Consider the following 258,212-nt stretch of genomic DNA (forward strand, 5'->3'; position numbering starts at 1 on the left):
ATAACTGCTTTATTCTGATCGAGACTCAGGCGCCTCTCGCGGCTCTTCTCACACTGGCTTTCGCTGGACTGGTCCGAATTGTCTGATTCTTCTCTTTTGGTTCCTTGAGGATTTTCCTGTTTAAATAAAAAAAACCCTTTCCTATTATTACCTCGAAAATAGCAGGAGAGAGAGAGATGCAAGACCACGAGTTTGCAGCCGCAGACAGTCCGCAGCAGGAACATGCTGTAATTCTGTGGCTAAAAGCTCGTGGTTTGTCATTGTAAATACTCTTAGCATTACTCTCCGAAAAACACACGGGGAATTTGCTGGAACTGTGGTCTGCTTTGTGAAGAAAGCATATGTTGAGTTGAAAGCATTATTCACTCCTCCTTAAGTGCACCCAATTTCGTTTAAATCTATAATTTAAATCCAACAACTTTAATGAGAATTCGCTGGCTAGCCAGTAGGCCGAAGGGCTTGTATTGTGCTGTAGGTTTTCTATCTTTCCATGTTTCACCACCTAGATTCTTTGAAAAAAACAAATTTAAAGACGTTTTGAAATGTTATAACCTCAGAAAAAGGATTGTGTGGCAAACTTGCTTACAGAGAAAACTGACAAATATTCATTTAATGAGGAGGCGCTTTGATCGGTCTTTCTTCCAAACTAGACAAAACTAGACTAAAATAATACAAGGTCGCTAATAAGGGGGAAACAATTGAATTAAAATATTGTAACGAAGACATTAAACTAGAAATTCAATGATTAATTTCCGAAACGACAGCCCCTGTATCTGCATGAGCTGTTACTCAGAGGGTCCAGATTAAATCGTTAGTGTGGGGGGGGGGCATAATTTCTAACGTAGAATCAGGTTTATCATCACTGACATCTCGTGACATTCGTTGTTTTGCTGTAACAGTACAGTGCGTGACACCAACATCAGTGTAAGTTACAAGAATTAATATATAGCGCAAAAGACGAATAACGAGATAGTGACCTCGGACCTTTCAGAAACTAGATGGCGGAAAAGAAGCTATTCTTAAAACTAATGCATATTTAAGGTTAAGGGACTGCAGAGGCTAAAATCCGGAGCAACACGCAAACTGCTGAAAATACAATTTACCAGGTCTATTACGTACTGTGTGCCAATAGTTTAAAATTCGTTTACTTATACAATCGCCCAGCGATGGAGCAATAATTTTTCATTGAATTGCGTGGATAATACGGCGATTGATCGACAAGTATTAATTGCACAAGCAATATGGAATAGTTGAAAAATTAAAAGATTCCAAAAGGGGAGGGAAATGAATCAACCAAAATCATTGATATCAGAACTACATGAGCAGCTTTTCTTGAACTCCGCGGGTTAACCCGAATTCCAACATTGACTATTTGTCTTTCCAATCAAGGTAAAAGTGATTAAAGAACGTTTCAAGTTGCTTTCGCACACAAAATATAATAGGCTCTGGTATTTAAAATCCCTCATTTGTACATTCATTACCATAACAACAGGGACCTCGGGTCCACAGAGATTAGATGGGAGCAAAATCTCCCTACCTGCTTCAATCGCCGCCATTTAGCTCTGCGATTCTGAAACCAAGTCTTTACCTGCGAGGGGGGGAAAAAAATCACTCTCAGATTCAGTAATAACCTCGCGAAGATTTCTGATGGGAATATTTGCTCAAAATCTAATGCAACCACCGGCCTTGCGGTCCATAAAGTGGAAAGTATTTTATATCATTTTTAAGAACCGTCTTTCTGCCCAGAGTTATTGCAAACGCCAGAACGAAAAAAAAATTAAATGTGATATTTATCAATATTTATCAATTGAAGCGCTGAGAAAATGAGGTATGGACATATAAACAAAAGCTGGAAAAATCCTGAAACATTAAATGATATATTAAAATTATATTATAACTACAGAAACTTCTAAATTAGTTTATTTTGCCTCCGCTTGAAATTTCTAAATCGTAGCTTAAATTGTAAAAATATAAATCTAAAGTCATGAGATATCCATTATCACAACATTTACAGTATATTGTCAGAAAGAATGTGAACTCTGGTTGTAATTGTATCTGTCTATGGGACGGAGGTTATTTAAACATTGTTCCTTCAATTATTCGCCATATAGTTTTCATGTACCTGCCGCTCACTGAGTTGCAACATTTTTGCGAGTCTTTTGCGTTCAGGTGGCGATAGATACTTCTGGGTCTCAAATTTCTTTTCCAGTTCAATGGTCTGGTCGTTCGAGAATCGAACTTGTCCTCCTTTTCTTTTGTGCGGCGGCCTTTGAATAAAATGGCTCCATATCAACGGTTTTCCTGTTAGAAAAATCAGACAATAGGAATGAATAACTTAGATCACATAAAGTTATAATTATATCAATGGATTAAAATTGTATTTGAATTATATTTTGGCAGTTCATAATCATAAAATCAGGGTGTTTATATTTGCAATATTAAATAGAAGATCTACATTTTAAAACCTTTGATTATTTTTAATCAAGTTGAAACAGGATTGTATATCCATTGATCTGTTTTCCAATTAGACAATGTTATAATTGTCCTTAGTTAATTTTGCTGTCATCATAAAAACTACTCAGCAAGTTTGGACAAGGACCCGAAAAATAGAGCGGGGTCTCTCTTTGTCTCACAATGCAACATTGATTTCATACAAGCCCAGAGGCTTGTGTGAAACCTACCAACTCAGGACCATGGCAACATTTCCGTCAATCTGTTTCCTGTTGGTCTATCTTGTTAAAGGGCTGTTATTTCCTTCTGCTTCTAGACATAAATGAGTTAAGGAAGCCGAGATAGGCTACTTACGATTTCAATGTAGCAGTTCATTTTTGTAAACATGAAGTGCTTTAAAAGATTTTGTGTAAAGACGGGTTACCTGTCTAATTGAATATAATATTGACAGCGTTGTAACAGCAAACTTTTCAGCTAACTTCAAATTATTTTTTGCATTCATATAAATAATTCCGAAATTGCACATTAAACGTGGAGTATAGTTCACTTTACTAATAACGCAACTCGAGTGCTAATCTTACGCACGTTCAATAGATTGACTTCGGCAAGATTCAAACTACAACTAAATAAATCTTCCTAAAATTCTACTGAGCTGTTATTTTCCGCGATTTTCGCTTGCGTCAGTCTCCACTTCAATTGCTACCAAACTGCCACAAAAATAGGAAGCAACTGGTTATTTTAGCTGCCATAAAGTCATATCCCGCACAGAGGAAATGAACAATATCAGAAAAACGTATCCCGGCTATCAGAACTCGAGTGTTTCCTGTATATGTCTGTATTGAGGATGTCGATAAAATAATCAGCAATGTGCACGACTCCCGGGGAAGAGTCTGCTTCTGACTGAGAGGAAAACATTTAACAGCTCTGTAACCAGATTTACTCCTATCGAGAACTCAAGATTTCCTGTATGAACGGAAAAAAGGTCAGCCTTTCGCAGTACAGGCTGTTGAACTATTTCAAGGTGCAACTTCAACAGAGAGAGACAGCCATCAGCGAAAGGACTTTTCTTTTAAAAACAGACCCGCTCTGCATTAATGAGCTTATGCACTTAATTATTTGAAATACTATTTAAAGTTAAGACTTGCAATAACTTGAAAAGCAAGTCAAACATTTTGGGTACGGCGAAGATTTCTGACAATCTACTTCTCCCTGGGGAGCTTGCTGGTAGAATGTTTTTGTAATGTAGCAAAATACTAATATAGCTCTTTTCATTTTCGATTAATCACCTTAAAACGGTACTCGATAGTGGTGGTTAATCCAGGCAGGAAGATATTTCACATCAGTGTAAAGCATTGAAATTTGTAATCACATCACGGGACTATTTGCACAATGCACCAGAGATCGGGTTTGAAAATTTGTACTTGAACCAATCATTCTACTACTCGAGAACCCACTGGGATTATCTCTGTACTGAAATTGATAATTGGATTCAATCGCATCTTCTCCTTAAATCGTCGAATAAAAAATGCGTTCGATTGCCACAACTTTGAATAGTCGAAACTCAGAGTAACTAAAGTAGTAAAGTGAATTTACTCGATGGCTGTGGTTTCTCAACACCAAGTATAAACGGAATAGCAAACAACCCGCTTCTGCTGTAGAATTTCCCTACTTGTTGGAACTTAACCAAAGCAACATAGACTTTCAGAGAACTTCATTTTACATGAGAAGTACCGCAACAAGATCAAAACTAAACAGGTTCTTACCCAGGGTGTCCTGTCTGAGGAATGCATGAGTGTAGTCGTTAACTGTCCTGGCAAAGGGGTACAAGGGTGCGGAGAAGGCGCCACTGCCATACGGTGTCAGGGCTGGATGGTGAAAGGCGGGGTGGATTGGAGTCGGTTCGTAGATCGGAGTCCGGTACGGAGAAGCTATGCTGGTGAAGGAGGAATTTGGGGAGGGCAGAGCCGGTCCAGGCGTCACTGGGGTCGTGTGCGGAGTTCCACTGCGACCCAAAATGTCGTCGATGTAGAATGGGGTTGGATGCACCGCTTGCATCGGGGTCGGTGCGTAAAGCGGTAGATTCACACTCATGGCGGAGGAGCTGGGGTGCTGGTATTGCATGGCGGCCGTTGTCCAGTGATCACTGGGACGGAGGGTTCCTTCAGCTCCGCTTGTTGTTGGCTTAGCTGGAGGTCGGAGCTACTGGAGCGGCCGGGATATTCCCACCGTGACTTCCTTAAACTTATCAAAACTCAGGCCAGCCACTGATTTCTAAGGGAGTGGGCGGGGCCAAGGGAAATGTGTCAATTTCCCTTCAACAGTCGCCTGTGATTGGCTGCAGGATCGGCGCTCTGAGGTTAATATGCTAATCCGCCGCCTGTTCCTATTGCGCAGCCGCATTGTGTGGGGTCCCACTTTCAAATGGGAGAGTCGGGTGATGAGCGTATTGTCCCAGGTAAACGCCACCAGAGCGAGCGGTGTCGCTATCTATCGATAAAGCCAAGAGTAGAACCTAGCGTGAGAGACCGACAAAGTACCACGGCTACTTATTCCCTGAAAGTGCTAATTATGTTATTTAATATGCGAACATTAGTAACTTGTACCCGGCAAGTGTTTCCCTCTGAGGCTCACGTTTAGAGAAACAGGATAAAAGGCCTTCCAGCTCACCGAGCCCGGTCGTGTTCCAGTATCGGTTACCCCTGCTGTTGGCGGCAGCAATTGTATGAAAGTAATGATGTAGAACAAAAAAAAATGGTACTACTTGAAGTAGGGTGGGCAGCCGTCCCCAGGATTTGAATTGATACTACTCAGTATTCCTGTTCGATCTAAAAATTTGACGGATCTCGCCAGGATTTCTTTTGAAACTGGGGGGGGGGGGGGCACGAAGTACATCACTGACCAAGAGAAAATGATCCCAAAACATTGGAAATTATTTTTTATCGTTGAATCAATGCCAGTAGTTTGAACATGTTCTTTATTAGAGCTAATCGTTCTATCTTGTAGGGGAAATAACCCGGCTGGCTCAAAGTAATACTGCAAATCAACATTGTTTGCTGTTCACCGAGGAGATTTTTATCACGTTAACAGTCACATTCTGGGCGCTGAACGGCGATGCAGCAAACACCCTCTGACAAATTGGTTTAGGGACGGTGACTTGCACAAGCCAATCAACATTTTAAATCAGCGTTCGCACTTCTGCATTAATAGATGGCAGTATCTCCACGGGAATGTGTATTGCAAGGATCGGTTGTGAAATCGCTTGAAGTGTATAATCAAGTAGTTTTAACACCATAGGTTTCTTTTCCTTTTCGTATTTGTTCAGTTTATGCTAGGTACCTGAAAACACTAACTAAGTTTAATTTGACAAAGAAACGTGTTAAATACCACTTGGTAGGTATGGAGAAGTAATGTTTTAAACAATCAGGCATTATTTACTGATCTTTAAAATGGTTTATTTAGTTTCATAATTTCATATGCAATATGTTAAACGTGGAAGAAAATTTACATCAAACATTATTTCCAGTATTACCACAACTCTGCGCAGATAGAAACCGATTTTCCATTATGCCAACACATTTGAGGCTTGGAGGTTATTCCTGAGCAGGATTGCGCAGGACTATTTCCATCCACTTCGCCTGTTGGCTTCGTCCAAAATATAAAAGTACTTTACAGTCAATGGGCTATAAATGGGGATAGTATAACTCGATTTTGCTTTTCTGAGATATCAATACTTCGGTTTCTAGTATATGACTGAAGGCAGTGCAGAAAAAAATTGACGAGTAAAACGACACAGCAATACTTGGATATTATAATCTTGTCTTTTTCTTAAGATAATTGTTTACACGTTTTAAGAACGAGTTAATTGACCGATATTGCAACCCTTTATTGTCACATAATCGTGGATCCTCTCGTAAATTGTAATCCAATTGTAACCTATAGATTACAAGAAACAAAGCAATTTGAAAGGTACAGAACTAACCTTGTCGAACATTGCATCGTCTGCTTGAACCCTCGTTAAATTGACGATAGTAAGCTTTGAGATTCTTTTAACTCGGCCATTGTTTAGGGTTTGATGTAGTTAATAGTAACTGCCTAATCTGCTGATTATCACAGATGGCTGTTAGTCTCATTGCGTGCTTTCAATAGTGATCATATTATATCAGACAATACATTGATAAATGCAATCAAATCACTTAATTAGTTAAATGACTCAACTAATACAGACGATCACATTGACCTCGTGGCTTATGGCTCGCTTTGTGATGACGGAGATATTTTTCTTATCAAATTGCACAGTTCGGTACAATGGATAACAAGTAGGATTGCTGGGGCTGCTCCTCACCCACACGTGCTGCCCGAGCGAAAAATGGCAAAAGAAATTCAGAAATAAGTGCTTAACACACTTGACAACGGATGTAGAGGTTGGTTTAAAATGCACATATTTGACATAATCACTCTTGGATTCTCAGTTACAGCGATTAATAGTGAAAAGGTTTCTCTTATGAGCGGAATCACCAACTATGTTTTTTTTTCCTTTTTAAATCTTTTTATTAATTTTAAGAAAAACATAAATGAAATATGAATACAAAACGTTTGAGAGTACATAATTAATAGTTTAAATAGACAATCAGATATATAATAATCAATATATAAGGCCTCCCAAACTCATAGTATTAATGTAAAAGAATCGAAAAAGAGAAAAAAAACCCCAAAAAAACTTTTAAAAAAACTTTTAAAAAAAACTAACCAACATGGGCCATTGCATAATGTTAAATACATACAGTAGTGCCGATAACTCCAAACCTCCATCCAAATAATTAAGGATAATAACAGTAAGGTTTAGGATCAGACCATTTAACTCATATGAAAATGTTGAATAAATGGTCTCCAAGTTTCCTCAAATTTAACTGAAGAATCAAAAACCACGCTTCTAATTTTTTCTAAACTCAAACAAGAGATAGTTTGAGAAAACCACTGAAATACAGTTGGAGGGTTAATTTCTTTCCAATTCAGTAAAATAGATCTTCTAGCCATTAATGTAACAAATGCAATCATTTGTTGAGATGAGGCGGATAGACGATTATTATCTATCATTGGTAAACCGAAAATTGCAGTAAAAGGATGCGGTTGGAAATTGATATTTAAAACTCTTGAAATAATATTAAAAATATCTTTCCAATAATTTTGTAAACAAGGACAAGACCAGAACATATGAGTCAATGAAGCAACATCAGAATGACATCTGTCACAGGTTGAATTAACATAAGAATAAAATCGAGCAAGTTTATCTTTAGACGTGAGCTCTATGTACAACCTTAAATTGTATTAGGGCATGTTTAGCACAAATAGAGGACGAATTTACCAATGATAAAAAATTTTCCCATTGCTCAGTAGATATAGGACAATGCAATTCTTCTTGCCATTCCTTCTTAATTTTTTCTGATACATCTGGCTGTACACTCATAATCATATTATAAATGATAGCTACTAAACCCTTTTGACAAGAATTGAGGGCTAAAATTCTTTCTGTAATGTCCAATGGACATTCTTTCAAAAAAGACTTTAATTCATTATACAAAAAATTTCTGACTTGCAAATATCTAAAAAAATGGGTTTTAGGTAAATTATATTTATTAGATAGCTGTTCAAAGGACATAATGTTATCATCCAAAAACAGATCACGAAAACATGTTATACCTTTTGTTTTCCATAAAAGAAAAGCTTGATCTATAGATGAAGGCTGAAAGAAGTAGTTATATATTATAGGACATGACAGCATAAACTTATTCAAGCCAAAAAATTTACGAAATTGAAACCAAATTCGTAATGTATACTTGACTATGGGATTAGTTATCTGTTTATTAATTTTGAATAAGGAAAAAGGAAGTGAAGATCCTAAGGTTGAACTATGTTGTTATATAATGGAACTCCTCCCCCATCACACGCACACAACCCCATTCTTCTCATTTCCCGCTGATACCTGCAACAATATCAATTATCTATTCAATCGATTCCAAATGAATAACTTGAGGAGCAACATTACGTAGAAGAGATTGGTTATGGAAAATGTAAAGACATCTAAAAACTATAGTTAACTTAAAAGCAATTGAGCTGTTGCGAAAAATTGCCTGGTCATGAGACTACCCAATATCCATCGCGTGTACTCTATTCTCAAGTACCCTCCATTGTCGAGTACTGAATTCCCTTTGTTCTTCCCATTTTCTCTAATCTCTTCCAATCATTGGAATCATTTTGAAATGCGATGGTCTCCGATCTTGTCTGCTTGTACATCCTCATTCAGAATACCCCTCCATCAGCATCCGCTCGTTTCATCTAATGCAGATAAATACGATGACTGTAAAGCAATAACTTGTTGGCCCAATTTGCAAGCGGGTTTGAGTACAAAAGTAATAAAGTATTGCTGGAAGTTTGTGGAACTTGTATTTTTTAAAATTTGTAACCTGTATTTGATCAATACGCTTTTGGCCCATTCGTACCAACACACGAGTTATCAGAACAATTTTAATTTTTCTGTGTGTGCGCGTTCTGGAGAAAAGTTGTGAACTGGCCAGGACTTGATGAGCGGTTTTTGCAATAATCACCTCGGATGTTGTCGCTGGACTGGTTCACCTGAACAACGTATCATGTAGTCACCAAACATTTGAAACCTTGTTCACTAATATATTGTTTCGTGCATCAGTTTGGGATATAGGGATCAATTTGAATATAGAACGCTCTGTAACACTCTTACTGTTCCATAATTTCCCCTGTCGGTGCCGTAATTAACAGCTACGTTAGAACAACTCTTGACAGATAAAATAAGTTGTATTGAAGTCTTTCCAAATCAAAGATCTGAGAATATTCGTGATGAAGATTCCAAGTCGGCAGGACGATGGATGGTCAGGATGGCGCCACTGGTAAAACACGCCGGTGTTTAAGTGAGGTTGTATCAACCTCTTAAAGATAACTGTAATCTATTTTCAATGGAAGAGTGCTGGGGGCTATATAACACGTGAAACATTGTAAAATGTAGAGAGGCCATGGTTATACATTGTCAACACTTAATCAGGTTTCAGTACTCCTACAAAAGAGACTTCATGAAGTATTTTACCGAAACAAACATTCACGCAAACCTACCAATATAAACGTCAATCAAAAATGGTTTGTTTAAAACCTAATAGATCCATGTAGATTCCTGATTTATTCTCACTGAGGCTCTATTGTTACAGTGAATCTAGTTCTGTAGTTCTGTGGAAAGTTCACAACGTTCTGAGACATGACGACATCTTGGTGTTCGGATTAATGCTTACCGCCAAGAACAGCGGTGAAGGTAGATCTTTCCAGGTCGCCAATCCACAAAACTCTATCGTAACAAAAACAAGTACAAGTACTATTAGGAGTGACTGATGTGCCGACTTCCAAACCGAAATGCTGCAGCTTACGGTCTTGTGATGCTTTCTGGCTTGAGGCGATAGATTGAACGAAGACCATGGGTGACTTCGTGGCGGTAAGATGGTGCGAATAAAATGGAACCGGGTGTGAGTAGTGAAACCGGGTATTGAACGATCAGCTCGGACCCGATGGGCCGAGCGGCCTGCTCCCGCGACCAGAGTCAAGTTAAAGACTTTTTAAATTGGATTTGTAAAGTGAAATCGAGTTAGAAGTAACTTTTTGGCTTCACACCGACCCCTAGTTCTAATTGAAATGCAATGGTCCATGAGAGAGGGCTGGATGAAAAATTATTTTAAATTAGCATTCTGGACTATAGATTTCGATAGGATACATAAGAGATTGTCGTATATATTCTTGATTTAATACATTGCCGACAAAGTTGGAAGACGGAAACGAAAATGAACATTCATAAGCGTTCGCGAAGAAATAATAACCATTCAAGACGTTAGCACTCTATGAATTAATCACAAAAACGATTTTTTTCTGCAGTTTGCTGGTTTTCTATATAAGATCCCAATGCACTTCAGTGTAATCGTTAGAATTCCTCTTGAATTTTAAAAACTTGGAATGTTACATTTATAGATGAAAGAACGTCCTAATCATGTATAATGTTTTTTTAAGCGTTTACTTAATGACCATCATCAGTGAACAGTAGAGCAGGCATGTTTTAAACGCATTGAAGTATGTCTAGCATCAACTCGTCTGAAGTACCTAGGAGAAAAAATAAGCTTCTGAACAAGAATGCTTAATTGTATTTCACCCAAGTCCGATGCCAGTTGCACCCTACACAGTGCTGTCAGTTTGCACACTTTATCTGTGTAGCAATGGGTAATTATTTTAAGTAGCATCACTTCAATATGTTCCATAAACTAATGCATCACGAATAATCGAAGATCTAAGCTACTGGCGTCCACAGTGAAACCTTACATTCATTCCATTTCGAAAGAAGCTATTAAAATAAATCCCTAATTAATTAAACACTAAATAGAGCCCTGTTAAAAACCTCAAGGGTTTGTTAATACCTACTGAATCATTTTAAATACGAAATGCAGAAGCCTCTATGGCTTTATTACCATTACTTATACTCTTCTTCAGAACAATTTGGAAAGATGGACTGAATTGGCCGATAAAAGTATCCCTCAGAATAGTCGCGCTCTGCTTGCACTGTTGTTTCTAGACTGAGCGGTTTATTTCGCGTTCCTGCTTTGATCTACCTCCACGCTAAGGGTCTCAAAAAACAGTTACAGACGAGCGAATACAGTATCCGTAATTCATCCAGCACCTTCCCCGACAGTGCAATTATTATCTAATAAACAGATTAATAAACATTGTATTTAACAAAACGAAGACAAGGGCTATCGGACAGCACAAAGCTGTCAAGTGGAAAGAGGAGAAAAATAAACGTTTAGTTTGGAGATAAAATACAAATAACCAATATTTGCAAATAACAGATCGATGAGTTAATCAGGGATCCGAGCAAGGAAATCGCGTGGGTGGCGTCTGTCTCGGTGGCGGCAATGTTTAGAGCAAATATATAAATACTCTGTGTGATTTTACCTTCACCCAGTGGAACGGGAGGTTGGGTCAGGTGGATAATTTTAAATCAAAAACAATTTTAAGATTTATTATTTAAAGTTGCTTACATTTTGCACGCCGATTTTCAGAATGATTGTATTCATTGTTCTTTAACACAAAACGTTTATTCCGTTTCTTTTTCCTTAATTGTATGTTCTCATTTGCAGAATATGTTACATTACAACAACTTTCATAAGGACTAAATTCAGCTTACCAGTCTTTTACGTGTGGCATCGGTCAATAGTGTATTAACAATATGTGGAGATTACTATTTACTTTTTTACTTGCCTGGTTTTGTGTTACTGGATCTACAATCGCAGCCACTTTTATAAATTCTTAGCAAAATCTCTGTTACAATTACAAAGTTGAGCATGAATGACATTCCACTAACCAAGTCGGTTGGCTGTCTGGCATAACTTCATTGCTTTTAGGTTTCTCCTCAACTCAAAGCCAATAATAAGCAGAAAATTTGCGTTTCACTTGGTGAAAATTCAGATTTTAGACAGTGACGTTTCATATTTTTCTGACAAAATTTCGGACTTGGTGAAATTGCACATTTCATATTGCTTGTTTTGAAAATTAAGCACAGTGCTTTGCCATCTTTAGCACAGGATGGAATTTTCCTGATGGGGGGAGGAGTTTCTTCACACAGTGGTGGGAGTGTGGAATGAGCTGCCAGATGGAGTGGTAAATGTGGGCTCGCTTTTGACATTTAAGAAAATCTTGGACAGGTACACGGATGAGAGGTGTATGGAGGGATATGGTCCAGGTGCAGGTCAGTGGGACTAGGCAGAAAAATGGCAGAAAAAACAGCCAAGAAGGGTCAGGAGGCCTGTTTCTGTGCTACAGTCTTCTATAGTTCTATGGTCTAAAACTCAAGTTTTTAAAATATATATTTAAATATGCACCCAGTTGCCATGTTATTGGGTACAGCGGCTCGTTGATACAAATATCTGATCAGCAAATGCGGCAGCAACTCATTGAACATACAAAGGCTCACTTCTGAGGACAAGAGGTTCAGTTGTTCTCTAGACCAAACATCAGAATGAGGAAGGAATGTGACTTTGACCATGGAATGATATTTGGTGCCAGACAGGGTGATCTGAGTATCTCCTGGGATTTTCACGCACAACAATGTCAGAGAATGGTGCTAAAAGCAAAAAAAAAAATCCAGGGATCAGCAGCTGTAAGGGTGAATGCACCTCGTTAATGCGAGAGATCAGAGAATGGCCAGACTGATTCAAGCTGACAGGAAGGCGACGGTAAGTTAAATAACCACGCGTTACAAGTGTTCAGAAGAGCATCTCCGAATGCAAAACATGTCGAACCTTGAAGTGGATACTCTATAACAGGCGAAAACTACGCCAAGTTCCACTCCTGTTCCTAATAAAGTGGCCACTGAGAGTAGAAGTACAATGTTACGAATACCCTGAGTTGTGTTGGTATTATACAGACTGTGTCTTGCATTGAGTTTAAAAGCATACCATCCGCACCCTCCAGAAACTGATACTGTGGTACGTAGAAAACGCAAACATTGCAGATACACACCAGCAGGTGGCGCTGAGTTCAGAGGATAAAGTGGTTTGAATATAAGAATCTTGAAAAAGTTAATGAAATTGAAATTTCAGCATTTACCTAAGTGAATGTCCGGGAGCTGCAAATGAACCGAGAAAGAGCTGTAAACTGCGATTTGATTAGTCCTGGAAGATTGTCTACTCAGATTGACCAATGTCAGCAAAAAACAACGCCTTTGCAGGGCTGTCACTATAAACTGGAAATACGGAAAAGCAGGTCAAGATCGGCAACAAACGTGAAAGTCACCGAGGTCTTTATTCAGATGTACCATAAAACGCTGAAACTTCGGGACATACACTTTCGGGAAATTGAACTGGATTTTGGAAATTCGTGAACTAGAATCTCATAAGAGCATGGAATTAGGAAATCATGAAATTAATGGAAAAATATTTAAGAATCTTGCCGGGGGGGGGGGGGGAGAGGTGGATAATTAACGGAAGTGAAAAGAGCATTAAATAGCCCAACCCTACATAGATGCCACATTCATAAAATATAGGAATACGTATCCCGTACAGATACACAGTTTGAGACTAAATCTTTTGCAAATGTTAAGATTTGTTGACAACTAAATGTATCTTTCTGCGTTCAAGCAACATTATTGGCGCTAATACCTGAAGCAATGCCATCTAGAATTAATTCCTAATTCAACTCTCTCATACCCATTGGGTGGCGGGGTGGAAATTGAGTCTGTATGAAAAGAGGTGTAAGGCACTCATTCTCTCCGCTGCCTGCAGGTCAATCTTGAGCAAAGTGTAGCACCTGCTTGACTCCTCCTCCCCTACCCCACCATTATCAGGGTCAGTGAAAATATGGGAGCAGCTGGTTATGCGACCACTGACGACAGGCAGATAATCTCCGAAGAGTATTGATAATGGTTAGGATCACTCGTTTTGTCAAGACACTGGCCAGAAGAAAGCACTAATGGAAAACCAATTCTGAAAAAGAAATACCAAGAACAATTGCGGTAATAGATAATGATCGCCCACGTCATACAACACGGCACATAATGATGATAATGAATACCTATTTCCATTGTGTAAATTAAATTATTGAATGTTATTGGAGACAGATACACCTTTGTCCCAGTTATTTGAAAGAAATCAATAAATCCCATTCTTCTCTTTTCCTAGAATATTAACATTTTTCCAAGTTTTCATCCAATTCCCCTTAAGTTACTAATGTACTTATTTCATTTTAATATAATTACCAATAAATTGCAACTCATTAAAAACATTCAAATCAAAGACACAAGACTCTGTTGTCAATTACTTTAAATCCGCTGTCTTCATGTTACTAATATTTGCTTTCAGCAAGTTTCTCCTAACTTGCTCTTAAACAGCAAACACGAGGAAATCTGCAGATGCTGGAAATTCAAACAACACACACAAAATGCTGGTGGAACACAGCAGGCCAGGCAACATCTATAAGGAGAAGCACTGTCGACGTTTCGGGCTGAGACCCTTCGTTAGTCCTGACAAAGCGTCTCGCTCGAAACGTGACAGTGCTTCTCCTTATAGATGCTGCCTGGCCTGCTGTGTTCCACCAGCATTTTGTGTGTTGTTTGCTCTTAAACAATTCCTTTAATTTTCTCCACTCCAAGGAGGACCTTTCCAGCTTCTCTGGTACCTCCCAAACCCCATTGCTCTTTTTGCACAGTACCACAACATGGACAGAGTCAGGGCATAAATGCAAACAAGCCATTCAGCCCACCATGACCTTTGGGTACCTGTTCATGTTCATCCCACTTCCCAGCATTTGACCCATAGTCTTCAATGCCTCAGTGATTTAGCTGTTCATCAGTACACTTCTTAAATGCTGTCAGCAACTGATTTCAACTCTGTGTGGCAGTGTATTCCAGGTGTTTACCAATATATGAGGGTAAAAGATCCCCTTCAAACAAATTCCCCTCCACTATCACTCTTCATCTGGCAGAGCTGGCCCTCACCCTGAACAATTTATCCATCGACTCCTCCCACTTTCAAAATAAAGGTGTATTCGTGGGCACTCCCATGGATCCCAGCAACACCTGCCTGTTCATTGGCTATGTGGAACAATCCATGTTCCAAGCCTACACTGGCATCACTCCCCAACTCTTCCTACGATACATCGACCACTGCATTGGTGCTGCTTCCTGCACCTATGCTGGGCTCATCGATTTCATCAACCTTGCCTCCAACGTAGTTCAGTCTAGTTTTTGTACTGTGTCATGTAACACCATGGTCCTGAAAAAACATTGTCTCATTTTAACTATGTACTGTACCAGCAGTTATGGTCAAAATGACAGTAAAAAGTGACTTGACTTGAACTTCCAACGTGTTCTCAAACTTACTTGGTCCATTTCCAGCACACCTCTCCCCTTTCTTGATCTCTGGAGACAGTCTATCTACTGATACATTTTATAAACCCACTGACTCTCACAGCTATCTGGACTATACCCCTTTCCACCCTGTCACTTGTAAAAATGCCATCCCCATCTCTCAGTTCTTCTGTCTCCACCACATCTGCTCTCAGGATGACATTTTTCATTCCAGAACAGAGATGTCCTTCAAAGAAAGGGACTTCCCTTCCTCCACCATCAACACTGCCCTCACCCACATCTGCCCTCTTCCCATCTTCCTTTAGCCACACCAGGGATAAGGTTCCTTTTGTCATCACCTATAACCCCCATATCCAGCATATAATTTTTCATGACTTCTGCTATCTTCAGTGGGATCCCACCACCATACATCAACCACTGCATTGGTGCTGCTTCCTGCACCTATGCTGGGCTCATCGATTTCATCAACCTTGCCTCACATCTTTCCCTCCCCCCCAACTTTCTGTAGGGAATTGCTCCCTGCGCTACTCCCTTGTCCACTCATCGCTCTCCACTGATCTCCCTCCTAGTACTTATCCTTGCAAGTGGAACAAGTGCCACACCTGCCACAACACCTCCTCCCTCACTACCATTTTGGGCCCCAAACTGTCCTTACTGGTGAGGCAACACTTCACCTGTGAGTCTGCTGGGGTCATTACTGTATCTGGTCTGGCCTCCTGTATATCAGTGAGACCCAACATAGATTGGGAGACTGCTTCGTTGAGCACCTTTGCTCCACCTGCCAAAAAGAACAGGATCACCCAGAGCCCACTCATTTCAATTCTACTTCCCATTTCCATTCTGACATGTCAGTTCATAGCCTCTTCTCCAGCCATTATGAAGCCACACTCAGGTTGGAGGAGAAACACCACCTTTCATCTGGGTAGCCTCCAGCCTGAAGGCAAGAAAATCAATTTCTCTAACTTCAGTAATTCCCCCCCCCCCACCATTCCCCAATCCCATTTCCCTCTCTCACCTTATCTCCTTACCTGTCCATCACCTCCCTCTTCCCTTTCTTCCATGGCCTTCTGTCCTCTCCTATTAGATTCCCCCTTTTGCAGCCCTGTATCAACTTCCCAGCTCTTTACTTCATCCCACCTGGTTTCATTTATCACCTTGTGGTTCTTCCTTCCTCCTCCCCCCCCCCCCCCCCCCCCCCGCCCCCCCCCCACCCACTTTCTTACTCTGACTCCTCATCTATTTTTCCAGTCCTGATGAAGGGTCTAGGTCCAAAACGTCAACTGTTTACTCTTCTCCACAACTGTGGCCTGGCCTGCTGAGTTCCTGCAGCATTTTGTGTGTTCCCCTCAGAAATCGGTTTAGTTGCTGAATGAGGTGGCCATGCTCTGTCCTTTGCGTGGCCCTTCTCCTTCTGGCAGAGGTGTGGAGTAGAGTAACAGACAATGACGCTCTAGTCCTGTTACTTTATTTGTTTCTGTTTAAAATTTACACCTATAACAGTGAAATTTCACCAAGCATAGTTGATTGCATTTACACAGGAGATTGTTGGAATATTCGAGCATTTATTTCTTCAAGTACATACCCAAAAAAGAACCACTGGTATTCAGATACAAAATTAAACAACCCAGCAGTTGCAGTGGGACAGAGAGCAGGAAGATTGCTTAAACAGAAAAGAACATTGAAAGAAAATTTTATTGATTGAACAACAATGAGGCAAGGACTAAGTGATACAGTATACAGAGAAATTAGTATTTCAAAGCATTGAAAAATAAAACAGCAAAACTTAAAGGAACAAAACAAATCCTGATTTGTAGATGCAATTAAAATGACAGAAATGTAGCAATATTAATTATGCACCCGGAGTGGTAATTTAGATTTTGCTATTGAATTGTCCTCCATGGACTTTGACTGGTCAACATTAGCAGTATGTTTGTTTTCCTTGTCTTTTTTGTGGCTTTTCTTGTGCTACAAAAGGAGAAAATAAAAACAACAATTATTAATCTGCTGTACACAGACAAAAATGCTTTGATTTTAAAATAACATGATGTTCAACTTACTACAAAAATTAAGATAATGTTGCTTCTTTGTAGTTAGTGGTCAGAGTCTCATTAATATACAGCATTAAGGTAAGATGAGTGATAATTAAATACCAGGCATTAAATCAATCTATGTTATGAAGAGCATCTATAGATATGCAAAATGAAAAGATGAGTTTAAACTGTAACCAAGAAAGAGATATTAAACAGGTACTTAATGTCCTTTTAGCTTAAGAGAAAGGACTTTTAAGAAATGATTAGGAACACAGTATCTACAAAGAAAGAGGAATTAATTTCAGTAAACTCAGTCATTTGCAGTGGAGAAATTATCCAAGATACATTTCTACAAAAATTAAAAAGGACCAAGGGAACAGATGCCATGACTAATGACCCATTATTTGGATCTTAAGTAGCAAATTCTTTCCAACTTTCCAGAATTTGCTGGAAAAAGGGAACAATTGGCCAGCAAGTCTCAAATACACAGTTGGGAAAACATTATATGCTAGTATTATTTTTATTAGGGGCAGGATGCTTTGGACTATTAACTTAAATATTTTATTTCAAAAATCCAAAGATTTTGCTATTATATATTTACATGCCTAAGGAGGCAATATCCAAAGATCCCCACTTTCCAGGCAATTACAGTTACCATTAAACCAACTGGCAAATGTTGATTGTGACATGCTAGTAATGCTATGACCATCTTGCACTAAAATTGACTTTTTTTGTGTTCTTGTAAAGTTTGTATCTATCTTATCCTTGTGAATGCTGCTTATATGATGCTATATGTCTGTGGTACTGCTGCAAGTAAGATTTTCATTGCACCAATGCACATGACAATAAATTCAGTTTTGACATTTCTGAAATAGACTGGGGGGGGGGGGGTAAATTGAGACAATATAATGTCTGATTACATCTTAATCTGGATTTCCAAACTGCAGTCAATAAAGTGCCACCTGAGAGGATAATACAATTGTTAATGGATGGGTGGGGCAAGGCAGAAAAATATTAACAAATTTTCCAATATTAAAAATGGTCAGTATCCAGAAGTGAGAAATAGATAATTTAATCTGATAGGGTGTAGATCATCGTTGGCCATAAAATTTCATATCATTAGCTTAGATGAGTGCATCAAATGTAAATTTCCTTACAAACTGCAAGGAAGATGCAAAATGGGAGTTAAATGTTAGTGAGACTACACATTGAGTGATGCATTCGATTCTTCCTTATTGGGGGATATACCTGAATTAGAAGGGACTTCAACAAAGATTAATTGGACTGATTCTTGGGAAGCATTTGTCTGATAATTGCGTAGAGTAAGACAATATCCCTTAAATTTATGAGGACCTCAGCCTGAAACTAAGTTTTTTTTTTTAAATGGGCTTAACAGGATACTTACTAGACAATAATCCCCTTAGGTGGAAAGGCCACATCTCAGAGGGTCAGTCTCACAGTTAGAGATCAGCCACATTTCATTCAAAACACAAGATTAACTTGGAGAATAGAGCACAGTTAAAGAGGAAGTCAGATCAGTTTTAGATATTGAGGGCTCACAAGATAGCACAAGAAAGTGTAGTTCAGCATCTGACACAACTAAGATATTACTGAATGATACAGCAAGCTATAAGAGACAAATGGGCTGGTTCTGTTACTTTTTCGTAAAAAAGAAAATGAAGCCAGTAACAAGTTGAATAGCTTACCTGGAAGAAAGGGGCGCCACCGCCACAGCAGAAATCCTCACTACTCAGCTTCTCACTGGCAGAGCTTTCATAACTTGTGCTCATTTGTTCATTTTCCACAGTGTCCTGAAATTAACCGCAATTTGATATCCAAATTAAAATCCAAACATTAAAATTTGCGGCAATTTAAAAAAAAAGTATACACTAAAGCACTTCCAAACTACGCCTGCTTAAAAAAAAGGCCAATTCTCACATTCAGCTCTACATCAACTTAACATTATCAGGCACAGGAAACACCGACTAAACCAAGGCCCACACAGTATTAGTTAAATCCATTGAGCAAATTTTTAATAAAATTGTAATTTACCTTTCTGCTTGTTCAAGGATGCAACAATTGAAAACAAATAGAAGTATTTTGTTCAAACAAATATGTCTTCAGGTGAGCTGTCATCACCACCACACGGTAGTGTAATGGAATGGAAGTTGGATTTCAGCAACTAACTTCATTGCTAGGACAGCTGAAATCATTTTGTAGTGTTTTGGAGTGGAAAAATGTAAGGATTGAATCTTTCTATAAATGAACAAAGGTACAGAAATTCTTTATTTTCTCTCGGCCTGAAATACTGTCGAGGTGGCAAACAGGGCTAACCTAATCTAATGACTGGACCACATAGAACAGATAAAGGTCACAGAAGTGATTATATGGGGCCAAGTACCTAAAAAAAATTGCAGAGACTGTAACAGTCTGGAGCATTAAATAACCTCCCGCATCCAATTTCTATTCTATTATTTTGGGGAGGAGGGAAGACGTTGTGGAGCTCTAGCTCTGTTTCTACTCCTACCTAGATGAAGACAGTGTCTGGGCTCTATTTTTATATTTGATAAAGACTGGACTACAACAGCCACTTGATCAAAAATCCTGCCAAGTTGGGACAAGTAATGAAAGGTACTAGGCAACCAAAGAACTGTACCCAATAAGGAATTAGCACTTCAAAAATAAACAATAGATAATGTTAGTCAAAGATATTTCTTCTGAATAAACAAAAAGGAGTTTAAAAAGTATATTAGCTTTGATTAGTGGCTTAGCACTAGCCTCCAAGGTACTGCATAAGAAAATCCAGTCAGATTCCCTATTAAGGTCTGAGGGTGGATAAATCTCCTGGACCTGATGGAATACACCCGGAGAGATTGCAGAGGCATTAATGATCATCTATCAGGAATCAATAGATTCTGGCATTGTAACAGATGAATGGAAAACTTCAAATGTGACTTCGCTATTTAAGGGTGGGAGGCAGCAGAAAGGAAACTATAGACCTGTTAGACTGACATCAGTGGTTGGGAAGTTGTTCGAATTGATTGTTAGGGATGAAATTACGGAGTACCTGGAGGCACATGACAAGATAGGCCAAAGCCAGCAGAGTTTCCTGAAAGGAAAATCCTGCCTGACAAACCTACTGCAATTCTTTGAGGGCAGACAAAGGAGATGTGGTATACTTGGATTTTCAGGCCTTTGACAAGGTGCCACACATGAGGCTGCTTTGCAAGAAAAAAGCCCATGGAATTACAGGTGGCCCCCCATCAAACATTCGCTTTACGACACTTTGCTGTTTCGAAAGACCTACATTAGTTACCTGTTTTCGTTAACAGAAGAGTTTTTACTGTTATGAAAAAAGACAGCGGGCGCCCTGAGCTGCCGAGCTCCTCCTCCAGAATTGTATTCTAGCCAGCATTGCTTAAATATGTGCCTGTGAACATCTGTGCTTTATGTCGATTTATTTTGTGTATCTGTTAGCGAGATGAGTTCTAAGGTATCGGAAAAGCCTAAAGGAGCTCATAAGGGTGTTACACTTAGCATAAAACTAGACATAATTAGTTTCGATCATGGTGAATGAAGTAAGGACATTGTATACACATTGAACTTGCCTGCGCCCACCATTCACACTATTTATACGCAGAGAGAAAGAATCTTGAAAGCTGCCGATGTTACTGTTGGTTCTGCTCATAACAAAGTGGTCTCTTTTAGTCAGCATCCAATAGTGGATAAAATGGAAAGTCTATTGTTTGAGTGGATTGATGGAAAACTGACAGATGAAGAGCTGATGCAATTGTAAGAGGAAAGGATTACAATTGAAACCGAACGCAGTAACGAATGGCCTGAAAGTGAAATCGTCCAAGAACTGAACGGGAAGCAATTGCGTGAGATTTTCGCTGCAATGGACAACGCTGCAATGATTGCAGAAAAGTATGAGTTTAATCTTGAAAGAGTATGTAGGTTTAGGGCTGTTTGCAGGATGTTTCGAGTGCTTACAAAGAACTGTATGATAGAAAAATGCGCGAGGCTAAGCAGTCAAGCATACTGTCATTTTTCAAGCCTTCCACATCAGCCACAGCAGACAATGAACCTCAACCTTCGACATCAAGGCAGGCAGACATAGAAGAAGGTGACCTGCCTGCCCTGATGGAAACAAATGACGATGAGATGACACCCCATTCTCCTCTACTTCCACCACCCCAACCTCCGACGACTCAGCCTAACACACCATCATCAATGTGCTCACTGTCTTCCCGATTCCGGTAAGTGAGACTACACTGCACATACATTATTTCTACTTAATATAGGCAGAGTATTTTCATGTGTTATTTGGTTTGATTTGGCAGCTTCATAGCTTAAAGGTTACTGGAGAGAGTGCTTCTGCCGAGAGAGCTTCCGCTATGCTAGTAGCGCTACGTAGTGAGATTGTACGCTACGTAGTGAGATTTTCACTACACTAGACAGTGCTGCAATGATTGCAGAAAAGCATTTCTACTTTATATAGGCTGTGTATTTATCATATCATTCCTGCCTTTATTATATGTTACTGTTATTTTAGGCTTTGTGTGTTATTTAGCATGATTTTGTAGGTTATTTTTTGGGTCTGGGAACACTCACAAATTTTTTCCATATTAAGAAATTGTAATTGCTTATTCACTTTACGACATTCTGGCTTACAAACCGTCTCATAGGAATGCTCTACCTTCGACTAGTGGGGGAAACCTGTACAGGGAAGTTACTAGCATGGCTGGAGCATTGGCTGATCGGCAGAAAACAGAGAGTGGGAATAAAGGGATCCTATTCTGGCTGGCTGCCGGTTACCAGTGGAGTTCCACAGGGGTCAGTATTGGGACCGCTGCTTTTTACGATGTATGTCAGTGATTTGGACTACAGTATTAATGGATTTGTGGCTAAATTTACCAATGATACAAAGATAGGTGGAGGAGTGGGTAGTGTTGAGGAAACAGAGAGCCTGCAGAGACTTGGCTAGTTTAGGGGAATGGGCAAAGAAGTGGCAAATGAAATACAATGTTGGAAAGTGTATGGTCATGCATTTTGGGGGAAAGAAATAAATGGGCAGACTATTATTTAGATGGGGAGAGAATTCAAAATGCAGAGATACAAAGGGACTTGAGAGTCCTTGTGCAAGATACCCTAAAGGTTAACCTCCAGGTTGAGTCGGTTGTGAAGGCGGCGAATGTAATGTTGGCATTCATTTCTAGAGGTATAGACTGTAAGAGCAGAGATGTGATTTTGAGGCTCTATAAGGCACTCGTGAGACCACACTTAGAGTACTGAGAGCAGTTTTAGGCTCCTTATTTTAGAAAGGTTATACTGACATTGGAGAGGGTTCAGAGAAGATTCACAAGAATGATTCCAGGAATGAAAGGGTTACCGTATGAGGAACGTCTGGCAGCTCTTGGGCTGAATTCCCTGAAGTTCAGGAGAATGGGGCGGGGGGGGATCTCATAGAAACATTCCAAATGTTAAAAGGACTTAACAGATTAGATATGGCAAAGTTATTTTCCATGGTAGGGTGTACTAGGACAAGAGAGCACGTCTTCAGGATTGAAGGACGTCCATTTAGAACAGAGATGCAGAGAAATTACTTCAGTCAGAGGGTGGTAAATCTGTGGAATTTGTTGCCATGAGCGGCTGTGGAGGCCAAGTCATGGGTGTATTTAAGGCAGAGATAGATAGGTTCTGGATTAGCCAGGGCATCAAAGGGTATGAGGTGAAGGCAGGGGAGTGGGATGACCAAAAGAATTGGATTAGCCCATGACTGAATGGCAGAGCAGACTCGTTGAGCTGAATGGCCTACTTCTGCTCCTATATCTTAGGGTCTTATAATCAGAGATAATAGAAAGATTGTTCAATGCAGAAAAAGCAAGAAGAGGATCTAATTCAGTGAGATCAAGACCAAATTATGGAGCCACAAATTGGGACCACACCCTCATGCCATTGCTCTTATTACATTAGTTCAAACTAAACAAGAATTTTGTTCTTAAATGATCACTAATCACAATATGCTGGAATTGCAATGAAGTGGCTGAGCTAGTGCTTTCAAGAAGCCATTTTATAATGACACTTTACCTCCTCAGGAATGACTTCCTCTTGGAGGGACGTGGCAGCAGCCAGAGAGCTCTGCAGTTCCTGCTGTTGGATCTTGAGCTGAGCAATTAAGATATTGCGTGGCTCTGTTCTGGAGAGGACGTGTGGATATAGATAATTTCTCCGCTTTGGAGTGGTACCTAAAATTAAAAAGCAATTATCATCAGGGCAGAATCATACTGGTTCTTTCTCAATGAAATGGTACCACCCCACCCACTTTTACTTATTGCCAAACAATTCCCAAGATTTCCCCCATGGTCCATGCCCAGCTAAGAAAGGGGGAGGATTGAGCTCAGGGCCATCAACCCCATCCTGTAAAAACCCAGAGCCAAAGCAACACCAACAGAAGCTCCAAAGACCTCATCCCTCGGAGAGGAGGGATCGATGATTGGTTATGCGCGGGGACATCTTGAAAGACTGCCGAGGATTGAGGGTTCAGGCGAGCTGCTGTTGGCAGCCTATGCCTTAAGAAGAAGAAACAGTTCCCAAGGCAGCAGATAATCCCTGCCAGTTATCTCAGTGCAGTTTGATTCTATGCACTGCAGAGCCTGATGTACTGTATTCTGAAATACGTTGCCGGAAAAAATGGCTACACAACTAGTTTCTTTTTCATTAAGCCCAGGGACTACTGCTCTGTTGCAGGATAGCACTGGTATAATAAAACTCAAGGCAAACAATGACAGCTTTGCAATCTATAATCAAGGATCTATTCCAGTATAGTACTACTTTACCGGGGTAGCTGGCTTTAAATTTTAAAAAGCCAAATATAAAAGATTGTAAAATAATAAGTAAAACCATAAAACAAGGAGTTCTCCTCTGTCAAAGTCACTGTAAACAGTCCAACCAGACATTCGTCTCAAACATTCATGAGCCCATTGTGCTAAATAAAGTTATTGTATTCAAGGTACTTAATACAAAGATGAGGCATCATATATATGCAAGATTTTATCATTTCTAGACTATCAGCTATCTGGTGACCTCCAAATTTTTTAACTCCCATGTACAGCAATATAAATAATATTCAGTTGAGAAAAGTTGTTCCAGCAAGTTACTTTCACAGATAATCAGCACAATTGTAAACAAAATATTTTATTAGTATGATGATGGTTAGAGAGGATAATTTAGCTACAAAGGGTGGTGAATCTGAAATTTCAACTCTTTCCACATTCCACAAACACTGCCTCCCTAATAAATGTTTTCAGCATTTTTCATTTTATTCCCTTTGATAATTGCAAGAACTTAAGTTTTATCAAAAAATGTTGTTCATTGAAGACACTTTCTCCTCCACCACTCCTTTTAATAGTTTTAAATATTTACATTTACTGAGTAAAGGAATTTAATCTCACCTGTGGGAACGTCCTGTCGGAGCTCATCTTTTAAAAAGTTAAAAACATGTTCTAATCCTGCCCGTTCTAGTTCAGTCAACTCTTTTGAGCATTGTGTCATTTCCCCTTTATCATCATTAACTTGTTGAAGTATGGTGGAGAGTATTGACTCCTCTGTGTCACACCGTCCTTTCAACTCTTCTGTGATCTTGGTGACATGGGGGTCACAATTCTCATTCATAGTCTATGCAAAAGAAGACCACAATATATTTTGACTTGTTTGCAATAATCAAGAATAGGTCAATTTTAGAGTAATGTCAACCCATTCCTTACAAGTTTAGTTACAATAAAACATTAAATAGCAGATCAAAAGCTATTGTAAAATTCAGATTCAGAATATGAAAAAGGTACGTTTTCTTATTAATCTCATTCTAATTGTCAATACCTTAAAAGTACATATTTTATTTAAAATTTCATTCCAAAATACAACCGTTACTAAGAGGGAATTGGGATGATTTTTGAGATTGGACACAGTGAAGCAGGCCAGGAAGGAATCACAGCATAAACACCTACCTGTACCAAGTTCCTCAGCTGCCTTTTGTTAATGTCAAAGAAAGCTTCTTGATCCTGACTTAACGTGTCAACAGTGCCCTCTGTTGATTCACACCACTGGCTGCTTTCCTGGTAAAGGACTTGCATGTTGGAGCCAAGCTGCTGGCACTCAACATTCAGTTTATCTGCAGTCGTTATCCCCTCACAGGCCGCACTTTTGATTTCATTTACAAAACCGTCTAAAGAAGTGACGAGATTCCCTTGTTGAGATGTAGCACCATCTATAACATCTGCAGATTGACTAGAAAATAAAACAGATGATTTTATAAAGTGAGTTGTGTTGTAAGGCAAATGAATCAGCATCAGGTTTATTATCACCAGCATATGTTGTGAAATTTGTTAACTTAGCAGCAGCAGTTCAATGCAATATATGATAAGATAGAAAGATAAATAAATAAACAAGTATATATCCGTAGATTGAATAGATTAAAAAGGTGCAAAAATAGAAATATATATTAAAAAGGTGAGGTAGTGTTCACAAGTTCAGTGTCCATTTAGGAACTGTATGGCAGAGGGGAATTCCCTGTTTGTGAATCACTGATTGTGTGCCTTCAGGCTTCTGTATCCCCTTCCTGATGGTAACAATAAGAAGAGGGCGTGCCCTGGCTGATGGGAGTCCTTAATAATGGACGTCACCTTTCTGAGGCACCGCTCCTTAAAGGCATTTTCGGTACTATGGAGGCTCATACTCAAGATGGAGCTGACCAATTCCACAACCTTCTGTAGCTTCTTTCGGTCCTGTGCAGTAGCCCACACCGCGCCCCCCCCCCCCACCCACCGTCCATACCAGATAGTGTTGCAGCCTGTCAGAATGCTTTCCACGGTTTGAGTGTTTTAGTTGACAAACCAAATCTCTTCAACTCCAAATGAAATGCAGCCGCTGTTTTTCCTTCTATATAGCTGCATTGATATGTTGGGACCAGGTTAGATCCTCAGAAATCTTTACACCCAGCGACTTGAAATTACTCACTCTCTCCACTTCTGATCTCTCTACAAGGACTGGTTCATGTTCCCGTCTTTTATGCTTCCCAAAATCCACCATCAGCTCTCTCATCTTACTGACATTGAGTGCAAGATTCTTGCTGTGACATCATTCAACTAGCTAGTATATCTCGCTCCTGTACGCCCACTCATCTCCATCTGAGATTCTACCAACAACGATGTATCATCGTCACACCTTGCTATCAGGTGTGGGCAAGCATGCCCGACGAGGGTCACCAGTTGGGGAAAAAAGATGGTAAACTGCAACAGCATGTTAGTACAAAGGGGTTTGATTTAGTGCCAGGAGGAAAAAAAATGCAAAAGTTGAGAAGAAGAAAAAATTTACAGGTACACAAATGAAAAAACATGTATGTGCACACATGTACAAATATACAGAGGCTTTCTCCAAGACACACTGTCTTTAACTTTCCAAAATAACTATTCGCTGACCATCAGCTCTGACCTCCACAGCTCCAAGTGGTCACCACTCCCGTGACTGTGCAAGAGATGATAGGGGTGCTCCTCTCCGGGTGTTAATATATGCTGGGCCAGCTGTGCCGTGACCAGTCCATTGGAGGGCTTGTGTTCTTGGACCCGGGTATGAACATCCCCCAGCAAGACCTGCAGCAGCTGCTTAAGGATGATGAATTCCCCCATCTCTTCCTTGCTATGGAGGTCCGGCCTTATCAGCTGGCACAGACATCCCCCGGAACTTCAGTCCACAGCTCTCTGGCGGTATGTCGAATTTTGTCAGACGCTCCTCTTTCAGCTCAGGGTGACAGCAGGACCCATCAGTCCAACGCTCTACCAGTCAGGAGAGGGAGGAGTCAACATGCCACACCTCCAGGGGCCTCCCTCCAAGTCTCGGCCAGCCGTTTGAACTGCAGGAGATAATTCTCTACATCTTCTTCCTTCCTGATGGAAGGCTAATATCTTGGGTTCTGACCAGCAGGCAAAGTCTCCACACAGCAGGCCTAGGGGGAAAAGAAAACCTAATGTAGGAGTTCCGAGAACTACAAACAAGCCTGCACAGGGCTCCAGCACCAGAGACAAGTGTTAACCCGGGAGCACCCAGTGCACTGGGAACGCCAAGGTTCATAGCGTCTCCAAACCCCTTGGAGAGCATGCTGGTGCTCTGTTATCTGGGCCTCCAGGTACGCAGGACCAGCCATCACAGACACAGCAGGTGCCTGCACCCTCTCCTTCATCTGAGCCAAGGCATGGAGATTTTGCCTACCAGTCAGAAACCAAGATGCCAGCCTTCCGAGAGGGAGAATATACCGAGAATCATCTCCTGTGGTTCGAACGGCTGGCCAGGAAATGGGGGAGGCCCCTGGAGGCGTGGGCATGTTGACTCCTCCCTCTCCTGACTCTCAGCCACAGATGAGGATAGGTCCAGCTGTTACTCTGGTCTGAAGGAGGTGCACCAGGCAAAATTCGACACGTCGCCAGAGACCTATTGACAGGTTCCGGGGGAGGTCTGTGCCAGCTGATAAGGCCAGAGGTCCATAGCAAGGAAGAGATGGGGGAATTCATCATCCTTAAGCAGTTGCTGCAGGTCTTGCTGGGGGATGTTCATACCCGGGTCCAAGAACACAAGCCCTCCAATGGACTGGTCACGGCACAGCTGGCCCAGCATATATTAACACCCAGAGAGGAGCACCCCTATCATCTCTTGCACAGTCACGGGAGTGGTGACCAGTTGGAGGTGTGAAGGTCGGTGAATAGTTATATTGGAAAGTTAAAGACAAAGTGTGTCCTGGAGGAAGCCTCTGTATAGTTGTACATTTTTGTACATGCATGTTGTTTTTCATTTATGTACTTGTAAATATCTTTTTTTTTTTCCCACAACTTTTCGGCAACTTTTTGCTCCTGGCACTAAATAAGAACCCTTTGTACTAACGTGCTGTTGCGGTTTACCCAAACTGGTGAGCCTCATTGGACATGCTTACCCATGCCTGATAGTGAGGTGTGACAATCAGCAAATTTATAGATGGTATTTGAGCTACACCTAGCCACAGTCATGGGTATAAAGGGAGTAGAGCAATGGGCTAAACACACACCCGAGGTGTGCCAGTGTTAATCGTCAGTGAGGAACTATTCTTTGAATTATCAAAGTGCAAAACTGTAAAGAATTTTGAGAATTTCCAACATTTAAAACAGGCATGAAAGCTGCTGTCAGAATCAAAACAAAGTGTCAAACTTGTGCATTTTTACAAGGCTGATAATAATGAAATACTGAACAGTGAATAGTACAACCCAGGTACTTACAAATGCACATTTTCCTGAAGCGTATTCAGTGAATGTTGTACGTTTCCATTCTGAGTTAGAAGACTATTAAAACTCTTCTGAGTTTGATGAACTAACAGATCAAACTGTGTTTGTAGATTTGAAATGATGTCTTCCTGTGACTTTTGTAGTTGTTTCCTCAGTTCCTCATTCTCATTTTGGATTACACCCAGAGCACTGCCAGTGCTCTCTTGCATCTGTTTAAGTCTTTTGCTGTGTTGACTAAAAAATGCATCGGTTTCCATTTTCATAACTTCCATCTGAAACAAATAGAAACCAAAACTGTCAGTGTACATGAAGTAACAGCACAGTTAAAAGCAGCGTTGATGTAAAGAAGTAAATAAAAGAAATAAACTCAGTGTCATGATCTGGCTTCATTTTGTTTTTGGTTTGCATTAACATTCAACTCTGGTAAATAAAAAAAGTACAAAGCAACATGAAGCCATCACGTTGCATTGAACCTGAATCCACCAGCTCAAAATGTGTCCTGCAAAACACCAGTTTTATAGCAAATAATTCTCAGAGAGAGACAGCCACAGAGACAGGCACTGTGGTATTTCAAATACCAGGTGATCAAGTAGACTTTGGGGTACTGTAGGTCTGTGTCTTTGCTGTACGCTTGAGTGCTTGTTGGTGGGTGCCGATGCATTTTGGTGGGAGAGGGGGATCTTTGCTTTTGGTTTCTAACATTTAACTGTCATTCATTCTTTGGGGCACTTCTCGGTTTTTGTGGATGTTTGCGAAGAAAAAGCATTTCAGGATGTATATGTATACATTTCTCTGACATTAAATGTACCTTTGAAATAATTGATCATTAATATTAAGTACATTACAACTTAAGTTCTAGTATTATTTATTTTTACACATTGGTTCTTGGTCAGCCTTAATGCTTAGTTTTTCATAAATTCTATTGTACTTTTATTTTCCCATAAATTCCTGCAAGAAAGTGAATCTCAAGGTAGTATATGGTAACGTATGTACATTGGTAATAAAATTTACTTTGACAGGTGTGTTAGCAGCAAGAATATTTCTAAAATGGTAAGCTTTCAGTATCTGCAAAAATATCCTTTTTTTAAAAAAAGGGAGAAGTGAAGATAGATGAAAGGAAAGAGAAAATCTCATTTTATTAAACAGATACAGAACAAAATATTAGTCACCTTCTTTGCCATTCCAGAGTATGTCTCAAAGTTCAGTTTGAGACAATTATTCAGTTCTAATATGCTGATAATCATGGGCTTTAAATTCTGCTTGAACTTCTTTTCCATTTCTTGCTTGTGGTCGACCTGAAAACAGAGAGACTTAGAAAAAACTCTTATAAACCATAAAACAGTAATCGCAACTCCGCTGTCTACCGGCCCCAAATGCTAATTAACCATACATAAAAAAGGACCCAAAACATGTTGATTCAGACAAGTAAAACATAGAACGTAGATGTCGACAGCGCATTACAGGCCCTTCGGCCCATAATGTTGTGCCGTGCATGTAATCCGCTCCAGAAACTGCCTAGAATTTCCCTAGCACATAGCCCTCTATTTTCCTAAGCTCCATGTATCTATCTAAGAATCTCTTAAAAGACCATTCAGACAAATCTGCAGGACAAGTGAGTTATAATCAAAACACACCAAAACTACATACTCAGCAAAAGTCTTAGAGAATAAAATCATATTATATCTACGGTGCCAAAGACTTTTGCACAGTACTGTAATAATTTTATGTATTGCATTGTCCTGCTGCCACAAAACCACGTGGGTGATGATCAGCCTCATCTGATATAGAATCTCTATGGTGGGCTGAATGGGAGAGGGGAATCCTAGTTGAAAAAAATGGGAAGAGCGGGGAGGGAGTAGGAAGCATCAGGGAGACATTCTGTAACGATCAATAAACCAGGTTTTTGGAATCTAATGATGCCGCCTGGTACCTCAGGCTGGATGTGTCTGCACCTGCGCCTCCCTCTGCCGCTGGCACTCCTCCGCTGCCACCTATCCCACAACCCTTCTGTCGCACTCCACTCTTGCCATTCCCAACATGGTTTTCTCCCACTCTCCAGTCCACATTGACAATACAGTACTATGCATATGCCCTGAAATAACACAAATTCATTCACTGTAACCAACACAGGAAAAGATAGTATTTGTTTCCATTTGGGAGAAAAATGCATGGACGATTCATATGCAGAATACTTGTCACACAAAACAAAAGGCAGCTGGAAAAAAAAAGATTTTTAAAAAAAAACTTCCATCAATGTATGGCTATGAATGTTCTGCAACTCAATGGAAGAATGGAACAAGAGCAACATGTTTAAATGATAACTCCTTTCCACAAGCCCTGGTAAACTAATCTCACCCTGAAAAGTTCAGGCCAATGTTGGCCAAACTTCCTTATTCAACAAATGTGTATTTTTTTACTTTTTCTAGGTCCAGTGAAGTGGTCGCCAACCCGTCAATCGCGATTGACTGGTCGATCTTTGAGGCTTTCCCAGCAGATCCCGAAAGAAAAAAAAGACAAATAAATACACAAATACTGTTGAGAGATTGTTTCTGGTTTGCGGGGCTTTAGTTCCGTTCTTTCTGCCCAGTGCGCGTGCGTGTAGCTCCCCCCGCCACGCACTGCACTGCAACACTTAAAAAGCTCTTATGAACCAGTTCTCACAGCTCCATTAACTACCCACCCCACATGCAGCAGCCATAGATTTAAAAAATATAATAATTACCAAAAAATGTACTTATTCAGACACATAGCTTGGACTGCTGAGCCAAGTAGAACCATTCAGACAAATCTGCAGGGCAACTGAGTTACAATCACAACACCATCATTCTACTACCTGCATTCTGCAATAACACAAATTCATTCATTGTAGCAAACAAAAGAAAAGATGGAATTTGGTTTCAGGTGGAAGCAGTCTCACAACATTCTGGGAAATATATGTAGGATCATATGCAGGATATTTCTTACACAAAAGAAAGGCAGTTAAAGGAAAATGTTTAAATAGGTCTTAAAAGAACTTACACCAATGTATGGCAACTCGAATTAAAGAAAGCTTGGAACAAGAGCAGCATATTTAGTTGATAACTACTGTCATAGACACCCACAAGCCCTGGCAATCTAATCTCATCCTGGAAACTTCAGGGCAATGTTGCCCAAACTTCCTTATTCAGCAAATGTGTACCTTGACTTTTCCAGGTCTAGTGACTTGAAAAAGACTGCATTTAGTACCTTTGTATAATAGCAAATCTAAATATGTGCAAGGATACGATCCTTGGATAACCCCAATTTAGAGTATTCAAACAGGACAGAATCAATTTTCAGGCACCTGAAACTTTCTAAGCAGTGAGATGAGTGGGGGAAAAGCCTTGTTTGTGTTTTAAAGTACTGGAAACAGGGCTGCAACACCGACACAGTCTGGCTTTTTACACCAAAGCATATGCTTATATTCTCTCAGTGATTTGGTGCTCTCCCATCTATAGGTGGCTCAGACGTTGATCACTATCTCATAACAATCAGTGGAACCTCATTAAGGAGGCTGGTGAAACCAAAACTACACTTTATATGATTGAATGGTCAGCCAATGTACAGGAGGCATTTGAATGAAACAAAGGTTCCCCAGCCATTCTGGGACAAAAAGTCTGTTCTGGAGAAAAGTGGAAAGGAGGCTTAGAAAAGGTATAGAAGGGAGGATTTTGAAACAAACTCTGCCACATTGTAACTAACTACTACTTCCTTCCTCCACTCTTCGTAGGAACTTACCAGTGCCTTCTGTATGCAATTTAGTGACTGCTCAGTCATACTCTCTTGTTTCAACAACTCCTGAAGACCTTGTGATACGTCAGAAGACACCACAGCCTTCATCGCTGAATATGCAGCAGCCGTTGATGACATGACAGAATTTAATGCACGGGCATTTGAACCCACGAGGTCACCTGAAAATATTTTTAAAATACTTAAGCCAAGAAGGACAGAAGATTTATTTTGTAATAAGCAGCCACTTATGAATTAAGCAAAAAAAAATGTTTGAAATCCAAAACTTACCTACTGACTTTGCATAGAAATCTAGCATTTGCCACTGCCTAACACGGGCTTTCTCCGTCTTCGTCTGCATTTCAGTGAACAGGTCATTCATCTGGTTTAGAAAGGCCTCCTGAACCTTATAGTTATGAAATTCGACGTTTGTTTTACGGTCAAGTTTATCATGAAGACCAGACACATCTCTTGTACTCACTTCAACCACCTGCAACAACTGAAAGAAGTGAACAAATTTATAATAATAATAATAATAATAAAACATCTGGGGGAGAAAAAGAAAGTGAAGTGGCTAACAAAAGCGCCCCATGTACTTATAAAGCATTTCACATTACCTTGTCTCAGTGCTTAACCAGACTATAAATCAGACAAAGAAATGATTGACATAAGCCGAAGATGATATGAGGGTAGGTGATCAAAAAGGGCTCAAGACAAGTCCTGAGGTAAAACTTAATGACAGTAATCCAGTGCCTGTGTCAAATTGATAATACATAAAATATCTCTTAAGATTTTAAAATCAAACAGTAACTTCTTCAATGTGGCAAACAGTAGCAGTATGTGTATCACACAAAAATACTGTAGCTGCAAGGAAACTTTAAAATAGTTATTAAAATGGATACCAACTTAATCATTGCATTTAATATGATGATAAAATACTCAAGGCCTTGCTCAGCTGGTGGTGTAGTCAACCTCTGTTTTATCAAATAAATTCTGTTCATTGAACTACCAGCCAGAATAATGTAAAGACTCAGAAATCAGAGGAGAGAATCTGTGCCCCAAGCACAACACTGGTCATTCTGTTGTAATTGAAAAGATCATATAAATATACACGATAAGACTGAGGTCAGATGTCAACGTGTCGTGCTCAGGGAGGGAATGTAGAGGAGAACGGTGAGAGTGTGACACAGTGGACGGTAAAGTGCACGTTTCACTTCTCCCTGTACCGAATTTAAAACAGAATCTCACTGCTGACTCTGTGGGACATTCCAGTTTCAGGCAGGATGTGAGCATCTCCAACCATCAGCACATTATGATAGTAACCTCCTTGTTTGCTGGAGAGATTGTGGAAATCAAAATGCAAACCATAAGCATATTTTCTGGCAACACACACAAAATGCTGATGGAACACAGCAGGCCAGGCAGCATCGATAGGAAGAAGTACAGTCGACGTTTTGGGCTGAGACCCTTTGTCATGTCAGCTCTCGGACCGAAACGCCGACTGCACTTCTTCCTATTGATGCTGCCTGGCCTGCTGCGTTCCACCAGCATTTTGTGTGTGTTGCTTGAATTTCCAGCATCTGCAGATTTCCTCATGTTACCTTATTTTCTGGGATTGCCCCATTATCAAAGACTATTGGAGTGGGATACACAATGCCCGACAAGACATTTTTAAATGTGAAATACCCTTAGAAAGTAAGACCATATGTTTTGGGTATATACCTCAAGAATGGCTGAAAAGAGATAAATATTTAGAAACATAGAAAACCTACAGCACAATACAGGCCATTCAGCCCACAAAGTTGTGCCGAACATGTCCCTACCTTAGAAATGTCTAGACTTCCCATAGCCCTCTATTTTTCTAAGCTCCATGTACCTATCCAAAAGTCTCTTAAAAGACCCTATCGTATCCGCCTCCACCACCGTTGCCGGCAGCCCATTCCACGCACTCACCATTCTCTGAGTAAAAAACTTAACCCTGACATCTCCTCTGTACCTACTCCCCAGCACCTTAAACCTGTGTCCTCTTGTGGCAGCCATTTCAGCCCTGGGAAAAAGCCTCTGACTATCCACACGATCAATGCCTCTCATCATCTTATACACCTCTATCAAGTCACCTCTCATCCTCCGTTGCTCCAAGGAGAAAAGGCTAAGTTCACTCAACCTATTCTCATAAGGCATGCTCCCCAATCCTGGCAACATCCTTGTAAATCTCCTCTGCACCCTTTCTATTGCTTCCACATCCTTCCTGTAGTGAGGCAACTAGAACTGAGCACAGCACTCCAAACGGGGTCTGACCATGGTCCTATATAGCTGCAACATTACCTTTCCGCTCCTAAATTCAATTCCACGATTGATGAAGGCCAATACACCGTACGCCTTCATAACCACAGAGTCAACCTGCGCAGCTGCTTTGAGTGTCCTATGGACTCGGACCCCAAGATCCCTCTGATCCTCCACACAGCATAACAGTCTTACCATTAATAATATATTCTGCCATCATATTTGACCTACCAAAATGAACCACTTCACACTTATCTGGGTTGAACTCCATCTACCACTTCTCAGCCCAGTTTTGCATCCTATCAATGTCCCGCTGTAACCTCTGACAGCCCTCCACACTATCCACAACACCTCCAACCTTTGTGTCAACAGCAAACTTACTAACCCATCCCTCCACTTCCTAATCCAGGTCATTTATAAAATTACGAAGAGTAAGGGTCCCAGAACAGATCCCTGAGGCACACCACTGGTCACCGACCTCCAAGCAGAATATGACCCGTCTACAACGACTCTTTGCCTTCTGTGGGCAAGTCAGTTCTGGATCCACAAAACAATGTCCCCTTGGATCCCATGCCTCCTTACTTTCTCAATAAGCCTTGCATGGGGTACCTTATCAAATGCCTTGCTGAAATCCATATACACTACATCCACTGCTCTACCTTCATCAATGTGTTTAGTCACATCCTCAAAAAATTCAATCAGGCTCGTAAGGCACGACCTGCCCTTGACTATTCCTAATCATATTATACCTCTCCAAATGTTCATAAATCCTGCCTCTCAGGATCTTCTCCATCAACTTACCAACCACTGAAGTAAGACTCACTGGTCTATAATTTCCTGGGCTATCTCTACTCCCTTTCTTGAATAAGGGAACAACATCCGCAACCCTCCAATCCTCCAGAACCTCTGCCATCCCCATTGATGATGCAAAGATCATCACCAGAAGCTCAGTAATCTCCTCCCTCACCTCCCACAGTAACCTGGGGTATATCTTGTCCTAATCCGGTGACTTATCCAACTTGATGCTTTCAAAAAGCTCCAGCACATCTGCTTTTTTAATATCCACATGCTCAAGCTTTTCAGTCCACTGTAAGTCATCCCTACAATCGCCAAGAACCTTTTCCATAGTGAATACTGAAGCAAAGTACTCATTAAGTACCTTTGCTATCTCCTACGGTTCCATACACATTTTTCCACTGTCACACTTGATTGGTTCTATTCTCTCGTATCTTATCCTCTTGCTCTTCACATACTTGTAGAATGCCTTGGGGTTTTCCTTAATCCTGCCCGCCAAGGCCTTCTCATGGCCCCTTCTGGCTCTTCTAATTTCCTTCTTAAGCTCCTTCCTATTAGCCTTATAATCCTCTAGATCTTTAACATTACCTAGCTCTCTGAACCTTTTGTAAGCTTTTCTTTTCTTCTTGACTAGATTTATTACAGCCTTTGTACACCACAGTTCCTATAGCCTACATAACTTCCGTCTCATTGGAACGTACCTATGCAGAACTTCACACAAATATCCCCTGAACATTTGCCACATTTCTTCTGTACTTTTCCCTGAGAACATCTGTTTCCAATTGAAGCTTCCAATTTCCTGCCTGATAGCCTCATAATTCCCCTTACTCCAATTAAACGCTTTTCTAACTTGTCTGTCCCCATCTCTCTCCAATGCTATCGTAAAGGAGATAGAGTTTTGATCACCATCTCCAAAATGCTCTCCCACTGAGAGATCTGACACCTGACCGGGTTCATTTCCCAATACCAAATTTAATGAAAATACTGCTGGTGGCTGGTAAAAAGACTCTTACCAGGAAATAGTTATCACAGGAGAGCCCAACTTTAAACGCATGGATGGAAATTACATTTACAAGATGGAGAAGATAACAGCATTTGTCAATCATAAATTGGAACAATTTGATTCATACTGGGAAAATGGGTTAATTATATAACACCCCATAAGGCCTGATTTTATTCGCACAAATCAATGATTATGTTGTTAAAAGATCACTCCCTACTTGTACATAGTTTTCATTTCGTTTGTTTTTTCTTTTCTATAAGTGTATACCTCAGATAAATACTATGTGGAGATTTGTGGCAAACATGAATATATGATATATACATACAGTATCTGAAATACATCTTATGGAAATGTTTGTATGATGCTGAACTTCAAACAAGATGATTTCAACATGCTCTGCATTGTGCGTTGAGTAGAATAAGGACAATATGTAGAAAGCCCATTGACGACTAGAAGCAAGAAACTTCATTGTCACCCACCAACACCATTTGGAAGGTCATTTAATTCTTCAGTCAGCTGAGTTAGCTGCCACAGTTCAGCAGATCTGGAAGTAATAAGGCAGGAAAGATACACTGTAGACAGCTGGAAATCAAGCAGCTTCCTACCTCATTGGCTGTACTGTAGAGCTTTTGTTCAGTGTGAGCGTGGGCATCACGGACAAATTCTTCTTCAGACAGCTTTCCTCTGGTCAGCTCCAAATCTTGACAAGTCTCCTGGAGTGCCTGCTCTCGCTGTTGCAGTTCAGACACACACTGTTCAAGCTCTTTCTTGCCATCCAGAAATAGCTCTTTAACCTGAAGTTAAGCAGGGAGGAACAAAAAGGGGAATTATCGTCTGGATTCCACTTAGGATCAGATAAAATGGTTAAATAAACATCCAACACTATGATACTAAAGTCATCCCCAGAGGTGGTGACTAATCAGCCAATTGCTATCAGCACTTGGCATTTTGATTTCAGATTTCAATATCTATGGAATTTTAATTCCACAATCCAGAATCAATGTTGGCATTCATAGCAAAAGGATTTGAGTACAGGAGCAGGGAGGTTCTACTGCAGTTGTACCAGGCCTTGGTGAGATGGCACCTAGAATATTGTGTGCAGTTTTGGTCCCCTAATCTGAGGAAAGACATTCTTGCCATAGAGGGAGTACAGAGAAGGTTCACCAGATTGATTCCTGGGATGGCAGGACTTTCATATGAAGAAAGACTGGATTGACTAGGCTTATACTCACTGGAATTTAGAAGATTGAGGGGGGATCAGGGGGTATGGAGAGAAAGCAGGTACAGGGTTCTGAGTTGGATGATCAGCCATGATCATACTGAATGGCGGTGCAGGCTCGAAGGGCTGAATGGCCTACTCCTGTACCTATTGTCTATGTTTCTATGTCTTTACACCTAGTCAGGGCGATGTAGCACAGATACAGGTTCCTGGGCTCAACCAATCCATGCCAGCCCAGCTAGACACAATCTCCAGCATTTGGTCTATATCCCACTAAACCCCACCCATCGAAGTATATATCCAAGTGCTTCTTAAATGATATGACTGCACCCGTCTCAACCACGTCCTCTGACAGCTTGTTCCATAAACTCACCGCCCTTTGCATGAAGTTGTCCCCTCAAGTCCCTTTTAAATCTTGGCCCCTTCACCTAAAATTTATACTACCCTACTCTGGGGAAAAGGTTGCTACCCCCCCACTTTATCCATGACCCTCATAAGTTTAAACATTTCTATAAAGATCGCCCATCATTATCCTATTTTCCAAGGACCTAGTCTGGCCATCCTCTTGCTTGGCATCTCTACATTTCTCAACTGTTTCCTTTAAAATCCCAGGATAGAAGAGCTAGTTTCAGAATATTTGTAACTCACTTTTGCTCTTTATCATCACTAAGTACTTTAGTTTTAGCAAGACCCAACTCAGTCATTAGTTTTCTAGGGATACTAGCTCTTCCTTCAATTTAAATAGTTTTGCAAAGTACTCGGAATCAATTGTATTTCCATTACTTAAAGAAACAAAAGCAGGTTACCCAGTCCCAATTACAACCTGTCTCCTGTATCATAAAGCATGTGTATCATTTCTTTATAATGGGCACAGTTACCTCACCTATTTCTTTTTATTTATCCCTCTTCAGCTACCTGGATGTGTAGTAAATCTAATTTTATAAGTATGCCATTAACTTTACCACACCAATTTATTTTGGCAAATAAAACTATTCATTAAGAGTACACACTAGCTGTGTTACATAAACCCATTTTAGAAGTTATCCCAGCACTCTGCTACATGTGTCCAAATTATAGACTTCTTGGTTTACTGATCACATACAAGTCAACTTTTCTCAGCTTTAGACCACCAATAGCTTTAACTATTGCCACTCAGTGTTCCTCTCTTCAATACACACATTGAATTTATTAAGAATGGTATTAGAAAAACATTCATATGACATTTTGCTAAATCATTCTCATCACCTACTCTGATAATGGCCCACACCTTTTTTGATCATTTGGATACATTTCTGCAAAAACCTATTTTACGCCCAATCCAGAGATTAATTGCTTTGTGAATACAAGGCACTTCGCTTATCTTCATCTATATGAAAAGTTCTTCCAGCTACGTACTGGGTGAACTGGTCAATGGCTGGAAATTAAGTTCATCCTTCCCTTTAGCAACCATCTGAGGTTGAGGCCAGATTCTTCAACAGCCTCTGTATGGAGCTTGATCCAAACTGATACAATCTATGACAAGACCCTTTTCCAATTCCGGAATATCATCCAATTTGCCCCTGCTTCAATTCAGCTACTACTGAACCAATAGCTTTGACTATTCCAGTGCTCACCCAGCATCCCATTTTCCACCTCCGTAAAGTGTGTCCTCCCACAGTACCCTGCTGCCTGTCCCATAGTCAGCCCGGAGCTCCCAGCCCAATAGCATGTCAACCACTTCCTCTATGGCCTCATCCCACCCAACCTCTTTGTCCTCTTCTAGTCTTCGATATTCTACCCATTTTGACATCTTCTACAAATTTATATTAGAGAACTATACTGTACCTCCAGCTTTCTTTGTCCCGGTCTGGAATTCCCACCCTCAAAGTCAAAAGTGACTCCTTAAAATCTGTTAAGCAAATTTTCTTGATAACACCTTCTGTGGCTAAACCTCAAATTTTAATTTACTTGGTAGTTCTGATATGCCAAGGGATATTTTGTGGTGTTAGAACTGCAATACAAATGCACATTGTTATCCTGGGGTAACAATTATTATGGTGGCCTCCTACCTGTTTCAGTTCTTCCTCCATAGCAGTGATCTTTTCTACATAGTCATTAATCGTCTCTTCCTGAATGGTCACTTTACTCTGCATCAGTCTAAAAGAAAAAAAAATTGTTGTATTACCATAGTATAGAGTTCCATATTACACATCTAAATTTTGCACAACGGCTGGATTTTCCTTGTTACAGTATCAAACCACTTATATTTATTATAAACAGTGTAAAAGAGCAGCTCAATCTCATTCTCATCATTTTATTTCTTGGCAAAAACTGGTAGATTTGTCACCTGCACAATAGTTATCACATGCCCAAACTTATCCCCTACAGCCCAGCTCGTAACACTTCTGTACGTGCTGCTAGTATCAGATTAGCTCTTAAATACATTCAACATGAGAACATCTGGAGTCTGGAATCATTGTATCTCACATTTAAGTAGTCCCCTCTGCATTGAAAACAGTGGCAGGAGGGACTAGAAGCTGCAGACCACCATAATCGGGGAGTGTAAACATCCATACCCCTTATCAAGCAAAGCCCTATATCAGGAGCCTCACTGTTCAAAAGTTGCGTTCTACAAACAATAAGAAAGCAAAAAGAAACAGCTCAAAGGTTACACTGAAATCACCATTTTGTTTCAATGGAAATTTAGACTCAACATTTATTTGTTCCTGAAATGTAAACTTACTCATAGTTTTCTACAGACATGAATACTCCATTTTTTTCACGTGCTGCAGCAAGATCCCGCTTTAGTCTCTCAATCTCCTCGGTGTACTCCTGCAATCAAATCAATTACCCAGTTGGACCACTTATGCCAAGTTGGACTTGAACTACAATCATTTGGAAGTACATTAAAAAACTAATTTGTTACATTGCTTTCTCACTCAGAAATGCATCTAGCTGGATTGTAGAACTGTAATACAATAAATTCTAGGAAAATCATGGCTCTATTTCTACATATGCATTCAAAAAATAAAATATCAGAAAGAAAACACATGAATTGTCATTACTGGTGTCAGAAACAACAATCGTTACTGCTACAGTTTATCTCACGTTCTTGGTTCAGCTATGCAGCCACGCAGTTTCTGGTGTGAATACACAAATAGTTGAACCACAGGTTTGAAACAAAGGAGAAAGGAAGTGAGAGATAATCAGTAACTTTAAGTGGTAAAGTTATATCAGCCTCTCTGCCTTTTGCAGATAGAAGCTGATCCAACTTATTCAGGATTTGTTTTTCTAAATCTTTGCAAAACAGAAGAGGCTGTGCCAGACTTTCAAAAGGTTACACCTAAATAATGATGACTCGTGAATTGCTAAGGATTTTGATTTTATGGCTTGTTTCATAAATTTGTAGAGTATATCTTTTTTTTAAAACATTGAATGAAGCATCTTGAATACCTTGATCAAGGCCCTCTTGGTGAGTTTCTGATTCACTTCGGGTTTATTCAAGATGTTCTTTGCACGATAGGCATAATCCAGAGTGCTCATGGTTTCCTGTAGTTGGGGGACATTGAACTGGATTAATTAACTCCAAGCAAATGTGGCAGCTCTACTTCAATGAACAATCAAACAACCGTTTCATAAATCGGCTTCTAAAACTATTTTGAGTGGCAAACAAGAAAGAACAGAACTGCCATTTTGGTCTCTATATTAACAGCTAGTTGCTCGCCTCAAGTTAGATCATACTGACTTCAAGATTCACGGAAGCAGGGGAAATGGTGGCAATAATTGAGGTTTTAGTCCGTCCTCCAAGGGAGTCCTGAAGAATCCTGGTAAGTTTTGATTCTCTACAAATGTGCAGAGAGAAAAAAAAAGCATTATGAGCAGGTTCCCAAATAATATAATGATCCATAAGTAGAAGAATTTTTTTTAAAAAGTGTTGAATAGTTATTGAATTTTACCTGTACGGTATATGAGGGGCTCTCTCAACTAATGCTGTGATTACTCTTCCCAGAGTAAGCAATGACTGATTTATATTGCCAGCTTCACGAGCTCGTTTATCCACAGCTCCAGAACGACCAATATTTTCGCTCCCAGCAAGATCCACCTTTAGGGGTTCAGAAAATAATTGGGTGCAATTAAAACCAAGTCTATTCGCACTAACTATAATTGAACAGAAGATTCTGAGTCACCAATTACCCCTCTTACCTAGGTGGAGCATATCTTATGGTATCTTAATGAACAATGTTTTCAGCTACCTCAAATCTTTTTTTTATATTATTTTTTTAGTTTTTTCTATACATTTTACAAATTAAAAAACCCCAAATCACAATAAGGAACATTGATACAGTGCAAAATTAAGCATACAATGACAATATGCTACAAAGGAAGAGAATTTAACAAAAAAGCACCTAAATTAAAGACAAGTAAACTTAGTATCCTCCCCAAGCCCCACAACACAAAAAAAAACTCCAGACCAACCACAACACAATATAGAGAATATAAATCAGGACAATCAAACTCCCAGACTGTGAATACACTTAGCAACAGAGGATAATAATGCCTACTACCAGAAAAAAAAGGGAGCTGAAAGCAAGGGACCGAAAAGAAAAATAAAACCCTAGTCAAGAGGAAGGTTATGAAAGTACTCGATAAAAGGTCCCCAGACCTTATGGAACTTTAGATCCGAATTAAGAACTGAGTAATGAATTTTTTCGAGGTCCAAGCAGGCCATAATGTCGTTAAGCCATTGAGCATGGGTGGGCGGGGCAACATCTCTCCATCTAAGGAGGATCAAGCGTCTAGCCAGGAGAGAGGCAAAGGATAATATTCGGCATTTGGTCGGACTCAGACGTAAATCTGTCTCGCCCCAGAAACCGAACAAAGCAATTAAGGGGTTTGGTTCTAGGTGCTGATTCAGAATATACGATAATGTAGTGAAGACATCTTTCCAAAATTTCTCCAAGCTAGGACAGAACCAGTACATATGAATGAGAGAGGCCACGCCCCTCTTGCATTTATCACAGAGCGGACTAATGTTAGGGTAGAATCGAGATAGTTTAGATTTAGACATATGGGCTCTATGAACAATCTTAAACTGTAAAAGGGAATGGCGCGCACAAAGAGAGGTTGAGTTAACCGATTTGAGAATCGAGTCCCAGCTCTCATCAGATAAGGAGGTATTTAAATCCTGCTCCCTGGCCATTTTAATTTTATCCACAGGGGCCCATCGTAAGGCTGCTAATTTATCTCGAATAATTGATATTAAATCTTTACCTAGTGGATTAATGGAAAGAAATAAGTCCATAGCATTTTTTGCAGGCATTTCAGGAAAGTTAGGAATTAGAGGAGCAATAAAATGTCTAATTTGGAGATATCTAAAAAAATGAGCATTGGGCAGATTGAACTTTACAGAGAGCTGCTGAAAGGAAGCGAAGCAATTATCAATGAAAAGATCTTCAAAATGTCTAATGCCCTTTACCTCAAATCCTTCTAAACATTTGTTTTAATAAAACAAACCATATATATAACAACACAAATTTGTCAAGATTACTCAAGTAGAGATCTCCTACAATCCAGTTCACAAAGTGTTTTGTTTCAAAACAAAGTTTTGATCATCTTTATAGTTTTAAAAAATTCCTTTAGTAGCTTTCAGCAACTCACCTAATGTTTTAAAAAAATATACAAAACGAAAGCTTCAATGAGTATTGTAGGTTATTTGATCCAAGTAGTTATCATAAAACTATGAGATATAGGAGCAGAATTTGGCCCATTGCGTCTACTCCATTTTTCATCATGGCTGATCCATTTTACCCCAGTCCCAGTCGTCTGCCTTCTCCCCATTTTCTTTCACGCCCTGACTGATCAAGAATCTATCAATCTTTGTCTTAAATATACTCAATGACTTGGCTTCCACAGACACCTGTGGCCACAAATTCCACACATTCACCACCCTCCGGCTACAGAATCAAAAAAACTTGACAGGAAGCAGGGATAAAACTGAAGGAAGAGAGCATGAAAAGGACCTTTAATTTATTAAGCACAAAGAGGATAATAGTTCCCAGTGTAGAACAGTAGACCACAGGATCAGGCCCTTCAGCTCACGAACACAATGCCAAACTAAAGCAAGTGCCTTCTCTTGCACGAGATCTGTATCCCTCTATAATCATGGGTTTATGGAACAGCCGTTGAACACCACTATTACATCTCTTCCACCACTTCTCCAGAGAGCGTACCCCAGGTGTCAGGATCATTCTGGAGTTATGACATGATGGAGAGCATAACAACAGATTAACTAAAAGAATCAGTCTTCAGGAAATAAAACTTGTACACACTACAATGGGACATTTTGATTCTATCCCACTGAAGTTATAGAGGGGAAGACAACAGATGAACAATCCTACTATTTAACACATTGTTAAAGATGTATCTTTGCCACTCAATCCATAGTGCAGGACAGATTTGTGTGTCTCTTAACTTTCTGGATAGCTGCATATTCATGGAGCTGCCCCTCAACACTGTAACAGAAGGGGTATATTTTGTGTGTCTACGTTTTGAATATTCTAAGGGGTTCTGCTAGCTGGGATGAGTTACCACTGTAATTAAGTAATTCTGTAAATTTATCTGACTATATTCAAAATGTTAAAGTGGGTGATTGAAACCATAGTTAATGGTTTATCTTTTAGACGAAGTGCTTTAAAACATTGCATCAGGAGAGTGAGTCTCTTGGGCTCTCTCTCCTGTAGATTCACCGTGTGAATAAATATTTTTATATTTCCCAGTTACAATTTAGATGTAACTCAGTTTTAATTAGTCTCAGCACCAGGCACCTATAACCCTCTAAGTAAAAAAACACTTGCCCACACAATTCCTTTAAACTTAGCCCACTTTTTGTTTTAAATGCATGCCCTCAAGTGCTTGCCATTTAAAAACAAAAAGGTCTTCCTCTGAACAGGTTGCTTTAGGGGGTTTTCTTCCCAAAGGTTTGATCTGCTATGGTTTATACAAAGTCAACACATGGAGATAGAGTTTGCAGCTCCAACACCAGATGGAGGTCTAAATCAGATGTTTCATTTTGTATTTAAGACAAATTTACATAAAATGATACTTACCAAATTCAGTTTTCCAATTTTTACTAGCTCTTCCCCATCAAGGGTAGTCTCCTTCATATGTATTGTAACAGAAAAAACTGAATGCGAACGACTAGGAAAGAAATTTACGAGATATTAAATATCATTTAGAGTCTCTAATACCTTGGCCGGCAGATTATTTTTCAGCAAGTATCCATAATGTTCGTTACGTTGAAATTCAATTGAAAAGGTGATCTATTTATTCTGTTTGTAAATAATACTTAAAATTTGTTTAAGAACATTAAAAAATGGTTTAATGGCACAGGAGTTAAATATTGTAGAAATGGTGCTGAAAGGACTCTAAATGCTTAAATGTCATGATTCAGTAACAGTAACTACAGCTACCTAGAACAAAATTGTTAAAACGCCAGGCTCTATTTTGTTAATGAATATCAAAAGATATATTTACTGCAAAGCCATACCCCTGAATATTTAACTTAATCTCTTGTGCACATAGCTTATTTTAGAAATAGTTTTTGGAAGTTTTCAACAAGACACAGTTATCCATACCTTGAGTATGCGTTCATCAAAGTTGCTGCAGTTGTCCGCTTTGCTGCTCCCCTCTCCAGAATCTGATAAACTTCATCTTTATTATGGACAGAAATTTCTTCAAGTCCTTTAATTATAACTCCTCTCTGCAATGCAACGCAAAAAAAACGGAAAACTGCATTTTAGAGTTCTTCAAGCCAGAAAGAAATCCTGCAGTAGCGTAGTGGCTAGATGATGCTATAACTGCTTGGTGCGGAGTCTGGAGTTCAAATCTGACTTCGTCTGTGAGGCTGTACTTTCCCTCTCTGGAACACGTGGGTTTTCTCCGGATGCTCCGGTTTCCTCCCACAGTCTAAAGTTGTACCGGTTAGTAGGTTAATTGGTCATTGTATATTGTCCTGTGATTAGGCTAAGGTTAAATTGAGAGTTGCTCGAAGCTCAGGCAGTACAGGATTACAGCGTTGTTTACCAGTAATGTTACCTTATTACGAGGGTCGTCAAACATTTGCAGCCTCTCAGCAACATCAGCTGAGGGGCTCAGAAGGTCAAAAAGCTCCTCGTTATAGATTTCCAACAAAGAAACTTTCACAGAGAACTCAGCGCCTTGAGTGGCCAGTCTTTCAAAAATCTGATGCAGAGTACGTGGAATGATGCCTGCCAAAGGATCCTATGAAAGGCAAAAATCAATTCCAGTTTTTAAACAGCTGAGGGTTTAAAAGAATGATTTTACATCACACCTTTCACATCTTCAGGACCAAGAGACTGCTATTATAGATATTTACTGTAAGCATTATTGAAATACCGTAGATTCCGGATTTTAAGCCGCTACTTTTTTCCCACATTTTGAACAGCTTTGAACTTTGCGGCCAATAATCTGAAGCGGCTAATGCATGATTTTTTTCATGCCGCCTCGTAAACATTTTGCCTCATAACAGTAGACCAATAAAATTGATGAGTAGTTCACAGAGGTCCAATGAAATTGTACGATAAATCAAGCGCACTTTCACAATTAAATTATTGTAAATCAGTCATTTGTACTCACCCTCATCAACATGGAAAACACTCGAAGCATTGTGCTGCCTACTTAGTTTAAACTATATTTGTTTTCTGTACTACATCGCGGGATGCTATGACGTCACACCCGGTTTCACGGTGTCTTGTGGGAAAATGCCGGTTTGCGATGAAACGGGACGGAGGGAGGGAGCGCATTACGCGAGCGGCTTTGGATCTGAGCGAAAACGCTGCTTTTAAGTTAAAGGTGATCAATAACTTTTCCTGGTAGGCTGCAATATATATATTTTTTTACCAGTCGTTAGGAGATATTGGAATGTTGTTCAGTAAAGAAGTATACGCAACGTATATTTAAAAGTAGCCGCGTACGGGCACGGTTCGAAAAAAAGCATTTGCAATATGTATTTGTTTTTGTTACCATATGGATTTAATTAAAAGTTAAAAAAATCCTCACGTGTAATATCTTTCTGTGTAAATATCTCATATTACAACGTGGGACACCTGCGGCCGAAAATCCGGTGCGGCCTAAAATCCGATGCGGCCTTTACAATTAAAAAATTGATTTTATTTCTAAAATTAGAGCCAGCGGCTTTTAATCAGGTGCGCTCTGTAGTCCGGAATCTACGGTAGTCAATCTGAGCAGCCAAAATGTTACCATAGTGTGACAAATCAATGATCCCTTTCTCTCAGACTGAAACATCAACTTTTTAATTCCACTTCATAGATGCTGCCTCACCTGCTGAGTTCCTCCAGTGCTTTGTATATAACTTTGGATTTTACTCTCATGTTTACGAAACAAGAAGCTACTGTCTGTGACCCAAAAGTGAATGATACTTATTATTCTGTCCCCTCATCAGCAACACTCGACTTTACTATTCATTTGATATCACTTTTTATGAAGTCTCAGTACATATTACCACATAGATAAATGCATTAGCCATTCTCTGCCATGGAAAAAAGCTGAAATTCCCTCAACAGATAACACACCCTAACGAAATCCATTGCGCACACTGTCATGGAGAAAGATTAAATGTTCCTTTGCCACCATTTTTTTTCTAAAAAGGGGAGCGATGCTTACCAATTGATAAGTGTCACCCCTTTGCTTTATCAATTAACAAATTGGCAGGATTTAATTTAATCCTTATTACCAAGACAGGTCAGTTATGATTTACTCAGGTCTGTCCAACCCATATCACAGGGAAGAGTGAAACTTTTGGAAAAGCCACAGAATGTTCTCAGCTCCTATACCTTGAAATTTGTTCAAAGGTGCCAGAATTTTTGTTCCTCAAAATGCAGTTTTCACAATTTAAATCATTTCTACTCTGCACTTGAGCAGCTTCCATGCTATTTGACCACCTGACATTTTGTTCTTAAACTTGTTAGCATAATTTAGCTTCACAAGTACATCTCAGAAGTATATCAATTGGTTGTAAAGTGCTCAAATTTATGAAAAGTGCAAACTTTTGTCCTTGTGCACAATTTCATACATAACTCCACTCAATTCACTTAGACGTTTGTAAACTCTCCAAATTCATTGATAAATTTTTTTTGCTCCAATGGGCTGACAAGTAGTGTATAATTAAAAATAAACCAAATTAATTAACCATGTTGTCCATATGTGGCCAGTTTTAAATGGATGCAATAGCAACACAAATTCCCAAAATTACATGACGCACAACTGAGCAGACATAAAGGACTACCTCACAAAAATCATAATTAGCTATATAATTTCAAGCACAGTTTTTCTACAGTTAGAAGGGATAGAGGAATAAATACAAGACTTGTCACTTACTTCTTCCCAGGTGAATTGTTCACTTTGCGACCTTTCGCCTTCCATTGTAAAGGTCTTCCCAGTACCAGTTTGGCCATATCTAATTCAAAATGGAGAAATTTAGGAAGCCCAATGAACAGTTCATTTGGCACAAACTTATACAGCAATTATAGGATTTAAAGAATGGACTTTTACAACTCTTAGAAAACCTGCATGAGATCCTTGACATACTGACTTCTCTTCTAATATTTGTACATCTGTGCACAGTAATACTACTATGACACTGTATTTTACTTTGTAATCAATGAAGTATCTATCTATTGCAGCAGCAGCTGAAAAACTACAAAAGGACCCTAAATCCCATTCTCCCTGTCTCCCCTTTCACCTTTCCATTACCTTCTCTGCCAAACATGTGCATGGTTAGTAAGGATCGATTCCAACTGGAAAAAGAGCATTTACAAGCTTTTAGCCTGGATCAAGGCCAGCAGTTACACCCTCAATGCAATGAAGGAAAAGGCAGCTGAAAACTGAAATGTTAAGCAATTCAGTTCGTCTGCTTTGTGATTGGCTTTTGAAGGAAAAGACGAGAGATATTGTTGGTCGTTTTTCTGATGATCTCTCACCTTTTAGGAATAAGCTGAACAAAATTGCTTCTTCCTCGATATTTATTTTAGTCTGTTGGCAATGTACCAGACAGGAGTGTGTCTGATTAATCTTTTTCTCTCTTGAGGTTCAATTGTGAGATTTAAGAATGTGTAAGGACACTCAATGAAAATCTTGAATTATTTCAATTTGGATGCAGGCAGATGAGCAATTATGCTCTATTCTGGTCCCACCATATTGATGCAATCACAACATCAGGAGTTTGAGGAAATTTGGCATGTCACCAAAGACTCTAGCAAATTTCTGCAGCCATACTGTGGAGAGGATTCTGACTCGCTGGTAAGGAGGTGCTAGTGCACAAGATCATGAGAGACTTCAGAGAGTTGTAGACCCAGCCAGCTCCATCACGGGAACAAGCCTCCCCCCCACTGAGGACATCCTTAAAAGGCAGTGCCTCAAAAAGGTGGTATACGTCATTCTGCTTCTATGTCCTACCGTCTTATTAAGGACCACCATAATCCAGAGCATTCCCTCTTATTACTACCATCAGGGAGGTGGTACAGAAGCCTAAAGACCCACAGCCAAAGGTGTTAAGAACATTCCCCTCTGCCGTCAGATGTCTGAATGGTCCTTGAACACTATTGAGTTATTCCTCTTTTGCACTATTTATATTTTTATTGTAACTTGAAGTAATTTGTTATGCTTGCACTGCACTGCTGCCACAAAACAACAAATCTCATGACTAACGTCAGCAATTATAAAACTGAATCTGACTGTGGGACGACAGATTGAACGAAAATAAAGAATCCTAGTTTTTAAAAAAGATAAAAAGGCCACATTTGAAGCGGGGAAATCTTATTTAACCATTTCTAGATGTTGGAAGGCTTGTCAACTTACGCAAAAATAGTACAGTTGTACCCCATGATTACTTCATCCAGGATGGGGTACACCACACTTTTGTAGACATCAATTTGCTTTGCTGTGGGTCCAAACACCTAAATTAAAACAAAGTATATTCAGGACTCAGTTTGACATTTCTTTTGATTTCTGTATGAGGCAAATATGAAGGTTCATACCATGTCAAATGTGTATCTTTTGGCACTCTTTTCAATTCCCAGTGCAAAATTGCGCACTGCAACTTCTTTTCTGACTGGGTCACAGTCAACCACGTTGGAGGCATTTGACTTGCGTTCTGATAAACTAAGCGGCCTGTGAAGAGCAGAATGTGTTGAATAACATTTTAGTGTTTGCATAAGAAATGCATACATCTTTAGAAAAAAAGCTGTGTTCATTTCCTGTCATAGCTGTCTAGACTCGTAGACAGAAGCCCAGTCACACAACAGAACATTGTGAAATGGATATTAAACAGAGACTGCTGAAAAAAAAAACCATAATCGAATACCCAAGACCTTCTCCAGTTATCCGCTATTGAAAACAAATGTACTCTAATTCTATGCTCACAACAGTGTTAGGATTTTTAAACTTGGCTTTAGAAGGCAGAAGTAAAAAGTAAGTGACAAAAATAGATTAGAGTTGGAAAAATATTATGCTCCAAGAAGTGTATGATAAAATATTCTGTGGATAAACCACATATTACACCCAAAACCAGTCAATTTTACAAATATATGGATTTTCTTTTTTAAGGAAAAATGCAGCTGTGGCAATATGCCCCTACCACCCATCAAAAAAGAAACTTCAAACTTAACTGTACATTGATTTGTACATGACATAGTCAAAAGAGTACCACTCTAAAGGTTACATATCGGAGATTGCAAATAGACATCCCACAACCTTTAAGCAAAACTCAATTAAGATTTTCATCTCCAAATGAAAATTTCTTTTCTCTCCTAAAAAAAAATCATGGGATTTTCAATTTATAATGATTGTAAATGTGTTACCCCTCACACTAGATTAAGGAGATGGGTAAAATTGACTTTACAATGTGGCTCCAGAGACTTTGGTCTCCACTGGTGTCCTGAGCAGAGGTAGAAACAGAATATCATTGATAATTAATAGTTATTTTAATCAGAAGGGGTCGTGCAATAAGGTAGCAAAATGTAGATTGGAGACCCACATAAAGAACAATACAGCACTTCCTGTTCATATGGCATTTCCACAAATTCACCTTAAGTTGCAAATCCATTATGTCTTTCTTAGAGGTCCTAAATATGAAATTTTTTTTTGCTTTTTTTGCCCCTAAAATATCCTGCTTCAAAGCCATCATTCCCATCTTCCCTTCACTTTCCACGCAATTTCCCTCATTCCAAGCTTTTCGTAAGATCAGAACAATAAAACAAGAACAGGAGTAAGCCAAATGACCCCGAGACCACTCTAGCACTGAACTCATGGCTAATACGATACCTGGCATCAATTGTTGAAATTGCAACCAAACCCTGCCAAACCGGCTGTAAAATACAATCAAACACTGCAATTTAGATACCACCATTTGCAGCAATTAATGAACACGATTAAAATTTGTTACTCTCATGATCCGCAGACACACAGCCCAAGTCTTACCGGCATCGTACAACCACTTGAATATTCTTGGCTTTTTCTTCTTTTTTAGCCGAAGAGTTTAGGGATGACATTTTGGTTTTGGTTTACAACAGCACCTGTTGTAGAGAGAAATTCATTAGAACCTATTCCCAAGTTCCCACATTTCACAAATTCATACAATTTGGTGATGTTCCAAAACTTGGGCAATCCCCAAGCAGGCATGTTTTTAAACTGCAAACTAGATGTCTCTAAGTGAGACAAGATATTTTCAATACTATTCTCTTGTATTTACAGTGATGGAACTGAAATGAGATTTTTAATCTGATGAGGAACAGAAATCACAGTCAAAAATGAAGGTATTTAGCTTGGGCTATATTGAGGAAAAACTTTCCACAGAAATCACAGTGGAAATCCAGAAATCATTCTATAAGACAAGAGCAGAATTAGGCCATTTGACCATCAAGTCTGCTCCGCCATTTCATCATGAACCAATTTTCCTCTCGGCACCAATCTTTTGCCTTCTCCTTGTAACCCTTCATGCTCTGACTAATCAAGAATCTATCAACCCCCGTCTTAACAATACCACAGCCACCTATCGCAATGAATACCAGATTCACCACTCTATGGCTAAAGAAATTCCTTATCTCCTTCCTAAATGGACATCCCTCTATTCTGAGACTGTACCCCCAGGCCCGAGGCTCCCTCATCATAGGAAACTTTCTCTCCACAGCCACTCTATTGAGGCCTTTCAGCAGTCTATAGATTTCAATGAGATCTCCCCCCCACCCCACCCATTCTTCTGAATTCCAGTGAGTACAGACCCAGAGCCAATCTGTCCTCATATGACAACCCATTCAATCTCAGAATTATTTTTGGGTACCTCCTCTGAATCCTCTCCAATGGCAGCACATCCTTTCTTAGTTGAGGGTCCAAAACTACTCACAGTGCTCAAAATAAATGCTCACATTGCATTTGCCTTCCTAACAACATACTCAACCTGCAAATTACCCTCTTTAGGGAACCCTGCTCAAGGATTCCTAAGTACCTTTTGCACCTCAGATTTTTGAATTTTCTGTCCATTTAGAAAATAGTCTCTGCTTCTATTTCTTCTACCAAAGTGCGTGATCATACACTTCCCGACACTGTATTCCATCTGCCACTCCTTGCCCATTCTCCTAATCTGTATCAATTCTTCTGCAGCCTCTCTGCTTCCTCAAAACTACCTGCCCCTCCGCCCATCTTCGTATCGTCTGCAAACTTGGTCACAAAGTCAACAACTACATCATCCAAATGATTGCCATATAACGAAAAAATGAAGCAGTCCCAACACAGACTCCTGTGGAACATCACTAGTCACCGGCAACCAACTAGAAAAGGCTCCATTTATTCCCACTCTTTGCCTCCTGCCAGTCAGCCAATGCTCTACTCATGCCAGTATCTTTCCTGTAATACCATGGGCTCGTGTGAAGCAGCTTCATTTGTGGCACTTTTGCCAGACAAAGGTGTGGCGCATTTATATTTAAGTAATGTTTGAATAATTGTTTAAACAATTCATTACGGGATATATCCACAGGTATGTGATTTGCATACATTAACACGCTACCGTGTGATATGTGCGTGCCTCATTTAAAGTAAACATGAAATTCAACCTGCACTTCAGACTCGTGTCTTCCATTGAATTAGTTTAATGTTTTGAAATTACAAAACATAACATTGGCAAAACTAATCAATAAGCTCCTTGACCACAATACCTCCTTGTGAAAAATTATCCTTTATTTCCTCACTTGCAGTACCCAGTCAGCTTGGATTGGCAACATCTCATCCTGCTCCACCTTTGCTCTACTCACGTTACACTTATGACTGGGTGTCTAAGCACGGCTCCAATGCCATATTCAAGTCTGCTGATGACACCACAGCTACAAGCTGAATCGAAGGTGGTGACGAAACAGCACACAGGAAGGAGATTGAAAATCTGGCTGAGTGGTGACATTACAACAATTTCTCACTCAATGTCAGCAAGACCAAGGAGCTGATTATTGACTTCAGGAAAAGGAAAACAAAGGTCCAGGAGCCAGTCCTCATTAGCAACTTTAAATTCATCGGTGTTATTATTTCAGAGGACCTGTTTTAGACCCAACATGCAAGTGCAAACACAAAAAAAGCACACAGCGCCTCTACGTCATTAGGAGTTTGTGAAGATTTGGCATGACATCTAAAACTTGTATAGATGTGTAGTTGTGTAGTGGAAAGTATAATGACTGCATCACAGCCTGGCATGGAAACACCAATGCCATTGAATGGAAAATCCTATCAAAACTAGTGGGTATGGCCCAGACCATCAAGGGTCAAGCACTCACTACCATTGTGCTCGTTATATGAAACACTGCTGCAGGAAAGCAGTATCCATCATCAGGGGCACCCACAGACTAGGCCATGCTCTTTTCTTGTGCTGCCATCAGGAGTGAGGTACAGGACCCTCAGGACTCACACCACCAGGTTCGGGAACAGTTACTACCCCTCAACCATCAGGCTCTTGAACCAGATGGGATAACTTCACTCGCCCCTCATTGAACTGTTTCCACAACAAATTGTCTCACTTTCAAGGACTCATCTCATGTTCTCGACATCTATTGCTTATTTTTTATACTTAATAATATTGCTTTATTTTATATTTGCAGTTTGTTGTCTTTTGCATACTGGTTGGGGCACCCTAGTTGGTGTGGTTTTTCATTGATTCTGTGATGGTTATTGTTCCATGGATTTATTGAGTATACCCACAAGAAAATGAATCTCAGGGTTGTATATGGTGACACATGTACTTTGATAATAAATTTACTTTTAACTTTGGAAATACTTTTATTTGCAGATAAGAGTATATAGTAATTCAGACATCAATATAAATGCATGGACAGAAAGGTTGCAACACACACAAAATGCTGGAAGAACTCAGCAGGCCAGGCAGCATCTATGGAAATGAATAAACAGTTGACATTTCGGGCCGAAACCCTTTGGTAGGACTGGGAAAAAAGATGAGGAGTCAGAGTAAGAAATTGGGGAGGAAGAACCACAAGGTGATAGGAGAATCTTGCGGGAGGGGGGGGTAGGGGAAGTAAAGAGCTGGGAAGTTAATAGGTGAAAGAGATACAGGGCTAGCAAAGGGGAAATCTGACAGGAGGACAGAAGGCCATGGAAGAAAGAAAGGGGAAGCAGCACCGGAGGGAGGTGAAGGGAAATACGAACGGGGAATGGTAAAGGGGGGGCATTACTGGAAGTTTGAGATATCAATGTTCATGCCATCAGGTTGGAGGCCACCCAGATGGAATACAAGGTGTTGTTCCTCCAACCCGAGTGTGGCCTCATCACGACAGTAGAGCAGGCCATGGACTGACATATTGGAATGGGAATGGGAAGTGGAATTAAAATGGGTGGCCACTGGGAGATCCTGCTTTTTCTGGCAGATAGAGCATAGGTGCTTGGCGAAACGGGTCTCCCAATCTATGTCAGGTCTCACTGATACACAGGAGGCCACATCAAGAGCACCGGATACAGTAGATGACCCCACCAGACTCACAGGTGTAGTGTTGCCTCACCTGGAAGGACAGTTTGGGGCCCTGAATGGTGGTGAGGGAGGAGGTGTAGGGGCAGGTGTAGCACTTCTTCCACTTGCAAGGATAAGTGCCAGGAGGGAGATCAGTGGGGAGGGACAAACAGACAAGGGAGTCACATAATTTTGCAGAAAGCAAAATGTGGTGGGTATGGGGGAAGAGGGGAAGATGCACTTTGTGGTGGGATCACATTGGAGATGGCAGAAGTTACAGAGAATTATGTGCTGCATGCGGAGGCTGGTGGGGTGGTAGGTGAGGATAAGAGGACCTATCCATGGTGGGGTGCTGTCGCCCCATCTTCCCACCACCCTAGGGCCAGAAGTGCCTATTCCATGCTGCATGTCAATCCATAAATAAACATCTGCAAATGCTAAAAATCTGATGGAAACGGAAAAGGCAGGAAGTGTTCAGCAAACCATATTCAACCTCTGCTGTGAGGAAAACGAATGCTTCAGGATGACTTTCTACAGAACAAGGCGGTGAGAATTAAAATGTATCAACACAAGAGGCAGTAGATGCTGGAACCTGGAGCAACAAAAAATATCTGCTGGAGGAACTCAAGAGTCAAGAAATTTGGGGAGGGAGTCGTCCATCTTCCAGTCAAAACCTTGCATTAGTTCGAAGCTGGGGTTTAAACCAGTAATGAATACGCAGAACTGCGTGAGAGGAGTCGTGGAGAAAATAGATTTACGACTAAAAGTTCGATTGAAAGGATTGATGTACTTGTCAAAAACAGGAACCAGGCAATTTAAATATACCTTGATTAGATTTTTTGATTAGTTTTAAATGTAGAGTTTATATCACGTGGGCACTCCGTAATAATTGTACAATATTTAGGCAGAAAAGGGCAAAGCATAAGCTAATTGAGTCGCAAGCTGCCAAGAAAGGGCATTTAACACTTCACTAAAGTGGAGGTTTTTTTTTCCTCTAAAAGGAACTTTTATCATCATTGTAATAGTACAGTTATGAATGCCATATTTAAAACCCTCCGGTTCCAATTTCAGATCCTTGTATTATCCTGACAGACTTTTTACACCACTGCAAAATCTACCTATTGATACAAGTTATAGCTCATAAATCTATAACACGGAACAAAGGCGGCGGCCATACAGTAGTAAGGTTTTATTTAACATTTGCTTTCTCGCCCAAAATGAGACCAAAAAAAAACCCTGTACATTTAAAAAGTTGTAGAAACCTGCACACTATCGTCACATTATCTTAAAACGGAGAAGAGAGAAGGTCAGAGACGATCTTACAATCTATGAAAATCACTCCGTTGGTCTCAAACTTGGTACAAGTTCCCCAAAATTTTAAATACAAAAAGGCGGTCACAAACTCGATCTTTCTAGTCAGACAGAGAGGCTCCCTATCGGTTGCTTTAAGCAGACAATCAGAGCTAAGCTTACCAAAACGAAAGTTGCCAGATCTCTTGAAGAAATTGCGCAGAAATTAAATTCTCAGTAGCCGAAAATCCACATGAAGTTTCTCCGATCTATCGGTCATCCGATGCCAACCTGCCCCTCGCATTCAAAAATTGCGCTTCCGTAAGCTTTGTCCAATCAGAGCCTAGGGCTGACACCGTCCTTTAGGAACGCTGGGAAGTTTCGCTGTTGCAGCCAGGCGGAGAGAATCAGGACCGGGTCTTCTGGTGGCCATGTTGATAAGGGCGAATTCACCCGGAAGTTCCTTGTAACAAAAAGTTCAAAGTAAGTTTTTAACCGAAGTACCTGTATGTCACCATATACAACCCCGAGATTCATTTTCGTGTGAGCATACTCAGTAAATCCAATAACCATAATAGAATCAATGCAAGACTGCACTAACAGGTGGACAACCAGTGTGCAAAAGACACAAACTGTGCGCATACAAAAAGAAATAATAATTATTCATTATTACAATAATCATTAATAAATAATTAAGCAGTAAATAACAAGAGGATGAGATGAAGCATCCTTGAAACCAAGTGTATAGCTTGTGGGAATATAGGGTAATGTAATTGGGAGAAATGTGCATAACTCACAACCACTGAATTGAGTTGGGGTTTCACTTTAAGGTTGGTCTGACACAACGACGTTGTTACATAAGGATTTTTAGCACACTTTTGTGTTTCAGGTTTTGGAGTTCAATAAAAAGTGTTATGGGTTTCATTAGACATAAAATGCCTCACTTTGTTTATTTGTGAAAATCTACAGGAACAGTAAAGTGATGGGGCAAGTGCAGTTGAGTGAAGTTACCTCTTCTGGTTCAAAGGCCAAAAGGTTGAGGGATAAGAACTGTTCCTGAACCTGGTGGTGTAGGTCTTGATGCTCCTGTGCCCCCTTCCTGATGGTAGGAGCAAGAAGAGAGCATGTCCTAGTTGCTGGCAGACCCCCGATGATAGATGCTGCTTTCCTGCAACAACATCTCATGTAGATGTGCTCATTGGTGGGGAAGATGTCTTCGGACTGGGCTGTATCCACTACATCTTGTAGAATTTTCCATCCAAGGGTGTTGGTGTTTCCATGCCAGGCAGTGATTCAACCAGTCAATGGACACTCCATCGCATATCTATAGTTGGCCAAATCTTCGCAACCGTGTATGAAATTACTGGCACTGCTGTGCTTTCTTTGTAATGGCACTTATGTGCTGGACCCAGCACAGGTCCTCTGAAATGATAACACCGAGGAATTTAAAGTTGTTGATTCTCTCCATCTTTGATCCCCCGATGCGGAATGGCTCATGAACCTCTGGATTCCTGCTCCTCAAATCAATAATCAGTTCACTGGTCTTGCTGAAGTTGATTGGGGGGTTGCTTTTGAGCCACCACTCAGCCAGATTTTCAATTGCTCTCCTATATGCTGATTCATCACCTACCTTGATTCAGCCGGGAAACTTCAATATGAGTCCTGACGAAGGTCTCGGCCCGAAACATCAACTGTTTACTCTTTTCCATAGATGCTGCCTGATCGGCTGAGTTCCTCCAGCATTTTGTGTGTGTTGGTTTGGATTTCCAGCCTCTTCAGATTTGTTTGTGCTGGTTTAAGATGACATTGGAGCTTAGCCTTGCAGTAATCTGTATCAAGTGGATAGTGCAGGGTGCTGAGTGCACAGATTGTGGTGCACCAGTGCCGATGGTGTTTGTGGAGATGTTGCTGCCAATCCCAACTGACTGGGGTTTGCAGGAGAGGACATGGAGGATCCGGTTGGACAAGGAGGTCTTGAGGCCTACGTCCTGGAGCTTATTGATTGGTTTTGAGGGAATGATAGTATTGAATGACAAGCTGTAGTCAATGAGGAGCATCCCGCTGGCTGCATCATCATGGGCCAGATGTTTCAAAGTTGTGTGAATGAAATGGCAACTGCTGTTGACCTGTTGTGATGGTTGGCAAACTGGAGTAGATCCAAGTCACTTGTCAGTCAGGAGTTGATATGCCTTAACACCAACTTCTCAAAGCACTTCAGCACTTCGGATGCAAGTGCTACAGGACGACAGTCACTGAGGCAGGTTCCTGCGTTCACCTTAGGCACCGGTATAACTGAAGCCTGCTTGAACCAGGTGGGTGTCTCCGACTGCCGGAGAGAGAGGTGAACACACCAGCCAGTTGATCAGCACTGGTCTGTCGTATTTGGTCAGGTACTCCATTTTGGCTGAATGCTCTCTGTGGGTTCACCCTCCTGAAGGATGCTCTGACATCAGCCTCAGAGACTGAAGTCTCAAGGTCACTGGTTGCTGTGGGAGTTTGTAAAGGTACCTCTGCGTTTTAACTGTCAAAGTGAGTTTACAATGCATTGAGCTCACCTGGGAGCAAAACCTTGTTCTCACCTATGTCACCTGGTTTCACTTTGTAGGATGTGATAGCATTCAAGCCCTGCCACAACTATCAAGCATCCTTTAGTGATTCACATTTAGTCTGGAATTGCCACTTGGCATGTGAGATGGCTTTCTGGCGGTTAAACCTGGACCTCTTGTAGTTTACTTGGTAGCCATAAAAGAAGATAATGAGGGATATCTTAAAAGTATTGCTAATGATCAGCTTGATAGATCTGAGTGAGGAAAAAGAGGTTGTTCTTCCTCATTTAAGCTCAAGGCAAAACTGGGTAGCATTGGGTGCACTGCAGGAACTATCCTCACAGGCCTGATTCAGCAATTATAATGCACAGGAACACAGGAGTGCTGAGGCTAGTGGACACAGCCTGGGCCATCCCGCATTTACAGGAGGCACTGCCTCCAGCTTGCGGCATCTATCATTAAGGAACCCCGCCCATCCAGGCCTGTGCCCTCATCTCGCTGCCTAGAAAGGAGGTGCAAAAGCCTGATGTTGAACACCACGGAGTTAAGGAGCGGCTATTCCTTCCTACGACCGTCAAGTTCTTGAATAACCCGAACCCCATCTCAGCAATGGGACACTCCAGGTTTCCTCTTGGACCACTATGGACTTGCCTCTAGCATTTTCTTTTTGCACTCACGTCCCACTGAGCACAGCCTTTTTTACCCATTGTCTGATGTAATTTATGTTCTGTCGGGAGCTGAAAGCTTACAAATGAGATGATGAATCAGCAAGGCTTGTATACAGGGATATTTAGGATGCAAAAAATAATGATCTGAAAATGAGGATAGTTAAGAGGAGATTTAATTGTTTTGAAAGGTATAAATCTGAAGGCAGTTACCATTAATGTTGAGGATTTACTGATTTAGAAATAGCAGCGAGATACGGAGGAAAGAGATAAAGAAAAGTTTCCTTATTCAAAGGTGAAAACAAAGGTGGAGAAAGTGAACTGTCTAGTCTTTCCAGTTTTTGGCTTTTTTTTTAACCCCTTGAAAAACACTGACTTAAATGTAAGACATTTTGCATATCCTAGGAACAACCAACTCATTATTTCTAACAATCCACAAAGAACAGAGTCAATGATCAACCATATACATAATGATTTAAAAAACTTCAATTTGTTTTACCACTTAAAACAGTGAAATCTGTTTAATGATATTGGTGTCTTGGGAATTACAGATGAAAAGAATGTAACTCGACCTCGGTTGTCATGAACAACAGTGTTTACTGCCTATTATTTTTAAGTTTGATTTTGTGCAAGTAACAATGTAAACCGGGGTTTTCAGGTTATTGGTCTGAAAAGTTAGATTATTGTATACATCTCCAACTGCAGTCGTCTAATCTTGCACACTGGTATGCTGTGGCTCCAGCACTGAACTGAATAGACTTCAACAAGGGTCAGAAGGCATATTAATTGTCCATTCCTTACAGACTGCTCACCTGTCTATCTGCTATGTCTCAGGAGGTGAAAGTAGTCTTTCCTCATTGATGCAATGGGACGGAACAACTGCTGTGAAACTAATTGTACTTAAGTCATTTAAAAACATTTTCCCACACCTTCTTAAAACCACCTTTAATTGCTTAATTTAATGATTTGTATTATATTAAGAATTTAGACATGTTTAACATTATCATTTAAGCTTTAAGTTTCTTTGAATGATACTGTATGTACATTCAGAGATGTCGTCTTTTACAGCATGAAAGTGAACTCTTAATTATGAGTATCTCCTGTATTCTGATTTAATATTGTCTTGGATTTTTTTTCTCTGATTTTATGCATACACTCATTTGGTGTTTGTCTGATGCCCCTTTTCTGTCCAGTGAAGAGAATGGCATGTTACCATTGCTATGGAAAATCTTCCCAAGGTTTTCCTCATTGTTTAATGAGGAGAAGACCACTGAAGTTAAAGTCCTGTTTCATTCACAGAATTCGATGGAATATCAGTGACCACATACAGTAACTGGGTTTTATTCTTGCCTGTGATCATTTTCACGTTTTTTGTGGTAATTTGGGAGTCAACATGATATACTGCCCCCAGCATGGTACGAACGAGACCAGCGATGTTGTTTCTCCTTGACTGAAAAATCCTTGCGAATCTGTGTGGAATCTAAGCCAGTAAGTGTTAGAATCAGTAATTCGATACCAAATCATACACAGAAATCAAAATAAAGTGCAAGACAGATGAGATGAAGAGATGATAAATGAGAACAGGTTCTAACTTTAAATTTGCGAAAATAAATTAGGGCATGCTCTGAAAGATTGTAATTCTACATCTGTAGTTTTAATATCCAGAAAATTTACATGGTAATAATTAACCTTATAGCACAATCAAGTCGTCAAGTTTATTTTCATTTAACTATATACAGTACATGCATACTGCCAAATGAGACAATGTTTCTCTGGACCGGTGTATAACACACAATAACTTAGGGAAGTAACAATTAAATCCACAAATTATTTATGCACAGATAAACAAAGTAAAGTGCATAATCTGAATATTGCAGGGTACTGTACAAATTATCCAGTGACACTTTGAATGCGATGCAGCAGGGAGTTCAGAAGCCTAATGGCCTGAGGGAAGGAACGGTTTCCCATCCTGACCATTCTTGTCTTTACGCATTGGGGTCTCCTGCCTGATGGTTTAAAGTCAAAGGGGATGCTGGAAGGATGGGTGCTTGAACATACACAGTGTTCCTGATAAATGTCCCTGATGGATGGTAGGGAGACCCCTGTGATCCTCTCAGCCAGGCTCACAGCCCTGTGTAGGGACATCCGGTCTAATGCTCAGCTGCTCCCATACCAGATGGAGATGCAACTTCACAGGACACTCTCAATGGTTCTCCTGTAAAATTCTGTTAAGATAGGGGGTTAGGAGGTTCTGTGAGGAACCTCACTTGCCTCAGACTATTCAGGAAGTGGAGGCATTACTGTTCCTTCTTATTCAGGGACCAGGTGAGGTCGTCCATGATATAAACTCCCAGGAACTTGGTGCACTTAACTCTCTCTGCAGAGGAGCGATGTATGTGCAGCAGGGGATGGTTGATCTGCATCTTCCTAAAGTCCACAATCAGTTCCTTGGTCTTCTCCACATTCAGATTTAGTTTATTGTTCTTACACCAGTCCACCACACTTCCTCTCTGTACTCTGACTCATCTTCGTTGTCGGTGAGGCCAATAACTGTAGCGTCATCCGCAAACCTGATAACACGGTTTGAAATGAATCCTGCAACACAGTCGTGCGTCAGCAGCAGGGTGAGCACACAGCCTTGGGGAGCGCCGGTACTCAGCATAATGGGACTGGAGACATTGCTGCCCGAGCAATATGAGACTCCATTCTCCTGGGACAGGACAGAGTGGAGAGGAGAGGCTCTGGTATCATCAGTGGATCAATTTGAGCAATAAGCGGCCTGGAAAGGATCCAGTGTAGCCAGAAGTAAGACTTTAATGTGCTCCATGACCAGCCACTCAAAGCATTTCATGACAGTTGATGCTAATGCCACTGGACAATAGTCATTTAGACAAGTTACTGATGCCTTCTTTGGCACTGAACTGATGGTTGCTGCCTTGAAAACCGAGGGGATGATGGACTGTTCCAGAGAGATGTTGAATATATCTGTCAGTACCTCAGAAACTTGAATGCTTACTGAATGTTTAGTGGTTGTTTCATCCTGTGGATAACAGGTAACTTACCTGCTGGCAGTGAGTGCCTTCTATCGCCATTCACCAAAATCACAAATCACACAACAATTGGCATTGCGAGCAGGGTTCAGTCATTGCACAGATTAATATATATTAATAAAGGCAAAAACAAGAGAGGGACTCCCCCACTCACACCCCAAACCTGACGTAATGAGTGCTCCGTTCCGGGGTAAGCTGACAATAGTGCGGGATTTGAGAGTCTGGCCTACCTCCTAGGGCACCATGGGATGCCAGTAGATTAGTCAGACATGATGGACTCCCGCGGAGTGAAAATGGGACTCCGCAGCATGCCTGTACTTAATGAGGTAGAGGAGACCGTGGGATGCTTTTTGGCTGCTGGCAGCCTTAGGAAAGCAGCAGTAGGAGGGAATCTCACAGGAGGAGGGAGAGAGAGATAGTCTGAGAAACAAAGTGCAAGTGCTAAACCATGGGGTAGGTTGCCCAGTCAGCGCTGGCTCAGGTTAAGGAGTTGAAGATAGGAGAACAGAGGTGGCCCGTTGGCTAATAAAGGCACAGCAGATGGAGGCTAACTGGTGACCGGAGACCCTGTTAAGATCAGAGCCCTGATGTTGTGGGGGGGGGGGGGGGTGATCCCGTCATGTTGATGAGGGATAGGGACAGTTGGTTAGATAGTGAGTATGGGGAAGGGAGGTTAGTAGAGAGGATGGGGGCTGCCTCTCTGAGTGATCGCCCTTCCCCTTTTAAAGCCACAACAGTACAGGCTAGACCAGAGGCTACATGGTCCCACCCGGCAAGAGGGCCACTGTTCCATAGCCTTTCCAGGCTCCATGGCAGCGGACTGGGAGGTGGTGCAGGAGGAGGAGAGGGGCCTGGGGAGGGTAGCACATTGCGCCTCACCGAGATAACTACCCTCGGAGAGTTCTCCGCTAAGGTGGTGGCGGATTTGAGAGACAGGTACAGGCGGAAGCCAGCAGAGTCTCTGCTCACGTGGTTGCTGGATTTCTGGGATGAGGACGGGTGCTGCAACGATTTCACGCACCGGTGGACCTGTGGTAGCAGCAGGGGTCGGGTGGTGGGTGACGTCTTCCCGCCCCACTCCCCGCGGGAAACTCACCATTTGCTCCGCACACCCCCCAGAATAAAATATGAATGATTTGAGTTTAAAAAGTGTTGTGGGAGGTGTGGTCACATGAGTTTACCTGGGAGAGCAAGAAAGCACGGGAGAGAATGCACAAGTGAGTGAGTGCAAAATCTATCATGTGCTTGTTAAATCTGTATTGGAGAGGTGTTAGAATTCATATACAGCGGGGGTTCCCAACCTGGCATCCATGGACCCCTTGCTTAATGGTATTGGTCCATGGCATAAGAAGGTTGGGAATCCCTTATTCAGAGAATGATTGTGTTATCTGATGTGCAATCAACTTGCAGGATGTCTTGTCTTAAGAAGAAATCTCAAAGAAATATTGTGAATGTGATGAGGGCCCTTCCATGCATCTTCTCTTTTTCTCTGTTCTTTGGAATGTGTTTGTTCTATATTAAATGTTTGTTCCAAGTATTTTTCAGTTTAGTTGTGGATCTTCAGAAGGAAGCAAAGTGCAAGCATCAATTGCTGTTACGTCTTTTCTGTGTGTTAAGTTTGTAATTGTTTATTTCTTTGCTTTGGAATGAAAGAAAGAAACCCTGATTCCACACTGGCCGTATGGAATCCAGGTTAAGGTGATGAAAATGTGAGAGTCTTTATTCCGGATATGAAATTCCCACATTCTAGAAAGATTTGGCATTTTGGGAGATTGGTGATTTGTGTTTACTCATATTGGGATTTTGAAATGTAAGAGGAAAATTGGAAGTCTTAGGGAGTGATCTGAAATATTGGTTTTCTTAACAAGAATGCTCAATAAGCTTATAACATACAGTATATTTTGGGTATTGCCAATGAAATGATGGAGTTTTAGTTCTTTTGGACAGACCTTTGCAAAGTTGAGACATAGTCAGTGTGTGTCTCATAAAATGCAGATAGGTAGCCAGGATTTAGGTCATCGCTATCTCCTAGGATGCAAATGTAAAATGTGTTTGCGGACCAGCATGTATGGGTAAAATGCAAATAAGAATTCTCCATTGATGACCATAGAAAACCAAAGGGAAAAGGCAGACCAAGGGAGTCAGTTCAATGACAATCTCTTTACAATCTCTTTAAATAACAACCATCAACCTCCTGATTGAAGAGGACATGTGAATAAAAAGAAATACCAATGCAGAGGACGCAGAGAGAGCGTGACAGCAAACTGTGAATAATGTGTTAAAATATAATAGTGACAGTCCTTTATAATGAAGCCTGGTTTTGAAAGGAAGGTGGTTGGTTATATCGATCAGAATAGAAAGATACTGGGAAAGTAGTTGGGAGGGATCGAAGTTATAGCAGAGACATCAAGTTTCTCCCCTCATTCGTTCCACAGCCTCGATCGCAAGGCAGACTGAAAGCAGACACCCCATCCTGGTTGTGGTAGTAATTGAAAGGGTGGTCTGTGAAGGGGAGCCAGCAGGACAAGGTCTTTGCAGCTATTCGAATAGAGACCATCCCAAACTCTCCTGGAGATCAATCAAAGAAACTGAGAGATTGGTGGTCAGATCATTCTGATAATGTTTTGTCGTGGCATGGAATGTGAACTGTTGCCTGTGAACCAGAAACAAAGTCACCTTGCTGTGAGCCTGCCCATCGAGTAACCACTGACAGCCACTGACTGATGGTTTTAGCCATCAGAGACTGATGGGGTGAAGATAAGGATTTGATCAAACTGTAATGGGCCAGTGGGGAAGGAAGCAACAAGCACACGAATGTCAAAGCTGCAGTTTAAAGTCTGCTTGGATTTGGGACGTGTGTCCAAGAAGAGGATGTGATCAAATTTCATGAACTTCTTATTGCATTCTTTGCTCAGTCTCGCAGATAGCCACTTAGGGATGTTAGATAATGTAGATGTCAGTACACATAGAGACATGATAATTGGGGAAGGGGTCTGAAGTGAAGAGCATTTTTGCTGTCTTGCTTAGTTAGATCCTCCTTAAAGTTTGGCCTTCCTTGGACAGATTTGTGTCCAAGGGTCAAGGGGAGGGAGTTAAGGAGTTTTCTGGAGTTATGTGAATATAGCAGATATTAATTCAAGCAAGAACCAGTCTTCAGTTCCTAATATAGATTGTAAATTGCAAGCAGTAAATTGAAGTTAAAAGCAGACCTTTGTAAGTTGGTGGACTACTGTAATAGATTGGGTAGCAACTTATGGCTTGATAATTCTTCATATCATAATGGGTGACAACAGGGAATATACTAGTCTATGGACCGGTGTCACAGTGTTGCATTTTTTGAGGAGTAGATTGTGGAATGTGGTACTCCCCTGTGCTAGCTGTGGATTGGCCATATTAAGCGCATTGCAACCCTCCCTCTGGCTGCCAATTGGCGCCTGCTGATGATGTCATGGTGCAGGTAAAACATAAATCTCGCGAGCTGAGAGCACCTGGTCTGTTTCGCTCTCTGGATCACTGTGGACCAGGTCACAGGTGGTGCCATGGAAACAGTGGAAATGTGCTGGAGTAAGAGGGCCAGGGTGCACGCTTTAAGTAAGTATTGTAACTGAGTGCAACTTGAAACGTTTACCGCATGTTTAGTATTTGTCTTGTCTGTAAATAAATAGGTAACTTATTTACTGGTAGTGAGTGTCTTCTGTCCCCACTCACTGAACATTTAAAATTTGAACAAGCACCATACTAGAAACAACCATGACTGCCGGATAGCTAACCTGAACTATTTGCAAACATAGACTCCTCCCTAACTTTGCATTATCCAATTTAGCAGAGTAATAACCATCAGGACGCTGCAGGTCTCCATATTCTTGAGTGAAGACTGCCATGTTTCTCATTGACATACAGAGTAAATGGTCTACCTGTATCAGGGAATCCTAATGCAGGTGCAGTACACAATGCTGTCTTTAATGTTTGAGACACTTTTAGTTGTCCTTCATGAAGAGTCACAGGGTGTCTGAGCACTTATTGCCCTTATTGTCTCATCACTGTTATCTTCATGTAAGTTGCTAGGGGCCACTGTTGAGTCCATGTCATGTCCTTCCTGTCATTCTTTGGAGTTTGGATGGTTGTGCTGTCTCAGAGACTGTTTGATCTAGAGTGGAAATTTAAAAGTAGCGTCTCTGGAAGCGTCACTAGCAAGACAGCCCATTTGAGATCCTGGCTGTGCTTTCTCACATTGTTTCAGTTTGTTTCTGTGCTCCATACAATGCACTATGATTTTTTTCATTTTTCTTTTTACCTCGTTCGGTTAATGAAAATTGGCTTTTAGACCTTTTACTGTCCCCATAACCTTTGATGCCCTTACTAAGCACGATTCTATCAACCTTTGCTTAAATATCCAATAACTTGGGATCCACAGCTTTCTATAGCAACAAATTCCACAGTTTCACAACCTTCTGACTAAAGAAGTTCACCCTCATCTTTGTTCCTGCTATTCTGAGACTGTGCCCTCTGGTCTAGACTCTCACTATTAGACACATCCTGTCCATGTCCACTCTATATAGGCCTTTCAATATTCAATCAGCTTCAGTGGGATTCCCCCATCTTTCCTCTAAAGTCCAGCAGGTACAGGCCCAGAGCCACCGAATGCTTCTCACACATTAACCCTTTCATTCCCAGTATCATTCTCTGGACTCTCTCCGATACTAGCACAACTTTCTTAGGTAGGCATGGCGAATGTTGTGGTGAGGTTGTATAAGGCATTGGTGAGGCTGAATTTGGAGTATTGTGTCCAGTTTGGGTCACCGAATTACAGTAAGGATATTAATAAAGTTGAAAGAGTGGAGAGAAAGTTTACAAGGATGTTGCCGGGACTTGAGAAACTAAGTTACAGAGAAAGGTTGAATAGGTTAGGACCTTATTCCCTGGAGCGTAGAAGAATGAGGGGAGATTTGATTGAGGTATATGAAATTATGATGGGTATAGATAGAGTGAATGCAAGCAGGTTTTTTCCACTGAGGCTAGCGGAGAAAAAAAAAACAGAGGACATGGGTTAAGAGTGAAGGGGGAAAAGTTTAAAGGGAACATTGGGGGGGCTTCTTCACACAGAGAGTGGTGGGAGTGTGGAATGAACTGCCAGTTGAAGTGGTGAATGCAGGCTCACTTTTAACATTTAAGAAAAACTTGGACAGGTACATGGATGAGAGGTGTACGGAGGGATATGGTCCAGGTGCAGGTCAGTGAGACTAGGTAGAAAAATGGTACGGCACAGCCAAGAAGGGCCAAAAGGCCTGTTTCTGTGCTGTAATGTTCTATGGTTCTAGGCAACAAAAACTGCTCACAATTCTTCAAATGTGGACTGACCAATGCCTTATAATGCTTCAGCAATAGATCTTTGGTTTATATTCTAGTTTCCTCATTGCATCTGCCTTCTTTATTACCAACTCAACTTGCAAGTTAACTTTTAAGGAATCCTGTACCAGGACTCCCAAGTCCATTTGCACCTCTGATTTCTGAACTTGCTCCCCATTTAGAAAATAGTCTGCACCTTTACTCCTTCTACCAAAGTATATGACCATACATAGCCCTGCATTGTATTCCATCTGCCACTTGTTTGCCCATTCTCCGAAGATGCCCAAGTCCAGGTAGAGGATAGAGACCAGTCCAGCACGAGAAAAGCCCTCCCCACCATTGAGCACATCTACAAGGAGCACTATTGCAAGAACGTAGCATCCATCAGCAAGGAACCCGCCATCTGGGTCGTCTTCTCTTCTTGCTGCTGCTCTCATGATAGAGGTACAGGAGCCTACAAGCTTCAGGTTCATTTATCTCACCACAGCACTGAACTGATTCCACAACCCGCACACTCACTCTCAAGGACTCACGTGCTCAGTATTATTTATTTATTTGTATTTGCACAGTAAAGGTTGATTTATACTTGTGTGTCGCATCTACGCCGCAGGTATCGCGTACGCTACGCTGTACCTATGCCGTAGGGTGACGTGCACCTCTCCAGAAAAGTTACTCATGCGTCGCGGCGACGCAGACCGCAACAACTGTGATTGGTCCACTTGGTAGCATCACATTTCCTCCTGCACACTTTCGGTTGCTTCTTCTCCGCCATGTCTGTAGGCTGTGCTAAACCAATACGAAATCGATGAACCAAATCGTCAAATTTACCTGCCGACATGCAAAAATGTTTGAAATGCACTTCCTCGTCCATGTCTCTCACGAAGAAGCTCAACACAGTGGCACAGAAACCCCACCGCCAACTAGCGTTTTGGCGCACACCAATACATGCTCGCTACAGCGTGGAGCGACGCAGAAGTGAAAATCACCTGCGGCGTAGCCCGTATGCACAAGTATAAGTCAGCCTTTAGTCTTCCTTTGCACATTGGTTATTTGTCAGTCTGTTTGTGTGTAGTTTTTCATTGATTCTGTTGTATTTCTTTGTTCTAATGTCAATCAAGAAAACGAACCTCAGGGTAGTAGATGGTAATAACATCTCCACCTCGCTGACAGTCAACACTGACACACTTCAGGGAGGTGTGCTTAGCCCACTGCTCTACTCTCTCTACACCCATGACTGTGTGGCTAGGTATAGCTCAAGTGCCATCTATAAATTTGCTGAGGATCCATTGTTGGCAGAATCTTGCAGCAAGTGGTCTTGCAGCAATAACCTTGCACTCAACATCAGTAAGAGCAAAAGGTGATTGAGGACTTCGTTGTCGTGTGAATGAAATCACTGGAGAAAAGTACTGGTAGTTATGAAGCAGCCTCTTTATTCGACACAACAAGATACAGCAGGCATCACATGGAGACTCTCTTGGTTGGAAAAAGGTCTGGCTAACCGAGCATTACCACACAGTTATATGCTGTAGATCAAACAAAGTTCAGGACAATTCAAACCAATCCATACTGATAATGTCCACTTGAACTATACACGTAACAGATTAAAATGTTCTGATTTTCCTACCATCACACCCACAACAAGTGTTAATTATTGTCATATCCAAGCAATTGGATCCATGCATATGTAGACAATCAGTTACGTGCCTGTTTCCTGGTCTGTCTGGTCCGTGATTCAAGGCTTTTAAGAATCTATTGTTCAGAGCTGCATTTTAAATTAAATCTACAATCTATATTCAAAATTGAAGATTGGTGATCGAAGTCCTTTGCTAAATCTGCTAAACCCAAAAATTGCTCTAACAGACTTCAGAAAGGGTAAGACTTGGGAACATACACCAGTCCTTATAGATGGAGCAGAAGTGGAGAGAGTGAGCAAACATGCCATTGTTACTAATTTTCAAACTATATCTCTTAGAGCCAGTATTGTTTATTTTCAAAGGTGTGCTTTTAACTAAAATTTACTGCTTGCAATTTACAATTTGCATTAAGACCTGAAGACTGGTTCTTGTTTGAATTGATATCTGCTATATTCACATAACTCCAGAATACTCCCTAACAGTCAGTATTATTTTTGATTATGCAGCATGCAGAGGGAATCATCACTGGGTCTTCAGGTAACTATATTGATAAGGGTGCATTTACTCGGAAATACTTTGCAACGTGTACCTACTATATATATAAAATGATAAACAACAAGACTAAATAATGCCGCTGGATTATGTGGGGTGATAATTCACTTGGTTAATTTTTTACCTATTGTTAACATTTATTTCCTTTTGGGAAAACATTTTATAAACAACACTGCTAACCTGTTTATATCTGCATTCATTTGAGATTTGTACGTGAAGGAATGCTACTTTACAAACTCATGTATATGGTGTTAATCCATCCAAGAACATTAACAAAGATAAAACATCACAAGGAGCATTTCAAAAATTGAAAAATATTTAAAATTGCAAAATTAAAAAGGTGTCCTCTGGCAATATTGAAGTAAAATAAAAGAAGGTAATGAGGGTTAGTTTAAAAAATACTGTTAATGGTTGTCTTGATAGGTCCTAAATGGGGAAGGAGAACTTGCTCTTCCTCATTTAAGCTCAAGGCGAAACTGGGTAGCATAAAATGGCAATGACATCACTTTCAGGTGAGCTCAATGCCATTTACACACCATTTGAAGGGGAGAACAATGACGTTCCTACCCAAGCCCCAACAGCTCTTGATGACCTGTGATCTCAGTCTCCAGGACAGATTTAAAGTATCTTTCAGGAGGATGAACCTTTGAAAAGTCTCTGGCCTAGACAGTGTACCTGGCCAAGTGCCTAAGATCTGTGTAGAGCAACTGACAGTTGTATATAAGAACATTTTCCTTCTCCAATCTAAAGTTTCAATCTGCTTCAGAAGGACATTTCTACCACCTGTAAGCAAGAAGGACATGGTGACCTGACTCAGCGACTATTTTGTGAGACTGGCTAATGGCATGGATCAACTCCTGCCTCAGATCCCCTTCAATTTGCCTAAAACCACATCATTCAACAACAGAATCTATTTGACTGGCTCTCCACTCGGTTCTGGACCATCTGGACCGATTTATAGATCAGATTCCCATCCATTGACTGCAGTTCACCTTTCCTCACAATCTTCCCAATCAAATTTATCACCAAGTTTCAGGACTTGAGTCTCTGTACCTTGCTTTCCAACTCAATCCGTGACTTTCTCATGGCAGACAACAATCAGTATGGATCAGACACAACATCTCCTTCTCACTGGTCATCAACAGATTTGCACCTCAAGGCTGTGTGCCTAGGCCACTGCTCTACTCTTTATACCCATAACAACGTAACCAAGTACAGCTACAATAGCATTTACAAATTTGCCGACACCACCATTATGGTTGGTCGGATCACAGGTGGTGACGAGTTAGCGTACAGGAGTGACAGAGACTAGATGGTTGGTGTCACTATAAAACAAAACCATAAACAAGGAGCCAAACATTGACTTCTTAAAGGGAAGTTGGGGAGATGACCAGATCTCATTGGTGAGTCCAATTTTGGTCTTCTGGGATATCAATAATTTGGTTTCTAGTGTAAGACTGAAAGCAGTGCAGAAAAAAAAAGCATTGAAGCAAATATTGATGAAAAGAATGTCAGGCAATATTTTGGATATTTTAAACTTTTCTTTTTCATTAAGATGAATATTTGAACGTTTTTAAGAACAAATTTGCTTGCAGTGTCAGATTTGGTTATGGGAATCAATTTGAAGAATGAACTCTCTGAAAACTCCATAATTTACTTTTCCATAATTCCCCATTTGCACCCTAATCCACACCTACGTTAGAACAACTCTCAACAAATAAAGTACCGGTAAGTTATATTGAAGTCTTTCCAAATCAAAGATCTGAGAATATTCGTGATGAAGATTCCAAGTCGGCAGGACGATGGATGGTCAGGATGGCGCCACTGGTAAAACACGCCGGTGTTTAAGTGAGGTTGTATCAACTTCTTAAAGATAACTGTAATCTATTTTCAATGGAAGAGCGCTGGGGGCTATATAACACGTGAAGCATGGTAAAATGTAGGGAGGCCATGGTTATACATTGTCAACACTTAATCAGGTTTCAGTACTCTTACAAAAGAGACGGAGTACTAACTTCATGGAGTATTTTAACAAAACAAACAAAAACCTACCAATATAAACGTCAATCTAAAATGATTTGTTTAAAACCTAATAGATCCATGTAGTTTCCTGACTTATTCTCACTGAGGCTATATTGTTACAGTAAATCTAGTTCTGTGGAAAGTTCACAAGCCCCACTCAACGTTCTGTGACATGATGACATCTTGGTGTTCGGATTAATGCTTACCGCCAAGAACAGCGGTGAAGACAGATCTTTCCAGGTTGCGAAAACTCTATCGTAACAAAAACGAGTACAAGTACCATTAGGAGTGACTGGTGTGCAGACCTACAAGACCCGATTGCTGCGGCTAATGTGCAAGTGATGCTTTTTGGCTTGAGGGCGATAGATTGAACAAAGACTATCAGGCAACGTCGTGGCAGTAAATTGGTGTGGATAAAATGGAATGAGTGTCAGTGTAGTAAAATTGGGTATTTGATGATCTGCATGGGCTTGATGGGCTGAACAACAATTTCTTCATTGGATTTATCAAAATGAAGCGTGGTTGGCTTTCAAGATGAAAGCGCAAATAGTTTACATTTGAATTGTTCCTGTTAAAAACCTCAAATGAACCTGTGGTATGAACAACTTCTTTGGCTGCACTCCAACTCGAAGTTCTAATTGGAATGCAGTGGCCCATGAGAGAGGGGTAAGAGGACATAAGATGAAGAAAGGTTGAAAGACTTGCAAATTAGGACTGTGTGAGAAATAGTTTTAAACACTCAGTTTGGGACCATGGGATTCATAAGACATCATTGTATATACTCTTGACTAAATACATTTGCAAGTGGAGTAGGAAGACTGGAATGGAAAATAAAAATACACTTGAAAGTTTGTGAAGATGTAATAATCACAAGGCTTTAACCATTCAGGAGGTCAACTTTCTATGAATTAATCCTGGAAATGATTGCAGTGCAGTTTGCTGGATTTAAATGAAACACTGCAGTGTAATTATTAAATCCCTCCTGAAATTTAAATACTAGGAATTTATAGTTATAGCTGAAAGGAGATGTTCCTCTTGTGCGTCAGTTGCTTCTTGGATATGAGTGTGCACTTATTGACAATGTTTCAATGATTTGGATATCAGTGAACAGTAGAACATGCATGTTTGAAACACATTTAAGTATATCTAGTATTAACGTGTCTAAAATACCTTGGAGAAAAAAATGTTTCCAAACATGAACATGTTTTGGTCTGTGCACCCTACACAGAATGATTAATTTGCACACTTCATCAGTGTAGGAATGGCTAATTATTTTAAGTAGCAACACCTCAACATTTTCCAAAAACTGATTCTAAGCTACTGGCATCCATAGTGAAACATTTCATTTCAAAAGAGGCTCTTAAGATATAATTAACTGAATATTTTAAAGCCCTGTAAAAATTCTGAAATGATGAGCGAAATTTGTTGATGCCGACTGAATCATTTTAAATATGAAATGCAGACCGTTTTATGGGTCTGTTATCAATATTTGTATTCTTCAGGATGTAGTCTGCTGAGGGCTCGATCTGGGACGTTAAAGTCCGGCAACCTAGGTCTGCACAAGAAAACCAGGTATGACTTGTGAGGGTTATATCAAGAGCCAAGAAACAATTCCGGGAGAGTTTGGAGGTGACAGTGGATATACATCAACTCTGGCAGGATTTGCAGGTTGTTGCTTCCTATAAAGTGAAACCCAACAGCATGAATAGCAGCGATGCTTCACTACCAGATGAGCTCAATGCCTCCATGTCCACTTTGGAAGGGAGAATATAACTGCAGATGTGAAGATCCTTGCTGCACCTGGTGACCCTGTGAAATCTGTCTCAGAGGCCGATGACAGGCTGTCTGTCAGGAGGGTGAACACTCGTAAGGTGGCAGGGTGGGATGGAGTACCCGGTAAGTCTCTGAAGACCTGTGCTTACCGACCGGCGGGGGTATTCAAGGGCATCTTTAATCTCTCGCTGCTATAGTTGGAGGTTCCCACCTGCTTCAAAAGGGCAACAATTAGACCAGTGCCCAAGAAGAGCAGCGTGAGCTGTCTTAACGACTATTGTTCATTAGCACTCACATCTACGGTGATGAAATGCTTTGGTCATGGTGAGAATCAACATCTGTCTCAGGAAGGATCTGGAACAATTGCAATTTGCCTACCGCCACAATAGGTCTGTAGCAGACGTGATCTTAATGACTCTCCATGCAGCCTTGGATCATCTGTACAATGCAAATACCTATGCCAGGATGCTGTTTATTGACAATAGCTCAGCGTTGAACACAGTCCTTCCTACAGTCCTGATTGGAGAACTACCAGAACCTGGGCCTCTGTACCTCCCTCTGCAACCGGATCATTGGTTTTCTAACTGGAAGGCCACAATCTGTGTGGTTTGGAAATAACACCTCCACCTCGCTGACAATCAACACTGGCGGACCACAGGGATGTGTGCTTAGTCCGCTGCTTTACTTTCTCTACGCCCATGAATGTGTGGCTAGGCACAGCTCAAATGCCTTCTGTAAATTTACTGATGATACAACCATTGTTGGCAGAATCTCAGATGGAGACGAGAAGGCCTAAAGGAGTGAAATGTACCAACTAGCTGAGTGGTGTTGCAGCAACAAACATGTACTCAACATCAGCAAGACCAAAGAGCTGATTGAGGACTTCAGGAAAGGGTAAAATGAGGGAACACAAATCAATCTTCAGAGGGATCAGAAGAGGCGAGATTGAGCATTTTCAAGTTCCTTGGTGTCAATATCTTGAGAATCTAACCTGTACTCAACATATCGATGCAGCTATAAAGAAGGCAAGACTGGAGCTATATTTAATTAGGAGCTTGAGGAGATTCGGTTAGTCAACTAAAACACTTGAAAACTTCTACAAATATATTGGGGAGAGTATTCTTACAGGCTGTATCACTGTCTGGTATGGGGGGGTGTTGTGGGCTACTGCACAGGATTGAAGTAAGCTGCAGAGAGTTGTAAAATTAGTCAGCTCCATCTTGGGTACTAGCCTCCGTAGTATCCAAGAGCTCTTTAAGGAGCGGTGTCTCAGGAAGGCGGCATCCATCATTAAGGATCCCCACCACCCAAAACATGCCCTCTTCCCATTGTTACCATTGGGAAGGGGGTACAGAAGCCTGAAGGCACACACTCAGTGATTCAGCAACCGCTTCTCCCCTCTGCCATTTGATCTCAAAATGGACATTGAACCCATGAACAGAACCTCACTTCCTTTCTTTAGCACTATTTAATCAATTTAACTGTTGAATATTTATACATATACCACAATTCCAATTCTTTTTCTCTATTATCATGTATTGCATTATACTGCTGCCACAAAGTTAACAAATTTCACAACACATACGGTGATATTAAACCTGATTCTGATTCTTCTCCAGAATATATTGGGAATTTGGAAATTAATTGAAAGATGGACTGAATTAGCTGATAGAAAGTGCCCCTTTATATCTGTCATTCATTCAGCACCTCCTGCAACCGTGCAATTATTAGATAATAGATAAGCATTGTATTTGACAAAACAAAGCCAAGGACTATTTGATGGTTAGCACAAAGCTGTCAGGCAGAGAAATGAGCAGATAAACATTAAATTTGGAGATATAAAAGTCAAATAACCAATATTTACGAACAGCAGATCTTATGAGTTAATCAGGGGTGTGAGCAAGGATATCGTGTAGCTGGTCTGTCTCGGTGGTGGCAATGTTTTGAGTTAAAAAAATATATAACATATGCATAAATGTTATTCTTACCCAGTGGAATGGGGGGGGTCTAATTGGGAAAGTGAGGGGGTTGTTAATCAAGTGGGTTGGTGGAGGCGGATATGATAGGGTCTTTTAAGAGGCTCCTTGATAGATACATGGAGCTCAGAAAAATAGAGGGCTATGGGTAACCCGACATAATTTCTAAAGTAAGTACATGTTCGGCACAGCATTGTGGGCCGAAGGGCCTGTATTGTGCTGTAGGTTTTCTATGTTCTATATTCATAAGATGAATAAGATTTTAAGACATTATTCAAAATTGCTTACATTTTGTACTCTAATTTTAAGAATGATTCTAATTTTTGTTCTTTGACAGACACCATTTATTCCATTTCTTTTCCCTCAACTTTATCCTCTCTATTTGAAAAATACAGCATTGTGAGGACCAAGTTCAGCTTACCAGTCTCTTACATGTGACAACGGTCAACAGTATATTTAACAACATATGGAGAATACAATTTGCTTTATTACTTGCTCTGGTTCCATGCTATCAGGTCTATAAATGCAGACACTTTTACAGCATTCTTAAGAAAATCTCTGTTAAAAAAGCAAGCTGGGAAAGTCCTTGGTGTAGGGAAAATTAAAGGAAATGTTGTTTAAGACAGAGTTGGAGAAACTTGTTGAAAGCAAATGTTGGAAACAGGAAGACAGCAGATTTAAAGTAATTGGCAACAGAATCAGAGACTTTGATGACACAACACTTTATTTCAATATCTTGCAATTTATTTGAGATGTATGTCTGTATTAAAAAATATGGTGGAAATAAGTTCATTAGTACTTTGTCAAAGAGCATCATTCAAAGTTCGAAGTAAATTATTATCAAAGTATACACGTCACCATAAACAACCTGAAGTCCAATTTTTTTGCAGGCATTCAGAGCAAATCCGAATAACAGAATAGAATCAATGAAAGACTGCACACACCACGTTAGATGAGTACTTGAATGAAAGTTAATATTCTAGGACATATTGGCTCCAATATTGTTTCAAATAATCTCCTGTATAAATACAATTGACTATGCACAGTGAAGTTTCACTCTGTCATAGGTGTACTTTTCAAACAAAAACAAATAAAGTAACAGGACTAGAGCGTCATTGTCTGTAACTCTACTGTGCACCTCAGCCAAAAGGAGAAGGACCATGCGGAGGAGATCTCAAAGGAGCATTGCAGTCTTGTCCAGCTACCCCCACCCCCCCCCTCCCCCCGGTCTCCGGGAGTGGCTAGAGATGTTCCAGGTTACAATTCCACATTTTGGAAATTATGTGAATAAAACTAGTGGACATAAATTTAGGGTAAGGGGCAAGAGGTGTTATCCCCCATGGAGTGGTGAGTAACTGGAATAGATTGGAGGAAGCAGCTGCTGACAGCATTTAAGAGGCATCATGATGAGAGCAGATCACTGCCGAGGATTTGAAGACTGTAGGCCAGGTGCTGGAAAATGGGATTAATACAAGTGGGTACCCATTAGTCATGGTGGGCTGAATGACCCGTACCCATGGTCATTGACTCAGTCCATGTTGTGGCATTGATGTGTTTAAAGAACAAAGGGATTTCATGAACTAATATGTGAATATTGGAGCATTTATTTCTTAACCAATGGGAAACAAGTGTGAACCTTGTTAGGGAGCATTCTGGAGTTATGTGAATATAGTAGATAATAATTCAAACAAGGAAGCTTCAGCTCTTACTGTAAATATAAATAAGTTTAGGAAGCTTGCAACTAACCTTCAGTTTTCTTTTTTTGCAATTACAAGCAGTAAATGGAAATTAAAAGCACAGGCCGCTTCACAGGCTAAGAAATTGCATGTGCGACTGACACAAGTAAAACAATGAGATTGTGTTAATCGGCTTGCATCAAACCATGCAACCAGTCACTTGGTATATCAAACATGGTCGTATACTGTATACTCAGACACAGCTCTGACAACATTAGCTTCGGGTATCTGGCTCTCCGTCGTCTAAAGGCTTTAGAATATTTGTGTTAATTAGTTTCTCACAAAGGTGCTTGGACCTTCTAAGGCGTCGTATCAATTACAATGTGCTTCCACGACATATCCCAAAGAAACCACTCGTCAACACAAAGCATAGAAGTAAACAACGTCATTGTAACTACTGAAATTGTATTGAATCACCTGCTGTTACATTTGATATTAAGGTTATAAAAATATGATGTATCTTTGGGTTTGAGAGCCTCTACTGAGAGTGTCTCCAGAATGATTTCTGCTTGTTGTGCTGAATAAAGACCTCTACAGTGTGTAGATATATACACACACACACACACACACACACAGGGGTAAATATGTATATACATACATAAAGATACATCCATATGCATACATTCTGAACATATATAAGCTAGGGTGCCCAAGACTTTTGCACAGTACTGTAGTAATATCATGTATTGTACTGGACTGCTGCCACAAAAAACATGACATGTGTGAGTGATGATAAACCTGATTCTGATATGGGTCTCTGATGTTGTGGACTGAGAATGAGAAGGGGGCAGGGAGAGGGGAATATGGCTGGAAAAAGGGGAAGGGAGAAGGGAGGGAGTAGAAACACCAGAGAGACATTCTGTAATGATCAATAAATCAATTGTTTGGAATCAAATGATCCTGCCTGATGCCTCAGGGCAGGGTGTGTCTGCAACCATGCCACCTCCTGCCCCTGGCACTGCTTCTCTGTCACACCCGTCCCGTGGCACTCTACCCTCACCATTCCCAACATCCTTTGCTCCCACCACATTCGCAAACTCACTCTCTATTCCACATTGACAAATACAATACTGTGAAAATGTCTTTGGTGAATTTGATCACAGTCACAACACACCCATGTCCCATTAGGCATTGCTCTTGTTATATCAGTGAATAACTACGTGCAAGCTCGGCACTACTTGGTGCTTGGATAGTTTAAACGCTGGCCTAGACAGACTTGAAAGCCTGAGTGCAAAGGCCAGATATGGGCCAATTTCACTCGCTCTCCCACAACGTTCATTCCTCTCTCCGGTGGCTGTCATCTCTGCGAGTTTTGTAGTGTTTTTGCCCCACTAATATGATGAGTGAGATCGAGGTTTGGGCCTACTACTCCACCTGCTTCAGGAGCGGATTTAAGGACTCAATCTGGTTCAGAATGCCGTTGTTTGCATAAATGTATGTTTTATCCCCCTCTTTCTCTGTGCAGTGGTTATGGTCTTTTTTAAAAAATTCGGTTCTTCAGGTTTCTGTGAATGCCTGTAAGCAAACAAATCTCAAGGTTTATAATTTATACATTCTTTGATAATAAACGTACTTTGATTGAAACTAAACAAGAATTTTATTTTCAAACTCTATTCATCACTAATCAGAATATGCCTGAATTGCAATGAAGCGACTGAGCTAGACCTGTCAAAAAGTCACTTTATAGAACACTTTACATAAAAGCCACTTTATAATAACACTTTCCCTGCATAATCAGAGTGTTGCAGACTATCAAAACGATTGAGTTTGAAGTAGTAACAGATCAAGATGACTTAGATTTGAAATATGCTATTTACAAAAAGCCAGATTTGAATTGTCACTGAAATCAGTCCATATAATAGAGGATTTTTTTAAAAACTACTAAATTTTCACAGAGCCTCCATCTGTTCTTGTTCTAATTTCCATAGTTCTTTTCTTAGTTCGTCGTTTTCATTTTGGATTACACCCAGAGAACTGCAAGTGCTATCTCTAAATTTATTACGTCTTTTTCTGTGTTGACTAAAGAATGCAATGGTTTCCATTTTCACAACTTCCATCTGAATCAAATGAAAACAAATAGAAACCAAAACAGTCAACATACACAAAGATAGACCACAGTTAAAAGCAGCATTGCATCATGATGCTCTTCATCGACTACAGCTCAGCATTCAATGGCATCATCCCCTCAAAACTAATCAATAAGCTCCAAGTCCTGGGCTGCAATACCACCTTGTGCAATTGGATCCTGGATTTCCTCACTTGCAGACCCCAGTCAGTATAGATTGATAACAACATCTCCTCCACAATCCCTGTCAGCACAGGCTCACCACAAGGCTCTGTGCCTAGTCCTTTGCTCTACTCACTTTACACTTATGACTGGGTGTCTAAGCACGGCTCCAATGCCATATTCAAGTTTGCTGATGACACCACAGCTACAGGCTGAATCGAAGGTGGTGACGAATCAGCGTATAGGAGGGGAATTGAAAATCTGGCTGAGTGGTGTCATAACAATAACCTCTTACTCAATGTTAGCAAGACCAAGAAGCTGATTATTGACTTCAGGAGAAGGAAACCAGAGGTCCATGAGCCAGTTCTAATTGGAGGATCAGAGATGGAGAGGGTCAGCAAATTTAAATTCCTTGGTGTTTTTATTTTGGAGGACCTGTCCTGGGCCCAGCATACAAGTGTCCCTAATTCCTTATGAGTTTGCACAGGTTCATCATGACATCTAAAACCTTGTCAAACTTCTATACATGTGTAGCAGAGAGTATATTAACTGGCTGCATCACAGACTGGAATGGAAACTCCAATGTCCTTGACTGGAAAATTCTACGAAAAGTAGGGGAAATGGCTCAGTCCATCACTGGTAAAGAACCTCACCTCCACTGAGCTCATCTACATGAAACACTGTCGCAGGAAACCAGCATCCATCCTCAGGGACCCCAGCACCCAGAACATGTTCTCTTCACGCTGCTGCCATCAGGGAGAAGATACAAGAGCCTCAGATCTCACATCACCAGGTTCAGGAACAGTTATTATACTTCAGTCATCAGGCTCTTGAACCAAAGGGAATAACTTCACTCAACTCCACTTGCCCCATTATTGAAATGTTCCTACAACTCACATTCAAGGACTCTTCATCCCATGTTCTTGAGATTTATCATTTATTTAATTATTATTTCTTATTTTTGTATTTGCACAGTTTGCTGTCTTCTGCACTCTGGTTGAAGTTGGTGTGGTCTTCCATTGATTTTGTTATGGCTATTATTCTATAGATTTATTGAGTACACCCACAAGAAAATACATCTCAGGGTTGTGAATGGTGACAGATACATACTTTGATAATAAATTTAATTTGAACTTTGTAGCAAAAAAAGAAAATAAACTCAGTGGCATGACCCGGCTTCATTTTGGTTTTGGTTTGCCTTAACATTCAACTCTGGTAAATTAACCATACAGACAACATGAAGCTGTAACGTTACATTGAATCTTAATCCATCAGCTCAAAAAGTGTCCTACAAAACACTAGTTTTATAACAAATAATTGATTATTAACATAAGGTACTCTATCATGTACTTTACAACTCATGTTCTCAGTGCGATATGTATTTTGCACCTTGGTTGTTTGTCAATCTTTATGTATAGTTTTCATAAGTTCTATTGTATCTTTTTATTCTCCTGTAAACTCCTGCAAGAACATGAATCTCAAGGTGGTATATGATGACATGTATGCACTTTGATAGTAAATTTACCTTGACTTTGACATGTGAGTCAGCAGCCAGTATACTTCTAAAATGGGAAACTTACTTTCAGCACCTGCAATCTCATTTCAATAAACAGATGCAGAACAAAATATTAGTCACCTTCTTTGCCATGCCAGAATATGTCTCAAAGTTCAGTTTGAGACAATTCCTCAGTTCTAATATGCTGGTAATCATGGGCTTTAAATTCTGCTTGAACTACTTTTCCATTTCTTGATTGTGGTCAGCCTGAAAACAAAGAGAGACTTAAAAAGCTCTTATGAACCAGTTCTCACAGCTCCATTAACTACCCACCCCACATGCAGCAGCCATAGATTTACAAAATATAATAATTACCAAAAATGTACTTATTCAGACATATAGCTTGGACTGCTGAGCCAAGTAAAACCATTCAGACAAATCTGCAGGGCAACTGAGTTACAATCACAACACCATCATTCTACTACCTGCGTTCTGCAATAACACAAATTCATTCATTGTAGCAAACAAAAGAAAAGATGGAATTTGGTTTCAGGTGGAAGCAGTCTCACAACATTCTGGGAAATATATGTAGGATCATATGCAGGATATTTCTTACACAAAAGAAAGGCAGTTAAAGGAAAATGTTTAAATAGGTCTTAAAAGAACTTACACCAATGTATGGCAACTCGAATTAAAGAAAGCTTGGAACAAGAGCAGCATATTTAGTTGATAACTACTGTCATAGACACCCACAAGCCCTGGCAATCTAATCTCATCCTGGAAACTTCAGGGCAATGTTGCCCAAACTTCCTTATTCAGCAAATGTGTACCTTGACTTTTCCAGGTCTAGTGACTTGAAAATGACTGCATTTAGTACCTTTGTATAATAGCAAATCTAAATATGTGCAAGGATACGATCCTTGGATAACCCCAATTTAGAGTATTCAAACAGGACAGAATCAATTTTCAGGCACCTGAAACTTTCTAAGCAGTGAGATGAGTGGGGGAAAAGCCTTGTTTGTGTTTTAAAGTACTGGAAACAGGGCTGCAACACTGACACAGTCTGTCTTTTTATACCAAAGCACATGCTTATATTCTCTCAGTGATTTGGTGCTCTCCCATCTATAGGTGGCTCAGACGTTGATCACTATCTCATAACAATCAGTGGAACCTCATTAAGGAGGTTGGTGAAACCAAAACTACACTTTATATGATGATATGATTGAGTGGTCAGCCAATGTACAGGAGGCATTTGAATGAAACAAAGGTTCCCCAGCCATTCTGGGACAAAAAGTCTGTACTGGAGAAAAGTGGAAAGGAGGCTTAGAAAAGGTATAGAAGGGAGGATTTTGAAACAAACTCTGCCACATTGTAACTAACTACTACTTCCTTCCTCCACTCTTCGTAGGAACTTACCAGTGCCTTCTGTATGCAATTTAGTGACTGCTCAGTCATACTTTCTTGTTTCAACAAGTCCTGAAGACCTTGTGATACGTCAGAAATACCACATCCTTCACAGCTGAATATGCAGCAGCTGTTAATGACATGGCAGAATTTAATGCACGGGCATTTGCACCCACGAGGTCACCTGAAAAATAAAAAAAAATTCTTAAGCAAAGAAGTCCAAGCATTGACAAAATTTGCAACCTGACACTTACAGAAGGATGCTACAAACATCAATGTGATTATGACCATAGAAGTTATTTTAGCTGGATAACTGAAGAATAAACGGGCTTGGCAGTACTCTTGGTGGTGCAATAGTAAGCCTTCTAAAAATTGACATTCTCACACAATTAAAATATTTACTTGGTCAAGACTGGAGTGGGAACTCAAATGCATAATATGCTAACTCATGTGTCCCCAAACAAGCACGTCTGTGTACTGAACTTTACCGTGTTGCCATTTGCAAAATAAAAGTCCACAAGGACCAGAAAGGCGTGGGGAGTGGGACTCTGAACAGGTGTAAAGCAGCTGCCGGTGACAGCACGTTGGATGATAAGGATAGCCAGGGGCACAGTAAAGGCAGGGAAACAAATGCCCAGCAAATCTGCACGAGCTTTAACGGGTAAGGTCAACAAACGCAGTGTGGCTTGGCACTGAGGATGGGGATGTTATAGCCATAAATGAAACATGGTCAAGAAAAGGGCAGGACTGGCAACTCAATATTGCAGGGTACGAGTGGGACAGAGTGAGGAAAAGGTGATGACTTTTTGATAAGGATGGACATAACGGTAGTATTTGAAGGTGACATTCTTGGGGAAATATTAATCAAACCAAATAACCACAAGCATTCTTCCACCAGAAAAAAATGAACTCATCAAGTCTGTAGTCTAACAACTGAATAAGTTCAGTGAAGCCACACATAGAAACATGAAGGAGATGGTCACTCCAGCGAGGCTGTATAAAAGACCTCCCAATTGTCAGTGGGAATTTGAGGAGCAGATGTGTAGATAAATTGCTCATAGTTGTAAGATTATTCGGGTTGTATTAGTGAGAGACTTTGATTTCCCTGGTTTTGACTGGGCCACCCAGAGTGTTAAGAGACTGGATGGGTAGAATTTGTGAAATGCGTCCAGTAAAGTTTACTGAGTCAACATGCAGGGTGCCCTACTCAGGAGAGTGTTGTGCTGTCCTGCTAAGAATTGTGGACACAGTATGTTGGCAAGATTTACGGGCTGTGCCCCAGCATGTCCATAGGTGTGTTGGTCGTTAATGCTAACGATGCATTTCACTGTATGTTAACATGTACATGTGTTAAATAAACTGAATCTGATTTTGAATTGGACTTTATATTACAGTTGTATAATTAATTGGTGAGACACACTAGGAAGATAGTTTTAGTCACCCTGATTCAAGGGTAGATGTGGTTAAACTGGAAAGAGTGCAGAAAAGATTTATGAGGACATTGCCAGGACCAGAGAGCGTGAGTTATAGGAAGATGATGGTTGGTTAGGTCTTTATTCCCTGGAGTGCAGCAGATAACCTTAAAGAGGTCTTTAAAACCATGTGGGGCATAGATTAGGAAGATGGTGGCAGCCATTTCTCCAGGGCGAGGGAGTCCAAAAATGGGAGGATAGATTTAGGTGAGAGGAGAACGATTTTAGAAAGAGACTTAAGGGGCAACTTTTTCATGCATAGAGTGGCAAGCATATAGTGTAGGCTGCAAAGGGAAGTGGTTGAGCCAGGTACAATGATATCAGTTAGGGGCACATGTACTTGGAGGGATACACATGAAATTGGCACTAAATGTGGAGAGGGGAGGGTTGTTCCACAGCCAATGCAGACTAGCTGTGTTGAAGACACTGTTTTGCTGTATGACTCTAAAAAGGAACAAAAAGGCTAATAGGAAAAAATTCCTATTAGCTACAGAGTGAATTTGCAAATTAATTATTCCAAAATTTACCTATTGACTTTGCATAGAAATCCACACTGCCTACCACGGGTTTAGTCACTTTTTTGTCTGTATTTCAGAGAACAGGTCATTTGTCTGTTTTGGGAAGGTGCCCTGAGCTTTATGGTTATGAAATTCCACATTCGTTTTATCACAAAGACCAGACACATCTCTTCTACTCACTTCCACCACCTGCAGCAACTGAAAGAAATGAACGAATTTCAAAAACACATTATAATAATAATGAAACACCTGGGGGAAGAAAATGAAAGTGAAGTGGGTAACAAAAACGCACCTTGTACTTATAAAGCATTTCACATTAAGCTTGTTTCACAGTGCTTAACCAGATGCGAAATCAGACAAAGAAATGACTGACACAAGCCAAAGGTGATATCAGGGCAGGCAATTAAAAGGTTAAAGGGATTTAAAATGAGTCCTGAGAGAAAGGTTAGATTTAATGACAGAAATCCAGTGCCCGAAGAAAATGGATAAAACATAAACGTCTTGAGATTTTAATATCAAATTGCAACTCCCTCAATATGGCAAACAGTAATATACTTTAAAATTGTTATTAAAATGTATGCCAACTTAATCAACGAATTTAATATGACGATAAAATACTCAAGGCCTTGCTCTGCTGGTGGTGTAGTCAGCCTCTGCGTTATCAAATTAATTCTGTTCATTGAACTACCAGCCAGAATAATGTAAAGACTCAGAAATCAGAGGAGAGAATTTATTGTGATACATTATCTGGTCATTCTCTTGTCATTGAAATCCAGATCACATAAATATACACGATAAGACTGAGGTCAGATGTCAACGTGTCGTGCTGAGGGAGGGAATGTAGAGGAGAACAGTGAGAGTGTGACACAGTGAACGGTGAAGTGCACGTTTCACTTCTCCCTGTACCGAATTTAAAACAGAATCTCACTGCCGACTCTGTGGGACATTCCAGTTTCAGGCAGGATGTGAGCATCTCCAACAATCAGCACATGATTTCAAAGGCTGAACCCCGCAGGAATAAAAGCTGAAGCTGGTTATTAGCTGACAGGTAAAAGGTATCATGTTAACTATTTGAGGAGATCTTCATAATGTCAAAAGAGCACACACATCCCCAATGCCATTTGTGGCATACTCTTTGTGTGGTATAGATTTGGCAATGCCAAATGGATTCTTATTTTACAAAATGGTAAATGGGATTCTAATAAAACATCAGCACTTTAAAAGATATTATTTCATGGACTTCTGAACCTTCTGACCTGCAGAGCTTCTAAAACTGCGTACTTTTAAGTAAGTTGACAGCTTGGTCTTTCCATTCTAAATACATTTTACATATTCAGAACTTCTGGCTCTTTCACCCTTTCAGATATTTTGCTCCAGGCCCTAACAAGCAACAGTCCCTCTTCCCCTATCACATCTCCAAGTCTCTCTTATTCATTCACCAATTGCTTTAACACTACCCCTCCTCTTATTTGCTTCTCTGCTCATTCTTCCCTACCTGAATTGTCCATAACAGTATATGCCTCATTTAAATCTTCCCTCATCTTCCTACGTTCTGAAGAAACTAATACAGCTTCCCCAATCCTTGATCACCTGCTATCCTGGTAACAACCTTGGAAATCTTCTCCTGTATTTTCATATTACTTATAAATAGCAACTAGAACTTTGAACATTAACTCCAAAATCTTTGTCCTTCCTTTAAGACCATAAGATATAGGAGCGGAAGTCGGCCATTCAGCCAATCAAGTCTGTTCCGCCATTCAATTTTGGGCTGATCCAATTTTTCCAGTCATCCCCACTCCGGTGCCTTCTCCCTATACTCTCTGATGCTCTGGCTAATCAAGAACCTATCTATCGTTGCCTTTGATACACCAAGTGACTTGGCTTCCACAGCCACTCGTTGCAACAAATTCCACAGATTTACCACCCTCTGATTAAAGTAATTTCTCCATATCTCTGTTCTAAATGGACATCCTTAAATCCTGAAGTCGTGCACTCTTATCCTAGAATCCCCTACCATGGAAAATAACTTTGCCATATCTAATGTGTTCAGGCCTTTTAACATTTGGAATGTTTCTATGAGATTTCCCCCCTCATTCTCCTGAACTCCAGGGAATTCAGCCCAAGAGCTGCCAGACGTTCCTCATAGAGTAACCCTTTCATTCCTGGAATCATTCTTGTGAATCTTCTCTGAACCCTCTCCAATGTCAGTATCTCCTTTCTAAATAAGGAGCCCAAAACTGCACACAATACCCCAAGTGTAGTCTCACAAGTGCCTTACAGAGCCTCAACATCACATCCCTGCCCTTATATTCAATACCTCTAGAAATGAATGCCAACATTGCATTCGCCTTCTTCACCACAGACTCAACCTGGAGGTTAACTTTTAGGGTATCTTGCACAAGGACTCCCAAGTCCCTTTGCACCTCTGCATTTTGAATTCTCTCCTCATCTAAATAATAGTCTGCCCGTTTATTTCTTCCACCAAAATGCATGGCCATACACTTTTCAACATTGTATTTCATTTACCACTTCTTTGCCCATTCCCCTAAACTAGCCAAATCTCTGCAGGCTCTCTGTTTCCTCAACACTACCTGCTCCTCCACCTATCTTTGTATCATCGGAGAAAAAGGTGCGAAGTCAGAGTACTGGGGGGAGGGGAGGAAATACAAGGTAGTAGGTGATAGGTAAAACTGGGAGAGGTGAAGTAAAGAGCTGGGAAGTCAATTGGTGAAAAAGGTAAAGGCTGGAGGAGGGGGAATCTGATAGAAGAGGACAGAAGGCCCTGGTAGAAGGGGAAGGGCAAGTTTTCAATAGGTACATTTAATGTCAGAAATGTATACAAATATACATCCTGAAATTCTTTTTCTTCACAAACACCCATGAAAACAGAGGAGTGCCCAAAGAATGAATGACGTTTAAATGTAAGACCCCAAACCTCCCCCCCACCAGCTTCCTTCTCCCATGCATAAGCAGCAGCAAGCAACAACCTTCCCTCCCCCACCAACGAAAAAGGATCGGCAACCGCCCCCCCCCCCCACCAAGCACTCAAAAGCGTGCAGCAAAGCATCAATAAAAACACAAATTTGCAGTACCCCAAAGACTACTCATTCACCAGGTATTCAACATACCACAGGCTCTCCCTCTGTCCCTAATAAGGTAAAAAGGTGTCCCCATTTCACAGTGAGAGGGAAAACATAACAAAGCAACTCGCTGATTTATGGTGTTGAAAGCACCGGAGGGAGGTAATGTGCAGAGAACGTGATAAGGTGAGAGAGGAAAATGGGAAAGGGGAATCGTAAAAGGACGGGAGCGCATTATCAGAAGTTTGAGAAATCAATGTTCATGCCATCAGGTTAGAGGCTACGCAGATGGAATATAAGGTGTTGCTCCTTCACCCTGAGTGTGGCCTCATCACAACAGTAGAGGAGGCCATGAACTGACATGTCAGAATGGGAATAGGAAGTGGAACTAAAATGGGTGGTCACTGAGAGATCCGGCTTTTTCTGCAGACAGAGCATAGGTGCTCAGCAAAGCGGTCTCCCAATCTACGTCGGGTGACACTAAGTTCTCATTTACCGGAGGCTGCACTGGGAGAATCCGATACAGGAGACGGCCCCAACAGATTCACAGGTGAAGTGACGCCTCACCTGGAAGGACTGTTTGGGCTGAATGGTAGTGAGGAAGGAGGTGTTGGGACAGGTGTATTGGGTAGGGAAACTGGCCCCTCCCATTAGTGCTTTCCTCCAGTGTTCACTCCATGGAAGAAAAAGGCAGACCAGGACAAGCACTATCAATCTCCAGGGCCATACCACTCAGGGACTTCGGCTACATATCTTTTTGTGACTGTATGATTTTCTGCTACCATAACCATATGTACTATAAGCTGTGCACTCTATGTAATGTGTTTTGCAGCTCATCACGGATCATTCCAAGCACAATATAGTGTCTAATGGCCACGCAAGTGCACACAGCTGAAGAGAGCTAGAAACTGCTTGGCAACACTTTCCCGCCCCAGTTAGAGGCATATTGTCCCAAACAAATGAAGGGAATCCCAGCTATTTTCTCAACTTAAGTTTTATTCTTTAAGAATTGTCCTAAATAAATCTTTGCCCCGATAAGCCAATGGGCCAGTTAACCAGAATCCTTGTTAGGGGAAGAAAATTTTTTTGGGACATGTGGATGACTGTAGACTGATGCCATTAACACAATTGAACACATATCACACAAGCTAGCTTATCACTGCAGGCTTGCAAAGGTTTGGGGTGTTTATGTTTCATGAATCACTGAAAATCATCATTCAGAATCAGAATCAGGTTTATTATCACCAGCATGTGTTGTGAAATTTGTTAATTTAGCAGCATTTCAATGCAATACATAATATAGAGGAAGAAAGAAATAATAAACAGATCAATCAATTCCAGTATAGTTATTGAATAGATTAAAAATTGTGCAAAAACAGAAATAATATATATTTTAAAAATTGAGGCAGTGTTCATGGGTTCAATGTCCATTTAGGAATCAGATGGCAGGGAGGAAGAAGCTGTTCCTGAATCGCTGAGTGTGTGTCTTCAGGCTTCTGTACCTCCTACCTGATGGTAACAGTGAGAAAAGGGCATGCCTTGGGTGCTGGAGGTCCTTAATAATGGACGCTGCCTTTCTGAGACACTGCTCCTTGAAGATGTCCTGGGTACGTTTTAGGCTTGTGCCCAAGATGGAGCTGACTAGATTTACAACCCTCTGCAGCTTCTTTTGGTCCTGTGCAGTAGCCCCTCCATACCAGACAGTGATGCAGCCTGTCAGAATGCCCTCCACAGTACAAATATAGAAGTTTTTGAGTCTATTTGTTGACATACCAAATCTCTTCAAACTCCTAATGAGCATAACACATTACAGATATTAAAAAACTTAGTAAAAGGTGAGGATTGTTAAAAAGTGAACTTCACATGGCTTAGGGATGTAATTGTTGTTTGAGGGCAAAGGATTTTTTTAAAAAAGGGAACAAGTTGACAAAAGATAAGATTTTAAATGGAAAATACAAATATGGAAATTAGCAATAACAATACTAAATATTACTTCTTGCACATGTGGATATCATATCATTATTAAAGATGAAATAGTGGCATATCTAGATAGCAGTGATAGGATTGGGCCGAGCCAGCATGGATTTACCAAGGGCAAATCATGCTTGACTAATCTATTGGAGTTTTTCGAGGATGTAACCAGGAAGTTAGACAAGGGAGATCCAGTGGATGTAGCGTAACTCGATTTTCAGAAGGCATTTGATAAGGTCCCACATAGGAGATTGGTGGGTAAAATCAGAGCTCATGGCATTGGGGGGGAAGATATTGACATGGATAGAAAACTGGTTGGCAGATAGAAAGCAAAGGGTAACGGTGAATGGGTGTTTCTCGGAATGGCAGGTGGTGACTAGTGGGGTGCCACAGGGCTCAGTATTGGGACCACAGCTGTTTACGATTTACATAAACGATTTAGATGAAGGCATTGAGAATAACATCAGCAAGTTTACTGATGATACTAAGCTGGGTGGCACTGTGACATGTGATGAGGATGTTAGGAGAATTCAGGGTGACTTGGATAGGCTGAGTGAGTGTGCAGATACTTGGCAGATGATGTTTAATGTGAATAAGTGTGAGGTTATCCACTTTGGGAGTAAGAACAGGAAGGCAGATTATCTTCAAAAATTACTCTGTTGGCAAAAATAAACCTTTTTCACTTGTACCTGCTCCACCATTGGGGCCAAATGAAGTTAGGACTCCTGTGATGACTTCTCATGCGTTAGCCAAAGGACGACCTTGCATGATGTGGTACCAAACATCTTAAATTGTTTATGCTTCAGTTTAACAGTAGATAAAAAGGGTGAATGTGCAATTTACATTAGCCTTCAGCAAAGAAACAGCTGCTGTCAGTGTTACTGAAAGAGGATGTAGTAAAGAAACTGGACAAGATAAAAACTGATGGAAAGTAGATAATAAAACGTACTGATGGAGCTAAAAGTAGAAAAAAAATCGCTCATTCTGAATTGAAATTATAGGCTGCCTATATCGAAAAGTTTACGCACCATGGAAGCAATGCAACGAAGATTGATTCCCGGGATGAGTGGATTGACATAACAGAATAGGTCCATATTTTGGAGTTCACAGAGTGAGACTAGCTCCTAACGAAGCATGGCATTAAGATGTTTGCCTTGGCTGGACAGACGCAATCTCATTCCAAAAGGTTGAACATCGGTTGATAAATCTCCTTACTCAGGGTTATTGTAATTTCTTGACCCAGAACAATATGCATCTTCATGTGTTGAGTACATTCAAGACTGAGATTGATGTGGTCCAGGGAATGTAGGGGAAAATAAAAAGCAGGTGGAAAATGAAAACTGTGATTCACAACTTTGTGGAATCACATAATTACCCAAACTCCTGTGTTTATTGCTCACAATACAAGAAAGAGGAGTGAATTCAATTCAATTCACTCCTATTCCTTGTATTTTTTGGTCATTGAAAAATCACCATTGAGCACATCTACAAGGAGTGCTACCACAACAAAGCAGCATCCATCATCAAGGACCCCCACCATATAGACCAAGCTCTTTTCTCACTGTTACTAACAGGAAGGAGCAACAGGAGTCTTCGATCCCACACAACATTCCCTGCATTTTTTTAAAAACAGTTGCACAAAGCAACCATTGCTGTGAGCAAGAATTTATTTATACAGCCTGAAACCTGCACAGCACTTTAATAAAACATTATATAAAAGAAAATTCCAGTTACACAGCTACAAAAGCTAAGCATGCAGGAGTATTACAGTTACTGCATGGACGCACACCCATGGAGCTTAGAGGGAACACTACCAGGTTCAGAAACAGTTATTACCCTTCAGGCATCAGGCTCTTGAACCAGTGTGGATAACTTCACTCAGCTCAACACTGATCTGATCACTGTACTACACCTATGGACTCATTTTCAAGGACTCCACAATTCACCTTCTCAGTATTATTTATTTATTAATTAATATTTGTTATTTTTTATATTTGCAGTTTGTCTTTGTTTGCACATTATGTGCCTGTCAGCCTTTGTGTGTAGTTGTTCATTGATTCTATGGTATTTCTCTATTCTAATATCAATTCCTGCAGAGAGAGAATCTCAGGGTAGTATACGGTGACGTATATCCGCTTTGATAATAAACTTACTTTGAACTTACTGCTTCTCCTTGACTGATTAGACTGAATTTTGGACTTTGATGTATGAAGATGTGACTCAGACTCAGAGTATACTCTTGAAAGGACCTTGAGAATGAAGAGTTGCAAAATGTGGATTCCTAAAATAATGGGCAGCACAAATTTAGACCATAAGACATAGGAGCAGAATTAGGCCATTTGGCCCATCAAGTCTGCTCTGCCATTTCATCATGGCTGATCCTTTTTTTCTCCTCCTCAACCCCAGTTCCCGGCCTTCTCCCTGTAACCTTTGATGCCATGTCCAATCAAAAACCTATCAATCTCTGCCTTAAATACACCCAACGACCTGGCCTCCACAGCTGCACATGGCAACAAATTCCACAAATTCACCACCCTCTGGCTAAAGAAATTTCTCTGCATCTGTTTTGAATGGACACACCTCTACTCTGAGGCTGTGCCCTCTTGTCCTTGACTCTCCCACCATGGGAAACATCGTTTCCACATCTACTCTGTCTTGGCCTTTCAACATTTGAAAAGATCAATGAGATCCCCCCCCCAATTCTGAATTCCAGCGAGTACAGACCCAGTGCCATCAAACGTATGATAACCCTTTCATTCCTGGAATCATCATTATGAACCCCCTCTGAACCCTCTCCAATACCAGCACATCTCTTCTAAGATGAGGAGCCCACAACGGTTCACAATACTCAAGGTGAGGCCTCACCAGTGCCTTATAAAGCCTCAGCATCACATCCCTGCTCTTGTATTCTAGACCTCTTGAATTGAATGCTAACATGGCATTTGCCTTCCTCACCACCGACTCAACCTGCAAATTAACCTTTAGGTGTTCTGCACAAGGACTCCCAAGTCCCTTTGCATCTCAGATTTTCTCCCCATTTAGAAAATAGTCCACACATTTATTTCTATTACCAAAGTGCATGTCCATGCATTTTCCAACATTACATTTCATTTGCTACTTTCTTGTTCATTCTCCTAATCTGTCAAAATCCTTCTGCATCCTACCCGTTTCCTCAACACTACCTGCCCTTCTTTGTATCATCTGCAAACTTGGCAACAGAGCCATCTATTTCATCATCTAAATCATTTATATACAGCATAAAAAGTGGTGGTCCCAACACCGACACCTGTGGAACATCACTAGTCACTGGCACCAATCAGACAAGAATCCTTTTATTCCTACTCGCTGCCTTCTTCCAATCAGCCAATGCTCTAACCATGTTAGTAACTTTCCTGTAAAACCATGGGCTCCTAACTTGGTAAGTAGCTTTATGTGTGGCACCTTGTCAAAGGCCTTCTGAAAGGCCAAATATACAACATCCACTGCATCCCCTTTATCTATCCTACTTGTATTCTCCTCATAGAATTCCAACAGGTTCATCAGGCAGGATTTTCCCTTAAGGAAACCCTGCTGATTTTGTACTATCTTGTCCTGTGTCACCAGGTACTCCATCAACTTGTCCTTAACAACTGACTCCAACATCTTCCCAACCACTGAGGTCAGACTAACTGGTCTATAATTTCCTTTCTGCTGCCTTCCTCCTTTCTTAAACAGTGGAGTGAAAGCTGCAATTTTCCAGTACTCTGGCACCATGCCAGAGTCCAATAATTTTTGAAAGATCATTTCTAATGCCGCCACAATCTCTAACACTACCTCTTTCAGAACGCTAGGGTGCAGTTCATCTGGTTCGGGTGACTTATCTACTTTTAGGTCTTTCAGCTTTTTGAACACCTTCTCCCTTGTAATAGTAACTGCACTTACTTCTCTTCCTTCACACACTACAACATCTGGCACACTGCTAGTGTCTTGCATAGTGAAGAGTGATGCCAAATACTCATTTATTCATCTGCCATCCCCTTGTCCCCATTATTTCTCCTGCCTCATTTTCTAGTGGTCCTATATCCACTTTCATCTCTTATTTTTTTTTTACATACTTGAAAAAGCTTTTACTATCCACTTCGATATTATTTGCTAGCTTGCTTTCATATTTCATCTTTTCCCTTCTAATGATTATATTAGTTGTTGTCTGTAGGTTTTTAAAAACTTCCCAATCCTCTATCTTCCCACTAACTTTTGCTTTGTTGTATGCCCTGTCTTTTGTTTTTACATGAGTTTTAACTTCCCTTGTCAGCCACGGTTGTATTATTTTGCTATTTATGTCTTCCCTTTCGGAGTACACTTATCCTGCACCTTTCTCATTTCCCCCAGAAACACACGCTGACATCCCTGCCAGCAGCTTCTTCCAATTTACTTTGGCCAACTCCTGTCTCATGCCACTGTAATTTCCCCCTCCCTCTCCAAAATGTTGTGGACACAATCTGAGATGTCCCTGACCCTGGCACCTGGGAGGCAACTTACCATCCGGGTATCCCATTCACGTCCACAGGATCTCCTGTCTGTTCCCCTCACTATCGAATCCCCTATCACTACCGCTCCCTTCTTCTCTCTCTTTCCCTTCTGCACCACGGACTCATGGTCAGTGCCTGAGACCCGGCCGCCGTGACATTCCCCAGGTCATCCCCTCAAAAGTATCCAAAATGATATTTTTGAGGGGAATGGCCACAGGTATGCTCTGTTCTAACTGACTATTTATATTTACATTCCTCCTGATGATCACCCGGCTACTCGCAACTGCGGGGTGACTATCTCCCTGTAACTCCAATCAATTATATCCTTGCTCTCCCATACAAGCCGAAGGTCATCCAGGTGCTGCTCTAGATCCCTAACACGGTCTTCAAGGAGCTGCAGCTCGATGCACTTCATGCAGATGCAGTTCCCTGGGAGATTCTGGGTCTGGCATGAAGAACACACACTGTCATTTCCTATACCAGGTAGAGCAAGGGAAAAACAAAACTAAAACCTTAACAGAAGCCGACACAGAGCCAACGCCTCCTTTGAGCCAAAGCCTGATGCTTCTACTCTCACCACTGGCCTACTCCCAACAATGGCCACTCTGCTTGTCCCTCCTGTATTTAGTTCTCAGTGCTCTGCTCCTACCGCTCAAAGGGCCTCTGCAATGACCAAACGTCTGCGACGCTCTCTTCTTAAATAAGCATTGCCAACCTGTGAGAAATCTCTTCACAATGCTCTGCTCCCGCTGCTGATAGGGCCGCTGCAATTTGACAGGTGGGAAGTTGTGGTTGATCAATAAATAAATTTATGCAAATATTGAAAATCTTATAAAAACAGAAAATGCTGGAAATGTTCAGCAAACCATGCTCAGGCTTTGCTGTGAGAAAAACAGTTAATACTTCAGGATATCTTCAGAACAAGGCAGTGAGAACCAGAACATTGAGGCAGTGGATGCTGGAGTAATTTAGTCAGGAAATATGGGGGAAGGGGCCATCCATGTTCTAGTCAAAACCTTGCATCAGTTCTGAGCAAGGGTTTAAAGTGTAAAAATGTTTACAGGACAAATATCAAGTTCAAAGTTCGAAAAAATTTACTGTCAAAGTACGTCACCATAAACTACTCTTACATACAAGTGCTCACAATTTCAAAGTAAAATGCAGAAATATTTAAATAATGACATTGGCATCGCAGAAAAATGTCATTTTCAGATGTCCACCAACCGCTAGAAACTGTTTAAGGATTACGTTTAGCCCTATTTTTTAAAAAAAACTTTTGCTAGTCATTTGACTAGTGCGTTCATAAAGTAACGAATTAAAACTAAAGGGTCGATTGAAAGGAGTCAAAAACTTGTGAAAAACAGGAACCAGGCGATTTAAATTAAAATCTTGTTTCTTTTTTTTTAACCTAGATTTAAATGTAGATTTTATATTACGTGGGCACTCTGTAATTGTACATTTAGGCAGAAAAGAGCAGAGCGTAAGCTAAATGAGTCGCAAGCTGCCAAGAAAGGCATCTAACACCTCAAAGCGGCGTCGTTTTTTGAAATGAACTTTAATAAATTTTACCAAACAGTAAAGTTACAAATGACATAATTAAAATCCTTTGATTTCAGTTCTAGATCTATGTATTATGCTGACTTTTTCAACCATTGCAAATGCTACCAACTGATACAAGTTGTAGTTCACAAATCTGAGCTACAATTAATAAAAAAAACAAAGGCGGTGTCATACACTAGTCAGGTTTTATTAAACATTTGCTTTCTCGCCCAAAATGAGACTTTAAAAAAACAAATTGTATATTTAAAAAGTTGAAGAAACCTGCACAATATTGTCACATTATCTTAACACGAGGAGGCGGGTAGGGCAGAGACCATCTTACAGTATGAAAACCACTCCGTTAGACTCAGACATTGTACAAGTTCCCCAAAACTTTAAACACAAAGACCGTCATAAACTCCCGATTTCTAGTCAGACCGAGAGGCTACTCTAAGAGCGTAATCAGAACCTTATCAAAACAAAACTGTTTTAAAGAAAATTAAAGTCTCAGACGCCGAAAATTCCCATGAAGATTTTCCAGCTGGACAACGGCAGCTCACATTCAAAAATCGCGCTTACCGATGAAAATCCGTTCGGCCGTTTGGCATGCCGGGAGGTTTCACCAAGCAAAGAGAATCAGGACCGGGTCTTCAGGCGGCCATGTTGATAAGGGCATATTTACCCGGAAGCGCCTTATAACGCACCTACAATTTATATAGATTTTTATCATGAAAAACAATGCGTCTAAATAATGCCGCTCGATTATGAGGTGCGGTAATTTACTGTCTTTTTTTTGCTATTGTGCAACTTTTATTTCCTTTTGGGGCAACATACAAACGAACATTCACTTGAGATTTGTACGTGAAAAATGCTTTTTAAACTTTACACGCTCATCTGTATGACATTTATCCATTTAAGGACATCAGCAAAGAGTAAAGATCACACACGGAGCACAGAACTTTTTTTTGAAAAATATAAAAATTGCAAGATTTAAGGTGTCATAGAAACATAGAAAACCTACAGCACAATACAGGCCCTTCTGGCTCTCCTAATTTCCTTTTTATGCTCCTTCCCGTTAGCCTTATAATAGTCTAGATCTCTAACATTACCTAGCTCTCTGAACCTTTTGTAAGCTTTTCTACTTGATTAGATTTATTACAGCCTTTGTACACCACAGTTCCTGTACCCTACCATAACCTCCCTGTCCTATTGGAATGTACCTATGCAGAACTCCACACAAATATCCCCTGAACATTTGCCACATTTCTTCCGTACTTTTCCCTGAGAACATCTGTTCCCAATTTAAGTTTCCAGTTTCCTGCCGAATAGCCTCATAATTCCCCTTACTCCAATTAAACGCTTTTCTAATGTCATGGCATTAAAAGGTAATGAGTGTTAGTTTAAAAGCATTGTTAATGGTCGGCTTGGTCTTAAATGAGGAAGAAGAGGTTGCTCTCAAGGCAAAACTGGGTAACGTAATTGGCAATGACATCACTTTCAGGTGAGCTCAATGCCATTTACGCACTTTTTAAAGGGGAGAACAACGACATTCCTACCCAAGCCCCAACAGCTCCTCATGACCCTGCGATCTCAGTCTCCAGGACTGACTTAAAGTATCTTTCAAGAGGCTGAACCCTCGAAAAGTCTCTGGTACAGACAGTGTACCTGGTCAAGTGCTGGAAATTTGTGCAGAGTAACTGGGAGTTGTATACAAGGAGATTTTCAATATTTTGCTTCTGCAGTCTTGAGGTTCCAGGCTGCTTCAGAAGTGCATCAAAAGTATCTGTATCCTAGAAGAGCATGGTAACCTGGCTCACTGACTATTACTGGGTACCACTCACACTCACCATTATGAAGTGCTTTGTGAGACTGGCTAATGGCACAGATGAACTCCTGCCTCAGAAATTATCTGGATCCCCTTCAAGTTGCTTATCACCACACAGGTCAACCATAGAATCTATCTCACAGGCTCTCCACTCAGTTCTGGGCCATCTGGACAACAGTAATGCATAGACCTGTTCATAAACTGCAGGTCAGCCTTCCACACAATCATCCCTATCAAACTTTTCACCAAGCTCCAATACATGAGTCTCTGTATCTTCCTTTGCAACTTGATCCATGATGTTCTCATTGATGTATGGAGTAGTAACAACATCTCCTTCTCACTGATCATCAATAGATATGGGCCTAGGCCCATTTTCACTCGTGACTATGTAGCTAAAAACAGCTACGATAACATCTACAAATTCGCTGGCGACACTGCTATGGTTGGTTGAATCACAAGTGGTGACGAGTGAGAGAGAGCTACTGGTGAGAATTAGAATCAGGCTTGGCTTCATATCACCAAAATACGTCATGAAATTTGTTAACTTTACTGTAACAGTAAAATGAAATACATGATAAATATAGAGAAAAAAACTGAATTTTATATATATGTCTATTACATAGTTAAGTTAAAATAAGTTAAATTAAAATACAGCCCCACTCACCATTGCAAGTATTTACAGGAGGCACTGCTTCAAGATTGTGGTGTCTGTCATCAAGGTACCCCACCCATCCTCTTCTCGCTGCTACCATCAGACAGAAGGTGCAAAAGCCTGAAGTCCTACACTATGAGGATAAGGAACAGCTATATTTTCCTACAACCGTTAAGCTCTTGAATAACCTTAACCCATTCTCAGCAATAGAACACTTTGGATTTCCTCTTGGACTACTATGGACATCTCTGATGATTTTTTTTTGCACAAATGTCTTGTTTTGCACAGTCCTTTTTTTTCATTATCTGGTATAAGACCATAAGACAAAGGAGCAGAATGAGGCCATTTGGCCCATCCAGTCTGCTCCGCCATTTAATCATGGCTGATCCTTTTTTCCCCCTCCTCAGCCCCATTCCCCAGCCTTCTCCTTATAACTTTTGATGCCATGTCCAATCAAGCTCTGCCTTAAATACACCTAATGAACTGGCTTCCACAACTGCCTGTGGTAATAAAATTCCACAAATTCACCACCCTCTAACTAAAGAAATTTCTCTGCATCTCTGTTTTATATGGACAGACCTCTATTCTGAAGCTGTGCCCACTTGTCCTAGACTCCCCCACCATGGGAAACATCCTTCCACATCTGCTCTGTCTTGGCTGTTCAACATTTGAAAGGTTTTAATGAGATCCTCCGCCCCCGCCATCCAAATGCCAGTGAGTACAGACCCAGAGCTATCAAATGTTCCCCATATGATAACCGTTTCATTCCCAGAATCATCCTTGTGAACCTCCTCTGAACTCTCTCCAATGTCAGCACATCTTTTCATAGATGAGGAGCCCAAAACTGTTCATGAGGTGAGGCCTCACAAGTGCCTTTTAAAGCCTCAGCATCACATCCTTGCTCTTGAATTCTAGATCTCTTGAACTGAATGCTAACATGGCATTTGCTTTCCTCACCACTGACTCAACCTGCAACTTGACCTTTAGGTTGTTCTGCACAAGAACACCCAAGTCCCTTCGCATCTCAGATTTTTGGATTTTCTCCCCATTTAGGAAATAGTCTGCACATTTATGTCTACTATCAAAGTGCATGACCATGCATTTTCCAACATTGTATTTCATTTGTCACTCTCTTGCTCATTCTCCTAATCTGTCAAAATCCTTCTGCAGCCTACCTGTTTCTTCAACACTACCTGCCCCTCCACCAATCTTTGTATCATCTGCAAACTTGGCAACAAAGCCATCAATTCCATCATCTAAATTGTTGACATACAGCATAAAAAGAAGCAATCCCAACACCAACCCCTGCGGAACACCACTACTCACTAGCGGCCAACCAGAAAAAGATCCTTTTATTCCCACTCACTGCCTCCTCCCAATCAGCCAACGTTCTAACCGTGCCAGTAACTTTCCTGTAATACCGTGGCACTTAACTTGGTAGGCAGCTTCATGTGAGGCACCTTGTCAAAGGCTTTCTGAAAGTCTAAATATACAACATCACTGCATCGCTTTTATCTATCCTATGTGTAATTAATAGGTTTCAATAGGTACATTTAATGTCAGAGAAACATATACAATATACATCCTGAAATTCTTTTTCTTCGCAAACACCTATGTAACCCCTGGGTCACCTCAGGCATCGCTCAAACTCGTTCTAGTCTAGGGGGAGCAGCCTTCGGCCCCGCCAAACTGGGTAATCAGCTGGTGTGGATGCTGTGTGATGTCCCCGCCTCGCCCAAAGAAACACACAGTACAGCTTATGCGATTAAATGAGTACAATTTATAACGATTACTATAACTAAGCGATTACTAACGATACAGTATATATGAATAAGAGAAGAAAAAAAGAAAAGGCGCCAAACTTATCAAAGTCCAAACCACTTCGTGCACAACCGTTGGAGCTCAATTACTGAAGTCTTCTGGTATTCGATCCTCTCCGATCTCCTCGACCCGCCTCCTGGGACCCCCACGGTGGTCGACCAGTCGCTCCACACTCCTCTGTCTCCGTCTCCTCTCATCACCGAAAAGCTTGGGCCGGGGACTCCCGCTCGGGGTCCGTACCGTCGCCCAGCTTCCAGCACCCCGTCCTCTCTCTCTCACTCCATCGTGCCGACTCCCAAAAGTCCCCCACCAACAATCAGTTTACAGTCCCAAACAAGCTTCCAGCACTTATCATAACAAAGACAATAGCATTCCTACCATTAAGACAGGCGCCAGGATTCCTACTTGTAACAAACAAAGACGCCATTTTGATTACATACACAGTAACAAAGAAAAAGAAAAAAAACCCCCGTTACACTCTCCCCCCACCAAATAAAAGTCATGTCCTCATGACTATTAGATAACTCGTCACCTTTCCTGCCAACACACCGTAACCCAAGCACAAGCAGTGACATCTCCTCCCCACACAGTAAACCTCACGCCCTGTTCCTTAGGCGCTATATAGGCCAACTATCTGGGCGTTCCCAAACCCTTCTGAGACCTCCGTACCCCCCTCACCTAAACCCTTAGGCTAGGACACAGCTGGGGATACCTTGGGTCCACTACCAACTCCTCTTTCAATCTCTCACTCATACCCCACACTGCACACAGCTAACCCTCCCCACTACACCTGACTCAGTGGAAGAAGGGCCAAAGGTCTCTTCCTCAATCGAGGGAAAGTCAGCAAAAGGCAGCATGTACCACACATCCAGCCATCAGCCTTTGAATCCGTATTCTTCCTCATTTCTTTGATCGGTAGCTGCTGTTTGATCTTCTCCAAACGGAAACACGTGACCTGCACTGCTCCTGCAGTCTCTTCAGCCTCCTGCAATTTAGATTATCCTCTTCTCTGGCCCCTGGCTCAGCAGTTCTGACTCCTGCATCCCGGCCATCTCAATCTGGAATGCAGTTACTCCAACAGCTTCTTCCACCCTGACCTGAAAAGCAGCAGTTAACGATTGGTCACCCTCCAGTTCAGTATTCACTGCACTTCTCTCCAGCTTCTTTTTTTTTCTCCTCATGACTTCTTCCAGATCAACCGTCAGGTTTGCACTTCATTTGAACTGTCGATGGTCATCTTCAGGTTCCCTTCAAGCTACCGCTTCTCCCTTCCAGGATTTGTCCGCAATTTCTTCACCTCCGCAAACTACCTTCTCCAGGCTCTCAGTTTGCTGTGGCTCTCAGTCAAACAACTTTCTTCGTTTTCTCCAACTTGTAAGTCTTTCAAATGGTTCCAGATCACTCTCTCCGGTCTCTCAGTCTTCATTTCAAACTTGATTCCGTAGAGACAGACACTCACGAGCTGCGACCTTCGCCAGCTCTGGCACGTGTCCAGAAAACACTTTAACTCTGTAGTTCTCAGCCGCTCCTGCAACGACCTCACTTCATATTCTCCTGAGGCAAATCCAAATACCAGGAGATCATCCACATACGTCAAAATTCCAAACGCCTCCACATCCCATGGTCTTCCACATGCCCTGCAGGAAGGTTGCAAGGGCTCCGGAGATACCCTGTGGTATCTTTTCGGACCGGAAAGACTCCTAGGAAACTTTTAACCGCCGTCTTCTCCTTGGCGGCCTCGCTCATCGGGATCTGGCAACATCCACTCCTCAGATCCAGCACCTTAAACGTCTTCGCACCACTCAGATAGGCCATCACCTCTACGGCCCAATATAATCCACACACACGCTGCCTACGTCTGCCACGCTGTAGGGGCCAGTTGCCGCAACCTCTGCCTCACCGAGGTGTCTTCAGCAGTCAACTCCCCTCCCTGGTGGTATTTCGCAGCGTCCACTAAGAGGGTCTCACCCTCAGATACTCCTCCAGGCCATACCACCACCGGCTCTGGTTTGAATTCGGTATCGGCCCAATGCTGCTACACACGTCCGCACAAGCAGCTCGAAACTCTGGGTGCATCGATAATGCCTCCAAACAGCTCTCACCCGCCTCCTCCGGGCAGGCCCCCAAGCGCACCAACAGGATATTGGTTCTCTCCATAACCGAAATGCTGCCCGTCTCAACAGTGTCTGGACACATCAGCATTAACGATTCACGAACCTCAGTCACCTCCACATTTGCCTCCAAGAACTCCATTTTCACTGACCAACAACCGTCGTCTTTATAATCACCGGCACTGGTACCCCAAATCTCCAGTGCCGTCAATGTCATCAAGGGTAAAGGCTTCCAAAAGCGGTTATAAAACAAACTGTACAGCAACTTAACCGGTGCCCCGGTGCCGAGGATGGCTTTAACTTGACTTCCATCCATCCGTAACAACACCTGAGTGCGTGGTCCCTCTAAGCCTTCAGGAATAGGGTCTGTTCCTTGCTGGAATTCCTTGGTACATTGCTGGGAACGTGCTCCCCCAGAGACCCCAAGCCGTTCCCCCACTGGGCCTCCTCTAAGTTTCCCGACATCTCTCGGATCAACGGAACAACTGATCCCCTTGACAGATCCCCCTGTCTCCGCAAGCAATTTATCTGCCCTCCTAACCAAAAGGGATACCCTAAAAACTTCCCACCAATCTCCTGCCACGGATATGATAAGCCCCCCAGCTGCGGTATTTGACTTCCCGTCGAACAACACGCATTTTCCCACACTTTCCCAGAACTGGCAGCTGTCACTTCGAGATAATTGCGCCCGACAGTTCTAACAACGCTACCTGCCCGCCTACTCAAACTTTCAACCAATCCCTGTCGCTTTCCCTCAGCCAAGCACTGCCACTCACCCAACAACTGAGAGGTCTGCTCCGCCCACGTCTCCGCCCCTTTAGGGCTGGACATTATTCCGACAACCGGGCGGAGCCCACCATAGCTGAAACATCCCAACCTGTCACTCCTCACTCTCCAAACAGTACGGACAACCCATGGCACCACCACCATTTCGTCAGCGCTAGTCGGAACTCGAACAACGACCTCCGGGCTACCAACAGCAGCCACTCCACCCAACACACATGCAGAGATAACCGGCAATCGCACACCCACAAAGGCACACCAGCTCTTCGCCGCAGACACAATTTAAAGAGGGCGATCACACAGCTTCCACAGAAATCAATCCCGGACGATCGCACCCACAATGTAACCCCTGGGTCACCTCAGGCATCGCTCAAACTCGTTCTAGTCTAGGGGGAGCAGCCTTCGGCCCCGCCAAACTGGGTAATCAGCTGGTGTGGATGCTGTGTGATGTCCCCGCCTCGCCCAAAGAAACACACAGTACAGCTTATGCGATTAAATGAGTACAATTTATAACGATTACTATAACTAAGCGATTACTAACGATACAGTATATATGAATAAGAGAAGAAAAAAAGAAAAGGCGCCAAACTTATCAAAGTCCAAACCACTTCGTGCACAACCGTTGGAGCTCAATTACTGAAGTCTTCTGGTATTCGATCCTCTCCGATCTCCTCGACCCGCCTCCTGGGACCCCCACGGTGGTCGACCAGTCGCTCCACACTCCTCTGTCTCCGTCTCCTCTCATCACCGAAAAGCTTGGGCCGGGGACTCCCGCTCGGGGTCCGTACCGTCGCCCAGCTTCCAGCACCCCGTCCTCTCTCTCTCACTCCATCGTGCCGACTCCCAAAAGTCCCCCACCAACAATCAGTTTACAGTCCCAAACAAGCTTCCAGCACTTATCATAACAAAGACAATAGCATTCCTACCATTAAGACAGGCGCCAGGATTCCTACTTGTAACAAACAAAGACGCCATTTTGATTACATACACAGTAACAAAGAAAAAGAAAAAAAACCCCCGTTACACCTATGAAAACAGAGGAGTGGCCCAAAGAATGAATGACAGTTAAATGTTACAACCCCCAGGTGCCCCCCAACTCCTCCCTCCCACGCATAAACAACAGCAAAGCAAAGATACCTCCTCCCCCACCAGCAAAAAAGCATTGGCACCCCCCACTGTGCACTCAAGCAAAGCATCAGTAAAGACACAGATTTGCAGTACTCCAAAAACCACTTGTTCACCCAGTATTTGACATAGCACGGGCTCTCTCGCTCTCCCTAATAAGGGAAAAAGAGGTGTCCCCATTTCACAGTGAGAGGGGAGACATAACAAAACAACTCGCTGATTTCTGGTGTTAATAGTCTGTTGCGTCGCTTTTTCCAAGCTCTGTGCCCAAAGAACTCGGGTCCCTGGGCACACAGTCAGCAGCCAGCTCACTGCTTTCAATCCTCCATGTACTCCCATGACACATCAGGCGACGGTACTGCCTTGAACCAGCCCATCTCCAGAGCCACGAAAATCTGGCACCCTAAATGTGCGCTAGTCTTCCAGGCCATATCCTTGGAATCTTCTCAAAGAATTCCAATAGGTTCATCAGGCAAGATTTTCCCTTAAGGAAACCATGCTGACTTTGTCCTATCTTATCCTGTGTCACCAAGTACTCCATAACCTCATCCTTAACACCTGACTCCAACATCTACCCAACCACTGAGGTCAGGCTAACTGGTCTATAATTCCCTTTCTGTTGCCTTCGTCCTTTCTTAAAGAGTTGAATGACATTTGCAATTTTCCAGTCCTCTGGCACCATGCCAGAGTCCAATGACTTTTGAAAGATCATTGCTAATGTCTCCATAATCTTTATCGCTACTTTTTTTAGAACCCTAGGGTACAGTTCATCTGGTCTGGGTGACTTATGTACCCTTAGGTCTTTCAGCTTTTTGAGCAGTTTCTCCCTTGTAATAGTAACTGCACTCACTTCTCGTCCCTCACACCCTTCGAGAATGTCTTCCACAGTGAAGAATGATGCAAAATACTAATTTAGTTCATCTGCCATCTCCTTGTCCCCCATTATTATTTCTCCAGTCTCATTTTCTAGCGGTTCTATATTCACTCTCATCTCTCTTTTTTTTTGGATACATTCTCACATGCTGCGTTTTAGTCTCCAGACATCACAGAGTATAAAGGTAGCTCAAGGGCCTTTAGCATTGTCAATGGTTCCTCTCATCTGTCACCCAATGTCTTTGACCCCTCCCCCCCCTACAATCCGGCAGGAGGTACCATTGCACTAGGACAAGGACTGTTAGGATGGGAAATAGCTTCCTCCCGTAGGCCATGGGACTGTTGAACTTCCTGCCAGCACCCAGGTCTCATCACCTATTTAATTATTTACTTACTTATTGAATTGTAGTGCTGAACAGGCCTTTTCGGCCCCTTGAGCTGTGCTGCCCAGCAAACCCCTGACTAACCCTAGCATAATCACGGTCCATTTACAATGACCAATTAACACAGTATGTCTTTGGACTGTGGGAGGGAACCAGACAACCCATGAAAAACCCATGGTTTCCACAGGGAGGATATACAGAGGATGTGGAATTGAACTCCCAACTCTCACACCCTGTGCTGTAATAGCATTGTGCTGCCGTGGTGCCTCACGTGGCAGGGACTAGTTTAGTCAGCGGCCAGCGCAGTAAAAGTCAGCCGAAACTGAACGGACCCTTTCTTCCTCACCAGAGTTCCTGTCTGCATCGCCTGGAGGTGACGGAGCTCACTAGGTCAGGCATTGTAGACCAGAACAGGACCATGGGACATCAGAGACTGAAGATGCCGTAATCCGCAGCAAGACACAAGACTCTAGAGTAGACGGACTCAGTGGGTCAGGCAGCATCTATACAAGGAAATATTTTGTGTTTAGACCCTTCACCTGAACCCTTGCAACAAATTGTCATTCAGGGGCCTGAATAAATCAGGGTGTGAGGTGTGGAAGGGTTTCTCCAGTCATAACTGGGCATGCGGGCAAATCAAACTTTTAAAAGGTAAATGTATGGGATTTATTTTTATGGGATCCCACCCCTGGTACTAAGTGAGGACTTGCTAGATCTCCCAACAATGACCACCCCACAATAAAAGATAACACCATCCCAGAGACGCAAAGGAAACAACTTAATTTGAAGCAATTCTGACAAGTCTGTTCTGCTTTCAGCCTGTTTGGGTTACTGTTGAAGGGATGCTGAGGAACGTGTGTCATCCAGTTAGGAAGGTGGAAGTGGGAGGTTTTGTGAGGGACACAAAGGTTGGTCTTGGGTTTTTTTTGTTCGGCGGGAGATGAAAAGAGAAGACGCTGGAGAGAATTGGTCGTAGGATTCGACCCGGTGGGGGACCGTGATTCGATGAAGCAAGGTGCCAGGGTCTACTGAGGATTGGTGAATATGACTTTTGGAAGAGTTGAGCTCCAACTTGTGCACATTTGACTGTTTAATTATAATGGGCCCTTTCTTTCTTTTCTTTACCAACCCTTTAGTTAAGATTCATAAATAGAAGTCCTTTAATCATATGCAGTGTGCTGTCTGTTATTTCTAGGCACTGAGTTGTAACAGGGTAGCAAATTACACAGTATCCACACAAACTGGGGTTTGGGCTGGATGAGCCATCTCAATCTCTCGGGTTTGGCAGGACCAGAGTGTGTATTCTCTAGACTAATTCAGCCAAGGAAACCAGCAGGGTTTCATGTAAAAATACGTCGACTGTACTTCCTTAGAAGGTTGGCGTCATTCAATGTCTGCAGTGAGATGCTGAAGATGTTCTATAGGTCAGTTGTTGAGAGCGCCCTCTTCTTTGTGGTGGCGTGTTGGGGAGGAAGCATTAAGAAGAAGGACGCCTCACGTCTTAATAAGCTGATAAGGAAGGCGGGCTCTGTCGTGGGCAAAGTACTGGAGAGTTTAACATCGGTAGCTGAGCGAAGGGCGCTGAGTAGGCTACGGTCAATTATGGAAAACCCTGAACATCCTCTACATAGCACCATCCAGAGACAGAGAAGCAGTTTCAGCGACAGGTTACTGTCGATGCAATGCTCCTCAGACAGGATGAAGAGGTCAATACTCCCCAATGCCATTAGGCTTTACAATTCAACTGCCAGGACTTAAGAACTTTTTTTAAAGCTATTATTATTGCTTTTTGAGTTAGTGATTTAGATGCATATCATATTATTACTGAGTTAAGTATTGTATGTAATGAGTTTTTGCTACAACAAGTGTATGGGACATTGGAAAAAATGTTGAATTTCCCCATGGGGATGAATAAAGTATCTATCTATCTATCTATCTATCTATCTATCTATGTCATCATGCTACCGTATGATATGCATGTACTTCACTGAAAGTGAACATGAAGTTACAACCACACTCCTGGACTCTTGCGTCGTCCTTGGAATTAATTTAGTGTTTGAAGTTACAAAACATAACATGTAACTTCAGTCATCTAGCCTCCACAACTCTCTGGGCCAGAGAAGCACCACACTCCACAAGAAGAAATTCTAAGAACCCCAGTTTCAAATGACTATTCCCATACATTTAAACATGTCCTCTTGTCCAAGTCTCCTTCATTCTCGGTATGTTTTGAATCACATGATATTCTAACCAATAGAACCACGTGATCCCCTGCATTGGCTTCATTTTCCCTGACATATAAAGTCTTAATGATCGACAAGTTGCAAACTGCACAGCTCCAGGAAAGGATTTTGTATTGAAGGCAGCCAGTTGTAAAATAGATATCGCACACCTCCTCCCCAATCCCATTTAAACACCAAGTTTGCAATATTACAGTATGATGCACCATCAATAACTCTGAGACGTGGGTTAAGGTAGGCTTTTATTGGCTGGAAGAAAGCACAAGCAGCAAGTGACCATCACACAACATCCTGGAGACTGAGGAAGGGTCTGTGGCTCCAACGGCCTTTATACCGGGGTCTGTGGGAGGAGCCACAGGAGCAGTCAGCAGGGGGGGCATGTCCAGACAGGTATATGTAGTTCACCACACAGTATAATTTATGTTCTGTGTTTTATCTGCACTTTGTGCCGACGATGCCGCTGAAAACAAGTTTTTTGTTGTGCCTGTACCTCACTGTACTTATGTGAATTACTTGACTTTAGCTGGGGGAGGGGGGGGAGTGGTGACAAAGAACGTAAGTATTCAGGGTAGTTTGATCCCTGTTTCCTTTTCACACAGCAAGACAAGCCCTTTTCTTGGAGGCGGAAGCTTCAGACGATCTCCTTACAAATATGCACAAGGTAAATGCAAATCAATTGAATGTCTAAGTTTGCGAGTACAGGTGGTGACCTACACTCTGTAAATCCAGGCTATTGTAGTTCACTAAAGCATAAAATGATGAATGACCAGAGCCAGCATACAAGGATACAAAGAATAATAATTTTGAAATGAGGACGGTTAAGAGGAGATTTAATTGTTTTTAAATTCTGAAGGCAATTTACATTAGTTGCCATTAATGATAAGGACATCAATTTTAAGTTAGCAACAAGATACCAAGGAAAGAGATAAGGAACAGCTTCCTTATTCAGAGGTTGAAACTGTGGTAGATAAAGTGAACTGTCTAGTTTTTCCAGTCTTTGTTGTTTTTTAACTCTTTGAAAAATACTGACTCAAATGTAAGGCACTTTGCATATCCTATTGCACAGTGATTTACAAGGAACAACTTTGTCCATTCCTTACAAGATTTTTTAAAAAATGATACTTAATGTACATACAGAAATGTGTTTTTACAGCATGAAAATGGACAGTAATCATGAATATCTCCTGGGTTCTGATTTTGGAATTCTTTCCCCCTGATTTTAAGCATGAGCTAATTTTGGTGTCCTATCTGATGCCCCTTTTCTGTCCAGTGAAGCCACTGCTATGGAAAATCTTCCCAATGTCTTCCTCAAATTTCATGAGTAGAAGACTAGAGAAGTTAAAACCCCTTTTCATCTACAAGATTAGATTGATCATTCATGACCACATATTGTAACTGGGTTTTATTCTTGTTTGTGATCCTTTTCACACCTTTTTTGTGGTAATTTGGGAGTCCAAATGATATGCTGCCCCCAGCATGGTACGAACAAAACCAGCAATGATGTTTCTCCTTGACTGAGGAATCCTTGCTAATCTACAGTACTAGGCAAAACTCTTTGGCACTTATGTATAGCTAGGGTGCCTAAGACCTTTGCACTGTACTGTATTTGTTAACATTGAACAGAGATCAAGTTTGTAAATCTGGTAGGAGCAAAGGGTGTTGCAAATTGTGAGGGTGGAGCGTCGTGACTAGTCATGGGACAGGTGGTAGAGAAAGAGTGTCAGGGGCGGTGGGTAGCGCGGGTGCAGACTCACACTGCTCTGAGACAACAGGCAAAGTCAACTGATTCTGAACAATTGGTTTATTGATCATTACAGAGTGTTTTTATGGTGATTTCTGCTTCTCTCCCTTCCCCCTTTCCTAACCATGATTCCTCTCTCTCTGCCCCCTTCCCTCTCTCAGTTCTCAATCCAGACTCATATCAGAATCAGGTTTATCATCATTCATATATGTAATGAAATTTTTTAAGACAGCAGTGGAGTGCAGTACATAAAATTACTACAGTACATAAAATTACTACAGTACTATGCAAAAGTCTTAGGCACCCTAGTTATATACAGTGCCTTGAAAACATATTCAGCCCCCACAATTATTTTCACATTTTACTATCTCATTTTCTAAATTTAAAACATATTGAAGTAGGATTTTTGAGCTAATCTACAAAATATAGTGCAAAATGTCAAATCAAAAGAAAAATTCCAAGCCTGTTACTAATTTACTGAAAATTAAAAACCAAAATCGTGAGGCTAAAGAAGCGTTCATCCCCTTTATAATGACTATGCTAACTTTCCTCAGTTGCAATATATTCTCTTACCAACTCACTCAAAGTGTTTATGTGGAAAATTGGAGGATCACCTATGTTCAAAGAATTCATAAGAACAAATATCCCTCTCTCTGGAAGGTCCAACACTATGGTAGATTTTCAACAGACCAAACCAAAATGAGGACAAAAAAGCATTCAAGACAAGTCAGGGAAATGATAATAGAGAAGCACAATCCTGGGGAGAGGTCAAGACCATCTCAAAGACATTAAATATACCTCAGAGTTCAGTGCAGTTTATTCTGAAAAAGTGGAAAAATATGAAACACTGCCTAGGCCAGGCCACCCCTCTTCACTTAGTTGCTGGAGAAGAATGGCACTTGTAAGTGACACCAACAGGTCACTCTGAGTAGGCTACAAATGCCGATGAAGTTCATGACTCCACAATCCCTAAGGCCTTACACAAAAAAGGCTACTTATGGAAGAGTGAAAAGGAAGAAGCTCTGACTACAAAAAAAAATAGTATAGCCTTGCCTGTAAAGACTTTGCGAAGTGTCATTTAGAAGATAATGTAAAGATGTAGAAGAAGGTCTTGTGGTTGGATGAGATTAAAGTGGAACATTTTGGCCTCAACACTAAGTGGTAGGTGTGGCGTAAATCTAATGTTGTGCATCAGCAAAGTAACACCATTCCTACGCTAAAGTACGGTGGAGGTAGCATCATGCTATGGGGTTGCTTTTCAGTAGCATGGACTGGAAATCTGGTCAGTATTGACAGGAAAATGAGTGCTGCTAAATACAGAGAGATCCTGGATAAAAACCTGCTAGCCTCTCCCAGAAAGCTTAAATCTGGGAGGAAGTTTGTCATTCAGTAAGGCACATTGCCAGAGCAACCATGGCTCCAAATGAAGAAAATTCATGTCTTTGAGTGGCCCAGTCCGAGACCTGACCTTAGCCCAATCAAACATCCCTGACAAGATTGCCAGATTGCTATCCACTGTTGCTCCCCAAATAACCTGGCACAGCTTGAGCAATTTTGCAAAGAGGAATAGGTAAAACTTGCTCCAGCATGTTGTGCTAACTAATAGAGACTTATCTAAAAAGGCTACTAGCTGTAATAGCTTGAGAGGTGATTCAACTAAGTATTGAGTAAAAGGTGTTGAGTACATTTAAACTGCTGACATTTCAGTTTTCGAATTTTTAGTTTTCCATGCTTTACAATTTTTCCTGTTTTTTGGGCTCTGCTGTGAAAAAAAAGCATATGATTCACAAATAAAAATTTGTGACCACCCATTTTAATTCCACTTCCCATTCCGACACGTAGTCCATGGCCTCCTCTACTGTCGTGATGAGACACTCAGATTGGAGGACAACTCTTTATATTCCGTATGGGTAGCCTCCAGCCTGATGGTATGAACCTTCATTTTTCAAACTTCCGGTAATGCCCCCACCACCCTTCACCATTCCCATTTCCCTTCTCACCATATCACCTCCCTCTGATGCTACACCCCCTTCCCTTTCTCCCATGGTCTTCTATCCTCTCCTATCAAATTTTCCTTCCTCCAGTCCTTTATCTCTTTCACCAATCAACTTCCCAGCTCTATCCTTCACCCCTCCCCCTCCCAGTTTCACCTATCACCATCTTGTACTTCTTCCTCCCCTCCCCCTACCTTCTTGCTCTCACTTCTCATTTTTTATCCAATACTGATGAAGGGTCTCAGCCCGAAATGTTGACTGTTTACTCTTTTCCATAGATGCTGATTGGCCTGTTGAGTTCCTCCAGCATTTTGTGTGTGTTCATAACCCCACATATGTAGATTTAATTTCCAGAAATTTTACATGGTCATAATTAGCCTTATTGCACATTAATAAAATCAAAGCACATCTGAGTATTTCAATCTTGTTGCGTGGCTCTCAGGTGGGTATGAGCAGTATTTCATCTATTTAAGTAGTGTTTGAATGTGCCACGTAAGGAACCGGTTATCTTGCACCATCTCATTGATTTCCCTATTGTACCTGTGCTAATGCTGGAAGCTCTATAAGAATGTATAGAGTAGGCCATTTGGACCCATGTACCTGCTCCTCCATTATATAATGCCATTACAGATCACTTACCTCCACTAATCCTGTATCACTTGATTCTCTTAAATTCCAAAAATCTGTTGATCTTTAGATAGAGAATTCCAAAGACTTGCTGCACTGTGAGTAAAGAGATAGCTACAACAGCAATACCTACATCAAGCGGCCGTTTATTGATTACAGCTCAGCGTTAAACACCATCATCTCCTCAATGCTAATCAACAACCTTTGAAGCCTGTACCTCCCTCTGCAACTGGATCCTTGACTTCTCATCAGAGACCACAGACAGTGCTGATTGGAAGTAACATCTCCTCCTCACTGACAATTGAAATAGGCGCACCTCAAGGATATGTGCTTAGCCAGCTGCTCAATTCTCTCAACACCCATGACAGTGTAGCTGAGTATACAGTTCAAACACTATCTTTAAATTCGCTGATGACACAACTGTTGTTAGCAGAGTCACAATGGTGATGAAGTGGCATACAGGAGTGTATAGATTGGCAGGTTGAGTGGTGTCGCAACAACAACCTTGTACTCAACGTCAGTAAGTACTGATTGTGGACGTCGAAAGGAGAAGTTGCAATAATTGTCCATCTTACCTTTCGATCAAAAGCCGCTCCCTAGCTAGGGATTGGCATGTTTAAGCAGCATTGTAACCCTCCCACTGGCTGATATTTGGTGCCTACATTGTCTGTTGATGTCACGGTGCAGGTAGAATATAAACCTAGGGTATTTAAAGCACCTGGTCTCTTTTTCTATCTGGGTCACTGTGGACCAGGGCGTGGAGTGTGCCATGGAAAGTGTGGAAATGTGTTGCAGTGAGAGGGACCGGTCGCACGCTTTAGGTAAGTATTGATAACTGAATGTAACTTGCATTGTTATTGAATGCTTAGTGTTTGTCTTATCCTATGAACAAATGGGTAACTTACTTCCCAATAGTGAGTGTCTTTTCTCCCCACTCACCGAACCCGTGGAGCTGATTTCACACAATTGGCACCGTAAGCAGGGCTCAGTGATTGAAGATTTTAATTTGTGTAAAGGCAAAAATAAGAGCGCGAAACCCCTCCCCCTCCCCTCATGTGAGGAGTACTGAGTTCTGGGTGGGCCAACGACAGTGTGGGATTTGGGAATCTCTCCAACCTACTGTGGGGCCACGTGATGCCAGTCGACTGTTCAAACTCATTGGACTCCTGTAGGGTGAAAATGGGACACCACATCGTATCTGTACTTAATGAGGTAGTGGAGCCTGTGGGATGCTTTCTTGCTGCTAGCAGCAGCATGAGACAATTTCACAGGAGGAAAAAGAGATAGATAGCTTGAGAAATAAAGTGAAAATTATGAAATAAAGAGGAATTAAGGGTTATGGGGAAAAGGAAGGTAGATGGAGATAAGTCCATGGCCAGATCAGCCATGATCTTATTGAATGATGGAGCAGGCTCGATGGGCCAGATGGCCGACTCCTGCTCCTATTTCTTATGTTCTTAAGTAAATGCTAAACCAGTGATCTGTTACCATGAGGGAGGCTGCCTGGTCAGTGCAGACTCAAAGTTCAAAGTAAATTTTATTGACAAAGCACATAGATGCCACTATATACAACCTTCAGATTCATTTTCCTGAGGGTATACTCAACAAATCTGATAGAATAATAATTATAACATAACCAACAAAAGAATTCCCTACTGGGGCATTCAACCAGAGTGCAGAAGACAACAAACTGTGAAAACGCACAAAGAAGAAACAATAATACAAATAAATAAGCATCGAGAACATGAGATGAGGAGTCCTTGAAAGTGAGTCCATTGGCTGTGGGAACATTTCAATGTTAAGGCAAGTGAAGTTGAGTGTGGTTATCTCATTTGGTTCAAGAGCCTGATGGCTGAGGGGTTCCTAAAGCTGGTGATAGTCCTAAAAGCTCTTGTTCCTTCTTCCTGTTGGCAGCAGCGAGAGGAGACCTTGACCTGGTTGGTGGGGGTCCCTGATGGTGGATGCTGCTTTCCTGCATCAGCGCTCCCTATAGAATTGCTCGGTGGTGGGGAGGGCTTTACCCATAACAGAATGGGCTGAATCCACTTCTTTTTGGAGGATTTTCTGCTCAAGATCATTGCTGTTTCCATACCAGGCTGTGATACAACCAGTTAATATACTCTCCATCACTCATCTATAGAAGTTTGTACAAGTTTTAGATGTCATGCTGAATCTTTGCAAACTTCTTAGGAAGTAGAGGCAATGCTTCACCTTCTTCTTAATGGCACTTATGCTGGTCCCAGGAGAGATTCTCTGAAATGATAACACCGAGGAATTTAAAGTTGCTGACCCTCTCCACCTCTGACACCCCCCCCCACCCCCCCAATAAGGACTGGCTCATGGACATCTGTTTTTCTCCTACTGGTGTTAATAATCAGTTCATTGGTCTTGCTGACACTAAGTGAGAAGTTGTTATTGTGATACCACTCAGTCAGGCTTTCAATCTCCCTCCCATAAGCTGATTCCTTATCACCTTTGATTTCCCTAAAGACTGGTGTCATCAGCAAACTTGAATATGGCATCGAAGCTGTGCTTAACCACACTGTCATAAATATAAAGCAAGTGGGGGGTGGGGGCAGAGCACAGCCTGGTGGTGCACCTGTACTGATGGAGATTACGTTATTGCCATTCCAAACTGACTGGGGTCTGCAAATGAGGAAACTCAGGATCTAATTGAGGGGTATAATTGATCTAATTATAATCTGAGGGGGATCTAATTGAAGGTATAGAGGCCAAGGTCTTGAAGCTTATTGATTAGTTTTGAGGGGATGATACTATTGAATGCTGAGCTGTAGTCGATAAAGAGCATCCTGATGTATGCACCTTCACTGTCCAGTGTTCCAGGGTTGAGTGAAGAGCCAATGAAATGGCATCTGCTGTGAACCTATTGCACCAGTAGACAAATTGGAGTGGATCAAAGCAACACACATTAAATTCTGGAGGTACTCAGCAGGTCAGGCAGCATTAGTCAACCTTTCGGGCCAAAACCCTTCAGCAGGTCCATGAGCCAGTCCTCATTGGGGGATCAGAGGAGGAGAGGATCAGCAACTTTAAATTCCTCGGTGTTATCATTTCAGAGGATCTCTCCTAGGACCAGCATGTAAGTGCAATTACGAAGAAAGCACAGCAATGTCTCTGCCTCCTTAGAAGTTTGCAAAGATTCAGCATAACATCTAAAACTTATACAAACTTCTATTGTCGTTGTTGTGGTTATCCCTCGAGGTCAAGGATGATGGTCTTCGTTCCGTTGACCTATTTATGGGCTCTCAAGCAGACGTGGCCCACAGAGCGAAGATGCCTGTGTGCGTATTTGTTTAATGTGTACTTGATGTTGCACTCCAAGAAGCACACGATACTTCACAAATCAACCAACTGATTCCAATGGCATGGAAACCACGACGATTGGAGCTGATGGATTTGTTGCAGCTTTCATTCGCCTTCACAGCCGTTGAGTCTGAAGTAACTTCGACAAATTTCTATAGATAAGTGATGGGGAGTATACTTTTTTCCTAGATGCTGCCTGGCCTGCTGAGATCCTCCAGCATTTTGTGTGTTTTGCTCGGATTTCCAGCATCTACAGATTTTCTCTTGTTTGGGATTGGAGTGGATCCAAATCGCTTCTCAGTCAGGAGTTGATATGTTTCATCATCAACCTCTGAAAGCACTTCATCACAGTGGATGTAAGCACAGCTGTGATTGAAGCCGGTGGGTACCTTGGATCTCAGTTTTATAGATCAGAATAAAAAGAGACTGGGAAAATAGTTGGGAGGGATCCAAGTTATGGCAGGACATCAGGTTTCAACCCTAGGTGGCAAGGCAGACTGAGAAAGAGAAGAAATTTCACCGTGTTTGAAGGCAGCCACCTAGTCTGAATGGGGGGGAATTGGGGGGGAGGACGGTGAACACCAATTAGCTGGGACCCTTCAGAGGTTAGGCCAGCAATCAAAATGACAGTCTGGGAGTTGGTGCCACTGGGACAAGATCTTTATGGCTACTGAATAGAGACCACCACAATCACAACTCCTTCCGTAGATCAATCAAAGAGACTGAGAGACTGCATGGAAGGTGAACTACTGCCTATGAACCTGAGGCAAAGTCACCTTGCTCTGACCCTACCCACTGAGAAACTACTGATAACCACTACTGATAGTTTTAGCCATCAGAGATTGAAGGGGCGAAGATAAGGATGTGATCAAAGTGTAATAGGCCAGTGGGGAAGAGGCAACACGCAAATGACAAAAATACTGTTTAAAGACTGGTTGAAATCAGGAAGACAAATGTGTCCAAGAAGAGGATGTGATCAAATTTCTGGAACATTTTATTGCCCTCTCTGCTCAGTCTCATAGAAAGCTGTTTAGGGATATTAGATAATGTAGACATAGGTACACATAGGGACATGAAACCATAAGTCATAGGAGCAGAATTTAGCCCATTGAGTCTGCCATTCAATTAGGCTGGTTTATTATCCTCCTCAAACCCACTCTCCTGCCTTCTCCCTACAACCTTTGACATTCTTACTGATCAAGAGCCTGTCAACCTCTGCTTTAAATATACCTAGTGACACAGCCATCTGTGGCAATGAATTCCACAGGTTCTCCACCCTCAGGCTAAAAATTCCTGACATGATAGATTAGTAATTAGGGAAGGGATCTGAAGTGAAGGGCATTACACTGCTGTTATTGATCAGACCCTCTTTAAAGTTTGGCCTTCCAGATTTCTGTCCAGGGAACAAGAGGGGGATATATAAGGGAGTATTCTGGAGTTATGTGAATATAGCAAGCAAGAACTAGTCTTCAGTTCCTAATGTATATTGTAAATTGCAAGCAGTAAATTGAAGTTCAAAGCACATCTTTGAGAGATGGTGGCAATCAGACATTCACATATGCATCATCCAAACATCAAGGCAATGGGGCCTGGAGGCACATGACAAGATAGGCCAAAGCCAGCATAGTTTCCTGAAAGGAAAATTCTGCCTGACTAACCAACTGCAATTTTTTGAGGAAATTATAAGCAGGGCAAAGGAGATGTAGTAGATGTGATGTACTTCGATTTTCAGAAGGCCTTTGATAAGGTGCCGCACATGAGGCTGCTTAGCAAGACAAGAGCCCATGGAATTACAGGGAAGTTACTAGCATGGGTGGAGCATCGGCTGATCGGCAGAAAACAGAGAGTGGGAATAAAGGGATCCTATTCTGGCTGGCTGCCGGTTACCAGTGGAGTTCCACAGGGGTCAGTGTTGGGACTGCTGCTTTTTACAATGTATGTCAATGATTTGGACTATGGTATTAATGGTTTTGTGGCTAAATTTGCCAATGATACAAAGATAGGTGGAGGAGCGGGTAGTGTTGAGGAAACAGAGAGCCTGCAGAGGGACTTAGATGGTTTAGGGGAATGGGCAAAGAAGTGGCAAATGAAATACAATGTTGGAAAGTGTATGGTCATGCACTTTGGTGGAAGAAATGAACGGGCAGACTATTATTTAGATGGGCAGAGAATTCAAAATTCAGAGTTGCAAAGGGACTTCGGAGTCCTTGTGCAGGATACCTTAAAAGTTAACCTCCAGGCTGAGTTAGTGCTGAAGAAGACGAATGCAATGTTGGCATTCATTTCTAGAGGTTTAGAATATAAGAGCAGGGATGTGATGTTTAGGTTCTATAAGGGACTCATGAGGTCACACTTGGAGTATTGTGTACAGTTTTGGGCTCCTTATTTTAGAAAAGATATATTGACATTGGAGAGGGTTCAGAGAAGATTCACAAGAATGATTCCAGGAATGAAATGGTTACTGTATGAGAAACGTCTGGCAGCTCTTGGGCTGTATTCCCTGGAGTTCAGGAGAATGAGGGGGGGAGGGATCAGATGGAAACATTCCGAACATGAAAAGGCCTGAACAGATTAGATATGGCAAAGTAGTTTCCCCTGGTAGGGGAGTCTAGGACAAGAGGGCACAACTTCAGGATTGAAGGACATCCATTTAGAACAGAGCTGCGGAGAAATTACTTTAGTCAGAGGGTGGTAGATCTGTGGATTTTGTTGCCATGAGCGGCTGTGAAGGCCAAGTCATTGGGTGCATTTAAGGCAGAGATAGATAGGTTCTCGATTAGCCAGGGCATCAAAGGATATGGGGTGAAAGCAGGGGAGTGGGGATGACTGGAAGAATTGGATCAGCCCATGATTGAATGATGGAGCAGACTTGATGGGCTGAAGGACCTACTTCTGCTCCTATATCTTATGGTCTTATAGGTTGATAGATTACAGTAGTACACTGGGTAGCAATTGATGGGCCGATAATTCCAGTATCATTGTGTTAAGTTTTGCACATAGCATAGTGGGCGTCCATGGGGATTACAGTCTACTAGCCTGTGGACTTGTTGTCATGGTGTCACGCTTTTGAGGGATGGAAAGTTGCAGTCCATTTTTCCTGTTTTTTTGAAAGCTGCTCCCCTGTGCTAACTAGAGATTGGCCTGTCTTGAGAGCATTACAGACCTCTCACTGGCTGCCAATTGGTGCTTGTGACTGCTGATGATGTCATGGTGCAGGTAGAATATAAACATCTAGCGTGTTGCGAGCACCTGGTCTCTTTTGCTCTCTAGGTCACTGTGGACCAGGTCATAGGTGGTGCCATGGAAACAGTGGAAATGTGCTGCAGAAAGAGAGGGCCCGGGTGCACACTTTAAATAAGTATTTGTAACTAAGTGTAACTTGAGTAGTGTGCTGAATGTTTAGTGTTTGTCTGGTCCTATAAATACATGGATATCTTACAGTACCAGACCTACTGTCCCCACACACTGAACCTGTGAACGTGATTTCACACAGCAGAACACAAACAATTCCTCATCGAAGGGTCAGCAGTGATGAGTAGCTTCAAGTTCTTAAGAATCAACTTCTCTGAAGATCTATCCTGGGCCTAACATATTGATGCAATTACAAAGAAGGCACATCAGTGGCTATATTTCATTATGAGTTTGAGGAGTTGGTGTAGGATCGAGGGCATAAGATCTTTGGATCAGGTAGGACCTCTACAAAATGGGACAGTTTGCACATGAACTGGAGGGGCACTAATATCCCAGCGGGAAGGTTTGTTAGTGCTGCACAGTGGTGTTTAAATTAGAGTTTGCAGGAGGGTGAGAACAGTTAGTGGAGAGGCAGACCTCAGACAAAGTTACGAATCAAAAGGCTGAAGATGGTGTAACAAAATCGAAAAGGGTGAATGCAGGAATGAAGGTGTTGTATCTGAATATACACAATATACAGAATAAGGTAGATGAACTTGCAGCACAGTTGCGGATTGGCAGGTATGCTGTTGTAAACATCATGGAATCATGGCTGAAAGATTATAACTGGGAGCTTAATGTCCAAGGATACACATTATATCAAAAGGATAGGCAGGAAGGCAGAGGGGGCGGCATTGCTTGGTTGGTAAAAAATTAAATCAAATCATTAGAAAGAGGTGACATAGAGTTGGAAGGTGTTGAATCATTGTGGATAGAGCTAAGGAAATGCAAGGGTAAAAAGACCCTGATGGGAGTTGTGTACAGACCCCCAAACAGTACAAATTACAAACTGGAGATAGAAAATCATCCCAAAAGCGCAATGTTACAATTGTCATGGGGGACTTCAAAATACAGGTAGATTGGGAAAACCATGTTGGTGCTGGAAGGGGATTTCAGGATTACAGGAGGGGGAATTCTAGAGTGCCTACAAGATGGCTTTTTAGAGCAGCTCGTGGCTAAGCCCACTAGAGGATCAGCTATTCTGGATTGAACCAGAGTTGATTAGAGAGTTTAAGCTAAAAGAACCCTTAGGGGAAAGAGATCATAGCATGATCGAATTCACCCTGAAATCTGAAAAGGTGAAGCTAAAGTCAGATGTATCAATGTCACAGTGGAGTAAAGGGAATTACAGAGGCATGAAAGAGGAGTTGGCCAGAACTGACTGGAAAAGAACACTGGCATGGATGACCACAGAGCAGCAATGGCTGGAATCTCTGGAAACAATTTAGAAGGTACAGGATATATACAGTACATCCCAAAGAGGAAGAAGTATTCGAAAGGCAAGATGATATAACTATGGCTAACATGAGAAGGTAAAGTGAACATAAAAGCCAAAGAGGAATAGAGGAAAGATTAGTGGGAAGTTAAGGATTAGGAAGCTTTTAAAAACCAACAGAAGGCAACAAAAAAAGTCATTAAGATGGAATATGAAAGTAGGCAAGTCAATAATATTAAAGAAGATGTCAAAAGTTTCTTCAGATACATGAAGTGTAAAAGAGAGGCAAGAGTGGATATTGGACCGCTGGAAAACGATGCTGGAGAGGTGGTAATGGGGGACAACGAAATATTGGTTGAACCGACTAAGTATTTTGCATCAGTCTTCCCTGTGGAAGACACTAGCAGTATGCTGGAAGTTCAGGGGCTGTGAAGTATATGAAGTTTCCATAACTAGAGAGAAGGTTCTTGGGAAACTGAAAGATCTGAAGGTAGATAAGTATACACCCCAGAGTTCTGAAAGAGGTAACTGAAGAGATCATGGAGGCATTTGTAATGATCTTTCAAGAATAACCTGATTCTGCAATAGTTCTGGAAGAGTGGAAAATTGCAAATGTCACTCCACTATTCAAGAAGGGAGAGAGGCAGAAGAAAGGAAACTATAGGTCAGTTAGTCTGACCTCAGTGGTTGGGAAGATTTTGGAGTTGATTATTAAGGATGAGCTAACTTCTCAGCTAACTTGGAGGCATATCATAAAATATTGTGTTGGCGTGTGGCCTAGTGGATAAGGCATCAGTCTAGTGACCTGAAGGTCACTGGTTCGAGCCTCAGCTGAGGCAGCGTGTTGTGAGCAAGACACTTAACCATACATTGCTTTGAGATGACACTGGTGCCAAGCTGCTTGGGTCCTAGTGCCCTTCCCTTGGACAACATAGGTGGCGTGGAGAGGGGAAGGCTTGCAGCTTGGGCAACTGCTGGTTTCCCATACAACCCTGCCCAGGCCTGCACCCTGGAAACCTTCCAAGGTGCAAATTCATGGTCTCACGAGACTAACAAATGCCTAAAAGATCATAAAATAGGCAGTAGTCAGCATGGATTCCTCAAGGGAAAATTTTGTCTGACAAATCTGTTGCAATTCTTTGAAGAAATAACAGGCAGGATAGACAGAGGAGAATCGGTTGATATTGAATACTTGAATTTTCAGAAAGCCTTTGACAAGGTGTCACACATGAGGCTGCTTAACAAGCAAAGAACCCGTGGTATTACAGGAAAGATTCTAGCATGGATAAAGCAGTGGCTGATTGGCAGGAGGCAGAGAGTGGGAGTAAAGGGAACTTTTTCTGGTTGGTTGATGGTAACTAACGGTATTCCACAGGGGTCTGTGTTGGGACTGATCTTTTTTATGTTATATGTCGATGAATTGGATGATGGAATTGATAGCTTTGTTGCTAAGTTTGCAGATGATATGAAGATAGGTGAAGGGGCAGGTAGTTTTGAGGAAGTAGAGAGGCTACAGAAGGATTTAGACAGATTAAGACAATGGACAAAGAAATAGCAGATGGATTACAGTGTCAATAAGTGTATGGTTATGCACTTTGGTAGATGAAATGAAAGGGTTGACTGTTTTCTGAATGGAGAGAAAATACAAAAATCTGAGATGCAAAAGGACTTTGGAGTCCTTGTGAAGGATTCCTTAAAAGTTAATTTGCTATTGATTGTGTGGTGATGGAGGCAAATGCAATGTTATCATTCATTTCAAGAGGACTAGAAATTAAAAGGATGTAACATTGAAACTTTATAAAGCACTGGTGAGGCCACACTTGGACTATTGTGAGGAGGTTTGGGTACGTTATATTAGAAAGGATATGCTGAAACTGGAGAGCAATCAAAGGAGGTTCACGGAAATGATTCTAGGATTGAATCATATGAAGAGCATTTGATGGCTCTTGGCCTGTATTCACTAGAATTCAGAAGAATGAGTGTGTGACCTCACTGAAATCTATCAAATGGTGAAAGGCCTTGATAGAATGGATGTGGAGAGGATATCTTCTATGGTGGGAGAGTCTAAGACCAGAGGACATAGCCTCAGAATAGAGGGGCATCCTTTTAGAATGGAGATGAGGAGAAATTTCTTTAGCCAGAGAGTGGTGAATCTGTGGAATTATTTGCCATAGGCAGCTATGTCGGCCAAGTCTTTATGTATATTTAAGGCAGAGGTTGATAAATTCTTGATTGGTCAGGGCATGAATGGATATGGGGAGAAGGCAGGAGATTGGGGCTGAGAGGAAAATTGAATCAGCCATTTTTAAATTGCGGAGCAGATACAATGGACTAAATGGCTTAATTCTACTCCTGTATCTTATGGTCTTTTGTCACCATAGACTTTAGCAAATTTCTACAGATGTACTATGTAGAGCATTGTGACTGGTTTCATCACTGTTTGGTATAGAGGCGCCAATGCACAGGATTGTAGAATGCTGCAGGGGGTTACCTGTCCAGTCAGCTCCATCATGGGCACTAGCCTCCCTAGCATCGAGGATATATTCAAAAGGCAATACCTCAAGAAGGCGGCATCCATCAGTAATGACCCTCAGAATCCAGGGCATGCCCTCTTTTCATTACTGCCATCAGGAAGGAGGTACAGGATCCTGAAGACACACTCAATGCTTTAGGAATGCTTCTTCCTCCTCCATGAACACTACCTCATTATTTTTGCACTTATAAAAATATTTCTTATTGTAACTTACAGTGATACTTTACATATTGGACTGTACTTCTGCCGCAAAACAACAAATTTCAACAGTTCAATACTTCCATTTAATATTAGGCTACGTCCACACTAGACTGAATAAATCTGTAGCCGAAGCTTTTTCTCTTTGTTTTGACTCTCTGCTCACACTGAAACGGCGTTTTCCTTCCCCTGAAAATGGAGCTTTTCTAAAATGCCCTCCTTTGTGAGTGCCAACAACTGTCCGTTGTTTGGCAATTTCGTTTTAAGTTTTTCTAGACTGTAATTGCACAAACATACGCCAAACCTTTCACTGCAAGATTCGACACCAAACATGTCGCTTGTTTTCTGTAGATGTGTCCTGCGCGTACCCAGTAGGAGGAGATCCACCCAAATACCCGTTTTAATGTGGACGGAGGTATTTTCAAAAACAGCTGGTGTGGACACCTATTGTTTTTACGCGAAACCAGCGTTTTCAAAATTATCCAGTCTAGTGTGGACGTAGCCAACCTGAAATTCTTGATCTTCACAACATCCATGAAAACAGAAGAGTGCTCCAAAGAATGAGTCACAGTAAATGTTAGAATCTCAAGGACCCCCTACTCCCTCCTCCTACACACAAGCAGCAGTGAAGCAACAGCCACCCCCTCCCCCACTTACTTCAGCAAAAAAAAAATTAGCACCAGCACCCTCCATCCACCAAGCAATCAATAGCAAAGTCCCAAAGAAAGACCATGCAGTACAACAAAAACTAATCGTTCACCCAACATTTTGACATACCACAGGCTCTTTCTCTCTCACAAGGGGCAGAAAGGTGTCACCCTTTCACAGCAAAAGGGGAGACATAAAGAAAACAACTTGCTGATTTACAGTGTTAAAGTCTGCTGTGTCGCTTTTTTCCAAGTTCTCTGACTCAAGAATCAACGAGTCCCTCATCCACCAATGAGAGAAAGAGAGAGAGCGTGTGATTTGCCGAGTACAGAGCCCCGACAGCTGATCTGCTGTTCCCAATATTCTGTTTTCTCACGTGAGGCTTCGGCTGGTGGCACTGGCATAGAATCGGCTCATACCCTGGGCCGCAAAATCTCGGAACCTCAAAGGCGCGTCTTCTCGGTTGCAGCCTTGGGATATCAAAAAACGGCCACAAAGCACAGAATTTTGAGTGTAGCTTTGGGCCAGGGTCTTTGACAGAACTCCATCCACCTTGAAAAGGGAAAAGAGAGATATTAAAGGTAGAAATTAAGCTGTATCCGCAGAAGAGCTTGAAGAAGTTGCTGTTGAGAGCCATTGTAGCTCCGGCCACAGATATGTCAATGATATTATTGTCCCAACATGTCAATGATAATAAACTGGATTCTGATTCTTTTCTTGAGTCCTTATTGGCCTTACTTTGAGATGACAACCTAGGTTCTGCTTGCGAGCCAGAGAAATCGACATCCCTGAATCTATCTTTTTAAGCCTTGTAAAACCTTTAAATCTTTCAATGAAACCAACTCCTACTGTTCAGAACATTTTTAAAATTCATTTTCTGGGATCTGGGCCCAACTGGTTAAGTCAACATGTATTGCCTATTCCAATTTTCTCTCGAATAGTAGCAGTTACCTGTCTTTTTGAACTGCTGGAGTCTCTCTGGTGATGTTACTCTGACGATGCTTTTGGTAAGGAGTCCAGGATTTAGATCCAGTGATGCTGAAAGATTGGCCACATATTTACAACTATGTAATTTAAAGAAGAATCTTCAGGTGGTGGTGATCCCTTCTACCTTGTGCTTTTTCTTTCTTGGCAGAGATCTTAGGTGTAGGAAATAGTGTCATGGTAACTTGGACAAATAAAACAATACAGTTTCTTCATGCCACACACACTAAAGCTGCTGTGCACCAGCAATGGCAGGATTGAATGTTTAGGATTGAAAGGGCATCATTCAAGTGAACTTCAAGTTGTTGGAGCTGTATTTATCCAAACAAAGGGAGAATATTCCAGAGTTGTGATTCATAGATGTTGGAAAGCCTTTGGGGCGTTGGGAGGAAAGCTGCTTATTGCAGGATATACAACCTATGATCTAATTTAATGGTTACAATATTTATTTAGAACATAGAACATAGAACAGTACAGCACAGGAACAGGCCCTTCAGCCCACTATGTTGTGCCATACCAACTAAAATGTAAATTAAAATCCCACAGAAACTAACCCCTACTACCTACACAATGTCCATATCCCTCCATCTTCCTCATATTCATATGCCTATCTAAACGCCTCTTAAAAGCCTCTGATGTATTTGCCTCCACCATTATACCAGGCAGCGCATTAAAGATATCCACCACACTCTAAGTAGAAAACTTAACCCTCACATCCCCTTTAAACCTACCCGCTCTTACCTTCAATCCTTCAACACATGCCCTTTAGTATTAGACATTTCTACGCTGAGAAAAAGATACTCCCTGTCTACTCTATATATGCCTCTCATTATCTTATAAACCTCTTTCAGATCTCCCCTCAGCCTCCGCCGCTCCAAAGAAAACAACCCAAGTTTGTCCAGCCTCTCATGATAGCACATGCCCTCTAATACACGTAGCCACCCTGGTAAACCTCTTCTGTGCCCTCCCCAGAGACTCAACATCCTCTCTATAGTGGGGCGATTAGAACTGTATGCAATACTCAAGAGTTTTATAAAGTTGCAACATAACCTCTTGATTTTTGAACTCAAGGCCTTGACCAATAAAAGCAAGCATTTCATAAGCCTTCTTAACCACCCTATCGACCTGTGTAGCCACTTTCATGGAGCTATGAACTTGGACCCCAAGATCTCTCTGCTCAGCAACACTGTTAAGGGTCTGTCCTACCAAGGTGCAACATTTCACATTTATCTGGTTAAATCCCATCTGTCATTTCTCTGCTTGTATCTACAACTGATTGACATCACACTGCATTCTTTGCCAGTCTTCTACACTATCCACAACTCCACCAATCTTGGTACCATCTGCAAATTACTAACCCACCCATCTACATTTTCATTCAGGTCATTTATATACATCTCAAACAGCAGAGGTTCCAGCACAGGTCCCTACAGAATACCACGGGTTTCCAAATACGAGTGTATCCTGCTCCTAAGAATTATCTCCAGCAATTTCCCTACAACTTTATTTGGTTCGTTCAATTATACTTCTGGCCAGTGGTGGCCTACAGGATGTTGATGATGAGAAACTGGGCAATAGTAATGCTATTGAATGTCAGGGTTCAGTGGCCAGACATTGTTTTGGTGGAAATGATCCTTGCATGGAGATGGTAAGACATTGTCTTGTTAGATATGGTCCTTGCAAGATGCTTTCTGACACAGTGTTTTTCCCACTTATTGGCCCATGTCTGAATGTTATCTAGCTCTTCCTGCATGCAAGCATAGTCTGATTTATTTGTGAGGGAGATGTGAATGAAATTGAATTTTGTGCAGCCATCAGTAAACATCCCACTTCTGACCAAATGAAAGGAAGAAAAGTCATTGAAAAAGTAGTTGAAGATGGTCAGGCTTAAAATACTGTCCTGAGGAACCCCTGCAATGAAGATCTGGGGCTGAATAATTGACTTCCAATGACAGCTAAGTTCCTTTACATGAGATACAGCTCCAACCATTGCCATATTTTTCCCTTGTTGCCGAATAACTGCACTTTTACCAGAGTTCCTTGTTTCTACACTCAGTCAAATGCTACCTTCATGTAGAAGTGAGTCATCCTAATCCCATTACTCAATTCTGCCTTTTGGTCCATGTTTTACAAGTAAGTAACAATATTTTTAGAAGAATAGATCTAAAATTGCACATTATTTATTTATTATTATTATTATTACTACTACTAATAATATTTTTTGTATTTGCAGTTTGTCTTCCTTTCTACATTGAGTGTTTGTCAGTCTTGTTTGTGTGTAGTTTTTCATTGATTCTGTTGTGTTTCTTAGTTCTTCTGTCAATGTCTGCCAGAAAATAAATCTTAGGGTCGTATATGGTGACATATAGATAGATACTTTATTGATCCCAAAGTAAATTATAGTGTCACAGTATCATGACAAATGCAAGATAGAAATATTAGAAGAGAAGTAGAAAGAATACAAAATAAATTACCACAGTTTAACAGGAGGGGATCATCACTTCCCTGGCTATAGGTTGACTCATTATAGAGCCTAATGGATGAGGGTAAGAATGACCTCATATAGCGTTCTTTGGAGCAGTGCAGTTGTCTTAGTCTATTACTAAAAGTGTTCCTCTGTTCAGCCAAGATGGCACACAGAGGGTGAGAAACATTGTATTTTCTGTAGTGTCCTTTGTTTTACCACAGCCTCCAATGTGTCCAGTGTATATGCACTTTGATAATAAATGTGCTTTGAACTTTGAAGTAATTTTGCAGACTCCCTGCTGCAACACTGCCTGTGCTTCTATCTACCTTTGTATCATGTACAAATTTGGACATAATCCAGATCATTAACATAGAACGTGAAAAGTAATGTCAATGTCAACCTTCGTGGAACACCACTGGTCACTGGCCTACCCCTCTACACCCCAACCACCTTGACTTTATAATTTGCTGTCATTCACCTTATGTAGAGACATTCCTATGCCTAGCATCACTTTATGGACATACAATCAATCTATGTGTATCAGCCATCAACATAGCTGGAAGAACAGGCATACTAACTCCAGCATCCTGGAGGAAGCTAACATTAACTCCATAGCTACAATTGTGACTCAACACCAATTGGAATGGGTCAGCCACATCATCTGAATGCCTGATTCCGACCTCCCTCAACAACTTCTGTTTGGCCAACTCAAGGAGAGCAGAAAAAGCAGTTCAAGGACCATATCAAGACCTACCTGAGGAAGTGTCACATCAATCTGAATGGATGGGAGAAATTATCACAGGATAAGAGATGCTGGAGAAGGACTGTCTATGAGGGGACTCCATAGCTGAAGAATACCTCCACTGTGCTGCTGAGACTAAGTGGCTTCAATGTCAGGAGAGATTGGGGTAGGCCAAAACTGCAATAGGACTTGAGGATTATGGATCGGCCTCTTCAGTCATCTCAAGACCCACAAGTGACCAGATCAACCACCTGGAGAAGAATCATACTTGAATATGAGTGGTTGCTGCTGCTGCTGCTGATGATGATGATAAGCTATCTTATATATTTACTGTATATTTATTGTGTTTTTATTATTGTTTTTTATTCTTTTTATTGTTTTTTGTGCTGCATCTGATCTGGAGTAACAACAATCTTGAAGGATGAGGTAGGGTGTTTACACCATCATGGAACAGAGACTCTTGTAGTTGTTGGTAATTCTCCTCCCTAGATTTTACCCCTGCTTCATTCTTCAATCTATGTCTCGTTTCCAACGTCCCAGGTCCTGTCCTTAACTGTTAAGCCGCTTTCATTTGCCCAAGGCAATGGTTTGAAAAGAAGTAGTGCAAAGTTTTGCTTTCCCTGCGGTCCAAGCGGGGTGGTGGGGAAGGAACCTGTCGTGGCGATGCTGACCGTGAACTCCCTGGGAGCGGTACAGAGATGACATCAGCACGTGCGGTGTGGCATTAGACTGTGATGTCACAGACAAGGTGATAAGTCGCCCCTGGGCCGGCTCTACTCCAACGCGGCCCGGTCCTGTCCGCACTCGAACCGCGAGGCCAGCGCGCCCCGGGCTGCTGTCTGGGCCGCGCGCGCTGTGCTCGCTCACTGGCTGGCGGTGGGGCGCCGCAGACGGAAGGAGGGCCGCTCCGCTCCGTTCAGCTCAGCAGGACGCGCGGGGGAAGGACGTTCGCCGGCGGGGTTGAAGTGAGTAGAATTTGCGGCGACGATATCTTTCCCCTCGCCGGGTTCCGGTGATCCACTCGCTCGGTCGGGGTGGGGGGGGGGGGGGTGGCGCGGCGTTGAAATAGCAGTGGCGGCGGTCATGCGGCTGCTGCGGCGCCTCTTGCAGCTCTCCTGCCGGCCTCGACGGTAAGTGCGGGCTGCAGGCCCCTTTTGGCTTGTGTGAGAAGTGTGGCGGAGGGTGAAGGAGGAGAATGGCCGCCCGAGCTTGGCTCTCCCGTAATCCAATACCTCGACGGCCGGTACAGAGTGAAAGGTGTTTCGAGGCCGCAGTCCACCATGTAGGGACGAACCGAGGGGTGAAGGTCATCCATTGGGTCGCGTATGTTGGACGGCAGCGCCGTGCGGCCGGTAACCGTGAACCCAGGCATCGTCATTAATGCGTTACCAGCCTCTGGGGGCCTATCCCGGGGAAGTGCCTGGTCGGTCACCGGGTCACATTAGGGTTAGCTGCAGATGGAATAAAGGTCTTCCGAGGGCAACATGAGCTGGACTTGAATGGTAGTGATTGTTCTGTCTGGAGAGGGGTACTTCAGAAGTCTGAACTAAGTGTGCAAATCTTTCCGAGGAAGTGATTCCTCGTTGTTAAATTACCTTTGTTTTCTTGCATTTCTGATAAATTTTATAGTGTTAGAGTGCACAAAAACGGGCCGGACTCTCGCAGTGTAACTGAGCTGCGTGAAAAGGAACAGTAGTTCACTACCACTAAGTCTACTCGCAAATGCTCTTACTTCTGCAGTCAGTAGCGACAGGATCAAATGACACGTGGCCAACAGAGGTGAAACATGCAGTTTGCAGAAAAGGAATTTAAAGGCTTATTGCACCTGTCAGTCCTTAGCAAGGCTAATTAATCATAGCGTACTGAAGGCGCGCCATGGTCGTCGCTTAACGTGTTTATCCGTAATTCCATTATAAGACCGTCTCTGCATTAACTGTTTCATGTGACAAAGGCTTGTATACTTTATCACTATTGCTTTGAAAAGTTTCTATTAATCAGACTTAAGTCCAAATGGGAGAATAGCCTTACAGACATGAGAAACTCTGCAGATGCTGGAAATCCAAAGCAACACACACAAAATGCTGGAGGAACTCAGCAGGCCAGGCAGCATCGATGGAAAAGAGTAAACAGTCGACATTTCGGGTCGAGACCCTTCATCAGGACTGGAAAGAAAGAGAAGTCAGAGTAAGAAGGGGGAGGGGAGGAAGGAGTACAAGGTAGTAGGTGAAACGTGAAACTGGGAGAAGGGGAGGGGGTTATGTCTACAACTACATATCAAATAAATAAGGACACAGAGAAGAAATGTATATTCACTTTGCAGGGAGAGCAACAAATTAATGTGCATGTGTAAGTTATCAGTCAGTAATTAGTGCTGAGGCGTCATTGCACCAAAAGAAATAGATCCATATATTACACTTCCTCCCGTTAGATTAATGCAGTGGTTCCCAACGTGGGGCATATGCCCCACAGGGGGGTAATTTGATTTTTAAGGGGGCAATTCGAGAATGAGTTATTAACAGTGAATTTTTTCTAGTAAGTCTGTGGGTATGAGTGTGTGTGTGAGTTAAAACATGTGTATATACAGTATGCATTTATAAAAATACTTGTGTGTATGTACATGTGTAATTGCGTATGTACTGTATATATAGTGTATCACCATCATTACAACCATCAAATGGCTTTCATAATTAAATTAATGAATTGACTGATGTAGGAAGGAACGAATGAACAAGTCCAAACGTGTAAGAAACTCGTACGAGGTCGCGCCAATGCTGCTTTTTGCAGTAGCTTTCGGTTCTTGGTGGTGTGAAGGTGTGTACATTGCATCATCTCTTTTAAACGGTGTATCTGTCTTTATGCTGTAGAAACGAATCGGCATTGTTTTATTTATTTATTATTATTATTTTAATATCACTTAATGTTTTTTTTTACAATTTCTTAGTAATTTCTTCCTCAGAACTTTAACAGTCCTTTGGTTCTTTTATTTTTCTCTTTCATGAATGCCATGTTCTTTGGAAGCTTGTTTAAACCAAGTTAATGGTCTTTTAGGCTTCCTCCAGGTGAATAGGAGTTCACTTTTTGAATAATAAGAATTATATATCACCACAGGGGGCATCAGGATTTTAGAGGTGATTAGGTGGGGCATGGCCAAAAAAAGGTTGGGAACCACTGGATTAATGTAACATAAAATTGTATATGTAACAAAACAATTTCCCTTAAATAGACTGTTCAAATAAACATACTTTCACAATAACAGTCCGTAACTAGCAACTCTGTACTAAAGGTTCAGTCTTTTGGGTGGCGCTTGGTTTCTTTCAGGATGGCACCTCTGGACCTGTGGAGTGGCGTCAGGTTTGGCAGGTGTCTTGTCAAAGACAGCTTTCTCTGTTGCAGGTCTCATGTTGCTGTTGGTGACATGATCATCACTGAGAGGTAAGTCCGGTGGCTGTAATGTGTCCTTCTTGTCGGATGCACTTGACTCAGGTGTGTTCTTTGGCTGAGCGTCCAGTAGCTGGTCCACATGATGCCTCCATGTACGATCTCCAACATCCACTGTGTTTATCAGTGGTCCAGTTCTTGTAGCTATCCTACCAGGTGTCCTCTTGTTTTCTCGGTAATCACGTGCTAGGACTTCCTGTCCAACCTCGAAGCTCCTTGCTGATTTACTTGGCAATTGGCTGAACTGCTTATTCTGCACTTCCTTTTGTAGATCTGGTTTCAGGAGGTCTATGTGAGATCTCAAATTCCTGCTCGTGAACAGCATTGCAAGTGTTTGGTTTCTTGCCGCAGGAACAGTTCCAATACACAAAAAGGAAGTTGTCCACCTTGTGCTGTAGGGAAATTTCCATCTTGTCCACAGCTTTAATGGACTTCTTGAATGTCTGGATTAACCTTTCACTTAACCCATTCATTGCTGGATGGTGAGGAGCTGACTTGAAATGTTTGATGCCATTTTTCTTCATGAAAAATGAAGTTATTCTGAACTCTTCTGATGTGTATAGTGGTCTGTTTTCACTTACAATTTGTTCTGATAAGCAATTTCTGGAGAAGTTAGTCCTCTGAGCAGGAACAGTCTTTTCTGATGTGATTGCCTTCATTGGTATGACCTCAGGCCACTTTGAATGAGCATCCACAGCAATCAGAACCATGAAGTTCATGAATGGCCCAGCAAAGTCAATATGCATTCTTTGCCATGGTGAAGATGGCTGCTCTCATGGATGTAATGGTGCCTGTGGGGATGTATTTTGAACTTTTTGGCATCCCAAAGAGCTTTTGGTCAAGTCTTCATTCTGTCTATCTATTATCAGCTACCACGTGTAGTCAGGTCCTTGGAGAGTAGACCTTAGTAAGGATTCTGTCATTTAAATTTGCTCTAGTTTTTTGAATCTTTGTTGACTTAGTTAAACACTACTCTGTCTTTGACTATCATTTCTTTTGTTTAGTCACTCGTCTTCCATCCTGTGATTGAACTAATTTTTTGTTCTTTCCTTGCTTCATTTTATTTCCTTACATCTGTACTTGTTTGAAACATTACATTTGTAGTACATTGCACAGGGCAAAAGTTCATTGATCGTGAATACAAAGCATTTTCTTACTGAATTGTGTTGAAAATTAGATTCAGATAGTTTATTCTCATTGGTGCAATGAACTTCATTGCAATTTTCCCCCACTCTGAGGCCAAAAAGAGCCTCGTAGGGGGATCAGGAGTGGAGAGGGTCAGGGATTTTAACTTCCATGATGTTGTCGTTTCAGAGATTTGTCATGGCACCATTACATAAGTGCCATTACAAAGAAGGCACTGCAATGTCTCTACTTTCTTAAAAGTTTGCCCAGATTCAACAAGTCTTCTAAAACTTTGACAAACTTCTGTAGATGCACATTGGGGATCATCCTGACTGGTTGCATCATGGTTTGGAATGGAAACACCAATATTCCAATACCTGTGAATGTAAAACCCTACAAAAAGTAGTGAATGCAGTGCAGTTCATCACAAGTAAAGCCCTTCCCACAATTAAACACATCTATGGGGAATGCTGCCATAAGAAAGCAACGTCCTTCATCAAGAATCTCCCCCATCCAAGCTATGCTTTCTTCTTGCCACTGCTGTAGGGAAGGAGGTACTGGAATCTTAGGTCCCATACTTTCAAGTTCAGGGACAAATATTACCCTTCAGTCATCAGGTTCCTGAACCATAGTGGATAACTTCACTCATCTCAGAACTGAACTATTCCACAATCTATGGACTCACTTTCAAGGACTCTACCACTCGTGTTCTCAATATTATTTATTTACTTTATTATATAAATATTGCTATTATTTTGCAATTGCATAGTTTGTGTTATGCACTTTGGTTGTGTATCTGCATATGTTTTTCATTTATTTTTCTGTTTCTTTGTATCTACTGTGAATGCTTGTAAGAAAATGTCACAATATACAACCCCTCGGTAGTATATGGTGACATATATGTATGCATTTTGATCATAAATGTAGTTTGAATTTTGAATCAATTTGTCCGTTATGTATCTTAAAATAGTTTGTGTCAGAGATATAGTTTGTCATGGGTATGTGATCAACGGGCAGAGATATAATCCTGGTACAAAATCAACTTAGATATTGGTGTCAAGGGTTATTCTGAATGGAGTATTGCACCTAAGGAAATAGACTATTTGGGCCTCTGTGTCTGCTCTGCTGTTCAATAAATTCATGGTTGATCTCTATCTGGGCTTCATTTTTATTCTGCAATTACTTCAAGGTTGACTTCAAATTTCAAGCTAAATTTATTATTGATTAATGCATTACCCCATATACTACCTTGAAATTAATTTTCCTAAAGGCATTTACAAAAAAAGGAATTACAGCAGAATTTTATGAAAAGCTATACATAAAGACTGAGGGACATGAATATGCAAAAGAATGTGATCTTGAGTTGTTAAGAGTCCTTGAAAGTAAATGTGTAGATTGTGGAATCAGTTCAGTGTAGTGATGAATAAAGTTATCCATGCTGGCTTAGGAGCCTTATGGTTGAAGTGTAATGCTTGTTCCTGAACTTGTGGTGTTTGACCTAAGCTCTTAATCAATTGTAGGAGTGAGAATGAGGCATGGCCTGGATGATTGGGGGCCTTTGATGAATGCTGCTTTCTTATGGCAGCGCACCATGTAAATGTACTCAGTTGTGGGGAGGGCTTTAAATGCGATGGACTGGGCCGTATCCACCACCTTCTGTACCCTTTTCCATTCATGGGCATTGGTGTTTCCATACAAGGCCAGTTAGGTTACTTTCCACTCTCTATCTATAGTTTTGCCAAAGTTTTTGGTGTCATGCTGAATCTACACAAATCTGTAAGAAAGTAGAGGCATTGTTGTGGCTTCTTCATACCTCTGCAAGGTTCGATGTTATTGTTTGTTCAGAGATGCTTGTCTGCATACCACTGTTGTAATGCATGGTTATCTGTGAACTGAGAGCATAGGACTTCATTTTATTTACTGCTGTGATAGTGGTATTTAATGATTTGTGCAGCCAATCACTTAGGTTTTTATGCAACGAGATGTCTGTAAACTACACAGTAAATAGTAAGTATGTTAAGTACAGCTTTTTTTAAATAAAGTAATAACCCCTGTCATTGATACTCGATCTGTTGCACAAGCAAGAGTGTTGGTGAGCAGAATGTCCTACTATTTGAACAATTGCTCAACAACCCAAAATATTGATTCTCCTTTTGTTTGTTTCTCGTTCCCTTGCAAATAACAACTTTTGAACTATGCTATCATCTTTCGTGAAGTAAACATAACCAAGAAGCCAAGATTCATTGCCTGGCAAACTACAGAGGAAATTCTTTTGACCTAAGTATGTTACACAATGTGCCTTCCACATTTTTGGACATTTCATCTATTTGTCTTTGAACAGAGTTGACGCTGAGCAGAATCACTTTAATTATTTGGTCTATTGACTTATGCAAAGTTATATTCTGAATCTCCCTTAATGCTGGCAGTTCTCCAATAGTATGGGGCTTTTGAGATTTAGCAATAAGCATTGAAATGTTGTATGAAGCACACAAACACCCCTGTTTTGTTGTGAACTGCTGGCAAACATGTTTTGAAGTGTTTTCAGTTTCTAAAAGTTTTCACAAAGTGACTGAAAATAAGCTAAGTTCTTGTTTGATTTATCAGTGTATTCTCTTCAAATGTTCAAGGAGCCTGAATGGTTTCGTTGTCTGATTTGTGAAATTTTTTTCACACAACGGATACTTTGGCTGCATGGTTCTGGTATTTCAGATACTACACACTATGCTGTCTACACTTTTTCATTTGGTCTGCTTATGACATTTTCATTATGGAACCATGGTCAATCGCATTTAAATCCAACTGCAAGCACTGTGATCAACAAAGAGGAAAATTACGATGTCGTCATAGTTTAGGGAAAACCTGACTCTCTGCCTGAACGTACGTAAAGTGGGGCAGCAATATCTCGATTGGCTCGTGGACTGGAGAAATGCGGTCAAGACCATTCAAAAGGCAGATTCTGCCCTTTGAGTGCCATTCCCTAATTCCCAGGATTTGCTTCACTGGTTGATTGCAGTATGTAAATCCTATTCGCTAACACTACTACAGTAGTGAATGGCAGTAATGTGTGGGCTGGGCCCAGAAATAACATAATTTCTTCCATCAAGATTTCTCATGATATGCTAAGTACATAAGAGTCACATTGCTCTTCAAGACCATTAATGTTCTTTGAGCAAAGTCTAAGAGAATGGTGGGTTAGCAAGTGATGATGTGATTATATGATCATTGTAATCAATTATGAGGCATTGAGTCAAATGCTTATAATAAGTAATTCAGTTCTTAAATTAAGCGTGTAATCCTTCAGCTGCTCCCCTTGCTATTGAGCGCCCCCCCCAACACTGTCCCCTTTTCTGCTTTATCTTTATCTCTTCCCTTAAAAACTCAGCACACCCGGGGGTGGGGGTGGTGGTGGTGGTATCACCCATTTTGGGAACCACTGCTCTAGCGACTGTTGTGCGTGAAAATCCCAGGAGATCCCAGGACTCTGAGCACCAGTGCCCCACGTGGCTGTGTACTCAGCCTCCTGCTGTACTCACTGTACACCCATGATTGTGTACATAGAACATAGAATAGTACAGCACATTACAGGCCCTTCGGCCCACAATGTTGTGCCGACCCTCAAACACTGCCTCTCATATAACCCCCCACCTTAAACTCCTCCATATACCTGTCTAGTAGCCAAGTTTCCATCAAACTCAATATATAAGCTTGCTGATGACACCACAATTGTAGGCCGTATCTTGGGGAAGATTCGTACGACCAGATTTGGGAACAGCTTCTTTCCAACTGTGATAAGACTGCTGAACAGATCCTGACCCGGATCTGGGCCATACCTTCCAAATATCCCAACCTGACTTGTACTACCTTACTTTCCCTTTTCTATTTTCTAATTATGATTCATAATTTTTTTTTATTATATTTACTTCGATTTGTACTTCAGGGAGCGCAAAGTGCAGAAACAGGTATCACTGTGATAATAGTACGCTCTAGTATCAATTGTTTGGTGACAATTAAGTATTAAGTAAGTAAGATCAGCAGCTTTTGAGGTACTCAAGCCGCCCTGTCTGACACAAACAATCATTCCCCAATCAAAGTCACTTAGATGACATTTCTTTTTCATTCTGATGTTTGGTCCGAACAACAATTGGATCTCTTGACCATATCTGCATGTTTTTATGCAATTAGTGGCTGATTAGATATTTGCATTAGTTAGCAGGTCTACCTAACAAAGCTGCCCTCAGTATATATCGCTGTTCCTTCATCATTGTTGGTCAAAAGCAGGAACTCTTCTCCATAACAGTCACTCACACCTCCAGGATTGCAGCAGTTTAAGAAGGCAGCTCAGCACCATCACCTTTACGCAATTATGGATGATCAATTAAATGTTGGCTTAGCCATGTTTCTTCAATTAATTTTAAAAAACTCCCCTGATTATCTTTAATATCATCAACTCTTTTCATTTTAATATATGCAGTGACTAATATTCCACAGCCCTATTAAGTAGAAAATTCCAAAGATTTATTATCCTCTAGGTGGAGAAATTTCTTTACATTCTCTGCCTCAAATGGCTGACATACTAAATATGAGATTAAAGTTCTAGACAACACAGCCAATGGAAATGTCACTCCAATTCTAGATGAAGGACCTTGAGCTGAAACAGTCCATTTCATTGCATTGATGCTGCCTGACCTGCTGGATTCCTCCAGCTTTTTGTGTGTTGCTCCAGATCTCCAGTATCTGCTGTCACTTGTATCTGCACAGAAATGATGTTTGTTGCAATAGTCCTCAACCTTGTGCACTAGCAGAATATAGCCCAATCTGCTTAATGTCTCTATCTCAGGAATCAATTTGGTGAATAGGTCTGGGATCTCGAAGTTTGTAATGTTAAGTTGCACATTGCTTTCACAAACTTAAATTTTTTGTTTCAGATCACGCTGTCTGATTGGATTGGGTCTCTCCTTTGAATTTTGAAAAAGAAAGTTAGTTTGTAGATAGTTCTTTGACAGTGGTCATTCATTATTGGAGCAATGTATTGATTGATCTATGTTTCAGATTGGCGTGGTTTGTTATTTCAGTAAAGTTGCCATGGAATGAAAAATTTTTTGTAATTAAATAAAAATTGTCCTAGAGGGAATGCATCAAATAATCTATCTGCTGATGATGACGTTTTCATTGTGATATGCGATTCGTGATATATCTGTTTGCTTTTCCTTCAGTACTATTTCTGCAGTTAATGCAGTAATTCAATATTTGTGATGAACTGTTCCCTGTTTGCAGCCTGCAGCCAACAAGAAACCTGAGAATGACTAACACTGCCATCAAGAGAATAGTGACCAATGTTGTGAAATCACCAGAGGATAAACGTGAATATCGTGGATTAGAACTCACCAATGGCATCCGTGTATTACTTATTCATGATCCCACCACTGACAAATCCTCTGCGGCTCTGGATGTTCACATTGGTATTTAAGAGTTTTTTAAAAAATTAAATGAAATGGTATTAAATGAAAACATTAATTAGTTTTATTTTAGTGCTTTCCATTTTGCTAAACATGGTATTGTCAACCAAACTAAACTCCTTATAACAATCAAATTACATTTGTGTTCATTATTTTTTATATTTACTGTCTACATGGTAATTATTAATGGTGATTACATTATTTCTGGAGTTCAAGCAGTAGTAAATCAAGGCAACTGGACTTGCTGTGTTGTCTAGAAGATGTTTTGCCCCTCATCCATGAGGCTTTTACAGTTCTGATCCATGGTGGGTAGTTTTCTGGCTTATAAACTCTGAGTTGTTTAAAGGTATAGCAATCACATGAGGGTTGTTGAGAGTCGTAGAAGTAATAAGAGAGTCATTAGTCTTATCTTCGCATGAATGGAGGTGTGAACTGTTGTGGAGATGCCAGGGTAGAGATGTTAGAGCTGCATTTTAAGTAGCCGATGGATGATGTTGACCCCACTCTCTCTGTTCAGGGATGGGTTTTCCAGTTTGACAAAGATGGCTTCTTTCACCCGTCTTTCAAACCACCTGTCCTCCCTGTCCAAAATGTACACATTGTTATCATCAAAGGAGTGTCCCTTGTCCTTTAGGTGTAGGCATACAGCTGAGTCTTCACCTGAGGTGTTAGCCCTTCTATGTTGGGCCATCTGATTGTGAAGTGGTTGTTTTTTGTTACCGATATACAGATCTGTGCAGTTCTCATTGCATTGGATGGCATATAGAATATTGCTGTTTATGTTTGGCTGTAGGATCCTTGGGGTAGACGAGTTTCTGTGTGAGTGTGTTTGTAGGTTTGAAAAACAGGGATTTGATGTTTATTGAAGATCCTGAGTTTTTCTGAAACTTCAGCTACATATGGGATGACTGTTTTTCTGTCTGTCCTACCCAAGGATTCACAAGGATCCTACACCAAAGCATAAACAGAGCAATATTGTATAAAGAGCATTTTTTCTCCATAGATACTGCTTAAGCTACAATGTATTTTTTGCATCTTTCATTTACTTTTACAAAAATACAAAAAAAAACACAAAATGCTGGCAGAACTCAGCAGGCCAGACAGCATTTTGTGTTTTTATTTATTTCCAGCATCTGCAGATTCACTTGTGTTGCCTTTGTTTACAAAAAGACAATTTGTTTAGTATTTCTTTGTCAACAAGTTATTTGGCTTTGAGTTGAGCCCTGTCTTGTTGGCATTGTTCCAGTTTTAAAATGGTACAGGAGAATAATTTTGGGCTGTAATACTTTGTTCTCTTTTAACCCAACCAGGGGCACTGAACAAAATTGTACGACCTGACAATGCCAATTTCAAATCAAATAGTCATAGAAAATTACAGCATAGAAACAGGTCATTCAGCCCATATAGTATGTGCCAAGCCATTTAAATTGCCTACTCCCAATGACCTGCATCCAGACCATAGCCCTCTATCCCACTACAATCCACGTACCTATCCAAATTTCTCGGAAACTTTGAAATTGAGCTTGCGTGTACCACTTGCTCTGGCAGCTTGTTCCACATTCTTTTGATCCTCTGAGTGAAGAAGTTTCTCTTCGTGTTCCCCAAAACATTTCACCTTTCACCCTTAAACCATGACCTCTAGTTGTAATTCTACCTACCCTCAATGGAAAAATCTTGCTTGCATTTACCCTATCTATAGCACTCATAATTCTGTATACCTCTATCAAATTTCCCATCAATCTTCTATGTTCCAAGGAATAAAGTTCTAACTTTTTCATTCGTTCCTATAACTCAGGTCCACCAGTCCCAGCAACATCCTCGTAAATTTTCTCTGTACTCGTTCAATCTTATTTACATCTTTCCTGTAGGTAGGTGACAAACTGCACACAATACTCTAAATTAGGCCTCACCTATGTCTTATACAACTTTAACATAACATCCCATCTCCTGTGCTTAGTACCTTGATTTATAAAGTCCAATGTGCCAAAATCTTTCTTTATGACTCCATCTACCTGTGCCTCCACGTTCAATGAATTATGGACCTTTTCTATCCCACTCCACAGCACCCTACCATTCACTGTAAAAGAGCTATGTTTGGTTCTACTGAGGTGCAACACGTTGCACTTGTCTACGATTAATTTCATTAGTCATTTTTTCCAGCCCATTTTTCCAGATTGGTTCAGATTCACTCCAAGCTCTGATAGCCTTCCTTGCTGTCCACTGCATCCCTGCGGCACTCCATTATTCTTAGGCCTCCAGTCAGTGAGGCTATCATCTACTACCACTCTCTGGCTTCTCCCACAAAGCCATTGTCTAATTCAGTTTGCTACCTCATCTTGAATGCCGAGCAACCAAACTTTCTTGACTAACCTCCCATGGGGGACCTTGTCAAAAACCTTGCTAAAGTCCATGTAGGCAACATCTGCTGCTTTGCCTTCATCAACTTTCCTGGTAACTTACTCGAAAAACTATAAAATTGCTTAGACATGACCTGTCTGGGCAAAGCCATGCTGACTATCCCTAATCAGGCCATGTCTTTGCAAAAACTCATATATCCAGTCCCTTAGAATACCTTTCTATAAATTTCCCACTACTGATGTCAGGCTCACGAGCCTAACATTTTCTTGTTAATTTTTAGAGCCTTTTTTAAACAACAGAACAACATTAGCTATCCTACAATCCTCCAGTACCTCACCAGTCGCTGAAGATGATCAAAATATTTCTGTAAAGGTTTGAGGGAACACCTTGTCAGGTCCTAGGGATTTATCCACCCTTGTTTTACCTCAAGACAGCAAACACCTCCTTCTCTATTATCTGTATATGGTCCGTGACCTAGTTGTTGCTTTGTCTCACTTCTGTAGATTCTGCATCTGTCTCCTGAGTAAATACAGATGAAAAAATTTAATTTAATACCTCCCCCACCCCCCCATCTCTATTGGGTCCATGCATAGATTACCATTCTGACCTTCCAGAGGACCAATTCTGCCCCTTGCAATCCTTTTGCTCTTAACATATCTGTAGATTCCCTAAGGAATCTCCTTCACCTGCCTGTTAGGGCAACCTCATGCCTTCTTTTAGCCCTCCTGATTTTTTTTCTTGCGAGTTCTCTTGCATTTCTTGTACTCTAAGTACCTCATTTGTTCTTACCTGCCTATTCCTGCTATGCACCTTTTTTTTTTCTTAACCTGTGTCTAAACATCTCATGAAAACCAAAGCTCCCTAAACCTGTTAAATGTACTTTTTATTTTGGCAGGTACAGGCAAGCTTTGTACACTCAACATTTCACTTTTGAAGGCAAATGCACCTTTGCTGGAAAACAGCCTGTCCCAATCCACATTTGCCAGATCTTTTTTGATACCATCACAATTGGCGTATCTCCAATTTAGAATCTCAACATGAGGACCGGACCTATCCTTTTCCATATTTACTTTGCATCAATGATCATAACGCCGTTAGTTTCTAAGTGTTCTCCTACACAAACTTCTGTCTCTACCCTGTCTGATTCCATAACAGGAGATAAAGTATCACGCGCTTTCACATTGGGACTTGCAGGTGTTGATTTAGGAAACTTTTCCTGAACACATTTGGTGATCTCTATCCCATCTAGTCCTATTACAGTATGGCAGTCCTGTGCAGAAAGTTTAAATCATCTACTATTACATTTGTTGAACTCTATCCCATCTAGGCCTCTTAACAGTATAGTAGTCCCAGTCAATGTGCAGAAAGTTAAAATCATCTACTATTGCAACCTTATGTTTCTTGCAACAGTGATCTCTCTACAAGTGTGTTACTCTAAATCCTGCAGACTGTTGGATGGTGTGTAATACAGCCCCACTAATGTGGTCATGCCTTTCTTATTTCTCAGTTCCACCCATAAAGCCGCACTAGATGAGTTCTTCAGTATGTCCTGACTGAAGAATATGTCCTGCCATGACATTTTCCCTGACTAGAACTGCCATCCCTGCTTTTAATTCCTCCTGCTCTGTCAGGTCTAAAACAGCGGAACCTTGAAATATTGAGTTGCAAGTCCTTCCCATCCTGCAACCAAGTCTCACTAATGGCTACAATGTCATAATTCCAAGTATCGATCCAAGTGCCTGAATTGATCTGACTTTCCTACAGTACTTCTTGCATTGAAATATATGCAGCTCAGGACATTGGTCTTACCTTGCTCAACCTTTTGATTCCTGAGTAATAATTTCCTTAGTTTCCTTAAATAGTTGAAAGGAACAAATAATCTTTCAGATCCACTTTTTAAACAATGCATTCTTTATGTGATCATTATTTTGCAGACATATGAATGTTCAGGAGAATAAGCTGATTTTGTATTTCCTACGAAATGACAGGATTTGAATTTTTCACCTGCACTTGAGTTACTACATGCTGTAGTACTGAGATTTTTAGCATGAGTAGTAGTTTGATCTCCACAGAATAAACCCCATGATGCCTTTTCTACTATTCAATGTAAATTGTTGATAATATCTATATTTTAAACTGCTGCAATTTATTGTTTTGAGGACTTTCTGTTTTTATATTAAAAGGTCCAGGAACAATGGGGCTGGGGGGGGGGGGCTGAGGTAGAAATTATATTTTGTACATTATTGATTAAGCTTATCATTGAGTTTACTCATTTGATCTTTTTTAAAACAAAGATCACAAGCTGTTTAGCTGATGTGACTTTTTTGTAACTTTGAAGAAAAATATTGTTAGTGCAGCAAATTTGCTACATATCAGTAGTTTATGTTCTAGTGTTGGTGAAATCGCTATTATATATTTTAAGAGAAGCAGCAGCTTGCTAACTAGTAATAGCATCCCATATGCATGTTTCTTACTGTGTTTATTTTGGAAAGAAAATGGATCATAATTTTTTAATAGGGTAAGGGAAAATTGATCAGGATTATGCAGAAGTTTCAACATATTTTCACTTACCATTTTAATTTGCAGGCTCTTTGGCGGATCCCAAAGAAATACCAGGCCTAGCCCACTTCTGTGAACATATGCTTTTTTTGGGAACAGAAAAGTATCCAAAGGAGAATGAATATAATCAATTTCTCAGTGAACATGCAGGGAGCTCTAATGCATTCACCAGTGGAGAACATACCAATTTCTATTTTGATGTATCAAATGAACATTTGGAGGGTGCACTTAACAGGTAAATAATGGTATAATAATGAATTTAAAGCTTCTTTATTTCTATTCATTATTCTCGTGCATTATGTCCCAGGGTTTTGCATTATGATGCCAGAAAGCTTTAGAAGAGGAGATCTGTTTCTTGTACAGGATCGCTTACAGGACATAAGTTTATAAACCTGGAGTTAGCTTCACCTTGTATACTCACATTCTAAACTTTGGTTTTGCCAGGGTTTCTTGTTTCTACTTTTGTCTAGTTTTGTGTAAAGAGCTGAGTTCCCTACAGAGATAAGAAGAAAATTACTATTCATGGTATCAAAATAATGTTTGATCCAGTATAGCATGAAGTAAGTCAGTATAAATAAATGAAAATTGAGGATAAAATCCTTCTAGATATTACCATACTTGCATGAATCCCTCAAAATCAATCAGGTTTGGTTGTTTCATTGCTGACAGTCCTTCCATCGTGTCAGGAGAAATAGTGATGTCTGTTGGCATGGGCTCCTTATTGCACAAATGCCATTATCCAATAAGAGGACCCATCTCTCCTTTGCTGTTGAGGACAGTGCCAGCTTTGAGATATTTACCACCACCCTTATCCATTAAGGTTTAGGTCATTAAAACCCAATTAACATCTTGAGTGACGTGGTTGGAAAAACAAACAGTCCCAGCAGGTAAACTTAAAAGCTTTTCCGCATTCTTAGTCAAGTGTAGATTTTTGTGTTTCTTGGATGAGTTCTGACCAACAAACTCAAGAAATCCAACATCAACCATGACAAAGCAGTTTTGCATCATAATGTCATCAATCTGAGATTTTTGGAATGGGATTGTTTCAATATATTTGATCATTTTGAACAATCTAAGGAAGATGCAAAATGATATTGTGCAAGCTACGAAGTGCCAGTTGGCCTCCAGCTTTGTACTTGTTGCTTTATTAAGCAGTGTTCCCATGTTGGTTGAAGAGCAAAATAACACAAGGTAAATCTGATGGTTAATAAACTTCAAAATATCAAATCAATATCTAAATATTTTGTATAATATTCTAATGAATTTGAAGTATTGCTCTTTTTACTCTCATTATTTTATTTTAGGTTTGCCCAATTTTTCCTTTGCCCTTTATTTGACGCAAGCTGTAAAGACAGAGAAGTCAATGCTGTTGATTCAGAGCATGAGAAAAATCTAATGAATGATGCCTGGAGGCTGTTCCAATTGGAGAAATCTACAGGCAACCCAGAACATCCATTTAATTCTTTTGGAACAGGTCAGTGTTTTTATAGCCTCCTCCTTGAATAATATGCATTGCAGTTGTTGGATAACATCATGTGAGCAAAATTGTGCAGTTGCACAGTATAAGAAAAAAACATGAGAGCCAGGCGTTATCCAAAGATAGAAGTTCGTTATCCAATTCATGATTCATTATGTTGCATCAAAATTATGTTTTAAAAGCTTCATTGAGTTGTGAATGCTAATAACTTTAAAAATGAGTTCCCGACAGCTCTTTTTAAAAAAGATAAGCATTTGCAACATGCATTCACTGCAGTGGAAATGGGCAATATTGTTAATTGATTTCTACTGCAGTGATTTTGCAATAATGTCACTTCTCTGGGGCGGGGGGGGGGGGGGGAAGCTACGGTTTTATTTCCATTATTCAATAATTGCATTAAATGCCTGTATATGTCCTTATGTTAGCTGATGACAACTCATAGCAACAATGTGATGTCCTAAGCATGCATGTTTTGCTAGTTATTTCTGTCACAGGACAAGAATGGCTGCTGCACTGAGGTATGCAGAAGCTTTTTAAGTTGTCCTGTTAAGTTCAACACAATCTGCTTAGGAAGCACCATGTAATTAATTTGAAAGTTTTTATTAAAATCTACGAAGAGTGTAAGGAACATAAGAAAGTAATTTGGGAGTACTCTAATTCCCTGAACTTGCTGGTCCGTTCAGTAGGATTAGTGATTTTTCTTGGGAGTATGACAAATATTGCTTACCATATATCAATCACATTCATCCCTTATAATTCATCGACCACATGATCAAATCACGGGAAAGCAACTCTGCTACTACAGAATAAAACTTGAATATTTTTAAATTTATATGTTGAGTTATTTGCCTTCTGCTTGTGTCTAATGATGAAACCAATTGCTGTTGTATTTTAGTTTGAATTAATAAGAGCTGCATTCAAGATCAAAATTAGTAATACCACATTTACAATATTAACAATATATTTAACCACTTATTCTGAAGTCCTGATCATGTGCCCTGTGAGTCATTGCTATGGGGTGATGCAGTTTGATTTCTATTTGACATTTGTTTGAGCTGTAATCCAAATTAAAATAAATGCACTTGAACAATGTTTTCTTTTGAGCCTTTATGCAGCAGATAATTTCAAAATAACATGAATGGGTTTAAGCTCTCATCCAGGTGTTTAATGAATATGATATGATTTAATTTAGAATGGCTAATCCACTGAGTCAGAGCACGTGTAGTTTATTTGCTGATAATTTGAAAGGAGATTATAAACTTTGTAAAAATTCAGTATAAATTGTGAAAAAGGGAATTCAATAAAATAGCTTCTGCATTTCATAGAGAAATACAGATTTGAAATAGGCCAATCAGCCCACCATATTCACACTAATCAGAGGTGTACATCTATATTAATCCCATCTTCTAATAATTAGCCCATAGGCCTCTAAGCCAAGGTCTTTCCAAGGCTTTGCCAAATCACTTAAGTGCTGTGGGTGACTTTGCTTCCTCCACTTCTCAGGCAGTGTATTCCAGATGCACTCTGAGTAGAAAAAGGTCCCTCTCAGAGCCCCTCTAAATCTCTTGCCCCTTATTCCAAATCTGTGTCCTCCAGTTATCTCTGCCTCTGATACGGAGAAATATTTCTTCAGTCTATATACCGTATGTCAATCATGTCCCCCTCTTAATCACTTCTGCTCCAGGGAAAACAGACACACCTACTCTCTTCCTAACTGGTTCATTCTGGGCAACATCCACTGCACCATCTCCGGTGCTATCATGTCCTTCCATGGTGACTGGCTGAGTTATGACTAATATTTTGTAAAGTTGGAGCTCCTTGTTCTTCTAGTCAATGCCCTGACCAGTGAAGGCCGGTATCTCATCTGCTGCTTCATCATGTTATCTATCAAACAAATGGCATGGGTGATACAGAAATTAATATTTTATTTTAATTTCTAAAAGTTGACCTATAAATTGTTTTTTGCTCAATTAGCTTTTTCCTAATCAAAAAAAGTTGTAGACTGGCCCTTGAAAGAAAGCTCAGATAACTACTATGAGTGAGTGAACATTACTTTTGAACAAAAATCACATTTCAAAGTTAGTTTATTATCAAAGTGCGTCACCAAATAGTACTCTGAGATTTATTTTCTTGCAGGCATTCACAGTAGATCAAAGGAAAACCACACAAAAACTGACAAATCATGCAAATAGAAAAAGAAGCAAGTAATAATAAAGAAATAAGAGAAATAAAATTGAGAATATAAGTTGTAGGGCCCTTGAAAGTGAGGCCAAAATTTGTGTTCAATGACCAGTTCAGTGTTGTGAGTAAAGATGTCCGTGCTGGTTCAGTATTCTGATGATTGTAGATTATTGTTCCTGAACCTGGTGGTATGGGACCTAAGGCTCCTTTACCTCCTGATGGTAGCAGCGAGAAGAGAGCATGGCCTGGATGGTGGGGGTTCTTGATGGTTGACACTGCTTTTTTGAGGCAGTGCTCTTTGTAGCTGTGCTCAATGGTGTGGAGAGCTTTTCTTGCATTCATCACTTTTTATAGGCTTTTCCATTCTTGGGCCCTGGTGTTTCCGTACCAGATTGTGATACAACCAGGCAGGATATGCTCCACTATGCATCAGAGTTTTAGATAACATGTGCGAACTTCTAAGAAAGTAGAGGAGCTGCTGTGGTTTCTTTGAAATTGCATTTTATGTGCTTGTCCCAGGATGGATCCTCTGATAGGATAACGTCCAGGAACTTAAAGTTACTGACCATCTTCACCTGTCCTCTAATGAACAATGGCTGATGGACTACAGATTTCTTCCTCCTATAGTCAATAGTCAGCTCTGTTTTGCTGGTGTTAAGTGAGAGTTTGTTGCGTGGATTTTCAGTTTCTTTTCTATTTACCTATTCGTCACCATCTTGTTTTGTTCAGCGACAGTGTTGTCAGCAAACTTGAATATGGCATTGGAGCTGTACTTGGCCTCAAAGTTATAAGTTTAAAGTGAGTGGAATAGGTGCATCACAGGTGCCTTGTGGTGTACCTGTGATTGTGGAGGAGATGTTTCCAATCTTCACTGACTGGGATTTGCAACTGAAGAAATTGAGGATCCAATTGCACAAGTAGGTATAGTGGCCTAGGTCTTGGAGTTAATTAATTAGTTTTGAGGGGATGATAGTGATAAATTCTGTAGTCAATGAAGAGCATCCTGATGTATGTGTCTTCACTGAGAAGATGTTCCTGAGTTGAGTGGAGATCCAATAAAATGGCATTTGCTGATAACCTTTTGTGACAGTAGTCAAATTGGAATGGATCCAGGTCACTCCTCAGGCAGGAGTTGATATGCTTGATAACAATCTCTCAAAACACTTAGTCACTACTGGTTGATGGTTATTGAGGCAAGTTGACACTTTCTTCTTGGGTACCGATATGATTGAAACCTGCTTGAATCAGGTGGGTACCTCAGACTGCTGAAGTGAGAGGTCAGTAAATACTGCACTCCAGCCAATTGATTAGCACAGGTCTTCAGTACTTGGACAGCTACACCATCTTGGCCAGATGTTTTGGTGGGTTCATCCTCCTGAAGGGTGTTCTGACGATGGCCTTGGAGACTGAAATCAGAGTTGTTGAGGGCTGTGGGAGCTTGTGAAGATGCCTGTATGTTTTTACTGGTCAAAATGAGCATAAAAGGCAGAGGTAATCTGGGAGTACAATCATATTGTTATTTGTGTCACCTAGGTTTGCTTTGTTGGAGGTGACGGCATTCAAGCCCTGCCACAGCTGTCGAGCATCCATTTAATCATCAGCATAGCAAGTTAACTGGCAAATAGTAAATTATACAAGTACTAAATTAAGATCGTTTTAGAATGATTTACTGATTCTGAAATTAAAAACAAAGAAAAATGCTGCAGATGCTCATCTGTCACATCCTGCCTAATCTGCTGAGTTTCTTCATCAATTTTAATGTTTATTTCGGATTTCTGGCATCAACTGTGTTTTGCTCTACAAATTGTCATTGCAGATGATTCTTCATAGAGAAATAAGTAACATTCTTGCAACAAGCAGGCCATGAAAAATTATTTATATCCTAATGAGTAATTTACATTATAAAGACAATAGTTTGCACAACAGTCAGAAATAGTTGTGGCAGGGCTTGAATAATATCACCTCTTATAAAGTTAAATCAAGCGACATAGGTGACAACAGGGCTTCACTTCCAGATGAACTCAATGCCTTCTGTGCTCTCTTTGACCGTCAAGACATGGAGAATCCATCACAAACTCTCCTACATACCCCGATGATTTTGTGATTTCAGTCTCTGAGGCCGATGTGCAAGGAACCTTTGGGAAGGTAAACCCACAAAAAACGTCCAGCCCAGATGAGGTACCTGGCCAATTACCAAGGGCCAGCGCTGATCAACTGGCTGAAATGTTCTCTGAGATCTTTATTCTCTCACTTTGGCAGTTTAGAGATACCCACCTTCTTCAATTAGACTGGTGCCTAAGAGGAATGTGGTAGCCTGCCTTAATGATTATCATCCGGTTGCATTTTCATCCACAGTGATTAAGTGTTTCAACCCTTGCCCTACCTGCAACTTGAATTCACTCTAATTTGCCAACTAGAGTAATGGGTCCCCAACAGATGCAGTTCTGTTCAACCTTGGGATATCTGGACAGCAAACATGCATACATCAAACTGCTCTTTATCGACTACAGTTCAGCATTCAATATCCCTGTTATCCTCGCAAAACTAATCAATGAGCTTCAAGACCTCAGCCTCAGTATCTCCTTGTGCAATTCAAACCTTGATTTTTCTCACTTGCAGACCCCTGTCAGTTTGGATTGGCACCAAAATCTCCATGTTTTCCATCAGCACAAATGCACCTTAAGGCTGTGTGCTTAGCCCTCTGCTCTACTTGCTGTACACTTATGACTATATGGCTAAGCACAACTCTAATGCCAAATCAAAGGTGGTAACATCAGCATATAGGAGGAAGATTGAAAATCTCGCTGAGGTGTGCCATAACAACCTCTTAATGTCAGCAAGATCAAGGAGCTGGTTATTGACTTCAGGAGGAGGAAACCAAAGGTCTATGAGCCAGTCCTCAGAGGTGGAGAGGGTCAGCAACTTTAAATTCCTCGGTGTTAATATTTCGGAGGGCCTGTCCTGTGCCCAGCACAAAAGTGCAATTATGAAAAAAACATGGCTGTGCCTCTACTTTGTTAGGAGTTTGCGAAGATTTGGCATGACATCTAAAACTTTGACAAACTTCTGTAGATGTATAATGGAGAGTTTCTTGACTGGCTGCATCATGGCTTGGTATGGAAACACCAATGGCCTTAAATGGAAAATCCTATAGTAGTGGATACAGCTCAGTCCATCACAGGTAAAGCCCTCTCCACCATTGGGCACATCTACACAAATCATTTAAGGGGGAAAGCAGCATCCATCATCAGGGACACCCACCACCCAGGACATACTCTCTGTACTCAACTTTACTTGGCCTATCAATGAAATGTTTCCACAACCAATTAACTCGCTTTCAAAGACTCATCTCATGTTCTCTATATTTATTGCTTATTTATTTATTATTATTTCTTTTTGTATTCGTACATTTTGTCTTTTGCACACTTTGGTGTGGTCTTTCATTGATTCTATTATGATTGTCTTATGGATTTAGTCAGTATGCCTGCAAGAAAATAAATCACTGGGTTATATACTTAGAGAAATTTACTTTAAACTTTGAACTTTTAAACTTGGAATAGCTGTTGTAAATTGAACAATGAAAAATTCATTCATAAGCTACATATTTTCACTGGGTCAAAATGGAATTCCCTCCCTAACAGTACTGTGGGTGTACCTACACCTCGGGGACTGCAGTGGTTCAAGAAGGCAGCTCATCATCACCTTTAAGGGCAAGTAGGGATGGGCAACAAATGCTGGCTTAGCTGGTGACACCCACATCCCATCTCTGCTTCTAAATTGGCTGTGACTAGAGCTAGTTAACCCCATATTTGGGAATCTCCAGTCTAAACCTTGGCACTTCTGTCTTCCTTTTAAAATGTCATTTAAATCTTGCCTCTTCAACCAGGTTTTTTGAGGAATCAATTTTAATTTGTTTACCCTTGTGTAGCTTTGCATCAGATTTTCTGTGAATCTACTGGAAATTGCTGTGGATACATTACTATTTTGAAGGTGCAGAATAAGCTGATGACTGATACACAATATGTAAAATCTAATTTTTGTGTTTCTAGCTCAGAATTGCTAATGTTCTAATCATTAGTAATGCTTGTAACAGAAATCACTTTTTTATTAAAACTGTTTATAATCTACAGTGTTACATCCACATAAAACAAAATGTATATTGGCTCTAAATTCTTAATTGAACAATGTTGCATGCAAAACTACCATAAATCTGGCTCTTTTTATGTGCCATTTATACTGAATTTTACTTTACTCATGAAAAATTATTTCCACAAAATTACAGATATTTGGCTTCTGCTTACTTTATCATGGTCACTATATGTGAAATATATTTTTAATTTTAATTTTAACTTTTATTCATAGTTGCCATTGTGGAATAATATTCTGCATGGGAAATAAAATATTTTTCACTTTTAAGAAACCAAACTAAATCAAACCCCATTGGAAAGAAACTTCACCTACTTTAGTAAATTATCTCAGGGAATAAAAGAGATGTAATGTCTAGATGTAAAGAAAAGTAAAGAAATGTAAGAACAGCTCCTGTGTTACTAGGTTTCTTAAGCTGCAATTTATTTTTTTCAGTATTTCACATTAATTTATTCATTGTTTCAGTTTGGGATCACTGACTAAGCCAATATTTTTGCCGTTACTTAACTGCCCTTGAAAGGAGAGGCTTTGCTATTGCATGTCAGAGAACATTTGAGATCCAATCACATTGGTAGGCCTAGACTCACATACAAGTCAAGCTGGGTGAGAATGACAGTTTTTCTTCTCTAAAAAGGCATTATCAAACTCGTCTCCATTCTTATGACAATCCAGTGGTTTCATGGACCCCATTGTGAAGACTTCACTGTTATTCCAGAATTATTTAATTTTCTGCACTTATTTTTTTGAAGTGATCCAAAAAGATTGGATCACTAAGTGGGGCTTGAATTTGTCGCTCAATCTGGTAATTTAACCAAGGTGCTGCTCCTTTTGAAATACAAACAAGTGCAAACTGAATGATGAGATGTAAAGCACAGAAAACAGCAGTTGTATTATTAAAAATGCAGTGCATATTGAGCTATGATCCACTTTATCATCTGTTTAACACTAACTTTATTTTCAATATTAGGCAACAAGTTGACCTTGGAAACTAGGCCAGCTGAGATGGGTATTGATGTACGACAAGAGCTCCTTAAATTTCACTCAGCAAACTATTCATCAAACTTGATGGCTCTCTGTGTGCTGGGGCGAGGCAAGTATTATATTGAGAAATACTTAAGCTAATATATAATTTTTCATTTTCCAATGCATTGCTTATTAGCTGCTTTACTGAAAATTTTGAAATAACTAATGGTCTTGGACTGTTAGGTTGCTCAGTATAATTGTCAACAATAAATGTATTTGGGTAACCTAGTTACTTTAATTGCTTGATCATTCCTAGTTCCTAAATCTGCAAAGTGAATTTCTATTTTTGTCTAGAGCCACGGATGAAAATTGTATTTTTTTTGTCTGATAAACTGATATTCGCAAATTTTCTATGAACAGAAAAGTTACATTAACTGTAAAATCTGCATGGCAGATGAATGCAGATTTACATTTGTCAGAGCAGATGGGGGTGGGGAAGGAATACAGGGATGATTGGCCTGAATTATTCATAATTCAGCCCATTTACAGATGCTTCTTTGGCTGATGTCCCTTCTGCCCTTCTTAAACGTTACTCTATCCAGACCTGTTGCCCGTTTCCAAATTTGTGACAAGTCCTCGTTCATCAGCTTGGTAGTTCTAGATCCATATGGTTGTTGCTTGAACATATTAAGTTTTAAATTCTTATATTTGTTTCCAAAAACCTTAATGACTTTGCTGCACCTTATATCTACCCCCTGAGGTTTGTGTTTTTCATTGTCTTGTACATACTCAATTTTTAATCCCTCTACATCTGGCATTTATGCTTTCAGTTGCTTGTGCTTTGTGTTGTAACTTCATCACCAGATTCCGAGACCTGGGAGTCAACATCTCCCTCTGCAATTGATTCCTCGGCTTCTTGGATCAAAAGATCACAATTAGTAAAGATAGGCAGCAACACCTCTGGCATGATTATTCTCAGCACTGGCACCTTGCAAGGCTGTCTCCTCATCCCCTGCTCAATTCATTGCACACATGACTGTGTGGCCAGATTCTGCTCAAACTTGCAGATGATACCACTGTAATAGGCTGTATCTCAGGTAACTGAGGTACAGAAAGGAGATAGCACAATAATGTGGTGTCATGACAGCAACCTTTCCTTTAGTGTCAGCAAAACAGAAAAGCTGGCCATTATGAAAAGGAAGGGGGCAGTGCATGTGCTCCTGTCTACATCCATGGTGCTGAGACTGAGAGCTTCAATAACTCATGCTTAAATTACCATGTAGAAGGCTCAGCCAAGAAAGCTCGCCAATACATCTACTTCCTCAGGAGGCTTAAGAAATTTGGCATGTTCCCATTGACCATTACCAATTTTTATCAATGCAGCATTGAAGACATCCTGTCTGAATGCATAATAGATTAGAATATCAACTGCTCTGTCCATGACCACAGGAAATTGCAGAGAATTGTGGACACAGCCTTTGTGGAACTTTGTGGAAACCAGCCTACCGCTGTGGACTCTGTCTATACTTTGTGCTGCCTTGGTAAGGCACCCAGCAAGGACCCCATCCACCCCAGACTTTCTCTCTTCTCACCTCTCCTATCGGGCAGCACATACAAAAGCCTGGAAGAGTACCTTAAGGTTTAATTGTAGCTTCTCTCTGTTGTATGATTATTGAATGCTTTCATAGAACAATAATATGGTCTTTTTGCCCTCGCAGTCAACTGCGTTATGAACTTGCACCTCATTATCTACATACATTGCATTTTATTCTGCATTCTGTTATTTTGTCTTGTAGCACCTTGATGCATCATATAATGAATTGATCTGTATGAACAGTATACAAGACAAGCTTTTCACTCTATGTTGGTACTTGTGACAATAATAAAATAATTCTGATTCTAATTCCAAAGCTTTCTTGGCTTATTTTTTTTTTTGCCATTTAAGGTTTATAATCTACCTCTTTCACTGGATGCTTGATCCATTGTCCTAATCTCTTCAGTGTCTTGTTTTCAGTTTTTGTTGGATAATTCTGTTTAATAGTTTCTGGTTGATATAGTGTAAACTGTTTGAAATGGGAGTTTCAGCAGGGAAAATAGTTAATGAATTTTACTTTGAAGTGCTCTAAAATACATCTTGTGTAAAATAGCCTACTTTTTTCTGCTATATAAGGTGGATTCCCAAAATGTGCTTCTGCTCTGGAACATTATTTCTGCATGCATGTGCCATGTATCTGTGTGCACACGTGTGTATATGCACATGCGCACACGCACACACACACTATCGATATTGTGATCATAATGAGATTTTGTTAACAATCAGTAGCATGTTATTGTAAGTTCATTGTTTGATGGGGAACAGTGAAATAATTTAAGGTAGCCAGGATCAGGTGGACATCCTGTATGATAAAATTTCAAATTTCACCATTTTTTTTAGATGTTGTAGTTAATTTTGATTGGTTTCTGAACAGAAAGTTGGATGCTTTAGTACATTAAGTATTAGATTACATTGACTTTAATACTGCAACCAATTTGAACAGATAGATAAAAGTTTATATTTCTTCTATTTGTGCTCACTTGATTTTTGATTAATGACAAACATTTGATCAATGTTTTGAGCATTGTAAGAAGAGGGTTACTTGTAGGTCATTTTAACAATGTAACTATTGTCCTTACAATATTTGAATTAAAATTTTAGTGCATTGGTATTTACAATTGATTCTTAGAAACAATATAAATTAAGTTTTTAGCAATTTTATTCTTGAAAATGGACTGAGTTTAGAAATCAAAATTTATTTTTTACATACCCATGATATTCTAACCTAATTACTTACCTGACCTTAGAAAACATCAGAATTAGGAATAATTTGTTTTTGGAGTTCATTACAGCGGAATAGAGAGAAATTCTTTCTCTTCATATCCATCTCTGTTGTTCCCCTGTCAAAAAACAAAACTGAAAATGTAATAATGACTGCGATAATGTACAGTATTCCTGGGGTCTGCTTGGTGGGGAGCTGGTAGAATATGCATCATTGAGCAAACTGTAATTTGCACAGATACTTGTATACTATATGGGTATGAAGACTGATCTTGTACTGCTTTTGAAGACTTTATTTTGCTTAATCAGCACAATTAAAAACCACAGTTTTGTGCTGCAGAAAAATAAAGATTTTTCCCAAATAAAAATGTTGATATTTATAACCAATTGGGGAAAAAGCTGAAGAAGAGTACCTTTTGTTCAGAGCACTACCCCCTTGCTTACATTAAAGTAGCACCAAAGCAGATTTTTTTCAGGTTTTTGCATAAAATTTCAAATCTTAAATACTGTATATGCAATCAAATTATGTTCCCTGCTAGATACCCTGATGTTGTCTCTTGGAATATATATTAGAGTAACTACGCAGTAATTACTGAGAACTATAATTTTTGACAAGCTTAGTGAAGAGATACTAGGAAATTAAAATAAGTTAAGGTTACTTTTTTAAAGAAGAGGCTCTCTTGCTCAGGGATTTACTTATGCTGCTAATTATAGATAACCTTCAAAATGGAGTATGCCAGTAGTTGACCTGGATTTGTGCATGATATTACTTTGAGCTTAAAAATAACAATTATGATTTATTGTGTTTCAAATGATCTACATTGGTTCCAGAATCCCTGGATGAGATGACTGACCTGGTGGTAAAATTGTTTGCCGAGGTGGAGAACAAGTCTGTACCTGTACCTGAATATACTGAACATCCATTCAAAGCAGAGCACTTGAAGGTATTTGCATTATTCTAGTTGTATTGTATCTTATGGTTTTTATTGTCCCCATTACAAAATTTTAAAAAAAGTACAATTAAGAAAAAAGAAGTCCCGATGAAGGGTCTCAGCCCGAAATTTCGGCTTTTTACTCTTTTCCATAGATGCTGCCTAGCCTGCTGAGTTCCTCCAGCATTTTGTATGTTGCTCAGGTTTACAACATCTGCATATTTATTTCTTGTTTGTGATTAAGAAAATCTGTTTGTTCACTTTAGCAAATTTTGAACATGGGCTTCCTTCAGTGATTAAAATTCTAACCATTTCTCATAGGTTGAAACTAGGAGTCTTGAGTTTGATTTGAATAGGAGTTTAAACATTAGTACTTTCTGTAGCAATGCATAAAGCACTGGAGGAATTCACCGGGGTCAGGCACCTAAGAGTGAAATAGGTAGTTGACATTTTAGTTCGAGACTCTTCATCTGCCTGGGAAGAGGGGAGACAGCCAGCAAAAAAGTGGTAGAGAAGAGTGGAGTAAGAGCAGGTAGGTGATAGGTGCATCCACATGAGGGGGAGGGTGGAAATGATTTGCTTGATTTGAAAAGCAGGACCTCCAGGGTAGTAATCTCAGCCATGCGCTAGTGTGGGATAGGATAGGATGATTCGACAGATGAATGCGTGGCTGAGGAGCAGGTGGTGGGGGCAGGGCTTCAGATTTCTGAATTATTGGATGTCTTCTGGAGAAGGTATGACTTTCATGAAAGGGAGGGGTTACACCTAAATCCGAGAGGGATCAATATACTTGCTGGCAGGTTTGCTAGAGCTGTTGAGGTAGGTTTAAACTAAATTGGCATTGGGATGGGAATCATAGTGATAGGGCTGAGATTGGGGAGTTGGGAAGACTGTTAGGAAGGACAAGCAGATGTTAGGGCAAAATTGTAGTCAGTGATGTGAGTTGCAGTGTAACATGGAGACAGAATCTAAAAGGGTGACAAATATAGGACTAAAGGTGCTATATATATTTAAATACATGCAGAATGTGGAATAAGTTAGATGATTTTGTAGCGTCATTAGAGACTAGTAGGTATGACTGGAGATCACTGAGTTGTGGCTGAAAGAAGATTATTGAAAATTGTGTCACAGGTAGAGAGCTCAAAGTTTTTGACACATTGGCCTTCATAAGTATTGAATACAGAAGGGGGGATGTTATGTTGAAATGGTATAAGACATTGCAGAGGCCTAATTTGGACTATTATGTGCAGTTTTGGATGCCTACCTACAGGAAAAATGTAAATAAGGTTGAAAGAGTACAGAGAAAACTTACAAGGATGTTAATAGGTCTGGAGGACCTGAGTTATAAGGAAAGATTTAATAGGTTATGACTTCATTCCATAGAACATTGAGAGGAGATTTGATAGAGATATAGAGGTTAAATGTAAGCAGGTTTTTTTCCACCAAGGTTGGGTGGGACTACAAAGAGAGATCATGGGTTAAGGGTGAAAGGTGAAAAGTTTAAGGGGATCTTTACTCAGAGGGTTCTGAGAGTGTGGAATGAGCTGCCAGTACAAGTAGTGCATGCGAGTTTGATTTCAATTTTTAAGCAAAGTTTGAATAGGTATATGGATGGTAGAGGTATGGAGGACTACAATCCAAGTGCAGGTTGATTGAAGTAGGCATTTCAAATAGCTCGGCATGGACTTCATGGGCTGAAAGGCCTGTTTCTATACTGTACTTTTCTATGATCATAGTTGGAAGGTTAGGAAACCCATTGTTAAAAAGGACAGGTAGGTAAGCAGAGGTGGTGAGGTGGTTCTGTTGGTTTTAAAAAAACAATGAAATCCAAACTTAGAGGTGACATATGGTAGGAACAGAAGATGAACTGAACCTTGTGGGTTGAGTTAAGCAAGTGCAAGGGTAAAAAGATCCTGTTGGGAGTTACATACGGTAGCCAGGATGTAGGCTACAAATTACAATAGGAGATGGAAAAAGGGTAATGTTACAATAGTTAGTCATAGGGGATTTCAGTATGCAGGTAGATTGGGAAAATCAGGTTGGTGTTGGATCCCAAGCAATAGAATTTGTAAAAATGCCTATAAGATGACTTTTTAGAGCAGCTTGTGGTTGAGCCCATGAAGGGATTTGTTTAATTAACTGGATTTGGAGTGGAGAATTGCAAATGTCTTTCCACTCTTTAAGAAAAGAGGGAGGCAGAAAAAAAGGAAATTATTAGCCAGTTAGCCTGATCTCAGTAGTTGAGAGGATATTTGTTTGGGTCAATTGTTAAGAATGAGGCCTCAGGGTACTTGGAGGCACATGATAAAATAGGTCATAGTGAGTATGGTTTCCTTGAAGGAAAATCTTACCTGACATAAAATATGTTGGAATTCTTTGAGGGAATAATGAGCAGGATAGACAAAGGAGAATCGGATGTTGTGTCTTGGATTTTTAGAAGGCCTTCGACAAGGTGCCACACATGAAGTTGCTTAACGAGATAAGAGCCCATTATATTACAGGAAATGTACTAGCATGGATAGAGTAATGGCTGATTAGCAGGAGGCAAAGAGTGGGAATAAAGGGGGCCTTTTCTGGTTGGTTGCCGGTGACTAGCGGTGTTCCGCAGGGGTCAGTGTTGGAACAGCTTCATTTTATGTTGTATGTCAGTGATATGGTGGGTGAAGTTGATGGCTCTGTGGCCAGTTTGTAGAGGATACCAAGATATCCAGAGGGACAAGTAGTGCTGAGGAAGCAGTGAGGCTGCAGAAGGATTGAGAGAATGGGCAAAGTGGCGGCAGAAGTCAGAAAGTGCACGGTGATGCACTTTGGTAGAAGGAACAAACGTGTAGACAGGCAGAAAATGTGAATATCTGAGGTACAAAGGAACTCGAGAGTCCTTGTGCAGGACTCCCTGAAGATTGACTTGCAGCTTGAGTCGGAGCAGAATATAAAAAGAAGGATGTAATGCTAAGACTTTGTAAGGCACTGGTGAGGCCTCATTTGGAATATTTTGAGCAGGTCTGGGCCCATTGGAGAGGTTTCAGAGGAGGTTCACGAGAATAATTCCAGGAATGAAAGGGTTATTATATGAGGAGTGTTTGCAGGCTCTAGCCATGTACCCATTGGAATTTAGAAGGGGAAATCTCATTGAAGCATTGGATTTTGAAAAGTCTATATACAGTGGATGTGGCAAGGATGTTCCCAGTAGTGGGGGGAGTCAAGGATCAGAGGGCACGCCCTCAGGTCATTGGGTATATTTAGGGCAGAGGTTGATAAGTTCTTAATTAGTCAGGGTGTGAAAGGTTATGGGAAGAAGGCAGGCGAATGAGATTGAAAGGGAAAATAAATCAGCCATGATGAAATGGCAAAGCAGACTAAATGGGCCATATGGACTAACTTGTTCCTGTATTTTATGGTCTTATGGTCTTACGATTTGAAAATCTGGCAGATGATAGGTAGAAGTAATATAGAACTGAAGATGGTGTAAACTGACAGGTGAGGACGTTGGATCATGTAATAAAGGGATGGAGGTGGGGAGAGCAATCTTTTTGATGGAGTATGTGGATTATGGGCAAATGGAGAATGTTGGTGATGGGGACCAGGTGGATCAGGCAGAGACAGAAAAGAAAAATGGAGGGGGTGAGGGGCAGACTGGGAGCAGTTCCCAGACGTCTGAGAGTTCGACGTCTATGGATTCTGTCCAGGCAGAATATGAGATCCTGTTCCTTTAGTTTGTGTTTAACCTTTACCTGGCAGTGGGAATGGCCTTAGGCTGATATGTTGATGTGGAAATGTGCAGTAGGATTAAAATGACAGACTGGGGGATTTTACACTCTGTCTGCAATATCAGCCAGGATTTCCCAGTGGCCAGCTATTTTAATTCCACTTCCGGTTCCCACACCAACATGCATGCCCACTTTGCAGCAATACCCCTCTATTATCCTGACCTGTGCAACTCTCCAATGTTGCTCATAATTTTGTGGTTTCTCACTCTTTTGATGTCCACTGATTTGTGGATTTTTTTTTTTAAACAAAGCATCCTTGTTTCCATGTGTTGTTGATCTTGCTTTCTCTTGTTCTGCTTATCATTCCACAGAGGCTCTTGGTGGGGAGGGAGGTAATACATGGTTTGAGATGCCCAATAAAGAGAAATCTCTCAAGTCGATTGACTTTGTATGCGTGTACTCACAGTGCAAAATCTAGGCCATAGTAGAATTCAATTTGTGACTTTGACATTGGTACCCCAGTGCTGTAACTAGGAAACCACAGTACCTGTGCAAACGCTTTCTTCATCACCACTCACAAGTCTGGACATAACTGGAAAGATTTAGTTCTTCTTACAAAGATACTTCATAACGGTGAAACTATTTATCTGCTCAAAATGCCAATTTACTGCATTCAAAAATGATCCACATGTTGAAAGTTGGCTATTTTGTAAGCTGAATCATGCAAGCCACTCCATTTTGTTGCTTAATTTCTCCAATTCATTTTATCATTTCAAGGCAAGAGAAATACATGGAGATGTTCTAATGATCTAATGTCATAAAGCAGAATAGTAAATTAAAATAATTTACTGTAATTTGTCTTCATGTGCAGAACAGGAATACATTACAAAAAAGGCTACTCAAGATTTTAAAATTCTGTTTTGGTCATAGCCTTGAATTTACCAGAAATTTTTATTACCAATATGTTATATGAAAAGATTGTTAATATTACCAGAATACAATTAATTTAGGAAAATTGTGTGTGCATTCTTGACTTGGTTTTTCCACATGCTTTGCAGAAAATACATAGAATCAGTGCCTTTTTGAAAAACATTGTCAACAAAATTATATATACAGTACATTGATCATACAAATTCAAATGGAATTTTTTTACATTGTAATAAAACCACTTAATTGTTTTTCAGCAACTGTATAAAGTGGTCCCTGTCAAGGATATCAGAAATCTTTATGTTACTTTTCCAATACCGGATCTACAGAAATATTACAAGTCAAATCCAGGTCATTATCTAGGACATTTGATTGGTCATGAAGGACCAGGGAGTCTCCTATCAGAACTCAAGTCGAAAGGTGATGATTGTGAAACTCTTCTTAATTTTCTTTTTTTTTAGATTTACGTTAGTGAAGTTCTTTTGTCAGCTCCACTGGGTCATTTGATTAATGTTCAGTAGCTTGTGAGAGAGATTTGGAGTGTCCAATACTCATTTCTCCTTTTTTCTTATCTTTTCCCATCTTTCCCATTCGCAAGAAGAGAAATGACCTCAAGATGGCATTTTGCATATGTTGAAAATGCTCATTTCCTTTGGTAAATGCCCAACTAAATGTCATTATGATAATCTCCAAGTCTCTAATATGTTAAAGATTTGTTTCTCTCCGGTTCCTTTTATCTGTGCTTACTTTTCACTTCCAGCATCCCAAAACCAAATTGGTACATTGCAATTCTTGTTGCTGAAATCTATTCTTACCTGGCTATTTGTTGCTGTACAGATGAGTCTGGAAGCTTTGCTCCTTATCCCTTTTTATTTTTTTGAAGCTTTGGTGAAATCAAGAACTAGCCATGTGACTGGAACTGTGTACAAACCCCATTTTATTGTACTGTAACATATTAGCATCTTTGAATATATTCTTTTGTGTAATAATATTTGTGAGCTATAATGTTGCTGTGAACCATAACTTGATACTTGAGAGTACTGTCAATACTCCACACTGTAACATCATTGTGTATTTAATGAAGCATGGCGTATGGTAGTGCTTTGGCATTTTTTTCCATTGCATAATATTGTTATTAGTTTCCAAACACTAAAGCCAAATGCTAATTTTTCAGTTCTTCTAATAGCCAGGATTTTTTTTTATTATTAGTCAATAAAGAATAACTATATATTTAAAACATTTTAGAAATTATTAGCTTTTCAAAATCAAATTGCTCAACCAAACACTTTCTGTATTTGTAATTAGGTTGGGTGAATACACTTGTTGGTGGACAAAAAGAAGGAGCGAAAGGCTTTATGTTTTTCATCATTAACGTAGATCTTACTGAAGAAGGGCTAGGTAAGTATGGTAAAATATTTTGTGAAGACGTTGATTTTATGCTGCATAAATTTGTATTGAGTTGGGCAAAATCTATTACAGTACATTTCAAAGTTATAGCAGAAGGGTATTCCAGACTTTTTAAATATTGTAGGAAAGTAAAGCGTGTTGCAAGGCAAGAATATCACAAAGATATAATTGCTGGATTAAGGTGAAGCCTGAAATTAAAACTTAAAGTAATGAAATTGCTTAAAATGAGAAGGCACTAATGGAAAAAGAAAAGGTTTATCTTTCTGGTGGAAAACCCTTTGTCATTTCTGCTGGACTTGAAAGTTTCTACATTTACTGTACTTGCAAATACTGGAAATCTGAAGTAGTTTCTTCATTGTACCTTTTGTCTGTTGTACTTCAGAGTTTTCCACATGCTGCACATCTGTTCATTTATTGGTTTACAATGTAAATAGGTCATTTTTGCTGGACTTACAGTTCCAGGACAACATTTTACAACAAGCAAATGCAAACTTACTAGAAGTAAAATCATGAGTAAGTTGATATCCCATGCTGGAAGGTCTGTTTACTAACTGCTGAGAAAGGAACTAATTCCATGTTTCTTTATTCATCCTTTGCAAATGATGTGTATGTTTTTTCTTGTCCCCCTTTTTTGCAGTGCATGTTGAAGATATAATTCTACACATGTTCCAATATATTGCCAAACTACGAACTGAAGGGCCTCAGGAATGGGTTTTCCAGGAATGTAAGGTATGTATGAAATATGACTTTGATCCTTGAATTCTTTTGGGAATTATACTTACTTTTATTTTTTTATTTAGTGATATTGTGTGGAGTAGGCTCTTTCTAGTCCTTTGAGCAACCCCAGTACTCTGATTAACCCTAATCTAACTTATAATGATGATTTAACGTACCAGTTGCGTCATTGGACTGTGGGAGGAAATTGGAGCTTCCAAGGAAGACCTGCACGTTCTGTGGGGGTGGGAACGTAGAGAGACTTCTTACAGAATGACACTAGAATTGAACTCTGAATTCTGGAACACTCCAAGCTGTAAAGTGTTGCACTAACTGCCATGCTTTCCCCCTTGAACTTTCCTCCCCTTACCTTAAAGCCATGTCCTCTTGTATTGAGGATTGCCCTGGGGAAGAGGAGCTGGCTATCCACTCTATCTATTCCTCTTAATATCTTGTATACCTCTATCGTGTCTCCTCTCATCCTCCTCCTCTCCAGAGAGTAAAGCCCTAGCTCCCTTTATCCCTGATCATAATGCATACTCTGTAAACCAGGCAGCATCCTAGTAAATCTCCTCTGTACCCTTTCCAATGCTTCTACATCCTTCCTATAGTGAGGCGACCAGAACTGGACACAGTACTCCAAGTGTGGCCTAACCAGAGTTTTATAGAGCTGCATCAGTGCCCTGCGACTCCTTAAACTCTGTCCCTCGACTTATGAAAGCTAACACTCCATAAGCTTTCTTAACTACCCTATCTACCTGTGAGGCAACTTTCAGGGATCTGTGGACATCTAACCCCAGATCCTTCTGCTCCTCCACACTACCAAGTATCCTGCCATTTACTTTGTACTCTGCCTTGGAATTTGTCCTTCCAAGTGTACCACCTCGCACTTCTGTGGGTGGACCTCCATCTGCCACTTCTCAGCCCTCTTCTGCATCCTATAAATGTCTCTCTGCCATCTTCGACAATCCTCAACACTATCACAACACCACCAACCTTTGTGTCATCTGCAAACTTGCCAACCCACCCTTCTACCCCCACATCCAGGTTGTTAATAAATATCACAAAAAGTAGAGGTACCAGAACCGATCCTTGTGGGACACCACTAGTCACAACCCTCCAATCCGAATGTACTCCCTCCACCATGACCCTCTGCTTTCTGCAGGCAAGCCAATTCTGAATCCACCTGGCCAAACTTCCCTGGATCCCATGCCTTCTGACTTTCTGAATAAGCCTACCATGTGGAACCTTGTCAAATGCTTTACTAAAATCCATGTAGATCACATCCACTGCACTACCCTCATCTATATGCCTGGTCACCTCCTCAAAGAACTCTGTCAGGCTTGTTAGACACGATTCACAAAGCCATGCTGACTGTCCCTGATCAGACCATAATTGTCTAAATGCCCATAGATTCTATCTCTAAGAATCTTTTCCAACAGCTTTCCCACCACAGACGTAAGGCTCACTGGTCTATAATTACCCGGACTATCCATACTACCTTTTTTGAACAAGGGGAGAACATTTGCCTCCCTCCAATCCTCCGGAAGAATTCCCATGGACAACGAGGACATAAAGATCCTAGCCAGAGGCTCAGCAATCTCTTTCCTCGCCTTGTGGAGCAGCCTGGGGAATATTCCATCAGGTCCCCGCCAGGGACTTATCCTTCCTAATGAACTTTAAGAACTCCAACACCTCTTCTCCCTTAATATCAACATGCTCCTGAACATCAACCTTACTCATATTGTCAGCATTTCATAGTTTTGAAAGTATGGAAATACGTTAAGTATTACTGAGTGGTAAAGCAAAGTGCTCCCAGACTTCTAGTAAGATTGCAATTAAATGGTAAAGAAATATATACATAATATAATATTTATATAACATAATACTGTATATAATATTTATTTGCTGCATTTAGGAAGGCAGGTTTGCATTGATTTTAATTTGATTTGCAATGTTTCCCCACAATTCATGAAGACCTTTTGCTGCAGTATGGTTCCAAAGTTGCAGATTGCCCTGTTACTTCCATGGGTTGAGGCAGTGAGTATTGATGGGCTATTCTACATTGGGATTTTACAATTAACCTGCTGCCAGCTAATTTATTTCTAGATGGGATTGCTCAGAGGCTGTAGTAATGCAAAATGTGTGAGATTTTGTTTCTTCTCTCATGTCATGCTTGCCTCAGGACCCTTCTGTTACCCCACCCAAGATCAGATAGTTTCTCATAGATTTGTTTAGATTTTTTCTGGGTGATTGGACATATTCAATTTTGCCATTGGAACTTAAACCTGAATTTTTACTATTTTGAGTGCTCAAATCTAGATTATTGAAGTGGCATCATCTGTATACTGTGTCTCATTTCGATGCTTGCAGCAACTTGAGAGCCAAGGATCCTTAAATTTCTTTCCAGAAACTGAAACAATAGCAACTCATGAATAACTTAATTTTTTTAGCATGCAATTAGTAAAAGCCTTTCATTGTTTTAAATATAGGATTTAAATGCTATGGCATTCAGGTTCAAAGATAAAGAGCGACCAAGAGGATACACTTCAAAACTTGCTGGATCATTACATGTATGTAAATATTTTTTAAAAATTACTCTAATAGTATTCCCTTCATTATTATGTAAAAGTTGCATGCAAGCGAATGAGATAAAAAGCAATGCGAAGGGAAATAGCATTATAAAAGATGGCAAGGAAAGCAAAAGCCATCTGCAAAGTGCTAAACAAATCTTGCTACGTATTGATTTGCAGAACAGATTGAAATAAATTCAAGTCCTGTTAATGAAAGTGTTTTCAGAAGGAGTTGGTATTTAGCACTAAGTATTTTAGTTTTACTTTCAATGTAACATTTCAGAACTGTAATGTAATTTTGCCTTGAATTGCAGGTACAATAAAGCTAAATTTTACACTTAAGGAACTAAATTATTGTGGTCATAATATCAAAAACTCAAATGATTAGTAGGGAAGTATGTTGTCTAGTCCTTATGCTCCTTTGTCCAAATGGATATTTGTTGTGGTCAGCATGTGAATTGTGTCCAGAATAGTCTATTTGGGAATTGAGAAGAGTACCTTCATTCGCTCAATTGAATATAATTCACAGTGTCTTAATATTTCTACTAATTGCATTGTAGTAATTTGCTAGAAATTCTTTACATAATTTTCCAAGATCCTCCAACACCCAGTAGGACAGTTTGGAGAGGTCCCTGTCAGCAGTATTCCTCCAAGTGGCTCACCATTCTGACCTGGAAATTTTTGTAATTTCTCATTATCACTGAATATAAATTCTGAAACTCTGTAACCAAGTTGTAAGTACCCTTATCATCTCAGCTGCTGCTGTTCAGGAATTCAGCTTCTTGCTACTCTGTTAAAAGCTATTAAGGGGGAGCAATAATACAAAGGGAAGAGGAACAGAGAAAAAATAAAGCTGATGTTGCATCCGTTCCTTTTAAAGTAGACGTGGTTGAATGAATCCTCACCTGCAGACAAGGTTTCTCACTTTGATTTTTGCCCGGAGTATCCAAAGAACAGAAGCTGGGCACTGTACCCAATAAGTATAGTCGTGTGGGACCTAAATTCTTTAGGGACTTGACAGTGCAGATACAGGTGTAACACTTACCCAACAGGCTGGTATATGTCTAGGGGAAAAAGAAATCCAGCCACACACCAACCCCGCCTCCTGTTCACGCAGGTACTGTGAGAATCGAGTTTATGCCTCGCGCCCCCGCCGGCAGTATCAAACTCACAACAAATACCGGTATGACATACACTTTAAAGAGTTTACTAAAATTAAAAGAGTATTAGGCAGTACAATATATATATATACACACAAGAAAAAACAAAAGGCGTCAACTTATCAAAGTTCAGTCAGTTTAGTGCACATCGGTGGAGCTCATCCAGCGAACCATTCGACTCCTAGGTGGTCGTCCTCCCGAAACTCCCACTTCGGACTCCCCGGTGGTCTCCCGAGCGCACGTCCTCCTTCCTCGGCGTCTCCCTCCGGACTCTCCAAGCCCGCGCAACCCCTCCCCCAAGGTCCCAGCCTCACAAAACACAATAACATTTCTCATTGATTAACAAGTGAATACAATTACCATATCAGCCATTCTAAAGTGAAACAACGGCAAGAGAAACTTTTAACAGACAAAGAAGCATTCCTACTCGTAACAAACCAAAGAAGCCCTTTTTAGTAACATACACAGGACATTGTACACAGGAATAGTATTTTCCTGACTGGAGTTTCTGAAACTGGGACCTTTTCTCAAAATAAGGAAAAGGCCATTCAGGACTGAGATGAATAGATACTGTCACTCACAGAGGGGAGTGAATCAGTAGAACTCTCAACTAAAGAGGATAGAGGAGATTGATAGATCTGTAGACACTAATTCAATATCCCTTGATTTCATTAATGGAGGAAAACTGACAGCCCTGATCCTATTGAATGGAAGAGTAGACTGGGCAGAGGAGGAGGGAGGCAGATATTCTTATGCCAACAAAACCTCTCCCATGTTCATACTGGATGAAGAGAAGACAGTGGTTAAGATGGAAAAATTAAGAGATCATTTAATTTCTCATTCAGTTCATATTAATGTGTTCACAACTGAAAACTGAATTCTAAACATTAAAGTTAATTAAACAGCATACTCTTTTAAGGTACCACATGGAACCATATAAGACCATTAGATACAGGAGCAGAGGTATGCCATTCGGCCCATCATAACACTATGATACTCAGAATTATCAGCCCTTCAATTGCTACCCAGTGTACTACTGTAATCTATCAACCTATAAGACCATAAGATATAGGAGAAGAAGAAGGCCATTCAGCCCATCGAGTTTGCTCAGCTATTCAATCATGGGCTGATCCAATTCTTCCGGTCATCCTCACTTCCTTGCCTTCTCCCCATATCCTTTGATGCCCTGGCTAATCAAGAACCTATCTATCTCTACCTTAAATACACCCATGACTTGGCCTCCACAGCCGCTCGTGACAACAAATTCCACAGACTTATCACTCTCTGACTAAAGTAATTTCTCTGCATCTCTGTTCTAAATGGAAGTCCTTCAATTGTGAAGTTGTGTCCTCTTGTCCTAGACTCCCCTACCATGGAAAATAATTTTGCCATATCTAATCTGTTCAGGCCTTTCAGCATTCAGAATGTTTCTATGAGATCCCCCTCTCATTCTCCTGAACTCAAGGGAATAAAGCCCAAGAGCTCCCAGACATTCCTCATACGGTAAACCTTCATTCCTGAAATCATTCTTGTGAATCTTCTCTGAACCCTCTCCAATGTCAGTATGTCCTTTCTAAAATAAGGAGCCCAAAACTGCACACAATACTCCAAGTCTGGTCTCACGAATGTCTTATAGAGCCTCAACATCACATCACTGCTCTTGTATTCTATACCTGTAGGAATGAATACCAATATTGCATTCGCCTTCTTCACCACCGACTTAACCTGGACGTTAACTTTTAGGGTATCCTACACAAGGACTCCCAAGTCCCTTTGCATCTGCATTTTGAATTCTCTCCCATCTAAATAGTAGTCTGCCCATTTATTTCTTCCCCTAAAGTGCATGACCATACACTTTTCAACATTGTATTTCATTTGCCACTTCTTTGCCCATTCTCCAAGGCTCTGTTTCCTCAACACTACCCACTCCTCCACCTCTCTTTGTATCATCAGCAAATTTAGCCACAAATCCATGAATCCCATAGTCCAAATCATTGATATACATTGTAAAAAGCAGAGGTCCCAACACCAACCCCTGTGGAACTCCACCGGTAACTGGCAGCCGGCAGCCAGATAGAATAGGATCCCTTTATTCCCACTCTCTGTTTTCTGCCAGTCAGCCAGTGCTCCCCCCATGCTAGCAAATCCCTTGTAATTGCATGGGCTCTTATATTGCTAAGCAGCCTTGTGTGGCACCTTGTCAAAGGCCTTCTGAAAATCCAAGTACACCACACCTACTGCACCTCATTTGTCTACCCTGCTTGTAATTTCCTCAAAAAATTGCAGTAGGTTAGTCAGGCAGGAACTTCCTTTCAGGAAACCATGCTGGCTTTGTCATGTGCCTCCAGGTACTCTGTAATCTCATCCCTAACAATAGATTCTAATAACTTCCCAACCACTGATGTCAGACTAACAGGTCTATAGTTTCTTTTCTACTGCCTCCCACCCTTCTTAAATAGCGGAGTAACATTTGCAATTTTCCATTCATCTGGTACGATGCCAGAATCTTTCGATTCTTGAAAGATCATCGTTCAGGCCTCCGCAATCTCTCCAGCTACTTCCTTCAGAACCCAATGGTGCATTCCGTCAGGTCCAGGAGATTTATCCACCCTCAGACCATTAAGCTTCCTGACTTCCTTCTCAGTTGTAATTTTCACTGCACATACTTCACTTCCCTGACTCTTGAATGTCTGTGTCTCTCATTACAATATCTCCAGCGTCATTTTGTATTTGTCCTATATCTACCTGCAACTCTATTTTACCCTTCATATACCTAAAAAGCTTTTAGTATGTTCTATGATATTAGTTGCCAGTTCCCTTTCATAATTCCTCTTTTCCTTCCTAATGACCTTCTTAGTTTCCTTCTGCAAGTTTTTAAAAGCTTCCCAATCCTCTATCTTACCACTAGCTTTGGCTTCCTTGTATGCCCTCTCTTTTGCTTTTACTTTGGCTCTGACTTCACTTGTCAGCCACGGTTTTGTCCTTCTTTCATTCAAAAATTTCTTCTTATTTGGAATATACCTGTCTTGCACTTCCCTCATTTTTCGCAGAAACTCCAGCTATTGTTGCTCTGCTGTCCTTCCTGCTAGTGTCTCTTTCAAGTCAACCTTGGCCAGTTCCCCTCTCATGCCATTGTAATTTCCTTTATCCCACTGAAATACAGACACATTGTAATTTTATTTTCTCTTTCTCAAATTTCAAAGTGAACTCGATCATATTATGATCACTGTTTCCTAAGGGTTCCTTAACTATGAGCTCTCTTATCGCCTCTGGATATTTGCACAACAACCAATCCAGCACAGCCAATCCCCTAGTGGGCTCAACAGCAAGCTGTTCTAAAAATTTCCCTTAGAAATTCAAAAAAATTCTCTCTTGAGGTCCGGTACTGGCCCGGCTTTCCCAATCCACTTTCATGTTAAAATCCCCAACAGTTATCATGACATTGCCCTTCTGACATGCCTTTTCTATCTCCTGCTGTAATTTGTAATCCATATCCCAGCTGCTGTTTGGAGGCCTGTGTGCAACTGCCATTAGGGTCTTTTTACCTTTGTTGTTTCTTAACTCAACCCATAGAGACTCTACACCTTCTGATCCTATGTCATCCCTTTTTAATTATTTAATATTTCTTATACACAGGGCCACACCACCTCTGCCTACTAACCTATCTTTCCGATATACCGTATATCCTTGGACACTCAGCTCCCAATGGGAGCCATCCTTTAGCCGAGTTTCAGAGATGGCCACAACGTCATACTTGTCAATTTGTAGCTGAATTTCAAGATCATCCATTTTATTTCTTATGCTGCATGCATTTAAATATAACACTTCCAGTTCAGTATTTGTTGCTTTCTGTTTTAACTGCATTACGTCTCTATTGCCCTGTAACTCATCCCACTGGCTCTGATTGTTCCTCATCTCCTGCCTGTCCTTTCTATCATCTCTGTTGCAAGCTGTCTTTGATCTATTTCTGTTTTCCCCTTCCTCAACCCTATCACTCCGGGTTCCCACCCCCCTGCCAAATTAGTTTAAACCCTTTCTAACAGTTCTATTAAACTTGTCTGCTAGGATACTGGACCCCTTTGGGTTCAGGTGTAACCCATCCTTTTTGTACAGGTCTCCCCCAGAAGAGGCCCCAATGATTCAGGAACTCGAAGCCCTGCCCCTTTCACTGGTGTCTCAGCCATGCATTAATATGCCTGATCATGCCATTCTTGTGTTCGTTAGCACGTGGCACAGGCAGCAATCCCAAGATTACTACCCTGGAGGTCCTGTTTTTCAGCTTTTTACCCAACTCTGATTTCTCTCTTTATTTGGTGTATCAGAAATTTTCCATTAAAACAGTTGCATCACAATACTAATGCTGTCTAATACTAATCAAAATGTTGAATATAAACCTTATCAAAAGGATGTTGAAAAGGATTAAACAGCATGGAGCGGTCTGCATGTGTTAAGATAAATCGTAATCTGGAATTTTTAGAGATCACATATTTTTGTTTTCTTGGTGCTGTGTAAAGTGCAACTTACTGGCTTAGAACATGCTGCATATTCATTGCTTTTTTATTATTTATTCCCAGTACTATCCCATTGAAGAAGTTTTAGCGGCTGAATATCTACTAGAGGAGTTTAGAGCAGACCTAATAGAGATGGTGCTGGAAAACCTGACACCAGAGGCTGTGCGGTAAGTTATTTTTATATGATTAGTGGCTTATTTTACTTTGTTTTGAAATGTGAAATTGCTTATCTATTTATAATGAATCATCCAATCATGGTTGTTCATAGTGATCTAGGGAGAGTTAAAGACGTTTTGTTAGTTTTCAGTTCACTTATTAATAATTACAAATTCAGATTTTATTGGTCTATGTGTCAAATGAATGCTATGAGCTATTCATTATGCTTGCATTGTCCAATAGAAATTGAAGTACTTTTCATTGTATGATTGTATTAGCTAATCGTTTAGAAAGCATAGAGAACCTGGTAAGGAAATGTTTAATGGGAATTGAACCTCATTTAGACCAGACTAGGAGTACAGCGTAAATACTGTGACTGCAAGAGTTAAAAGCTAGGTTTCCTGTGGTAAGTGCTCCATTCCATAGTGCTCAAGTATTTTCACTATCTACAAGACAAGCGTCAGGTCTATGATGGAATATACTCCATTTCTGTTGTGCACCTCTCAAAAAGGCTCAGTACCATCCAGCACAAAGCAACCTGCTTGACTGGTACCCCATCAACTACCCTGAATATTCATCCCCTCCAACTCTGGCACATAAAGGCTCCAGTACATGCCAACCACATCATGCACAGCAATTATTCATCTACAGCAGCACCTCTGAAACAGATTATCTCTACCATGAAGCAGGCACATCATCTGAAGTTTGTCCTTCAAGTGCACACCAACCTGACGTGGAAATGTTATCACTGGTCCTCCACTGTCACTGGATCCAAATCTTGTAACTCCTTACACAACAGCACTGTATCCACCAGAATGGCTGTGGTAACTCACAATGGTGGTTTACCAGTGACTTTGGAGCAATTGGAGCTAGCCAACAATTAATGGCCTTGGCAGTTCTGTATAGATCCCAAAAAATGAATAAATGTGGAAAAAATGTTATGGTCAGCATTATAGGAAAAAGGACAGAGGAGACAGTAGAAGATGCAGAGAAGATTACAAGCACAATAACAAAAATATAAATAGTGAGGGATGAACATTGTGTCTTTACTTTTGAGAGAAGGTGACTATGTTGATGCTTAAAATTATTAAGAGTTTAGCTAGTAGATGTAGAAGGAAAATATATCCAGGAAAATATAAAAGGCAATCTCCAAAAATCTTTAAGGAAATTCAGAGGAAACTTCACTAAGGGCGTTGAAGATGTACAACTTGTTCCTAGGATTGATGAATGGGAAGGTTATAGATGCCGTTAAGGGGGTACTGGACAAGTATGTAATGGAGAATGGAACAGTGGGTTATGCTGAATTCCAGTAAGGAAAGGCCAAAGGAGATTTGCGCAGAATTGAAAGACAAGTATGAACTAATTAGACCAAATGGTCTGTTCTCAGTTATTAATAGAACATTTTGAAACTATTTTTGAGCATATCAAATAAGCTGTTGTTGGATTTGTGAAAAGTAAAGGAATAATATAAATTCTTTAAAAGCAATACAAATATCAAGTTGTGTATTGTGGTCTTCATAGAATTATTATATGCATTGAAGGAGATTATGTTACACTTCGAGTCTGTTCTGCTCCAACTAAAGCAGTCTTTCAGTCCCATTCCTCTGCTCTTTTCCCTCTGGTCCTACAAATTACTTCGTCATGGGTAATTGTCCAATTCCCTTTTGAAAGCACTGATACTATTTTCACCAGTTCCTCTGGACTGGTAGTGCTAAGATGCCAAATATCCATTCTTTGAAGACCAAACTTTTTCTTTATTTGACCATTTCAACTTTTGGATAGACCAAAAACTTAACTAAGCTAGCTGATATAAGCACGCTGAATGCAAAAGTGGGTTAGAAGCTGTTTTTGTTTTGTAATGAGATGAGAATGACAAGGAGACCTGATAGAAATGTTCAAAATCATTAAGGGTATAAATAAAATGGATGACACCTGCCACTTCAAAATTAATTTATCATCAAGGACACAGGGCACTAGGTGGAGATTGGTTAACAGGAGATTTCAGACTAACATCAGGAAGCACTTCTTTACGTAGCAAGTTGTGTACACATGGAGCAAGCTACCTAGTTGTGTAGTTGAGAGTAGTACCTTAGAGACTTTCAAATCCGAACTCAATAGTTATTTCAACAGACTAGATAAATTGCATTTTAGCAAGCTTTCTTGGGCTGTATGGCCAGTTCTTGTCAAAAACTTTCTAATGGTCTAATAGTTGACATTTTCTTATCTGCTGTGGCATAAAAAGCTGATGTTCACTGTTGTTGTTACACGGGTTGTCTTCATCATAAGTCCTACACTGGTTCAAGGTGACATTCACCAGCAACTTTCTTAAGAGCAGTTGTAAATGATCATGTGTTAAGAGGTAAAAGTATCTATATCCTATCCATGATATCTTAAGAAATATTGTGCAAGTCAGGAGCTACAGAAGTAATTTAAGTAAAAGCACAGATTTAACATACGTTAATAGCTAAAAGTGTTGGCTTCTGGATTTTCTTTTTTATTCTGTATGTATTTTAGCAATTGGAAAAATAGAAATAATAAGGAATTTTTATTATTTAAATTCTACAATTTCTTTGTCAGTTGATATGATACTTAGTAATAGAGAATGAGTTTGGATGAACTTTTAAATTGTTAAGATGCTGTAACATGGAATTTGGCACATGAATTTAATTTTCCCCCAGGCTTTAACTTCAGATATGTTATTTTAAGAAAGTATTTTGGACCAACTTGGTACATGAATTTGGGAATGAAAAGAATCAGAACATGTGCAGAGAAATTAGTAATTTTTCATAAACAGTTTTATCTTGCAAGCAAGAGAGGACTTTCCTTAAGTAACCTGGGTTAAGAGTATCTGTAACTGCATCTATTCCTGTTGGTATTCAAACCTTTTGCCCATCAATATCAATGTTTTAAAATGACTTGTATACATTGATTTAACTGTGGTGTTAAGTTAATATTAATCTTAATAGAGGGATCAGAAGTGGAGGGAGTGAGCAATTTCAAGTTCCTGGGTGTTAAGATCTCTGAGGATCAAATCTGGCTCCAATATATTGATGCAGCTATAAAGAAGGGAAGACAGCGGCTATATTTCATTAGGAGTTTTAAGAGATTTGGTTTGTCAGCTGAAACACTGAACTGCTGCTACTACTAAGTTAACAAATTTCATAATACATGCTGGTGATTAAAAAACCTGATTCTGATTCATTGGTGCCCTCACCAACATGATTAACAGTAAAACTCCCCACCAGTGTACGTGCATACTACTTGGGGATACATTTACCTAATTTATCTGTGTGCCTTGGTCCAGACTTTAGTGCAATAATAAAAGTGTCTATTTAATGTCACAGTTAATATTGGATAAATTTATCAGCAGTTGGCATCCCACACCCTTAACTGCAGGGGTCAAGTTCTTTTGTAGTCTACACTGTTTGACTCAACATTTAAATGTTTGGAATGGTGTAGGCTAGCTTTATTTCCACTTGGTTCCCATTAAAAACCAGCTAAGTAATAATTACTTCAGAATATTCTTCAGCTCTTGAAAATGGTTTTACAGCTGTCAAATCTCAATCCTTCAAAGAAAACGAATGCTGAAAATTTAGAAATGTTTTTCTCCCTTAAATTTTTATACTATCTTCTATCTCATACCCTCATCCCTTCTGTCTTTGCAGCTTTTATTGTAGTTTGTTATATCATTTAAATTTTGTTTCTGTTTTTATACAATTTTGTTTCTGCATGCTTGTAAAAAATCTTCAAACTAATTGAAAAATTTCAGTTGGTCATTCTCATAGCCCTGAATCCATTTTAGTACACATCACAGATCCTTTGTAGTATACTGAAGTGGACTTGAGGTTAGAAAACTGCACTGGAAAGTGCAGAAGTAAGTGAGAATGCATTAAGATTTAATTATTTTATCTACTTCCTTGCGTATCTTTGTATGCTCACCCCAGGGGTATCTGTTTGGAACGTAGTAGACTATCATTTAAATATCATTCAAAAGCACATATTTGCCATATCCATTGCTGAATTTTGATATCATAGAAATTTCTTAACCTCTAGTACTTAACTAATTCGTACAGAGGGAAGTAAAGCCATTTATCACAGCCAGCAAACACATGAAGAAATGATTTAATTAAATTACAGTGTCCAATGCTTCAACATTGTTTCATCACATGAGTGGTTTTATATCAGAGACATTGAGTAGTATTCTCAAATGTCAAGGTATATAATATTTACAATCAATGATACTATTCACAAGCCCCTTAATTTCATTTGTGCTTTGCTTTGTAGGGTAGCTGTGGTTTCTAAATCATTTAAAGGACAAACAGACAGAACTGAAAAATGGTATGGCACACAGTACATGCAAGAAGCCATTAGTGCTGATGTCATCCAGGTGGGCAAAATGTCTCCTACAACTGCGTTAACAAAAACTGTTGCAATTAAACTCTGATTCCTTTATAAGAAATTGTTTTGCATGCACTGGCTTCAGCTATTTATTTTGCATTGCCCATTTGTTGCAAATAAAATTGGTACAATAAATGCCAATATTAGAACAATAACTTGGTACATAGGTGGAATATCATAGTATACTGAATGCAGTTTTTTAGTTGTGAATAGCTTGTAGATATATTAGTACACAAAACACACATGAAGAACTTACTTTGTGCTCTTTCTAACTATAAATTTGATGTTATTAAAGTGATTTACTTATTAGTAATCTAAGACAGTTTTATCATTTGCTTTTAGATGTGGTGCATTTGGGCAACTTCCAGAATGTACAGTTCTTGGAAGAAAAGCCAGATGTTTTAATTTAAACTGAAATCTTGAAGAATTATTTAATGATAATTGCATATCAGTCTTGATATGGGGTGTCAACCTGAATTGTTGGCTTGCACCTTTTGCCTCCACACCGGCTGCTTGACCTGAATTCTTCCAGCACTCTGTGTTTGTTCTAGTTGCAATATCTGTAGCCAGTTACTTTATTAGATTCCATCATTTCAAGAAAAATTAAAGAGCCCATTATATTTAGCACTTATAATGTGAGTTTTGCATTGCTTTAACTTTAAACCATCTTATGATATTGTGGGAGCTGTTGAGTTCTGGCAGGAGCAGTGTGCTAGATCAGTGAGCTGGTACCAGAGAATGGGCCTATATTATGTTTTTATTTCTTCTTCTAAAATGATACTGGAGTTTCCATTATGTTTATCCCACTAGTATCCTAATCTCCAAGATTAGCTCTTCATAAATGTTAGAGATTGCGAATTCACTGAAATCTCGCCTAACAGAAAGCATGACATTTGTATGCAGGATGAAACTAAAAAAATTATGATACATGATAAAGCATCTGAACCTGGTCTTCCAGCATTTTGTCTGTTCCTCTCTACCTCCCTCTGCATCTGGATCCTTGACTTTCTCATCAGGAGATCACAGTTAGTATGGATTGGTAGCAACATCTCTCCTCGCTGGCAGTTAACACCTCAAGGATGTGTGCTGAGCTCATTGCTCTGCTTTCTCCACATTCATGACTCAGTAGTTAAGCACAGCTCAAATATCGTTTATAAATTCGCAATTGACACCACTATTAGTATTATCTCGGGTGGCAACATGGAGACATACTCGAGTGAGAGAGGTCAGCTGTTGAATGGTATTGCTGCAGTAACCTTGCATCCAGTGTTAGCAAGGTCAAGAAATTGATAATGGACGTAAGAGGAAGTCGGAAGAATAGACTGCAATCACAAAGAAGGCATGCCATTGCCTCTACTTGGAGTTTGAGGAGATTTGCTATATTATATTTCCATAGGAGTAAGCTGGTGAACAATCTGTCTGGTTGCATCACAACCTGGAATGGAAGCTCCAATACACATGATCACAAGAAGTTGCAAAAAGTTGTAGCCAGCTCCTTTAGGGGCACAGGAATTGATGGTGGACTTTAGGAAGGTGAAATTGAGAGAACACGCAGCAGTTCTTATCAAGGAGTCAACTGTGGAAAAGGTGTGCAGTTTCGAGGTCCTGGGTATCATCACCCAGTTAGCCAGTAACTGTGTAGATGTACACTGTTAACATAGTGGTTAGTATGACACTATTACACACCAGGGCGTTCCGGAGTTCAATTCCAGCACTACTCTATAAGAAATCTCTGTAGGTCCTCCCTGTGAAATGTGTGATTCCTCAGAGTGCTCAGGTTTCCTCCCAAAGGCATACAGGGTAGATTAATTGGTCATTGTAAATTGTCCTGTGATTAGGTTAGGGTTAATCAGGATTGTGGGGTTGCTGGGGCCAGGACCAGAGGGTGCCGTATTGCTAAATAAATAAATAAAACATCCCAGAAGGTCTATCCTGAGATCAATATGTATACTGATGCAGTTATGTAGAAGAAACACCAAAAGCTATACTTTATAAGGAGTTTGCAGAGAATTTGTATGTCATCAAAGACTAGCAAATTTCTGAAGATGTACTGTTGAGAGCATTCTGACTGGTTGCATCACAGCCTGGTATGGAGGTTCCAATGCATGGATCCAAAAAAGCAGCAAAAGGTTGGAGGCACAGCTAGCTCCATCATGGGCACTAATCTCCCCACCATTGAGGTGATTTTCAATAGTTAATGCCTCAGGAAGTTGCCATCCATCATTAAGGACCCTCACTTCATTCTTTGAGAAAGAGAAACAAGAACCTGAAAACTGCATCAACGATCAAGAAACAGCTTGTCCCCCTTGCCATCAGATTTCTAAAAGGTCCATGAACACCAACTTGTTATTCCATTTTTTTGCAGTATTTATTTATTTTATAATTATAGTAATTTTATGTCTATGCACTGTATTGCAGCAAAACAACAAATTTCATGTTATATAAGACAGTGATAATAAATCTGATTCTGAAATCAATAATAATAATGCCTGCCATTGATATGTTTGCCCACGCAAAAATGAGCTGAGAAATCCAATATGCGATATAATATTCTGAAATAGGCAAGAATCCAAGATCATTTAGCAACAGGAACTCTTGTAAGCATTTACCTGGCTGTAATCATCTTGGTTTTCTGTTTCTGGGGCCAAATCACAATTAAACAATTTGAGTCTGAAGCAAGCTTTTACAAAATACATTGTACTTTGATTCATTTTTCACAGATGGGTATTTGAATAATGACTCCATGTATGCATTTAGCAAATCACTGGAAGCTTGCATGCAGGCCACTTCCCATCTGTGGAGACTTAAGTTCAGATACTGGGAGATGGAGAAATTCTGAAGTGTCATTTTCAGTTTCGTAATCTAGCTCCTTATCATTTCAGATGCCAAGAAAGCAAGGCAGTTAGGTGCTTTCATTCTCCTTTGTAACAAATTGTTTTTGTTTTTTTTTTTGTTAATCTGATATTGAAGTTCTAGATTGCCTTGAGAAAAAAATTAAAAATGTAGTGTGAATTATGTGTGGCTTCTAGCTGTAAGAGTACAGGCAGTCCTCGAGTTACAAATGTCCGACTTATGAACCAAGGATGGAGAACGCTGTCCGCCATTTTAAGTCAGGTCGCGAGGGCATCCGCCATTTTAAGTTGGATCGCGACACTGTCCGACATTTTAAGTTGTTGCAGTTGACATTGTGTTGAGTGTGTAACTTTGTATTTGGCTTAAATTTTTCTTAGCAAGATTCACCCTGAACCCGCCGGCCCCCCCCCCCCCCCCGGTTGGCTGGTGGCGCAGTGAGATCAGCGCTGGGCTCGAGAATGGAGGTTCCCGTGTTCTATCCAATGACAGACCGCTCCCGTGCCGGGTTGATGTCGATCCAGTGACTCCATACCATCCGTGCCGGGTTGATGTCGAGCTCACAACTCGAACTTGTTAAAAACACTGCCACCTCCAGTTTAAATTCCTACGCGGAATATTGTGGAGGATGAAATACCCGAACCCAGCACAGCCCCCACTTGTCTCATTTAACCTGTCTCAGTGCGGTGGACTTTAGGACCCGGGGAATCCAGTGCGGTGGTCCTTAGGACCCCACGGAGCTCAGGAGCCGGCAAAGCTCAGGACCCATCGCCTGCAGTGTTTCTGTTCTGTTGACAAGAAGCGATCATGATTGAAAATAAAGTGGAAATAATGAAGTGTTTGGAAAGAGGTGAAATGTCATCGGTCATTGCAAAAGCGTTAGGCTACAGTCGGTCAACGATCAGAACAATTTTAAAGGATAAAGTGAGAATAATGGAGCATGTGAAAGGCCCTACCCTGATGAAAGCTACAATTATTACTAGGCAATGCAGTGGTTTAATTATTGGAATACTTGTTTCTTAAGTGTTTTATATGCATAGAAAGGTAAAATGTATACTATATACTAAGACAAACGTTTGACTAAGTGACGCTAAATAATACCGGATGTACTTGTTCTGATTTACGTACAAATCCGACTTAAAGACGGACTCAGGAACGGAACTCTTTCGTAACCCGGGTACTGCCTGTATGAAAAGTTCTAATAAGATCATGGCACATCATATTGTTACCTGAACTCCAATATTCCGTATCACATGGTTATCTTTCAACCTTTTGCCTCTGTTAAAAACATCTATACTTTACTTCCAGCACCATTTGAGAGTTCTGAAAACTAAACTCCTTTAGAGAAAAACTTAAGCTGCATCTCAAACTTAAAGGAGCCACTTTTTATTTTTGAACAATGGCTTCTATATTTTAGATTCTATATTCGCCCATAAGAAGAAACAGTGTCATAACCCCTTTAGAACTGTGATTCCCAACAGGGATTGGTTATGTGTCCTAAGAGGGCACTAAGGGAAGTCGTCATGGAGTGTTCAAGATTCTTGAGGGTGGAGAGGGCAAGCAGCACCCTAACTATAATTATAATTATGAGACCTTGTGTTATTAGTCAATTGCACTAACTGGAATAATATAAAGGTAGCTTGCCGAACACCAGCGCTATCCCGACTGATATTCAGATTCTAATCTGAATTCTTTGTCAATGTAATTTTTGCTGTTGTGAGGATCTTCATTTTTGTCCCTCCGTTCCTTTGCATGCCACTACCATCGTTCCACCTGTGTTAACTTGCTCCTGTCATCAACATCCGATAGGCATCTCCAATTTCTGTTCCTTTTTTATTTTAATTTAGTGAATCTGAAGGCGGTGAAGCCTTGAATTCTCGTCTTGCTAGGAAACTGCAGAAAGTGCGTCAATGCAACGTTACATGCCTGGAGTATGGTTTTATTCTGTTCCTGTCAGATCAATGATGCCCCATGTGTCTTGTTTGTAATATTGTACAGTGTAGTGAAGCTGTGAAACCATCAAGGTTGCAGGAACACTACCGTAAAAGACCCTGAAGAGGCTATTTATGGTATTACTCAGTTCCAGAAGATGAAAAAAGCATTTGAAAAGTATTGCACACTCTAATTATTTGCTAAGAAAGCTAAAAATTACCTTGGTGGTCTTATTGCTTCTTACAACATTTCCTAAATGACAGCAAGGTGTGGAAAATCTCACACAATTGGTGGTGGATTAATAATGCCTGCTGTATCAGAAGTGCCTACCATTGTTCTCAAAATGGATATCTGTATTTTAAAATCAAGTCTTCTGAGTAATAACTCTGTAACCCATAGTATTGAATGAAATGAGTAAAGCTATTGATTATCAGCTATGCACAGAGCTACAAAAAACAGTACTTGGGATACAACTGGATTTGTCAACTGTGCAAGACAATGAGGCATTGCCTTTGGCATATATATGGTTTATCAAAAGTGGAATAGCTTATGAAGAGATTATCTTCATAAATTTGTTAAAAACAAATATCAAAGGGGAATCAATCTATGACAAGCTCAAAATGTATATTGAGGATAACAGTATTCCAATTAGGAACATGATTTCTTGTGGAACAGATGGAGCACCATATGGTTTAGTGGCATTTATGAAAAAAGAAATTCCAAGTCTGTTTGCAATCCATTGTGTAGCTCCTTGTCAGCATCTTGCAGCCAAGAACCTCAGCCTGCAACGTTTTTCAAGCATGACTCTTGTAATATCTATCAACAAAATTAAAGCTCATCCGTTAAATAACGGAATATTTCACTAGTTATGCCAAGATAACGATGAAGAATTTGAATGCTTCTTCACACTGAAGTGTGCTGCCTGTCAAAAGGCTACTGCTTAAAACACTTTGACCTTTTTGACACTGTGGTTGAATTTTTGCTCAAATTCGACAAGAGCTTGGGAGGCAAGATTGAACTTCTACATGGCGATGTGGCATACCTAGCTGATCTGTATGACAAACTGAACATTCTAAATATGAAACTGCAGAGTGAGAATTTCAATTTAATTCAGCCAAGAAATGCAGTGTCCACTCTTATTGGAAAACTGGAAATATATAAGCAAAACAATGGGAGAAGAATATTCTCCCAATTTCCCTGCATGGAAAGTACAGCACTTTCTTTCATAGAAGGTGCTTTTCAAGAGTACTGCTTACACCTGCAATCACTGAAGAAGGATTTTCAGAATCGATTCAAGGATTTGAACAACCTGGAAATTTAGGACTGGGTAATTTACCTATTTCTTTGCAAGGTGGAAGAACAGGAAGGGAGCTTGCAAGAAGAAATTATCAAAATTCAGAACAATGAAGAAGTAAAAATGCTTTTCAAAAATGTTGGCTTTTGTGATAAAGTGGCTACGCTGTCATGCAAAGTTTTCTGGTCTTTGGGGAAGAGTCAAACTGCTCTTCATTGCATTTCTATCACAATCACAAAATTACATAATCAGAAAAAAGCAGGAACTTTTGGACATTGTTACATGTGGGGACTTGAAACTTGTACTGTCACAGCTTAAACCAAATATTTCAACTCTTAACTAAAAACCATCAAGCCCAAGCCCAAGGAATACATTGATACTGAGGCTGCTGTACAGCGCACAGGTATTCTGTAAGCTAGGTTTACAGACAAATAAAAAATTAAAACAGAATTTTTCTCATGTTAGCATATGGTAGACATGTTTATACACTATGTGGACACCAGAAAGATTATGCCCAAGAGGGTCGTTGGGCTAAAAAGGGTTGGGAAACATTGCCTTAGAGTCCTGTTCAAAGTGGTGAATAGGAGAATATTTGTGTGTTCTTGTATAGATTTCCAGAAAATGTTATATACTTCACCTTGTGAGGTGGTTAGCTGAATTTAAAGCTCATCAAACCATTGATTATTCAAAATATTTTCCAAGTTGCAACAGCAGATTAAAAATAATATGCAGGTACTCAAGTTAGTATAATTGGTTTTCTGACATTCCTTCAGGAGCAGTGTTGGTGTGGCTACTGTTTATAAAAGTTATGAGAGATTTAAGTATGAGCAATGTACATTAACTTACAAATGTATTAATAGATTAAATTGAAAGAACTGTTGCAAATAAATATCAGTCAGTTAAGTGCAAAATCATCTACATTTGACCCAAAAATATTTAGTCTGGCATATTTTCAAAATAGTGAAAAGCTGAAGCAAGGAAGTTTGTCAGAGATTTGGAAGTCCATATTGGAAGACAATTAAATTTTTAAAAATATATATGTTAAAAAATGTTAATGTTTATCTTTTATCTATCAAGGACTAGAATTTGGAAGAGGATGTGGTAGAGGTTATACTATTTAGCTATGTTTATCTCTCACTTTGATTAGTATAAGCAGGTCTAGGCACTGTACTTTGAGAAGAGGAAGTATAGCATAGATTTACAAAAGGGTTATTGTGGATAGTATGTAGGGAGAAATTCAAAATTTTTAACAATTCCATTATATTTGAGCATATAGTCTAAAAGTTAGAGCCAGGCTTTTAGGATATGTAGGAAAAATATTAAAACACAAAATTATTGAATGTTTAGAACTCTATTCTGAAAATGGTAATTTTATCAGCCAAAGAATGGAGATGAATGATATGTGTGACTAGTAAAAAAAAGTTTATTAAACAGAAGACAAAGTCATTGCTTATTAAATACTGTAGTCTCTTATAAAGTGGAGACAAGTTACAGTAATCTTTCCCAATCGAAGCAAGGTAATAAAGCATATGAATAAAATATAGCTACAGAATCTGCAGAATTGTATATATTGAGCTTGAAAGCTGGGAGTTGTGCTATTACCTCCACTCTAGCTGCTTATACTATTGTCACCAAATTGGTCTAAATTTAAATAAGAAATAGGTTTAGTGTATGATATCCAAAGTTATTAAAAGAACAATGGCAAGTATGTGGCTCTCACTGCATCATAAAACAAGCTTGAGAGGATAGATAGTTTATCATGTCTTTTTTTAATGCTCCCTATTTCAGGTTTTATTTCTGTCATACTGGAGCTATCTCAGTTTATCCAATAATGTACTTTGTCATTGTTAGAAAGTAGATAGTAGATTAAGTATTATGTCTGTCTTGTTGCTGCTAGACTTAGGCCAACAAAGGTAGGGTTTCCAGATCACCACCATTGTTATTTTCTTGACCAATTGCACAGCTTGGTTGTGAATTTAGGAATGGTGAGGGGGACATTGGATAATTATTATGAAATCTGTAGAAATGTTTTAACATATTTCAATCGATATTTTATAGAAGAAGGATTCTTTCACTGCAGAAAATGACAAAATCCTACTCCATGTGCAAAGCAATAACAGGATTTGTCTGTTTATTTTTACAGAAATGGCTGAATGCAGACTTAAATGGGAAGTTCAAATTGCCTGTTAAAAATGAATTCATTCCTACGAATTTTGAGATTTTCCCTTTGGAAAATCATACTACAACTTTTCCAGCTCTCATTAAGGTAAACTACTCAGTCTCCAGAAATGTGAATCAGCGATTAGAGTTGAAAAAAATGACATTAATGTGATAATGCATTTTTCATTTATATAAATATAGTTGATATTATTTTAAAATCAACCTTTCCAAAGGGTGCTGTAATAGCGGATGGTTGTTATAATTTAAATTTGCTTAGCTTTTCGTTAGAAAAATGCAGTTAGATCAATAATGGTTTATAAAACGTTGATATTAAAATGTACTCAAATTTGGTGTATTCATTAGGAATTAAAATGTTTTTTTGTTGGAGGGGTGGGAAGTTGAAAGATTTTATTAAGTTAATGCTGATGTGAATGAATATAATATTTTGCTTTAAAGTTTGCAACTATGTTGTAAACATCACATCAGACTTCCAATATAACTCGGAGTCCTGCCATGTGCAGAAGTTCGCTGATGACACGGCCATAGTGGGGTGTGTCAGGAATGGACAGGAGGAGGAGTATAGGAAACTGATACAGGACTTTGTGATATGGTGCAACTCAAACTACCTGCGTCTCAATATCACCAAGACCAAGGAGATGGTGGTGGACTTTAGGAGATCTAGGCCTCATATGGAGCCAGTGATCATTAATGGAGAATGTGTGGAGCAGGTTAAGACCTACAAGTATCTGGGAGTACAGTTAGACGAGAAGCTAGACTGGACTGCCAACACAGATGCCTTGTGCAGGAAGGCACAGAGTCGACTGTACTTCCTTAGAAGGTTGGCGTCATTCAATGTCTGTAGTGAGATGCTGAAGATGTTCTATAGGTCAGTTGTGGAGAGCGCCCTCTTCTTTGTGGTGGCGTGTTGGGGAGGAAGCATTAAGAAGAGGGACGCCTCACGTCTTAATAAGCTGGTAAGGAAGGCGGGCTCTGTCGTGGGCAAAGTACTGGAGAGTTTAACATCGGTAGCTGAGCGAAGGGCGCTGAGTAGGCTACGGTCAATTATGGAAAACTCTGAACATCCTCTACATAGCACCATCCAGAGACAGAGAAGCAGTTTCAGCGACAGGTTACTATCGATACAATGCTCCTCAGACAGGATGAAGAGGTCAATACTCCCCAATGCCATTAGGCTTTACAATTCAACCGCCAGGACTTAAGAACTTTTTAAAAGCTATTATTAATGCTTTTTGAGATAGTGATTTAGATGCATATCATATTTTTTTACTGAGTTAAGTATTGTATGTAATTAGTTTTGCTACAACAAGTGTATGGGACATTGGAAAAAAAGTTGAATTTCTCCATGGGGATGAATAAAGTATCTATCTATCTATCTATGTTTGTAAGGTACTTTGAATTTCCTGCACTGCACTAATGCCAATTGAACAAAGGATTTTTTTTTTTAGAAGTATCTGAAATACTCAAGTAATGTACTTAAAACTTTGTCCTGCCTCTTGTGATGGTGTTGTAACAATGTATACATGAGCCCACCATAGATGTATGATTTGCTTAATCAGTATACATGACTCCAAGGATAAATTAATAACTATAATTAACTTGTCTAAGATGGTATATTTTTTTTTAAAATCAAGTTTGTGACATCATATCACAGGGACATATTCCGGCTGGTGGTGTAGTGGCGTTTGCACTGAACTTTGAGGCAAATGGTCCCGGATTCGAATCTGACCAGCTCCTTACACTCCTTCCATCCATGCTGGGTTGAGTGTCAAGCTAGCAACTCAGCCTTGTATAATAATAACGTTGCTGCCCAATGTGCCACAAAGCACGCAAAGGAACAATACTATTCAAGATTTGTGTTTATTCATTGCGTGGAAAATATATAGTTATCAGTTATGTAAGACTTTATAAATAGGTGCAATAGTAGACTTTTTTTCCCTTTGAACCTGTTTTACATTCACCAAGGATGTGCTTCTCTCTGTACTCTTTTTAGAAACTATCTCCATATCAATTGATTTCCTTAATTTCCACTAACCTATTGATATGTATTTTAAAGAACTCAAAAACTACCATAGCTCTCCAAATTAGACAATTCCAAAGACTCTTCAGCATCTGAAGAAATTTCTTCTCATCCTGATCAATTTCAGATTTACATCTGCACAAAACATACAGTGAAATGCAGTGAAACGACTGGGAGACCGTTTCTCTGAACGACGCAGACTGAGAGACCGTTTTGCTGAACACCTACGCTCTGTCTGCCAGAGAAAGCAGGATCTCCCAGTCCCACACATTTTAATTCCACGTTCCATTCCCATTCTGATATGTCTGTCTATGGCCTCCTCTACTGTCAAGATGAAGCCACACTCAGGTTGGAGGAACAACACCTTATATACCGGTTGGGTAGCCTCCAACCTGATGGCATGAACATTGACTTCTCTAACTTCCGTTAATGCCCCTCCTCCCCTTCTTACCCCATCCCTGATGTATTTAGTTTTTTCCCCCCTCTTTTTTTTCTCCCTGCCTATCACTCTGCCTGTTCTCCATCTCCCTCTGGTGCTCCCTTCCCCCTTTCTTTCTCCCTAGGCCTCCCGTCCCATGATCCTTTCCCTTCTCCAGTTCTGTATCCCTTTTGCCAATCACCATTCTGGCTTTCAGCTTCACCCTACCCCCTCCTACTTTCAAATCTCTTACTATCTTTCAGTTAGTCCTGACGAAGGGTCTAGGCCCGAAAAGTCGACAGTGCTTCTTCCTATAGATGCTGCCTGGCCTGCTGTGTTCCACCAGCATTTTGTGGGTGTTGAGTGAAATGCATCAATTAAATTAACAACCAACACATCTCAAGGATGTACTGGGGGCAGACCTCAAGTGTTGCTACACGTTGCTGAGCCATATCTCAGTGATCAGTGATTGCACTGATTGTCCCAGCTACCCAACACCAGCAGTTAGTCATCACCATGGAAAAGTATAGCACAGAAACAGGCCCTTTGGACCATCTAGTACACTGTGAACCATTTAAACTGCCTCGTCCCATCGACCTGCACCCAGACCATAGCCCTCCATACCCTGCTATCCATGTACTTATCCAAACTTCTCTTAAACATTGAAATTGAGCTTGCATGAACCACTTCTGCTGGCAGTTCATTCCACACTCTTACAATCCTCTGAGTGGAGAAGATTCCCTTCATGTTCACCTTAAACTGTTCACCTTTCACCCTTAATTCATGATCTCTAGTTGTAGTCCCACCCAACCTCAGTGAAAAAGCTTGCTTGCATTTATCCTATCTATACTCCTCATAATTTTGTAAACTTTTATCAAATTTCCCCTCAATCTTCTACCGTTCCGAGGAATATTCAATCTTTCATTATAACTCAGGTGCCCAACCTGGCAAACTGTCCTTGTAAGTTTTCTCTCTACTCATTCTACCTTGTTTACATCTCTCCTGTGGGTAGATGACCAAGACCGCACACAATACTCCAGATTTGACCTCACCAATGTCTTATACAACTTCAACATATAAGTACTTTGATTTAGGAAGGCTAATGTGCCAAAAGCTTTCTTTATGACCCTGTCTACCTATGTTGCCATTTTCAATGAACAATAGACCTGTATTCCCAGATCCCTTTTTTCTTCCGCACTCCTCAGTGCCCCACCTTTACTGCGATACCTACCCTGGTTAGTCCTACTGAAAAGCCACACCTCACACTTGTCTGCATTAAATTTTATTTGCCTTTCTTCAGCCCATTTTTCCAGTTGATCCAGGTCCACTGTAAGTTCTTTTAGCCGCCTTTGCTGTCCACTACACCCCCAATCTTGGTGTCATCTGCAAATTTCCTGATCCAGTTACTCGCAGTATCATCCAGATCATTGATATAGATGACAAACTGCAGCGGATGTAGCACCAATCCTTGCAGCACACTGCTGATCACAGGCCTCCAGTCAGAGAGGCAACTCATTGGTCTGTTGCACCAATAGAAGGTAGGGATTTACATCAAGTTCCTGGAACAATACACTCCATAAAACTTCTCACATAATGTCATAGTTACCTTATTTAGTGTTGATTTCTTTACTATTGTTTCTAAACTTGCATCCTGTGCACTAACAAGATACTACATGTTATGTGTAATGAAAATGTCTTTGAAATTCAGATTTATTTCATATGGTGATTTTGAGATCTTTAGTTAGAATCACAGCAATTATTTTGTGTTTACCTCATTACGTCCCCTCAAAATTTCAAGCACTCAATCTCTTTTAATATCTTTTGTCTAATTTTTCCAAATGGATGTGTTTTCACTGAGTCTCTGCTTGTACCCAAGCCCTCTCATTCCTAAATGATGTGTGAGTTACATTTCCTGATGCAGATATACCCAAAATAAAGAACCAAATGTTTTAGTTCTCTGTTATGAAAATGTCTTTGAAATTCAGATTTATTTCATATGGTGATTTTGAGATCTTTAGTTAGAATCACAGCAATTATTTTGTGTTTACCTCATTACGTCCCCTCAAAATTTCAAGCACTCAATCTCTTTTAATATCTTTTGTCTAATTTTTCCAAATGGATGTGTTTTCACTGAGTCTCTGCTTGTACCCAAGCCCTCTCATTCCTAAATGATGTGTGAGTTACATTTCCTGATGCAGATATACCCAAAATAAAGAACCAAATGTTTTAGTTCTCTGTTCCACTTTCCAAGGATTCTACCTGTCTATCTGTTAACTATCTCTGGCATTCTCTGTTTTCAGATTTCCAGAACCTGCAGCATTTTGCACTTGCATTAAGTACACACAACATTTGGCACAATATTCTAGCATTAGTCCAAATGATGCTTGGAAAAAAATATAATATTAATTTCAGAGGACAACTAAATTTGTCAGTATGTCTGTTAAGTTGATTTCCTACTGACTGGGTTCCATTCTATAAGTGGCTCTTCCATGATCCAAGAAAGATTGGCAGAGTAATATCTATAGCTCATTTGATCATTTGTTCATTTGACTTTTTAAATTTCGTTACATTTTTGTTAGATGTTTTGGCAGGTGAGTCTGTATACCAGAAGTTAGGATGCTTATTTTTAATAATGAAGTTGCAGTGCTCTATTTTCTGATTTGATCTTTTTATTGCAGGATACTGCCATGAGCAAAGTGTGGTTCAAGCAAGATGACAAGTTCTTTTTGCCAAAAGCATGCTTAAACTTCGAATTTTTTAGGTATGTTCTTCAAATGGTAATAAATTCCAGGAGTAGAAATAATGTGTAATTTTAAAATATCAGTAGAGAAACTGTTGAAATTATACTTCATTCAGCTATTTGCTGAGAAAATAGATTGTACATTTATGTAACACTGATCATTTATAGATATTTGTCAGTGAATGCTTGTTTTATTTGTTCTTTAGCATACTTGAGCCAAAAACCTTGTGACACAGTGCATATACAGTATTTCAGGGCATATTGTGCACTCTCTAAAGAATGTGTGTACTATCTGGAAGATGAGTTTTTAAAATATGTATGCTTCATTGAGTGAAAACAGAAGAAAACAAAATAATTGCCTCAAAGTAGGCAGAACCCTAAATCACAGATGTGCATTTATTCAAAAATGAGTAATATGTGCATTGGTAAAGTTTCAGTTTCCATACCAAATCCACCGACAAGAATTCAGTTACTATACCATGATTTTTAAAAATTCATTCAGACACCAAGTTGATACCAGCCATATCTAAGAACAGAAAATAAATAAAATTTCTCAGATGGCAGACTTACTGGCTACAAATTTCACATCCTGTAGGAGCATGGGATAGTTCATAGGTCTTGGAGACAAGGAATGTAAGAAATAACTGAGCTTAAGCCAGCATCTCTGAGCTTGAGGGCATCTGGATTCATTGTGGAGCATAATGAAGTCAGAGAAATTCCTCGATCATGGGTTCCAAGAACAGGCCACCTGCACCGGGACCAGTTCTGGTTTAATGGGTTGTATTTCTGTGGAATGGGGCCAGATACAGTGGCATGCAAAAGTTTGGGCACCCCTGGTCAAAATTTCTGTTACTGTGAATAGCGAAGCGAGTAAAAGCTGACCTGATTTCCAAAAGGCATAAAGGTAAAGATGACACATTTCTTTAATATTTTAAGCAAGATTGCTTTTTTATTTCCATCTTTTACAGTTTCAAAATAACAAAAAAGGAAAAGGGCCCAAAGCAAAAGTTTGGGCTCCCTGCATGGTCAGTACTTAGTAACACTCCCTTTGGCAAGTATCACAGCTTGTAAGCACTTTCTGTAGCCAGCTAAGAATCTTTCAATTCTTGTTTGGGGGGTTTTCGCCCATTCTTCCTTGCAAAAGGCTTCTAATTCTGTGAGATTCTTGGGCCGTCTTGCATGCACTGCTCTTTTGAGGTCTATCCACAGGTTTTTGATGATGTTTAGGTCGGGACTGTGAGGGCCATGGCAAAACCTTCAGCTTGCATCTCTTGAGGTAGTCCATTGTGGATTTTGAGGGGTGTTTAGGATCATTATCTTATTGTAGAAGCCATCCTCTTTTCATCTTCAGCTTTTTTACAGATGGTGTGATGTTTGCTTCCAGAATTTGCTGGTATTTAATTGAATTCATTCTTCCCTCTACCAGTGAAATGTTCCCTGTGCCACTGGCTGCAACACAAGCCCAAAGCATGATTGATCTATCCCCGTGCTTAACAGTTGGAGAGGTGTTCTTTTCATGAAATTCTGCACCCTATTTTCTCCAAACACACTTTTGCACATTGCAGCCAAAAAGTTCTATTTTAACTTCATCAGTCGACAGGACTTGTTTCCAAAATGCATCAGGCTTGTTTAGATGTTCCTTTGCAAACTTCTGATGCTGAATTTTGTGGTGAGGATGCAGGAAAAGTTTTCTTCTGATGAGTCTTCCATGAAGGTCATATTTGTGCAGGTGTTGCTGCACAGTAGAACAGTGCACCACCACTCCAGAGTCTGCTAAATCTTCCTGAAGGTCTTTTGCAGTCAAGATGGGTTTTAATTTGCCTTTCTAGCAATCCTACGAGCAGTTCTCTCGGAAAGTTTACTTGGTCTTCCGGACCTCAACTTGACCTCCACCGTTCCTGTTAACTGCCATTTCTTAATTACCGTAGATTCCGGACTACAAAGCGCACCTGATTAAAAGCCGCTGGCTCTAATTTTAGAAATAAAATCTATTTTATAAATGTACAGGCCGCACCGAATTTCCGGCGGAATGGATTTTCGGCGCACTGGATTTCCGGCGGACCGGATTTTCGGCGCACTGGATTTCCGGCGGACCGGATTTTCGGCCGCTTGTAATATGAGATATTTACACAGAAAGATATTACACGTGTTGGGCTTCAAATTCTGCCCTGTGTTCGTTTTGGAAGAGAGACAACCAACACCGGATTACAGTGCAGCGTGGCTTTATTGCAGAACGCGTTTTGCCTTCCCCTTACATTCTGCTCTTATTTATACTCCTTTTTCCCCCAAACCAAACCCTCGCTACACATATTTGGTAAGGCTAAACTTTGTTATACCTACCGGTATTTGGTAACATCGGACACTTCCCGATACCATTCACACACGAGTTTTACTGTTTTTTTGTTTACTGAATCGCTAGCAGTTTCGGTGCAGCGGAATCCTCAGTTTCGCTCCCTCCCTCCCTTGTACTGCTGTCTAATATCACGTGAGCCATTCCTGACCTGAAGCGGCAGTCCCAAATTAAATCTCCACCGTCTCACCATCGATTCATGTATGCCAAGATTACGCGCAGCAGCTCGATTTCCTTGTTCAACCGCCAGATTGATTGCCTTTAACTTAAAAGCTGCATCATACGCTTTTCTTCGAGTGTTTTCCATGTTGATGAGGGTGAGTACAAATGGCTGATTTACAATAATTTGTGAAGTGCGCTTGATTTATCGTACAATTTCATTGGACCTCTGTGAACTACTCATCAATTTTATTGGTCTACTGTTACGAGGCAAAATGTTTTGGCGGCATGGGAAAAAACCTTATATTAGCCGCACCTTATTATAAGCCGCTATGTTCAATGCTGTTCAAAGCATGGGAAAAAAGTAGCGGCTTATAATCCGACATCTACGGTACATTACGAACTGAGGACACGGCTACCTGAAAACACTTTGCTATCTTCTTATAGCCTTCTGCTTTGTGGGCATCATTTATTTTAATTTTCGGAATGCCAGGCAACTGCTTAGAGGAGTCCATGGCTGCTGATTGTTGGGACAAGGTTTGAGGAGTCAGGATATTTATAAAGCTTTGAAATTTGCATCACCTGGCCTTTCCTAACGATGACTGTGAACAAGCCATAGCCCTAACAAGCTAATTAAGGTTTGATACCTTGGTAAAAGTTATCTGAGAGCTCAAATTTCTTGGGGTGCCCAAACTTTTGCATGCCACTGTATCCTAATGAGATTGAGGATGGTTTCATTAGAATGACAGATGGTACCAGATAGAAGATTAAGAGATACCGAGGAGTTAAAAATTGGATTTAGAATCAATGTATATAGTCAAAGTGTAATGAAATACATGTGTTATTGACCATGTGGAACATGACACAGTCATATTAACTGATAAAAGACTCACGACAAACTACTAAAGGAGCTCACAGGTCAGGCATAATCTGAGGAGAGAAACGGGCGTTTTGGGTTGAGACTCTTTATCTGGATTGATGTCGGGTTTCAACCTGAAATGTCAACAGATGTTGGAACTTGTTTAATTTCAGCAATTGATTCAAGTAGGATGGTAGTTGTTTGTGATCCCACTGTACATCTAACAGTAGTCAAAAATGAATGACTAAATTGCATTTTTTATCTTTCACAAGCTCAAAACATCCCAAGTGGTTTTCAGATAGTGAAATGCTGATAAAGTATAGCTTACTGATGTAATGGTAGAAGCCTAATAAATTGAGAAACAAATTCCAGTGCATCTGAGTTCATACCATTGTTTTAAGAAATCCTTAAGGATATTACAGGGAAAGACTAACAAAGCACAAAATGTTGATATAGAGGCTTAACGATCTTTAGTAATCTTTAGTAAAATATAATAGAATAAGAGAGAAGCTAAGAATCTTTTTGCTTTTAGAATAGGTGAGCTTAATTTGCAAACATTGAGATAATACATGAATAAATATGGCAGTTGCAATTATATAAAATTCTATCATGTGAATGAATTAATAGATTGTATGAAATAGTTTGATGTTTTTCACATTTATTCATTTCATTGCCTGTCATTGATGTGCTTCCCATTGCTCTTTATTGTAGAGTTTAAGCAGTTCTGTATTTTTCAGCTGTAATCAACTTTATTGTGCCTACCACAATTCATTGAACAGCTTGCTTCATTGTGGTAACATAATTGATGGCATGTGTTCTAAAACAATTAAACCTGCCCTCTATTGCTGTCCAACTTAGAGCAGATTCTTGAGCCTGTGTGCTTAAAGTGAATTTTCATCGCTGACTACAAAGGAAGAGCAAAATAAATGTTAAGTAGGTCGTCTACAACCAGATACATCCAGCAGAGATTGTAACTTTTGAGGAGAACTGCGGAGGCATTACACAAAGATTTAAGGCTACAGAGTGATTTATTAGTGAAGCGTGATTTCACTAATTTTATAAATTTTTGCAAGACAGCACTGTACACTCAGTGGCCACTTTATTAGGTGCACTTGCATGTTAATGCAAATATCTAATCAGCCAATCATGTCATAGCAACTTAATATATAAAAACATCCAGCCATGGTCAAGAGGTTCAGTTGTTGTTCATATCAAACATCAGAATGGGAAAGAAATATAATCTAAGTGACTTTACTTGTGGAATGATTGTTGGTGCCAGAGTGATTTGAGTATCTCAGAAACTGGTGATCACCTGGGATTTTCACACACAACAGTCTCCTAAGTTTATAGAGAATGGCATGAAAATCACAAAAGCATCCAATGTGTGCTAGGTCTGTGGACAAAAACCGTTTGTTAATGAGAGAAATCAGAGGAGAATAGCCAGATTTATTCAAGCTGACAGGAAGAGATCAGAAACTCAAATAACCACACGTTACAACAGTGGTGTGCAGAAGAGCATTTCTGAATCCACAAGACGTCGAACCATGAAGTGGATCGGCTGCAGCAACGGAAAATCACAATCATGCACTCAATGGCCACTTTATTAGCTACAGGTGGTTCTTTATAAAGTGGCCACTGAGCATATAAACCACTTATCTCCTACTTTAACTATATTACACAAAATGAGATGTTGCAATTTAAAATCCAAGGTTATTGAAATGATGAAAATTGGAACATCCTTTGTTTAATTATGCTATTGTCCACATTTTTGTTGCGAGTTGGAAGAAATCATGCTTTGAAACTGTTACCAGTTATTTATGTAATACAGTTAATCCTTTGCATAACACAAAGATTTAGTTATTTGGCGGAATGGAGGAAGATCCAAAATCTTCATTCATCATCTACATGGCTACATTTTCAGGTGATGGTAAATTTGATGGACTTGCAATATTTAAATTTTTAGAAAGAGATTTTAATATCTGGCATATTCTCTTTCAGCCCATTTGCTTATGTGGATCCATTACATTGTAATATGGCCTATTTGTATCTTGAACTGCTGAAAGATTCCCTCAATGAGTATGCATATGCAGCAGAGCTTGCTGGCTTGAACTATGACCTACAAAATACAATCTATGGAATGTATGTAAGTACCCAAATTCAGTGAAACAGCAAAGCTCTCTATCATCCTTAAATTTTTATTTTTGTGTGCACTTTTTTGTTACCTCACTTCAACCTTACCCTCCCCACTATTGATAATTACTCTTCCATCAAGTAAACATTGTATAGCCATGCGGCTGCATATACATACTCTACAGTCATTTTGCTTGAATTGTTGTAATGTCACTTGAATATTAGCTGCTAAGAGGGAGATTGTTGCCACACTTATCATTTTTGTTTTCTTCTCGTTAGTCCCTACATTTATGCTGACCCTCTTCATTGCAACCTGACATATCTCTATATCAGGTTATTGAGGGATGATTTAAAAGAGTATACATATGCAGCACGCCTCACAGGCTTGGTATATACGCTAGTTCCAGCAATGAAATCAATTCTTGTAAGTAGAGCGGGAAGTGGTTCCTGCTTCAGATTAACCAAGCTGCTTGCAGTTTATGCGTGAGTTTTTAATTGCATGTTTAAATTTAATTACCATGCATGAAAGTTGGATTTGTGGTGGATCCACAAATATCCAGCGTGTGCCGAAGATGGAATTTTTAAATATAATCCATGTCACAAACTGTGCTTTGTTAATTCAACTGTCTTTGCATGTAATTTTATATTTCTGGCAAATTTGATATTCTAAATTATTTTTTAATTTAAATGGTTTTAATTTGCATTAATCTGCAACAGTATAAGACTTTTTATCTACACCTGCATTAGTGTATTAAGCAACTGAGAATCATGCAGAAACTGTAAGCCAGTTGACATATTTAGCATGACCACATTTAGCTCCCTAGTTGTCTGGCTTTATTCTAAGTCGCATCCAGTTTTCAACAGATTGGTAGGTATGTTTCCAAGGGTTGATGTGCCTAGGTTCTGTTCTCCAGATATCTTTTAAAGAGACATGTGCCCCGTATTTGTATCTTCAGCTACAATGGGATATATCAAACTACACACAACAGTAGTGGGTAGTAATGTTAGCATTCAGCCTTCACCTCTGCTCTTCCAGCTTTATATAATTTGAACTGTCTTGCAGTATGTCTTACATGAAGATATGAACTGTCTCAACATTTAAATCCTGGTATACTGTAGAAATGAATCACTCAGGCTATGGATGGTTATCATCATTTTGACTAGTTTCCATGCACTTTTATTTTCACTAATTGTAAGTACTAGGATACTTTGAACTCTTTAAACTCTTTTTATTTAAAACATCCTTGTATTATTTCTTGATGTCTGTACTCCTCTGCATACTATAGTGTTTTTTCAAATTTATGCTTCTGTTGTTGTGGTTCTTCCCAAAATGCTATAGCTGGCCCTTATCACATTGACTTGCCACTGTTTACAGTTGTCATTGTTTTCTGTGCTTCTTCAGTTTTTAAACACATTTTTGATTTATCCTCTAGATCTATTTGTCAAAAAATATAGCTGGGGAAACAGAGGATACTGTACTAATACTTGACACGACACTTTCAGCATTCATAAATAATAATCCTCCATCTTTTGCTCCATTTCTTCTCATTAACCCAGTTGAAAAGTATTTACAAAAGAAAAGTAAAATATACAACTTTAGAAAATCCATATAGGACATCCATGTTCATCCCATATCCTTTACCCTTGATTTGTCATATTAAAACCAATTGCTCCATAAATACTTGGTTCACTGCTTTCTTCCATCTTGAAGCTGTGGTATCACAATAAGGTGAACTGTAGGTAATCATGGTTTACCTCCATCATCTGATGGTGTGTTGTTTGTATTCACTTCTGTATTGTTATTCAAATTGACCATTTAAAGCTTTTGCTGCTATGTAACATTTTGTCATTCACAAAACGGCTAACAAAATGTTAACACTGTTGTCCTGATGGATATTTTTGTATTCAAGTTGTTTTCAAAGTTCAAAGTAAATTTATTATTAAAGAATAGTTGCAAGAAAAAATTTATGAACCCTTTGTAGTTACCTGATTTTCTTCATTAATTACTCATGAATGTGGTCCAATCTTCATCCAAGTCACAATAATAGACAAACACAATCTGCCTAAACTAATAACACACAAGTAATTGTACTGCTTCTCATCAATACCGAGTATACCATTTAAGCAACCACACTGCTACGTTTGGAGGAAAAAGGGCCTACCTTTTCATCCTTGGGTTGAAAAAAAATCAAAAAGTCATATCAAAAAGAATTTTTTCAATTTTGAGTCTGTGTTTGATAACGAAATGTAGTTGAATTTCCCAACTCCATATAGAAATTGCAGGTAGTATTTCCATGCCACTCTTATCCAAGTGAGAAGGTCATGGGTTGAGAGGTGATGCTAAAGAAACTGGGGAAATTGCTAGAATGTACCTTATAGATAGAACATCAAAAATGAAATCATTACGTAGGATGTACAAACCCCATTTCCAGAAAAGTTGGGATATTTTCCAAAATGCAATATAAACAAAAATCTGTGATATGTTAATTCACATGAACGTTTATTTAACTGACAAAAGTACAAAGAAAAGATTTTTCAATAGTTTTACTGACCAACTTAATTGTATTTTGTAAATATACACAAATTTAGAATTTGATGGCTGCAACACACTCAACAAAAGTTGGGACAGAGTTAAAATAAGATTGAAAAGTGCACAGAATATTCAAGTAACACCAGTTTGGAAGACTCCACATTAAGCAGGCTAATTGGTAGCAGGTGAGGTATCATGACGGGGTATAAAAGTAGCGTCCATCAAAGGCTCAGTCTTTGCAAGCAAGGATGGGTCGTGGCTCACCCCTTTGTGCCAAAATTCGTGAGAGAATTGTTAGTCAGTTCAAAAGGAACATTTCTCAACGTAAGATTGCAGAGAATTTAGGTCTTTCAACATCTATAGTACATAATATTGTGAAAAGATTCAGAGAATTCAGAGACATCTCAGTGCGTAAAGGGCAAGGTCAGAAACCACTGTTGAATGCGCGTGATCTTCGAGTCCTCAGACGGCACTGCCTAAGAAACGGTCATGCTACTGTGACAATTATAGCCACCTGGGCTTGGGAGTACTTCGGAAAACCATTGTCACTTAACACAGTCCGTCGCTGCATCCAGAAATGCAACTTGAAACTATTACACAAGGAGGAAGCCATACGTCAACTCTATGCAGAAACACCGGCAAGTTCTCTGGGCCCGAGCTCATCTCAGATGGACCGAAAGACTGTGGAACAGTGTGCTGTGGTCAGATGAGTCCACATTTCAGCTAGTTTTCGGGAAAAACAGGCATTGAGTTCTCCGTGCCAAAGATGAAAACGGCCATCCAGATTGTTATCAGCGAAAGGTGCAAAAGCCAGCATCTGTGATGGTATGGGGGTGCATCAGTGCCCACGGCATGGGTGAGTTGCATGTATGTGAAGGTACCATTGACTCTGAGGCGTATATTAGGATTTTAGAGAGACATATGTTGCCATCAAGGTGACGTCTCTTCACGGGATGTCCATGCTTATTTCAGCAGGACAATGCCAGACCACATTCTGCACGGCCTACAACAGCATGGCTTTGTAGACACAGAGTTTGTGTGCTTAACTGGCCTGCTGCCAGTCCGGATCTATCTCCTATTGAAAATGTATGGCGCATCATGAAGAGGAGAATCAGACAACAGAGACCACGGACTGTTGAGCAGCTGAAGTCTTATATCAGGCAAGAATGGACAAAATTTCCAATTGCAAATGTACTACAATTAGTATTCTCAGTTCCAAAACAATTAAAAAGTGTTATTAAAAGGAAAGGTGATGTAACACAATGGTAAACATGTCTCTGTCCCAACTTTTGTTGAGTATGTTGCAGCCATCAAATTCTAAATTTGTGTATATTTACAAAATACAATTAAGCTGGTCAGTAAAACTATTGAAAATCTTTTCTTTGTACTTTTGTCAGTTAAATAAAAAGGTTCACGTGAATTAACATCACAGATTTTTGTTTTTAATGCATTTTGGAAAATATCCCAACTTTTCTGGAAATGGGGTTTGTACTTATACAGCCTGCTTTATACTCAATAACATGGATCTGTTTCTTGACAAATGGACAAATTTCCAAACATTCCTTTTTTGTGCAGCAAAGGTGATCTTGGAAATTGTAGGGCAAATCGTATCTTACAGAATTGCGAGTCCATTATAATTTTAGTCAAGTTGTTACTCAAAATATATTGTTAATGGAGAATTTCAGACGTTTCTTTTATTCAGATTATGAGATTATGTCATTGCTGGTAGGACCTGCGTAAATTGTCATTTTTTAATTGATTTTTGTAAAGATGATGGTGAGGAACCATGGAACTTCGTGGTTCTCTTTTGTTAATTGTTGCATCGGGAGTCCAGGTCTTTAACCTATCGTGAGGGAACTCGGATATATTTCTAACTGGGGATTGTGTTTGACATCAAGAATCTATGTGGCATTATACCCTTGCCTTTTGTGCCTTGTAGATTTTGCCTTTGTGAAGCACTTGTCAGCTCATGCATCAGCATTGTATAGATCTTGTTGCATGTAAGCATGGATTACTTCATTTCTGCGGAATTACCTGTGGATCTGAACATGATTTCTATTTCTGTGCTAATGAGATTTAAAAAAAGGTGAAATGGTTGGGCCTTTGACACTACCCTAAGGAACTCTATTGTGTGCATTATGATAGAGCATTTTCCTCTCGATTCCCACTGACTTCAGTTTTCCCCGATGACTTTGACACCACGCTCAAATGCTGGCTTGAAGTAATGCATGGCCCCTGACCTCGCTTTCATAATTGGGCTGTTAAATACTCTATATATTTGACTATGGCTGAACTGGAGCTGAGTGATCTTGATTTCTTCCAAACTTGGAATTGTTGAGTGAATGAGAGTAGATTGATCTTGTAGTCAGATTAGTCAGACCAGATGAATCCTTATTTTTTTTGTATAGGATGTATCAGCACAGTTTGCTGTTTTGCTGGGTAGTTGCCATTACTGCATCTTGGCTGGAGGCATGGCTATATTTATTGCAGAAGTCTTCAGCACTACAAATGTAATGTTGTCCAGTAGTCCTATATATATATATATATATATATATATATATAGAGAGAGAGAGAGAGAGAGAGAGAGAACTGTACAAAAGTCTTAAACACTGAAGGCCAGCGTATGTGATGGTGGCAATCCCGAGGAAAGCTGAGCTTGATTATCCTCTCCGTCATTCTGGCTGAAGCTGGCTACAAATCTTCAGCCCTGCCTTTGGCAGTTGTGTGCTTTCCCGTTAAATTAAGACTGAGAAGCCTTCTTGGATACTATTTTTCTCATTAGTTGTTACCTGTTTGTTGCCATTGTGATTGTAAAAATGAAATTTTGATATGAGCAGTTGCTTCTGGGGTTGTTTAGCTCTGTATCTGGAATTCTTTTTCTGATAGTCAGCATACATGCATACCTCAAGATGGAAATGATCATCAACGGCCAATTGATGTGAATATTTCTTTCCTTTTTACAGTCAAGTCAGGATGTCAGCCAGGTTTTATTGTGTACGTGATTGAAACTGGTTTAGATGAATTAAAGATGGGATTGGCATTTTATATTTATTTGTGAACTTCCTCATTTTGACCTTTTGATGGGATGTGGGTAATTAATGAAGCAGCTTAAAAAGTTTGGCTTTAAAACATTACCTTGAGGAACCTTGAATTTCAGAAACAATTATTGTAGATCCTTTCTGGAACAAACAACCAAGGATTATAATGAAGGAGACCAGTATCTTGGCTGAATAGCATGATTTTGTGTGTGTATTTATTCAAGGAATCTGTGACATAGTTCTCCCAACATAAGCATGTCTGTATCAGTTAGAGGTGAAATTTTTGAAGCTGTCTACACAAATTGTATTTATTGATTTTGAGTCCACTGTCTAGTTTAGTGCTAGATAGTTTAAAATGTTTGGTATTATTGAGAGAATTGATGGATCACTTTAGAGGGCATTTGAAAAGCAATCACATTGCTCAAGGTCTGAAGTCAAAACAGAAATCAGACTGGTTAAATATGAAATAGCTCCCCTCTTTTATTTCTGGAACAAACTAATTGTTTGACACCCCTGTCGTGACTGGAATTTATATTAATATAAATGGAGGAAACTCAGAATGCATGGTTTGAATTCTTAACAACAGTGTATTTTCAGCCTCAATGGTTATTTCCAAAAAGCCCATTCAAAAAGTGTCTTTGAATAACATTGTTTATGGTTTAAATACTACCTTTTGATCTGAAATGAATAAAGTTTCTGATATTCTTGGATACTTTGCGATTTAGAATTACCGATTATTTTTCCTCAGCTTTGAATAAAAGCTTTCCTCACTTCATTATTTTGTGCAATTTGACAAACTTCAGGCATGTTCATCTAATTCGATTTTGTGATATTTTCAGTGTTACTAAAGAGACAATCCTAATGTAATTCTGCTTCATTTATTTTAAGAGGAAATTATAAGTAAGATTACAAAACAACATTTGTGTTGCAATCCTCTTGTGGTACTATAGGAGCTGAAGAAATTGGGTAGGTTATAATCAATTGACATTTGTAATATTGGTAACAACAATCTGCTTGGAGAATTTGTTATTCAAGGGATCAGGTAAAGCAAAAGGGGTAAAGGAAACTAGCATTGTTTGGTGTGATTAGTTGAACATACCCTACAATATAACTTTTGTTAGAGATTTTGAGGTGAGATGCTATGTGCCATAGAGTCATATCTGGTAGAGCTGCTGTCTTGCATCACCAGCATCCCTGGTCATGTTATCTTGTAACATCTCTGTGATGTTTGCATATTCCATCTGTGACTGTGTGGGATTCTTTTTGGTTGCTGCTATTTCCTCTTATGTTTCAAGGATGTGGAGGTTGGTAGTTCAGTTGTCTTCTGTAAATTACCTTAAGTTTGAGGTGAGTGATAGAACCAAGAGAAATTCATTTAGAATAAAGAGAACATAAAATAATGTCAGGGCAAATGGTTGACACAGACTCAATGTGCTGAAGGGCCTGTTCCTGTTTATTCAACTCTATCAAAAGAAAGCAAAGCTTCTGTTCCATTTAGTTTGGTCACATGAATTTTATGCTTTTTAAGTAGAATTTGAAATCTAACATGGTTACAGGTGCATTTCAGGCCATAACTTATAACCTTAAAAATGTCTTCTAATTATATAAATGAGAATAGATTTAAATGTTTTGCACAAATAACTGGAAAAACTGCTGGGTATATATACTGAGCTTTTAGAATATTTTTGAATGTTAGCTGTTTGTTATTTATTGCTTGAAAAATCTCAATTATGTACTTGCCAACAGCTGTCTGTGAAAGGGTATAATGACAAGCAGCACATAATTCTTAAGAAGATAATAGAGAAGATGGCTACCTTTGAAATTGATGAGAAGCGATTCGAAATAATCAAAGAAGCAGTAAGTTGGCATTCATCAACTAACTTGTCGTTATTGTGAACAATCATTTATTTGTAATACTTGTTTAAAAAATTAAATTTAAAATGATACAGAACAGCCAAAGAGGAGTATGCATGAGAGATTTACTTAAAGCAGGTGTTCCCAAATTTTTATATGCTATGGACCCCCTATCATTAACTTGGGGGGGGGGCTGTGGACACCAGTTTGGGTACTATCTATTCTTTTAGGATGAATTGAAAGGGTAATAGAGCATTTGTGTCATGAAATTTGAATTCAGCCTAGAGGAAAGGAATGCACAGAAATTAAATATGAGATTCCATTTATTGGTAGATCTGCGGTTATTTTATAAGAAATGTGAACTATCTGCAGAAGAGTATAATCCATACTGACATCTATGTTTATAAATTGTCAAAGGAAAGTTTAGTCGAAAGCAACTAGGTGTATATAATGATATACGTAATGAGTGTCTTCTAATTTCTCTTTTGTAAATCAAAGTTGGAATATGCAAAATTTCAGCGCAGAGACCTGCCCAATGGCTGCCTCAAGGTGCCTAGAGACTTGGGTTCAATCTCCTATAAATATTTTCTATATTATTTTGTAAGTGATACAGTAGGCTTCTGTGCACATCATTAGCAAAAGTGAGAATGTACAAAATTGGAGACTCCCCTGTGATTTGGGTTGTACATGCTGATTGGTTTCAAGAAACAGATGCATAAGCATTCTTGTCGTAACACAATAAAGAGACTAAGTAGGATGAGATAGGAATATATAAAGAGGTATACTTAATTAAGTGAGTGGAGAAAATATGAGGTCATCTGCTTTGGACCCAAAGTGGAAATGAATTTTTGAATAATTAGGAATCGCTGAGGAACAAGGTTTGTGGGTCGACATAAGGCTGAAAGATCTGTATTGTGTTGTACTGTTGTATGTTCTAAAGATGTCCAGCAGCCTAAGAGCATCAATCATTATAACCTTAAAAACATTTACCAAAAAAAGATTTTATTGAATGATTTGATCTTTATTATAATGTGATGGAGCGATGGTAAAGGATGTCAAGCATTTTTTTTTAAATATCGTTTTGTTGGGCCTATATTTCTGAGAATCACATCTTACAATATATTAGCATTAGATAATAAGCAGTGCAAATTTACCAAGATGCAAATTGTTTGTGATTTTTAACTTTCCCTATTGCATTTATTGTGGAATTCAGCTTCATCTGCAATTGTTGTTTCCTTAAATAGAAAAAAAACTTCTGATTTTGTCTTGTCAAGTGCTAATCTATGTCCATCTTGCAGACTCAGTAATTTAAAAATATCTGTAAACTGGTTAGATGGAGTTAAGATAAATCAAAGATAATTTGTTTAAATGCTATTCGAGTATTGTTTAATATTGTAACTTGTTTGATTTTATAACTTTGTGTAGCTATTAAACTCTCTGTACTTCCAAGTTCTAGTGACAGTATAACATGTAGTATCTGAAAGTATGCTCTACCCCACTTGTACAACGTAATGTTTATTTGAACTATGTTTTCACAATTAATTTTGATAACACAGTATTTCAGGTATGATGTACTGCTCAGTAAATGAAGACCATATTAAAACTATCTTTAGAGATAGTCAGCAATACTGGGTTGGCTGGGGGTTAGTGACTGTTCTTTATTTCTTTTAGTATATGCGATCTCTGAATAATTTTAGAGCAGAGCAGCCTCATCAGCATGCAATGTATTATCTCAGACTGCTAATGACTGAGGTGGCATGGACCAAAGAGGAGCTTAAGGAAGCATTGGAAGGTAGGTTCTTGGTAATGTGAATATTATGCATAAATGAGAAACAAAAGATCAACTTTTGGAATTAAGTTTATTTTAAAGCAGCATTGTGCAACGTAACTAAGGGGTAGCAATAGTAATTATGATTGTATGCTCATCGGGATAAAACACCTACACCCATTGTAGTACACAGGATCTGCATGCAAGGACTGTGGCTTTGTGTAATGGGCCAAATTTAGAGTAAAGCTGTACTTTGTTCCAACAACATACCTTAACATCAATTTCAGAAGCATGCTCCTTGTTGCATTTTATGACTTCTCTTTCACCCCATGCCAACACTTGTCACCCCATACCTGTCCACTATTGGATATGCATAAGGTGATCAAATTTCTCAATGTTGCCTGCTTGCTGGGGATTTTCAGTCAACTTCTTAAAATCTAATTTTGGGTGAACATCCAAAATCAAATGCCTATTACTTCACTGGTATTTAGGGCAGCAATGAAGGTCCTCCATGCAAGTGGAACAAGTGCTGACCCTGCCCCTATATGTCCTCCCGCACTGCCATTCAGGGCCCCAAACTATCCTTCCAGGTGAGGCATCACTTCTCCTGTGAGTCTTTTGGGGTCATCTTCTGTATCTGGAGCTCCTGGTGTGGCCTCCTGTACATCGGTAAGACTTGACGTAGATTGGGAGACTGCTTTGTCAAGCACATACACTCCGTCCGCCAGAAAAAGTGGGATCTCCCGATGGCCATCCACTTCAATTCTACTTCCCATTTCCATTCCGTCAAGTCAGCCCATGGCCTCCTCTACTGCTCCGATGAAGCCACACTCAGGTTGGAGGAGCAACACCTTGGTTAGCCTCCAACCTGATGGCATGAACATCGATTTTTCAAATTTCCCCATCCCCTTTTCCCTCTCTTACCTTATCTTCCTTGCCTGCCCATCATATCCCGCTGGTGCTCCTCCCCCTTCCCTTTCTTCCATGATCTTCTACTGTCTCCCATCTGATTCCCCCTTCTCCAGTTCTTCATCTCTTTCGTCTATCAGTTTCCCAGCTCTTTACTTCACCACCCCTCCGTTTCACCTATCACTAACGATCTTGTACTTCTTTTTTCCCTCTCACCACCTTCTTAATCTAAATTCTCATCTTTTTTTCCCCAGACCCTTGATGAAGGATCTCAGCCTGAAACGTCGACTGTTTACTCTTTTCCGTAGATGCTGCCTAGCCTGCTGAGTTCCTCTAGCATTTTGTGTTTGTTCCTCTATCTCTGTCTGTCCTTAGCTACCTTCTCTGTTGTGCTCCAGGTGTGGTTCAGGATCCTCATTTCTGCCTCTGGTATGGCACCAAGTTGGCTTTGGCCTGCTGTGTTTCCTCTGCCCTTCAGGAGTTCAGTAAGCTTGGAGATGGCCTTTCTTCTCATTACAGTCCATCTCCGAAGTTTCCTCATGATTGTGGCCATATCCTATTGGTGACACTGAAGGAATAGGGCGTGGTTGGAGATCTTTCTTGGCCAGAAAATAAGAAGGATCTTCCAGGGGCTCATGGTGTGGAATAACGACAGCTTGGCAAGGTGTTCTCTGTCGTGCACCAGTGTTCTGACCTGTATAAGAGTGTAGACAGAACACGGCTCTGGTACAGCTTCACTTGGGTGTGGACGCTGTACTTGATTAACCTCCATATGTTGAAGCACTTCTCAATGCTTTTCTTCAAAATGATAGTTACACCATCATGATGCTGACCATCTTCCCTTCCTGAGTATAAAACTGTTTCACCAGTTGCTGCCTTTAGTCTGCCAGACCCCGTTCATCCTTTTTACTGACACCCAGTATATTTCTGCAGCTATTTGTGCTAGCTTGCCAATGTTGTACATGGTATGTACATTCCAAAAAACAATTTTGTTCTTGAGCTTGGCAGTGAGCTTCTTTCATCATGCCGGTAGCTTCCTCTCAGTTTTCGCTACTGTCATGCAAATCCCGGATGAAGACTCAGGAATACCGTCACACATACTCAGAGATTCATTGCTGTTTCCATAACAAAATTTTTTTAGACCAGTCAGGGCTGTTAGCCCGAACCTGCTGGACCAGTGGAGCACTCTTAGTCTGGCCTTTACCCTTTGACTTGTTTGGCATGAGTGACTCTACCAGTAGTCAAAGCACAAAGCCTTGGCTCCAGGCACACAAACCTCAAAATCCTATGGCAAGATTGTGGTCCACTTGGAGGATTTAATCTTGAGTGAAGGAGGTGGAATACCAGTCCCGTGCTGTCCTATTCCTCAGTTATACAGTACCTGACAACAGTTAGAAATCAATGCCATTTCCCCATGTAGACAGTGAACACAAAGGGACTTGTGAACCCCTAATCTGTCTTTAAATTATACGCCTGTCCCAAGGTAAAACACATGAGCGATATTCCAGTGAGCCAGGTCTCTATAAAATGAATGCTGATGAAGAAGCTCCTTTTAAGTGAAAAGTACATTAGGAAATTGTGCTAGGACTTCAGTGCAGCAATATTCCTGACCCTTTAGTGAGGGAATATTGTTGATGAAGTAGTTGAGTATGATTTGATCCTGGACCAGCAACCATGGACTTAACCACTTTGACATTCTTGACACCTACAAGTTGGCAGAGGTTACTATTTTTGAGTTCTACAAGTAACCAACTACCGTAGATTCCGGATTATAAGCCGCTACTTTTTTCCCACATTTTGAACAGCTTTGAACTCTGCGGCCTATAATCCAGAGCGGCTAATACGTGTTTTTTTTTCATGCCGCCTCGTAAACATTTTGCCTCGTAACAGTAGACCAATAAAATTGATGAGTAGTTCACAGAGGTCCAATGAAATTGTACGATAAATCAAGCGCACTTTCACAATTAAATTATTGTAAATCAGTCATTTGTACTCACCCTCATCAACATGGAAAATACTCGAAGAAAAGCAAGACCCGAGCGCGTCAGACCCGATTAGACCCGATCGCATTGCGCAAGCGCGTCAGACCCGATTAGACCCGATCGCATTGCGCAAGCGCGTCAGACCCGATTAGACCCAATCGCATTGCGCAAGCGCGTCAGACCCGATTAGACCCGATCGCAATGCGCAAGCGCGTCAGACCCGATTAGACCCGATCGCATTGCGCAAGCGCGTCAGACCCGATTAGACCCGATCGCATTGCGCAAGCGCGTCAGACCCGATTAGACCCGAGCGAAAACGCTGCTTTTAAGTTAAAGTCGATCAATAACTTTTCCTGGTAGGCTGCAGTATATATATTTTTACCAGTCGCTAGGAGATATTGGAATGTTCGTGCTGTTCAGTAAAAAAGTATATGCAACGTAATTTGTGTTACCAATACGTATGTATATTTAAAAGTAGCGGTGCGGCCTAAAATCCGGTGCGGCCTTTACAATTAAAAAATTGATTTTATTTCTAAAATTAGAGCCTGCGGCTTTTAATCAGGTGCGCTCTGTAGTCCGGAATCTACGGTAGTTAAATTACCATGTCTTACAATATATTTCTCCAATTGTCATTTTGTGATCCCCATCTGCCCTAGAGCATATTACACATTTTTACAGATATTCAAACATAATTGTAATTTTTGATATAGTTTACTATGAGTCTCCGATAAGTTTATGTGCTCTTGAAGCAATAACTAAATCAGTAGCTTAAACCACTTAATTTCTGATTAAAGTAAATCACCATTTATTTAGTTCTACTTTTGTTTGAGAATTTCAGTACTAATGCCACAGCATTATTACAGATTTTGTTACTTGTGTTGTTTCTTTCTGTGAGATTCCATAAAATGCTTTTACTTTTGCTGGTTGGGCTTGATGTTCTGTGCTGCCTCTGAATCTGGGTGAAGTGATGTATGAATCCAATACCATGTGAATAAAAGACAAAAGTCAAGTAAATCTGACTAAAATAAATTCACCTAGATTCACAATATTTACCTATTCTCACTTTCCTGGTAGAGCACTTAAAGGCATTCTAGTATGCTACATTAGTACTCTGCAGCAATAATGTAATTTTTTAATAATGCAATTGATTTAATTATTTATAATTCTGTTCTAGATGTTACTCTCCTTCGTCTCAAGGCATTTATACCTCAACTATTATCAAGACTGCACATTGAAGCTCTTCTCCATGGCAATATTACCAAACAGGTTATTCAGTCACTTTGTCAAGTGAACTAAAAATACAGCTAGTTGTTGCTAAGTTATTAATGCTCTTGGATCTTATAGAAAATGTTGTCACTGAAGTTCACCAGCTTTTTCATAATTTTGAATATTTGCAGTCTTAAATCAAAAGGCACATTCGCTGAATATTTAATAGCAAGAGAATAGTCCCCGATTAAACAAAATTTAAATATGCAAGGATAAAATTAATAAAGTTATGCAATTCTTTGGTTTATTTCAAGAATCTGTAATTTTTAGGAATAAATCTTTCACTGAAATTTACTAAAATAAAACCTGCACAAACTTGATAATCTATGCTCTGCAGATTTTGTATTTAATTTAACATTCCTCATTCCAGACTTCTCTGAGTATTATACAGATGGTCGAAGACACACTGATTCAGCATGCTCATACTAAGCCTCTTCTTCCAAGTCAACTTACCCGATACAGAGAAGTGCAGCTGCCTGACCGTACGTTAAACTAGTAATCTGTTCATACCTTTTTGCTTGATCATTTGTATGTCCTGAAATTCTCTCCTATGTTTATTTGTGATAGTCGGATTCAAAATTGCAGTGCCTTTAAGGTAGCAAGTTAGGCTTCAGAATAATAATTAAAAGGACTTTTTCAGGATATGGTTTTTTAAATAACCTTGTGTTAGCCACACCAGCAGAATCATAACCAGCACAATTTCAAGCCAGTTTTCATTCTTTTATTCATTTTTAATACAGGCAGTAATTATGAAGGTTATACTAAAAACTTCTGTTTGGGTTACATACACTATATTCAGCAATATGCTTCCTATAATTTCTTCAAGTAATTTTTGAATTGTTGTTTCTTATTCTTTCAGGGAGGTGAGGCAGGGGTGGGAACCAGAGCAGTAGGTCAGTGAGTAGAGAGGTTGAAGAGAAGGTAGAGGTTAGGTCATAAATCTGAAAGCAAGACTCACCAGGACCAGGTTAATGAACGTGGTGGGGCTGATGGGCTGGCATACATTCATTTCAATGTGAGGATTATTACAGGTAAAGCAGACAGACCTAGGGCATGATTAGTACATTGAACTATGAAGCTGCAGCCATTACGGACACATAGCTGAAGGAAGGGCAGGACTGGCAGCTCAACATTCCTGGATTGATTGCCAAGGGAGAATTGCTTATTTGGGAATCCTGTGATTTATTAACTGCAGCATTTTTTTAAAAAATTAAATGTTTAAAATTTGAACACATCAACATGATAAAGTATCAAATGATGTTTAAAAAGTTAGATTTCTTGTCCATCACTTTTAAGGATGGAAAGATAGACCTTAATTTGCTGTGATGGAATCCATTTTGATATGTGTATTCCCCCTGCAAATGTTAAGAAATCTGGATGTGTTAATTTGAAATTAAGATAGAGCAAAAGGTTATATGACCTCATTGGCCGGTTTAATGACCTCTGAATGCCCTCATGCACTCTTTTTCCCAATGAAGTACTTTTGAAATTTAGTCACTGTAATTATGTAAGCAACATACCAGCAATGTCCCACAATTAGCAGTGTGGTAATGATCTGATAAAATGTATTAGTGATGTTATTGACTAATTAATATTGACCAGTTAATTGAGGTGACTCCTTTGCCCTTCAGAATAGTACCATGAGATCTTTTTTGTCTATGGAAAGCCACAGGTAAGACCTTGGATTTAGCACCTCACTGGACATATGACATCTCTGACACTGAGGGAATGTTGTACATATGCATTGATTCGTCAAGCTAGATTTTTGTATTCTGTTTCTGGAGGGGTAATTGAACCAAAACCTTTGTGCATCAATTTTGTGCATTAATATGCAAGACTGAGCCAAATGCAGAGTATTTTTAAGGCTGTTTCAGATATCTTAAGACTTCCTACAAAGTAAACAATACCATCTGAGCTTATTTTTGGCTTTTCTAATCTAGTATGTAGAACTATCCTTTTTTTCTTACAGTTAAACATATTAATGTTAAGTGTTTTTGCTGCTAGTGTCTTTTTGGAAAAACGAAGCTTGCAATTCAATTCTTAGGTTAATGCTAAAAATTCTTTTGTATAATTAAGAATGATATAAGTACGATTTCCTTAAAAACAAGCTTTCAGATGTTGTTACAAACATAATTGCTCTGTTCTTAAAAGATAGTTTATAAAAGGGAAGCATTGTATCAGTATGTTGCTAATTAGTGGGACTTGAAAGATTGCTAATGTCAGTTTGGATTGGGTGTGGGTCTATTCATCAGGGTTGTAATGAAGTAATATGAACTAGGATGCTAAGGGAATAGTCTGCTGACTAACCCCAAGATTGCTTTTGTCCTATGCACCATGTATAGGGGGATGGTTTGTGTACCAGCAGAGAAATGAGGTCCACAACAACTGTGGGATTGAAATCTACTACCAGACAGACATGCAAAACACCCATGAAAATATGCTGTTGGAGCTTTTCTGTCAAATTATATCAGAGCCATGTTTCAACACACTACGGACCAAAGAACAGTTGGGTGAGTCAAATAACTCGAATATAAGATGAAGCTCATGACTGGCTCAATGAGCATGATGATAATGTTGTAGGAGTTTATCTGAAAGTTTAAGAACATTTTGCTGTTAATTTTGAAGCTGAATCCTTCAGTAATATGGAAACTTCATTGTATTTTCAGTATGTGAACATATCAGGAGTTTCAAAGTTCAGCTTATGAATGTTTTCTGCTGTTTTGACATTTATACTTATAATAAATTTTGGTTTATCAGTACTGTTACTAGTGTTGTTATGTTTTCACTACAAGCCATTTAAAGTTACTGTCCTACAGTCAAGGTTTGCTAAGGGTACCAATGACCTTTTTGAACACAGTCTTAAGTTAATGGTCATCCTCTGTAAGGGGGACTTCTATGAACAAATGGATGGAATGGCCATGGGATCACCCTTGTGACTGGCTATTCCTAATTTCTACATGGAGGGCTTTGAGGAGAGGGCTCTTACACTCCAAATACTTCAGAAATGACAATGACACCTTTGTAGTGTGGCCTCATGGACTCCAGGCACTCCAACAGTTCCACAACCATCTGAACAGCGTACATTGAAACATTCAATTTACAATGGAGATGGAGAAGAATGGTTGCCTCCCGTTCCTGGACATTTTCATATTACAGAAACTGGACTATGCACAACATTCCTACAGAATGGCTACAAGCTGAAGGAAAGTAATTGGGTCCTTAAAAGGGCTGACACAAAAAGGCCTGGAAACCTAACAATGAGGAGAAACCTGTCACTACCGCCTGTCTTCCCTTTTTTCCATGGATCCTTTCAAAACAGGATAGTAAGTCGGAGAATTTAGCACTCTGGTAATAGGCCCTGTGGGTACCCTCCTTAGGGAGTCTTGGTGGTACAGTCACCTGAGGGCTGCGGGCAGTCTGGATTTTTTTCAGTAAAGCGCATATTGCTAATCTCTACGTGGAGGACTTTGAAAGGGAATAGACTTAAAGGAGTTTAATGTTTTTCGTAGCTTAGAAATTCCAGCTTTATGGGCGAGAAGCTATAAAAGATCTCTTCATCTGTAGGTTGCAACATTTTTATTTCTTTGGCTTCAGAGCTGGTGAACAGTTTGGCAGGGTGTTCAGAACAGTTGCTCTCTCAAGGAAGCCAGTAGGCATGGAAGAAGAAAATGGTGTGAGCATTGGTGCTGGATGTTCTCCCTTTGGCTTCATTGTATCCTCCAAAAATTTGGAAAAGCAGGAACACTCAAAAATGATATATCGGGGGGATGTCACATGATGACGTAGGATCGAGACGTTGGGAATCCAGCTCCCTCGTAAAAAGTAATGAAATAGGGTTTAAATGAAGAAGCGTTAACAAATACCTACTAGAAACTATTTATAAGCAACTCAGGATTATCTTTTGATATGGCTCCTAAACTGAAACAGAAGAAAGCTACTACTTCGAAGACTGCGCAAATCGGCGGAGAAAAAGACCTAACCGTATCGGCAAAGCCTCGGACTCAAGTTGGATCTCCTCCCGGCGAAGTGCATGGCACTTCTGATGATGCGGGACAGGAAGTTGCAGTAATGTCGGCGGTCTCTAAGAAGAAACGGCAAGAACAACGCATGCGCGAAAGTATGCATGAACAGATATTAACAAATCTACAAATCCCAACTACGGCTGGAAGTGAAATTGGAAGTGAATCGGAAGTAGAATCAGACTCTTTGGGAAGTTCAGAGGAAGAAGAAAAAGAAAAGAAGGAAGAGATTAAAGGAGACATAAAAGATATCCTGATCTATATGATGAATGAATTAAAAGCTATAAGAACAGATATAAGAAGGATGCAGAATACACTCGATAATGTGGTGGAAAAACAAAAGAAGATGGATAATAAAGTTAAAGAGATGGAAGTAAAAGTGGAAGAAAACACTGAAAGAATAGATAAGATAGAAAACAATAATCTTGCCTGGACAATAGAAAGAAAACGGATGTTGGAAAAAATGGATGCGCTTGAGAACTCTAGTAGACGAAATAATATTAAAATTGTTGGTCTTATGGAAGGTACAGAGGGAGAAAATCCAATAAAATTCTTTCAAGAATGGATTCCGAGAATTTTGGAAATGAAAGAAGGAAGTCAAGTAATTGAAATTGAAAGAGCACATAGAGCTTTACGACCAAGACCTCAACAAGATCAAAATCCAAGATCAATTTTGATAAAATGCTTAAGGTACCAAGATAAAGAAATGATCTTGAAGGCGGCTACTCAAGGTGCTAAAAAGAGAAATGGGCCATTGATAATAGAAGAGAAAAGAGTTTTTTTTAATCCAGACATAAGTTACAATCTTCTGAAGAGGCGGAAGGAATTTAATCCAGTGAAAAAATCTTTATGGGAAAAGGGCTATAAATTTTTATTGAGCTACCCAGCAAAATTGATAATTTTCCTGGATAACAAAGAAAGAAGTTTTTTCGTTGACTGTCGGAAAGCGGAGAAATTTGTACAAGAATTACCTGATGCTCATGAAGAGGAGTAAAGAATTATAGAATTGAAATGGACAAATGATGAAGATTGAAACAAGGTTGGACTTGATGGACATTTATAAGGGAAAAAAATAGTCGAGGAGTATTAATTGGGAGTAGAGACATTAATTATTTTCTTTTTTTTTCTTCATTAATATATTTTCTTTTTTTTTTGTGGGGGAGCTGGAGGAGCTCCTGATCGATGGCTGCGGTTTTCACGTGTACAATCATGGCGATTGCCATGACCTGTAAAATGGGGGGGGGGGGGGTAATGTTGTGTTATTTTTAATCGCGACATTAGTGGGGGGGTATTTTGGTTTTTTTTATATATTAGCTATCTTTCTTCTATTTTTCTTCTTTTTTGCCTGGATGGTTGGGGAGAGACTCATAGCAACATGGAGAATTTTAAAGAGTTCCCAAGGTATTATGAATGATTAATTTAATTAATTTTTTAAGTTTTAATGTTAATGGAATTAATGGACCTGTGAAAAGAAAAAGAGTTTTAACATATATTAAGAAAATGAAAGGAGATATAGCTTTTTTACAAGAAACACATTTAACAGAAACAGAACATAAGAAATTAAAGAGAGATTGGGTTGGAAATGTCATTGCAGCTTCATTTAATTCAAAATCGAGAGGAGTAGCAATTTTGGTTAATAAATCTTTACCAATTAAAATACAAAATGTAATAATTGATTCTGTGGGGAGATATGTGATTATACATTGTCAAATTTTTTCAGAATTATGGACTTTTATGAACATTTATGCACTAAATGAAAATAATGCAAAATTCATACAAGAAGTTTTTTTGAACTTGGCTGACGCACATGATAAAATATTAATAGGTGGAGATTTTAATTTTTGTTTAGATCCAGTTTTGGATAGGTCAACTAAAGTTGTTACAAAATCAAAAGCAACAAAACTAACTTTATCATTAATGGAAGATTTAAACCGGATTGATATATGGAGAAAAATTAATCCAAGAGAAAGAGATTATTCATTTTATTCAAATAGACATAAAACTTACTCAAGGATTAATTTTTTTTTATTATCAAAAAATATTCAAGGTAGAGTGAAAAGTGTGGAATATAAATCAAGAATACTGTCAGATCATTCCCCTTTGATAATGACAATGATAATGATGGATAAGGAGGAATCGATCTATAGATGGAGATTTAATTCAATTTTATTAAAACGTCAAGATTTTTGTGATTTCATGAAAAAACAAATTCAATTTTTTTTGGATACAAATCTACATTCAGTTGAGGATAAAATTGTATTATGGGAAGCGATGAAAGCATATTTAAGGGGTCAGATTATAAGTTATACATCTAAAATTAAGAAGGAATATGCAGCAGAAATAGATCAATTGGAAAAAGATATCATAAAGTTAGAAAAAGAATCTCAAAGATATATGACAGAAGAAAAACGAAGACAACTTGATAATAAAAAACTACAATATAATACACTCCAGACATATCGTACAGAAAAAGTAATTATGAGAACTAAACAGAAATATTACGAATTAGGTGAAAGATCAAATAAAATTCTTGCTTGGCAGTTGAAAACAGAACAGGCTTCTAAAACAATAAATGCAATTAGAACAAGTGTAAATAAGGTTACTTATAAGCCTTTAGAAATTAATGAAACTTTTAAAAAATTTTATACTGAACTATATCAATCAGAATCACAAAATAAGATTGCTGAGATAGATAAATTTTTATCACAAATAACCCTTCCAAAATTAAATTTGGAAGAACAGAAAGGATTAGATATGCCCTTTACATTAAAAGAGGTTGAAGAAGCTTTAGGATCACTTCAGAGTAATAAATCCCCAGGAGAAGATGGTTTTCCTCCTGAATTTTATAAAAAAATTAAAGATTTATTAATTCCTCCTTTTATGGAATTAATATATCAAGTGGAAAGAATGCATAAACTCCCACAATCTTTTTTAACAGCGATCATAACTGTATTGCCAAAAAAAGATAGAGTTCCTTTAAAACCAACATCATATAGGCCTATTTCTTTGTTGAATACAGATTATAAAATACTAGCAAAAATTTTATCTAATAGAATATCTAAATATTTACCAAAATTAATACATATGGACCAAACAGGTTTTATTAAAAACAGACAATCAATGGATAATATAACCCGGTTACTTAGTATAATTCATTTGGCACAAAAAAGAGAGGAGATGAGTGTGGCAGTTGCTTTGGATGCAGAAAAAGCATTTGATAGATTGGAATGGGATTTTTTATTTAAGGTATTGGAAAAATATGAGTTAGGAAAATCTTTTATACAATGGATTAAAACTTTAAATACTAATCCTCAAGCTAAAGTAGTTACAAATGGTAAGATTTCAACACCATTTTGCTTAACGAGGTCAACTAGACAAGGCTGCCCATTATCACCTGCTTTATTTGTATTGGCAATAGAACCATTAGCTGAATTAATTAGAACAGATTCAGATATTGGGGGTTTTAGAGTCGATCAAGAAGAATATAAGATTAATTTATTTGCTGATGATGTTTTGATTTATTTAACAAACCCATTGCAATCTTTGCAAAGATTATCTTTTAGATTGGAAGAATATGGGAAAATATCAGGGTATAAAGTAAATTGGGATAAAAGTGAAATTTTACCCCTTACCAAAGGAAATTATAATCAATGTCAGTTAGTAACTCAATTTCGATGATCAATAAATGGGATAAAATATTTAGGTATTAGAGTTGATAATGATGTAAAAAAATTTATATAAACAAAATTATTTGCCATTATTAAAAAAAATAAAAGAGGATCTTGATAAATGGATGATGTTACCAATAACATTAATAGGTAGAGTTAATGCTGTAAAAATGAATGTATTTCCTAGATTGCAATATTTATTTCAAACTTTACCAATACAATTACCTCAGAAGTTTTTTCAAGAACTAAATAAATATGTAAGGAAATTTCTTTGGAAAGGAAAGATGTCAAGAATATCATTGGAAAAATTGACATGTAAATTTGATTTAGGAGGGTTACAACTTCCAAATTTTAAGAATTATTATAAAGCAAATCAACTTAGATTTATTGCGTCTTTTTTTTTGATGAAGAGAAACCGGCATGGATTAGAATAGAATTAGATAAGATAGGAGAAAACATACCAGAAGATTTTATATATAAATGGGAATCCAAATGGATACGGGAAAAAAAAGAATCTCCTATATTAAGACACTTGATTGATTTATGGAATAAGGTAAATATGGACGATGAGATAAAGAAATCTTTATTAGCAAAAAGAACTTTAATTCAAAATAGGCTTATTCCTTTTACAATGGATAATAAACTTTTACATGATTGGTTCCAAAAGGGGATTAAATATATAGATGATTGTTTTGAAGGAGGTATATTGATGTCGTTTGATCAATTAAAAAATAAATATAAAATATCAAATAACACTCTTTTCTGTTATTTTCAATTAAAAGCTTATTTACGAGAAAAGCTGGTCATACAATGTTGATACCAAAACCTAGTGAAATAGAAATATTAATTCAGAAGGGAAAAATTAAAAAATTTACATCTTGTATGTATAATTTGATTCAAAAACAGACAATTAAATCAGGAATTCATAAATCAAGACAAAAATGGGAATCTGATTTGAATGTTAAAATTGATGGAAAAAACTGGTCAAGATTATGTTCTGATAGTATGAGAAATTACAATAAATGTTTGACTTAGATTAATACAATATAATTTTTTACATCAATTATATATAACACCACAGAAAATAAATAGATTAAATTCAAATATGCCTGACCAATGTTTTTGATGTAATCAAGAAATTGGTACTTTTTTACATTCTACTTGGTCTTGTTTTAAAATTCAACCATTTTGGATAAATTTAAGACTTTTATTGGAACAAATTACTGGAGTACAACTCCCACATAGTCCACTATTATTTTTATTAGGAGATATTGAAGGGACAGTACCGAAACTTAAACTGAATAAGTATCAGAAAAAATTTATAAAAATTGCACTGGCAGTAGCCAAAAAAGTTATCGCAGTTAATTGGAAATCTGATTTATATTTAACTATGGATCGTTGGAATAATGAAATACATAGTTGTATTCCACTTGAAAAAATTACGTACAATCTTAAGAAATGAATATGATATATTTTTGAAAATATGGTTCCCATACTTACAAAAGATAGGATTAAATACATAGGTCCTTTGAAGATAAAATTATAAAGTAATGGGGGAAAGTAAAAATAAATATTAAAATTATTTTGAACTCCATGGAGCATGTGGGGATCCTCCGATATCCAGGCACTCTTTCTCTTCTTTCCTTTTTTTTTCTTTCTTTAGATAAGAGTTAAGGGGGGGGGAGGGTTAAGGGGAGGGGGGAGGGTTAATAATATTTTTCTTACTATTTTATATCACATTTATTCTTTGTAATTTCAAAAAAATTAATAAATAAATAAATAGATTTTTAAAAGCGATATATCAGCATTCAGTAAACCACGTCAGGGCTCTTCCAAAGTGTGATCAAGGCTTTGATACTTTGTGGATTGAAGGGTACATGAGGAAATAGTGGTGCATGCCACAGATGTATTCCTCTAGATGATAAGTTTCTATAAATTTCTCCCTGTACCCTTTATTATAACTTGCAGGCAAATTCCCTATTTACTCTTTTTTAAAAATATGCATCTATTTTGTTTCAACTTTTCCAATTCATTTGACAGTCACCAGTGGCATTCACGAACTTTTAATTATCAATGTTGTACTGTAACTAAAAACTCTTAATAATTTCAGTATCTCAGAAATTCTGTCAGACTTCCAAGTAGTTCTTTCCAAGTGTTGTAAACCCGAAGTGTGTGGATCCTGTCCATCCATAGGAATACCAACGTTAACACAGTCCCTCATCTTCATTTACCAAGCACGATGCTAATATTTTAAATGGTAATCTTAAGTACCACAATGCAATGCAGATGAAAGCTAGCACTTGGTGCTACCAATAAATTTGTTACAGTTTCACAGAAAGGTTTTGTGTGAGGTGTCCATTGTTGAGAAGGCAAAGAGTTATCATCCATACTTAATTGTCCTTGAAAAGACATTGGGTTGCCATCTGGAGCTATTGCCATGTCTGTTTCCACACTACTCCATGTAGGAATTGTACTAGTAATGGGATTTGGAGAGGAATTTACACAAGATACTACTCCTATTCATATGCTGCCCCTGTTTCAATTGAATTTGGAAGGTGCAGACAATGATTCTGTGAAATTTTTCCATATTTCAGTGCTTCAAGGAGGGGTTGTAATATCAATTAATGGCATACCTTTATCCTGTCTGAAGTCAAGTTACTTCAGTGTAATTGCAGCTGTAGTCATCCATGAAAGTAGATGGTATTCTGTCCCAACACATACGTTGTAGATTATACGTTGTATCACAAGTGGGAGCAGGAAGTTGAAAAAGTAGGGAGAAAAGGCAGAATGCATTTTTGAAAAAAAGTGGGAAACACTTGGACAGACTGTACAAGCAGACAAACAGGGAAATAGTAGCCAATATGGGAGAAGAGTGATGTTATCCAATTTTGATCCAAGAAGCAATGACACAAAATCAGGAGCAAAATACTTGTCCAGGAAGAGAAATCATCAAAACCTATGAGGCAAGTATATAAAATAATCATGTACAAAAGCAATAAATAATGGAACATTGAAATATTGGTTTGGTTCCTCTGTTCAGATCCATTGAGTGTTGGGCTAACCACAATTTGACTAAAATGCTCAGTATTCGGCACTGCACCTGAGCAAGAAAATACTGATCTTAGTCAAACTGCAGTATAAATTTGCCAGCATGCTGCCAGGTTTCAGCGCACTGCATTTTGAAGACAAGTTGCATAAAGCTGATTTGCGTTCAGTTGAGTTTAGAAGACTAAGAAGTGATTTTCAAACTTGTCAGATTAAAGTGGTGGTAAGACTTTGACAGGGTAGTGAAAATACTTGCTGTGGACAACTTATGAGTAATATCAGAATTATTTGTTTTAGTTATAGTGTGTAGTAGTCACCTGAAACACTGCCAAAATGCTGTAAATGTAAGGTCAATTGAAATTTTCAAGATGGGTTGAAGCTTGAGTAAGAATTAAGGAGTGATTCAGCTAGTTTATTAGGATAATTAGGACTGAGGGACTGAATGGCCAGCTATTATTCCCTTTGTAATCCAGTTCAAAACACACTTTGCAGCTACATCTAGATTGTGCTCTCTGGGAACAAATATTTAAATTTACAAATGCAACTACATTGGACTGTTTCAGCAATTCTGCTGATAATGCAAAAAGCTTTACAGTTGTGCAACCTACGGTGTTAATCTGTGCAAGTTTCTACATTATATAAACAGTAACTAATTGCAATTAGATTCATACAAATTATTTTTACAATGATTCTAACTTGAATTTATCTTTCCTTTGTGGCAGGTTATATTGTGTTCAGTGGTCCTCGACGAGCAAATGGTGTTCAAGGTCTGCGTTTTATCATCCAATCGGAAAAACCTCCTAGCTACCTGGAAAGTAGAGTTGAGGCTTTTCTAAAGACTATGGAAAAACATATTGAGGAGATGACAGAGGAAGCTTTTCAGAAACACGTTCAGGCTCTGGCTATAAGGCGTCTTGATAAACCAAAGAAACTCTCAGCTGAGTGCGCTAAGCACTGGAGTGAAATAATTTCACAACAATATAACTTTGACCGAGGTATTATAAAATAAATATTGCTAAAGCCATTGCTAGAAGTAAAATATATGGTTTATAGGACTCAAACAATTACAGAATATAAAACTGGTTTTCACAAATAGGAGCAGCAAACACAAAATGCTGGAGGAACTCAGCAGGCCAGGCAGCACTGTTGATGTTTCAGTGCACAAATAGGAGGTCACTGTAGTTATTTGTTTAAATGTTGGATTGGGGTTGCAATTTATTTCCCATTTCTTCCCTGTTGCCAAGGGGGAAGGGAGATATCCTTTCCCTTCAAGTCCTTGGTAATAATTTGTAATTGGCCAACAGCAAATAAATGTGTTAGGATGTCACTAGCACAGGTTTGTTCTGATTTGGTGATAGTGATGCTCTTTTTGGGGGATGGGGAAAAGTGATAGTTAACAGTATTGGGAAGATGTTGGAGCAAATTGTAATAATACTGCCGATACACAGCTGTTGCTGAATTCATACAAACTTGAGCCATGATTCCACCAGTTGACTTCTCAGTTCTGGATTACAGCTCTGTGGCTGTACTTGTTTTTTGTAAAAAAGCATATTTAAACTAACTTAGATTAGAATGAGAATCCTATAATAAAGTATACTTGTAATATGATTCCAGATAATATTGAAGTAGCACATCTGAAGACGCTGACTAAAGAGGACATAATAAATTTCTGCAAGGTAAGGTGCCATTCTTTTCTCACCACATAATAGCAGAAATTTGAGGAATTGTACATTTTGCTTTTCTCACAGGTCACATGAAATTTGTCTTGTGTCCACTGAATTACAAGGTCCATTTGAAGTTCTTTTTTAACAGCTGTGCAGATGTTGGCATCTACATCTTCTGTAAAAAGCCCTCATCGACCTTGGATGTTTGTTGACTTTGCCTGTGATAGCTGGTATCTTTGTTCAAAAAGTAATCACACAAATAGTACACCAAGCTATAAATATGGATGTATAATTTTGTTTCTTTTCTTAGTCATAGAGTCGTAGTGCACTACAGCACAGAAGTAGGCCTTTCAAGCCACCTAGTCCATGCCAGGCTGTTATCCTGCTTAGTCCCATTAACTTGCACTTGGACCATAGCTCTCCTTAACCCTCTCCATGTACTAATTGTTGCAATTGAACCTATATCCACCACTTCTGCTGGCAGTTTGTTCCACCCTCTGAGTGAAGAAGTTCTCCTCAGGTTCCCCTCAACTATTTTTACCTGTGATCCTGAACCTGTACCTTTGTTCTAGTTGCACCTGACCTCAGTGGAAAAAAGCCTGCCTGCATTTACCTGTCTATACCCCTCATAATTTTGCATACTTGTATCAAATCTCCGCTCATTCTCCTGCATTCCAGGGAATAAAGTCCTAACCTATTCATCCTTTATCTATAACTCAGGTCCTCGAGTCTCAGCAACATCCTTGTAACTTTTCTCTGTATACTTTCAATCTTATTGATAATTTTCCTGTAAGTAGGTGACTAGAACTGCACACAATACTCCAAATTTGGCCTCACCAGCGATTTATACAACTTCAACATAACATCATAACTCCTATGCTCACTCTGATTTACAAAAGTCAATATGCCAAAAGCTCTCTATGACCCTATCTACCTGTTAGCCACATTCAAGGAGTTATGGATTTGTATTCCTAGATCTCTCTATTCTACCACACTCCTCAATGTCCCACCATTTACTGTGTAAATCCTGTTTGTCCTCCCAAAGTGCAGCATCTCATTTGGTATGCATTAAATTCCATCTGCCATTTTTCTAGGTGGTCCAGGATCCCGCTGCAAGCTTTGATAGCCTTGTTCATTGCACCTGCAGCCATGGTGTCATCTGCAGATTTGGTGATCCAGTTTACCACATTAGCATCCAGATCATTGATATAGACAACAATGGACTTAGCTCTATGCCTGCAGTAAACCACTAGTTTCAGGCCTCCTGTCAGAGAGGCCGCTGTCTCGTTTCTCCCATGAAACCAGTGTCGAATCTGATTTACTGTTTTATCCTGAATGCCAAGCGGCTGAACCTTCTTGACCGGCCTACCATTCAGGACTTTTTCAAAGGCAAAGTCCATGTAGGCAGCACCCACTGTCTTTTTTGCTTCATCAAGTTTCCTGGTAACCACCTCGAAAAACTCCTCAGTCTTTTTTTCAGCATGAAAGCTTAAAAAGATGAAGATATTATATATTATAAATATTGTTCATATTTATTCCTAATGCAATAATTGGGCAAAAAGGTTGGCATAGCCACAGGACAGCACAGTGGCGCAACTAGTACAGCCACAACTTTGCAACCCCAGATGCTTAGGTTCAATCCTGACCTTGGATGCTCCCTGGTCAGACTTCGCATGAATTCCATGTGACTGCATGGGTTTTCGCCAGATACTCCTTCCACATCCTAAAGGTTGGTAGGTTAATTGGGCACTGCAATTTTCCCCTTGTATATAGGCATGTTGCAGAATCTGGGAAGAATTAAATGAAAATTAAAAAAATAAGATTGATATAAAGATCAGTGTAAATGGTGAAGGTCAATTTGGACTCAGTTGGCGAAAGAGCCTGTTTCCTGGCTGTAAGCTATAACTATGCATTCCTTGAAAGGTAATCTGATAATAAGATAAGCAAGGTAATAGAAATATTTGAGACTTGTTAAGCTAAAAGCAAATTACTTCAGATGCTAGAATTCTGAAATAACAGCAAAAGATGTTGTAAATACTTGGGAGATGAGACAGAGGTTCTGTAAAGAGCCAATGGTTTCTTATCAGAACAAGGAAAATTGATAGAATTAGTTTTAGAGTTGCACAGTGAAGGAGGTAGGTGAAGAGAGCAAAAGAGTGCGATAGCAATTAAACGCAAATTGTTTGCTATTAAAATTGGTACATCAACTTTAAAAGTAGGTTGCTTCTTCCCAGTAATGTTTTGAATTTATAGACCATATCTTGAGGTGTAAAGGGAATAATTTTAGTTCAGAGAGCACAATCTATACAAAATCTCAGATGATTATTTATGAAAAATGTATTTATTTCATATTTTCCCAATGCATAGACAGTTTTTGTGAAGAATCATCCTCGAATCCAATCTGGCAACAGGAAGCAATGTCAATTCTTGCATAAGACAGTACCTATGGAGATTTTTGCAATAGTAAAAACATTGCATAAAACATTTTTTTTGCTCAGTGTATTTTCTTTTTAGCTTCAAATTTACTCAAACTATTTTCTCCAGTGCTTCCAGACTATAGTAATTTACTGAAAGATATTAAAGGCATCATTCTCATTAACTTTTTTCTTTCCCAGTATTTCACGTACAGCAGGAACTTGATGTCCATTTTCTCTCCCCATCCAGCACATCTGTGTTACTGCTATGCCTCATCACCACTCTTCATATCTTACAAATCCCCTTTCAGCATTATCCAATCATTCTGTCCCATTTTCATTCTCTAACCTCACGTGTGTAGGTTCCTTTTATTTCCACTATAAATCTGCAGTTTGAAATCACTTTTGAATGGCCAGAGCTTTGAAAGAAAAAGATAAATACCCTGTTGAACTACATTTTCAATTGTAATTGTAACTGGGTTGTAATAATACTAACTTAATATATTGAATTGCCTCAAATCAATGATCTGTTGATTATTTTGTCTCATTGTGAAGAAAACTGCAAGGGGTCCATTTTACATTTTAAAACGTTACTCCAAGTGAAACCTCTATATATAGGTTACCCTATACCAATTTGGAGTTTTCAAAAATAAACTCTGATTTCATTTCATAATTGTGCTTGGTGTGATTGAAAGACCTTCGTAACATAAAATGTGAACCATTTGTAATGTTTCAAGTGGTGAATTAAATCTGCCATTTAAAATCATGTCTGTATTAAAGTTCAAAGTTCAACTGTAACACCTGATATTTAGTAATTCCCAGTTCAAAAAAAGCCTCAGCAATTATTAATTCAGGAAGTAACCTTTGGAGTGTATTTTTGATATCTAAGCTAGATATAGTTATCATGTAATTTTTTGTACATTGTGCAGCGCAGCAGTATTTTGCCCAAACGATATAATCGTTTCCAATTTATTCCTAGCAGGAAATAGTTTAATATGTATTCAGTATTCATATGCAAATGTAACATATTGCACATTAAAGAAAGATGAAAATATAAATGTGATTCAAGCCGTTACCTAGCAACAGCAAGGATCCTTGATGCAAATTGTTCTAATATACATGTTCACATGGAGCTCATTATCCCCAGTGAGAAATAAGATTGTCCTTGAATGTAATTGTTTGCCTGTGTCATCAATGAGTAGTATCAAATTGTTTTGGTCACTTATTTTGAAGGCTTTAGATTCCACAGTATCTTGCAGAAAATGCATGTAGACTGAGTAATTGTAATTCTGATTCTGGGAGTGTTATTGTTCTTTTAATTCATGTACCATATTTTCATTCTAAATGCAGCATCCAAATGTGATTCATCTCCAATCCAGAGATAATGCTGCTGTTTGGTAGAACACTGCAGAAACCCACCCATACAGCTGTTTTGCTTTGGGCATTGACCAGAATTATAGAAGAAATACAAACTTAATGCTTGCTTTTTAGAGATTCATGGCACAGCTCTGGCATAGTTTAGTAGTTCACATGCATCCTTAGTGATCTTTGCCAGATCTCCTCACTGCAGCATAACTGCTGCCATAAGCAAGGTTTCAGAATCTGGTGTTTGCCACATTCACGGTAGTTATCATTTCAAATCTCGGCCAATGTTCCCTGTAATTTTTTTTTTTACAGCTACATAGACCAACCATTGCTCTGAGCTGGAAATTTTTACACTGCCTGAAAACTGCAAAGCACTTTAATAAGACGTTATATGAAAGGAAATTCCAGCTACACAGCAGCAAACGCTATGTGCATGGGAGCACTTCAATTACTGTGCAGCCATGCACCTGCGCATGGGAACAGTGATCTTGGCTTTCACAGAAGGCCTATAGACTTTTTTAAATTATTGCCAGCTTCATTTAGTTGAAGGCACCCAAAGCTAAGGCATTTTTTAAATAATTTGAGGAAATTACAATGAAAAGGTGCTGATGGATTCGTACATAGTCGATTCTGCAAGGACAATTCACACAATAATAGAAATCTGAAATGAAAACAAGAATTCTGGAAATGGCCAGGCAAGGGAACATTTGTTGAAACTTTTCCGAATGATGACCTTTGATCAGAAATGGGATAACGTATGTATGTTTTAAGAGAGGGGAAAGGGGTGGAGAAAATTTAGGAAATATCTATGATGCAGAAACCACAGCAGATATGGCACAAAAAATGGAGAAGTAATTCACCTGATTAACAAAAGAAGTAAGATTGAGATAAAGTAACTGAAAAGCAGATTAAGAACAGCGTAGGTTTCAGCAAAGGATAATAAAATTGAAAAGTAGCGTAGAAGAAGAAAAAGAAGACATACAGGAGTGAAATATGTCAATTAGTGGAGTGGTGCCGCCGCAACAACCTGGCACTCAACGTCAGTAAGACGAAAGAGCTGATTGTGGACTTCAGGAAGGGGAAGACAAAGGAACTCATCCTTATTGAGGGATCAGAAGTAGAGAGAGTGAGCACTTTTCAAGTTCCTGGATGTCAAGATCTCTAAGGGTCTAACCTGGTCCCAACATATCCATGTAGTTATAAAGAAAGGAAGACAGTGGCAATACTTCATTAGGAGTTTGAAGAGATTTAGCATGTCAACAAATACATTCAAACACTTCTATAGATGTACGGTGGAGAGCATTCTGACAGGCTGCATCACTGTCTGGTATGGAGGGGCTACGGCACAGGACCGGAAGAAGCTGCAGAGGGTTGTAAATCTAGTCAGCTCCATCTTGGGTATTAGCCTACAAAGTACCCAGGACATCTTCAGGGAGCAATGTCTCAGAAAAGCAGCGTCCATAATTAAGGACCTCCAGCACCCAGGGCATGCCCTTTTCTTACTGTTACCATCAGGCAGGGGATACAGAAGCCTGAAGGCACACAATCAGCGATTCAGGAACAGCTTCTTCCCCTCTACCATCCGATTCATAAATGGTCATCAAACCCTTGGACACTACCTCACTTTTTAAAATACATAGTATTTCTGTTTTTTGTGTGTTTTTTAATCTATTCAATATACATATATTGTTATTGATTTACTTATTTATTATTTTTATTTTATTTTTCTCTTTTATATTATGTGTTGCATTGAACTGCTGCTGCTAAATTAACAAATTTCACATCACATGCAGGTGATAATAAACCTGATTCTGAAACTTAACCATAAAAATGGACATAAAAGCTTTTAGAAATAGGTGAAAAAAAGAATACTGGATCAAAGACTAGACTTATACAGGACCTTTGTGAGACTAATGGAGTACACAAGTTCACCAGACTTGGTGGAATTGTCTCATGAAGAATAATAGAGGATCTAATTGAAACTTGAAAAATCTCCAGAAGGAAGATTCACAGTCTTCAGGTGTGCAGCAGGACAATTAGGACTCAGATGAGAAGCAATTTCATAACTCAGAGTGAATCTGGAATTAGCTGCTGCAGAAGGCTGTAGAGGAAATGGATGTTTTTATATATGTAAAAGGCATAAAGGGGTAAGGGGAAAATTTGGAAATATGATACTGAAAGAGATGATCAACCAGGATCATATTGTATGGTAGAGCAAGTTCGAATGTCTGAATGCCTCCTACAACTCATTATTTCATTTTCTCAATATCAGAATCAGGTTTATTATCACTGATTTAAGTTGTAAAATTTGTTGTTTTGCAGCAGCAGTACAGTGTAAGACATAGACATTACTAATTTACTAAATAAATAGTGCGAAAGGTAAGTATCAAGGTGGTGTTCATGGTATTTTTGGACTATTCAGAAATCTGATTGCGTAGAGTATTGAATATGCATCTTCAGGCTCCTATATCTTATCCCTGATGTAGAAATGTGAAGTGGGCATGAGGATCCTTAAGGATGGATGCTGCCTTCTTGAAGCACCACCTTTTGAAGATATCCTTGAAGGTGTCTTTATCTTTCCAAATCTACTGTACACTTTTGTCCCCAAGTTGTAAATGTGTTTTACTCCTTTCATTGTTATTAAGATATTCTTTTCTTGCTTCCTTTTATCACACTGAATGCTGTGCGCTCTCAGTATTTTAAAGCACTGCCTACCGCATTTGATTCTATTTGTCAGGATAGTGGTGTCTTCCTGATTTTAAATGAAATTTGTTAGAGGAAACAACTTCCTTTTACATGTACTGATGCCAGCCCATCTTTCACCCCCTCCCAGGAATTGAGATCTCTACCTCCCACTGAATTAGCTATAAAATTAGTGTTATGATGTCCCTATGCCAATCCTTGCTTGACTTAAGTACCAATATGACAGTTTTCTGTATTATTCTTGTAATTTCAACACCATATTTTCAAACACACTTGGCAGAACCTTATTCATGGATATAAGGTCCTGTATGAAAATTGGTAACTTTATCCTTGCCCTCCAACTTCAAAGACTCCAACTTTGACAATCTTGTTGTTTCCAGGTCCCAGCTGCAGCTAACATAATTTCCATAGGTGCAGTTAGTCTATTCAGCCCATTGAGTCTGTTCCACTATTTTATTATGGCTGATTTATTATCCTTCTCAACTCCATTCTCCTGCCTTCTCCCCATAACCTTTGATGTCCTGACTAATCAAGAATCTATCAACCTCCACTTTAAATATACCCTATATCTTCCTCTCCACAGCCATATCTGGCACTGAGTTTCACAGGTACACCACACTCTGGCTCAATAAATGCCACACCTTTTTTTTTAAATGGATGCTCTCTATTCCATGGATTCCCAACCTGGGTCCAAGGACTCTTTGCATAATGGTGAGGGCACATGAATTTAAAAATGTTGGGAACCCTTGCTCTATTCTGATGCTGACGTCTCTGGTCCCAAACTCCCCAGCTATAGGAAACATCCTCTCCACATGCACTCTATCAAGGCCTTTCAATATTGGATAGGTTTTAATGAGATCCCACTTATTCTTCTAAGCACTTCTAAGCGGGTACATCCCCTATGTTAACCTTTTCATTCCCGGATTAATTCTTATGAACCTCCTCTGGTCCCTCACCAATGACAACACACAATACTCCAACTGTGGTCTGGTCCTTGTAAATCCTAAGTATTACATCCTTGCTCTTATATTTTACTTCTCTTGAAATGAATGCTTTCTTTTTCTTTTTACAATATTTTTATTCAAAAGAAAAAAAAAGATTTACAGAGTGCAACGCATAGATACATCTCAACATAACTTGTGTACATTCATATATTGTAATAAAATTGATCGAAATGTTATAGCATAACACATAAAGGTATACCACTCTGTAATCAAAAATTTAAAGATAGGTCATACATCATAAAAGAAATTTTTTTATATATAAAAAAAGTCAACCCCCTACCAACTACCAAAGAAAAAAGCTGATGGATGACAATGGATAATTAGAAAAAAAAACATATTCACTTAAGAAGAGAAGATAAAAATATACATAAAAGTCTGTGCACTGTTAAACTTTATAAATTGGAAAAGTAATTTAGGAAAGGTCCCCAAATGTCATAAAAAGATTGTTTCGAATTTAAGACTGAGCAGCGGATCTTTTCTAAATTTAAATACGACATAATATCACGTAGCCATTGAAGATGTGTAGGAGGGGTAGACTCCTTCCATTTAAGCAAGATTGCTCTTCTTGCTAAAAGAGAGGTAAAAACTAAAACCTGTAGGTTAGGAGTATTTAAAGTTTTATCTTCATTTGCAATAATACCAAACAAGGCAGTAAGGGGATTTGGGTCAAATTGGACCCTAAAAAGTTGAGAGAAGGTATGAAATACTTCCCGCCAAAACTTTTCAATTGTAGGGCAAAACCAAAACATATGAATTAAAGAGGCATCAGCAGAGTTGCATTTATTACAAAGTGGAGAAACATTCGGGTAAAAACTGGAGAGCTTCTGTTTAGAAATGTAAACTCTATGGACCACTTTAAATTGTAGAAGAGAATGACGAGCACAGAAAGATGATTTATTAACCCGTTTAAGAATTTTATTCCATCTATCATCAGAAATCTGACAATTTAGGTCATCCTCCCAAGCTTTTTTTATTTTATCTAAAAAGTCTTGTTTGGAATCAATCAACAAGTTATAGATACCGGTAATAGAACCATTAACAAAAGGTTTTAAATTTAAAAGATCGTCCAGTAAATTTTTATCAGGACCTATAGGAAAAGTAGCTAATTGGAAACGTAGAAAATCTCTAATTTGAAGGTATCTGTAAAAATGTGATTTTGGGAGTGCAAATTTATTTGACAATTGGTCAAATGAAGCAAGAGATCCTGAGATAAACAGGTCCCAAAAACACTTAATACCTAATTCATCCCAATCTTTAAAGACTTTATCAGTCATGGAAGGGATAAAAAAAAATTAAGGAGAATGGGAGATGACAATGAAAAATTCGCTATACCAAAAAATTTTCTAAATTGCGACCAGATCCTTAAAGTTTGCTTAACAATTATGTTATCTGTTGTTTTATTTGCTGAAAAAGAAGAGTATGATCCAAGAAGAGAGACAATGGAGGAATTTTTTACAGAATTAACTTCTAAGAGACCCATGATGGGCAATCTTTACGATAAATATAATAGGACCAGAAAGTAATATTCCTTATATTGGCAGCCCAATAGTAAAACCTAAAATTGGGTAGGGCTAGTCCACCCATCTCTTTATTTCTTTGTAAGTAAACTTTACTTAAACGAGCTTGTTTATTATTCCAAATATAAGAGGTTAAAATTTGAATCAAAAGAATCAAAGTACGTCTTAGGAATAAAAATAGGTAAGGCCTGAAAAAGATATAAAAATTTAGGAAGAATCTTCATTTTAATCGAATTAATTCGGCCAATTAGGGATAAAGAAAGAGGGGACCATTTAGAAAGCGTCTTTTTCACATAATTCAATAAGGTGTTTAAGTTTTCTTTGAATAAATTCTTGAAGTTTTTAGTAATTGTTACACCTAAATATGTAAATTGACTTGTAACAACTTTGAACGGAAATTTGGCATTTGATGACATTAGGTCATTTAAAGGAAATAGCTCACTTTTATGTAGGTTCAGCTTATATCCTGAAAAAGAACTAAACTGGGAGATTAAAGAAAGAACCAAAGGTAAAGAAGTTTCAGTGTTAGAGATGAAAAGTAAAATATTATCAGCTTATAATGAAATTTTATGAGACATACCTTCCCTTAGTGTACCAGAAATGTCCTTAGCTTCTCGAAGTGCTATTGCTAAGGGTTCTATAGCTAAAGCAAAAAGTAAAGGACTAAGAGGACATCCTTGTCTAGTTCCCCGCTGTAATTTAAAGGGCTTAGAAATTTGGGAGTTAATAATAACCTGAGCGGTAGGAGACAAGTAGATTAATTTAACTGAAAGACTAAAATTAGGCCCAAAATTAAACTTTTCTAAGGTCTTAAAAAGATAATTCCACTCAATCCTATCAAAGGCTTTTTCTGCATCTAAGGATAATATACACTGTGATATTTTTTTGGATGGTGTATATATCACATTCAATAACCGACGTATATTAAAATGTGAGTAACGATTTTTAATAAATCCTGTCTGGTCAAGTGATATAATAGATGGTAGAATATTTTCAAGTCTTCGAGCTAAGATTTTAGCTAAAATTTTTGCATCAACATTTAATAAAGAAATCAGTCTGTATGAAGAACATTCAGCTGGATTTTTATTTTTTTAAGAATAAGAGAAATAAAAGCTTCATAAAAAGATTGAGGGAGTTTACCTGATTTAAAGGACTCTGATAAAACAGACGATAAATAAGGTGTAAGTAACGTAGTGAAAGTTTTATAAAACTCCCCAGGAAAGCCATCAGGTCCTGGGGTCTTACCAGAATGTAAAGCACGTATAGCCTCAGCCACTTCTTCATTGGAAATAGGCTGATCTAACTGTGTTAGACTATCAGCAGACAATGTAGGAATGTTGATATTACTAAAAAAAGCATTCATATAGGTATCATCTGAAGAGGAGTCAGACTGATACAACTTAAGGTAAAAGTCTTTAAATACGTTGTTAATTTCAGAATGGTCGGATGTCTTAGTTCCATTAACTTTAAAAATTTCTGTGATTTGACGATTAACTGTAAAAGATTTTAAGCGATTGGCTAATAAGCTACCAGTTCTATCCCCGTGAATGTAAAATTGAGTTTTATCTCTCAACAGCTGTCGTTCAATTGGGTAAGTCAGCAGAAGATTATACTTGGATTGGATTTCAATACGCTTATTATATATACTTGGATCTAGAGATAGGGCATACTTTCAATCAAGATCTTTTAATATCGCTGCTAGGTCAAACCTTTCTTTGTCAGCTTTTTTCTTTATATAGGTAGAGCAAGAGATAATTTCTCCACGAATATATGCTTTAAAAGTATCCCAGACTATATTACCAGCAGTATCTCCTTTTAAAATTTTCTTTAAAGAAAAAAGTAATATGGTTTTCCAAAAACTTTAGAAAATTTTTATCAGATAACAATGATAAGTTAAAACGCCAACTTCTATTTGGTACAGAGTAAACAGGTAACCTTAAAGCCAGAAGCACAGGTGCATGATCAGACAAAGCAATCTCCTTATAATCACAGGATCGTACCAGTAGAAGCAAGTTTCTATCTATAAAAAAAAAATCAATCCGAGAGTACATATGATGAACCTGAGAGAAATATGAATATTCCTTTTCTTGGGGGTCACACGTCAAGAATAAACGCCACACGTCAAGAATACCACATTAAGATAAAAAAGATTTAAAAAGTAAGACTGATTTATTAGTGACGGGTTTTTACTTGAAGAGCGGTCTAATATAGGATCAAGCCAAAAATTAAAATCTCCACCCATCACTAAGGAATACTGATTCAAATCAGGCAGAAAAGAGAAAAGACGTTTAAAGAACAAGGAGTCATCTGTATTTGGAGCGTATACATTTGCAAATATGATTAGTTTATTCCCAAAACTACCCAAAACAATAACAAAGCGCCCATTTGTATCAGAAATTACATTATGTTGAATAAAGGATAAATTCTGATCAAACAGGCTAGAGACGCCTCTCGATCTAGATTGAGAGGGTGAGTGAAAATGTATACCCTTCCATCCTTTGAAAGAACATAAAATATCATCTTTACGAATATAGGTTTCTTGGAGAAAGATTATATGAGTTTTAAGTTTCCAGATATAAGAGAAAATCTTACTTTGTTTAACGGTTATTTAGACCTTTCACATTAAAACTGAGTATATTAATAAAAGAATCCATCAAGTATCCTTTAGTAATATATAAAAGGTAATCACAGACATGTAGATAGTGAATAAGTAAAACAGTAAAAACATCCAATCAGCATTATAGAAGAACCCATTTCCCCCCTCCCTCCCCCCAAAGAGAGAAATCAGCCAAGGGAGGCTGAAGACTAATTCTAACATTCCCAACCCAAAACTCCGGTGGCTCCAGAAAATATATATGTATAGCTGCGCTGAATAAACGATTGTAAATATATATATATACACAAAAAAAAATCAAAGTAAATAAGTTTGCTAATTATGATTTTTAAAAACCATGGGAAAATATAAGTATTAGTCTCGGTAAAAAAGGAAAGACAGATAAGGAAAATCAAATATGGAAAATCAATAAGTAAAACAACATATACTCGCGGGTGCAAAAAAAGAGTAAAGAAACAAATAGAAGATAATTAAAAAGGGAAGCGGTTTAGATAGCTTCCTACATAACACTGAGAGAATATAACGTATTGTTTAAAAAGAGCTGCGAAAAACAGCAAAAGAGAAAATGGATGCAGTCTGCCTGCATAGTTTGAAAGATAACAAGGCACCAGTTACTTAGTCAAACAAATGATTAAGACTTCGTAAAACCAAGAAACCTTGTTATCAACAAAACGCCAATTACTTGATTGAACACCTGAAATTAAAACATTTAACATAAAACAACTCAAAGTTGAATTTAAGGATGGAGACTTTGTAAAAGTTTCTTAGCTTCTTCAGGCTTCGTAAACCAAGAAACCATATTATCAGAAGTAGTAACCTTGAGTTTACACGGATCTCTGAGAGAAAGGCAACAGCCAAGCTTAAAAAGATCAGACATGACCCTTTAAAAGCCTGTCTAGCTCTTAGAACTTCCGGTGGATAATCTTGAACGATCCGAAACTGTTGATCACGAAATTGTAATATACATTTCTTCCTTGATTCACGAAGGATCTGTTCTTTAATCTGATAGTCATAAAAGCAAATGATAATAGAGCGAGGTTTGGCAGGATCCCAATTAGGCGAGGTAACTCAGTGAACGCGCTCAAATTTTGGTAGTTCTGATAATATATCAGGGAATAAATCTTTCAGCATTTGAGCACAAAAATCGATAGGTTGATTACCCTCCAGTTTTTCAGGAAGTCCAAGAATTCTGATATTGTACCTTCGGTTCCTGGTCTCCAAATCTGTAAGTTTCTTCAGTAATGCGATGTATTTTTAAAGTTGTTCCTTAGAAATTCTCTTGAAACCTTCAATATCCTTCTGCAACACCAGCAGAGATTCTTCGTGTAGCTTAATACGAATTTTGTGGTCATTCACAGTCTGCTGTATACTTCCAAGTTTCCGATTAAGCGTTTTCAGTTCAGATTTAACCAGGTCAAAGGAATTCTGTACAAATCAAACTTGGATTCCAAGTCATCCAGTTTATCCAATTTTTCGAGCTTCTCTGACATTTGTTGAATCATTTCAGTCAAAGTCTCTAAAGTAGTCTCTTTTTTTGACAACTTTCTACTCATGGTGCTGTCACCGAGATAGGTTTAAACAGCAAAGTAAGCAAATAATTTCGGAGCACGTAGCTAGTGCAACCTACTCCATTACAGCCACCGGAAGTCTCCCCATGAATGCTAACAGTGCTATTCCCTTCCTTACCACTGACTCAATCTGCAAGTTAACCTTTAGGAAATTCTGCACAAGGACCCCCAAGTCCCTTTGTACTTCTGTGTTTTTTAAAAAAATTTCACCCCATTTAGAAAAACAGTCTCCACCTTTGTCCCTTCTACCAAAGTGCATGACCATATGCTTCCTCTACTATATTCTATCTGCAACTTCTTTACCATTTCTTCTAATGTAAGTTCTTCTGCAGATTCCCTGCTGCTTCATCACTACCTGCCCCTTTCTCTATCTTTATATTGTTCACAAAGTTGGCCAAAAATTCCACCATCTACATCATTTACACATATTGTGAAAAGAAGCAGTCCCAACACCTGATAATGTTGTCCTTTAATGCCATACTGCTTTGTCCATCCACCTGACTGGGCTTTCTAGCTTGTTGCTATGGTCAGTTTGACTTTCACTTCTCACACTGCTGTGTCAGTTAAGACTACAAATAAAACAACTTAAGTTCTCCAGCAATACACAAGTGGCTTACGAATTGCTTGCCTTGGAGTCCTATCCTGACTGCTAATCAGATTACAATCCAACCTAATGCATGTGCCCCTACCTACTAGATCAAAGTATTCTAGTAACACTCCCACTCCCCGACATCCTGTAACATCTGTATTTGAAACATCATCTCAATTACTCTCAGGTGGCCCAATAAAACTTCCACAGGCCTTCAGCTGTCTCTCTCTCTCCCCCCCCCTCCATAGTACTTGTTAAGTTATATTTAATGGACCTATTATTATTAAATAGTATTTTTCAAAAAAACCCAAATCCTTGAATTACTTGAACATTAAATGTATGAAATTAAATATATTCTTGCAACTTACTCCCACCACCTCTCTGTGTGCTGTGATGTAACTGTGACTTTTCATTTCTTATTTTTTGATAATATTTCTCAAAGTCCCCCTTTTTAAAACTTTTGCTATTCAGTTTTTCCATTTTTGTGTATTCTAAAATTTGCCAGAAAACTTAAATTCCTTTATGCCCTCTCGCCTTTTGCTGGTATTTGCAGATTCTTGTTCCAGGGCCATGATTTTTTTTTATACAAAAAGTATATGATACATCAAGTAAATTTTTCATTGCACCAGTGCCTACATGTAATTGTGGATATGACAATAAACTTGACTTTGACAGGAGGGTTCTGGAACCCAAACAAATGTCTTAAGTCGGGAAAGCGACTACAATCTGTGTTGCACTTGACAGAAGATGCTTACAGCTTCATGGCAGCCAGCAGATTATCACACTAGTCTCCCAAATGCTTATTCATATATACAGGCTGTACATAAGTTGAGTGTTCATACTTCCTTAAGTTTATCCCAGTGAATCTATAACCATTTCTCAAACCATCAGTCCTATTTTTCCACTTACTTTCCTCTTGTCTATTTTGTCTTGCTTTCATTTCCCCACAAGTCCTGACCCTCTTCAATTCAGATATCACTAGGTACTTATAGTACCTTGTTAACTTATGAACACATCTTTAGGATGTTGGAGGTAAGTGGAGGGATGGGCAAAACTTGCTGAGCAGAGGGAGAATGTGACACACACACTGTGTCACCCCAAATGAATGTGATCCACACGTGCCAGAATTCACGCAAGGGTAAATTTAAAAGCAGTAGGTAAATTGCTGTTTTTATATTATTTCCTTTAACCACTTTGGTCTATACAATCTAATTTATAATTCCTAAAACAAAAATTTTAAAAAAAAACAATCTCTGTTTCTACCAATGCTTATTTCCCCAGACTGCATCTTCTTGTGGCTTCTTTGGAAATCAGTAGAAGATGCCGCATCAGATTTTGCCAGTGGAACCCACAATTGTGAATGAATAAATTACACAATAGTTAGGAGTTACTTACAGGGCACTTGCAAGCAAGCAGTGTCGAAAGAAATCTTGTTAGAAAGTCATATATAAATGAAGACAGAAAACTAAATAATTGAAAGCACAAAATCCTTTTGATGAAATAAATTCTAATTTACTGCAATATAACAGGCAGTTGTTCTTCATTTACAGGAGCTCCTGTCAGTCGATGGTTCCAGGAGGCGCAAGGTCTCCGTGCACGTTCTGTCCCGAGACATGGATTCTTGTGAGTATTTGTGACTCTTTTATTAACTGACTTATAGAAACTGGATTCCATTAAAAAAAATTATCACAAATGTAAGAATTTTCTATGTAATTATTTATAGCATTCGGATTTGTTTTGTGTTCAGTAACATCCAGTGGCAAAATGCGTAGCTGTGTTTTATTTTTGGCAATGTTATGAGAATGCCTAACACAGGGAGTACTTAGCAAATACTAAGTGTTCCATCTAATAGTGCTGCTGTCGGCCATTGTATTATGCTGAAAAAATTATTAAAGAAAGTTAAACTAAAAGAAAATCCCATGAACGTTCAGTTGGTCTAATGGCCTCTAAAGAAAGGAAATCAGTTACCATTGAAAGAAGATATTCGATTGGCTTTATGTTAATGCTATTCCATAATTTCTAATCTGCCTTCACAATTAATGATCTAACTAGTTCAGTAAATTGTCACTTATTTCCTTCCAAAAAGAATATGAAAAATAAGGGTTTAAAACAGATGTCAATTTAGTTCCTATTTATCCTATGCTATCAAACACTAACACAAAAAATGAGTCCAGGTGCCCCCCCTCACAAAGGTGTTCCTATGAAACCTTTCTTAAGCTGAAATGGTGTAAAGCGAAGAACAATTTATATGGGGAAAATGTTCATAAAAGCGAAAATCCTCGTTGTAATGTGAAAACAGGTTACTAATGTAGGTCTTTTGTAAAAGCTAAGTGGCGTAAAGCGGGGGACAGCTGTATGTTCATGCATGAAATTCTATCTTGTGCATGTAGTTCACTTATAGTTGCTCGTTTTAATCAAATTCCAAATAAGAAAATCTGTACAGTAAGTGACATTAGGTAATATTATTGTCTAGTTCACTATCTAATCATATTTTGGTTTGACTCAGTTAGGTTGTGATATTTTAACCTTTTTTAAATGCCTGGAAAGAATTTTTGCCTTTCTATTATGTTATAAATAAAAAAATGAATCGGTTCACAGAAGTGGTTTAACTCTTGAGATTCCAGCTCTCTGGGTTGACCTGGGCCTCTGGGTCACCTGCCAAATTACTATTTTTTTGAGAACCTTATCGGCTTAAGACAAAGGATGTGTACAATATATCCTAAAAATGTTTACATCTTCAATAAATTTTGCAGTACACAGCAAAGGCCAAATCAATGTTTTATATTTGGTGCTCTTGAAAACAGTATCACTTTGATTCTTTTTACTTCCCACGTTTTGAAGAATTTGAAGAGTTTGCATACCTAAATCCCTGTTTTGCTGCTGCACTATCTTGAGGAATGTTACTGCTTAATGTATACTTGCCTTTTTTATGTTTACAAATTGTCCATGGCATTTCTGTAATTGCACATACTCCAGTAAACTGATCGCCCTCCTGAAATCTGTTATTTTCCACTAGAAAGGTGTTACAAACCCACCAAACACTTTGGTAAACAAAGCCCATTCCAGCACAATTCATAGGGAAATAAAACACATGCATCATTCCCTGCTTACTAACCCCTGTCTGCAGAATATATTAATCTCATAGCTTTGTTTTATTTTCTGCCAGTTAACTTGCCAGGGAAAAGTATTGGTAACTAAGTATTTTTCACAATTGGAATTATGAAAAATTGAAGTTTAAACAAAACTTTTCTGACCAGTCAAATCCTCCTCCAGTTTTCATTTTAAAATAAAGTGCTGTTAATGCAGAATTTTTCTAATCAAATTAAAATCAATTCCAAATGAAAACAGTAAAAGTTTTCAGTAATTGAGTGGTTGTGAATTGAAAGCTATGTATTGCTAATCATGGAACATACTGCTTTTCCTTTGCATCAAAACATATAATTTTGACTAAACGTTCATTAAAATGTAACTATATCTTAGTTCTATACTTAGGCAATTGATTAGTTTATAAAATAAAAAAAACAACCATTCTCTTGTATGTTTTAAAATAATCTAAACACTGGTTATTTACATATGATAACAAATGTAATTCTAGGCCCTGTAATTGAACATGCTCACTGCCAAAATGATGTCAATTTGACTCCTGCACCACCTTTGCCCCAGGTGAGTAATTTTTTTGATTTCATTTATCTTTTTCTGGACAATATCGTCATTGAAAATACCTTAAAGGTTTTGGCAACAACAGGTATAACCTTGGTAACTGCTATCTTATGAGTCTAACATTAATGGTAGAGAGGATATTGGAAAAAGATCCTGAGGGTCAGAATTAATCTACACTTGAAAGGCTGGGATTAGTGAAAGTTGAGCTTTTTTTTTAAAGGGAGATCCTGTCCATTCTATTAGATTGAATATTTGAAGATGTAACTAAATATGTTGATGGGAGCTGTACATTGAAGTCCTTTACAAGGAATTCTTTAAGGTCCCACTTGAGAGACTGGACCAAAAAGTTCAATAGATCAATAGTTACATTTAATGTCAGAGAGATGTATACCATGTATAAGGGTATGGACCAAGTGCTGGTAAATGGGATTAGTGTAGATGGGGATTTGATGGTAAGCATAGAAATTGTGTGCTGAAGAATCTGTTTCTCTGCTGTATGACTCTGATCGGATTCCTAAGTTGAAAATTAAAAAGCGCAATTAGTTTTGGTGAGTCTGACATTCTAGTATTATTCTTTGAAATTTGGTTGTATTTATTTTACATTGTAATGTTACTTAAAGCAATGTTCCATCCCAAAGCTAACAGAATTCTTGAACTTTGACCACTCCAGATTAGTTTCACAGGAAAAACCATGAAAATCAATAGAACTAAATATTTTACAGAAAAGCTTGGGTAATATTTTTCTGCATCAAACAGGAGTAATCATTTAGGCACTTGTGGTGAACTACATATACCTGTCTGGACACGCCCCTCTGCTGACTGCTCCTATGGCTCCTCCCACAGACCCCTGGATAAAGGCGATTGGAGGCACTGCTCCTCCCTCAGTCTCCAGGATGTTGTGTGGTGGTCTCTTGCTGCTAATCGTGGTCTCTTGCAGCTAATAAAAGCCTATCGTTTGCCTCCTGTCTCCGAGAATTATTGATGGTGCATCACCACTACAAACCTGTCCCATCATTCTTTTACTTTGTAACTGATCTGTACCTCGGCTTTAACTTTCCCACTCTCTATATCTCCAAATCTTTGCAAAACAAAACTTATCAATCAAAAATTTTAATCGACTTGGAATCCACAGTTGATTGGAAAGGAAAGCTTTGAAATTTCTGTTTGTGGAAAATTTGCTTGCTTATTTCTACCCTAGTCGCAATTTTATGCGTCCTTGTTCTAACATCTCCATATCAATAGTTATACAGCATGTAAACAAGTCATTTGGCCCACTGCACCCAAAGTTACTGGACCAGTGGCCACCCATCTATGTTAATCCCATGTTGCAACGCTTGAACTGAAGTCTTCAATGTCTAGGCAATAAAAATAATTACCTGGATACTTCTTAAATGCCATCAGTGACTGTTTAGCCATCATTCTTTCAGGCAATTATTTCAGGAACTCATCCCTCTGGTTGAAACTATGCCCTCAGCTTTATCCTTTTTTAACAACCTCTTCTCCAAGGAAAACAGACTAGCCTCTTCAGTTTCTTTTCATAATTGAAAAGTTCCATTCCAGGCAACATCCTGTGAATCTTCTTTTGCACCTTGTCCAGAGCTATCACATCTTTCCACTAGTATATTGTATTGACCAGTGGGTGCAGTGCTCCAGCTGACGTTTGACTAATGGTTCATGAAGTTGTAGCACTTGCTTTACAAGCTGTTCTGAAGGATACATACTGATACAAATATCAGCTGCTGCTGGAAGACCTGTCAATTTATTGAAACAAAAACCCTTGGGTCTGCTGAAACACTACAGCTGTTACCCGATCTCAAGTTGTTATCTGATTTCTAAACTTGTGTTATTTCTCCTTACTTGGCTCATGCCTTTCTACATGATTGCTCTCCAGGTCCTCAATACTTTAATTTATGTACCACTCACAAATTCAAGAGCTCATGTTGCTTTCTTTATTAAGTTAGTGACATTTGTTATCCATCTTATTGAATTTTCTTTAACTGCATTTTGCTTTGAAAAGTATCTAGAAGATATTTAATCCTCTTGATCGACTCGACTAGTACTCTTTACTATTGACCAAGGCATTCAACTTCGCTCACCCCCCCACCCGAGCTCCTCTGTTATCACCCATCACTGTCCTCCACAGATCCCTACTACCCCTTCACACATTCATGTGATTTTAGGGCCGAACTCCTATCTATGTTCTTTGCTCTGATGTATTTAAGTAAGTAATGGGCCTTCAATCTTTAAAATTTTTTGCTTATATGTAGGTCAAAATTCTTCCTGCTGATTGCAAGTTTTTTGATCTTTGCCTGTTCTGACAAGTTGTCTATTTTGTCTTTCCTATGCATTTTATTTTACCTTCCCCCTGCTATTTTTATCATACCAGTTTCATTATTAAATTATTTTGGAATTATCTGGTTTTAAAAAATGTGTAACTATTCTGTTTTATTTGTAAACCCTTCTTTAATAAGTCTTAAATGATGCACAAATTAAATAATATAATTTCCCCCAAATTCTAACTCCCTAAAATGCACTTCTTAATTCTCAGTGCAGTTTCTTCCCAAATGTTGTTTAATTTGGTTAGCTGTTGCCATCTTTTCCTTGTGTGTGCACAGTTTTGATGTTGCCTTCCCTTTGATTACAGCATTCAAGCAATTTTGATCTGTAGAATCTCATGTAAGATAGTAAGTGTAACAACCAATTTGCATATCTGCTTTTGTCATGTTCAGTGACAGCTAAATATTGGCTGTGCAGTGGAGATAATGGCCTCTCCCTTTGAAATTGTATCATAGCATCCTTTTCAAAAAGCTTCTGAAGCAGATGGTGCTTCAGGTTAACGTCTCATATGAGACCTTTGACATCACCAGTTTTTGGCCTGTATTTTCCCGATTGGGGCCTATTGCCAACATTTGCCACATGTGCCTGGTTCTCCTCTACTTGCTTTGTGAGGCCAGTCTTATTGGTTGAGATTACCCTAGAGCTAAGTGGAAAAGTGAAGAGAAAGACCCTAGACAATGTATTTTCATGACATCAGAGAGTCAAAACAAACTAAGACTACAGTTATATGTTGGAACATTTATCTTTTTTTCAACACCTTTTTGTCCTTGATGTTTAAGAACAATCTAAAAAATTAGAATAATTTTAAAACAAATAACTTTAAAAATAATGTAACTCAAGTTATCACCGCTTTTAAATAATTAAAGATGTTAATAAAGGTAATTTAGCTTTATACATAATGCCTTGCTATCCCTATTCAAATAAGAGCTCATGAATTCTGCACCAATATTCATATGACTGACATGAGATCCAAGAGATCTCCCAGTGTATCAGCAGGGGAGTCTTGAGATGCTGTTGTTCAGTTTTGGACTTGTGTACCAAGTCTATCAGCAGATTGTAGCTGGGGATTTGCCAGAAGAATGTGGCCATAGTTTCGGCTCATAAAACCTACTGTCACTTCTTAGAAACAGGAAAAAGAGGATGAACCCTTTGAAAATTAGTAACAATGCTATTGATATTGAAAATTAGGAAATAAACTTGTTAAATAATTGCTTGCCACCATATTTACAAAAGGAAAATTATGAAATACTAGAAAACTACAAATTAGACTAATATTTATTCTCTGGAAAATTTTAATCTATATAATTGAAATAGGGACAGCAATACAAGATGTAGCCTCATGAACCAGTGTTTGTGAAAACTTTTTTCTGTTTTGGTCAAAAACATGCATATTTTATCCAATCCCTCACTGAGGTAAGAATTAAATAGCCCTATAAACTGCAGATTATTTGAAAGACATTTGTTTTGTCTCATTCAAAACAAATTTATTCATTTGAGCTATTTTCGAGCTTGAGAATGCTCATGTTGATGGTTGGTATAGCTTGTAATGCTCTACCTCAGCAGCTGAAGCAGGGATCATCATGACTTTTAAGAGAAAATCTGATAAGTCAAAGGAAATGAAGATAGATTCAGGGTTATAGAGAAAGAGCAAGACATTACACGATTGGTTTTGACTTACTGCAGCTATTGAAATGGTGCAGACATCCTTGTGGTCTTCTTTTAACTCTTTTAATTATTAACCTAATAAACTATATTTTGTCTTCTAGCCAAGCATAATTGAGGATATGACCACATTCAAACGCAATTTACCACTCTTTCCATTGGCAAAGCCTCACATCAATTTCATGGCTGCAAAACTCTGAGATAGGAAATACTGATCCAAAGGAAGGAAGATGTGACTGAAAAACATAAGTGACAGTATTCGTTCTGCTGGGAATTGGAGAAACATTCATAGGAGATCATTTTTTAAATGAACTCTTTGTGACTAGGAGAGTACAAAGCTATATAGTTGTTCTACATATTTCTGCCTGTTACAGGTTCAGCTACCTAAGTGGTGTTTTAAATATTGTCCATAGACGCTTCACACACAAGATTGGAAATCTACAAAACACTAATGTACAAAACAGTGAAATAACACTGTATAATATGAATCAAATTTCTTTTGTGATAGAGCCTTATAATTGAAATCCGTACTATGTTTTTACCTTGTACACAAATTTTGTAGTTTTGAATTTTTGTGCTCATACATCTGGTAGTAAAATGATGGAAACTTTTTTTGGTCTTAAACTACTCTGTAATGTTGATATGCCAACCTGCAGTGAATTCATTTATTAAATCTTGTAAAAGTGACTTTGGGTGAGTTTGGTTCTGTAGTTACCTGAAACAATGACTTGTGCAGTTAAGCATGTTTTAAAAATTCCAATGAATATGTTTGCACAGCACTGCTAAAGCAGAGCAGATAGAGAAACTGTTGATAGGATGAAAGACCAGATGATGCATTTATTCTGAGAACTTGTGGAAAGCCTGACTGTAAAATAGTCTGAAAGTAAGCAAGAGTTTGGGTTTATCTGGAAAAACTGTAAAATTTTATAAATCATTCCTTTGCACTACTGAATTCTATTAGAGCAATTAATGCTTATAGATATTTTTGTTAAAGTAATAAAGGAATTGAGAAAAAGCACAAAAATTGGACCCTATTAAAAAGATTTTCTGTTTGCCCTCTTTTGTGAGCTTATGAAACTTAAATGTTTCATCTCTAAGGACCGCATAATTCAAAAGCATCAGAAGATCTGAGTTCTGATGAAGGGTTTATCTCTGCAGATGTGCTGGCAGACCTGCTGGGCATTTTTAGCTTTAATTTATTTGATTTCCACAATCTGCAAGTGTTTTTCTTTTATATTGTTAGACCTGTTCTGTGTGCCAGTTCTTAATTCTTAGTTAAGTGACAATTGAAGACACAGTAGCAAATATCAAATTATCAGTAAGAGGGCATTAAAGGCAAGAACTAGAGATTTAGCCACCAGCTTAAAGCAGAACAGTGAGAGTAAAAGTTACATAAATGCATCATTTGAATATAATCAGTGTATCAGGATGGTTGTAATCACTTGCATATATGATAGCACTGCATTAGTATCTCTGTGCTGTCAACAAGGGTATCAACCATGAGATCAACAACAGAGATTTACAATAAGACTTAGTAGAATAACTGATTATGGCTATTAAATATTGCATGATATTGAGTAACGTACCAGGAGTCAAAAGCAGAATTCATGAAGCAAAAAATAAACAAGGTAACAGGCCATTATAGCCAAATGAAATTGCACTGAAGGGCAAGTAGAAATGATTGTTTCTACATTGTGTGGTTTTGGGAGCAGTCAACAACTATGGAGTCTCCTCTTTAACATTTGGCAATAGTTATTCATGAAGTCCTGCCAGTTATTTCCAATTTTACTTGTGAAGATCATTTGATCAAGTTTGTAAGATCACAGTTCCTAAATAAATTTGTGTTGCTGTGAACCTGACATTCAGTGCAAAGTTAGTTTTATACAAGGTGCCCTTGTTCTAAAGTATGTAAAGACATTTTAACAAGCTTTCCCTGTCAATTCTACTATGCTGCTACACTGAGCTGACTCTTATTTTTCCTTGTCACCCAGTACCACATCTTACATCTTACCATGTAATAGTACAATTATTTCAAGAGATTTAAACATCTATTTGTACCAAGAATCTAGTTAGCAAAAAAAGAGTTGTCCATGGTAACACCGTGAGGCTTAAACACAGTGTGGTGAAACTAAGCATATCATATAGTCATTGATTTTACAAAATACTTTCAGAATAGATGTCTTTGATTATAACTATTTCTCTGAACACCCACCCACTCATCCTCTGCTATTGCAAGTAATTTCCTGAAATGTTTTGGTTTACTGAGAATAGTGATGCAGTATTTCAGAACTGGATATCACCTTGGAGTTGTGATCCTGCAGAATTTCAGAAGGTGTTTAGGAAATAATTTTTTCCTGTGAGATCATGGCTGACAGATTGGGGAAAGTCTTTTAAATTAGACTGTATGTTTGAATCACATTCAATCTAGCAGCAATCCCAAGGTACAGAATGCAGTTTGACATTTCAAGTTTACAATATTAGATAAGGTTAGTAATAATAATCCTGATTTTTAAATAATTTTAAAAATATATTAGCATACAAACTTGTGTACAATTCTTTCACAAATTTCACTCTGCTGATGAGCTAAATGAAATATATATCCTATTTTCTGACAATGCAACATAGTTGTACATAGGCATCATTCTTAAGGCCAGTGATAAATTTTGCATTGTGGTACATACTGAATATCTATTATAAAGTCAGATTTGGAATTAATATGGTGCAATATATAGACCAGAAAATTAGATTAAAAGCTAATACTTGAAAGAGAATTTATTTTGGTGTGACACATGTTTTCTAGTGGTCTCAGATCCTTTGCTGCAGTGATAGTGTTCTCTATTATGTTTCCAACATTTTACTGACTTGTGTAGCAGTGCAGATTGACTCAGGCATATCCATGGATATCCATTTAGAGGAATCCAAAGATGCAGCTTTTTCCAAGCAATAACAGCCAACAGAGCATCTACAAATATTCACTCTGTTTTTATGGCTTGTGAATAGTTGATCAATTTTTGTTGACTGTGACATTAATTACTCAACTTGAATTTGAGTATTTTGGAACATTTGTTGTGGAACTGGATGTAAAAAAAAAAGTATAGCTACTGTACTGAAAAGGATGTTACTGTTCACAATAAAATAAACTCATGATCCTTCTCTGTCATCATTTGTTAATTGTCCAGTTTCCCAACTAGAAATACCTGGTACACAGTCAAATTTAAGTTTGAGCATGCAATTTCTTGGCACTATTTTGATCCTTTGTTCATGGTATTTCAAATTTGTATATTTTTAAAAAAGACACCTACCAATGCAAATGTTAAATTCACTGTCCCAGTAAGTAAATACCAATTTATTTGCCTTTATAAAGTGATTGGCATATCCAAATTAAATTGTATGTTGGAAGCCAAGGTGCTGAGAACTGCCAATCAGAAGGAAATTATCTGCCAATTTCAAAATAGTTTTCCACCCAGCTCCATTCAGATGTATTTTGAAAATGCATGTGTAAATTCTTAAATGTGTTAACAATAAGAGTTTGTCAGCTTTGGCTCTCCTTGCATCCTCATTTTAAATCCGAGCATTATGACTTTGAGATTGGATCACAAAGCACAGCCATTCCAAATGCCTTGTTTAGTCTAGAAAATCTTGAATACCCAGCCATTGCTTGATGTGTTATGTTTTTCTTTCAAACATGGTCGTTAATAAAAAAGGCAAACAATAGATGTCCATGCTTTACTCCCCTGGAAGACAGGCACTGCAGTCTTGTGAAGGGACTCAGTTATTGGACAAAGTTCCAAGATTTAAACACTATGCTTTCATGTCAGGCCAAAAGGTGGCTTGTAGAGATGGGTGGTGTCCCCACGTGCTTGCTTCCCTCATCTGCCATGGTGCTGATGGTTTTGGGATGAAATGGTTTTTTTTAAAAAAGTGAGGAGTGGCACAGTAGCGGCACACTTTACAGTGCTGGGGTTTGTGCGCTCTCCCCATAACTACAGGGGATCCCCCCCATCTTCCAAAACTATACAGGTTACTAGTTAATTTGTCACATGAGTGTAATAGAGCAGCACAAGTTCATTACACTGGATGGGCCTGTTATTTTGCTCAATAAAACAAAAAGTAACAAGCGTATTTTGTATTTGTGCTGGTCTGTCATTGGAAGGGAGTAAATATATGGGGTGTCAGGCAAATCTGGTTACTTTCACTTAACATGATGTATGCCAGTGCATATCAAATGTGATGTATGATACATACTGTGATATCATTGTCACACTGTTCTTATTTAAATTATTGCCAAGAGTAAATGGGTCATGTCTGATAAATTGCCTATCCCTGGAAAGCATGTTTTCCGTCTACTGTTTATTACAGCTTTGCTATTTAGTGTGTCTCTGGCATTAATCACGTACTCAGCTGCAGGGTATTCTCGAGGCTGCCTGCCCATGTGGCAGGCTGCTACAGTTAACCATCTCCTAAGAACCATGCTCTCAATTCAAGTTCTCCAAAAAGCAATATATCCAGAAGCTGGGATCACAAATCCTGTGAACACAGTTATTAGTAAATACCTGTGCCTGGACTACATTGGCACAAAGCTCTAGGTCATAGCCTTCCTGGACTTGCTAGCGGACAGATCTTTCCAGACAAACGTTTGATTTCTGCTATATTCCACAGCCTGCTCTGCACTACAGCATTAAACTGGTACCCACTACTTACTGGAAAGTAAATGCTCAGACTAAAAAGTATGTCAATCTATGGGCTGCTGGGTTCAGAGGATTATGGACTGCATTCACGTCACCTGGAATACTGCTTGAGAACTTTCAACTCTGACCAAGACCATCACAGCTTGAATATTCAACTCATAGTTGACCACAAAATAAAATTTCATGTGAATTCAGTGTTCCTGAAGTTTTTGCAGATTTCTTAGGTGTTCCATGTTAAATGCTATTTAGCAGTGAGATAGCAAGTGCTATACCCTCCTGCTGCCTCCCCTCAAACCTGGACTTTTGGGGCAGTTTTCTCAGTTGGGATGAAGTCTGATGGAGAATGCCAATAGGATCTTTGGGGTATAACTGGAGTTTGCTCACTGGAGTTTTCAATTAATGCTCATTCCGATAGAGTTTCACAGCTGGTCATTCTGTGCAAACATTAGAGCCCAGGATTTAGAATCCTACTCCAGTGTTTATGCTCAAATTTCACAAGGGATTTAACTTGGGTTAGAGTTGAGGTGAAATTAAAAATTAACAAGATGCACTATTTATGTTAGTACATCTGAGTTTTTTCCTCATTGACTGTAGACTGAGTAACAGCACTACTTACAGAGTGTAGATTTTTCCCCCTACTCGAATAAAATAGGTTTAGGTGCAATGTTGAAATATTTGTCACTCAGAGGGATGATGTGCTGATATCAGGAGATTTAACTGGGCAGTTTCAAAACCAATTGCAGACTGTTCAAACATCTTCCAAATTTCAGAGAGGGCTATAATTAATGGTATTTCCTCCCCAATTTAGCTGCTGAAACAATCAATGGGTCCTGAGTACTGACACCACTGGTAGAAGTCATTACTGTAGACATGCCCACGGCAGTTATTGACCACACATGGGTTGAGGGTTGTGATAGCAAAAGGCAAAGGGATGCCCATTTTCAAAGAGCATTCTCCCACACAGAAGCCACGTCGTACCTAGATTTCTCTGAAGGTGTATCTGCAGGCACAGGTTTCTAAGGCTGAAATAAGTGAAAAGCTAGAGGAAACCCAGTGGCCATACTGTCCTAACCCCTGCTCAATACGTGGGGTCAAAGTCATGCAGGCACTCAACTTTCTCACCTCAAGATCTTTCCAAGCAGCCACAGCATATCCCTGCCACAAATTGCTGCTCACCACTGCATCAGGAAGCTCACCTTGTCTCTGCGGCCATAGAGTTACACTTTCGTCTACTTTGATTTCAGTAATGAACCAAGCTGGCATCTAGGGCAGTGGGGTTGGACCACACTGACAGCTTCCCACTCGTACAAGTTATCCCCATCTTCTCCTCAGCACTAAAGGTGTTCACTCTCTTGGTGGTTGGTTGTGGGTCATCGTGAGGGCTTCCTGATGATCAATGACATATTTCATGAAAGCATACATGTCACCTTTGTCACCTCAGGGAGCAAAATAGTGGCCAGCCATTTTTTCCACAACAGTAATGCTTAGAAGCATAAATTCTTCAAGAGAAGGGCTATGCCCTAATTCCCTAGCACTGCTAATTTAGCAGATTTACTACAATGGCCGAGGACTCGTACAAGGACTTTACAAATGGAAGAATTATGGAAAAGGCGGCTGGTTTTCTAAAAATGAGATTTTAGTTCATTCCTGCAGTAGGTGCTCAGTAGGAGACTTCATTGAGGTGTGTGTATGTTGCACAACCTCGCCAACCAACTGATCAGCTGGGCTGGACAAAGAGAAAGAGCAGTAGATAGGCCCAGAGCCTGAAGAACACAAGAGGTTGAGGAAGGCTACTGGGTCAGATCCCAGCAGAGCTGAGAGAAGCATTGACTGAATGGGCTAATAGCAGTGAAAGTCTTTTCATAGTGAACCAGCTACATCAATGTTCTCAATGCAGACACCCCATTAGAATGCTTAGCACCAATACAGTTCACCAATAACAAGTCATCGGAGTCTAGATAGCATAGAGTAAACCCACACATCCTCCTTTACACAAAATTATTTGTTTATGTTTCTGGAGATACACCAAGGGACCCATTTACCTATCTAAATAGAGGCTGTCGTATTATTGCCCCAGATTTGAGAATCTCTCATGTGTTTGAACAACATAGCAATGTATTTCATGTCCTTACAGGAGGATAAGCTGCTGATATTGAAGCCATTCATGGTGAATCATTTCAGTAAATGGATTACGGATTCATATGATCACAACGCATCAGCAAGTGAATCCCTAATCCAGTTATTGAAGTGGCTCACCATGAATGACTGGAGTGACAAAAGACGGACTCTATTTGGATGGGCAAATGTGTGTCTTGGTGTATCTTCTGAAACATAAACAGATAATTCCCCATTGACTCTGTTCTGAGGACTCCCATATCCTTTTGACTGAATCTTGGATCTGTCTGCCTCTCCCCTACAGTCTCCTTCCATGACATCCAGAAATATGTCAGGAGCTGGTGTCTGGTTGCCATGGGAAGTATATCTATCGAACATTAATGTGCAGCAAATTGTTGTAAGTTAGATGCCACCTGGAGTATTGTGTTCAGTTCTGGCCACCCCACTACAGGAAGGATGTGGATACTATAGAGAGAGTGCAGAGGAGATTTACAAGGATGTTGCCTGGATTGGAGAGCATGCCTTATGAGAATAGCTTGGAGCAACGGAGGATGCGAGGTGCATAAGAATGATGAGAGGCATTGATTGTATGGATAGTCAGAGGCTTTTTCCCAGGGCTGAAATGGTTAATATGATACTGCATAGTTTTATGGTGCTTAGGAGTAGGTACAACGGGAACGTCAGAGGTAAGTTTTTCATACAGAGAGTCTTGGGTGTGTGGAATGCATTGCCAGTGATGTGGACAGAGGTGGATACAATAGGGCCTTTTAAGAGACTCTTAGATAGGTACATGGAGCTTAGAAAAATAGAGGACTATGCAGCAGGGTAATTCGAGGCAGTTTCTAGAGACATGGTCAGCACAACATTGTGGGCCAAAGGGCCTGTAATGTGCTGTAAATTTCTATGTTTTATATTCTATATTATGTTCATTTTAGTCTTCCCCCATTTGGGAATGGAACAGTTCCTATTTAGCACATATTTCTGATTGTAAACCACCATCCTGATAACATTTTGGCCAAAGTCATGTTTTTTTTGTGTGTGGGGTCTCTGCCTGGAAGTAAAAATACGGCATTTAGCCTTTGCTTGGGACGGTCCAGAAGGAGCAGAGAATAGGAGACAGCAAAGGTAGAGAGTCTAGGTAGGTGGAGAGAACAGAGACTAGCTCTGGATGTACTGTCTGGGCTAACCTGGAGATTCCTTTGAGGACCAAGCATCAGGGTCGAGACTCGGGCATGAAACAACTGTGGAAATCCCCACAGCACTAATTTTTAATATTCAGTCATCGAGGTTCTGATTGGGAGAGTTTACTGGCTGACGTTCAGTCTGAAGGACAGTACATTGCTCTGCCACCTACACGGTGTGAATTAATACATTTAATACATTTCTGATTTCCAGCCAAGCAACAAGTCATTTCTACCAGATCATTGTTACAAAGAAATTCAGTTCCATTAGAAGGATTTGTACTCATAATGATTTCTTAACAAACAAAAAAACATTCATAGAGATCTCATCAGAAAAGAATAATAATCTTTAAGTTTCTACAGCTGATAATTCTGTAAGTGAAAGAGAATTGCCGACATCGGTATTGAAACTTAGAAGGCAATGGTTAAATGATGCTTGGTTGCATCATAACAGACTATTACAGCACGTAAAGCCTCATCAAATTGTCTCATGGGGTCCCATATGCTAAAATAATTTAAATATCTTTTTAAATTAATAGTAACGTTAAAACCAAAAGTGACAAGAGAATTTATTGACATGAAGTAAACACTGGACTGGCACACATTATGAATGGCTTACACCTAAGGCTTGCTGTACTTCACGTGCAAGTCTGCTGGGCTCGCCTGCTGCTCCAACTTTGTCACGCACATTCATTGCCTGCCATGAAAGCTGGGTTTCCTGGAGGCCACCCATTTCAATTTGACTTCCCATTGCCATTCTGACGTGTTGTTTCATGGCCTCTTCTACTGCCACGAGGCCACGCTCAGGTTGGAGGAGCAACACCTCATATTCTGTCAGGGTAGCCTCCAACCTGTTGGCGTGAGCATTGATTTCTACAACTTCCATGAATTTCTGACTTCTTCCCCCTTACCCTTCAGTCCTGACAAAGGGTCTCTGACAAAGGCATTGACTGTTTAATCCTCACTGCCCGACTGGCTGTACTCCTCCAGCACTTTGTGACCTACTACTGCTCCGTGGTGCCCCCACTATAGCTGTTGCCAGGCTGGAGAAAAGCTGGCATCGGTGCCAGCAGGAATGGGAGCTAGAATGCTTATGTCCTAATGAAGAACAGAACTTCCCTGGGACAAGGCAGAGCTGCTGTGATGCAATCCACAGAATTTGTACCAAGCAACAAAATTAAATAAGGGGTAGGTCATTTAGGACAGAGTTAAGGAAAAACTTCTTCTCCCAGAGAGTTGTGGGGGTCTGGAATGCACTGCCTCGGAAGGTAGTGGAGGCCAATTCTCTGGATGCTTTCAAGAAGGAGCTAGATAGGTATCTTATGGATAGGGGAATCAAGGGATATGGGGACGAGGCAGGAACCGGGTATTGATAGTAGTTGATCAGCCATGATCTCAAAATGGCGGTGCAGGCTCAAAGGGCTGAATGGTCTACTTCTGCACCTATTGTCTATAAATCCAAACCTATTGAATATTGAAAGGCCTAGATAGAGTGGACATGCAGAGGATGTTTCCTATAGAGGGAGAGTCTAGAATCAGAGGGCACAGCCTCAGAGGGACATCCCTTTAGAACAGAGATTGAGGAATTTTAGTCAGAGGCAGGTGAATCTGTGGAATTCACAGACATTTGTGGAGGCCAAGACACTGGGTATATTTAAAGTGGAGGTTAATAAGGCATTTAATTAGTAAGGGTGACAAAGGTTATGGGAGAAGACGGAGAATGGGTTTGAGAGGGATAACAAATCACCCATGATCGAATGGCAAAGCAGACTCGATGGGCCAAGTGGCCTAATTCTGCTCTAATATCTTATACTATTATGGTCAATTTCGCATGCAGCCACCAGCTCCTCGTTATCAGCTCCCTGCCTTTGCAGAGTGGTAAAAAATAAAAATCCTGGGAGGCAGGTTCTGCGGGGAGCATTTGAGGATTCTGCACTCCATGGAAACAGGCAACTCTACTGCACAACAGCAGCTGGGAGTGAGATTGTAAAGGATATCCTCCTGGCTTTCCACAAACTCTTGCAGAGTCAGGGATTGATCCTCCATGTTCCTTACCACCCAATGCATCATGTCTGGTAGGCCAGTGTACCATGTATTTTGACATGCTTCTGCATCAGGCTCTCCACGTCTGCCCCTCCATCATAGGCTTCATTTGATTCTCTGGAGCAGTACTGATGAGCAATAGGTACACGAGGTCCTTATATGGCATTGGCCTCACCACAGCTCATCAAAATGTGGTGTCTCTCCATAAAATGCACAGGTCTCTGGGCAAGTTTGGCTCCTGCAGTGCCAGAATCTCAGAGTGTGTTAGGTGATCAGTGGAACGAGACAGTGTCTTCCTAATTCTCACCCACCTCCTCATTCTGCAGAATGATGCTCCTGCACTGAGGTGAGAAGGTACCTCCTGAAAATCTGCAATAATTAAAGATAAAAATGGTGTATGCAGTGGAATACAAAGGGGTCATTTGTGCAGAGACATATACCCATTTATTGCTGTGAGGGAAGGACGTATGACAAAGATCAAGCAGATATTTCCTAATCACAGGCAAGCCCTCCGCATCACTGAGCCAGGAAACAACATCCGTCATTAAGGATCCCCAGCATCCGGGCCTTGCTCTCTTCTCACTGCTGCCATTAGGAAGGAGGTATGGGAGCCTTAGATCTTACACCACCAGGTTCAGGAAAACTTATTACACTTCAACCATAAGTCTCCTGAACCAGCATGAATAACTTCACTCACCTCAGCTCCGAGTTGTTTCCACAATCTACGGACTCACTTTCAAGGACTCTGCAACTCGTGTTCTTGGTATTATTTACTTACTTTAATGGGTTAATTTGAAAGGTTTGTCTTCTTTTGCACAATGTTTGTAAGTCTTTGTTTAAAGATTGAAAGTATATTTATTATCAAATTATGTATGCAGTATAAAACCCTGAGATTCAGCTTCCCCACAGGCAGCCTTCTCCCATATCCTTTGACATCCTTACTAATTAAATACCTTATCAACCTCCACCTTAAGTATACCCAGTGACGTGGCCTTGACAGCTGTTTGTGGCAGTGAATTACACAAATTCACCACCCTCTGTGTAAATTTTCATTATTTTTATTGTATTCCTTTGTTCTTCTGTGAATGCCTGCAAGAAACTGAATCTCAGGGTAGTACATGATGACACATATGTTCTTTGATAATAAATTTACTTTGAACTTTGGAACCTAGGACATATGTGACATCCTCAGCTGTGTCTTTGGCTAGTGTGTTATCAGAAGGTCGGGTCCCACCTTAAGCCACTACTATGATTCAATTTAAAGTGCTTTTAAAATTAATAAACTACTTGATTTTTTTTTTGGCACAGCCAAACAGAAGGAAAAATAGAATGTAAAATCTTAAAAGGAGATTCCTCTTTTAGAGCTTGTGTCTGGAGCTTAGGTTATTTGTCTTTATAGTGTCAGAATTAAAAAATAGTGAGGGCATGGCAAATTATGCAATTGCATGAAATATTTGTATAAAATCCAGGTCTGAGGTACACTGGACAGAGGAGTTTGTAGTAGGGCTTGTGATAGCCTGATGTCAATTAAATAATTGTCTACTTGGCATGTATCAGCTGAAGCCAACAATAAATATAAGAAGGTGGATTATTCTTGGCACCTCCCATGCTGCTGTTTGCAAGGAAGGAATTTAACCCAATGACATGGGACTTTTATATTATCTATGTCTGTCTACCAGCTTTGGTATGAGAAAACTTAACAAATTTCTTGCTTCAACATGAGATTTTAACCTCCAGATTTGTACCAGATTACTGTTTTCTGTTAAATGCTCACCTACATGGATATTGTGCCCCGCTCTTGAATGTATGACATAATTCAAAGATATTGGATCTAATGTTATTGCCAGTTTCAATAATTGGAGACTAATGCTTTGACCACTGTCATTCCAAGAGCTGAGAGAGAATAAGAGATTGGTGGTGAAAGATATTGTCATCAGGATGAAGGCAAGTTTGTCTCTTTGTGTTTGGAGTGAGGCCAAGGATCTGAAATATGAGTAGTTAACATCTTCAAAGTCAAAGTTGTTTATTGTCATATACATGTATACAGGTGCAATGAAAAACTTACTTGCAGCAGCCTCACAAGCACATAGTGTCATAAATTGACATTGGTATACAATCTCTGGAAACATGGAGATTCTGAACATTTTCATGACTTCCACGTGTGCTGATTGATATTTGCATATATACCTGGAAACACTTTTAACAATGAAATACCCCTTTCAATAATAGATTGCAGTGGTTCTTGATTGGTCAGAGTGTGAAAGGTTACAGGGAGACGGCAGGAGAATGGGGTTGAGAGGGGAATGGATCAGCCATGATTAAATGACAGAGCAGACTCGATGAGCAAAATGGCTTCCTTGAGATGGCATTGCATTCAGAAGCAGCGACCACTCCATCTCCAGGTGTAGTCGGTCACCCTGGTTCAGAGAAACATTGTCTCATTTGACTGTATACATATAAATAGATAAATGACAGTAAACTTGGCTTGACTTGACACTAATTCTGCTCCTATGTCTTATAGTCTTATGTTCTTGTACTTATAGTCTTCATACTGGAAGTACACAATTTGCTGAATGGAAACCTTAGAGAGACTCCAAAATACATTTTCAAGGTTAGTGAAGACAACATATTGAAGAGTTAAAGATTCTGTAGTGGTGGATTTAGATTTCCAGTTATCTCTAACAGAGGGGTAACAGAAACCTTTCTTCTCATTCTAGTGTTCTGGATAATGAGACAGCTGGATAACATTTCTTTACCTGGTATCTTTGCCAGATCAGATTCCTCCATGAAGATCATATTTCAAGCAGTCTATTTTTTTTACAGTCAATAGTAGTAACACACCTAGTTTAGAGGAGCTACGTGGGCTTTGTTCATAGATCTATCTCATATATTTTAAAATAAAAATTTGACAAAATTCACAATCGATTGCTATTGTCATAACCAAATTCTGACATAATCGTTCACCTATGGTTAATGGTATAAATTCATAGAAAATATCCAATAAATGCAAAGTGCTTTTTATCATTATCAAAGGCCTTACGTTAGATTAGGCCATGAGAGTTTTATAAAGTACTACAGATTTGCAAGTGAAATTATTTTGTTTGGATAATCTGATAGGATGTATTTCTCAACTATTGAAATTATCTACCTGCTAATATATTCATTAGTAGGTTGTGAGTTCCATTGTTTTAAATTAATGGGGCATAAATCTAAATCTCATTTTGATCGAAGTTATCTTCCTCTGTTTAAATTAACATAGCCATCTAGTTATGGTATCTACACAGATCTCTAAAGTTAGAATCTGTAAAGTTGAGTGATTCCATTATGGTTTCCTGCATCAACAGCAAATTTAGCATAGAATTAACCTTACATTTTAGATTATTAGAATACAAAGGGGATTATTAATAGTTTATATAAAATACATTAAACCTGTAGTAATTGTTGTTCAACTGTGTGATATGATTTTTCTCAATATTTGATTCTACATATATAAGGTCTGCTAATGGTTCATTAAATTCACTGAAGCTCATTCGGAACTAATAGAAATACAAGAGTGGGTGGGGTGGGGGTGCAGAGGGAGGGGTAGAAACAGTCCAGTGTTATAACAGGTCATTATTTGACATAGCCAATAGGTTATGTAATTAAAATTAGTCTTGACGGAAATTATAGTTCTTGTTTGAGACCACAAAAAATGGACCGGATCATATTAGAGAATTATTGGATTTATATGAGCATTAATTGTTAAGACTTAGACATTCATGGCAAATGGAAAATGCTGGAGATATTCAGGAGGCCATGCAGCCTCCGTAGAGCGAGCAGCAGAGTTAACGATTCAAAGTTCAAGGTAAATTTATTATCAAAGTACGTATATGTCACCATATACTACCCTGAGATTCATTTTCTTGCAGATACTCACAGTAGAATCGAGAAATACAATAGAATCAATTAAAAGTTTCACACAAAGGAAGGCTAGCAAACAACCAATGTGCAAAAGAAGACAAACTGCGCAAAAATATATAAATAAATAATCCTGAGAACATGAGTTGTAGGGTCCTTGAAAGTGAGGCAGATTATTTTTATTAATGACAGATCACTAACCTGAAAGGTCACTTTCTCATCAAGCCCTTGGCAATATAGGCTAACTTACTAATTCTAGTCAACTTTGATTCAATTTCAAAGTAACCCAATATTTACCAGCCAAACACCCTTCTTTTACATTCAGATATGCTGCCTTACCCTCCAGCAATTTTGATTTACAGTTAAGATTTCCACGATCTGTGGTTCTTTTTTCTTTTTGATTAGAGGTGAATGGTCTGGATGCAATCCTTAGCGAATTTCAAAATATTAATAACTCTAAAGGGTATGCAGTACCCCAGAGAGACCCTCAAAGTCAACAGGTGGCTTATTTTATTTTCAAATACTATGCATTCCAGGATCAGCCTATTGCAAGAAAATAGCTGGAAACAGAGGTTACAGTACATAAAGCAAAAAGTTAGTCAAAGTCGGGTTTATTGCCCAATGCACAAGTGCATGCATGCACAGGAGTAATGAAAATCTTACTGTCACTTAGCATCATATAAGGAGCATTCACAAGAAAAGCATAAACTAGACACAATTTTTACAAGCAACAACACAATTAGAACAACGTCCTTCATCGGTGTTGTTCAAGAATAAACATTTATTAAGGATCACCAGGGACTGGGTACAAACAGGATGGATGTAAAAGATAGACGGTGATCCGGATGAATCTTGGAATTGGCTGCAGGTGGTTTACAAGGGCCCTTGTGCTTACGCGCTGAGTCCAGTCTTGTTTTTAGCCAGCAATCACATTTCCCAGCTGTTGTGACGTGGCAACAAGCAAGAGTGAGAAGGGCAGCTGAACTTTATGCCCTTCAAATCAAAGGGAGCAGAATGCAACTATAACAGCTTACTTGCTTCCTCTGTAAAATAGAGTACTGTATCAATGCACACAATACGACCTGGATCCTCACAGTCTTAGCTTTGCTTTCATTTAGAAATATATTTCCACATCAATGCATTTTTAAGATTCCTATTGAGATTGTTGGTAAAATTTGAAAATTTGGGTGTATTATTTTCATTATAAAATATGGAAATCGATCCTTTTGAAGAAAGTTATTGACCACTTACACTTAAATCACACTACAAATTCATTATGAAGATAGCTAATACAATTAGTGACCACACTATCAGGTACATCCTGTACCTAATAAAGTGGCCACTGAGTTACAGTACTGAGCAAAAGTCTTAGGCACAGGTAACAAATTATGTAAAGCGAAGATGCTTTCAAAAATATGAAATAAAAAGTTTGTAAATATCAAAACAATTATTATAAAGAGCAGTAAACAGTGAAAAACTAAACTTTATTACATTGTGACCACCCTTTGCCTTTAAAACTGCATCAGTTCTCTTGAGTACACTGTCTTACAGTTTTATAAGCAAATCAGCTGGTAGGTTTCAACCATCTTGGAGAACTTGCCACAGTTCTGCAGATGTCAGCTGTCTCACTTGCTTCTGTCTCTAAAGGTAATTCCAGACAGCCTTGATAATGTTGAGATCAGGTATCTGTGTCGGCCATACCATCTGAAACCATTATAAAAGATCTAGGGTGCTTCAGACTTTTGCACAGTACTCTATGTTTATGGTCTACTGCCCAACCACCTCAAGCTTTGACATGTTGTACCTTTACAGATGCTCTTCTGCACACCACTATTGTAACTCATAGTTAATGGAGTTACTGTCACTTTCCTGTCAGTCATTCTTCTCTGGCGTCTCTCGTTAATAAGGCATTTTCGCCTACAGAACTGCTGCTCACTGGGTATCTTTTGCTTTTCGCAACATTCTCCGTAAACTCTAGAGACTGTTGTGTGTGAAAATCCCAGGAGATCAGCAGCTTTTGAGATACTCAAACCACCCCATCTGGCACCAACAATCATTCCGCAGTTAAAGTCACTTAGATCACATTTCTTCCCCAGTCTGATGTTTGCTTTGAACAACAACTGACCCTCTAGTCTGCATGCATTGAGTTGCTACCATGTGACTGGCTGATTATATATTTCTATTAGCGCGCAGGTGTACAGGTTTACCAAATAAAGTAACTACTGAGTGTATATTAAACCACAATAGTTACAATAATTATTACAGTTCTTTAACTTCACCTCATTACTGATAATTATGATAATTTCTGCTTGAGCACATCATTGTTGCATGTTTACCTGAGTTTAAACTGCCTTTAAATAATATGTCATGTGTCTGTACTATCTTGAGGCAACACAAAAGGGTATAAAACTCAGAATCAGAATCAGAATCAGAATCAATGTCACTGGCATATGTCATGAAATTTGTTAACTTTACAGCAGTAGTACAATGAAATATATGACAAATAAATAGAGAGAAAAACCTGAATTACGGCAAGTATATATATGTCTATTAAATCTCCTGCGCAGTAGTTTCCCATCAGACAGTGATGCAGACAGAATGCTCTCCACAGTACATTAGTAGTTTTTGAATGTTTTAGTTGACAAACCAAATCTCCTCAAACTCCTAATGAAATATAGCCACTGTCTTGCCTTCTTTATAACTGCATCAATATAATGTGTCCAGGTTAGTTCTTCAGAGATATTGATAGCCAGGGACTTAAAATTGCTCACTCTCTCTCCACATCCGATCCCTCTATAGGGATTGGTGTGTGTTCCCTCGTCTTACCCTTCCTAAAGTCCACAATCAGCACTTTGGTCTTGCTGAAGTTGAGTGTAAGGTTGTTGCTGCGACACCACACAACTAACTGGTATAACTCGCTCCTGTCCTCCCTTTCATCACCATCTGAAATTCTGCTGACAATTCAGCATATTTATAGATGGCATTTGAGCTATGCCTAGCCACACAGTCATGGGTGTAGAGAGAGTAGAGCAGTGGGCTAAGCACATATCTCTGAGGTGCACCAGCGTTGATTGTCAGAGAGGTGGAGATGTTATTTCCAATCCGCACAGATTGTGGTTTTCCGGTTAAGAAGTTGGGGATCCAGCTGCAGAGATGTACAGAGGCCTAGGTTTTGGAACTTTTCATTCAGGGCTGTAGGAATCATGGTGTTAAATGCTGAGCTATTGTCAATAACAGCACCCTGACATCGTAGGCATACACTCAACCACACAGGATTTAATGAAGTCAGTGACAACTGTGCAAAGTAAACACTATTCTAGAGATTTTGAATTAATTTGACTATACTTAAATTATAAAAAATATTTAATAGAATTAATAAGCTGAGTGAACACAGAAGGTAAACATTCTACTGGCCAAGTTTAGAACCAGTTAAAGATGATTGAAACAAAAGAAATCTATCCAATAATGTAGAAAGCTGATTAGTAATTCAGTTTGATTCTAGAGTGACAATGGATCATGTTTCGTTTGCTTATGTAATATGCATGAAGATGGAAAAGTTTGACATACTAAACATTCGCTTAGAACGGTTTTCAAAATAATGATCAAAAGAAGTTTTGAAGATACCTTCCTTGTGCAGCGGACTCTGGGGCATTAGAAAGTGGTCTGACCTGCAGAAATATACTCAGACATTTACTGTTTTTAAAGTGCTTACATGTTGGATTATATTAGTGAATTTAAAACAGTAAGGCTGCCTTTCTTTTGATCTGACTTCTCGCAGATTAAATGAGATGTCATTGGGGCAGTGCGGTAGCATAATGGTTAGCACAACGCTTTAAAGTGCAGGCAACCAGGGTTCAATTCCCGCCACTGCCTGTAA

General features: G+C 39.5%; 3 protein-coding genes and 1 long non-coding RNA gene across 8 annotated transcripts in view; 1 reads left to right on the forward strand and 3 right to left on the reverse strand.

Annotated features, from left to right (window-relative positions):
* The window catches only part of hhex (hematopoietically expressed homeobox), a 5,346-nt gene extending 636 nt beyond the window's left edge, over positions 1-4,710 (reverse strand). Inside the window, exons 1-4 of the mRNA XM_073027477.1 lie at positions 4,215-4,710; positions 2,123-2,301; positions 1,538-1,588; positions 1-116 (exon numbers count right to left, since the gene is read on the reverse strand). The exon at positions 1-116 is cut by the window's left edge and continues 636 nt beyond it. Of these exons, the coding sequence (XP_072883578.1) occupies positions 1-116; positions 1,538-1,588; positions 2,123-2,301; positions 4,215-4,572 (704 nt within the window). The 5' untranslated portion in view covers positions 4,573-4,710. The remainder of the gene's footprint in view (positions 117-1,537; positions 1,589-2,122; positions 2,302-4,214) is intronic.
* A 12,202-nt stretch (positions 4,711-16,912) lies between these two features.
* On the reverse strand, positions 16,913-56,351 carry kif11 (kinesin family member 11). The gene is made up of 23 exons (XM_073027479.1): positions 56,235-56,351; positions 51,245-51,339; positions 49,804-49,936; positions 49,625-49,722; positions 48,146-48,224; positions 45,824-46,009; positions 45,364-45,488; positions 44,836-44,926; positions 41,686-41,831; positions 41,475-41,571; positions 41,183-41,278; positions 40,473-40,561; positions 39,799-39,886; positions 37,137-37,325; positions 32,742-32,949; positions 32,460-32,632; positions 29,873-29,998; positions 28,698-28,975; positions 25,407-25,686; positions 24,855-25,077; positions 23,491-23,648; positions 19,107-19,211; positions 16,913-17,335 (listed from the first exon to the last, which is right to left on the reverse strand). Exons 2-23 carry the CDS (start codon positions 51,313-51,315, stop codon positions 17,216-17,218), a joined length of 3,159 nt encoding a protein of 1,052 aa, XP_072883580.1. The 5' UTR covers positions 51,316-51,339; positions 56,235-56,351; the 3' UTR covers positions 16,913-17,215.
* A 19,986-nt stretch (positions 56,352-76,337) lies between these two features.
* On the reverse strand, positions 76,338-127,904 carry LOC140715384 (uncharacterized). The gene is made up of 5 exons (XR_012096113.1): positions 127,315-127,904; positions 123,486-123,661; positions 82,490-82,661; positions 81,215-81,340; positions 76,338-78,866 (listed from the first exon to the last, which is right to left on the reverse strand). It is a non-coding gene; the product is annotated as an uncharacterized lncRNA (long non-coding RNA).
* A 182-nt stretch (positions 127,905-128,086) lies between these two features.
* Positions 128,087-243,571, forward strand: ide (insulin-degrading enzyme). Of its 5 annotated transcripts, none has more exons than XM_073027484.1 (26): positions 128,087-128,267; positions 137,140-137,324; positions 142,266-142,473; positions 143,543-143,712; positions 151,010-151,132; positions 154,652-154,764; positions 159,644-159,806; positions 160,692-160,784; positions 161,431-161,522; positions 164,000-164,080; positions 169,815-169,918; positions 174,192-174,294; positions 182,525-182,647; positions 187,676-187,758; positions 193,104-193,248; positions 200,550-200,660; positions 202,329-202,449; positions 206,491-206,582; positions 206,953-207,064; positions 208,925-209,092; positions 218,037-218,309; positions 218,929-218,990; positions 229,558-229,572; positions 234,303-234,375; positions 236,348-236,415; positions 240,516-243,571. In XM_073027484.1, exons 2-26 carry the CDS (start codon positions 137,165-137,167, stop codon positions 240,609-240,611), a joined length of 2,952 nt encoding a protein of 983 aa, XP_072883585.1. In that variant the 5' UTR covers positions 128,087-128,267; positions 137,140-137,164; the 3' UTR covers positions 240,612-243,571. The 5 variants fall into 5 exon arrangements, with proteins under 5 accessions (XP_072883585.1, XP_072883582.1, XP_072883581.1 ...); XM_073027481.1 differs by lacking the exons at positions 128,087-128,267; positions 193,104-193,248 and adding exons at positions 128,356-128,432; positions 193,515-193,659; XM_073027480.1 differs by lacking the exon at positions 128,087-128,267 and adding an exon at positions 128,358-128,432.
* Positions 243,572-258,212: the final 14,641 nt, after the last annotated feature.

The sequence above is a fragment of the Hemitrygon akajei genome, chromosome 23, assembly GCF_048418815.1.
Source record: "Hemitrygon akajei chromosome 23, sHemAka1.3, whole genome shotgun sequence".
In the NCBI taxonomy this organism is placed as follows: domain Eukaryota; kingdom Metazoa; phylum Chordata; class Chondrichthyes; order Myliobatiformes; family Dasyatidae; genus Hemitrygon; species Hemitrygon akajei.

Coding starts and splice junctions, on each gene's coding strand:
- ide (XM_073027481.1), top strand. CDS start 128,386: ATGCGGCTGCTGCGGCGCCTCTTGCAGCTCTCCTGCCGGCCTCGACG. Junction 160,785..161,430: donor TCTTACTGAAGAAGGGCTAG/GTAAGTATGGTA, acceptor CCTTTTTTGCAG/TGCATGTTGAAGATATAATT. Junction 209,093..218,036: donor ACGGACCAAAGAACAGTTGG/GTGAGTCAAATA, acceptor CCTTTGTGGCAG/GTTATATTGTGTTCAGTGGT.
- kif11 (XM_073027479.1), bottom strand. CDS start 51,315: ATGTCATCCCTAAACTCTTCGGCTAAAAAAGAAGAAAAAGCCAAGAAT. Junction 46,010..48,145: donor AACAATTCACCTGGGAAGAA/GTAAGTGACAAG, acceptor TGCCTTTCATAG/GATCCTTTGGCAGGCATCAT. Junction 19,212..23,490: donor AGGAAGTCATTCCTGAGGAG/GTAAAGTGTCAT, acceptor GGTTAATTTCAG/GACACTGTGGAAAATGAACA.